The 288,358-nt window shown below is 44.8% G+C and overlaps 1 protein-coding gene across 2 annotated transcripts; it reads left to right on the forward strand.

Moving 5' to 3' along the window:
* The first annotated feature begins 4,769 nt into the window (after positions 1–4,769).
* On the forward strand, positions 4,770–203,239 carry WIPF2 (WAS/WASL interacting protein family member 2). 2 transcript variants are annotated; one of them, XM_069237580.1, is made up of 8 exons: positions 4,770–4,947; positions 87,714–87,841; positions 117,722–117,854; positions 117,979–118,089; positions 121,653–122,312; positions 150,899–151,105; positions 177,408–177,509; positions 199,987–203,239. In XM_069237580.1, the coding sequence occupies exons 2-8, from the start codon at positions 87,782–87,784 to the stop codon at positions 200,025–200,027; spliced, it is 1,314 nt and encodes a 437-aa protein (XP_069093681.1). In that variant the 5' UTR covers positions 4,770–4,947; positions 87,714–87,781; the 3' UTR covers positions 200,028–203,239. The 2 variants fall into 2 exon arrangements, with proteins under 2 accessions (XP_069093681.1, XP_069093682.1); XM_069237581.1 differs by lacking the exon at positions 4,770–4,947 and adding an exon at positions 50,226–50,252.
* The last annotated feature ends 85,119 nt before the right edge of the window (positions 203,240–288,358 follow it).

The following is a 288,358-nucleotide window of genomic DNA, read 5'->3' on the forward strand; positions in this document are numbered from 1 at the left end:
GATTGTGGATAAATGGAGATACTGAGCTGGATGATATTTTAGCGATTGTTAGAAAAGCTGAGTTATCTAGTCGAAGTGCGAAAGCAGTTAAAACAGAGCATTGTGATATTAATGAAGATACTGTAAACAAAGTAAAGTATAAAGGAATGGGCAGAACAAAGAATGAAAGTGGAAAGAATCAACAAGCAAATAAGTATAATGGTCAAAGGTGTTACCATTGTGATAGCACTTCACATTTAGCTTCACACAAATATTGTCCTGCATTGAAGCAGAAGTGTGCGGCGTGTGGAGTTATAGGGCATTTTGCTAGGGTGTGTAAAAAGAAAAAGAAGAATGATAATGTGAAGTACGTAGATGGACTAAGTGACAATTCAAGTGAGGATGAGAGTAGGGTAAATAAAATTAAGCAGGACAGCAAGAGTATAAGTAAAGATCAAATGTTTGTATTTAATGTTCAGGAAGAGTCTGTCAGTAACAAGAAGAAACCAGTATGTTTAATGCACATAGGAGGGGTTGAGATTCAGGTTTATGTTGATTCAGGTTCGCCTTTTACCATCATTAATGAGGGAGTGTGGAAATCGAAGTTTATAGGAAAAATAGGTAGCAATTTACAAAAAGCAGATGTTAGTCCAGAAGGATTTTCTGGAGAGAAAATAGAGTTATTGGGTTTCAGAGAACTTACATTTGTTTTTAAAAACAGAAAATCTGTGGGAAAGTTATATGTAGCAAAGAAGGGACCTTCAGTTTTAGGTTGGAAAGATCAGGGTGATTTGCATATCACTCTTGATCCGAATAGTCCTGAACCAGTTATGGTTGTGGACGAGGGAGAATGCATTGCAAATGAAATGTTTAAGAATTTTCCTAAAGTTTTTAGTGGAAAAATTGGTGTTTTGGATGATTTTGAACATAGTATTGTTCTTAAAACTAATGCTAGTCCAAAGATACATAAGGTAAGGAACATTCCCATTTTAGTTAGGAGTGAAGTGGAGAGAGAATTGGATAAATTGGTAGAAGCCGAGATCATCGAACCAATTGAGTCTTCAGAATGGATTTCTCCTATAGTAGTTGCTAAACGTGCGAATGGAAAGATTCGGTTATGCATAGATTTGCGCCATCTGAACAAAAATATTGTAGTAGATAAATTTCCTCTGCCAAAAATTTCAGAGATGTTAACGTTAATCAAAGGAGCAAGATGGTTTTCCACTATAGATTTATCTGCTGCATATCACCAAATCAAATTAAGCGAAACCAGTAAGAAATATACTGCTTTTATTACTCCTGTGGGATGTTTTCAATATAAAAGATTACCGTTCGGTTTAGCTTCAGCAGCTGCTATATTCCAGAGGTTAATGCATCAGTTATTTGGGAGACATACTAATGTGAGATGTTTTCAAGATGATATTTTACTATTTGGCAAGGATAGGAAGGAACATGACGCAGTTTTGAGGGAGGTTTTAAGTATTTTGGAAAAAAAAGGTTTAACTGTGGAACATTCGAAGTGTAAGTTTGGGGTACAATCTGTAACTTATCTAGGACATGTGTTATGTGGGGACGGTGTAACCATGAAACCTAAGCTGGTGGATGCCATTATGGATTCACCACATCCTACGTGCAAAGAGGATATTAAGTCATTTTTAGGAATGGTTGAGTTCTATGCAAAATTTGTGAAGGGATTTTCTAGCATGGTATACAATATCAGACAATTGCTGAAAAACCATGTAAAATTTGGTTGGTCTAGAGATTGTGAAATGGAGTTTAATAATGTAAAGAGAGCAATTGCACAGGCCCCTATTTTGAGTAGCTTTGATCCTGAACGTACGAATGTAGTAACTGTAGATGCCAGCAATAAAGGTTTAGGTGGTGTGTTAACACAAATCGATACTTCTGGAAAGGAAGTTATAATTGCTTTTGCATCTCGTGCGTTATCACCGAATGAAGAAAAGTTTTCGGTGATAGAGAAGGAGACACTTGCATGTATTTGGGCACTGGAGCATTATAGACAGTTTGTGTGGGGAAAGGAATGTATATTACGTACAGATCATAAGCCATTAGTGAAATTGTTGACCACTGAAGGAATGTGTAAAGCAACAGCGAGGATTGCTAGAATGTCTATGCGTTTGCAAGATTTTATTTATGTAATTGAATATGTTCCTGGGAAAAGTAATGTGCTGGCAGATTACTTGTCTAGAATGCCTACTGAGATTGTAGAATGTGATATTGGTGAAGGAGAAGAGTTACAAGTGGCATTAATTCATGATGACGATGGCATAAGTATAAAGGAGGAAGTGTGGAAGGAGGAATATTCTAAGGATAAGGATTTACAATCAGTGTCGGAATGTGTAATGAAAGGTTGGCCCAACAAGTCTAAAATGTCCAATATATTTAAACAGTTTTGGGAGGTGAGATGTGAACTTTCATTGGTTCATGGAACTATTTTTAGAGGTGATAGAGCTATACCACCTAAGACACTTAGAAATACAATTTTAAAATTATGTCATGAAACTCACTGTGGCATAGTTAAAACAAAACAGAGGGTGAAGAGATGGTATTGGTGGCCTGGAATTGATGTTCAAGCTGAAAGGGTGGTAAGGGAATGTGTCATTTGTGCCAATTCAGATAAGACTTTAAATACTTTAAAACCAAATATGTGTGAACCTATTATTCCGAGTAAGCCGTGGCACACTATTGCTATAGACATCATGGGTCCCATTGGGAATCCTGGAAGGTATATTATTGCCATGATTGATATTTTTTCAAGGTGGCCAGTTGTGAAAATTGTGGACAAGGTGGACTCTTTGGAGGTTTTAACATTTATGGACAATACCTTTGTGGAGGAGGGTTTACCTGTACAGATTATTAGTGACAATGGAGTGCAATTTACGTCCACTTTGACAAAAGAATATTTTGAAAGGATAGGAATTAAGCATAGAACTACATCTTTATACAATCCTAGTGGCAATGGAATGATCGAAAGGTTTAATAGGGTTATGAAGAATGCTATTCAGATTGCGTGTAGGAATGGGGACGATTGGTCGGTACAAATTTATAAAACGTTGTGGTCTTATAGGACATGTTATCATGAAGCCTTGGGTTTATCTCCTTTTGAATTAATGAGAGGAAGGGTACCAAGGACTAAGTGCAACCCAGAGTGGTTGTTGGAAGTCGATGAATGTAGGGTGCCTTTTGGAAGTGTGAGAGATCAAATTATGAGGAAACATATGGCTTATAAACAGACTTTTGACAAGAGTAGAGGTTCAAAAAGAGAGGTGGAAATTTGTGAAGGGAATTGGGTTAAGGTGAAGAAACCGTGGAGAGTAAGGAAGGGTGAGAGTCAATATTCAGAACCTATTCAAGTAAGCAAAGTTTTGCGTAATGCAGTCCTTCTGAGTGATGGCAAGGTATGGAACCTTAAAAGGATTGCTGTGTTTAAGGGTCAGCCAACGAATAGAATGAATGTAAGTGATTCTCTAGATGAGATTGGGGTAGATAAAAATAATAAAATGAATGTCAATTTGGGAAAAGAGATGTGTTTGAGTGACAATGTTGAGAAAGATATGAATAGAAGGAATTCGGAGCAAGTTTTGGAAGAAGGAGCTCCGGAAGGTGATTCGGATTGTATTACTAGTGACGTGGAGGAGTGTGCTAAATCTATGGAAATAGGCAGTACTTCCAATGATAGTAACAATGAAGAAACAACAAGTAATGGTAAAAGGATTGTTTCCAAACCGAAATGGTTAAATGATTATATTGTGTAATAATATAATTATGTTCTTTTTACTGTGTGTACTTTTGTTTTTTTTGTTTAAAGGAAGGAGATGTGTTATGTTGATATGTTATATAGTATATATGTGATATAGTTTATTAGCGCTAGTGTTGTATTAGCGCGTGGTTAGGTATTTAGAATTGTTTTCGTTCGTGTGTAGTTGCGTGTGGGGATTCGAATTCGAGGTGGTTGGAGATCGGGAGGGGAGAAGGCAGAGAGAGACCTGCGAGAGACACACGCTTTTACCATGATCGCTTGTTAAGCCTTATTGTTTTTACAACTTGTAATAAAGAAGATTTTAACTTGAAGTCTCCGACTTAACAGCGCACTATCACACCCATTTAAAGGAACTCTGAAGTACTAACAAGGACAGGGCATCCTCTTTGTAATGTAGACCTTCCCTCAGTCTCTTTCCCCAGAAAATTTAACATTTTGCTTAGTGTGGACAAGAGCATAACCCCCGCCTCCAGATTCGTGAGTTCCACTTGCAGTGAATGAGCCTAGATGTCTTTAGTGAAAGTGGCACCCGTTGAAATTTTTATGCAGTTTTATACAGCGCGAATGCGACAAGTTCTTTTTTTGCACAGGGAGATTAAGCGGGTTGCCCAGAATCACAGGATGTTGTACCGACGCCGAGGTTCGAACCTGGCTCCTCAGTTCTAATGTAAGCACCTCTGTCAAGCTCTCCGAAATCACTCGGCGCGATTTCCCCGACAGCGCAACCTCAAAGGACACTTCCATATCTTCCATTATATGGCAGCGCGAGCCCACAGATTTGTTCGCTAAATTAGTAACATTAGCACACTTTGCGTACCCGCCACAGCTCATCCGGTCCTACTAACCAGGAGCTTCTCAATGCTCACCACAACATTACATGATCGTCCCGCGCTGACGTAATTATTTATATGCGCTGGTGTATTGGAGGAGCCGTGTACCACACACAGCGCATGCGCTCTCGCTTCTCACCCGCCCGCACACCGGAAAAGTCGCTGCCTCCATTTTGTTTGGTTCCTGGGCTGCGGCCGTCCGTCTTGACACATTTCCGGGTTCAGTGGAAAAGTCAGCCGGACTGAAGGCGGTGGAAACTGTGAGGCCTCTGACTGCTGGGAGTACGCCACAGCTGACAAGGTCCCCACACGGCCTGAGAGCCCATGGTGCGGCTCCAGGGAGCGGGTCCGGGAGGGGTAAGTGAGTTTAGCAGGAAGGGTACCAATCTTGGGTGAAGTGGTACAGGAGGCGTGGCTAGTATACAAAGGTATGTGATGAAGATCTGAGGGTTCTGAGAAGGTAGAGTAGATCAGAGATCGTTTCAGAATGATCGCTAAGGGTGAGGGTTATCTAGGGTTAGAGAGAGAGGTAAAAGAGGTGTTTGAGAGAAAGAAACGGACACCGGGATGAAGTGTTCTCGAATTATGCATAAAGGCGTTATAAAAGGGACTAGGAGTGACGAGAACAGTGAATGGAAAGATGCATGCTAGTATGCGTGGTGAGGGAATGGACCACGAGAATCCGATGAGTGACTGAAATAAAATCTAACGGGTGAGCTGGCGCTGAAGTGTTTCTGTATGTGTTGGGAGGGGGTGTGGTTATCTAACTGTGGCCCTGATTTAACAAAAGTGATGATTATTATGGGTGTTCATCGGTCAGTAAGCAGTTAGACTAGATTGTAGCTGAAAGATTGCCACGGGAAGTATGCAGAGTCACCCACTTCCATGGTAGGTCAGGGTGTGACTTGCAGAGAGTTTAAGCATGTAGTTATAAGTATGTCTTGAGCTGTAGTGAATTGGTCATGTATGCTTTGGTCCTAGACGGTCGATTATTACACTGGTCTTCTTAGTAATACTAGGAAGGGTCGTTTTCTGTATTTTGCCAACACTGAATGTATAAAATTGTATTTGGACGTTTTGCCTGCTCGGTGTGCCAGGAATGGCAGTGACTAGTCATTTGCATGTACTCCTATTACGGAACAGTATTTGTTAATAAGGTATCTTGTACTTGGAGAAAGGAAGGCTCCTTGTCACTCGTCTGTGATGTCAAGGACGGTACGCTTCGCTGAGGTGTCCTAAAGGTTGGCATATTATTTAGTGATTTGATGCCTTGGATGAAAATAATTTGAATGCCCTTTCGATTTGATGAGGCCCAGTGATTAGTTGTCATAAATGCGGAGTACGGTGCTGGTCATCAAAGGATTTATAGCTGCTTTCTGGCAAGGGACCGAGTGGAAATGTGGCAAGCAGTAACTCCTGGGTATGAGGAACTAAATGGCATGACGAGCTGGTAGAGCTTGTCGCAAATCTAATTTTCATTTGAGGTGCTCGTATCTTAAAACATTTCTGGTTCCTCATGCATACCATGGATACATTATTATTTGATGTCTCTTAACGTGATACTATACAATGAAGTTATAATAAGCTAAATCGTTTGTATGTATAGTGGGAAATACGATTAAAAGGATGAATGCTTAGTGTTATACAAAACATACACGGAGCAGAAATACTGTAAGTTTCCACAGAAGCATAACTACCTGAAATATTGGCCTCTTCCCTGCTACACAATTCTTGGTTTATGAAGGAAATACACAAAAAATCGATGTGCATTTTATGTCAATTAACAATTGTCTTATTTCGGTTTAATGAGAGGCTGATTCACGGGTTGCTTTTCGGCATAAGAACAACAAGACAATAGTTTATTTGTTGCATGGGTAGTGATGGTTACTTGATCACCATGGCCGTTGTGCAAATAGGAAGTTGCCTTGAGTATTTGATATTTATTATAAGAGAGTGGTATCTGTTCATTAAAGTCCCATTAGTCATCAGAGGCTCCGTGCATATGTGGTTGTCACTGACAGTCTCATTGTAATAGGGTAGTTCCCAGAACTGACTGTATTGTTAGCATTGGATGATGGTTTTTGTCTCTATGCCCTTGTGTATAGTACGTTGCTACATGCTTCACAATATACAGTGTGAACATTTGGCTGTCTTATTAAGGAGATGGCGAGGCCTGTTCTTTGGTGGATGTTGATGTTGTCTTGCTTTTCCTTCCCTAAGCACTTTGATTAAATCCTGAAGTGGAATGCATCGCGTTACCTATATTTATAATAATTACTTTATTTGATTTGTTCCTTGGATTGTCATGATAAGTAAAGGTATCGGTGATTTCTTCGTCATATTGTAAAGTGTTTTGATTTGTAATATACATTGCTGGCCATGGCTTTGCCTTTTGAGAGTGGTATGAAGAAGAGCGAAAGCTCTTCGACATTTTTCATAATTGCCCAGCACCCCTGAAAGAAGTGGTAAAGTTTGCTCTTTTTGTTCAGGATTTTTAAAGACTCTCAGTGTATAATGGTGAGCAGCATATTCAAACATGTGATGCAAGATACATTAATGTGCATTATCTTGCATTTGCTTCACTTATAGTGGAAGTGCCTAGCTTGCGCCTCTTGCATGGAAAGGCATGTCTCTTGTCCCTCTGCCATCATTGGGTTTAAGATATTATGTTGCTTCGGTTCTCAGATTGACTTGTTGACTCTGCTTGTTAATAGGGATGCCTTACTGACTGTTGAGGAGTTTGCACTATGTGGTGCCTTGCATGTCCCACAAACTGTAGCTCGTGCTTTTGCCATTCGTTTTATTGTTCACTTTCTTGGTATTTTTAAGTTTTATTGTGGGTTTGGTATCCCCTTTTGTTATGAGCAGTGATGCATACTTTGGCCCTCAGTTCGACCATTACAGTACCTATGGAATTGGGAAGCTGCATTTTCTGTGATGGGTGAAAAAAAATGAGGCTAGGTTAGAATATGGTATTGTGTTTTGTAATAAAGTCGTTGAGGCTTACTTTGCTTTTGACTAATGCTGACCCTTGTTGACCTCCATTCTTCGGTAATTCCATCATTAGATATATGTCAATAACACTTACTTTCACGGTGAGGTGAAAGTAAAGTTGTATCCTTTTAGACTTGTCAACAATCATGAGACATGAAACATTTGCAGATTCTACTGAGAAACATTAATCCCACATCCCACAACACAAATCCCAAATGCATATTGTAACATCATTAATTTGGCTGTGTAGGGTACATGCAGAATCCGAACCATCAACCATGACTGCTTTAGCACTAGATTTGAATTATAAAAATGAAATAAGTTGACAAGTCTTTTGTAGAAGTCACTTCAAAGCATGCATAACTGTTGGGAATGTATGTAAAATAGCGTATACCTTGGTGCATATATTCTTCAGAGTGGGTCATTCGGTCTGATTCAATTAAGAATTTGTTAAATACTTTTAAAGAATCCGTCTTTCCCCTTACGTTACACTAAATGTTGCAGACAATTGTTATAAGTGGTAGTTCTTAAAGGAATCAGTCAAACAAAAATACATTGTGAAAGAAATGGGAGACAGGCTTGGACTTGTCTGCATTTACTGGTATATAGTTTTATAAAATTCTGCTAAATACAGTGCAGTGGTCATACGATATTTATGGTTTAATTTTGGTGATAATTTGCATCTATACTAGTGAAGAGAGTTTGCTTGAGTTGGGGGAAAACATTGTTTCCTTTTGAAAACATAGTTGATTGAATGAATGTTCATGAATGCATTATTCCACCTTGTCAATATTTTGACCCAAGCCAAGAAAAATATGAGACCACTGGAGCCTAGTGATACCATCACTTTAGGCTCTATGTAAATTTAGTTAATAGAATGCAAACTGTTCTATTAGTATCCCAATCATTCTTGTGCCCAGACAGTAAAACTGTTAGTGACTGCCCGCAGTAATACTTCCTCAGCTGAACAGCACTAATTATGTATAATGCTGTTTTAAATACTTGGCATACCTAAGTCAGTATAGTTATTTTTTCTGTGCTGTGCATGTTTGAGACAGACCAGATCCCATCTGCTCTTTTACTAAGTCACAAGCAGCCTCTTTTTAGTCATTTATAAAACATCCCATAGTTTGATTGTGGTTGGTGACTGAGCCAAGATGGAAGCTGTTGCCAGATATCACAAATCTTTTCCCAAGTTCTTCATTTCGATTACATTTTGAAATTAATTTTGGCTAATTGTAACTTTCTAGATTGCTTTGGAGTTAATTTCAGTTCAGAGACCTTTATTTCGGATCAGTGGCCATAAAAGCACATAGTAAAACATAAATAGATCGCAATAGTTAAATACTACAAAAACAGTGCTAAAACGTTGAAAGAACAGCCTTTAATAAACCATCATATACATCATAAAAAAAACCAATTTGCCCGTATTCAGTATTATCAGACTGCTTCTGGATAGCTAAGAGTCAGGCTAAAATTAATGGTGCCAAATATAGTTATTGTATCTCACATATCAAGACAACAACACTGGTTGATACTCATGAGAAGCACATATCTTTGCCCTAGCTCGCCACATGGCCAACAGATAACGATTAAGTGTAAAAATCAGTGGCTTGCTCAGGTATATTTTTTAACATCCTAAGAGCAACTTTATAATCTCAAATGCCCATATAGCGGCAGTATCCAGCACCACTTACTATTCTTATAAGCCGGACAAAAAAACAATACATGTTCTAGAGTTTCTTTGTGGGTGCCACAAGCCGGGCACCACCAATCATCCGCTCTGTGGGTTTTGGATCATTTTACAGGAAATTAATGTAGAGGTGGAGTCCCGTAGCGAAATAGCAGAAATAAACACCTAGCTAAAGGGGGCTCAGTCTCATCCAGAAAGCCTTCTCTGTTGTAGGAGTCTTTGAATGTAAGAAAAGCTTTGGTCAGAGTACCTCAGCTTGCTTGGAAGTTTGTCAGAGAATCTTTATGCTGCCAGTAGTCTGATTTAATTTTGGACTTCGATGTCAGCCTTGCCTCTCCCAGTGTTTTCTACAAAGTTGCCAACCTGATCTCCCCCAGGGTGACTTTCACTTACGTAATCCTGGCTATATTACGGGAACCCACAAAACTGAGGATTTCTTCTAGGACATCATGGGCACTGGGGTAGCCCAGATGCCCCTCCTATAGAGGATTGGCCATAAACCCATCTCGTCTGATAAGGCATTCACCCCAAGATCTAGTCTAAGGGGAAGTAGAGGAGTGCTGATGGGGAGGTTGACCAGTAGACACATACATCGATTTTCCACTAAATCTAAAGCAGAAGCATTCAGAAATGACCCCACAGCTCTACTCCGTAGGTGGCTGTCCTCAAGGCTTCATGTTGATATATATGCAGGGCCGGGTGAGCGGGTTGAAACTGTGAACCATGTGTCAGCTTGATTATTCCTCCTACAACTTACTCAAGTTTTAACCTACGTTGCATCATATGTGCCTGCCACCCCAGATGTTCACTTAATGTAATGCCCAGATAAGAGAAGAAATGCACTCTTTCCAGGGGGAACCCTGCTAACGTCTGGGTTCCCCTGGTCAGATGTCCCAGGTTCAATATCATATACTTGGTTTTGCCCACGTTAATATCTAAACCCCGTTCTGTGCAAAATTTCTCAGAGTTCGAGGAGTTTTTGGAGGCTCATAGAGGACTTAGAGAGGAGGATGCTGTTGGTGAACATGAGGATGCCTGTCTTCATGTTTGACAACTTGGGAGCGTCATTAACATTCAGGTCTATAAAATTAATAAGGCCATTAACTGAAAGTGAGAACAATGTGGGAGCAAGTACACACCCCTGCATTACCACTCTACTTACAGGGAGTGGCACTGTTTAACTCACCCGCCTGGCCACACCTAACCTGTGCATAGTTGTTATTGTGCAGCCTCATGATGATATCTCGTAAATAACTGGGAACCCCTAGCTCTTGCAGGACCCACCAGAGATGCGGCCTGGGTACTAAATCAAAAGCGGAACATAGGTTCACAAATACGACATACAGGTGACACCCCATACCCTCCTCAAATTGCCACTTTCCAGTATAACATCAGGAGTCGGAATTCCTGGTCAGTCGTGCTTGTGGCTTTCCTAAAGCCTATCTGTAATGGGGTCATAATGTCATTTTCTACTATCCATTCCTGTGTTCATTTCAATAGATCTAGATCCTTCTTTACTACCCGAGAACACCAGGTTCCAAAAGTCATGGTGGTCCTTTTTCTTAGAAGCAACTTGAATGCTCTTCCACCTTCTTGGCTTCCAGTGCTTTTTGACAGTGGCGAGAACCTTTTTGTTGTCATCCCTTGCTGCCTGGATGAGGGCCCTATCTTGTGTTTTTATGGCTGCCACCAAATTTATCTTGGCGCCTCTGCGAAGTTTGCTGTACAACGTCTGTGGGCACTTCCTCTCTACCACTTGCATGGCCTCAACAAAGAAGAGGTCTCTCAATTTCTCAAACAACCCCTTATGAATCTTCGAGATTAACCTTAAATGTTCTCCAGGGGCCCCTGTGAGGGACGCGACTTCCTCCATACTATCTGCCACTAAGCCATAAATCTTGCCAATAGTCTCCTGTGAGTTTTCGATATTACTCGATTTAACCCTACGTCTTTTGCTAGTGACTCTCAATCTTCTATCTAGTGACTCTCATGTTGTGAGATAGGCCCTTGATGTTTGAGAGCCAAAGCACTGTGGTCACTGTCTTAACGTGGATTGACTATCGTGTCCTCCAGATGTGGCCATAATTTAAGGACCAGCAAAATGAAATCAATTAAACTAGTGGAGTTGATGCAGTTAAAAGTGTGCAACCCTGCCCTATCGGAGTTGGCTCTATCGTTGCATGCTCGTAACCCTTGATTTAGGGTGAGTGAATTAATTTTACCTGTTGTAGGCTTCCATTTCTTGATTAGGGGGGGGTCTCGAGAGCTGGGACTAACCATAGGTCGTCCTCATTTGTCGAGAGTGACATAGCCTTTGTGCTCAGCTGTTCAAATTGACGGTTGAAGTCACCCCCTAGAATTTTCTTGGTGCTGGTTGGCAATGCAGCTAGGTGAGCGTTACGATATTCTAAAACAGCTGGTTCCTTGTTGCATCCTACTGACCTACAGTAAACATCAACAAGATAAAAGATTCACCCTGGGGAGCTGCTAAACAGACACATAATAGGTCTGGGGAATCCACCTGGATCTCTTTTAACACAACTAACACTGTCGTCCTTACCCAGATGGTGAGTCCCCCTTAGGGCCTTCCCTTTCGTTGAGAAGTCAACATAGCTTACCTGGTAGCGGGTTGAAGGGACCAAATCTCTTGGAATAGACAAACGGCAAACTAATCAATAAATTTGCAGCATTCTGTGCAATCTTGTTTGAGGCCAAGCCTGCCATATTCCATGAGATTAGCTTAATCTGGGGTTTATGGATTGTGGCAGCGACCCTGCACTCTGCGCAGATCATTTGGCTTTGAGTAGTTGGATTCATAGCGCTTGCAGTGTCTGTGCTGTGAGTTAAAATGTCAGCGGCAAGTTTATAATGACGCAGTCCTGTCACGGTCCATCCTCCCTGGTCCAATCCATGCCACTCTTCTGGTGTACAGGGCATCCTTTGATTGAGTGAGGGGAAAGCCTTGGAACTGTACTAGCAGGGTTTTATTATGAAGCTCATCATATGTTTCACTTTGGCCGTCCCGCAGATGGGGGACCCCGGTTACGACTCCTACATATGGACATATGCCAGGGGGAGGTTTATTACTAGTAGTTTGGAATTCCATCTGGGGATAGATTGTCCAGGGTTGCTGAACTGAAATGGTTTACCAGCAGTATGCTGTTCCCTCCTGCCACCTCGGCTCTCTGGACCTGAAGGGGAATTGGAATTGTTGCAATCTAAGCCACCCTGTCCCTTCCCCCCCCTGTTTTGTCTTGGCAACCAATGTGCATGTTTTAGGGTGCTCCGTTTTCCTAGATCCTTGCAGGGCTCAAGGCTCCCTGTCCATGATTGAGTTGGTAGTGCCAGACGGAGTCTGAGCCTTTCTTCTGTCTGCCAGTTCCTTCTCTATGGCTTTTAGGCAGGCTCATATTGGTGTTAACTGCTCTACTAAAAGCCCCCTCACCTTACTTAGGTAATCATCCATAAGCTGCCTGAAGCATTCAGGCATTGTCCTTTCACTAAACATAGTGGATGGAATGTCAAGCTACTCTTCCCTAAGGTATGTTCAACAGGAAACCGGTGGAGAAAGAACAACTTTATTTCTGCAACTGTGGACTGTCTGTTTTTCTTGACTCTCACTTTGGATTGGCCTGCATAGGTCATGTGTGGCTCACTAACACTCATGGAATCAGTTTCTCTCACTCCAGGGAAGAGACATGATCACAACAGTTCAGGCTCTGGTTTTGGCGGGGAAAAGTGTATCTTGGTCCGACCTCAGCTCGACAGTGCTCTCTGGCTGTAATGACAGCTGCCGCTCAGTGAGAACAGTCTCTGTGCTGATGACCACAATAGCTCTATGCAGCATTCTGTTAATGGAAATTGTCTTGGCCGGGGGCGTGCAAGTTGATTGAGTATCCATTGTCATTGCTTTCCTCTTACCCATTTTATCTGCTGCTTGTCAGGTGTACTGTTCTGCAATTCAATCCCATCCCAGTTTCCCAGTCCCCCCTCCAGAAAAATATATACAATTGACCAATTGCACACAAAAATAAGGTAGGTAGAGCAGGACTACAAAATAACGAGGCCGCATGGCTGCTCAACTACATCAAGCAATCCCCCACAGCGGTGCTGTTGCTGCTTCTGTTTTTAAACACTAATCAGGATGTTAACGATTTGTGGTTGCTGGTTATTCCAAGTTATCCGTGGTCCGATTTGCAGGAATAGAAACCCTGGTTAACTCGGGTCCAATATTTAGAATCCAGCGGAAGGAGCCACCTCTTAAAAAGAATCTGACCTTAATTGTTTACACCAGTAGTCCCTCCCTATCAACCATCACCGGCTTTATGAAATGCAGTGGTGAAGTGATGGTGAAGCTGGCGGTTGTCGAGCAACCTACAACGTGGCAGGGATTTTACACAAGAAGGTCCTGATGTAGACCAACTATAGTTCGAACGAGTAAAGGCTAATGTCGGTATGGAGACAAGGACAGGGGCTACCTCATGGAGCCCAAAGGATGTAGTCCACCAGCCGATGAGGTACACACAAGTTGCCCAAGGACACTGACCAAAGAAACAGACCAGCACAGCACAGTATGGCATGATGTACAAGGGCAGCAGCCTCCGCTTCCACACCAGGGACTTGATGACCACCTAACAAAACTAAAAAGTTTGAGCTTAGACCTGCAGTTCACAACTGGAGCTACACAGCTAAAGAATTACACAACTGCACAGCGCGCTCCTCAGGCTTTGCCTCACAGGGTGTTTGAATCAGTTACCTCCTCCCCAGAAAGTGACAAAAGCTGCTACATCCACCCACAGGCGTAAGCCAAGGAACCAATAGGACGAGGACTGTAGGACTGGGAGACGCTCTGCCATTTTCAGCTGTGAGGAATCCCTTTCACTGAGCCAATTGAACTCAGCTCAAAGCAGTGTCTGTGAGAAAAATTTTAAGTACATGTGTGTGAAAGTTACCTTAAGACCGAGTTTAGGGTTTGCATGGCTGCAACATTAATACACGAAGACAGTCTATGTTTGAAAGATTCTCAATAGCTCATGTGTCTCCATCCAGTCGCTCGTGAGCTACCAGTAGCCCAGAGACACCTTCGTGGTAGCTCATAGCCTTGAATTTATTTTCACCGGGTCTCATTTTCCATATAAAGTTAAGGAAAGGCTATGTTTATTTTACATTATGATCATCAGGCTGCAGATAGCAGGGCCTGGTAATGAACCAGTGCTCAGTCAGATTTATGACCAAGGCTGGGGCACAGAGATGAATAAGTGAAGAACTAAAGTAGTTAACTCATAAAAGTCCTTGGCAACTCAATATTAAAGAATGAAATCAAAAAGGTGTTTCTGAATGCTTTTAAATAGGAGAAAGTTAAAATGAAAAGTTACCTTAATGATTGTTAACTCGTCATTTTAGTTTTCTGCCATTTCCGTGTTTTGCATTAACACACAGCAGGCCTCTTGCTCCCAGTGGCTAGTAAACACCGTGCTATATGTATCACTGATTTTTTTTTTTTTTTTTTTTTTTTTTTTTTTTTTTTTAATGGAAGCAATTTAAAGTGCTGAAAAACATTTTGCAGCTCTTTAAATTTCTTCCATTAAAAAAAAAAATAGTTGTATGTTTGTCTTATACATGTAAATGTGCCCCATATAGTGAATGGTATATCCTATAGCACAAGTACATACAACACAGGCACTCAGTCACCCATACACATATCCTATTCATAAGCACACATGTTAATACATCCCCCAAAAGACCACATCCTCAGTGACACACGTTGGCGCTGTGATAGTGGTTTTAGTCAAAGTATTTTTTTCAAACCACAGTGTCTGGGTCTGTGGTCATTAGCCTTCAAGTCAATGAAGCTAGGCATTGGGGTGTCTGGTAACAGTACGCAAGCTGTTTTACCTTCAGTAGCTTACAATGATTTTCACTGATCAGAAGTAATTTTTTGTACAGAAATGGTTTGAGACCTCTGCTAAACGCTAAATAAGCAATGTAGCACTATGACTTGTCTAACTCACTTTTACTTGGACGGGCCGAATTTATGTGCATAGATGCTGACAGATGGCACTGGCAAGAAATAACTAGTAGGCACTGATGTGCGAATGCAAGAGCATTGCATGCTTCATAGTAGTAACTTGGCTGTCGAGGGCTGCCAATCTGAAACATAGGGGCTGATTATAAACACGGCTGGTAAACCCCGCCGTGTTTATGCTGGCGGTCTTTTCATAGACCGCCAGCCCCCTTGAGACCCCGCCGGCCAAATTACAAACATTCTGCTGGGCCGGGACATTGCCGACGGCTGCACATGGAAATGTCGTCAATGCCTCAGTGCGGCGGGTGCAGCAGCACCCGTCGTGCAGATCCCAGCCCGTAAATCGGGCAGTGACCTGCGAGACGGGGCAGTGCAGGGGCCCCCAGGGGGACCCTGGAGCACCCCTTCTGCCAGCCTTTTCCTGGTGGGTGAACCCGCCAGGGAAAGACTGGGGGAAACTAGGATCATTATCCAGAGGGTGGCATTGCAAGCAGTGTCGCCCTGTCGGATAATGATATCTGCCATGGTCAGGCTGCCTGTCGGCTGTAGCCTGGCACTGGTGGAGGGCTGCCACAGGCTCCCTGTGTACATTATGTGGCAGTTCAGACCGCCATGCCGGTGGCGGTATTTGCTGCCAGTTCGGGTTCATTATGAGCCCCATAGTCTTGTCTTCATGCAGCTTCATTGTTAATAAAATGTAAAGTGCATTCTGCCTCTAAACAAATTGTCTTTGGTTGCAAAAAAAAAATGAAATTCGCACAGAGAGCTACTTCTGTAGAAGCAAATCCATTTAGTGCATGCCATGCGCTTGCATATTCTTTGTTCTTGCCATTCTCCGGCTCATGATCATTTAGTGTAGTTATTACGTGTTACAGTCAGTAAAGCAAAGTCTTTCCTTCTACATTGTAGAAATTGTGATTTTTATCATATGAATTGGATATCCTTGCTAAAATCTCTTGGAGATTAGAAAGCTGTGAAAACACTTTGTATCCAGCAAGCTTCTCCAGCTTGACATATGTTTGCACCTAGCATGCTAGCGTTGCAGTCACACCAGCCTAATCCATTTGAGATATCGGCTGCCTCTCTTGGACTGAATATTGGCCCCCCGCCTGGCCTTTGGCAGTGTCTCCCCCTGACAGAATTGTTTCTATATCCGTCGTGGGAATGGTTTGAATTTTATGGAGTCATCTTTTGAAGTTGTTTTCAACTGCATTTGTTTTCTTTCCTTTCAGGATGTGAGTGCATTTCAGAAAATGCTACAGTTGCAGAAAGATTATCTTTCTGTCACCAAACTGATACTACTTCAATGATATTAAAAGTAATACAAGTCAAGGGCAGACTATCCATTGTACAGTACTGTAGAAAACATGCATATCACAGCATCATTATAACGCAAAAAAGATACTCATTCATATTTGCGACATTTTAGCCAGGAAACCATGCAACCCTACAGTTATCCATGCATTACTTGGCTGCCAGCAGCCTTTTATTATGAGATTTCAAAATACAATCGAGACTTGAGTCAAAGGTATGAAGACTTAATCAACAATATTTGCAACTATTTTTGCTTCACGTTTTGGTGTAAGCCTCTCCTCGAGAATTGTTACTTTAAAACTAGATTAACCTGCGTTATACTGGCCCGTGCAAAAGAAAGAGGTGCGCATCACTGCTGTGCTCTTTTAGTGATGGCTGCCTTTTAGCGAGAAAAGACTCGTATAAAGTGAAACCGCCTTTGATTAATTCATTGCTCTAATCATTTGTTGTAAGTTATTGCGGCTGAAAATTGGGTGTTGCCACTTCCTCCTTCCTGATTTTGTGGCGAAATCCTTTTACGTCGCTGTTTGATATGATTAGGTTGTCCTGGGGAGGTTCAGCTATTCTCCTGTTCACTAGAGAGCTTGTGGTGAGAGCTTTGGTCGCTAGGTTCTAGACAGTGTATTTATTCTTCGTATTATTGTTTTACTCTTAGCAATGTGTTATTTGCATTTCAAGTTTTTGTGCCATTAAATGTTCAATATTACCTCTAGAGGGACAATGTTGTACAGCTGTGACAATAAACGCATGTGTTTCTCGTTCATACCAGTTTATCTTTCAATTAACTTAATATTAAGACAAGTAGCATTGCCTGCTTTGTGAAAAAACACTAGTTTCTCATCTGCTAAATCCCTCTTATTGTTAAGTGCCACGTTTGTGGGAGTCTTTGAGTTCTGCCGTTTTGGGGCGCGTTTTGACATTGGTCTTTTGAATTTCACCTTACGTTTTTACCTCTGCTAAAATACGGCTCATATAAAACTAATGAATTCCAGACCAGGCTTGACAACATGCAGTCTATTACAAAAGTACCGTGAAGACAAGTAGAACTACTTTCCCTATGCAATGAGTGTTACTTGTGGGAGACAGAGTTTGTGAAGGAAGAGGGGTGTATCATGAGAATAAACTCTTAGTGAAGTTGCCGGTTTCTCTGCGATGAATGGATGAAAGCTAACAGCAGATGGGGTGAGTGAAGTGAGGCAAGCAACGAAAAGGCCTTAAGCATGGCCTGGCTTGTGTCCATATGCAGAGGGAGGTATTTCTCCATTCTTGGGACAGCAGTGCAGCAAGGTGTCATTATGGTTTGTTTAAATGCTTTGTGCTCCTCTGACATTGTGGGAGTGTACTCTGGTGAGGAAGTACACGCACAGGTTTTTTTATCGTGATTCATGTGGCTCACACAAATCTCTCCCCCCCTCGAAGTGTAATAGCTGGGGAAGTTCTGTGATGAGTAATGACATGCCAAATGGTATTTCCTGTAGGCGATTTCTATGATACGTTGGAAGGTGAGTCTGCTTTAAATGCTGCTTCTTTTTTAGGTTGAGCATAGCAGTCCTCTAACATCATTGGTAAGTGCTTTACCTTTGTCCCTCCTTGGGGTGGTTTGGTTACGCCTTGGACATCGACACTGTGCCATGGCTATTGCACTTTTGCCGATACGTTTGACTGAGAGCAAACTTCTTTTTCCTTTAGTGTGCTCTGCGTTGATGCCGTGGCGCTTTTGAATCGGTTCGCTTATGTGAAACTGTATTACTTTTCATTTTCAGTTTATGTGGCAAGAACTGTTCGGTTAGGAATTTACAATGCTAATAGCTCTTACTCGAGCAAATGTGAGACCCATTGCACTGCAAATGCTTGTTTTTATGTTTTGTTGGCCAAGAACAAACAAAGCCCGCGTATGGAGGTGGTGCAGTGAAGCACTGCAAAACTGTGGATGACTGCAGCATCACTGCGATACCAAGGCTTAAATCTAAAGTAGAGACACCAGCAAACATTGTAACAAAATCTTGAATTAAAGTCCTGAGCTCTAGTTTCCTCTAGGGGTGGATGTTGAATGCTAGGTGATCTAATTTTTTGAATTATGATGTTGATGGCTTTGAGCCTGTTGCAGTGGTCAGAACAACATGTCTTACACAAGAGGTCCTAGTGTGCCTGAGACTGGAGAGGGCATGTTATTGGTGGAACTGGTGAACCTATGACAACTGGAGCACTTGAGTAAGGCAGTGATGGTGCAAAGAAACCGGTTGTTGCATTGGAGGACCCTTACTAGCCTCACTGCATTACAGCGTTCATGGGATCTCCAGTCACTCAAGAAGTAGTGGATGGCGGATGGATGTGAGGTGGGGGCACGGGCTGGATTCCAGCTGAGCGTGAATGCCAAGTTGTCACTCTAGTAATATTGGGGTACTGACTTTGAGAATCCCTGTAATTGCCCCTTCATGAGGCAGATGTTGAGTACCGTTCAATATGCCTTTTGAGTGTTATTGGACTGTGTGTGTTATTTAAGGTAACAGGCATTATTTCTGCCCCTTCACCCCACAATTGGAGAAGGGGTTTTGAGCAGAATAGTATTTTGTGATGTGCAAAAATGGATTTGAGGTGATATTCGGTCTCCAATTGGGAATCTCCTAAACCAGTGGTGTTTGCTTGTTGTGGTGCTAAGTTGAGGAGTATTATAGTTCATTATGCTTTTTATTTATTCATTTTTTTTTTAAGATGTGGTGTTAGCCAAGGCCGTTTGATTTTACTAAATTTGGATGCATACAGCACTTGCAAATAGAGACCTTCTTGCAGCCTTCTTCATTGGTTTGTTATATGTCATTAACATTTTTGTTTCGCCTACTGAAGCATATAGCATGGAGCAATGAATGAGTCATCCCACTGCAGCCATTGGCTATCTTCACTTGGAGTGACTGAATGGTGCCTTTTTATTAGGAGTTCATCCACATACAAAGTAGAGTCCTTAAGTGCCAGGGACTATAAAGGCTGTATAAAGTGTGTTTTGAAACCGAAAAATATTTTTACTTGTAGCAAAATGTTTATGTTAAGTTGACAGTGACCAGGCAGCTTTTCCAACAATAAAGTTTTCGAAAATATTGACAAAACAAGCATTGCTACAGCCAAACTGCGGGCTGCCAACTCCAAGCCTGTTGACTTTGACAATGCCTATTTTATCTGTCTGCTGGCCCATTTGGATGATTGGGGAAGTGAACTGTACGATTTCTCAAATAGTTAAATCTTGGTTATTAAATTGATGCTTCCTGTGACCAACTACACTGTACCCCATGCTGCTTAAGCCTCTTGTTGCTGTGGTTAATAAACGGTGCTTCATTTTGAGTTGGGTATGTGAAGGCTTGTGTTTGAGTTGCAGAGCTGTCACACACAAAGTTTATGGAGGGTGTAGAAATCATTGATCGTCTTCAGCTTGAAAAATGCATTTTTGTCTGGTTCGTATCCATAGCATTGCAGCAATTTGCCACATTGTTGTCTGTATTATGAGCTTTGCCTGGGTATGGAGAAAAAGCTGCTATTGCTGTCATTCTAATTGCTGTTTGCCTGAATTGTGCGTGCGGTGTGGGATGGGATTGAGTTTTTAGTTGACGTGCTAATTTCTTCATATTTCTGTTTTAAGACTCAGATGTTTATTTATATTTTTCATTTCTCCTCCAGCTGGGAATATTTTTCCTGGCTAGTTTGGTCCTTGGTTCATATTGCTAATAAAACATTGTAGCCTGTGTTGTAGTAAACCTTTCTCCCCATGCTGGGTCTCTTCTTTCATCTCGATAGATAGAGCTATTTCTGCTTGTTGATTGGGATTGTCTGTTTAAGTTCTACTTTTATGTCGGTTGTGCAAGCCATTATTTTATTTTCTAATTGAAATTCTTGCTTTTAATTCGCTCATTTGCCAAGCAAACAATTGATCAAGTTTATTTCATTTGCACATAGAAACCATAACACCAGTATTCAATAATGGTATACGATTTGTTAATATAGGGTAATATTGATGATAATAAGCTAGAGCCGATTGTAGAAGAGCTAGCTCTTGAATGTGTTTCTTTTCTTATGCACAGTGTTGTCAGCAGAAAAGTTTGCCACTGCCTATCAAACGGTTGGGTTATTTACCAACACCAGGAAGCAAACTACAGAATGGCAGCTTTTGAAACTGATTTCCTCAAATGTGGGTATGAGGAGAGTGTCCTCCGACACTGCTTATAGCTGCTGCATATTCTCCATCTTTCATCATTGGGGAGGTTGAACCACATAATTTCTTACTGGGTTCCTACAGCCTGAACATTATCTCCCAGTGTTCAAGAGAGTGTGAGTGAACAGACATAAGATATGGTGATCTTTGAGAACGAGATTGGTGCTGATGAGTAGACGTTCTGAGCTCTTTGGCCTTCCTGCAAGGCTTCACCTGGCACCGCAGAAAACCCTATGGGTGTGCTGAGCACAGGGTGACCTTTGCTGCCCCATCTGGTTGCTCGCTCTCCTGCGCCCTCCACTTCATGGCTAGGAGTGCATTGTGCTACTTACCTGCTGATAAGTGCCGCTGCCTTTACCTTTGTCGTTGTGTACTTTGTGCTACATCAGAGGCTGCAGTTCTGTTAGAGGGACATGTGCAGTGCAATGCCTGTGCTTTTCCTTTATTTGTGAGATTTCTGCACTGATGCTACATGTGTTTGCCTGGACTATGCATGCAAGACAGGCTTGCACTGATTAAGTGAATGCGGTACCTGCATTGTATGTTTTACTTAAGTGTGAGAAGACTTGCACTGTAGAATATCAATATGATTAGCATTGTCAATGCTTGTTTTTTTCATTATTCTCAACCCTCTACTGATCCAGCCACCCAGATGTTTTTTCCATCATCTGGACCCCACTCCCATTGGGGTACCTTGACATAAAGCCTGAATTTACAGTCCCTGTATGGCAGCGTTCTTCAAACTGGGGGGCGGGCCCCCCTAGGGGGGCCTCAAGGGAACCCAGAGGGGGGCGCAAGACTCTAGCTAAAAGAAGCATTATACGGATAACAGGCCTTTTGTTTTAAGCAAACGCATGTTATTGCGTTTTTAAAAAGGTAACAATACTTAACTGCAATATTTAAATAGGTCTAGACATTTTTAAACATTGCTATCTTTGTGAAATAATTGTGGAAAATTCTGAGGAGGGCCCAGTGATTTTTATTTTTCAACTGGGAGGGGGGGTGGGGGGGGGAATTAAAAAGTTTGGAGGCCCCTGCTGTGTGGTGTCTTATGTGGTTTACAAGTATGGTAAGAAATTAGTTTCAATTTGAATATAATAAAAGTCTCTGACAATTTAAGTGTGCACTTGTTATCTCTTCAGTATTCTTCATGTGTCTTCATAGATTTGAGCTTTGGCTATTCACTACTTTTCAGTTTGTTTTATGCTCTCTATTTGTACGTAAGTGCATTCATTCACCTGCACCCTTTTTCGTGGGCCACATCTCACCCGAGTTCTAGTAACCTGGTTCTGTTGTTTTTCTATCTTTTCTCTATCCACACTGTCACCTGTCTCAAAATCTCCTAACAATTTTACAACTTTCAATTTAACTACAAAATTATGGTTATTCCTGGGTATTCTTTGGTCACCATTACATGACCTCGTCACATCGGCCAAAGCAAAGTACATACCAACAGCATCAAGACACCAACAAAAGCAGAATGCTGGTCAAGACAATTAAGCTCTTTATCAGGCCCCTATCTGACATACCTATACCTCACTCCAAAGAAAAGTGCAGTGCCGTCAATCTCTTCTTTATGGAAAAAATGCAGATCTGACAGCACAGAGATGACACCAACGCTACTTTATCTCGTATACCCACATCTTTCTGTAGAATCTCACAATCATCTTGCTGATATACCCAACTCCCTCAAAGGCCCTTATTATAAAAAATGATGTCTTACCATCAACCTTCATCAAACCTCTTACCCCCTCACCATTGTCAATGTGTTCCACACTCAAGGCATCTTCCCAGATGCTGTGAAGACAGGCCAGTTCCTCACACTCCTAAAGACAGAAAGATTTATTCATTTGCCCTTGTAGCAGAAAGTGTTGGCGTTGTGTCATCTTCCCTCATCTCTGGAAGACTGGCTGTCAAGCAGACACCAGTCCTGGTTGTAAAGCAGCTCTTCAAGTACTCTGTCACACTCCCTTCCCTGGTCAAGAAAAATTAGGACTGGCAGAAAATCGGGTAGTTTGGATCCCACTTGTCCTCAGAACTAGTTTGTGTTCTCTTTCAAATGTCGTTTTCAGACAGCTTTTTAGACCTAGCCTCACAGAATGTAGCAGTGGGGATCGCTAAAAGTAGGAGCATCCACAACATAGACACAATGAAATGTGAGTTCCCTGGACATGGATGTCATCACCTGTCCTGAAGCAGTTATTCGAGACTGAGAAAAGGGCAGGCCGTGTCTAGAAACTTCTCAAGTTGAACAACAGTAACTGCAGCCCCATCCTTCACTCCTAACCATCTGCCAAATAATGCTGCTCAGGAATGCTAATCTGCTGTCTTTTGCCTGGGCCAGCTTTACTTACAATCCCTTAAACTCTGCACTCCCTTTCATGTTTCGTAAGGGATGCCAGTCGCCAACCTCTTCACTTCAGTTTCTGGGTCTCTTGCTGCAACATTGCAAGCAGTACACATACGCTTTTGGTGTGAGGAAGGTCTGGTTTTAGTGATGATGTTAATCAAATCAGTGTAGGGAACAATTTAAAGTTTTAGAATTCAGCTTCTGAATAAAGTATGTTCTTGGAATCTGCAGCATTTCAGCTGACTATCACTTATGCCTGTGCCGGAGGATTGACAAAATTAGTTATTTGATGATGAATGTGTAATTAAAGCACCTGTGTTTCTTTTCTCTGCATGGGTGCACAGGATCAAGGCTGTGGAGAATGACAAGGCATTTACTAAAAACTTAACAAATAAATCTGTACAGTATGGCCAGATGAGATAAATCTTGTGACTGAATCATGAACTGGTTTACAAGCTATCATGGCTGCATGACATTTTGTATCAAAGAAGCTGGTTAGTGGTCCCAGAAGGGATACATCAGCCTATTTTAACAATGGCTCATGAAGGTCAGCCTGACATGAGCAGCACGGATTTGATGAGAATGGATTTTTGGTGGCCAGGTTAGATTGCTGTGTTATGTGAGATGTATGTGTGAAACAACACATCTCAAAATACAGTGAAATATCTAAGCATCCTATTTGATATACCCGACGGCCCTTGGAATAAAAACTCTCTAGACATTACGGGCCAGTTTGTTCTTGGTGCCTTTCCTCAATATACCATTAGAGTAGTACATCAGTTTGTCATACAGGCGAATGCTGTTGGTGACCAAATATCTCAAGAAGCTCTTTGTAAATCAACAGTTTCCCCAAACACAAGGTCACAGACGATGGTGTCCAGCTGGCTTATGTTGAAATGGGAAGATTTTTAAAGTATCATGCGGTTAGGTTAACACCTTGTGGAATCGGTGAACGTTCACCATTTAAGAAAGTGAGAGGTAGAAAGGCTTGTGTTGATTCTAAACAGTATTCAATGGAGACATGTTGTGTTGGTAAGCTTGAGTGCGGTAGAGCAGTGGGGAGGAATAAATGTTTTAAGCTCCAAAACTAAACCAAGATTAGACTGGTGAAAACCTGCAAAGGATTTTCTCAATTTTCTGGTTTGCTGAAACTTATGAATGTTTGTAGACACATCATAGAATTGTCACATTGAAATATTTGGAACAAGAGGGTTGTCGTGCCAGTCAGTGTGAGTAAATGGGCAAAGTCAGAGGTTTCAAGAATGCAGTATAATGTGAAGACTGGAAAAGATAAGATTCCTTGGTTGGAAAAGGGATAAACTGGTATGTTGAGTGTGGGGATTGCTTTTACTGTTCAGTGGAAATGCACTTCCAAGTACTGATTGCGCTGGATGTAAATTGTTATTATGTTTTGTTTATCTGCATTTTTGATCTGAATTAAAAAAAATATATATTTAGAAAATTGCCATTAAGTCCTTAGGTGATACATTTTTAGATATCTTGTATTAGTAAGTTGGGGCTCGTGGAATTTTAGAATGGAATATGTATTGGAGTTTTGTTTAGAAAGTACTTTGTCATGTATTCAACTCTTGTTAGTTGCCAGCTTTCTTTACTATGCATGTCCAACGCATCTTTTGTGTTGTTACTACTGTCTTTATAAGCTCCAGTGCATGCTGAGTTAGCATTTCATATTTGTTAATTATTACTAAACTCCAAGGATGTAAAAGTATGTAAAATATCTACTTGTCCGAGGGATGGGATGTTTTAGTAACCTACTTATCCTGTAAAAAGAAAACAACTTTTCCTCTTTAGAGCCATGCAGTTAGATGATAAATTACAGCAGTGTTTTTATGTCCGAGCTCTGATGATGGCCTCTCACATTATGTCAGGGCTCATGGTAGGGGTTGGATTCTAGCTGGCTCTGATTATGACACATTTCCACAACTGCATATGCAGCAGCTAGAAGTAGGTAGGGAGCAGTAGTTTATAGTTTAGAATACCCTGTACGTCTGTGCACATTCTCAAACTAACATGGTTGAGAGTATTCACCAGCTCTGTTCCAATTGATACCCAACACTCAAAAGTTGGAGATTTACTCCTGGCATGGGCAAGAATAAACTTTTTTCCAGGGTGGTGAAAAGGGAGTGTAGGTAACGTGAATTTGCAGTCACTCAGCAGATGTTTACTGGAGCAGTTATGCACATTTTTCCTCGCTGGATAAATGCAAATGTTTGTAGCAGGTGCATAAAACGTTAAACTTTACTAGGGCAGAAACTTGTGACCTGCAAGTTACACCTAGATCTTCACAAACAAAGCACTGAATCCTTGTTGATTCTAACGTGAGAGGATAAATTAAGCATCGTGCTCTGCATCTGGCACATTAGCACACTAAGGTATTATGTGATAATTCAGACCTATGGCCACCAAATTACATACTCTCTTCTTCAACAATCCACGCCTGGACAACGAGGCAAGATGATCATTTAGAGAAAGTCACTCCCTTTAGTACACTAATGCTCCCCCCCACCATCAGCCATGCCCAGCAGAGTATTTGTGCACACCTTGTAGCTGCGGATAAGGGGTCCAGTCTGCATCCCCCTGAGGCAGAATGCCCATTAATTAATCCACTGGTTAGTGGTCCCGTCCTGGCTTAGTGAATTAGTGATTAAAAAACAGGAATGGGTTTGGGTAAACGAATGCCAGGCAGACATTACTTTTTATGTATTATTTCTCTTGTGTATAATAGGCTGCTCCTCCCTCTTATGCCTTTCCTCCATTAACCCATCCCGTTCCCCCATGTTCTCCTGTCCCTTGTAGTAAACTCCCCAGTCTGCCTTTTGATCTATTGCCTAATGCTTGGTTGGCTTTCTTTCCTCCCTGGGGATAAGAGAATGGGAAGTAAACCATAGACTTTCTTGGGCTCAGGTATGGGGATCAGTCTGATGTGAAGGCAGGCCAGCTCACCACCCCATTCTATGTGTCCAGTGGGCTTTCTGCCCCCAACGGGTGCGCATATTTGTTGGGGGTGGGTTAAACACTACTAGACAGTAGGGATTGGTGTCCATAAAAGGAATGAGGTGGGCCACCAGTCCTTTTGTAGCATTAGACCTCAACCTGAGTACGAGGTAGTTTTTCAGCTTCTGCCTCCTCTTCTCGTCCCCTCCCTGGGGAAGTTGAATTATCCCCTTTCTGCAAACCATATGTCAAAACGATGCCTTAAGCAATCCCAGTTTACTCTCACTTTCCATTGGGTGTAGTGAAGGTAGCTTCAGTAACAGGATTCCTAGTCGGCCAGCACCCTAACATTTCTGAAAACCAGAGAGCAAGAGGAATCCAGGGTGGTGTGGCTTACATAGACCCCAGTTTGTTTCCTTACCCAGAATGCCTTACAGCCATCAAAATATGGGTAAAAAAGTGCAATTTTCTCGTCACTTTTGTGAGCCAGTGTTGAAAGCATTACCATCCTGCATATCCATGCATCTTTCAAAAACTACGTCACCGCATGTGTGTGAGTGGCCCTAATGCACTTGGTAAGAATGGACTAAAACTGTGACCGTGGGAAGGACCACGTTGACTTCACGTAATCTTCCTTGATACTACTTCTATCACAGTCTTCTTAAAAAAAAAAAAAAAAAATCTAATAACCTCCGTAATCAAATCTGCTGATCCTGTGGCGTACAAAAAGGAATTACAATCAACAATTGAACTACCTGCTGGGCAGTGAATGGCATTCCCCTAGTCAAGGATGTAGAAAATGCTAATGGGCCCTTCTCCTTTGCGAAATTACAAGCTACAGATACACTTTGTACAGTGTTGAAATTGGTGGAGACCTACCAGAGTGCCCGAGAAAAATTAACCAGTATGAATTACTCGGAATCAAAAATATATTACGTTTTCAGTTTTTCAAACTCCAGAGCTCCATCACCATTATAGCCCAAATGGAACAAGAAGCTGTGTGCTAGGGGTAGAACACCTTTTAAAAGAGTTTTGTGCTGCAATATTGGACAATACATGTAGACACAATATAAGTTTCCACCTTAGCGTGCTGCTAATTATTCTCCCTGCATTAAGCATTTTGGACACCGGCAAAACTTTCCAACCTCTACTTAATTTCATCAAACAAATGTTGAAATTGTGGAAAAAAAGAGATAACATTGAACACATGTTCTTTACCTGTAACTATATTAATTATTATGGGAAGTCATCACTACACACACAAGATATTTTCAAGGTACATGTTGACCTAGATTTTGTCAAAGAGATGCTAGGTGTTCTTGAACCACTTTCAAACCTCCCTATCGAAATCTTACCTAAAACATTAGGAAGAATGGTATGGTGAAAGGGTGTGCAAAAGGATATTTCCAGCAGAGCTTTTATAACTAAAGCTACAGAAATGTGCTTCAATCTGAGATAGAGCAATGGCTTGTACCTTGAGACAGCAAGTTTTATCAAGTGCATGTAGCCTTGGTAATCCTAAACATAGGAAGGTGTAGAAAAGAAGATCATTCAAGAACGATGCCCGGCTCGACCTTCTCAGCCTGCCAGTTAAATATCGAGAGAAAGGAAACACAGTATTCAGGATTAAGCCTGTACATATTTACACGTGTGATTAAGGACTATTGCCTTGCACCCATGTTGATCATTGCCACAAAATGAATCCTAACTGAATGCAAATCCCCCAAACATATTTTATTCCAAGCACAGTTGGCCTGACTCACCTACCTCAAAACTGTCTACCATCTCTACAGGGCAATATAGGAAAGTCACTCCTTTTGGCATGGTTACCCCCACCTTTTGCCATCTATCAGTGTGCTTAGACTATTTTCACTGGGATCCTGCTAACCAGGACTTCAGTGATTGTGCTCTCTCCCTCTACATGTGGTTGCCTAGGACCTTAGTGCACTCCACAGTTGGCATACAGGTGCCCCCTTAGAAGTCCCTAGTATATGGTACTTAGGTACCCCTGGGAATTGGGGCACCAGGGGTTCCCCATGGGCAGCAGCATGTATTGTGCCACCCATGAGAGCCCATCCAAAATGTGTCTGGAGGTCTGCCATTGAGGACTGTGTGAAAAGGTGCACGCACCCTTTCACCACAGGTCACTGTACGTCACTCCTATGGTAGACCCTCCTAGCCCAGAGGGCAGGGTGCAGGGTGCAGGTACCTGTATGTGTGAGGGCACCCCTGCATGAGCAAAGGTGCCCGTACGAACTCCAGTTCCATTTTCCTGGACTTCGTAGGTGCATGGAAGTCACTTTGTTTCCAGCTACATAATTGTAACTCCGAACCTGGGCATGTTTTGTATCAAACATGTCGAAATCATACCCCAAATACTGTTGCCAGTATTTGTTGTATGATTCCATGCACTCTGGGGGCTCCTTAGAAGACCACCCCCAGTATTGCTCCTACCAGTCTTCTGGGGTTTTCCGGACAGCCGTGCTGCTGCTACCCCTCAGACAGGTTTCTGCCCTCCTGCTGTTTGACCAGCTCAGGCAGGGGAAGGCAGAACAAAGGATTTCCTGTGGGAGAGGGAGGCAACACCCTCTCCCTTTGAAAAGGGTGTTACAAGGCTTGGGAGGGGTAGCCTTCCCAAGCCACAGGTTTTCTTCGAAGGGCACATTTGGTGCCTTCCTTGCATAAACCAGTTTGCATCAGTACAGGGACCCCTGGTACCTCCTCTGGTGTGAAATTCGACAAAGGAAAGTGGAGTGACTACTCCCCTGTCCATCGCCACCCCATGGGTGGTGCCCAGAGCCTTTCCATGTGGCCACTCGATTCTGCAATCTTGAAACCAAGATGTGCAGATGCGCCTGGGAGGATCTGAGTGGCCAGGTCAGGCAGATGATGTCAGAGTCCCCTCCTGAGAGATGGTCACCTTGCAAGGTGACCAAACAACCTTTTAGGGCTATTTAGGGCCTCACTTGCTGATGGGTCTCCAGATTTGATGTGCAAGACTCCACCAGGACTCCTCTGCATTGTTTACTTCTACTTCTGGCCGCTGGAACCCCAACTGGACTCTTCAGGAACCAATAAGGCTGCAATTCCCGAGACCACCTCGCCTTGCAACATTATTTCACCGGCTCCTTCCAGCAACTGCAACATTTCCCCAGTTGTGCATCCTCTGGGGTCGGCGAGACTTCAGCCTGCACCAGGGAGCAAGAAGGAATCTCCCTTGGAGTGAAGGAATCACTCCCCTGCATCTGCAGGAACCTACAGCAGTGACTACCAGCTGTGTGAATCTGCTCTCCTCTGGGACTGCATGGATCCTACATCACAGGTAGTGGTCTAGAGTGGTCCCCTTGGTCCTCTCCCCCTGCTGTTCAACTTAAGAAACGGTGAGTCCTTTCCTCTCCTTGCAGGACAGTAGCCCAGTGCACTGTAACTCTTGTATTTACTAAGCCTTGTTGTCTTCTGCTCCAAGGGATCTTCGGGCTCCTAGTGGCCCGACCCCCAGCAGTTCATCCTGCCAAGCACAGTCTCCTCTCTGCTGCTCTAGCGCTGTGGGACTCCTCTCAGGGTGTTCTGATTGGGTCTCACTGTGACTTAATGTGCCTGCTGCCAGTGGGTCGTCTGTGGGGGTTGTGACTGCTTCTGCCGGCTCTACCTACGGCTGAGGGTCAGCCGGGACTCCCGTCCTATGGTCGAGTCCCCTGGACCTTGCTGGTACTCCTCAGACTTGCAAAGCTGCTTTTTGCATTTGCCAAGGCTTGTTGGAGGTTCTCCTAAACTACAGGCCATCTGCGACCCGACCACGATGTGGGGTACCATCTGCACCGCTCTAAGGACTTCTCTTCAGCTTCTGGCCTCCACAGCTGGTCTTCTTCTTCCCTCATTGACCCAGATCTTCATCCACAGAAGGATGGGTAGAGGCTCTTGCCCCGTCTGGACACTTCATCGTGGACTGGACTCTGTCTCCTTCTTTTGCAGGTCCTCTTCTTCCAGAATCTACCTTTTGGTTTCTTCTAGACTGGTCCTGTCCTTGCACAATCCAATTTCTAAGTCCTCTTGTTAGTCCTTGTGAAGACCAGGAACTTACCTTTGCTCTCCTGGTTGCTGGGGGTTCCGCAGGTACTCACCCGTTGGGACTCCCTTGTTCTTCCAGCTCCCAATTAATGACTCCATATCTTTGGGTAGGGGACTTCTCTTCACTTCCCACTATTTTAGTATATGATTTAGTCCTCCCCTTGTTTGGTCCTAACTATTTTTCACTAATTCTTGCCAACTTCCTAATTATTACACTGTGTGGGTGTGTGTGTGTATATGTGTGTGTATGTATATATATGTGTGTGTGTATATATATATATATATATATATATTGTACTCCCCTCCAGTTGGGGGGGGCTGCCTATAAGTAATCTAGTGTTGTGTTACTATAATAAAGTACCTTTATTTTTGTAACACTGTATGGTTCCTTTCATGTGTGATAAATTACTGTGTGACTGTTGTGGTATTGGGTAAGCTTTGCATGTCTCCTAGGTACGTCTTGGCTACTCATCCCCCAGCTACCTCCAGAGAACCCGGTGTCCTAGACACTGCCTACACTTCACTAATAGGTGTTGCCTGGACCTGATATAAGGTGTCAACACCATAGGTGTCCACAACACACCAGGCCAGCTTCCTACAGGCAACACAATAGGACCAGCACTCTCATCCAAAAAGCATCAACATAATACAAGATAGATGCTCTCCCACACACAGGTCTCTTAATAACTGTAGATTCACCCTAACAAAAATAATTGTTTAACATGACACCAGTCTGGTTATTTGATCTTTCCCTCTCGTCTTACAAATATCCTGCCTACGTTCTCTTTTAAAATGAACTACACATCACAGACTCTGTGCCTTGGGACAAGAAAAGGTTTGACATGATAGTGCCGTGTGTGGGTGTTTGTGTTTCGAGTCTGACCAGCTGTGATAAAATATTTTACAAGCCCAGTCTCACCGAGCCTTGATGGAAGCGTTGGCAGTGGATATTTGTCATACACCCTTGTCAAAAGAAGGTTTTAGGCAGGCGACAGCAGGTTAGAAAGCTGCAAAATGCTTAGCCACATTTTCTTTGCCCACAATGGTGCCCCCCATTCGTACAGCTGTTATTTTACTTGGTATATGGGATCAAGGAAAAAAGGGACAGCGTTCAAAACAAATACTATATGTACATAACAGACCATCAGGTCAGCTTCCACATTATTAGTTAAAGACTTAGGCATTCTTGGTTAAATTGTTACAGTTTGGTCCCTGGGAGATGCTCTACTTAACCAGGGATGCAGCTGACTAATAATTGGTAATGCTCAGCACTCCTCATTAACTTCCAGCTCTCAGGTTTGTCAACCTAGTTAACTCTAACTCCAAATCATGTTTTGCTATTTTATTTTGTTTTAGTTTGTTTCTATATCTATTAATTTGCTGCAGTTTAAAAATGTACTTAATTAAGGATTCTGGTTTCTGTTCAATCTGATTAAATAAACAACCCTTCACCTATGCTGCTGTTCTATCTTGCAGACTATTTAAGTTAATAACTTTTCATCATGTGCATAGCTCAAAGGCTATAATATGAATATACAAACACCAGTAATTCACTAATTTCATCAAACAATATTAATGTATTACTTCCATATGTATATTTGGGATAAGTATAACTAAACACTCACCTTGGACATTATTGCTTTTTTGAAGTTCCATGTTAATATCAGTGGTAAAACCGTCCACTTGCCTCCTAATGAAAATTGGTGTATAGTTTCCTGTACCTTTTCAGTTACTCGGGACGCAGATACGTTCCAGATATGAAGTACAAAAGTTGGATAGCAGGGGTTTCAGAAGACAGGTGAGAGTGCTAAATGAAAAACTTTGCAACTGAGTATTCATTACAGTACCCCTGATGTTTCTCAATACTGTTTGAGGAAAACCCCTGAATGCATATACCAGTCATTGCAGCAGATGGGACAAAGTCAAAAGTGTATGGATGCCTGTGAACTGAGTTTTTTTGACTAACAAATACCATTAACTTCACCTTGACTTCACAGTAAGCCCATATCACTTCTTAGTCGATTATACTGTTACAGGATCATTCAAGTAGTAGTGAAGTGTTCCTTTGACCATAATGCAAAATATGTCTCTTTGGTTGTAGGGGATATCGTGTGTTAGGCTTTGGTTGGCAATGTAATTAGAGAGCCTGTTGTATCTGACACATTTTGTGCAGGTTAGCTTTTCTGCTAAGTTCCAGTGAAGTCTCCATATGTTTCCCTGGGATATGGGTGTGTAGTTGTTGATGCTGTACGTTTGGCATTTGTAATTTTGCATAATTTTGTAGGGTGGTTCTTTGTAGTCCATGTAGGTATTGAAGATTTAGTTGTCAGTTTGAGACTGGCCACTGACAAATTGTGGAATGATGAGAAGGTTAGGTGAAGAACTAAAAAATCTGATTAATGCGTGCAGGGTCTCAGCAGGTAACTTGATTTTGGTTTCAATATGTTTGCAACAGAAATAAGTCAGCAATTATAAGACTCTGATTCTAACCCAGTTAACAAAGGGATGGTAGAATCTGAATTTTATTTTTATAAATAGTTTCTTATGACAAATGCCGGACTTCCAAGCCAGATTCAAATCTATGGGAAGGTGATACTGGTGTTTAAATATCGCAGCAGTTTTTGCTTGTTTTCTGGTGTGGATAACATCCTCCCTAAATGCAGTGACTACTCAATTCACCCCTGTATCCTACTGAAATACGATCCTTTCATCAATGTTCACTTACCAGGACAGACACTATCCATACTGAAATAACAGTTCACATCAATTACTCGGCCAAGCGCAGAGTTCAGCAGTGATTGCCACTTGATTTATTCAAGCTTGTTCTTTTTTGACACTTTGACAGTGCTGATAACAGTGCCAATATTTTCAATCTGACAACTTTGGAGGTGAAATACTTTAACAAGCTGAGGGACTCCCTCTCGGTGCCACAGTGCATCATTTGAGTGGGACAGGCAACCGACTCGAACGCTTATTTTTGGTATTGTGTTGAAAGATGAGGGTTGTTGTTCTTTGGGATTGGATAGTTATTCTTTTGAAGGTTTTACAAGCACCTTAAAATTAAATATGTGACATTGGGTCTTTTTTAAACAAAGAACTTGGAATGGCAATGCTATTGTTAAAGAAATATAATATTTTTTTTATAAACTGCTTTTGTTTTTTATGCCAGGTTTGGTACCCTCAGAATCATTTGTTTATAATTTTATGTAGCATGTTTTATTTTGGACGCTACAGAGTGCTTCAAGGCCTGAAAGAAAAGGACTTCCATAGATTACTATGTTGATTTCAGAGTTCTCAATGTTCACTTTTTACAAAGTTTTTTTGACAAGGAAATTTGCGTTGTCGTCCAGTTTGATGTTGGGATTATGCAGTTCTTAATTTGGTTATCCAACATCCCAAAGGTGTGATGCCCAAAGAGGACTGACCTTGGTGCTGGAAGTTGCTGTGGAGGTGGATGGAAGTCAGACAGGTTGTTCCATCAAAGTAGAAGGTGAACGCCAAGTAGAGTTTTTATCCTTATGACCCATTAGGGGTTTGAACCAGATAAAGTATAGAGCACATTCAAGGACTACACAGAACCTAAATATACTGTAGACAATATAAGAGCATCTTTTATGAATTTTGAGTTGAGCGGCCTCCATAAGTCAACAAGGCCAGATTAGTTCAGTTCATTTGCAACTCACCTGGCCACCATGAAGAAAACAAGACAGTCTATTAAATGTCAGTTGATACCATGCATGCCTTTATCCTGCAAGCATTACAAAGTGTTGACCTTAACAAATCATTGTAATACCATGCAGGGTTTTACCATAATATTGCAGTGGTAAGTGATTATTTTTATTTTTATTAGGGTCGAGCCTACGAGTGCATGTGAGACACTATTGTGTTCAGTAAAGGGCTTGGAGCCCGCCTGTTGCTCACCATTTGTTGATTTGCTTGGCACTCTTCCTTAGAGCCTCGTAATTCTTCAAGGCATGCCTGACATAATTTCCGTTCCTCTGTGTGGAGCGGGGTCAAGCACTAATTGATTTCAATTTAATTAGTTCCCGTCTGCTGCTCCCGACATGTTTGAAATACTGTTTTGTTCTTTTTAACTTCCAGTGCCCCGCAAACAGAAGGCTGTGACTGGCAAAAACATGCCCAGCAGGACAAACAAAATTGCTTTTTTTTTTTTTTTTTAAACTTTCTTTTATTTTGTTAAGTCGTTTTTTCTCAGTTTCCACTCATGTTTTCTTTTGTTTTTGCTTGTGGGCACTGTAGTCAAAAGATCACAATTAACTTTTTTGAAATATGCGAGACCTATTGCATTGCAAATGCGTGTGTGTGTATATATATGGATAGATATATATCAAGACAGTACCAATTCAGGCTTAGTGCTGTATAACTTATGCAAAAAAGGGAGCAGGGAACTCTGGGTAGTTCCGAAATGTAGGTGGAGAGCAAATCCTTAGTATGGAGCATTTTACAACATCACTGACTCTCTGAATCTGCTTACCTCAAATGTGCGTTTTTCCAGCAGAGTTTTTTAGCATGGGATTAGTATAGTGTCCTCCACGCCGAGCTAGAAAGGGGCAAAGTCTCTTGCCTGGAGTGGTAAAAGACTTGTGTCATTTTTCAGCCCTTGTGGATGGCCCTGTGATGATCCTATGCTCAAAGACTTTGCTGCAAAAATGGAAAAAAATTTACAAAAGTTTGTCCATTCTAGCTCCTGGGTAGTTATAGTTCGAACAACGTTTCCGTAGGAAGCAAATTTGTTGGTTCGCTAATAACATTTGCGCTGCTTGATGAATCTGCATGAAACATTAAAAAAAAATGTTCTACCTCCTTAGCTCCTTTTTGGAAAGTTTTGGGGTGAACTATCCAACAGGGGGCGGGGGAAAAATGGGAGGAGTGGGGGGGGCAAAAAAAAGGGGGGGTTCCCAAAACTCGTTTTCCCCTTTATTTTTGTTACTATTAGCTCTGTTAGCTACAGGTTCCTCCTCCCTTTCACTATAGTTGATTGAAGCTAGATTGTATGCACCTTTTGAGCCTTGTCAGTAATGGAGAATTGAGAAGACACTTTATTGTTAAGTGCTTCAGAAGCAATTTATTCATGAAGGCTTGTTTCAGGTGCTGGTGCATCAAATATTGCTCAGTTTTGTCAATGAGACCTGTGACAGATGTAGAAACAATGGTGATATTTTTCAAGATCATACAGTTGGTGGTGCTGAAACCTGGAGGCTTTGTAAAGGTCTGAGAGTTAATATGGGGAATATTTTATCACCTACCAGCATGTCCTCCCTGTCATCATTCTTCTAACCCTGCCAAGACGACTGCAGTCCTCCACAGACATACCCTCCGTTTTTTGTTTAAAGGTATTATTGCCAGCGATTACAAAACTCATGACATCTTTTAAGCTGCTCTCAGTTCAGGTTGGAAGAGCAAGGAATACCAAGAAGCAAGATGAAATTTGCTTCAGATGTGCCACTGAGTCAGATGTCACAGTAAGGACCAGGAGAACAAAAATAGAAGAAATCTGATAATGATGAGCCAGCGTGGTAAATCTGCAAAACGTGATTTAAATTTCTGTAGATTGGTGTGTTCTGAAGTTGGATTCAAATGGATTGTGAGGTTTGTAGTTATAGAAGCAGAGAGTGAAGAGGTTGAAAACCAGGCTTTCACATACTTTACAAAGGAAAGGGTGCAGACAGACAGGAAAATAAAAGTTGATTGAGTGGCCAGTGACGTGTTCTTAGCAGATTTAGTACAACTGCAAAATCGAAAAACAAACCCTAGTTGCCCATTAAAATGGAGTGTGCAAGGAGAGCTAAGACAGGAGAGAGCTGTGGAGGTTAGAGTTGGACATTTAATTATTGGGAAAATGATTGGGTCAGACCAAGCACCGAAAGGTATCTCAGACTGAACAGTAGGTATAAGTTTAGCAGAAATGGATGTTGCCAATGTAAGCTGGTAGGTATAAGGAAGACTTTGGGGAATATGTGTATGAAGGAAAAATAGTCCCATAAGGAGGGCCTTGAGGGTAGATTTGATTAAGATTTTCAAAGAGAAGTGGAACACAAAGTTAGCAGCGAGGAAGGAATGAGCTAGTGACTGGTGATGAGAGAGTATAAAGGTAATAATATGAGCTACCCGTTTCATGAGTTGGGGGGGGGGCAGCTTGTGCATTTATTTGGTCATGATGGTAGCAAAGATAGACCATAAACAACCTCAAAGTAATTAGAGATTGGTGTGTTCTGACATTTGCAGGATTGATTGTGCATGAGTGTCTTTAGAAAAGGAATAGAGGGTTAGTTCAAGGTTTCAGGTGGTGGCTGTGAGGATGCAGTTGTGAGGGAGATAATGGTAGGCTGCTTTTGAGTCAGTGAAATGAGGTGGAGCAAAGGAGTGAGACCTTGTACATATGAATTTGATAGATGAATGTAGGAATGATGTGAAATGAGTTCTTGCTTTATGAATAAGGCGAAGAGGAATGCTATGGGTATGTGATGATTGGCCAGAAAGGAGTTGTAAAAAGAGCATGTGCTGCTAGTTATTTAGTTGCGGATTTAAATGCGCATGAATAATGCTCAGTGTAAGAGATGGAAGTCAAGAATGGCATCAAGTGTCCTAAAAGCATTTCAGGAGATTCCTGGGAATGGTGGTGAAAGACTAATGTGCTCAGGAAATCATGCAGTGACAGTCTTTGTGGCGTGTTCAAAGGTAGAGATGGAGGAGCCTAAAAGAGAAACGTGTTGTGGTGGGAAGTTCTAATGAGGAGACAATCATCAACCCCTCTTTGGTTTCAACTGGTAATGTGCGAGAGGATGACATTTTTAGTCTGGAGAGCAAGAGGTGCAGATAGCCTTGTCTTTAGGATTTCTTAATGGCAGTGGAACTGATGAAGATGTCAATAGGGTTCAAAGTGGTCTTCTTGCAAATGTGTTGTATGTTCTAGAAATAAAGTGATGTTGGGTGGGGTTGTGATTTGTTGCGTAGCCCTAATGTCCTTTGCACACTGAATGCTCCATTTTGGAGTAAAAGGGAAGATGCATATCTGTCTGCAGTGAAGACTGGATAGTGTTATCGTTGTTATTCTGAATTTGTGAGACAGCAAAGCGACAAAGGTTATTGAGAGCTGGGCACAGTCCAGTTCCCCTGAATAATATATTAGGACGAGATGAATGAGGATAGTGGAGGTGGGAAGTGAGTGCTGTGCCTGGGAGAGAACACTAGATTCAATTGTTGAGCTGCCAGAGCTTATAGTAGTTGAAGGCTATTCATGGGTGTGCATGCTATATCAGTACACAAGAGACAATTCTTGTGGTTCAGTGACACCATTCTTTAACAAATACAAAGGGGCTACAATGGATTAGACACAGACAGCCCAGTGGGACCTCTAGTTCAAATTAAGATGAATGCTTAACAGTGGAGAAAATTGAATAGTTTCCACGATTGTATTGTTGCAGGGGAGGGTAAGTGTGCAAGTATAGGCATCTTCAGGAGCGCCTGGACATTTTCTGTAATGTTCGACCTGAAGGAGAACTGAGTGAGGAAGGGGCCCAGAGGAGTTGAAGTACTCCAGCTTATGTCTATCATTAAGATTACACTGGTCAGTGGTTCCACACAATTCTGTTCTGTTTGCTCTTTGGGCAAAATGTGCTGTATTAGGCCTTAAGCCAATTAAGATTGAAGTTTGAGGATGACTAAAATGCGATCAGTCCCAAGCTTCATCAGAATTACCACACCAATAATGTTTTGCCTTGATTGATTCTGCAGTGCACTGACACCTCTCTAATACACGTATGTGCAATGAACAGTATGTCACTTTGTCTTCCTCCCTGTCAGATGATTGTGGAGTGTGATGGTGGCCCTAAGGGGGATCCCTCCTCCAGTCTATTGGGGAAACAACACTGGTGCCTGGTGTCCATTTTCACTAGACCTAGTTGCAAGAGTTTACTGGCCGTCACCCACTGTCACATTTGCTTCCATATTGGGATTCACTGGTATGTGGGACATTTCATCCTTCAAGATAATAAAGATGCAAGCACTAAATGACACAGGAAGTTGCTTTTTTCACCTCCCTTGCTTTTGATTAGACTTCATGAACAACTAGCTGAAGGCCATGGACTGCACCAGTTTGTCAAGCTTGGGCTCTCTGTACATTATTTTAGCATGGTTCTAGGACAAGTAAATGAGGCTCCTGAACCACAGACTGCACTGGCTACTCCTAAACCTGATCCTCCAAACTCCATTACTGGTTTGTGCTCTGGCCTATCTGATGAGCCTCTGAGATTGGCCTGTTGGTTCAGTCTCAAAAATCATGACAGCTGTAGAAGTGGATGTTGGCTTATCCTAATGCTGACCCGCATAACAGAGAAGTAAATAGACATGCATCCTGTAAGGATATTTTTCTTTGTACTGGGCAAAGCTCTTAAGGTGCTGCCCATTGTCACCCTGGGCCTCCGTTGAATAATGAGGAATATGCTTTCCTTTGGCTTGTTATATCAATATAGCCTTCATTAATTATGGAACTGAAGGTCCCCGCAAAGGCACAGGAGATTTGCAGAAAGCCACACTTCAAACCTAGGCTAATGGAATGGATTTGATTTCTCAACTTACTGTTCCCCAAAGATGACCAACTGAGGTCAAGGCTTATATGCCATCTCGAAAAAAAGCTGCAGAGAACAATCCATCTGGTTAAGTTCTTCACCCAGAGGTATCAATGTGTCTTCGCGAAGTGGGGTGCGCCTTGGGTAAATCTTTTCTTTGCTGCCAAGACAGCTCACTGTCAAGCCTTTGCTCCTTTAAGAGTCTACCTCTGGGGACCATATACCTGGCAGAGCATGGCATGAAAGTGAATACTTCATAGACTTTCATAGCAGCCATCAGAGCCTTAGGAAATAGGCCGGAAGAACACTTTCCATCTCTAAGGCAGTCAAACAGCAATGCATTTTTATCCTCTTGCGGCAGTGTCTGATGCCACATAGGACAACAGAAGTGTTCTCTAATGCTTATGTCTTGAAAACTGATGACCTCGTTATGAATCTAATTAGATGCAAAACTGTATTTTTAATGACCATTTCGTTGTCAGGGCTCATAAATGAGCTAGTAGATTTTTTGCTGCAGATCTCGTTCACCAGTTTCATTCGGGACAAGATACTCAACGGGACTCACTTGTGCCTCCCTTCAAGTGTTGAATCAGTAGATGCATCTCCCAGCTGCCGTTGGCACCTTCACACTTCTTTGCATAGACAGTGGACATTAATGTGAAGCATTTCTTCCTCTAACCGTTCCCAGTTTAAGGGAATGCTGTTGCCCGAACCATTGTTAACAGATGAATTACTCCTAAACCCATCCATTCTTTCAAATATTCATGAACCTTCAGCCATGGTTGAGATGGCATCAGTAGTATTCTACAGGATTGTTCCGTTAGAGACTGGCATGTAGACCATCCCCATATATTCTTGAGTCCCTAAGGTCGGTGCAAACACAATAACGATGCACAGGTTTAAGTGTGGTTATGACAGTGCCTACTGGTGCATCTCTCTTCCCATTTGTTCTCTTATTGTGGAATCCACTCACACCTTCACAGTAGATTAAAGCTAGGATTGATGAGTAGGTAAATGGAATCTTTATTGTGACTGCTACTTCTAATATAACCTTTCTCTCCTGTTTTCAGGCATACACTTGGCTTCCCATGTTACCAGGTGCGTTTTGTTAAAACCATCACAAACCCATTTGTAATACAACCACACTTAGCCTTTAACAGTTTAAACTAGCAGCCCCACCTTCCCCCTGAAATTACTAAGGGCTACAGGTTGAGATTTGAAGGGAGTCCACGTTCTAAGGGTAACTGAGTCCCTTCAAAGGCAACTTTATTGTAACTCTGGAGGTGGGACAACAAGTATTAGTTGTAGGAGCTTAGTTCGGTGTATATCTTTATACAATTAATGAGAACCAGAACATACTTTTGTATCTTTCTGTGTCTCCTCTGTTTCTGTTATAAATCCCCAAAATAATGAATCCCTTTTTTTTTTTTTTTTTTTTTAAACCCGTGCTTATTTTTATACTTTCAATCTGTACAAGTGTGTTTCCCATAAATGACAAGTTGATCTTTCACCAGTAATCGCATGACTTTATGCTCTGCAACAGTGGAGCTATTTATTGAAAAGGTGGCTGCTGGCTTGCGTGTTTTGCCTTTTCACCTGCATGTAAGCACAGCTCAAGGAATGCACCAGGTATTTGGTTACACCCTCTCAGGCGCATTCCCTTATCTTGCTTTTTATTCACAGGTTCTGGACCTTGTGAGTAATGCCGTGTGCTCTTGTTACTTTCTAGTTCAGTCTTGAGAACATAGCTTGATCGTATGTGATCAACAGAAAAAGAAAAGTAAGACACACCACTGAAAGAGGGGTTTTGGCTATGCCCAAATGTTGGTTCCCTTAAGTACAGATTTTGATTGGGCAAACGTTGTGTCCACTCACTCGGAGTGCTTGTATTACACTTGGTGCAAAAAGCTTATGCTCAGCACAACTTGACAGAGTTCGGGGTGACAAGCCTTTGACAAAGGCCATAGCACTGATTTGTTTATTATGAAAAGTTAACAATAAAGGCAGTAGGCCCAACTCATTCTGAAAACCATATGTGAAGACTAATAGGGTGAAATTTTATTTCACTGTGTTAAAACATATAGACTTATTTTGTTACAGTAGACAGTGGTTTTGGTGCTGGTTGTTCCCTGTGACAGAAGAAGATTTCCAGTTTGAGAATGTTTGTTATGACATTTTAGAAAGGGTTATATATTATTTTTACAACTTTAATTTTGTACATATTTGTAATTTTATGACTACTGAGAGATGCACACAGGTGTTAATATCCTTGAGTACAGATCTTGATTGGCTAGAAGTTATGTACTTCCACCGGTAAAACGTGTGCTTGTATTGCATTTTTAATGTCTCTGTTCGGTCTACGTTACAAACGACCTATTGTGAACTCACAGTGGGCTTAGAGCCCACCAATTGCCTACCGTTGATTGACTTTAGTGCCCCTGAACCTTTTTTTATTTTTCGTTCAGCACTCAATGAGAGTGCATGTGTTTTCCAGCTCTCCCCCTCATGTGCGGCTTCACCCCCCCCCCAACAAATACCTGCCCACCCCATCCCCAACCATCTCTCTGCGCTGTGTTGCTTCCAAACAATGCCAGCTTATCTGTAAGAGCCCATAAACATGGATATTTGTGCTGAGTATGGCTGAAGAGCAGGGTTGTTTTTTGTCTTATCTCCTGCATTCCACATATTGCTTGAAAGCATAATGGCATACAAAGACTGTTTTGGCTTTGGCGGAAGGACCATTTTCTGCTTTCACTCAGCTGGTGTCTGAGGCAGAAGGTGTACTTAGCTTGGCACGTCTCCTTGAGGCCTATAAATCTGTTATGTGGGCTACTACAAAGGCCCAAATGGCAAAATCTGCTGGAAACATTTCCCTTTACCTTCTGACACTTAATTATCCTTTTTAGGGCCGAGCCTGCGTTACATGCGCTCGCGCATGCGTATCGCAGCGAGACGCTTTTGTATTTAGAAAAGGGCTCGGAGCCCTGTCAACTTTTTTTATTGGTTCATGGGCTTGCCTAATAAAATCTGTTTTCTTTCCTTAATCGAAGGCACGCATATCTCAGGCCTTTTCCGGTGGCTAGCCCTCCTCGAGCGCAGCGACCAAGTACAGAAAACATGCGAGGCTCGCTGTTTTCCATCGGGCTCGTGGACTTCTTTTTCTCTAATTTACGAGCGCAATCTCGCTTGGCAGAAGTCGAGCGCTTTACATAGTTAATTTCACTTTTTCGGGTTATGTACATAAATGCACTTTTGCCTGATAGGTGAAAAGTCGGGTTAGGAGTTTACAATGCGATCCGCTCTAACATGAGCAAACGCAAGACCCGTTGCATTGTAAATCCTTGTTTAAATTGTGCTCAGAGTTTCCTTGAGTGGAAAGTATTTGAAAAAGAAACCATGCCGTTTATATCAATTGAAAATATTGAATTCAGTGTACAGTTTTGAGATACCATAAAATGTTGGGTTTTCCTAAAGTATTTTTTTTCCTTTTAGTTTTTTTTTTACACAGTACTTTATGGGTCAATTCTGTTTTATTGATGGAGGTGCATGAGAATGCACAGCTGAAGGCTTACAACCTCAAGGGCCAGCCGCTCATCTTGTATAAAAAAAATAATGTGCATAGCTAATGTTGAAAACCCGGAGGTCAGCTGTTTCATTGAGTCATAAAAACAGCATGAACAATACAATCCCAAAAGCCATCCCAGCACCCCCCAGTTCCTTCTGTAAGTGTGTGGGGTTATCGAGCAGTGTGGTTGATCTTGTGTATGGTCACTCTGTAGCATATACAGAGGATCAGTCGGACAGTGTGGGGACGACGGTCGGTGAGGAGCCTGCAGTGGGAAGCAGGTGAAGGAATTTCAGGTATGTAGGGCAAGTCAGTTTGTTAAATTCTGTGGATGAAATATGTATGAAAGGGGCAGAGTCTAAGGGGTAGTCATCAAGTCTTTGATCATGCGCGAGCGACAACTTCTCCATACCTAGGATGTACCATAGTTTGTGCAGCCAGCTTGTGTATTGGGAAATTTAGTTTGTACCCCAAAGTGCAAGTAACACCTGATGCATTGCACCAAGAGCTAGTGCCATGTGTTTGCCTTGTGGGAATGGAGGGATAACGTTAAAAGGGTTGGGAGCCCTACGATTGTGTAGGCCGGAAACCTAGGGATAGTGGTTTGTCTGTCAATGTTGTCCAGTACCAGGTCCCAAAAGCGCTTAAGTTTGGGGCAGCACCATAGTAAATGAAGTAGTGTCCCGGTCCCTTTGCAACTTCTTCAAAATGCCGTCGAGGGCTCTGGGTTCCAAACGCCAAGCCTGGGTGGGGTTAACTACCAGTAAGACACAATCTTATATGCTGTCTCCATGCTTGATGTATTGTGTGCCGTGCTGTATGGTAGATATCCGCCCATTCCTTGTCAGGGTGACTGATTTTTCTCCCATCTCACTTGCCCTTTGAAGTGAGGAATAGGATCTAATCTGCTAAGAATGGCATTCAGCTCAGAGACCAGGTGTTGATAGCCATCTTTCCTTTTTTCAACAACTCGTCAAAGCCCTCTCCGTATGAGGACACACGGTAGGGTGAAGCACCCAGTGGCGGACTTGTAAGTACTGCACCCAATCTGATTCCTCCAGTGTATAAGGGATTATCTAATGGAGGTCAGAGAAGCACCCTATCCGTTTACAGCCTCCGTCCCGCCAGCCTTTGAACCGATCAGGGCGTAATCCGGAAGTGAACTCTGGGTTCTCAAGAATGGGCGTCAGTGAAGAGGGGAAGGCCATCAGGCCTACCTTTACCGCCAGAGCATTCCACGCTCAAAATATAGCATTTGTTATGCGTGAAAAGTAAAGTCCAGAGGTCCTGTGCTTTTTGTGGAGCCAGGGTTCCTTCCAGATATGGGTGCCGACCACTGCCTGGTCCATGAAGCACCAGTGCTTCTCAGTAAGTGGGCTGCTCCATTCCACCAGAAACCAAAGTTTTGACGTGGTAGTATCTCAAGAGGAAGGGCACAGCCAGACCACCCTCTCACGCCTGCCGATAAAGGAGCTTTTTGTGGAGGCGCAACTTCTTCTTCCCCCAGATGAATCTATTAATGTTGGCTTGTAAGGAGTGGAGGGCCTGTGATGGCGGGGATCAAGGGCAGTACCTGAAATAATAAGGAAAAAAAAGCCCTGTAGAGTGGTCATTTTGATTGCTGCTGTACTGCCCAGCCAGCAGAGGCCCAGTCATTTCCAGCTGTTTATATCAATCTTGATTTGCCTGGCCGGGATGCTATAGTTTGTTGCGATAGTCTTGGAGATCGAATTAGCTAATTGAATCTCGAGGTGTGGGAGGTAGCCCATTCAAACGGGAAATGAGCTCGGATGGTCTGAACCAAGAGGTAAAGAATTAGCGATTTTTGCATGCTTACTTTGAAACATGAGCAGTTTCCAAACAGTTGGAGCTCTGGAGTCGGGGGCAGTAGTTGGGGGTTCCATAACGGCCAGGATTACATCATCATCATCATCGAGGCTGATCAGATGTTGTTCACCGCCAAACAAGATGCCAGAGATATCGGGGTGGGCCAGCAGGTGTTGGCCAAGAGCTCCATATACAGAGCGAAGAGGAGGGGTCAGGGGGCTCCCTGGCGCATCAGCCAAACCCACGGAGAAAGTTAATGACCTAATCCCATTAACCCGCACAGCAGCACTAGGGGCACTGTATATGCTCCTAATCCACCCCAAAAACCGGACACCAAACCCAGAATACTGTAGGATTTTCAATAGGTAGTGCCAATGGATTCTGTCGAAAGCCTTCTCCGCATCGATAGAAAGGAGAAGAGCTTCCTTGTGTGTCCTTGAGATTTTGTCAATCGGTTGATGGCGCGTTGGTATGAATCCCACTTGGTCTGGGGAAATCAATCCTGGTATGAGTGGGTTTCAGTGGTGGGCACATATGCTAGTGAACAGTTTAGTATCCATGTTAGGCAAGGATATGGGTCTATAGGACCTGCAGAGAGCAGGATCCTTGCCTGTTTCAGGTATGACCATATGGAGGCCTCCAGCATGGAGTCTGTGAGGGTTCCAGCGGATGCAAAAGAATTGAATAATTGTGTGAGAATCGGAACTAACTCATGACAGGAGGTTTTGTATAATCTTTGTGGGGGGGGCCTCTGGTCCAGGGGATTTTATAAGCTTAAGGCGGGCAATGGCTTATCCAAGTGTACCTCGGTGGTGGGAGTGGGATGAATGACCCAGATGGACCCTGAATGTACCTTGGCCCTTAAGCAATGAGCAGACTTTCTACCAGGGCGGTTGCTTCAGAGGTAGAATTTGTGTTTCTGTCGGGTAAGTGCATACTCGGCCATATTAAAATTGAGGTGCTTTAGATATGAACGTGTTTTCTCAAGTTCCGTCCAGATCCCTGGGGCTCCTGTGCGGTTAGTGATAGCCCCAAGTTCTAGAACATTTAGCTCCAGTGTTACCTGCTTCTCCTTCCGACGTCGGTTTTTGTAGGCAGATATAGCAATAAATTCTCTCTGACAACCAGTTTCCGTGCCTCCCATGGGGCGAATAGCGCAGTCTGTTTGTTGTCATTAGCTTCTAAATAGTCGGGTATGGTCTTCTGGATAGATGCGACTTTCAAGGGATACTGTAGTAGCGTGTCTCTTAGCCGCCAGTGTGGACTAAAGGATGGCAGGGCTTTAGTGTGAAAGGTTCTCTTGCTTGCTGTGTGATAAGATGTTTTAGGGTGCAGGGGGAGAGCTGAAAGACTGCTACCCCCTTCAGTTGGGGCACAGCCACCCCACCCTGGCAGCTAGTGGGCATCCTGGGGGTTAAATAAACGTTAAGTGAACGAAAATTAGATTTTTTCAACTCCTGGTGCTCCCTTTTTCTTTTTGAATCAGTAAAAGTCTTATTTCTAAGTGTTTTTTTTATTTTATTTTTTCATGGCATTGTCAACGAAAGTTTGTGCTGAAAACTTTGTAGACGCTGCCCACGTAGTTTTCAGTGACTCCGTAAGTGATGCAGTTGTGGTTAAAGGTCCACAAGGAAACACTTAGGTTAGTGTATTCCACTTCCTTGTAGTAACAGTCTGCTTTTTTCATTTGTGAAAGGTTACTATGTCTTTCGATGCCACCGTCACTTCAGATTAAACGTGTTTCTGTCAACCTACAAGACATACAGCCTCCTTAATATGTTGTATGTAACCATGGTTTGGGAAAGCTGCTTCCCTCAAGCCTGTCAAACATCAGTCGGTCAGATGTATGTTTGTATAGCGCAGCTTGTCTCCTGAGTGGGTATCCAGGCGCTTTCTCACTCCCACAATCCTGCAGTTGAATGCAGAAAAACATTGTACATAACAGAGTCGATATTTTATCTCTGAAATTTCTCTACAGAGTTTTCAAGATTTAATTCACCTGCAAAGTCTTTCCATTATTTGATAGAAGTAATGTGTTTTTTGTCCCTGTTGGCTGCACAATGAGACAGGAGTTTCACTGCCTTGTTGTGTAAGGAAATGCCTTTTTTTGGATGTTTACCCCCATATTTTTAGACGTAAGACAGTGTCCATTCAGGGCTACAGCACTGTTGGTGCCATCCTTCATGTGACAACGTAGAAAATGGCTCCCAGCCTGCCCCTGCAGACTGGAAAAACAGTGTTTTTACTGCCAGTTCACTTTATCATTTAAACCAATGGCAAACCCACCCTATCCCTTAACATTATAAATATATATTTCTCCCCTAAAGAAGGCCTATGGAGTCTTATGGCAGGGAACTGTATTTTGGTAATCAAGACATATGTTTTCCGATATGTCTTAGCAGCAGCACTTCCAAATTGTCATTTTGCTCTGGGTAAAGTTGGTAGCCCCATAGGCTTGGCGGCATCCCACCCCAACCAACTTATGAATGGTACTATCTAACTGGGTGGGGCATGTAAGATATCAAAATAATTGTGGCATTGAATGTAACCTGATGGCCAGGTTGAAAATAATGTCACTATTAAAGGTAGGCAACATTTAGAAAGTTGCCACTCTGTGCTCTGCTTGTACAATAGCCTCTCAAAGGTGTGTGTATGTATGTATATGTATGTACACACACACATACACACACACACACACACACATACACACACACACACACACACACATATATACACACATACACACATATATATATATATATATATATGTATATATATATATATATATATATATATATATATATATATATATATATATATACACCCCCCCCCCAGGGAGACATGTGAATAACTCCCAGGCTCCGGAACGAAGGCAGTGGCGCAGCAGCAAGGTTCACCTCTTCTGCCTGGATGGCCCCTTGGGAGGTTAGTCCAGAGGCAAACTTCGAAGGGGAAGCCGCCTTTGATGGGCTGCCTGGCTCAACACCCTGAGCAGGAAGCCTTTTGTTACTGTAGGCAGCATGAAGACCGGGCCAGAGAGAGGGGAAATGCCCCCGGACCAGTTTTACCAGGGGTGTGTATCTCTCAGGTAGCCACACATCTAGGATGGGCTTCCAAGCTCCTGATGACTAAGGGAGGGTCAAGCCATCTTGGAAGTGGCAAGAAAGTGGCATTCTGGAATAGCCAAATGCCACACATCACAGGAACTTCATCACTAAGTAGGAGAGGACCCAGTAGCCCATTGCCTAGTGACCGTGTGGTCCCCGAGGACAATTTCCTAGAATAAATATGGCACCCCAACTCTCAAATCATGCTGGAAATAGAGAGAAGACCGAAGGGAGACTGCCTAGCTGTACTTGGACCCAAAAAAAGACGTACTGTGCGTCTGACTTCTGGTTCGGGGAACAGTTGATTCCAGCCATCCAACAACAGCAGTGACTCAAAGGATCAGTCAGCTAATCTCATAGACCCAGCTCTAGAGACACAAGCTCAAAGAGCCCAAACTGACAAGTTTGAAGCCACAGCAGATGTTTTGCCTCTGCCAGTCGCCGGACACCCAAGAGTACAAATCTGAGATAGCCAAAACCTGCACCTGTGTCTGCTGACCCCATTAGTGCTATTGAGGACCAGAATCATCGTACCCAAGAGACATTAGCCCACGCCAACAGATTTTGTCCCACCAGTAGTGCAGACTGACCAGTAGCTCAGCATTATCTGGCCTGCTACTGCAATGTAGAGGACTTTCCGGGACCACGACCTTTCTGGCCACGCTCGCTCCACTTCACGCTTGGACTGAAGAATACAAACAAAGGCATCCTCGTTGATCGCATGACAACTGGAGCATCCTTTGGTCATCTTTTTGCCCGCATCCCTTAGCATCAAGACTGCTCCATAGAAGTTTATGGTGGTTGTTCTGTAAAGTTTGGATCTCGCCTTAAAACCACTCTGGTGGCCAGGAAACTGTCCAAAGTATCCTTTCTGGCCCCCTAGACCTCTGCCCTGTAGGACTTGGTCACCCAACTGGCACGGTGTAACCAAACTAACTTTTGCAAACGTTTCTAAAGTTTCCAAACTGTTTTGCCAAATGTTTGCTTGTGGTTGATATCAAAGTTATTTATTGCATCTAAACTCTGTATCTCTGGAAACTGTGCTACATTTTGATGCTTAAGGTCTCTAAAGATTCATAAAATATACTATGTTTATAAATTGGTCTTGTTTCATTTGTGTTGTGTGACTGTCTTATTATTTCGTTGTTTGATGCTGTTAAATGCACTTCACATTGTTCCTTTGCTAAGCCTTATTGCTTGCGGCCACAGCTGCCCAGGGTTGAGCTTAAGGTTAAGTAAACGTACTTGATTGGATCCACGATGGCATTTGAGAATGTACTGCATGATAAAGCCTACCAGCCACATCATATAGTACACCCAAATCCTCACACGATGGTTAAAGACGATGAAAGTTAGTGCGTGGTAAACCACTACTAGCTCAGTGGCACACAGAGGTTCATGCAGCCTCTAGAGGTGGTGTAGCTTGGTCAGTGAGATTTGGGGGGGACGGGGCATATAATGTTAAAATACATTATACAACAAGCAGGGTGCATGAAGGGCCTAAGGGGCAGTGTAAAGGGAGAGGAATGCGGATTGGTGGGAGTACTAAGTGAAAGAAAAAAATATATATTTTGGAGAAAAAAATAAACATTTTTGAGAACTTTCAAAACCGAGAGGGGGACAGTGTGTGTGTTTTTGTCGGTATGTATGTAAAATGTCCTGGTGAAATCTGACAGCCTCCCCATTCCTGACTGAAAGCACCTGTACCCAACTATTTATCAGAAAATACATTTAATAGAGGGTGTAACACCCAAAACCCCCACTGAAGCTCCACCCCTGGTCTCTAGGCTAATAGTGTGCCTAATTCTACTCCTGTACATAGACCTTACAGATTGAGACTAAATGGAAATCAGTCTTAACCTTTCTCCAAAAAGAGCAGTCTAGCTTCACATTGCTCTGATCAGGAACACATGAAACCTGTAACACACTTTGCGTGGCCCAAGAGTATGTATCAGTAGTTGAGACTGATAGGAGCATGTTCCTTCATTATGTTTTTGCTAACAGCTGCCCTAACAGACACAGGTATGCCCAGTGATAGGATCCTCTTGGTAGCTTCCAGGGATCTCTGGCTTTCAAGACAAAGTGCAATAGCTGTGTGTGAAGGAGATTACTTTCTCCCCAAGGCCGGGATGCCTTTTGGTTGATGTTTCTGTAGCTAGGATTTTTAACATGGTGGGGTAGCTAGCCCCACGCATTACCCTTCAGCTTTTGCAGCTGAGCTTGACACTACTGGCTATGACGGAGTTAGACCAGCTGTGGAGGAGTTATCACCCAGACATAGACACAGAGTTTAATTGCCTTAAGTTAAAAGTATACATCATTATTGGAACTAACAAGGCTGGAATCAGTTTTTAACCCTCACACTGTGGTCATTGATCCCAGTAGACACACTTCAGTCCTAGTCTTTGCCTTTGTGAGATGGGTCAAAGTTCTTCTTCTTTTTTTCACAAGAGCTCCTGTGCATAGCTGGCTGCAGCTGGTGTGGTATGCTAACATTCTTTGTGGATTTATGTGGAGTGCTTCAGACTAGTATTGAATATTGTACTTGGTAGTTACTGTTGTAATTTCCATCTCTCACACTCTCTTGACGCAGAAATGTTGTCTGTGTTAGCACACACCTTCACAATTGCCTGACAGGGATTATACACTGGGGTTGGGATGCATGCGGGTTTGTTCCTCCACTGCTGCAATCTGCGATAGTCATGGTATGCTAACAGATTTGTATAGTGCTCTATTGCCTCACAGTGTTTCCAGTACCACCTTGCCCTGGTCTTTAGGATCCTGCTACAAACTAGTGTGTTTCTGTTTGTGTGTGAATATCCTTAACGTTCCTGCTTTTAATATTATGTTTTATGTTTGGTTATCATTGTTCTGTAATAATTGCTGTTCTTGATGTGTTACATTTATAGATCTTTGCAGATACAGTTAAATGCCAGTTGGGAGATGGTGCTTTGCTCAGCTTGGAGTATGTGTATAAGGTAACTTGGTATATGTGATTTTATTAGCATCCACACTATTCCCTCACCCACTGTTTGTTGATGTCTGTTGACATCTAGTTGGCCAACAATGCCACACCAAGAATATATCTTTTTCACCATTTAGCGCTGAGAAAAAAACCATCAAGGCAGCTAACCAGACAATCCCACTTCCATGCGCAGTACAGTGCTATATAGTTGCATTATTGTAAACATAGTGAGAAGCTGGTCCTTCGATTCTTCTTGTGTTCAAATTAGGGACTCTGATTCATAATTGGAGAGTATGTTAAATGCCACAACAGTGGCTTGTGGTCCAGAGACGTTTGAGGGTCCGCAGAGCCTCCTCAGGGGGGTCCATGACTGCTTAGAAAATTAAATAATATATAACAGAATATTGAAGTGCATGTAGGTTGCTGGCTCAGTTTATGGTGTACACCTATGGTGTAGCATCCTACACAGAGTCCAGGCAACCCTTAGTGATAGTGAGTAGGTGTTCAGATAGCTAAAAGCTCTCTAGGTGTAGCTGGGGTGAGCAGCTAAAGCGTATCCAGGAGGAATGTAAAGCACTTGCAGTACCACAGTAACTCACTCATAAGAAACAACCACGCGAGTATTGCAAAAATAAAGGATACTTTATTACAGCACTACTACTACTACTACTACTACTACTACTACTACTACTACTAGTAGACTAGCATTGGTATATCTCCCCGTGGAGATATCTACACACAATACGTACACAAAATAACCAACAGAAATAGCATAAAAACAAACAGGGGCCTATGGGAGGGCCAAACCATATACTAAAAAGTGGAACGTGAAATAGTGAACCCAACCAACGTAAGTGTGGTAGTTAGCTAGGGGCTGTGGCCAGATAGAAACACCAGAGGTAAGTAGAGTAAGTGTCCCCAGTGTCCAGGTGAAATTGAGTTACCCACCCAGTCGTCCCACAGGCTAACACAGAGTAGTGTTTGGAGTTCGTGGAATTCAGGACCCTTCCCAGTGGATCCTGAGGAAACCAGCGGGCAAGAGGAAGAGAGGAGAGTGCTCCTACCCCAGGATACCCAGAAGACAGGAGTACCTACACCAGGGACCCAGATGCATTGGGGGTTGGGGAACAGACTCTCTCTGAAGTCAGTGGAAGCCTCGAATTGTCCAGCTGCTGTCACCACCTGTGGACCAGGCCAGTAAAACTCAGAGACTGATTCTGTACATGGAAGACCTGCAAAGGAAGGGGACCAAGTCCAGCACCCTTGGAGGTGCCCAGGTGGCAATGTCCACCCATCTGGACGTTAAGTTCCTGCAAGTCGGTGGAAGAAGTCCAGCTGCGGGTTCCAGGAGCTGCAGAAGATCCCAGGAGTCTGTTACGAGCTGTCCCTTGACAGTCACCAGATTGCAGGAGGGTCAGTGGCCAGCCAGGTCACCAACAAGCACTGGCAAATGCAAGCAGGCGATGAGCAAGTGTTTTGGAAAAGGGGGTGGGGGAGACAGTGGGGGGGGGGTAGGACTGGCATTCAGCACACAGGAAGTCCAGCAGAAGTCGATGGAGCCCCCACAAGTGACCCACAGGCGATGGACACAGGTAATCAAAAGGAGGCCTCGCCAGCACAACATAACGGAAGTCCCATGTCGCAAGATTTGCAGGACAGGGGTTGAGCTTCGTGTTGCAGAGTGCTAAAAGCCGGGGCTTCTTGGTGCCTGAAGATCTCCTGAAGGAGACAAGTGCTGCAGTCACGCTACACAGAGGTTCCAGTCCAATGGCAGGAACAGGATCCCTCAGTCGCACAAGTTGGTTAGAAGACAAGTAGGACCCAGTGGAAGCCACATACTCACCACCTGTGATGCAGACTTTCGATGTTTGTGGAACAGCAGACCCCACCGTCGATGTTGTCTTTAGGTGCCTGCAATAGCGGGGGAGTGACTCCTTCACTCCGAGGGACATTCCTTTGTGCTTCCAGGTGCAGAGTCCTTGTGACCCTGGAGGATGCACAGGCTTGGATGTTGCAGAATTATTGCTAGATCCAAAGAAACGCAGTGGAATCCTTCCCACCAGAAGCAGACGTGTTCCGGTTCTAAAGGGGACCAGCAGCAGTTCCAGAGGCCACAAGCAGAAGATGCCTTGCAGAAAGTTCCTTGTAGAGTCTTGCTAGACGAATCTTAGAACCCAGCCACGAGGGAACCCTTAACTAATCTTAAAAGGGGTTGGTCACTCTCTGAAGTGACCCACCTGTCAGAGAGGGACAGGGAGGTCATCCACCTGGGCTGACCAGTCAGATGCTCCCATGGGCTTCTGCCCATCTTGTTTCCAAGATGCCAGAATCAAGTGGCCACCCATGCAGAGCTCTGTGCTCCTCTCTAGGGGAGGTGGTCACTCCCCTGTCCGTTGTGCAGTTTCTCACCAGAGCGGGAACCAGGGGTTCCTTAACTGGTGCTAACCAGATTATGCAAGAAGGGCACCAAATGTGCCTTTCAAAGCAGTGTGTGGTGGTGCTCAGAGACCAGGCCACCCCAGCCCTTAGACACTTAATACACAGGAGGAGCTTGTCACATCTCTCCCTCGCAAGAAATCCTTAGTTCTGCCTCTCGGGCCTGAGCCAGGCTCATCAGCAGGAGGGCAGAACAGTGTCTGGGGTCGCAAGCAGAGCGGACTGGCAGCTAGACCCCATAAGGCAGCACAGTCAGCACTGGGGGATCCTCTAAGGAACCTCCAGAGTACCTGGTATCATGCAGCTAACACTGAAATCAGTGTAGTTGCATGATTCCAACATTTTTATTACCAAACATGCCTGGGTTCGGGGAAGCCATGATGTAGTTGGACCACTTGTGTTCACCAGTGTCCACTACATACCTTAAGATGGCTTTGGAGTCCAGGAATTGGCCCGGGGGCTGTAGCGGCACCATGCTCATGCAGGGGTACTGTTGCACCTGGCCCTTTTTGCAGGGTCATCCCCAGTCTTTTTGCCTCCTTCTTCCTTATTTTTCTGACCAGTTTTTGTTAGCCTTACGACTCTGGGCCCTTTAACACTGCTAAAACAGTGGAAAGTGCATATGCTCTCTGTGTAAATTGTACTGTTGATTGGTTTGTCCATGATTGGCATAATTGATTTACTGGTAAGTCACTAGTAAAGTGCACTAGAGTTGCCAGGGCCTGTAAATGAAATGCTACTAGTGGGCCTGCAGCACTGGTTGTGCCACCCTTATTAGTAGCCCTGTAAGCATGGCTCAGACCTGCCACGCCACTGCAGTGTCTGTGTGCAGTTTTGAACTGCCAATTCGACTTGGAAAGTCTACCCACATGCCAGGCCTAAACCTTCTCTTTTACTACATGTTAGGCACCCCTAAGGCAGTCCCTAGGTAGCCCCAGGGGCAGGGTGCAGTGTATGTTTAAAGTAACACATATACTAGTGTGTTTTATATGTCCTAACAGTGAAATACTGCCAAATTCGATTTTCACTGTGCAAGGCCTATCTCTCACAGGTTAACATGGAGGCTGCCTTTAAATATCTTTAAAGCGCAGATTCCATTTGCGAGCAGATATAAATGTGGAGTTTAGGGTCTCTGAACCCACAATTTAAAAATACCTCTTTTAGTGAAGTTGGTTTTTAAGTTGTCTGTTTGAAAATGCCACTTTCAGAAAGTAGGCATTTTCTTGCTTAAACCATTCTGTGACTCTACCATTTTGTGGATTGTCTGTCTGGGTCTTTTGGGCTGTTTTGCACCTCTCTAGACAGTGACACAAAGGTGGGTTGTGTGTAGCCTGCATATCTGGATGAGCCCTCTGATTTAGAGGGGAGGGAGGAGTGGTCGTTCACACCTGAAAGGACTGTGCCTACCCTCACACAGCGCAGTCTCTGACCCTCTGGTGGGCATCTGGGGCCTGGCATGGACAAGGCAGGATCTTGCAAACACTTGAGACTTTGCTTTGAAGTTTGCCAACTTCAAAGGCAGAACTGGGTATAAGAAGAAGACCCAAAACCCCAGACTTCTAGAATCCTTCTGGAATCAAGAGGAACCTCTGCCCAGGAGAAGAGCTGAAGGAGGAGTACTGTCCCTTTGCTGTTTTGCTTTGCTGGACTGGCCTGCAGTTGCTGCTTCTGCCTGAAAAGAGTGCAAAGGGTGAACTTTGCTGTGTGTCCTGCTTGAGAAAGTTCTCCAAGGGCTTGGAGTAGAGCCTGCCTCCTGTTAGAAGTCTCAGGGACACCAAAGACTTCAGTTTCCTCGACCTGCAACACTGGGAACTGTGTGTTTTGTGTTGTTCAAGAGGAGAAACCACTGCAACACTGCCAACAAAGCCGCTGGGTGCACCGTGACTTGCCGATGCCGCACTGCCCTGTTTCGCACCATGACCCTGGTTTCACCGCCGCCATTAGACGACTAAACCGAGCCGCTGCTCGCATTGTGACCTATAGGCCCTGCACTTCAGCATCGCCTGCTCACACAGCAGCCTGGGCCTCCCCGATGACGCCGCATTTTTGACACCGGCGCCGCTGCCTGCACCGTGGCCTGTGGACACTGCTCGTGAGGTACATGAAGCACCGCGGCCCTGGTCCACTGATGCCAGCACCATCGACTCCAGTGTCGTCACCAGGCATCCCTGCCTGCACCGTGACCTGTGGACACTGCGTGTGAGGCTCACGAAGCACCGTCCCGCACTGCTGACTTGGGTTTACCGACGACGGCGCTTCTGCAACGACGACGCTGCTGCCTGCACTGTTACCTGTGTATACCGCACGTCACACCGCAGCCCTGGTCTCACCGACGCCGCTGGACGCCATCACCAAGCTGCAGCCTGCACCGTGACCTGTGGACACATCACATCATCCCGCTTTGCACCACAGCCCCGATGCCATCCACGCCATTGCTCCTGACTTCATCAGCCCGGAGTTTGCTCTGCAGCGTGTATGAATTCAAGGGTCCGACGACTCCCGCACTGACTCAGGCTCTGACACTGCGACGCCAGCGACACCACTCTCCAGAGCTCACTGCGAGGATCACGATGCCCTGCAAATCCAAGGTCCTGTTTACAGGTCTTCCCGACACTAGCTGGCCTGAACTATTGGTTTTGTTGATCACAACGCCGTAGACCCAGGTGGAGCTATCGACTTCTAGGAACTGTATTTTTAAGATAATTCTTACAAAATTCATACCTAAACACTGTATGTTGGATTTTTATCGTTTTGGTCTTGTTTTACACAGATAAATATTGGCTGTTTTTCTAAAACAGGTGTGGTGTCCTTTTGTAGTGTTTTCACTGTTTTACTGTGTGTTATGTGCAAATACTTTACACGTTGCTTCTAAGATCAGCCTGACTGCTCATGCCAAGCTACCAAGGGGGTGAGCAGAGGTTATCTGAGCGGGTATCTCCCTTATCCTGACTAGAATAAGGGCTCCTACTTGGACAGGGTGCAAACCGACTGCCAACCAGAGACCCATTTCTAACAGGTACCCTCACACTTAGGGACATGCACCATGCCCTTGGGCTGAAGTGCCTACCAGAGGGGTGACTTACATTGTCTAAGTGCAGTGACCAGAATTGGTGATGAGAGTGAGTGCACCATTTCATACAGGCTGCAATGGCAGGCCTGCAGGCACAGTTTACATGGGCTACCATGGGGGACTCCTGGTGTACCAATGCTCTGGGTACCTAGGTACTATATACTAGGTACTTACATAGGTGCACCAGTATGCACTATGTGTAGAGAGTTTACCAGAACCAAATTTAAAGGAGAGAGCACAGTCACTGGGGTCCTGGTTATCACAATCCCAGTGAACTAGAGTATGAACACACCGATTTCAGGCAAAATGTGGGGGTAACTATGCTAGAAAGATGGCACTTTCCTACAGTGTATATAAAGTGGCTAAATGTGCAAATGTTTTTTTACAGGAATTTGAAATTGGAGGCTAAAAATGTAAATAGTATCCTCAGATTAATGTGTGGAAGCAATGCAGGTGCATCGAACAGAATATAGTTTGGACGATGTGTGGCTTCAATTTAATTTAAACCTTGCTATTAAAATTACATTTTTAATTTAGATTTGTTTGCAAATTAAATTAAACTTGTTATCGCGTGTTTGATGAATGCTTGTTTATGTATTATTTGTGTCTTGTTTTGAATTTCAAATCATCAACAATGTTTAGGCTGGGGCCATGGCTTCTAGCAATGACTCAGTGGGGGGTCCCCAGATTCCAGTAATGATACATTGGGTGGGGGGTGTCCTCTGGGTCCAGTAATGATAAACGTGGGGGTCAACAGAGGTCAAATGGTTAGGCACCACTGTGCTGGAAGGCTTATATTGCATAACCTTTCTTTGTATTTTTCCTTTGTGGGAAAGAGAGAGTGATTTAAAGATTAGTCTTCAGTTGATGTTAGGCAAAGCAGGGTGTCAAGCGCTGGAGATTGCTTCCCAGCAATGCTACCTAGTGCTTGTGCACACCTAAAGAAAGAAAAACAGAACTGCCATGGCCAAGATGGAGAACCATATAGGATGGGCTGTAGGGTACTCCGCTCTCTGTCAATATAACACAGTGGAAGCTTTGACCAATCTTCAGTTAGTCTGGGCGTGATGCCTATTGCTGAGAATGTGAAGAGGTGAGCTTTGAGGTACACTGATAAGGGTGCAGACCAGACCCCATCCTGGGAAAGAGCCTCGGCTGTCTGCACCGCAACAGCATGCTGTGTGAGGAGACAGTGCTGAAGCGGTGCGACCCAGGCAGCAGTGGAGGCCAATTAATGAGTTTGAATTATTCTAGAGGTGAACTGTGCGTCCTGGAAGGTTTACCATAGGTACAGTGCCACCCCTCTGTTTATTGCCTCAAAATGTCATGAGTGGGCTGGGTGAGACCACAAAGGAGGGCAATGCCTCTTTGGTGGTCGGCATTCCCCACTCACATACCCTAAAATGAATATATTAAAAAAATGTTTAAAAATACATTAAAAAAATACATAAAAATTAATGTATAAAAAAAGATTGAAAAGAAACAGGAAAAAATACAAATGTTTGAATGTTTTCTTTCAGCATCACAAGGCGGAGTTACAGAGCGATTTTAAAGCGTTATACAACTACAAAGTCCTCCTGATAGTGAATCTTGGAGCCGAATTGGAATTCCTTATGTATTTGTTAGTCATTCCAAAGCCTGGGATGATGCAACAGCACTCTTTTATCCCTCAAGGGATAGTTAGATCATGAGATACTATAGAGGCTGACCATGATCTTGCTCTGACTTGTCAGAAGCTTGACGCAACAAGCATTGGCAAAGCCAATAGGTCTCGCAGATGCAAGAGCTATTGACTTTGCAAATGTGTTCTAGCCTTCTTGTACACCAGCATGGCTGTTGTTCAGCAGGGCTAAAGGTTAATGGCATAGAGGAGAGTGGAGTACTGTGTCATAGAGTTGAGTGGCAGATTGAGTTGTGTATTGAAGTGGCACAGTGTGAAGTCGAGTAGAGTGGCATACACTGGAGTGGCATAGAGTAGAGTGCTGCTTAGTATAGTAATGTAGAGTGCAGTGGCATTCAATTCAGTTGTGTATGATGCAGCGTTGTAGAATGCAGTGGCGTAGATTAGAATGGAGTGGCGCAAAGGAGTTGAGTGGCATAGAGTGCAGTGGCGGAGAGTGAAAAGTAGTTGAGCGGCATAGAGTGGTGCAGAGTAGAGAATAGTGCCGTAGGTTGCAGTGCCATAGAGTGGAGTAGTAAAGAGTGGAGCAGTGCAGCGCAGAGTGGCGTAGAGTTAGGTGGCAGAGAGTGCAGTGTTGTAGAGTACATTGATGCATAGTAGAGTGCAGTGGCACAGAGTGGTATAGAGTGCAGTGGTGTGTTCAGTTGCATAGCGTGTAATGGCATAGAGTAAAGTGGTGTAGAGTGCAGTGGGGCAGAGTAGATTGAAGTGGCGTATAGTGGATTGGCATAGGGTGCAGGGGCATAGAGTTGAGTGTTACAGAGTAAAGTGTATTGGTGTAGAGTATATTGGCATGGACTGCAGTGGCATAGAGTGCAGTGTTGCAGAATGGCGTAGAGTGGAGCTGTGCAGAGGAGATTGGTGTGGCCTATACTGGAATTGTGGCATAGACTGGAGTTGTAGAGTGAAGTGGTGAAAAGTGCATTGACATAAAATAGAGTAGTGCAGGGTAGGGTAGAGAGGCTTAGTGTATTGTTAAGTGGTGTAAACTGGAATGGTGCAGTGGCATGGAGTGGTGTAAAATGGAATGGTGCAGAGTAGAGTGCAGTGGTGTGGTGTAGAGTGGAGTATTCATGGTGTGGTAGCACACTTCCATAACAGACAACACATTTTCAATTGAAATGACCGTTACATTTGCACAGAGATACAGTTTGACTAATAAAACTGTACAGCGCACAGATGAAAAGGAGTGGAAATTGCATCACCTCCTTTAATGATTTGTTTTGATGATAAACAACTTGTTTCATTTGTGTTCCTAATTCTGATATATTCTGAAATACTTACAGTTCATTTAAATGTTGTGTGCTAGAAAAAACAACTTTCCCATACTCAGTATTCAGCAAGATTGACATGTAAAATCCACTCACTTGGCAGCAGAGAAATAAAAGTAAACCAGCCTTCAGAAGACAACACCTGACATTTGACCTCAGTCTTTGAATGCACAGCAAATTTGAGGAGATAAGAACAAGATTTACAGGCCTGCTTACAGAAAGTGAGCACTCTGAAGGATACTGTAAATAAGGTTTGGGCAAGGAAAGGTTCAAACTAAAGCTAGACAGCCTAAATCAAATAAAGCCAGCAAAGGAAACCAGGAAAACACGAGCCAATGGCAAGCAAAGGGCAGAATGTTTTCCTAGGTCCGCTTTCCATATGTCGACAAGGTGTCTTTAGCAAACCTGCTGGAAGACTGTGATCTAAAAAGGAAAGAATTGGGTGGAAACCCATGTGAAGTACATGAGCTGTAAATAATTGAAGTGCATTGGTGCTGATACCACCAACAAGACTGATCCAGCTTTTTCAGGAACGGTGTCAGCTATTTGGTGAACTCACTGCTTACACTTAGATCACCCATAAGCTAACCCAACCTGTGTAATCAATAAACTTGCATCAGTGTTTCATCTACAAAGAGTTGTCAGTGTAATTTATTGTATCGGTCATGTGCATGGTATTGTAAGATTTCCTTTCTCCTCTCATCCACCAAGGGTTAGGGATAGCAATGCTATGTCTTTATACAATTCATGCCAAACAGCAGGCTGTAAGATCAAGGCTGATGGTCTCAAAATTAATAAAAGGCAAATTTTAAATGCAGTTAGAGATACCAATGTTCCTTTAATGTGCAAGAGAACCCCTCCCATCAACAAATGGAGGGTGAGTCTCCTTGAGGTCTGGAGACAGCAAGCTTCCTAACATAAATAAGAGTACCTAAAACACCTTGCCGGGCCATTAATAATCATCCCGGACAAGAAGCAAGCATTCAGTGTGCGACGATGGAAGGAGTCAGACATACATGTGCAGCATTTGGAAACCAGGTCTTATACGTTGACAAAAAGGTGTTGCCTGTACATAGTACAAAGGAGGGCACCTGCAGTATTGCAAATCATCTTGGTGCATGCTGCTCCCTCATAAGAAATCACAGTCCAAGCCCACTTCAATAGTAGTTTTTTCATATCACCAATCAAGGTGGTAACAACAGTTAGAAAGGTCCAGAAACCTTCGCATCAAAATCAGCTGCACCATGAAACAAGATCTGAAAACACATCTGACAGAGATGAAAATGGATCTGGAGAAAGCATTTCAGGATGATTTGGCGAAACTGCATACTGAGGTTGGAAAAGATGTGGCAGAAATCAAAATGGATTTTCAGATCATGAGACAGAGGTTGGAACACGTTAGAGCATCTATCTTAAGGCCACAACAGACTGAGAAATTGGTCACCACAGCCATCTACCGCCCAAAAACCTCAAACTAAATGGCTGAATATGAGGACCTAGAAAGTAGGTCCTGAAGAGAAAATATTGGCATCAGAAACTTAAGATCGGGAATAGAAAGAGGCAATAAGACCAATTTTCAACTTTAGGTGCATTTTCGACCAGTTTTACATTGGTGACAAGCACCTAAAGATGACAATCGACAAGTAAGAATCCAAGTCTAATGGAAGGTTCCTCATCTTAGAGTGGTGTGGCTTCGCAGAAAGTGAGGATTCTTTCAGCTTGGCAAATGAGTGGACTCTCATCTCTCCTGCTAAGCGCCAGCCGTGACTTTTTAAATTCTTTGGAGGAAGAGTTGTATCGGACACAGGGTTACATTCACCAGCAACATATTTGTGGTTTAAGGGTAAACATCCTGCAGCAGTTGTGATCTTACTTGATCTCTTGCTAGTGACTTAGAACTTTGTCACAAGTGTAGGGGCCGTGACCTGTGTAGTCACAAGCCAGCGTGACATGCAAAGGTCATGTTGGTGGCCATCCTAATTTTTTTCACAAATGTGTGTGAACCTAGGCCGACGCCCAATTCCCCAAAGCTTGGAGGTAAAGTGAAGTAAGTGCAGAGCAAAGTTGGATGCTGCCCCCCTCCAGTAGAGTGGGTGGTTCTACTTTTGATGCATAGAGCTAAAAAGTGAGTGACTCCCACAGCGCATTGATCCAAGTGGCATAAAACACTCATCTGTTGTAAATGCATGTATATGAACTATTGTATATGTGGTAAAAACAATTCACAACGTGCATTAATTAAGAATGCAGACCAATGCTGCCACGTACTGCTTTGTGGGCTTACAGCCTACTCATCTCTTGAAATTGGTAACTGTAGGTGTCCTTTACAAAAGCTTGCTTGTCTGTGGCTAATCTAGCTTATATGTCCCTTCTGTTCGCAAGCAGTTGCCGCCCCTGGCGCATGCCCACCTTACTTGTCGTCATTCACTTGACTGCATTTACGTTTGTGTGCGCTATTTTTTTGTTTGTCTGTGTTTCAGGTAGGTCTTCTTTTTGTCCTTTGTCGTATTGGTGAAGCTTTTATTCATTTTATGTGTGCTGTTTATCTGTATGTTTTCGGCAATAATCAAACTCTTGCTGGTAGTTTACCTATGTTTTGGAAACCCTTTGTTTATTCGGTACCTTTGATTTTGGAGACAACGTTTGAGTCGCTGTGTAAAGGCTTTGAAGTTTTGATTCCTTTTGCGTGTGTAGTTTTTTTTTAGCTAAAAAAGGACTTCACACATACAAAAGTATTTTTACGTTGAGCATACCTTCTCTGATGTGTTCGGATGTATCTGGGCTTTTAACCACGCCTACCGCACTCCCATCACTATTACTCGTTCATGGGCTTGCCTTTTGAAATTGTTTGTTTTCATTGGTAACTGCTTTACGTTTGTCCCTCCTTAGGGTGGTTTTGTTACCGCCTTGGCCATCGACCCTGTTAATGGATAATTGCACTTTTGCCAATAACTTAGACTGTGAGCGAACTTCTTTTTCCTTTTGTCTCTCGTGGCAATGCTTTGAATCAGCTTGCTTATGTCAACTATTTTATTTTTAGTTTGTGTGGCAAGAAAAGTCCAGTTCGACATTTACTACGCTAATAGCTCTACCTCGAGCAAACGCGAGACCCATTGCATTGGAAATGCTTGTTTGTTGTTGTTGTGAAAAGTCACGTTTGGTGTGAGCATTTGTAGCCTTTAGGAAAATGTTTCATTTCAGACTGAAATGTGCTCAGCTTAGGTGTGTTCTTTTCCACATATAGTATAGTAATTACATAAAGGCTTTAGAGGTTTCTTTTTTGTCTTTTAAAGCTATATAGCTCTTCCGTAATCCCACTGCTTCTTGGTTTACAATCTACTCTTCCCCAGCCCTCCCTGCCTTTCAGAGATAGGAGTGTCTTGGAAAGGTTAATTATTAAACACTTGGGTACTTTCCCAGCCCTTCCTTTTCTTTGATCAGTCTGGAATCTCCCAATATGCATAGAAATCTGCCAACCTTTGAGCAATCATCATTCCTGTTCCAGGTCTACTCAGTCTCCATAACGATAACACAATTTAAATGCTTCCAAATTCAAGGCTCGGCAACTCGTCACTTTATCCTTCCAATGTAAATAAAACAAGCACCATGTAATTGGGACTGCATAATTACATCAGTTATCCAGTGCTTAAAAGCTGCAAGCCAGTAATTTGACGTGTAGAACAGGCATGAATAAATTAGTTTGTAAGTGGGAATAAGGCAGAGTGATTTCATTCCAGTTTTTGGTTGTTGTTGGTTAGGCAAATGGATACAAAATATTTTTGTGAAGCACTCCATGAGGATGTATCAGTTTTCCACCCATTTCCTTTGAGTGAATTTCACCCCCACAAGTATCTACTGTTATCTGTCTCCTGTGTGCTTTTGTTTGACACTCCTGTCTTTTCTGTTCCACCCTCTCCCCGGCCTCTCTCCCGTCCTGCATTCATGTCCTCCCAGTCTCCCAAACCGTTCCAGTTATCACTGAATTTTTTAGGGTCGAGCACAAAGCGCACTGTCCCTGGTGTAATCTCTCTGTGGGCTTTCAGCCACGCCCATGTCAAGCCCATCAGTTTGGTTGGTTCGTGGGCTTGCCTTTTAAAATTAGCTTGATTTAATTAGTGAAAGGCATGCATACGTCATGCCTTTTCCGATGTTTAGCCCGTCTTGAGCGCAGCGGGTAACTACGGAAAATATGAGGCTCCATGTTTTCCGTATGGTTTCTGCACTACTTTTTTGCTTTATTTCGTAGGCAGCATGAGCTCACTGGGCAGTAGTAGAGCACTTTGCATGACATCGACCCTGTTGTATCGATATTTGCACTTTTGCAGGTTACATGGATAATTGCACTTTTGCTGATACGTTTCACTGCGAGCGAACTTCTGTTTTCTTTTGTGTGTTTACTTTGCGCTCATGGCGGCTGTCGGCTCACTTATGTGAAACTGTTTTACTTTTCAATTTATGCAGCAAGAAAATTCCGGTTAGGAGTTTACAACGCTAATAGCTTTAACCAAAGCAAACGCGAGACCCGTTGCATCAGCTTTGCCAATCAGTCTCGTGGATAAGATCTGTTGGCATTGGTAATGCTTGTTACAGTGAGTAGTGAGAAGCGGGGTGAGGAAAGCAGCGATGCAGAATCGAGGGTGGGAGTTCACAGTGGAGAGGGGAAGTGTTGGGGGTGTTACATTTACTGGGACGCCCGGGACAATTAGGGAAGTGGCAGAACTGTAGGTGTTGGAGGGTGGTTGCGAGATAGTGTGCATTTGGATGTGCTCAAACAGGGATTGTTGATTCTTTCCTAACCCCCACATACATCCACAATGTGTATCAACAAAACACTGACAGACGTCATTGGACTACTTCACCCTTACAGTTCACTGCAGATCCCAAATGATGTGTTCAGATAGTCATGTGAATTTCAACGCCTCGTGAGGGGTAGTAAGCGCTATAAATAAAATGCAATTAAAATAGTTGTTTTCAATTTTTATATAGCGCAATAGTGACCAAAAAGAATTGGAGCACTTTACATAAGCACTAGTTACATTACACCAGGTCACATTAATTTTTTGGGTGGCACAGGCGATTAAGAAATTTGCCCAGAATCACAGGCTAAGTCAACGCTGAGATTCAAACCTGGTTCTTCAGTTCCAAAGAAGACAGCTCTGGCTGTCCTCTCCCACTAATGTAATACAAACATACTTAAAGGAGACTATATATCACAATCTCTAAAAGGACACTAGGTAAATGCACCCTATCCCATCGGACAACATCACTCAGAAAATAAATAGCTATTCAGGTTTACAGTACACAAAAAACATAAGTAAAGATATACATACACAAAATACCACAACACAATCTGAGAATTTTAAATGTAAACCAAATGAATTTGAGTGTTCCACATTATCCAGTGATATCGGTACCATTCAGTGAAATCCCAAAATCATTAAAACATTTCTTAAACTATCATCATTGTGCAACTTCTTCCACTAAAGGATGGGTTCGTAGGAAGCACCCAGCCCGTCCACCCATCCCTCCACACCCCCCTCCCAGTAATGCATACACGGAAATGTAGCAATATGTGAACCTGTATTTCAATCTCATTGGAATATAAAGGACAAAAACCTGGATCCATTCTTGCCTGTTTGATCATTCGTCAACATCAAGGACAGGAAACTGACCAACCCGAAAAGCATTAATTTCCATCTTCTTTCAAAGATACGCAGGGTGGTCACACATCTTTCAAGCAGGGGTGTAACACATGCCTCTGCAACCCTGCCTCACAAAGGGTGCCCCAGCTCTTCAGGTGCCCCACAAACCTTTTGGGGGCCCTCTATCATGCAAATGTCAATTAATATCTGTGAAAGAAGAGCGAATAATGCATATTCAGAATTAATTTGGGAAAACATACCCAATCAACAACAATACACCTCACATTATTTTTGTGCACACCTCTCTGTTCTGTAATGCTCCATCCTTCCGACATCTTTTGATACCAATATCTCTACTCTTCTCAGTTAATTTCAGTTGCCCTTTAATTGTGCTACTAATTTATCTGTAAACATTTACGTAATAAATAAACCATGCCATTTATCGAAATTAAAAATGTTGAATTCAGTGTGTTCTGAGATGCCTTAAGAAAGGTATTGGCTTTTTCTCAAATATTTTGTCATTTTTCATTTTGTATTCTACTTTTCTTTTTAAAAATGGCTTACAAACAAGAGTTAGCAAAGCCAATAGGTTAGCAATCTCTTTATAAACACAAAACCTATTGGCTTTGCCAGTGCTTGTTTTCTATGCTTCTTTGTGACGTGCCCAGGCACACAAACTGTTCTTCGTGGCTTATCTCTTCAAAAAGCTTCTATAAGCATTAATATTCTTCTCTAGGCTTAGTAAATGAATGAAAATTCTTCTATGCTTACAGAGACTTATTGTTCAAGTTCTTTAGTTTGGTTGTCTGATATGTATGTCAATGCATATTACACATTTTATTCTGATGCTGCACATATTTGCCTTTCTCTACTTTAGGATAAAGCCTACCAGGGACCATAGCTGTCTGGTTGCAAAGGTATCTTGGGAAGGTGCTGAAAGCTTACATAAGATTGCATTCCACCCGTTACTTACCATTGGCTTTGTGTTATGACACTCACATTTACTTGCTTTCTTTTTACTGGCTTTATTTGTTTAGTCTATCCATACCTCTCTTGAACCATAGCCGGTTTACCACCTCTCTGATAAACTCTTTTGATTCTCCCACAAGTGCTCACTTTTCAGGAACTATGTTTTTCTTTTTCAAAAAGCACTCAGTGAGAGTGCATGTGTTTTCCAGCTGTCTTCATTGTGTGCTTCTCTGTCCGCCACCAGTGCTCCATGTTGTTTTGTCTCCTGTGCTCCGCTCTTCCTTCTCCCCTGGCCTCCCCTCTCAGTGTTGTACCTTCTCCCCGCCACTCCCCACCACAGTCTACTTCCCAGAGTTTTTCTTTTAAAAAAAAGAGTTTTTGCGCAAAAATGTGCTTTTAGTTGCTACTTTTTATTTACCAAACCATCTCAGATTAATACATACAAAGATTAAAAAGCTAGACTTGTTTTGTATGCACGAGCATGCGTGTTGCCGCACACCTCCAAAATGACATAGCAACTGCGTCTTATAGCTTTTTTTTTTTTTTTTTTTAATAGCCGAGCTTAGGCAGCACGCAAGTGCTGTCTCTTGACATGTTGTAATCTACACCTGTGGGCTTGTACCACACCCATCTCATCCCCATCACTTCAATTCGTTCCTTGGCCTGCCTTTCAAAATTCCATTGATTTCGTAGGTAAACGCTTTACGTTTGTTCTGCTTTGAGGCTGTGTTGTTATCACCTTGGAGACTGACCCTGTTACATGGATTATTTTACAATTGGCCATATACCTTAGTGTGGGGTACTACTTTTTTCTCTTGCCTCACCGCTTCGCGCTGGGTGGCTGTATGTTATTTCTTCCTCTTACTTGTTTTGGGCATGCCACTGTTTCTTTGTGGTGTCTGCGCACGAAGGCTGCAAGCTAAAGCGGGGGGGTTCTTTTGTACTTATTTAATCATTTTTTAAAAAGGTTCATATAGTGCAAACTCGATCGGAGGAGAGCTTTATGAGTACATGAAGTTTTATGTAGCGCAAACTTGATTAGAGGAGCGCTTTACATGACTATGTGAAGTTTCAAATAGTGCGACCTCGATTTTCGGAGCAAATTGGAGCATTTACAACTGAAAAAAAAACACAGAAATCCTCAACGTGGCTCTCCGGGCGCAGCGGAAGAGCCGATACCATAATATTCACCGCACTCAGGAAACATGTTTCTTACAAATACTATTTTTGTTATGGTATCCTCTAGGGGCTGTTCTGAGCATTACAATCAAGATATTACAATAGTTACTGCACTCAGAAAAACGCCCTGTAATGCTTTGTGGGACATTCCTTTTACAAAACATTTTCCCCATAACTCACCGTGTGGTGATCCCAGGAAAATGGGACCACCCTCAAAATGTTCAGTATGACACACTTTCTTTCTAGGGCATCTCTGGGTTCCCGCACTAGGTTGGGGAACCCCAAAATAGTAACCTATCCCACCCTTCAATGTCTTTTTAAGCTCTCTTATGTCTGGCACGTTTGTTTTACAGCCTGGAGTAGTTTGTGTTTTAAGGGCCTTGTTTGTAATATTATTCTAGCTAGGCCTGAATATGTGTAATCCACTGTCCTCTAGGGGCTAAATACATGGTTACAATGCATTACGTTCTGCCATTCAGTTTTCATGTGGTTATGCTCTCTAGGGGCTGCCTATATGGTTATATGCCCATGTTTTACAACTTTTATTTTTATAGTGGTGCCCTCTAGTGGCTGTTCTGAGCATTTAGCCAAGTTACTGCAGTATTCGCCGGACTCGTAAACTCGCCCCATAATGCTTTGCGGGCATTCCTTTTACAAAACATTTTTGCCCATGACTGGTGCTTTTTCTGTCTAGGTCATCTCTGGGTCCCCACACTAGGTTGGGGGGTAGGGGTGCAAAATAATAATATAAAAAAAAATGGCAATATTTTCATTTTTTGCTTCAGATACAGGAAGAATGTAAATGGAAGTGTTTTAGTTATATGTAGGACCAGTGGAGTTATGTGGCCGAGAGGACCAAATTATAGGGCAAGGTTGACAAGTGGATGTGGCAAGAAAAGTCCTGTTCTGCATTTACAGTACCAATAGCTTTAACTCAAGCAAACGTGAGACCTGTTGTATTGAAAATGCTTGTTCTATTTTCCAATGTTTGTTGAGATAGCCATTTGGCTTAATCTCAGCAGATTTGCGTTCTTTCAGTTTACAATAGGAAGCATAATCTAAGGTATAAACAGGGTAACAGTTTACAAAGATGATATATGTACATTTGTAAGCAAAGCAGTCAAAAAGGGCATAATGTGACTGAGGCGTGTGTTAATTCAAGTGAACCATCATGGCTTGCTGTTAAGAAGGTCGTGTTAAACATGCAGGAAGTACAGTACCTAGAGCACAAAATGTCAGGTGATCTTATAAATTATTACCGAATCTTTCGAACCGCGGGCACAGTGGCACGTTCCATCCTGTGCCTGTCAGTGGCAAACCCCACGTGCAGAAGGGAATCCTGGACTACAGAACAGTTCGAGGCCAGTCATATGCCTGGAATGCCCCTGTAGATGTGCTGATGGCCAACACTCGCCAAGAAATGTAACCGTAACCATCCCTGTTCTTTGGATGGAATGACCAAGGCGGGCGGGTAATCCTAGATAGCCTGATGTCACTTTCATTTCCTGCTGGTTATTTTTCCGCATTATGAGTGCGACAAGTCCACAGCTGTGACTACCGGAAAGCAGTTGTAGGTAAAAATGCATGACAAATTAAAGTGGTAAAAAAAATGCCGAGAATCACTACAGTGAATTGGGATTTCGATTAATGGTGACTGAATGAAAAGCCATTTGATTGAGTTCATCTATACGCTAAACGGGCCATTCTGTGAGCGATGTTACAGTGTTTCAGAACATCAGCAGAAGCCATCAGACTAACTTTTTAGAATGCTTATTGTTGGGGGCAGTTAGTGATGCAGGAGTTGGCAAATAAACAACTGGTTTATTTTTATTTTTATCAGAATCGTCTCCTCAATGCTAGTGTATACCATCGGTATTGACTGTTTAAACGAGGGTCAGTAAAGTAATTGCTTTGGGAATGGGGGTTAAAACTTAAAGGGGAATACTAGAAGGCAGTCAGATCCAGGGTTTGTTCATGGATGTCGCCCACTAAGGGGAGCCCCATCTTATTTTTGGATTTAGAAGTATTTTGTCGTGCTAAATCTTCAACGCTTTTAAGTACCCAGGAAATATGTCTGGACCTGGAGAGAATCTTTGAGGCGGTCCCAATTAATCTATTTTTTTTTTTTTTTACAGATGAGCCACAACTGTTCAAAAAAACATTTTTGGTTTCCTATATATCGTGTCTGATGTAAAAGACTGATTACCGCTTACGAAAATTGCCTTTTCTTTCAGAGATTGCTTGTGGATTTGGGAACTGCCAGGGAATGTTTTCCTTTTTGAGTTGAGGCTTTCACTCAATTGTGCGAGAGAAGTTAGGGATTTTTTTGTGTGTGGTTTACCTGCTTGATTGGAATGCAGGTTATAACTTTAAAAATGCATAATGGTCCAGCTAAATTTGGGTCAAGTTTATCCATAATCTCTATTTTCTAAACGTGCACATTTGCAGCCATTTAGTTCAGTAGCTTTGAATTACTTCTTGTCCAGAAAACAGAAGTTGATTTTGAAAATGTCTGACATGGATTATTTTTTAACGTTTAAATTGGTGGGAAAGTTACAACTTTCTGAAATCTAGTTAGAAAAGGCGTGTGCATGTAACCAAAGTAATTTTGCACATCCATTTATCTTATAAGGTTAGAATTGAACTCTTATATTTAGATATTTAATAGCTTTTTCTGTTGCCTTGTCATCAAAATGTCACATGAAGAAAAGACAAAATGACAGGATATGAAAAACAATAACAATGCTTAACCCACCACAGGAATAATACAGAATATGTTGTAGATTATTCCCACTTCTATATCATTGTGAATTAGTTGGCAGTAAAACATTACAGTACAAACTCAAGTTGTAAGTAAGATTACAAACATTCATTCTGCCTTCCCTTCCCCTGAGCTCTGATGCTGAATCCACTGTGTCATATTTTTTTTAAGCATTTAGCAGAAGCCTCTAACTTGATATATAGGAAGCTTATGCAGGCGACAGACATTCACCTCTGTTTTCCACCTAGCAAATCTTGGAGGCAAAGTATTACTCTAGTTTTTCACAGTATCTCGCTTTAGTAGCACCACTCCATAACCTGGTGGGGCTTTCTCGGTCCTTTGTGAAGCCCGCTAATTCAAACATGTTAAGTAGCATCTTTTATGGAGTTAGGCCTGTGGGGTGGTTCAGAACCCCCACTAAAACCTCAGTCGGCCCTGTCCAAAAGAGACAAATAATTCTGGATGATCAAACAGTATGAAGGAAATCACCCTCCTGGCTCCTGAGGCAGGCAGGATAAGGTTCCAAACACCTCTGACATAGACTCTTGGGGGTGTATATTAAATTTGATATAGAAAAAATGTATCAGATGGCACCTAATTGAGATGGCTATCTCTTAGTGCTGTAAAGGCAAATGTCCTTTCGTATCAAATCTGTTTAAGACATATATGTTTGTGTGTGTGTATATATATATATATATATATATATATATATATATATATATGTGCATGCACACAAACACAGCCCCCCCACTTGCTGTGACGTAGTCACTTTGGCCTTCAACGGATCGAAAGCAGTTATCTCTCCCACATTGGCCAGATAAAGGCTGAGGGCATGTATAAGTTGTCGATAAATCGGTGTCTGTACTATCCCAAATTTCTCCTGGAGATCAGTGAATGATGTCACCTGCATTGGGGACATTATCTCCCCTACGATACACTCATCTGTCCCTTTATCCAAAGATACATAGGGAATCTGATTGCCTAATCATTGGGGGAGGGGAGTCAATCTAGTGAGTTTATCTGCCCATTCAGTTTGTGAAAGGGATGCTTGCCAAGTGTCTAGTACTACTTTAGTTGCCACGGATATCAGGTGGAAGTTCCACCTTTAAAGTTAGTGAAGTGAGGGGAGGATCTCTTGTAGTCAATTATTCTATTCTGTGACCTTGATCAGAAGTGGGGCATGCTGGGAAGCACAGTGCTATGAGATGAAGTCAGCCCTAGCTACTCCCCCACAGTTGTAGGTAGCTCTTTAGTGAGGTGCTTAAAAAAATGAGGATGGGATCTGGAAAGAATAGTTCAGCAGGAACAAGCACTCTAAGCAGGGCCACCACTTTAACCACAGCCATCATTCCTAGGAAAAAAGAGGAAGAAGGGACTAATGAAAAGTATCTTCCCAAAAGCAGGCTAGTAGAGGAAGGATATTTTCTGTCCAGACCAACGATTCCTTGCCACCAACCTGATTCCCAAGTATTTGGATCTGATGGTGTCTTATTTGCATTCATGCCTGGCTTGTCAAATGCACCACAACTGCTGCGGCTTAGGGGCTAAACCTTTATCTTGATCTAGGTGACCCAAAGCCCAGAGTAGGCAACAAAGCTATTTAGGATCTGAACTACACATGGCACACGAGGGGTAGTTACTGTGGTAGATGGAGAGGTCACCAGCCTAGGGGGTATACTCTGCCATCTATATTGGATCACCATACAGTAACAACACAATGCAGAGTTTGTAGCATTCATAACTAATCTTTAGAGAAAATACGTGTAGCTTCAGTTTCCTTACTAGCTCTCAGGCCCTGGTGACAGTTTGCAAGACTAAATGATAAATTAAACAATTTCCTTTAGTGATCTTTGAATATGAAGGAAAACATTTTGCAGCCAACCTTTGCTAGACAGGTAATCCAACTACCTTTTTTCCATTAACCCAGCTGCACTCTGCCAAACTATATATACATGTTTATCTCAGGAATTAATTCATGTAAAAGATACAGAGAAGAGCGAAAAAGCAATAATAAGAAGGATGGTCTCTCTCAATCTTCCCTGTGTGTACCTTTTTTACACAGGCATTCATTCTTTCTATATCTGCACCATTTGCATAATTTCATGCTGAATGGAGTTTTGTGGACACCAAAGCTGTACTACAAGGCTTGGGGGATACATGCGGAGAAACATGCAAGTATTATATTCATGAGAATACATACTGTTACTAATATTGCCAAGCAAATAAATAGTCCTTTCAATAACAGTGAGCCCCAAGACCCAAAGAGGGATCCCAAATCATCACAGAAAGTGTTTTGGTTGCCTCATGCACTTGATACCCAATATCATACAGATTTTCCAATGCCTTATACTTACTTGGTACATTATCTGGTATTTATAGGCAGCAATCTATTTTAATAATTCTACTGACTCCACACTTCTCAGCTAATATCATGTCTAAAGCCATCTGGTTTTGTAGAATCACAGTCCTCATAACAACCATTTCTACCATTAGGTTTCCCAATGCTTCTGAGGTTTAGGGTTTTGTTTATAGTTGCATCCAGTAATTTACCCAGTTGATTTATTTGTTTGGAATTAGGGCTACTCTCAGCATCTGTATTATCCCTTTTCCTAGGTCACAGGGTTCTTGGGCTGCTGCATCAGTCTGGTCGCTTTTCTCTTTCTTCTAAGCGTGGAATTAGGATTTATGTATGCTTTTGTAAGTGTTTTTTGTTTGTTTGTGTTGTTAGGATGTGTGTAACTGGAACCTCCCCAGTCTTTTGGCAACCAGGTGTATGCTTTTTCCCCCAAATATTAAATACACTTGTTTTCCCCTTGTACTTCAGATAGCCTAATGAATAGATGTTGTTTATATTAAAATACTGTTCACATTTACTGTCTCTCACTTCTTCGACATCAGTTATATCTGGGCTTGTCAGTATGCACTGCTTGCCCTAGATCTAATAAGCGCTCTGTTTGTTCATAACCCATCAGTGCAGGCGCTCTCTTCATGTGGTTGGTGTGTATCCCGTTTTAAGGTCCTTGGCATAGGCCAGCTGCGTTAGTAGCCAGCAGTACTTGGGTGGGCCCTTCAACCTCTGCTGAAGAAGATTATTGCACTGGAAGTTCTTATTAAGCACCCAGTCCCCGGACTGGAGACTGTGTTCTTCACTTGAGGAAGATTCAGACAGGGTGTCTTTCACCTGATTGTGCAAAATATTCTGTCTTTTAGTCAGGACAATGCAGTAGTCTCTAAGTTGCATCACCAGTGTGTACAATAGCATTTCTTTGGGGAGCCCAACGTATTGCCATTGATCTGCCAGTCACAATCTGCCAATCACAGTCTCATGAGGGCTCAATTTAGCGGTGGCCTTCTGGAGTACTGCGCGTACTTAGAAGTGCTTTTGACAGTGCATCCACCCAAGTCAGTTCAGTCTCTGCACATACCTATGCAATTTTTGCTTTTAGAATACCATTCCTCCTCTTCACTGTGCCGCCTGCCTGTGGATGGTACACACAATTATTTGTTTGCTTCATCGCCACAGCCTTACTTTTTCCTTAATTTTCCTTCAGCAGATATTTAGCGACTGTTTGTGCATCATTTTTCTTTGTAGCGCAGGCCTTAATTCAGCCAGAGAACATACAGACCACCGCCAGTGCATACCAAAATGTGTGTGCCAGTGAGAACTCCACAAAATCCATCTGTAAATGTTTGAAAGGCACCTCAGGAGCTGGAAAGTGTCCTGATGTTGTGGGTGTTTCCTTACAGCTGTTAAATAGTCCACAAGTGACACAGTTCTGGCATATGGTCTGAGCATTTTTTTCCAACAGTTCTTATACCAGAACTGTGAAAAGTGTCTACACATGGCATTGCATCACAAACGTGTAGGGCCATGAATAGTAAGGTCTAAAATATACAAAAAAGCATTAGACAACCTAATTATTCAGTTGAGCCCTACCTCACTCCCACCGGTTTTGGTACCCTCCTTTTGCCATTTAACCTTTTCTTCATAAATGGCATGCTGTTGTAACAAACTGAGATCCATGTTTACATTACATTCTGCTTGTAACATTTGTTCTGGTTTAGCCACATGCATAGAACTTGTCTCAGCTAAGGAAGTAGTTTTAGCAGTTTGATCAGCAAAATTGTTATCCCCTACTTACATCATCTGTCACTTTCTGATGGCCAGCAAGCACATTTAATGATTGCGAATGCCTTGGGGCTCATCCAATGCATTGAAGAAGCGCCCAATGAAGGTATCATGTTTTATTTTAGCACCGCTAGAGGTCTGAAATCCTCTTTTCTCTCAAAGCCTACCAAAATCATGTGCAACCCCAAAGGTATATTGACCATCAGTATAGATCAGTGGTCGTCGATCTCATTGACAGTGGCCCTGAGGTGCCACACCTATTTGAGGAGGTCTGGCTTTAGACTACACTGATGGACATGACCTTTGATGGCACCATATCTTCGGAGACAAGGGAAACTTTGTGCTCAAGTGCTTCAAGGATTATCCTGCTATGGCCAGATCCTTGGGCCTGGCAGCGGCCCCTTGTCCCCCTCAGCCTGCTGTTTGCCCCTTTCATGGCTACGGCAGGGGCCTCCAGCTGAGTCTATTCCCGGCCAGCCACCGTGCTGCGAATGCTGCACAGCCAATGCCAGGCTAAGGGCATGGGATTCACTGACCTCGTGGATCAGGGAGACAGCGGTCTGGACAGTCCCCCCCCCCCCCCCGCAGCACCCTCCAAGGCTTTCTAGACTGACTACCTGTCAAGGGCCAGTGGGAGGCAGGATTCACCAACATTACCTCCTCTGGCAACCATCACGTCAGACAAGTGGGTTTTTCAGTCTGAAGGGGTTACTCCCTCCCCTTCGAAACTATCCTTCCATCTATGCCACCATCTTATGATGATGGCAGATCACTTGTCCTTTCTCCAAGAGGAAGTTACGGCTCTTTTGGCTTAGTGAGCCGTACAGAGTTCCTGTGCCAGAAGTAGGTTGTGGTTGCTATTCCCGCCACTGTCTGTTACCCAAAAAGGACAAGGACCCCCACCCTACCCTAGACCTTTGGTCCCCCAGTCTCTTCCTCAAGAAGGAGAAGTTCAAAATGCTCACTCTGGCTCAGGTTTTATCTGCCCTAGACTCGGGAGACTCAATGGTAGTGTTGGACTTGCAGGATGCTTATTTCCATATTCCTGTCCTGCCTGCCCACAGACATTACTTGTGGTTCACGGTAGACCACTAGCACTTTTAGTTTTAGTTCACGATGCTCCCCTTTGGCCTTACCAGCGCCCCTTGGGTGTTCAACAAGATGATGGCAGTGGTCGCAGCTCATCTGCGCAGAGCAGGGATTACAATCTTCCCCTATCTTGATGACTAGCTTGTGAAGGCAGGCTCATCCCACGCTGTTGTTTCACACCTCCAGACTACGGCAGATCTCCTTCATTTGCTGGGTTTCACTATAAGTGTGCCGAAGTCACACCTGATTCCCTCTCAGATGCTCCCTTTTATCAGAGCTGTTCTGAACTCAGTGCAGTTTCGGGCTTATCCTCCCGAGCGAGGAGTCCAGGGTATTTAGGCAATGATACCAATGTTTAAGCCTCTATCCTTGATTTCGGTTAGAATGACTTTGAGGCTGCTGGGCCTCATGGCCTCCTGCATCCTGCTGGTAAAACATGCCAGATGGCATACATGGGCTCTGCAGTGGGACCTAAAGTTCCAGTGGGTGTAACTTCAGGGGAATCTCTCTGACAAAGTCCAGATCTCTGAGGGACCTGCACAAGATCTGCAATGGTGATTAACAAACTGCATTGGGTCAGAGGCAGATCCCCTCTCCCTTACCCAACCAGATCTGACGGTAGTGACAGATGCGTCACTCCTGAGTTGTGGCCATCTGGGAGAGGTGGAGATCAGAGGCATCTGGTCTTCGGAAGAGTCCCCGGACTCCACATCAACCTATTGAAGCTACGTTTGATCTAGCTAGCATTGAAGGCATTTCTTCCCTCTGTCAAGGGGAAGATGGTGCAGGTGTTCACGGACAACACCACTGACATGTTGTACTGCAACAAGCAGGGTAGGGTGAGGTCGTGGACCCTTTGTCTAGAGGCTTTTTGTCTCTGGACTTGGCTGGAAAAGTAGGGCATATCCATGGTGGTTCAACATCTGGCGGGCCAGAGCACACAAGCTCAACCGAAAATGTCTCCCGGATCACGAATGGCGTCTCCATCTGGAGGTGGCGCAAGGTCTCTTTCAGCAGGGGGTAGAGCCTTGGTTAGCTCCGTTTGCCTTCACAGAAAACGTGCAGCATCAGCAGTATTGAGTGGTGAAGTTTCAAAGGCTACAATCGCTTGGAGACACTTTTGGTCTCCAGTGGAACTCATGCCTCCTGTACGTCTTTTCACCCATACCACTTCTTCCCAGAATTCTCAAGAAGATCAAGAATGACCGGGTCCAAGGAATCCTTGTGGCTTTGGACTGGGCACTGATAGTCTGGTATCCCGAGCTGTTGAGCATGTCCATTGAGACTCCGATCAGGCTGCCCCTTTGGGAGGATCTTCTGTCGCAGTAGCAGGGGATCGTTCTGCACGCAAACCTATCCACTCTCTCCCTTTCTGCGTGGAGATTGAATGGTGGCAGTTGACAGCTTTTGATCTTCCTCCGGAAGTCTGTAACGTTATTTTGGCAGCCAAGCGTCCCTCCACCAAAACAGTATACCCCTTGTCATTGGAAGAAATTTGTGGCATAGTGTACAGGCATGTCTGTTGACCCCCTTTCTGCCCCTCTCTCTCAAGTTCTGTTGTTTATACCTTCTCTGCTATGGCCACTCTCAAAGGTTATTTGTCTGCAATTCCTGCTTTTTTGAGGTTGCCTGATCAACCGTCTTTGTTTAAATCCCCTATTGTAAATAGGTTCCTTAAATGCCTAACACATATGTTTCCTCCATCCGCTTTCATTATGCCCCAGTTAGATTTGGATTTGGTTTTGGCATTCCTGAAGTGTGCTCCCTTGGAGCCTTTCCACACCTGTCCCCTCAGGCTTCTTACTTTGAAAACTGCCTTCCTTGTGGCCATTACATCTTCCCGCAGTGTGAGTGAGTTGCAGGCATTGTTGACTAAGCCAAGCTGCCTTTCCATCTACCCTGACAAAGTGGTGCTTCACATTAAGGCATCTTTTCTGCCAAAAGTGATTGCGCCTTTTCATGTAGGGCAGTCCATCACCTTGCCTACTTTTTACGCACCCGCACATCCTTCTACGGAAAAGGAGAGACTACACTGCTTGGACCCAAAGAATGTTGGTGTTCTACCATGAGTGTACAAAAGAGTTCCGGTGGATGATCAACTCTTTGTCTGTTATGTGGATGTGAAGAAAGGTCGGGCAATGCAGAAGCGAACTTTCTCCAGGTGGGCTGTACTCTGCATTAAGATCTGCTACACACTCGCCAAAAAGCAACCCCTTTTGGGCTTGCGTGCTTATTCTACTCGTGCTACAACTGCAACCACTGGGTTAGCACGCGGAGTTCCAGTCTTTGATATCTGTCACGTGGCAACGTGGGCATCTTTGCACACATTTACCAAACACTATTGCCTTGGCAGGTCTGTAAGGACGGTTACTTTGCCTGTTTGGTTCCGCAGGACTTTCTAGTATGATCTTGGTTCACAGACCCATCTCCGAGGATGGGATTGCTTGGGTATCTATTCAGAGATAAGGAATCTGCAACTAGAAGTCTCTATCAGACGAACAATTTACTTAACTTTGGTAACAAGTTATCTGGTAGAGACATATTTTAGTTGCAGATTCCTTACCAACCTCTACCCATCCTCCCTGCTCTGCGAACTGATTTCTAGAGACAGGGACTCCCCTTTCAGGGCCTTAGTTTTGTTGCACCAGTATAGTCTGTGTTCTTCAAGGCTCTGGGCTTCTGGTGTGGAAAGTCATAAAAAGAAACTGACGTCAGTGCGCCGGGGTGGTGCCAATGTAGGTCCTGTGATGTCATATCCGTTGTGAACACCACTGTCGATGGACCCTGAGCCGGTCAACCCCACTTAATGATGCGCTGGGGTACTGCTCAGAAAATTCTCCAGATCAAATTGACACCTGGGTGAAAGTCGGAGGTAAGGAATCTACAACTAGAATATGTCTCTACCAGATAATGCGTTACCAATGGTAAGTAATGTGTTTATCAGTGCCTCTCTGTCTCATTTAGCCTGTATGCCACCCTAACTTAATGACAAACTTGTCAGTAACTCTATGAGATGAAGCATGGGGTCACTTACCTCGTGTCAGGGTAGCTCAGCTAGTCCCCTGCAGATGCCGACTCAGGAAACCAGTCCCGTTGTTGAGGTGTGCACTTTTTGATTTTTAGTGGTTCAGGCTGGCCAGTTCACCCCAGTGCTGAGACCAACTGGAGTGGCCCCTGTTCATTGCCATACGGTCCACCAATTTTTAAAGCTGAAATTAAGAGGTCTTCAAATAACGAAGGAGTCAATCATTAGGAATCTCCAAAATCATTTATTTCTGCTCCGCTGGAGCAGAAATCCTTAGATCCTTCGCCAGAGAGTCTGCTTCAGCTTACAAACTACTCAGCGTATATACATTTGTAATCACATAGGAAATAGTGAAAAACAATGATCTCAACAAAAAATGATCATAAAACTCAAAGGTCCTTAAGAAACTCGGCTGAATCATGAAGATTTCAGACAGCTTGCCATTTATCATTAACAGCAGTTGATTGGATTCCTTCCTTTCTTATAACTACATGTTACACTTTAAATACACCATGAATCACTAACCTTGACAACACAATGGTGAGTTTGTAGTATACTATTTATAAGTAAATGGGAAGTTGGTAGTATTTATAAGAAAACCTGCAGCATCAACTTCCTTACTAGCTCTCAGTTCTCGGTGACAGTTTACAAGACTAAGTGAAAGATAAATGCTTTCCTTTAGTAATCTTTGAACAGGAAGGCAAGCATTCTGCAGTCGAAGACTTTCCTTAAGCATGTAATTCAACAAACCTTTGCATAAACCCAACGGCAGTCAGCTAAACTAGGTAAACATGCTTATCCCGGTAATACGTTCATTTAAAGGATACAGGGAAGGGAAGAGAGCAAAAACAATATTCAGAAGGATGATCTTTCTTATGGTGGTGCCCATAGATGGACCATGGGCACCACCAACCATGTATTTTAATGTTTGGGTGTGGCTTGGCCAGACCGTAAGATGGCCACCACTTTGTTAGACTCTGCGGGACAGGAAAATAAATCCTCCATTTATCCTGTCCCTGGAGCTGTGGGTCGCAGGAAATGTAATGCAGCAGCACGTTTGGAGCCCTGCAGCACGGGCAATGGATTTGGCCCTCCCGGCAAACTGTGGCTGCAAGGGCGGCGATGACGCATTCAACAGGCTGTGACCTCTGGGGCCTGGATGGAGCGAGGTCCCCGCCTCAAGGAATCTGCCTCTGCCCGGTGATGGTGAGACTGTGCTTGAGCCGCAGCTGTAGTGGCGCGGCCCCGAGAGAGCCGAGGCACCCCTCTCTGTTGGCGGGAGGTAACTGGACCAATTGACAAGAGAAGCGGCCGTGATATGGGCCATGGATGTTGCGGGGCCTGGGCGTGTGCAGGGCGACTCCGCTTGAGGCCTTGGGCGGGTGCTCTGCCTGATCAGCACCCACTCGGTTCGAGTGCTTCACTGCAGGAGGGTAGACATGGTGTTTGCTTTCTGCTTACCGGAGGAACGTTGTGGACCCAGAAGGCCTACTGGAGCACAGGTTGTGTGGTGTGGTGGTGTGCCTCGGTGGGCTCCTCTTGACTCATGGTACTGTAGGTTACCCCAGTGGAGATGACGACTGGGAATCAGACGCTGTCCTGACTTAATTGGCTCACACCTGGAGGTAGGAGAGCCCCAGTTGGAATGAACTGACTGTCGGCCCGACTTTGAAGTGGGAGGTGCAGGAGGGAAGACCTTGCGTACCTGGGGCCACTTCTGAGCTGAGGGTTAGGAGCGAAGATCTGGGCCCTGTGCAGCCAGTTGGTGTCCAGCCCCATCTGGAGAGGTTAGGAACTTACGGAGCTTGGCTGCAGATCATATGAAGTGGGCACTCCCGAGAGCCACTGTGGAGTGTTGTTGCCCTGTAGTGGAGGGCATTGGGGGACCCTGGGCCACCTGGGAGGTAGGGGAAAGTGCTCAATGGGTGTCCTGTGTCTTTGATTTGGATCGGTTTGCACTACCTGGTACTCTTGGCCTGGCTGTCGGACACTGTGAAGAGTTATTACGCAGGGAGCAGGAGCATGCTGACCGCAAGTGACATCTCACTTGAAACACGACTGGCTGAGGCTGGAGATTGCCAGTATGAGAAAGACTGACCACAGGCAAGGAAAGCTTTCATTTGAAAGCAGGAAGAAATTCAGGCACGCTGGCAGAGCGGTTGCCGACGAGGATGCAATGGAACCACTTCAGGAGGATGAGGCACAGTCATCGTCAATCAAGGCTATGTTTCTGGACCTCAGGCAGAGCCTCACAGGCATTGATGCTTAGTTAGATCACCTCACTGATCGCATGACCACCTGAAGAACAAAGTGGACAAACATGATACCTGACTTGATCATGTGGAGTCTCGCACTTCTGACATAAAAGATGGGTGGCACACTTCTGACGAACGACTCCTTCAGATGGAGCAAGTGCTTGACATGATTTACAGTAAAATTGAGGGCCTTGAGTCCCGTTGATTCGGAACAACCCCAGTATCCCAGGTATCCCTGAATCTACAGAAATGGGCCATATGGAGGAATATGGGGAGCATGCTAACGTCGCTTTTCCCTGGGGCGCTTTAATCCTGTGCTGTTAGTGAGCTGGCGCATAGATCCACTGGCCCCAGGCCTCCGCTGGAAACCCCTGCCTGACCCATTATAGTGCGCTTGTTGAACTACAGGGACCGAGACACGGAGTTCCACCTGGCCCATGAGCGCAGACCAATTATCCACAGCAACAACACGCTCAACATCTTCCCGGACCAAGCGGCGTGCAGGGCTTTTCTCCCAGTGAAGCTCTCACTGAATCAAACTTCAGATAAATAGTCCTTAATCTAACCAGCAAAACTGAGGATTAAGCACAATGGAAAGCTGCACTTGTTCACAGATCCGAAACAAACTGCGAAATTTGTAAAAAAAAAAAAAATAAAAAAAAAAAAAAATCCCTAAGAAACCTGATCCAGCTGTCCTGAAGGGTGACAAGGGGTACGGGGGTCGTCTGACTGACAATGACTGAGCACAAACTGGGTTGTATGAGCATTGATTTGCTGGTTGGCCCTCTGCCTGAAGTGTTATACACTATGTTTCTCGGCATAGATGGCTCCATATTTGCATTTCTAGTTTTGCTTTCTTCATTCCTTTATCTGAAGGGGTATTGATTTTCTCTCCAGCACCCCCAAGGATGAGTCCCTGGATATGGTTATATCCCTGATGTTTGGGGCCGGTTTCCGGGATAATTTGGGTTGGCGCAGCTGTCTGGGCAATTTAAGGGCCCGACATGGGCGGTCGGTGGTATGGGAAATTTTGAATGCAGGTTTTGATGTTATTGAGCTGTCCCTGTACTTTCCTTCTCCCCTCCCCACACTCAGACAAACCGGGCACCTCCGTAAGATGAGGGTACTTACTACATGACGTGTGACTGTATGATGCTTCAAGGTGATAGTTTAACATTAAGATGTTAGTCTTGGAATATAAGGGGGCTGAATGAGATGCGTAAAATGCACCTGATGTCTGCATACCTAAGTCGACAGGCTATAGATGTTTGTATGCTGCAGGAAGTTCACTTAGCTACGGAATCAAGGTCGAAGCAGCTCGCAGACTGGATGGGGGAACGCTATATTGCTGCGTACTCTGGTTATGCACGTGGCATGGCAATTATTATTCGTAAGGGACTTGGCGCACCTTAAGGGGTGATTTAAGATCTAAACGGATGCTATGTTATGCTTTCAGTTGTGCTTTACGATCGCCCATTTTGTCTGCTATCAGTATATTACCCAAACGTGGATGACCCAGAGTTTTTTGCTGAGGTTTGGCGCTTGGCAGGCACGCTCAGCTGTGGAACTATCTTGTCTGTGTGTGTGTGGGGGAGGGTGACTTCAATGTGGCGCTTAAACCAGCTGCGGACTGTGTAGTTGTGCACAACCCTCACATCCGGCCGCTGCAAAGGTTTTGAACGCTGTAATGAAGGAGCACGACCTGGTTGATATTTGGTGAGCTAAACATGCTATCCTTATGGAAGGCACCTGTGTTAATACGGTGCACAACAGTTGGTCCCGAATTGACTTGTGGCTTAGTACTAGGGCCCGGAGTTTTGGACGGCTTGACGTTAAGCATCTGCAGCCAACACTATCAGATCACTCTCTGGTGTTCCTGGAGCTGCAGATTCTTGGAAGTGTTAGATGTGCCTTCGCTTGGCGCCTCCCTGCCGTTTGCTCTGCACAAAATAGGGTATTTAGAGCAGAGGTTTGGGAGGCTGTTGTGGAATACTTTGCCCATAACAAGGGTACAGTGTCTTCTCCCGGTGTACTCTGGGAAGCCTTTAAGGCGGTTCTCTGGGGAGTATGTCTTGCCAAGCAGCACGGCGTGCCCTCGGCTCTATGTCGCAAGCTGGCTGGGCTGGAGGGTCAGCTTGCTTCCTTGGAGCAACACTACTATGACTCCTGAGATGGTGCCCTCACAGGGGAGGCTAGGGACAAGATGACACAATACAATGAGGCAGCACATCATGAAGGTTGCCTTTTGGTAAAGGAGATGGGAGAATGTGCTGGGAATGTGCTTGCCGCGATGTTTAGGAAACCCTGGGCTGGCGAGTACATTGTTGAGCTCAGGGACGAAGGGGGGCGCGGGGATGATGAAAATGTAGAGAGTTATCAAGGCCTTTTATTCATCCTTGTATTTCTCGACAGATATCCCAGACCCCGAGCAGTACACTGATTACTTTGATACGGTCAGCCTGCTATGGCTGGAGGGTGTGCACAGGCAACGATTGGAATCCCCTTTTTCCGAGGACGATATAATCTGGGTAATACGTGGTCTCCTGAGCGATATGGTGCCAGGGCTTGATGGTCTTATGGCAGCCTTTTATCAGGAATATGCAGAGATGTTGGCTCTGCACTTGTTAGAGATGTTTGCGGAGTCCCTGGAGGGTAGCACACTTCCTCCTTTGCTGCGCCAGGTGCTCATAGTCACTGTGTTGAAGCCTGGGGAGGATCCCAGCCTCTGTGATTCCTATAGACTGCTGTTGTTAATAAATGTAGACAATAAGATTCTGGCAAAGCTGATTGTATCTAGACTTCAGCCTCTTCTCTCTGCCAGTGAGCTACCAGACCAGTCAGAGTTTGTGCCCATCCGCTCTATCATGTCCAATTTACACACCATTTTTGCGGTGGCCCAGGTGGTGGACCCCTAGAGTTGATCTGCGGCTATTTTCTTTGATGCCACTAAGGCATTTGACTCCCTAGTGTGGCCTTTCTTTTTTGCACTTCTGGCGTGTTTGATCCTAGGCCCCAGATTCATTCAACTGATCCAGCTTCTTTACTCAAACCTAACTGCCAAATTGAGAATCAATGGGTACATCACCAAATCCTTCCCAATATCTAGGGGCACCCGGCAAGGTTGTCCCCTCTTCCCACTGTTTTTTTTTTTGCAGTAGCGATGGAACCACTGGCTGCGCGCTTGCAATAATACCATAATAATCAGGGGTTGCCGTTTCGTCAGCGTCCCATTTTTGTGTTTATGTACGCTGATGACATCACCCTGTATATGCGGGACCCACATATACATCTAGACCCCATTATAGAAGAATTTGCACGATTCGGCCTACTCTCTGGTGTTACAATAAATTGGGCAAAATCTGTTATTTTTCCATTGACAGACGCTACCCTCAGCGTATTCGCTACATTGGCCAACTGAGCCAGTGCGTTACTTAGGAATCTGGCTGTGCAAAGATTTGAATGATCTCTGGACCAAAAACGATGGCAGGGCGATCTCCTGGCTGGAGGACAAGACTAAGGCCTACTGCCCTCTCCCCACTTGCTTACGAGACGTATCGGAGTCATCAAGATGGTGGTCCTGCTTAAATTCCTATATTTATTTGTCAATATCCCCATGCCTCTTACATCCTGTTTTAAGAGGAGGCTTTGCTCTTTATTAATATCACTGGTCTGGGCAGGTAGACAGTACAGAATTTAATGAGACATGCCAATCCAGCGCTTCGATCTGGGAGGTCTGGTGGCTCCGGATTTGGAGCTATATTACAGCTGCTCCCAGGCACACTTCGCCCACTTCTGAATCCACCCCATTAGATATCTACCACACACGGCCCCTAAACAAGGATTCCATATGTCCGCACAAACTTTCTAGGGCACTATATTTCTGCCTGTGTCGGCCACGCATGGGCATAGACCTGGTGGTGTGTACAACCCTTGCTTAGTAGGTGCTATTTTCCCTTATCTGCGTCTACTTTGTATGCACCCTCTGTGCCTCTGCTTGACCAACCAGGATTACCTGTTACGGGGGGAGTAATGTGTGCATGCGCCTTCCCTACATGCAGTTGACTACTTTGGATTCCTTGTACCCGTAGGGTGAATTTGTGTCCCCCCACGAAAGTGCTTAACGGACCTTCAACGCGGCATTATACTGTTTGACCTATTTTCAGATCGGAGTGGCAGTACGAGTGTGGTGTAGAGACTTCCGCTCTGTGGGTATTTCAGGCCTTGGAGCTGCTATACACTGCCCCAACGGCCAGGAGACTCATTACTCGCTTATATACAACTATGCAGACTACTGTTCCTCTACTAGTCCGTTTTCTAGAGTGCACTGGGGACACGATTTAGATATGCTACTGTCCGAGGTCTGGAAATACTGCTGTGCACAAACGCAAGAACTTTTACCCCCAACTATAGGCTGCGCTTAACTAATTTCAAGTTTATTAATAGTTTATACTACAACCTTCAGTGGCTCAGTCACATGGGATTGCGCGCAGACTTTGGGTGCCCAAGGTGTGCACGAGCTGAAGCAGATCTTCGGCACTCCGCTTGGAGTTGTAGTAGGATACAGGCATTTTGGCAGAAAGTGTTTTATGTGATTAACAAGATGACTGGCTTAGCGCTCCCACGCACCCCTCTGCTTGCACTCCTCTGGTATGTCAAGGACGTACAGTCTGATTGTAGGAATTTAGTAAGTATGTTACTTATTTTAGCTAAGCGCACAATAGCAATGTATCTGGTCCGCAACCGCAGCCCACATAAGTAGACTGACTGAAAGATGCTGCGTACTATCAGGAACAACTAAATCTTTACTGTGATCTAATGTCAGCAAATTCACAGCCTGTAGATATATGGGGCTCCCTTCAGGCGTTTCTTCACGCCCAGGCCATTACGCTTGGGACTTTGGTGATGCTGAATTCTGGCACTGTTCTGGAATCGGCTGGACTACAGAGTAGTCCACCCCTGGAAGCTGCCCGTGAAATATAGGGTAGATATTCTACATTGCGATAGTAGAGAGCATGTGCCCCTCCTTTCTTAATAGCTATCCTCTGTCAGGGATTTCATTACCATTGTTAATGTCCTATCCAGTAATGTACCATTCTGTCAGACCTTCATCTCTGTAACAATATTCTGTTACAAGTACATTTTGGGCGATGGATGTCATCAAGTGATCGATTGGATATTGGCGAATTGTGATATTTACGTTGCTTTTTTGCTTGTTATTTCGATGTGAAAACCAATAAAATAATAAAAAAAAACATTTATTTTAATGTTCTGGAGGGATGCAGGAAGCACATCTGCCCTCGAATCTATGACCCCAGTAGAGCTTACCATATTTTTATAGCATTCTGAGCTGGAGCAATATGCCCTTCAGCTGGAGTGCAGGGACCCCTTGTAGTTGGATCTATGGTTGCATTTTATTGCATGAAAAATGTTATTTAAAAAAAAAAAAGTCAAAGACCTGTTTAATGTGTTTTTTTTTTTTTTATATGTATCAGTCAACATCAGTGGTTCTGGTGCTTATAAATTGTCACTATGATGCTGTTTGTGGGATGTCCTGCTGGTGAGGTAGCAAAGTTCACACTTCACGTAGCTTCTTTATTTTAGATGAGACAGTATTCTTCGCGAATGGTTATAGGATTCCAGATCATATTGTGTATTTCTAGGAACAAGCACAGTTGAAAAATACACATCACAGAGGAGGACAATTTTGATAGAGAGGAGATCTGTGATTGAAAGTTAAAGGATAATTGGTTAAAAGAGTCAGGAGGAACTGCAGCAGATGTCAAGGTTAATTCTAAGGATTTCCTATTGCTGAATAAAGTGTAGGTGTGATGCAGTGGTAGACGACTAGCAGTGTTATAATGGGAAGGGGAGGGACTGTCTCGAGCTTAGCTCATTAATCTGAAGACATCTGAAGAAACATTGTTCTTCAGTCCTACAGCTTGATGTAAAAGTTCAACAATGAAAAAGTGAATGTCCTTGATTTGTCAGTCTCCTGGTACATAAAGATTTGAAAACTCGATTTGAAGATCTAGAAGCTATTCAGGGATGTGGAATTCCTATTGCCCACCCTGGACATACTGTTTGGGGTCAAGGGCAACAAGTTTTAGTGTTTATTTTGTCCTTGGGACAAGTAGGCCGAACCCCTGCAGCACAAACCCTTTGGCTACCAGTTTATAGAGCAGGGAACTGTCTGCAGTTGAGGTAATGTGTGTCCATATGTTAATGCTGTTCGAACTTGTATTTATGGTTCATTAATTAAAAACCTTCATTATTAGGGTGAGTGCTGTATATAAACGTTTTAAGGTCACACTGCACTTCTGATAGTGGTTCCAATAAAAGAAGAAAAAAAAATACGCACACGTTTGAAACGTTTAACAATATAAAGCTAAGTATAATGTTCTCAGAATGCTCTCTAATTAGATGCAAATATTGCAGAAGCTTGTAAAAAAGAATGATGATTCTTTGCTTTCAGAATAAAATGTTTTTAAAAAATGCAAGTAGGAAAAAACGTTTCGCCACAATAAAATTTTAGGTGCTATTTCTTTGAAGCATCATTTAGTAAAATGTGTTGATGCATGCTGGTATTTACCAAAAATATTCCTAATGGAAAATCAGTGTAACCATTTTTAGCAAGATTATGGGAAGCATGAAAATAAACAAGCACTAGCAAAGCCAACCAATCTGAATTTTTTTGTAAGTCTTTTGTATTTAGTCAGTGCATGTCTTGTTTTGATATGGCTTTTGTAATACTTTATTTTTGTTGGAGGTGTTATGTCCTCACCATTGTAACAAAAACTGGCAAAAAGAAAAAAAAGTTTTTGGTCACAAAAAGCACACATTGCCACCAGTGGCTTACCAAAGGCCTGGCAGCCCCCCTCCAGGTGGCCCCCTCAGCACAGCTCCAGCCCTGAGTGAGTCTGAAGGGGGGGGGGCTCCATGTTCTTTGCATGAGGAGCCCCCCTCAAGTTTTGTTATGCCACTGATTGCCACAGTGGTTCCTGGCACTGAACAAAACTACTTTGTATGCCAATATGCTCCTTGTGAAAGAACAGAATGCGATCACTCACAGTAAAGCCAGACGATAGATAAAGAGAGAACTAGAAGTTTAATTAAAACAAAATTTATTTGTTAACGCCAGACCTAATTAGGGACCCAATCCTTAAAGAAGGTCACAAAAGTGCACCAATGATATATGTCTTTGAATTAGTGGCTTTCATGAATTCACAAGAACTTACAGAAGTAGACCTGGAAATCGTACTCCAGGAAAATATTTGTGAACTGTGTATTAGTAGGAGCAAATATGCACTTGTAGATTTGCTCATGTGAAAATCTATTGAGCGCTTACAAGTTCACTTTTCCTCCAACCACTTTTTTCCCCATGCTGGAGGAACTTCTACCCTTGTCAGGAGTAACTTTCCAACCTTTCTCATGACGAGAAAAGATTAGAGAAGAGCTGGTGAAAATCCTTAAAACATCAAAGGCATTCCAGCCCTGGAACTATTGCTTACTGCTTCCCGAGCACAAATGCGGAAAGGTGGCAAAAAAAGAAATTGCTTTAGTAGGGATTGAAATTGCAAGTATTCAAGCCCTACTATAATAGTAGCCCTTGCATAACCAGAGAACTCTTACATAATGCGATTGCTGCCATAACTTGTCTCCCCACTACATGGCACCAAAGGAACACGTAGATTTTTTTACTGGACAAGTAGATTTAAGAAGCAACCCGTCCCATGGACAAGTACATATTTTATTAATTTCACACCCCTGCTATTGTACATATTGAATATCCCCTTGGTTTTGTGTAGGAACATGTTTGGTTAATTTTTCAGGGGTGATGTAGTTCTATACATCTAGGTATAGTTTAACATCGTTTGATGAGGGAATACTTAACAATTTGGACAGATCCTCCCTGCAAGCTCCTCACATGTTTTGGCGGTTTTAATTGATGTTACTAATTTTCTCCTTAGGTGTATGAGTGACCAAACATTTCAGAAACTGTCAGCACAAGGCCACCACCTACGGAGACTAGAAAAAGATGCCGATTCCACCCCCACCTCCTCCTCCACCTGGCCCTCCTCCTCCGACCTTTGGCCTGGTAAGGATCACATTGCTTTCATCTTTGAAAGGACAACGTTGTTGAGTGATAGCTCTCTACAAAATGTGCATTTGGTTTTCTCTCGTCTTTCTTTTCATTATATTTGTCGTCTCAAGCTGCCATTAGATGGTGTAGTGCATCGCTGATAGTATTCTCAGAAGATGTGTACTCGATTATACTTCAGTTTAAACAGTGAACCCTGTCAGCTGTGGGCTTGAATGTGCTCCTTTGCTCTCCTACATGCATGCATATTGCTCTCAATGCTTGCATCTAGGGTCGGAGTAAGCATGTTTGCATTTCTTGCTAGAGTGAAGTTTTTTTTCTTCCACTGATGCATTGTGCCTTGCACATAAATGTTTCTGCCATGTTTTATCTCTATCTTAACAGCCTTAGACAGTACACCTGGCTTGAGCTGATCCTGGTTACATCTCATGCGGTTCCTTGCTTTTTTCACACCAACAAACATTTTTGCTGTAAGAGCTTCTTGTGATGTTTTCTTGAATGAGCTATAGTGATTACTTTCTGATAATAACTTGGTCATGTGATATTTAGTGGAAATTAGACTTGAGTTTCAGTTGAAAACTTTTTTTTGCAGATTATTCTGAACATCTGTTTCAACAAATGATATTTCATATATAGTGTAAAGTAAAAAATAATTTAATACTGCATAATTTGTCAGATTTGAAATGCACTGAGAGCCTACCTTGTTGCATTTCAAAAATAGCTTTAAATAATCCATATGTGCCCTAGAGCATTAAACATGAGTTTGTCTACAATTTAGGGGGTTGTCTACAGTTTAGGGGGCTGACAGAATGGATACCTAGTCACCGTCGCACATTTGGTTGTTGAGTCTGAACAAATTGGTTGGAAGTTGGCTGTATGCATGGCACATAATGTAGCAACCTTCCAAATCATTATCTGTTTGCAATCTAGTGCACATTATTTCCATACTCCTAACCATGTGCATCAGTCTTTGAGTACAACACTTCTTATTAATACATAGCCGATGAATACCTGTCAATGCAGCATGCAAATACTCGTGCATGCATATCACTCTTGAACGGCACATAAACTGCTAACCCCGAGTCACAAGTGAACATCTGTGCATAATTTGAGTACCACCTAAACTACACTGCTCCTAGTGTAAAGCATACCGTGCAAGAAAACTAATTTGGACACTCACGCTAGCATAACTATCCTAAATACAACTAACCATGCTGCAAGTATTCTCATCTGTGCAGGGTTTGACCCCCATCCTCTGCTAAAACAGGATACTGTAAGGAACACTAATCCATATGGCTTCACACTTGAGCATTACACTTGTAGACTTCAACATATGTTCAACTTCTCAACACAGACCAAACGTATCCGCTTTCACATTCAGAAATGTATGCACACCTTACAGAATCCAACACACAATGTTTCAGTCAAAACAAACCTTAATATGCTCAGAATATACATTCAGCCTGAATATATTTAGATGGAGTGGGACATAATTCTGAGTCATCACTGTCATTCAGTAAAATTAAAGTCGGCTGCAAAATGTTTAAAACGAAGAAAAAAAGAAGTTGTAATGGTAATGAAATGTAATTATCCCTGGGAATATGGCATTACAGACACCTTTGATGTCAAGGCCCCTTTCAATATTTTGGCTTCCTTTTAAATTGAACTCCATTTATGTTGAGAGCTTCAGAACCATTAAAACATTAGAAGTCAAAGAACAAAAATTCCTTATTCCCGATGGACACATATCCTCAGATTATTCACCTCTAGAACATTCCCTTGCTCAGACTCAATCTGGAATACTGTATTGCAATTGTTGCAACATGCCTCCTTGTGGCACCATTGGAGTCCATGACAACCTCTTTGCTGGTCTAGATGTGACAGAGTGAAATTGCAAATGGGCAATAACCCTGTGCGTTGACATCACTCATTATTACTGTGACCTTCAATGAGGATCAAGAGCTTCTCTCCCAACTTTGCTGGTCTACAGACACTTCAACATTTTCGGTAGTGTGCTAGGTAAGAAATATATCTTCCACAAAATGTTAGAATTCAAATTGTGTCATAACTGCAAGAAGCAGATGTCAGTCACAGCATGTCTTTTGGTGCCTGGACTCCAGCCACAACTCAAAGCCATGAAACAAGCGACTGATTCACCAGAAGGAAATCAGAGTGGGAAGCAGAGCTCTATAAAATGCAAGAGGTTTTGTTAGAAGTAGCCATCCCACTCCAAGTCAAGGAGTCACTTCCGCTTCAGATCGTCTTGCTACTCGTGCCAAATTTCATTCCTGTCCGAGGTTATCAGCTTAGTCAAAGTCCAAAGTGCATTACAAGTGCAAGAAGTCCAGCCATGATATGACCACCCCGCTCCTTGAAGTCAGATAAGAAGCAGTGCAGGGGGTACTCCTTTGAGCCCATTCTAAAGCTAGTCCCTACATGCCCTGAAATTCTTGGACATCCATTGATGCAGCAGTAGAGGCCTTGATGACTCTGCCAGCATTCTGGTTAGCCTTCAGTACCCATAGAGCCTCAGGGGCCACCAGTTGCATCACTGCTGGCCGGTCCTTGCCCAGCACCAACTCACCCTGCTGGGCCCACTCCCATGCGTCCAACCTTTTACCCTATCCTCTCGGTCAACGTGGGTTGTATCCATGTAGGAGCTAAAATGCGAATGCCAGTCTAATCAATGTCAGCTCACGCCAGGCCTTTGCCACATTACTTGATCACTAAGGCGCAACCACCCAGGCTAAAATACGATCCACAGCCTCTTCCTTGACAATGATACCATCAGTGGTTGGAGGCCCTGTTTGGATCGGATTCAAATGCCATCCAATGGCTCTACAGTGTTCACCACAATGATGATGATGAGGAGGACTTGCTCCCCTCATTACACAGATGTAGAACTCTTTGGACATATAGAATGTTAGTCCTCAGGTAAGCGTACCAAGTGCCATAGATTTATGCAGTAGGCTAAATTGTGCATCATGAAAAGCCAAGTTAACCTAAATGCTTCCAGGAAATTCAAGTACATTCAGAAAGAAGTTATTTTGTTCTTCCAGCCTAGACGTGATCTTTGTATGCAGTTAAACACTTGGGCTGATAACTGCATGCACTCTGGGACATGACCAGCGACATCCAGTCTTCGCACAGTTCAACCGAGATCAATACGATGCGACACGTTATACATGCTGACCTCAATACTACAGACTGTGGGTCGAACAGTGGCACCAGCATAGAGCTCAGGCATTACACCTATATGTTTGCAACTGGGTTTTCAAGGGATGTCCAAGCGCCCCCGATGGACCTTTGTCAGATCTACAGTTTTCAGGAAGAATGCTGATTTTAGGAGAAAGTTCTGCTGTTTTTTGAGGAGAAGGCCGATTCGGCACTAGAGCGATTTACCGGCTTGCCAATCCCACCATCAGTACAAGATATTTAGGGATTTGCTGTCAATAGCATCCCTTGGAACCAGTACAGCAACTGATTCAGAGCTTTCACAGCTCAAGGGGATGTGTTGATGGCCAATGCCATCCTTGTTCCCTGATGCAGCGTCCTCTAAGCTGTAATGAATTTCCCTTATAGGACCGCAATCAGCCTTCAGAGAGTAGGATATGATTTTTCACACTTTTTTCTGACTAGAAGTCCATTACTTAGGATTGGTGGATACTACATATTGTTCAGAGGGGCTATGCCCTACGTTTCATTTCATTCTCTATACACATCTAACCTTTTTACGCTGAAGTTTGAACATATCATACTACCATCCATCTGCAGGAGGTTAATTTAAACCTCGCCAAGGGAGCCTTATAGAGAGTACCTGACGAAAAAAGGTGAGGATGTTACTCCCGCAACTTCTTCATGCCCTGAAGGGTGGAGGGCTAACACCCAATTTGTACCTCTGGTCTTCAAAGGCCTTATTAAGGAAGGGCAGATTCAAAATACTTAATCCTGGTCAAGTTCTTGCTTCTCTGTATCCAGAGGAATGGATGGCATCCTTGGACGTTCTGGACATTTATTTTCTTGTACTCGTTCTACATCCCTATGGACTCGAACTGTAGTTCTTGATAGGAACACTCTCAGTTTGCTGTTCTTCTATTTGGCCTCAACATTAGTGTTTACGAAGGTGATGATGGAGGTCGCAGTCCATTTTTTAAGTCGAGGGCAAAGCGCTCTGTCCCTGGTGTAATCTCTCTGTGGGCCTTTAACCACACCCATGTCAAGCCCATCAATTTGGTTGGTTGGTAGGCTTGCCTTTTAAAATTAGCTTAATTTAATTAGTGAAAGGCATGCATACGTCATGTCTTTTCCAGTGTTTAGCCTGCCTCGAGCGCACAGTCCAAATATGGAAAACATACATATTTTCCATGTGGTTTCTGCCTTACTTTTTCTCTTGATTTCGTAGGCCGCACGATCTCGCTGGGCATTAGTAGAGCGCTTTGCATGACATCGACCCTACTACATGGATATTTGCACTTTTGCCGGTTTTATGGATAATTGCACTTTGACTGATACGTTTCACTGCAAGCAAACTTCTGTTTCCTTTTTTGTGTTTGTTTTATGTTCATGGCAGACATCGGCTTGCTTATGTGAAACTGTTTTACTTTTTGGTTTATGTGGCAAGAAAAGTCCGGTTAGGAGTTTACAGCGCTAATAGCTTTAACTCGAGCAAACGCGAGACCTGTTGCATTCCAAGTGCTTTTTGTAAATTGCCAATATACATATTCCTGTACTTTGGCGACTGGCTGCTCAATGCAGACATGCTATAGTCAGTTGTAGGCCTCATTTAGACACCAGGCCAGCCTAGCAAACCGAAGTCCTATTTGTCACCTACATGGTAGATTGCCTTTATTGAAGCAACCCTGATACAGTGGGGTTTAGGGTGCTTTCACCTCCACAGCAAATCAGGGAAATTCATGATATGATATCAATGTTTAAGAGTCAAAACCAGGTTTTTGTGACAATAGTTGCAGGAAGCTGGCCTGGTGTGTGGTGAGCACCTATGGTGTTATCACCTTATACCAGGTCCATGTATCCCCTAATAGGGAAGTGTAAGCAGTGTCTAGGAAGCCTGGGCTCTCTAGAGGTAGGTGTGGATGAGCAGCCAAGATGTATCTAGGAGACATGCAAAGAGTGACCTCCAGCGACCAGACACGACTGAAAGAACCAAAAATTGGATCCTGACAGAAGAGGACCTGCAAAGGAAGGGGACCAAGTCCAGTTCGAGTTGAAGTGTCCGGTAGTGGCAGGAGCCACTACCCACCCTTCAGTGGATGAAGGACCAGGTTGACAATGGACGAAGAAGGTCAGCAGTGCAGCACAGGAGCAGAAGAGGAGTTCCAGACGTAATGCAAGTGAGGTCCCACGTCGGCAGTCGTGATGCAGTCGGTCATTGGTGCTGGAAAACCACCAACAAGCCTTGGCAAACGCAAGAGTCAGAGAAGAAGGTTTTGCAAGGCTGAAGAGGAACATCAATGTCCAGGGGACTCGACCGAAGGAGTGGAGTCTGGGGTGACCCTTAGCAGCTGGAAGAGTTGAAAGAAGAGGAGGTAGCCCACATAGGTGACTAATGGGCAGCAGGCACAGGAGTTGCAGTGAAGCCCACTCAGCACCCCTGAAGAAGTGTCCCACGTTGCTGGAGAAGCAGGCAGGCAGAAAACTGCTTTGCAGGAAGAAGTGCTAAGGGCCGGGGCTAAACGGAACCTGAAGATCCCTTGGAGGAGGGACAAACAAGCCTTGATAGCTGTAGGAGTCGCGGTGCACAGGGGTACTGTCCTGCAAGGAGAGGCAAAGGCTTACCGTCTCCCAAGTTGGACAGCGGCTAGAGAGCGTTTGTCGCTGCGCGGATGCATGGGAGTGACTCCTTACTCCAAGGGAGATTCCTTCTTACTTCTGGTGCAGGCTGAAGACTCGCTGCCGTCAGAGGATTCACAGCTGGGGAAATGTTGCAGTTGCTAGAAGGAGCCGGAGAAACAATGTTGCAGAGCAGAGTTGTCACTGAAGTTGCAGATTGTCGGTTCCTGGAGTTTCCAGTTGCAGTCCAGGTGGCCAGAAGATGAAGTAAACGATGCAGAGGAGTCCTGCAGGAATTTTTCACATTGAATCTGAGTTCCCATCCAAGAAGGAGACCCTAAGTACCCCAGGAAGGGGGATTGGTCACCTAGCAGGGTGACAACCTATTAGGAGGGGGCTGTGACGTCACCTACCTGACTTGGCCACTCAAATGCTCTCAGGGGCCTCTGCCCACCTTGAATTCAAGATGGCAGTATCAAGTGGCCACCTGGAGGAGCTCTGGGCACCACCCCTGGGGTGGTGATGGACAGGGGAGTGGTCACTCCCCTTTCCTTTGTCCACTTTTGCACCAAAGCAGGGACCGGGGGTCCCTGGGCTGGTGGAAACCGGTTTATGCAAGGAGGGAACCAAATGTGCTCTTCAGAGGATACCAGTGGCTTGGGTAGGCTACCCCTCCCAAGCCATGTTACACCTATTTCCAAGGGATAGGGTGTTGCGTCCCTCTCTCACAGAAAATCCTTTGTTCTTTCTTCCTCTGCCCGAGCTAGTCAAGCAGCAGGGGGGCAGAAACATGTGTGAGGGGTGGCAGCAGCACGGGCAGCCCGAGGGGGAAAAAAAACAAAAAAAACACAAGACTTGTAGGAGCAATGCTGGGGGTCCTTTAAGGACCCCCCAAAGAGCATGGAATCATACAGCCAATAATGGCAACCATATTGGGGTATGATTCCGACATGTTTGATACCAAACATGCCCAGGTTCGAAGTTACCATTATGTAGCTGGACAAGGGTATGTCCAGAACATAGCTAAAATGACTTATGAAGTCCAGGGTAATGGAGCTGGAGTTCGTAGGGGCACCTCTGCTTATGCAAGGGTTCCCTCACACGCAGGTACCTGCACCCGGCTAGGCAGGCATACCACAGGGGTGAATCACAGTGACCTGTAGTGAAAGGGTGCATGCACCTTTTCACCCAGGCTGCAATGTAAGGTCTGTAGACACATTTTGCATGGGCTCCCATGGGTGGCACAATACATGCTGCAGCCCATGAGGAACTCCTGGTGCCCCACTGCTGTGGGTACCTAGGTACCCTATACTAGGGACTTATATGGGGCACCAGCAAGCCAATTATGGGGTGTCTAAAGCTCGCCAACAAGCAAATGTTGGCCAGGCAGTGCTCAGGACACTTTTTCAAGCTACTCCAACTCCTACAAGCTAGCCACCGCTTACTTGGAGGGGACTGCTTTAAAGTCTATGCAAAGCATGTATATCTACAGCCACATATGCCATTGAACAAAAAATGTTACTTACCTAGTAGACATCTGTTCGTGGCATGTAGTGCTATAGATTCACATGCGCCCTGCCTGGAAGCCTGTAGTCGTTGTAGTAGAATATATTGTAAATATGTATATACATTTCTTGGACATCTCTTTTTACATTTACTCTCTATCTATCTATCTATCTATCTATCTATCTATCTATCTATCTATCTATCTATCTATCTATCTATCTATACTCTTTACCTCACCTGCCAGTGGCAAAACAATCTAACAAAGAGCTAGATGTCCATGCACAGTATCACCGAGAGGCGGAGTCACTAGATCTCGTGACTTGAAAATATTAATCGAAGAAGAACAGCTTGTAACACTCCGAACCCAACACTAGATGGCGGACTTATGCAAAACACGTGAATCTACACCACTACATGCCACGAACAGATGTCTACTGGGTAAGTAACATTTTCCTTCTGATAGAGGCTTCTAACCTCCGATTACTCACCTTGTGAATATTCCCAATCTGGACACTTTTCAGCAGCACCTCTTCATGCCAGTAGGTGGTGCCATGGAGCTCCACACTGACGCTGTTCCACTCGGGGAAATGACATGTGGAACCTATACATAATCTGCACTCTTGCACGCTGGCATCAGTTCCTTTATTTCTCCAGTATTGGATCTTTCATAGATTCACATGCTTGAATGTTAAGTTATGAAATTTTATAGAGCGCATAGCTACCCAAAGGCCTTCCAGCGCTATACTGGCAGCACCCTTTAGAACCCTCACCACAGAGATCCCAGTCCCTCAGATTTGCCACCACAAATCGTGTGAAGGGAGTCTCCCTAAGCTCTGATCAGTTTTTCCAGTCTACTCAACTTTTGAGAAGAACTCTTCTCAGGTCAAGTTTTATTTCTACTGTTCCAGACTCTGCCTACTGTACAATGACAGAACCAACCAAAAGGGACTGTTTAGGCCATGTAGGACATTTGGCAAATATAGATTACACTCTGATGATCCACACAAAGACTGCATCTGTTGTTTTTCACCCTGAACATAAACCTAAGGGCTGTAAGGTATGTCACAGTTTTTCACAGAAAACTCTTCAAGGACAGAGAGGGAAGATTACTGATTTGACTGCAGAGACTAAAAGCTAAGGAAACCCTCTGTCTGAGGAAGATAGTGATGACTGGTCCAGGGCCAAATCCCGAAAAGGGGATAGATCTCCTAAAAGGGTGCCCTCTGAGTCACCAAACAAATCCCACTGTGGATCTCCTGGACAGTCAAAAAATAATAATCTGAGGAGCGTTCACATACCTGTAAAAAGGAGAAAATCTCCTTTATTATTCGGAACCACCACCTCCTTCTCTAAAAGAACAGACAACGAAAAGGTCATCTAAATCCCTTCCATCAATGACTAAATTGTCAAAAACTACATGTGAGGCACTGATTTGCTTCTTGTTGACTGCACCGTTGATGACATCCTCGTCTCCCCTGTTGATATCATCGTCGCCTATAGCGTCCGCAACAAATGTAGCGTTGAAGATCCTCTTGACGACTGCACCATCAGCCAAGAAGGTCTTGTTGGAAATTACAAAGACTTTGTAGACAAGACCGTTGATGGTAGCAGCGCCAACGATGAGTCTGTTGACTGCAGCACCATCAGCGACAAGACAGTCGACAACAGCACCATCGATGACAACAAGAACCCCGTTGACGACAACACTGTCGTTGGTGACATCACAAATCTCATCCACAAAATTAGCATTGTCGGCAACAATTCCACTGACACCAGTGAAACCTACATCTATTATCTCAACTAAAGCAGAATCACCTACAGAGGGGCAATACTGCTGGTACATACGTCACCTAGGAAGGTTCTGCTTTTCCCTCCTACACATTTTTCAGACAACAAGTCAGAGGATGAAGCACCCTTCACAATAGTGCATAGATCCTCTGAACTTCACTTAAAGTTTCAGAAGGAGGATGACGAAGAGCAATACTACGAGGACCAATTTTACACAGGTGAACAAGCACATTATGAAGACTACATTACCTACTGCCAACAGGAACAGCAACACTTTGTGCGGATGTCATTAGAGTTGGTAAACAATCTATAACATTTGCTCTAGGACTACTTCAAAAGGTTTCCTGATCCGGCAGCCTCTGCACCTCTGCAACCACCATCCAACCCATCTCTGCAAATTTGTACGCCAGTCGCTCAGCCGCGTCATTGCCAAGAGCTCCTCTACCCACGCCGGCACGTATATTAGCAGAGCCTCCAGCGGGCTATCCACCATCCTCAGATGAGTACAGAGAAGGAATGAGAGATTCCACTTCAATACCAATTGAGTGGGATGGCTATTTAATTCCAATGCAATCTCCACCAATGCCTCCACCTAAAGGCTCTCCACCAGACAACGTTGGTGGTTTCCATAACATCATGGAAAGGGCAGCAAAGAGATTCCCAAATCCTCTGACCATCAAGCAGTCGGATTGCTTTCTTTTTGATTTCAAGGAGCCAACAAAGAAATCTATGAGAGCCATCCCAATCGTAGATTTTATTTGGGAAGAAGGAATAAAGGCAATGCAAAACCTTGCTACATTGGCAGCAGTGATGCTGAGAATGGACAAAAAATATAAGGCACCAGATGACTCTCTGGCATGCTTAGTCTGCTATCCCAACACAGATTCTGTCATAACAAAAGCAGCTTATCATCACTCAAGAAATTATCAACTCCTATCACTACACCACCTGATGGAGGGGGGCGCCAACTGGATAACATCAGTATGCATTCTACCACTGCAGCAGCCACCACTGTCAAAGTAGACAATTCCCTGGTGATATTAGGATGTTACAGAAGACAAATGAGGTCCGATATAACTCATTACCTAGACTTACTGCCAGAGGATGCAAAGCTTGAGGCCAAGAAAATTCTCCAAGAGGGGTAGAGGGCATCAGCAGAGATTATTGACTGTGCCATTGACAATTTCTCCACAGGGTTTAGGAAGTTAGCTGGAGCAGCGGTACTTTTCAGACAAGGTTGTCTGAAGGCAACATCGTTCAGACCAGAAATTCAGAGCAAGATCCTGGATATGCCGTATAACGGCCCTCTTTAGCAAGCATGTTGATGATGTGCTTCAAATCATCAAGTCGGATACTGACACGGCCCAGTCCCTAGGCACCCTTCTGACAGCCCTTGTATCGAGGAGAATATCAACCTTACCAGCAGCGCCAGCAACCTTTTCAAGGTCAATATCACTCACAATACACACAGCAATACCAGCAGCCACATACAGCAGCACACAAGCAGCCAGCAAGAGAGAAACAACCTTCCAGAGGAAGCAGTAACATTTCCACTGTGCCGGTTACTTCCAGCAGCTTCAGCAGGCACCTTGGAGGCCGTATATATACCATTATCTCCCACAATGGTCCCAAATCACTATTGACAGATGAACCCTGGATGTTGTCGCTCAAGGACACACCCTCAAATTCATAACCAAGCCTTTAAATCTTCTCCCTAAATTCCCCTCAAAAGGGGCATCACCTCTCTATCTCAAACAACTTCTGCTGGAGAGATCGACCATGCTAACAAAGGGTGCAATAGAAGAGGCCCCGAAGACACTGTTCTCCTGTTTCTTCCTGGTCACTCCTCTATACGCCACAGCATACTTCCTTCTGCCTCCTACTCTTCAAAAAGCAGTCAACAGGAAAAAATCTTCTTTTCCTCCCACAACAACATTAACTTTCCTAGGAGCAATTGTGGACACCATACAGAGCGAGGCATTCGCATCTCAAGAACTTCAAAACAGTTTACAACTGACTCAACAGTAAGGCAAAAGAAAGTCAGTTTCAGGCTCACTATACAAGTCACTGTTGGGGATGCTGTCCTCTTGCGTACTTTTGATCTCCAGTTGCTGGCTTTGCAGGCATCCTTCGCAGGAGTAACTAGACAAGCAGTGGAAGCAAGTGTGAGGGTCCTTCAGCGACATTGTTCAGACTATCCATTTCATGGTAACATCCATGAAGCGGTGGGCTCAGACTGGTAACATTGCCAAAGTTCTCACATTCCTCTCCCAAGTCGTAGATTATGTAATAACGATGGACACGTCCTTAGAAGTTTGGAGCGCTCACCTTCAGGACCACACAGTCATCAGGAGATGGAAGAACGTGGAAAAGGAAATGCACATAAACTTGCTGGAGCTCCAGGCCATAGCACTGGCCCTACTACCTTTCCTCCCCAGGATAGCACGTTCATCTGTGCTGAGCTGCATGGACAATACCACCAGCATGCATTACATAATCAAGGAGAAACAAAGTCATCAGCTCTATCACAGCAAGCACAACAAGTTTGGAAGTGGGTCCCGCACAACCAAATAACACTCATGGAAGAGCACGTGCCCGAAACAACCAATGTCTTAGCAGGCACACTGAGCAGGATGACTAGCAGCTGCTATGAGTGGGAGCTTGATCAGCAGACTTTACACAACATCTTTGATTTTTATTTTTGCAGCTCCCCGAACCTGTATCTATTTGTGACTAAGGTCAATCAGAAATGCCAATCCTACACAAGCATACATCACCCAGGGTAGTGGGGAATGCGTCTTCGATCAGATGGTCAAGAATCTTTGCATTAGTTTTCACCCAGATCCCGTTAATCCCCAGGCTCCTTAAGAAGCTTAAGAGAGTACCCTGTTGAATGGTTCTCTTTGCTCCCAAGTGGCCCAGAAGGTTCTGGTTCACAGAACTCCTCCTTCTCTCGGAACAGGACCACGTTCAACTCACACCCATACCAACTTTTTACATTGAACAGCAGCCTGGTACATCATCTCAATCCATCATTGCTGCATTTGTGGGCCTGGTTACTGAGTTCAGTGAATTTGCACAGTTAGATATTCCGAAGGACTGCAGAGAGAGGATCGGCAAAGCCAGGGCTGATACTACTAATCGGACATATAAGCTCATGGGGATGCGTTTCTGTCTGTGGTGCCAGGGTAAAGGCCTTTACCCCATTGCAAGAGATTTTACCATATCTTCTTAAAGTAGTGAAGTCCGGACTAGCTCACTCATCTATCAAAGTGCATTTAGCAGCAATATCTCAATTTCGTAGGTCAAGCAAACTACCATCTCTGTGGTCAGCTAGGGTAATCAGTGTCAAAGTCAAGGACTTTTCAGGGTGTTTCCACCCACCCAACTTGCCACCTCAATATCATACTAAGTCAGTTATTGTAGGCTCCTTTTTAAGTCACTACATAAAACAGTCTTGAATTACCTTCCATGGGCAACAGCAATACTACTGGTACTAACATCAGCACGTCAGTGAAACAAGTTAGTGGCAATTAAGCTTTGACAATCACAGAACCATTCTTTCATTTTACCCAAAGCAACGTTATCTTAGGAACTAATCCAAAGTTCATATCAAAAGTGCCGTCGGACTTCCACCTTAACAAACCCTTTATATTGAGAAAAAAAAATTCCCAATTCGCAGGCTTCAGCGGAAAGATCTTTGCATACGCTTGACGTAAAGCAATCTATTAATTTCTACTTGTATAGGACTAACCAACTTCGCAAGATGAACCAGGTGTTTGTGGCTTATGGTACACTAAGGAAAGGATTCTCAGTGTCAAAGCAAACCATAGCCAACTATCTAGTTCTGTCACAGACAAGCCGGAAAGTCCTTATCACAAAAGGTTATTGTGCATTCCACAAGAGCTGTTTCCACCACTACGGCTCTCTCCACTGGTGTGCCTGTGTAACAGATATGCCGGTGGCAATATGGTCCAGCAGGCTCACCTTTACACAGCATTAGTGCCTAGAATCCTCAGACAAGAATGATGCTGCTGTGAGACAAGCAGTGTTGCGCAATCTATACTAATAAAGTGAGTTGGTTCTAACTCATTGTTTCCCACCATCCGCTACAACAATGTAATGTTGATATTTCAAATGCTAACTGCTGAGTATTCTGATTCAAGCATGTGAATCTAGGAAAGATCCTATTCTGGAGAAAAATATAAGTTACTTACCTGTAACTGTAGTTCCCCAGTATTGGTGTCTTTCATAAATTCACATGCAAACCACCCACCTCGGGGTTCCCCTGATTGCTATTTTCTAGCACCTCACAGTTGTGCTGGACAATCTCAGGGACTGGAGCCTCTGGTAAGGGTTCTAAAGTGTGCTGTTTGGCTGAACTTAGGGTCTTTTGATCTGAATAAGCCAATGAAGTAAATGCTTTCCCATTTCGACGATGGGGAGTGATTCAAACGTGAATCTATGAAAGATACCAACACTGGAGAAATACAATTATAGGTAGGTAACTTATTTCCTTCCAGCCACTAGATGCGGATCCAGAGCTACCTCTTGTATCTTTGAGACCTTTCACCCCATAAATTTTACAGTGTTCAAGGTTAATGCCCTCTCCCAAAACGACAGGTTTTAAGCTGCGCAAGGACTGATTTAGTCAATGTATGTGTATATAATATTGAAAGATTTAGTATGATTTTTTTGTAATAAAAATATGTAGTTTGATCTTTCTATGTGCTCATTTTTGGCTCTCTTTGTGTATCCCTAATAATTTTTGCTCAAATTATTAATATTGAGAAGATGCAGTATTTGTTCTGGTTCTAATGTCTGTTGGGCCCTGGCGACTGCTCTCCATAATGGTACATGGGCCCTCCTTTTCTTAAGGCTGTTGCAAGCAAATGTCTGTGACAGATCCTCTTCAGGTTTGATGGTGATGCCTGGGGTCATGTGTCGACTCCGAATCCTGCAGTGACTGTGCATTGATCAGCCTGCTGGCCATAATGTACTGCAATGCGTAACTCCTCATCACAACCTTTCCCGTTTAAGAGTTGAGTTTGGTTCCGTTCTCAGTATAGGAGTCACAGGAGCCGATCCCGAGCTGATCGTCATTACACTCCAGATCTTCGGCTAAGTTGAAGAAAAAAAAACATTAAATCTAAGTGGAACTGTGCTCCTGTCCACTACTCTTGCACCTCTGAAAAGGTACATGGGCATTGCCATGACTCTCATTCTCACTCCCAAAGTTGGTCAGTGTCTGAGCCCATCCCACAACTTATCATAGCATAGCCAGAGTTTCTGAGACAGCCTGTGACTCTGAGGCAGATAGAAGAGTTCTGCGAGGCCATGCTTCAACTATTTTGATCCTTTCTTACTCCCTCTTAGTCCTGGCCCCTTGATATACCTCTGTTAAAAAAAAATTGCTGCCACAGATTTTAGTTTTTGATTTGTGGTTTTGTATAGTTAGAGAATTAATTTAGCTTGGCTAGATATTGCTAATCCGCGCCGTCTTTTTTCTGGATGCTATTTTTAAAAGTTGTGGATGTGTTGCAGTGATGATGTAATACTTCAGGAGCAGTGAGACCTATACACTTCATGTTGGTGTCAAAGGATGGCTTTTTGGGGTCAAGTAATTATAAAGAGGCAGAAAATAACTCCTCAGGGTAACCTTTCCTCCATTTCCCAAAATGGCAGCATTGTAAAGATGTGCTTTAGCTATCGTAGTGGTAATTTATTCTGATATTATTTTTGTTGCTTATTTTCCATTTATTCAAATTCGTAAACATTAGTGAAGCAGGTGATATCAGAGATAGCAACAACCAAACTCAATGCCCATCCACCTAGAAGGTCCATGGCAACCCCTTCTCAAACTCCAACAACTGATCATAAAGGAAAGGATCTTCAATGTGCCATCTGTGGTTTAGCCAGAACAAGGGCCAAAGGGATTGCCAAAAGAACAAAGTACAGAGTATGTGAGTCTCTAAAGGGCAAACAATTTTTTACCTGCAGGTAGTTTCTTCGAAGATGACGTTTTCAGCTGACTAGCTGATCTAAACAGTGAGGTGAATGTATCTGCAGCGGATTTGTGTGCCCATCCGAATTGCATGCATGTATACATTAGAAAATGTGAATGTATGATGAGCTCCCAGCAGCAACGTAACACCAGCCTTCAGTTAAGTTTGCACTCTTTGGAAATCAAATTAAGTTTTAAAGCCACTGTTGAGTGCTGGCTATGGGTTCCCATTCAGTGAGATCAGAGAAATAATGGTCAACACTGATGAAACTGTATTGATCCATAATAATGACATTAAGATTTCTCTGGTGAGAATGTACAACAGAATTTGTTTTTGTTAGTCTAACAAAAACAATTACCCACTTATGTTGTTCTCACCTGATTTGACTCCTGAAGTTCTTGCTGCCAAAATAAGATTGCAGGATGCAGTAAAATCAGCAGGAACCATTTTAAGAACGTCCTGACAGATTTACATTTTGGACTTAATGACAAATTTTGTGATGCCCCAGAGCTCTGCAAATCAGGGGAGTCAGCAAGAATGCCTGATATTATCTTAATGTTTTTTTACAGCATTGATTAATATCAGCAAAGCAAAACTGTTGCAAACTAAAGTTCTTGAGTTTGGAACAGAAGCCGACAACATTGATAATGGCTTTGAAGATATAAGACAAGATGTGGAAGACAATTCCATGAACCAACAGGCTTATGCTGTGCAAATGTACGGTCTTCTCCAAATCATGTTTTATGAATTACAGCATGGCAAAAAGAAAACTCTGCTACAAAGGATGGCTGCCCACGTAATCTGACAAGTGCAAAAGTAGAGAGCTAATCACTGCCATGAATATAATTGGTGTATCAATAAGATATAATGTCATAGTACGGAACAGGAACTTGATAGCAGCTGATGCTGTAAAATCTTGTGAATCCGACAGCACACCACTTCCAAATCATTTTACCAGGAAAGGATTTACAATTGCTGCTCTTGATAATTTTGATTTTAAGACCCATTTTCTTTGTCTGGAACATCCAGCACATATGATACTGCCCTGGTGCTTTTTCAAGACTGTACCAATGAAGTAGCTGCTGGAAAACAATCTGTGTCCGCTGTAGGCATAAACAAAAAAAGCTGCAAACTTATAACCCAACTGCCTTGCCAGTGTGTGCAAAATCACTAGAAGCCATCAACACGTACCAGTCTACCAGAAAGTTTTAAAGTGGATGAGGGCATGGATCTTTTACCTGATTATACGGTCCGCAAAGCTGATTTAACTGTATTTATCAGATCGCCTATTCGGTGCAAACTGGAGGATGAAGAAAAGCCAGTTCCTCCATAGGCTGGAATTCATGCTTTGATCTCCCAGAATACCATCCCACTGAAGAAAGTTGGGGTTTCACTAGTAATACCATCTCCAGTCACACACTATGCAAGAGTGTACACAGCTTTAAGACTATTTCCAAAATGTGCGTGCTCAGCGTGAAGACCAGCCTATCCTGCCAATTTTCTGCGATGAAGGTGTTTTCTGTATTGTAGCTGGCGTTTTTATGAGCAATCCAGTACAATATGATGATCTTTATCCAATGATGGATGTCTTCCACATGACAAACGTTGTGTTATGTTGCGTTGCGATGTGCAGGAAGTTATCTCAAAGGATGTGTCATAGACGTTGCACTTATTGAGGCTGAAATCTTTGGAAGCAAAACTGTCCAGTCAGTATTGAGCGGAACTCATAATGTTTTGAGGCTATAGAAACATTGCGTTGGAATGCTTTCTAGAACAAGAATGACAAATTAGGTTTTGCATATTTTATCTCAGAAGTGAACAAGGCACAGTGTGCACTTCATTCAAAAGACATAATGCAAAGCCAGGCAATGTTCAGTACACTTAGTTAAAAAATCAGAAAACCTGAAAACCAAATGTGTAGAATGTGAAGAAAAATCTGAAATTTGCAAGTACTGGGGAAATGTTTTACACAAGATGGCTCTAGTTAAAAAAAAAAAAAATCTTGGTACATGCTGCTAGAGAAGGTGATTGGGAGCTGCGTGTAAAGACTGTGGAGTCACTGATTACTGTGTTTCGCAACTTTGAATGCATAAACTACCTGAGATACGGGTCCTGGTATTTGGAAAAAGTGAAGGAGCTAGAGGTGAAAAAGCCATACCTCTATAGAAAATTAATCCAAAGACATTTTGTGGTGGAAGACAGAGAGGGAAGGTTGAATGCTGTGGCTCCAGATATGAAACTGGAACAGACGATCCAGAGATGACAGAAAGGCTCCAAGGGATTGATGGTCCGACACATAAAAGTGAATATTTTGCTTAGTTGCAGCTAAGTTTACCATTCAAATCCAAAATTAATGGACCATTGTGAAACTGTTCCTCGCCACAAACGTGTGGGAAAGAGAAGGGGGAAGGATTTAATAAACATATTGACAGCCTTCTTCATCTCATGCAGCAGAAAAGAAACCCCTTTGAAATGACAGCCTGTGCGACTACACAACTTTGTGACCAAACAATATGTCGATAACTAAGTAAAGACACGTCTCCTAGATGTTCTGGATCATGGATCGAAACTATACACAAAACTGAAGCAGGAGAAATTTGTATCGAAAGAGAAAAAGCTGTTTGACATAATCACTAAAGCTAAACTCCCACGCTTTGCCATAGTAAGAGTTTCGTCCAACTAGCCACTACAGAACAGGTTACAAAAAAAGAGCTTTTGCAAGCACATAGAGAGATGGATGTAGCTAAAGAAAGGGGTGAATTTATCAAGGTGATTGTCGCACAATCTTCTTCAAACAAATGCATTATTTGATGGAGATGCTGCAACCAAACCAGTGAAAGACAAACTCATACAAGAGCTCGAAATCTTTCAGCTGAAGAATTTTTATTCGAAAAGGTGTCCTCATTGAAAACTGCTGTGGACTATAGGTCATAATTGTAAATGGTCAAGATTTTTTCCATCCTTCGGAGAGGTCTTGCAGACTGTTCTACAGATATCAGTCAGTGTGCACCTTGCAAGAACCGCATATTGCCTTCCACACTTATCTTGAACTATCTGTCAAAGAATGTGAGGGAATCAGACAAATCTCTTAAAGTGGAAACCTTGCCTGGTTCAAAAATTCGACACCTCTACAACTTGATAAGATGAACTTGAAGATGTTAACTCGCCCAAAACATTGCTTATGCTTCAGTGAACACTGAACTTCCAACTGTTGCAAGTGAAATGATTCTCACTGATGAGTTAGTGCCTGCAGAGATGTATTCAAGAGGTATGGGTCATATTGATCAAGACCTTAACAGCAAGTCGGAGGAAGCTGACCTTCGAGTTGTGCCACATGTTGAGTGGGCTGTTTAAAATAGTTCCAATCGAGTAATTGTACTGTCAAACGAGACTGATGTTATTATTGTGCTACTTAGATTTGTTGCAGTGTTCAGAAGTCAAGATTAGTCAGAGTTATGGATTCGTTATGGAACAGGCGAGAAAAGACACTTAATCCTGCTTCATATTCTGTACAAGAAACTAGACCCAGAGATGTCCGGTGTTCTTATCAAGGCACCCATTGTTATGGGTGATGATACTATGAGCAAAATTGGACCAAAGCTTCGCGCTTTAACTGCTGAACCTGTAGAGTTTCTAAAAGGATTTGCTGAGACATAAGAAAAATGTGACTTTAAAGACATCGAAAAATACCTTTTGCGTGTATGGCAAATGAGTTCTGACTGTCACACATTTGACGATCTTCGGTACAGTGAGTTCAAGGCACCAGTCTCACTAAGTGACCCTCCGCGGTGTCATATTCTGTGCATGGACACATTAAAAGAGCACTCTACTTGAGCAGAAGGTGTGTAAATGTTTTGAATTGTGCATGTGTAGAGAAAGATCCGTGTGAATTTGGTTGGGAAGATATTGATGGGGTGCTAAACCCTATGAAAGTTCTAAAGCCTCTACCCACAGAACTTACACGTACATGTACTTTCAAAACCTGTGCTACAAAAAGATGTCCCTGTCGATATGCTCTTCTCAGTGTTCAACATTCTGTAAATGTACCACAAGCGATTGCCAAAAAAAATAAAGTGAACTAAGAAAATGTGTCTAAAACAGGAGTGATACATTTTTTTTGTAATATTCAGATTGTAAACATTGGTGTATACATAAAAGGATAAAAAAAACACTATTGTTTGTTTCATTTGTATTTATCTCTTCTTCCTCTATTATATCCACCAAAATGGAATATGGTGGAAGGGTTGCTCTGAGGAGTTATGTTCTGTCTCTAAGACTACTTGACCCCCAAAGCCTACTTGTTGGCACCCAAATGAAGTATATAGGTCTCATGGTTACTGAAATATTACATCATCAGTGCAACACATCTGCCATTTTTAAAAATGTCCAGAAAAATTCGACCCTTATCAGCAATATGTCCCCAAGCAAATTACTTCTCTAATGATCCAAAAACGCAAATCAAAAAAGAAAATCTCTGGGAAACAATTTTTTTTATGGAGGTATATCAGGGGACCAGGATTATATGGCGCGCCTGTGCGCCCATGGAGCCAAGAGTCGCTCCGTCTGGGATGATGGTGCAGGTTTGCCCTCTGTGTCAGTTGGACCCTCCCAACCAATTAAGGTGTCTCTCCCAGCTTCTGCACCAACTCTGGTTCCTCGAGTCACTCCAGTTTCTAGTACGTTGAGTTTACTAGTGCCGGAAGACTAAGAGCCCTTTGTGCTTTCTGACTAAGAGTCTCTGCGGCTCTGAGCTCGACCGAAGCTGCAATCAGTTCCCACCAAACCGCAACCTGCCCTGCTTAACGTTCTACAAGGCAGATCATATAATATGCATTCCGTGTTCTGTATGTAGTTCGACAACGATAATGATGCAGGAGATAAAATAAGCAAACCCTACCACGAAGAACCCAGGTATGATGACCTCCAGGATGCCATTAGTCTTTGATACCTCTCCTGATTCTGGCCTCTTGTCATCCCATGTTCCTGCCACTGAAGAGAGTGCTTCTTTTGCAGTGGTTATGTGGACGGTAGCCAAAGTTCTCAGCCTCCAGCTCCCGCCCTTTAAGGTCAAAACCAATGTCCTGACTGAAGTACTCCAGCTGGAGCAAACCCCTACAGAGTCCTTCTTTATTTAATGAGGCACTCACTGAGGCCCTATGAGTGGACTCAGCCAAGCCAGTCTGTCACTGTAAGGAAATGCCTCCTTGGCATGGTTACCCCCTGACTTTTTGCCTTTGCTGATGCTATGTTTTGAATTGAAAGTGTGCTGAGGCCTGCTAACCAGGCCCCAGCACCAGTGTTCTTTCCCTAACCTGTACTTTTGATTCCACAATTGGCACACCCTGGCATCCAGATAAGTCCCTTGTAACTGGTACCTCTGGTACCAAGGGCCCTGATGCCAGGGAAGGTCTCTAAGGGCTGCAGCATGTATTATGCCACCCTAGAGACCCCTCACTCAGCACCGACACACTGCTTACCAGCTTGTGTGTGCTAGTGAGAACAAAATGAGTAAGTCGACATGGCACTCCCCTCAGGGTGCCATGTCAGCCTCTCACTGCCTATGCAGTATAGGTAAGACACCCCTCTAGCAGGCCTTACAGCCCTAAGGCAGGGTGCACTATGCCATAGGTGAGGGTACCAGTGCATGAGCACTGTGCCCGTACAGTGTCTAAGCAAAACCTTAGACATTGTAAGTGCAGGGTAGCCATAAGAGTATATGGTCTGGGAGTCTGTTTTACACGAACTCCACAGCACCATAATGGCTACACTGAAAACTGGGAAGTTTGGTATCAAACTTCTCAGCACAATAAATGCACACTGATGCCAGTGTACCTTTTATTGTAAAATACACCACAGAGGGCACCTTAGAGGTGCCCCCTGAAACCTTAACCGACTATCTGTGTAGGATGACTGGTTCCAGCAGCCTGCCACACTAGAGACATGTTGCTGGCCCCATGGGGAGAGTGCCTTTGTCACTCTGAGGCCAGTAACAAAGCCTGCACTGGGTGGAGATGCTAACACCTCCCCCAGGCAGGAGCTGTAACACCTGGCGGTGAGCCTCAAAGGCTCACCCCTTTGTCACAGCACCGCAGGACACTCCAGCTAGTGGAGTTGCCCGCCCCCTCCGGCCCCGGCCCCCACTTTTGGCGGCAAGGCCGGAGAAAATAATGAGAATAACAAGGAGGAGTCACTGGCCAGTCGGGACAGCCCCTAAGGTGTCCTGAGCTGAGGTGACTCTAACTTTTAGAAATCCTCCATCTTGCAGATGGAGGATTCCCCCAATAGGATTAGGGATGAGACCCCCTCCCCTTGGGAGGAGGCACAAAGAGGGTGTACCCACCCTCAGGGCTAGTAGCCATTGGCTACTAACCCCCCAGACCTAAACACGCCCTTAAATTTAGTATTTAAGGGCTTCCCTGAACCTAAAGATTTAGATTCCTGCAACAACAACAAGAAGGACTGCCTAGCTGAAAACCCCTGCAGAGGAAGACCAGAAGACAATAACTGCCTTGGCTCCAGAAACTCACCGGCCTGTCTCCTGCCTTCCAAAGAACTCTGCTCCAGCGACGCCTTCCAAAGGGACCAGCGACCTCTGAATCCTCTGAGGACTGCCCTGCTTCGACGACGACAAGAAACTCCCAAGGACAGCGGACCTGCTCCAAAAAGACTGCAACTTTATCCAAAGGAGCAGCTTTAAAGAACCCTGCAATCTCCCCGCAAGAAGCGTGAGACTTGCAACACTGCACCCGGCGACCCCGACTCGGCTGGTGGAGAACCAACACCTCGGGGAGGACCCCCGGACTACTCTATGACTGTGAGTACCAAAACCTGTCCCTCCTGAGCCCCCACAGCGCCGCCTGCAGAGGGAATCCCGAGGCTTCCCCTGACCGCGACTCTCTGAAACCTAAGTCCCGACGCCTGGAAAAGACCCTGCACCCGCAGCCCCCAGGACCTGAAGGACCGGACTTTCACTGCAGAAGTGACCCCCAGGAGTCCCTCTCCCTTGCCCAAGTGGAGGTTTCCCCGAGGAAGCCCCCCCCTTGCCTGCCTGCAGCGCTGAAGAGATCCCTTGATCTCTCATTGACTTCCATTGCGAACCCGACGCTTGTTCTAACACTGCACCCGGCCGCCCCCGCGCCGCTGAGGGTGAAATTTCTGTGTGGGCTTGTGTCCCCCCCGGTGCCCTACAAAACCCCCCTGGTCTGCCCTCCGAAGACGCGGGTACTTACCTGCTGGCAGACTGGAACCGGGGCACCCCCTTCTCTCCATTGAAGCCTATGCGTTTTGGGCACCACTTTGAACTCTGCACCTGACCGGCCCTGAGCTGCTGGTGTGGTAACTTTGGGGTTGCTCTGAACCCCCAACGGTGGGCTACCTTGGACCAAGAACTGAACCCTGTAAGTGTCGTACTTACCTGGTAAAACTAACAAAAACTTACCTCCCCCAGGAACTGTGAAAATTGCACTGTGTCCACTTTTAAAATAGCTATTTGTGAATAACTTGAAAAGTATACATGCAATTGAAATGATTCAAAGTTCCTAATGTACTTACCTGCAATACCTTTCAAACAAGATATTACATGTCAAATTTGAACCTGTGGTTCTTAAAATAAACTAAGAAAATATATTTTTCTATACAAAACCTATTGGCTGGATTTGTCTCTGAGTGTGTGTGTACCTCATTTATTGTCTATGTGTATGTACAACAAATGCTTAACACTACTCCTTGGATAAGCCTACTGCTCGACCACACTACCACAAAATAGAGCATTAGTATTATCTCTTTTTACCACTATTTTACCTCTAAGGGGAACCCTTGGACTCTGTGCATGCTATTCCTTACTTTGAAATAGCACATACAGAGCCAACTTCCTACAGTCACCAATTTGCGAGACACCACTGCTGGCAACCTCACCTTTTTCCCTCTGCACCCCTCTCTCTCCTGGAAGCTTCTTGGTGCAGACTTCCACCAGTTGGATGAATCAAAGTACTTTCTCAGCTACTCCTTTGGAAAGTGAGTCCAAGAGAATGGAGGCCATTGGAAAGCGAGTATTTTCTACAACTAGTTTGTCTCGCAGGTCTGTCAATGCCAGTTGCCTGCTGGGCTGCTATTCCCACGCTTTCTGGAACTTAATTGCTCAGGTCCTCCCATGTGTCCCGGTACACCTCTACACTGTGCCCTATCAACACCTTCCTCGGGACAGATGATTTCAAAATGCCGACCCTAGCCTAGGTCTTGTCTGCCCTCGAATCTGGAGACTGGATGGTGGCGGTGAATCTGCAGAACACTTATTTCCATATACCCCTCCTACAGGCCCATCTGTGCTACCTGCTGTCCATTTTAGGGCAGGAGCATTTTCAGTGAATTGTGCTCCCCTTTGATCTCACTAATGCCCCTCGGGCATTCATGGAAGTGATGGTAATGGTAGCAGCACAACTTTGGAGGTATGGGATCCTACCTCCGCACTCAACCCATCCCTCGTCGACAGTGGAACAAGACCCCTGAAGAGCAACTCTTCTCCGCTCTCGCCGCCAACCAACCCACCCTCACCACCGACCCCAACGACGCAGCTCTCAACCTCACAAACTGGATCTCCAACTGCGCTGACAACCTTGCTCCCCTCAAACGCACGCATCGACAGACCAACACCAAAAAACCTCTCTGGTTCTCTGACACCCTCAAAGAATCAAAGAAAACTTGTCGTGCCCTTGAGAAGGCCTGGCGCAAGGACCACACCGCTGACAACATGACCGCCCTCAAGAACGCTACACGCGAACACCACCACCTGATCCGCACTGCCAAAAGGAACTTTTTCACCGACAGACTAGACAAAAACAGCCACAACAGCAGAGAACTCTTCAGCATCGTCAAAGAGTTCTCCAACCCCAACCCCAGCGCCAGCGCCAACGCCGTCACGCCCTCACAGGATTTGTGCGAATCCCTCGCCACTTTCTTCCATCGCAAGATCAGCGACCTCCACAACAGCTTCGGACACCAGACCCAACCATACACCACTGAACCCGCTTCCCCGGACATCACCCTCAACAACTGGACCCACATCAACACGGAAGAAACCAAATCCATCATGAACTCTATCCACTCCGGCGCCCCTTCGGACCCCTGCCCGCACTTCATCTTTAACAAAGCCGACGACATCATCGCCCCGCACCTCCAGACCGTCATCAACTCTTCTTTTTCTTCTGCTACCTTCCCCGAATGCTGGAAGCACGCTGAAGTCAACGCCCTACTAAAGAAACCTACGGCTGACCCAAGCGACCTGAAAAACTTCCGCCCCATCTCTCTTCTACCTTTCCCAGCCAAGGTAATAGAAAAGACCGTCAACAAACAGCTGACCACCTTCCTGGAAGACAACAACCTGCTCGACCCTTCACAAACCGGATTCCGAACCAACCACAGCACGGAAACCGCCCTCATCTCAGTCACAGACGACATCAGAACCCTGATGGACAACGGTGAAACAGTCGCCCTCATTCTCCTCGACCTCTCAGCTGCCTTTGACACCGTCTGTCACCGCACCCTAATCACCCGCCTACGCTCCACCGGGATCCAAGGCCAGGCCCTGGACTGGATCGCCTCCTTCCTCGCTAACCGCTCCCAAAGAGTTTACCTCCCTCCGTTTCGCTCAGAACCCACCAAGATCATCTGCGGCGTACCTCAAGGCTCATCGCTCAGCCCGACACTCTTCAATGTCTACATGAGCCCCCTCGCCGACATCGTACGCAAGCACGACATCATCATCACCTCCTACGCCGACGACACCCAACTTGTACTCTCCCTCACCAAGGACCCCGCCAGCGCCAAGACCAACCTACAAGAGGGTATGAAGGACGTCGCAGATTGGATGAGGCTCAGCCGCCTAAAGCTGAACTCTGAAAAAACGGAAGTCCTCATCTTCGGCAACACCCCGTCCGCCTGGGACGACTCCTGGTGGCCCACGGCCCTCGGCACCGCACCGAACCCCGCAGACCACGCCCGCAACCTCGGCTTCATCTTGGACCCTCTTCTCACCATGACCAAGCAAGTCAACGCCGTGTCCTCCGCCTGCTTCCTCACTCTCCGCATGCTCCGCAAGATCTTCCGCTGGATCCCCGCCGACACCAGAAAAACCGTGACCCACGCCCTTGTCACGAGTCGCCTGGACTACGGCAATACCCTCTACGCCGGGACCACCGCCAAACTCCAAAACCGCCTGCAACGCATCCAAAACGCCTCGGCCCGCCTCATCCTCGACGTACCCCGCAACAGCCACATCTCCGCACACCTGAGACACCTGCATTGGCTCCCAGTCAGCAAAAGGATCAACTTCCGTCTTCTCACCCACGCACACAAAGCCCTCCACAACAAGGGACCGGAATACCTCAACAGACGCCTCAGCTTCTATGTCCCCACCCGCCCCCTCCGCTCCGCTGGCCTCGCACTTGCTGCCGTCCCTCGCACCCGCCGCTCCACGGCGGGTGGGAGATCTTTCTCCTTCCTGGCGGCCAAGACCTGGAACTCCCTCCCCACCAGCCTCAGGACCACCCAGGACCACTCCGCTTTCCGGAGACTCCTAAAGACTTGGCTGTTCGAGCAGCGATAACCCCCCCTTTCCCCCCTAGCGCCTTGAGACCCGCACGGGTGAGTAGCGCGCTTTATAAATGTTAATGATTTGATTTGATTTGATTCCCCCTACCTTGACCATTGGCAGTTGAAGACGGGCTGGCCTTAGGCAGTCATCAACTACTTCAGACTACAGAGAACCTCCTGTCATCTTTGTGGTTTACTATCAACACGCCAAAGTCACACCTGTCTTCTTCTCAGACGATACCCTTCATTGGAGTAATTCTAGGCTTGGCTCAGTTTTGTGCCTTTCCCCCTGAAAAGGAGAGTCCAGCTTATGATCCTGGTCTTTCAGCCTCTGTCCTGGATTTCAGTGAGATAAATTCTGCGGCTGCTGGGACTTATGGCCTCCAGTATCCTGCTGGTCAAGCACATTGGGGTGGCGCACAGTCTGTTCTGCGAATGGAGATAACCTTGGCTCAACCTATTTTCCACCGCTAAGAATGCAGTGTTAGCGGTTCTGCATATTCGAGTTTCCAAGGAGTCTTTCACTAACAGATGTGTAACGCCTATGTTGAAACCCCTGTGTGCTTTTCCACCAATTCCTGTTCTGCCTCAAGTTCTGAAGAAGATCAGGCGTGACTGGCCCAAGTCATTCTAATGTCCCTAGATGGGGCATATGGAGTATGGTATCCAGAGTTCCTGGGCATGCGCATCTGTCCTCAGATCAGGCTGCGTGTTCAGGATTATCTGCTGTTACAGCAACGGGGCAGGGTCCTGCATCCAGGCCTCTGCAGTCTCCAACTTCATGCTTTGAGTTTGAGCGGTCACAGCTGAACGCCTTTTTTTCTCCCTCCGTAGGTGGTTGATGTCATATTAGCAGCCAGATATCCCTCAACAAAAACTGTATACTCGTGCCTTTGGGACAGATTTGTGGCCTGGGGCAGCATACGGTAAATTGAGCCCCCTCCAGGCTAAGTTATCTGACATTTTGTTTGTTTGTCTCTCGTCCAGCAAGGCTTTGCTCTAGGCACAGTTAAAGGGTTTCTTTGGGGTATTTCAACCTTTTTACAGTTGCCAGATCTGCTCTCATTATTAAAATCGCCAGCTGTGATGCATTTTGTTTGAAATGCTTACAGTATCTATTCAGGCACATAGCCAGGTGCAACGAGAGAGACATTTCACCCACTCAGTCTTAAAGGACTTTTTGGTTTGAGTTCATGCATAGACCCCTCTCCAATTAGGGTATTGCTTTGATTTATATTCAAAAGGTGAGGAATCTGTGGCTAGAAATCTCTATCAGAAGAACAAGTTACTTTTGGTAAGGTTCTTTCTGGTTGAGAATCTATGTAACTGCATATTCCTCACTGACTCTCGCATCCTCCCTGTTCTGTGGCTTGCACTCTTCCCATTAATAAGAATAAAAGCTTAGGAAGCTGCACACTGAACAAAGGCAATTTGCTGCTGGAGCTGAAAACCAACTGACTGTGCAGTAGTGGTGCCAATGTATGCTTTGCACATCATCTCAGGAGCGGAATGGCTTCAGTGTAGAGCCGCATGATACCACCTACCGGTGCACAAAGGTATTTCTGAAAAGTTTCCGGATCTAGTCCGAGGCCTAGGAAATAGTCAATGGTGAGGAATCTGCGGTTAAGTTGTCTCTACAAGAAATAGTGTTATGGATGGTAAGTAACTTGTTCATAACTGTGGTACTTCTAGGTGTGAAAAATAATAAAGCAAGTGCCTTATTCAAATCTCATACAGAATCACAAATGGATCATCAAAGTTAGGCTTCTTGCATAACTCTTCAGACAGCAGAATACCTTTTTGAGTCATTAAGAAATGCAATACACAAAGTATGACAGACGGATCATTATTGACCACACACTGACACTAGACCACCTTATGGAAACTGTGCCACGTCTCCAAAAGCACTGCACACATTGGTAATATCCAATCGGAATGATCACAAACAAAACAGGTCAAAAATGCACATCCTGTTATCTATAATTATCTCTCAGGGGAATACCTTTTTGTTCTGATGGACAAACACTCCCTTCATTTCCCACCCTGTGTTCCTCTTCTGTCAAATCAATTGCAGCCTGCCTTCCTTTCTATCAATTAATTTGCAGATTGAGAAAATCCACTTTGAGGATAATTTTGATAGCTCCGAAGTGACCATAAGAGCTGTAATGTCTTGACATTATTCACTAATCACAAACTGTGTAGAGTATTGCATTGCAAATCAGATCTCCTGGCTAGGATGAGCAGCAGCATTGCCCTATAGAGCTTTTCTTTATTGAGTCTGGCTGAATTACTGCTGTATGCCTACAGTAGGGACGACTGAATCGGACTTCAAAACGTCTGACCATCCTTAAGTAGCCTTTGCATTATCTACAAGGTCTTCATATACATTAAAATTTTAAAGATTCTAAGTATGGTCTCTAGACAGAAGATTAATCACAGAACTTTCTAGAAAAGGCTGCACTACAGTACCTACTATACCTAGACACGTCTGATTTATAGATTTTTTTCTTTTTTTTGGGTAGTACTCAATAAGTTGTTGGGCCTTCCGTTTCAGCCGGTTTGTAAACCTGACTTGTATACCTTGCGGGCATCTTTCATTAAAAAAAATGTAGACTTTTTACTTGCAGTTGCGTCAGCCAGCAGGTTTAGCGCAGTACAGGCAGTGCACTCATGAACCGTATACTATATTTCTTAAGAAAGTCAAATTAATTGTAATCTCTCTGAGAACTTGCCCTTTCTTCCTATGATTATATTACCCTTTCCTGGTTTGTATTTTTTATATCTTTTTATCCAGTTCAACATTATTTCTCAAGACCAATGATATTAGAAAATCCAAGCAAACTATTATCATTGGTGATGAATGAACTGGATAAGCAGCATCTAAAGTAATCTAAGAAACTCTTGAATTATGGTGCCACGTGCACTGGATTAGTTAGGTCTACCAAGTCTTTTGCCATATTTACAGTTTTTCATCACTTATCAGAAGGCTGATTGACACAGTGGGTTGGTTTTGTGCCTGTTGAGTAGCTGCTAAAGCAGCTGTCTCGCTTGTAAGCTTGTTTCTTCATCATTAATTTATTTAATAATTTCACTTAACTAATATCCTCTGCTGCCTTAGTCAATCCAGGGGGAGAAAAAATGATCAACATAGAAGTCTTACTCAAACACTGAAATGACTAGTGAACTGTAGATGCAGTGCTCTAGGAGTCATTACCTTCATTGAGGTATCAAAGTCTGCATTTCATTAATAAAATCTTTTAGCCTATCAGTTTGTTTCCTTTTAAAATAGACGCAAGAAGTACAGATGTAATTTAATATGATTATTTAAATGTCAGCTTGTGTATATATTTGTATTAGAAAACGCTAACCTCGCTGTGAACTTTAATATAAGTTTGGGAGATAATTTGAGATTGCATGCATAAAGTGGGGGAGTGGAGCGTTTTGGTGGAGTTACTTCTCTACATATGCTTTTTTTGTGTCTTAGCATATTTGAGAAAGTCATTTTTACAATCATCACATTTACAATCTGATGCACCGATTCCGTGATGTGGCTGGAATCACAGAATTATTTGTCAGATGCCAAAGATGGGATTAGAAATAGGCCTTTGAATTCCAAGGTCAGCAATTTTTCCTCTACATCACACTTCATTATCATCAGATGGGCAGAGTTACTCTTTATCATTTTTAAAAGAATGCTTTTTTTTATAGTGATCCCTAGCCTCCTACTCAGATGGCGACATTTTAGTGAAGTTAGAATAGATGCCCATAATGGGGAACTAGAATTAATTTTTATTGTTTTTTGTCCTGTGCCATAGTGACAACTTTGCTTCTCATAATTTTCCCTGAGGGGTTTTCTAATCTTAGTAGCATTTATGCTTTAACTGATTTCTTCTGTTTTCACGTGTAAATTCTTACCTTTTTGTTAAATATTGCCCGTCTCACATTTCTCGACCTTCTGTGCCTGGAATGGTTGAGTTATAAATACACATGCAATTAATTCTCCTACAAAAAGCCCCCACTGAAAGCTCTATCGAGACAGTTATTGACAGTCACATACAGTTAGCCAGTGCATATGCACACAGACGGGCAGGCAGGCTGCCTGAGAACTTAAAATGCAGAATGAGAGTGAAAAAAGATTGAGAGTGTCCTAATGTAGGTCGGTCATCCTAATTTGTGTATTTTGTGTTTTTATTTTAAAAAGGCAAATACAGAGCCTCCAAAGCTGAGCCGGGATGAGCAGCGAGGCCGTGGGGCATTGCTCAGTGACATCTGTCAGGGCACACGGCTGAAAAAGGTGGGCGTTGTCAATGACAGGAGCGCCCCGGTCATTGAGAGTAAGTTTGATGATGAGTAAGCATGTGTAAGGTTCTTTTCTTATAGGGGGTGGAGGTGAGATGGCTCTTCACTGTTGACTGTTTATGCTGCTTGGTGACTTTAACAGAAATGATTTCCTTACAGAACCCAAGGGAGGCAGCAGTGGACTCAGTTCTGGAGCTCTGCAGCCTAAGGGGGGACTATTCCAAGGTGGAGTCCCAAAACTCCGACCAGTGGGCGGCAAAGATAATTCAGGTACTGTACACCTTACATGCTATTTCACTTTTGTGGTGATATTTTATTGGTATCTTTGTTATCAATTCCTGCAAACCAGGAAAGTTGATTGAAAGACAGTAAGCTTTCCTGCTCCAGGCAAACCTCACCTATGAAAGTCTTCCATCGCTCGATCTGTGTTGCCAAAATGATGTACTTATTCTTGATGCCGAATGAAGTCACTCATCTCTTGTAAGTCTGAGTCATAGATCTTGAGTTAAGACATATATTATTAGCACTTTGTGGTGAAAGTTGGGAGGGGGTGTGCTGTTTTCCTTGTGGATGCAGAGCATACCCATGTTGCTGCCTCTAAACATGACTGTCTTTCTGCTTTCTGTGTGAGAGTGGAACATTTTGATTGCCAGCAATATGTACTTAATCTGGAAAATGTTTTTCTTTTGGTGAACACAAATGTTGTACTTTGATGGGTTGCAGACTGCGCTCTGAGTTCTCGCTTGTTGTTATTTTTCCAACATTTGAAGGGGCTGACTGTTTTCCTCCTGAACCCACCACGATGGGTTCTTTAAAGATGAGCAGTAACCAAACTCTAGATTCTAGGTGTGTATTGACATCTTTACTGTCAATTAATCTATTGTATTGCCAGTGCTGTTTCTACTTCAGTATTATGTGGAAACATTCCTACAAGTATGCACTAGATGTAAGGGGGTTACTTGTTTATTAAATGTATATGATAAAGCTTATTCTCAATGCTGATAATTTCTTCCAATAATTGCAGTGCCACCCTAGACGCATGCGCTGCCAAATGGATTGTGCGCCGCATATAGATTTTTAAAAATATTAATTAAAAAACCCTTTTCTGACATGCCAAAACATGTTCAGCTGACAAACTAGGGAGCAATGCTAGCATGTATGGATGTCATATTATTACTAGGCATGTGGAAGGCTGCAGTATGAAGGGCCATACAAAGTTTCAATCCCATTACCGTGTGAACGCTCAGTCACATCAAGAAATGGTAGTAGAGAAAAACAGCTCCTCCACATGCCTCAGCTGTGAGTTGTAACTGCTTTTGAGTTTTTGTACAGTCTGCAAATCTATAAAAGATTTAAACTGCAATTGAAACAAATAATGTACCTGCAACAATAGCTGCAGCTTGTATCTGTTGAAAATTCACATGCAACCATAAGCTGGATTGTGCACACATGAATTCGTTCTACAAGTTCCAAAATTATGAGGGGGAAATAACTTTTCCTTATGTGTGTACGTATTAAAGAAATTAATGGTGATTTGATGCGGTTTGTTTAAAACCTGTATAGAATGCCACATCAGAAATACTTTTTGGGAGGTTATGGGGAGGCATTTTCGAAATATACACCAATTTGCGTTCATCAGTTTATTTTCTACTGTCAGTACCACAGCAAAAGGTGCCGTGAATTTTGGCAAAGCCTGATCCCTTAGTCTACTTCCTGATTCTTATCAAGCCATGTTGCCAATGGATCACTTCAATTAGTGTTTGTTAGTGTTCTCCTCCCTAAACCACGTTACAATGTAGTCTCTTGTGTATCCCCCTTTCACTTCCCTTTAACACCCCTGCCCAAGCTATTTGACAGTTTTATATCCTGCCGCTGGGATATTAGTGCACCTTCCATAGAACAAGCAAGTAGTAAATAAAACCAATAAAGCATCAGATCTCTGTAGGTGAAGATAATATCCTTTCAACTTCAGCAGCATTGTTTATTTTGTTCAATTGTTATAGCTGCAAAGGGCAGCCTTGTTAATTTCTGGAATAACCTGAAAAGGTGAGTCTTTAAACATTTCCAGTAGGTGAGGTAGGGAGGGTTGGGCTGTTAAATCACAGTAAATAAAACTACTGTTTTAAGCAAGGACGATACCTTCAGTGAATTGTTTTGTTTGCCTGATACCTGATCTTAAATTGAATTCTGGCTTCTGGCGGTAGGCAGGGCGCCCTTAGGGATGAGGTATGGCCACTTTTTTGTCGTGACAAGTGCATGCTCTGTAGTTTTAAGTTTTTCTGAGAGAGAGATTGAAAGAGAGAAAGTACAGAATTCTTGAGGAGTGAAAAGTAAATTTGTTTGTGTGTCGGTGAAAAGTAAAACTGTTTGTGTCTCAGTGTAATTAGTTGGTTCCCAATGTTTGTGGGTTTAACTACCAACTCTGAAGCTTTGACAGGCCAGAGCGAAAGGTAAGTATGTTGTGACTGACAAAGCTTTCAAGTAAATTTGTGTCTCATCCACATATTACTGGGTTCAGACACCTTCCTGAATAAATTGCTCAGCTGTGTAGATCATTCATTGAATAAATTACTCAGCTATGTAGATTGAAAAGTGTGGTTGCTAAAACCTAACGTTGTTGTAAATCGCATGAGATTGTAATGCTGTTGCATGCATACATTGCAATCTGGACTAGTTGTTGCCAATTTGATATAAACATTTGAGCAAGCTCAGTCCTTTCTTTGTGGTGTTGAATACAGAAATTAGTCTTTAAGTAATGTCAAATGCTGCTGAGCAGTAGGGGACTCAGGATATTTCGTCATATCAGTCACAGTAAATGTTATTTAGCATTGTAGGAGTAACTCTTTTGAGGCAATAGCTGGATTCCACATGCCATGGTAAATTTGAGATAGGTGTGAAATTGAATATTTTAGTCTTGTTTTTATTTCTTAGGAATGGGTGTTATTCCTCCAGTTTTTAGCAGATCACAAGCTACAAAACATTTCTTAAATCATGACAGGATAGCTCAAACATGTGAAAGTTGGGTTTAGTGATGGTGATTGATATGAATGTGGGTAGTAGCTTGTGTGCTTCAAGAGTTTAATGACCCCATAGTTTTCACTAGAAGTGGGGGCGGGGCCAGAGTGTCTCAGGTGTTTTCGTTTTTGGGAGGGATTTTGTTATTCAAGTTTAAGATGGATCTAATGTGTTCTTTGATAGCTGTCACATTGGCTGTGAACTAGAAGAGGAACTCGTTGAATTTGACTGTTTATCGTTTGTCTAGATATTAGTGAGGAAGCATAAAATTTGGGTGTGAAAAGTTAAGTAATTTGTAGTGGGGTTAGTTTGTAGCGTTTTGATTTGACCTTGATCCTAATATGGGGTATGATGCACCCCTTGCTCCATGTCTACCATTGCGCAGGTTCAGAAATGCTCTCAAAAGCCTTTGCTATAGGCAAACTTCTTCTGTTATTAGATATTCTAACAATATTTTCCTAGCTGTCTACCTTATTATCCTTTCACTGGTATATGCAAGGCTTCTTTCCAATACTAAGAAGTACAACCTTCTTTGTGGTATCTGCTGTGAAAAACATTTTACAAGCACGGCAACACATTCTTGGAATGTCAGAGGTTTTTGGTGTACTTCTCGGCTGTAACAGCAATTTGTTTTAGGTGCGTAATCAAATTATGTTAAATGCATTTTGCAGACAGCTTCTCGATCTCTGTTGAACCCAATAAATTTAAACTGAAGTTCTGTTGGTGGTTGCATAGTTTTGTGAAGTCTCTAGAAGTGATTGTTGAGTATGTTTGGTTTACTTTCAAGTGACTAATCTATTTATGTGCCTGTATTTCAGAGGGCTCTAGCTCGAAGCAGTCCCTTCAGGTACCTGGTTACAGGTCAGCTATTTCAAAGCCTACCGTGCCGTCAAGCAACAGCCGACCTCATGAAGACTTGGAAAGTAGCCGATCATCCCCTCCAGAGATTCCTCGTATGCAGAGGCCGTCGCTGCCCGACCTCACTCGACCCAATAGCGCCAGCCAGGCTGGCATGAAGCACAGCTCCTCTGCTCCTCCGCCACCCCCGCCTGGAAGACGCAACATTGCCCCCCCTGTGCCTCCAGCCATGCACAGCAACAAGGCGCAGTCCTACAACCGAGAAAAACCATTGCCACCAACACCATGCCAGAAGGTGCCCTCAGGCAGGGATGCACCTCCAGCCCCTCCCCCAATCAAGCCACCCCCTTCTCCCTTGAATGTCAGAACAGGTCCCAGTGCTCACAACCAGTCCTTACCGCCTCCTCCTCCATACCGTCAGCCACCTGGTGTCCCCAATGGCCCATCGAGCCCAAACCATGAGTCTGCACCAGAGCTGCCTCAGAGACACAACTCATTGCACAGGAAGACGACTGCCCCAGTTAGAGGATTTGCCCCTCCTCCACCTGTTGGTGCCTCCCCATCATCACAGAGCAATAGGCCACCTCCACCTGCCAGAGAGCCTCCAAGCCGGGGAGCTGGTGAGTGCACTTATTTTATTAACTTTAAAAGGGAAAATTGATCAGACCATGCTTAGTTTTCTGTGACACAGTTTCCATATCTGACTGGTACCTGATTTAGCATAAATATTTTCAGTTGGAGCGACTGTATGGCACATCAATTTAATGTGCTGCTATGCTTCCGTTGGCAATCCCATGACACTCAAAAATTTAAATGGCTTGGTACTTCTCTTGTCACATTCTTTTCATTAGGTCCATAGTGGTCAGCAGAGGAGGTCTTTGGCCTGACAAAAATGCAGCTGGGCAAGTATTAGAAATAGGAAACAATTCACATAAGATTATTGAGAACAGAGGACTGGTGGGATTACAGAATAACATAAAGATGGTACTACATAAGAACAAAACATTCTCCCTCTTTACCATTAGTAGCATAACTATTATACAGTTAGAACAGGTTTGCAAGCCATTAATTTGCCTGTGTGTCAGCCTTCTATTTTTAGGTCTCACCTACCAGACCACTGTCTGATTGCAAAGGACCTTTTGTGGGCTTACTAAACGTTTACACTGGATTTACCAAAATCATGGAGTAGGCTTTCAGCCTGCTCATTGGTTACCATTGGTTGGATTTATTGTTGCTCTTATTTGCCATTGTATGGTTGGCCTTCCTCATCTTGTGTTTGTTCTTCCACTGGAGCATAGCCTCTTTATCATCCTTTTGATTGTTTGACTTGTATCCTTCACGTGCTCACTTTTAGGGACTTTTGTTTTAGTTTAACCTTCCATGAGAGTGCATATTTTTTCCTGTTCACACTCGTGTGTCTCACCTCAATCAGTGTTTCTCTCTCCCACCTCTGCTGCAGACTCTCTCCCACTTCTGCTGCAGACTCTCTTCCACATCTGCTGCAGACTCTCTCCCATCTGTGCTGCAGACTCTCTCCCACCTCTGCTGCAGACTCTCTCCCACCTCTGCTGCAGACTCTCTCCCACCTCTGCTGCAGACTCTCTCCCACCTCTGCTGCAGACTCTCTCCCACCTCTGCTGCAGACTCTCTCCCACCTCTGCTGCAGACTCTCTCCCACCTCTGCTGCAGACTCTCTCCCACCTCTGCTGCAGACTCTCTCCCACCTCTGCTGCAGACTCTCTCCCACCTCTGCTGCAGACTCTCTCCCACCTCTGCTGCAGACTGTCTCCCTCCTCTGCTGCAGACTCTCTCCCTCCTCTGCTGCAGACTCTCTCCCTCCTCTGCTGCAGACTCTCTCCCACCTCTGCTGCAGACTCTCTCCCACCTCTGCTGCAGACTCTCTCCCACCTCTGCTGCAGACTCTCTCCCACCTCTGCTGCAGACTCTCTCCCACCTCTGCTGCAGACTCTCTCCCACCTCTGCTGCAGACTCTCTCCCACCTCTGCTGCAGACTCTCTCCCACCTCTGCTGCAGACTCTCTCCCACCTCTGCTGCAGACTCTCTCCCACCTCTGCTGCAGACTCTCTCCCACCTCTGCTGCAGACTCTCTCCCACCTCTGCTGCAGACTCTCTCCCACCTCTGCTGCAGACTCTCTCCCACCTCTGCTGCAGACTCTCTCCCACCTCTGCTGCTGACTCTCTCCCACCTCTGCTGCTGACTCTCCCCCTCCTGTGCTGCTCTGTCCTTTGTGTGCTTCTCCCCATAACTCCACTGTAGCTTGCTACCTCATGGACTGATATCCACCTCTTCCCCCACCTACGCCCTATTCCTTCCCCTCACACACACACTTCATAGTTGGCCTCCCACCTCTGTTGGTCCTATCTGAAAGAGACTTCTAGTTGCAGATTGCTAACCTTTGAATTTCCCAAGGTGTCAGACTGGATCCAGAGGTATTTCTTCGAGCAGTACCTCTGCGTGCCGTCAAGTGGCGTCAGTCGACTCCTCAGGTGTTGTTGACATCGTGCTCACCGTGATGACCGTGCGGTCTTATATAGGCACCACCCCAGCGTGCTGACGTCAGTTCTTTTCTTTCCGCGCCAGCCTACACGCATATCCTGAGAAGAGCAACTCAGTAATTTTTTTTTCAACACTTTTGTCAAATTTTGGGACAAGTTCGTGAATGCGTCAAGGGATGTGCCCCGCAAGACTGGATTCAAGCCCTGCGACTCCTGTCACCGAACTATGTCGGTGACGGGAGCCGCACCTCGTCTGTCTCTGGTACCTGGAGCGCGATCATGACCTGAAGTCGTGCACAGAGTGTCGGGCCATGAACCTGAAGGCTTTGAGGGAGCGGTCCCTAATGCTCATGGCGGCCCGACACTTGACTCCGCAGTGCTCACGGTCCCGTTCGGGAGGAAGGTCTCGAGACCGGCTACAGGGTCACCGCCGTTCTTTGTCCTCCAAGTCACCCAGACTTTCAGGAAGAAGTTGTTTTCTTCCAACAGTCTAGCGCTGTGGTCTGTGAACACCGCATGCCTTTTGGGCCGCGATTCCCATACTCTCTGGGATATGGTCACGCAGGTGCTGCCTGCAGTTCCGGAGGAGGCTCGGACTGTCCTGTCCCAAGCCGTAACAGATGGGAGGGATGCAGCCAAGTTCATGATTTGTTGTGGACTGGATACGACTGACTCTCTGGGCAGATCTGTTGCATCGACTGTGGCATTGAGACGCTCGCCTGGCTGAGAACATCTGGCTTTTCAGGAGCTGTCCAGCAATCTTTTATGGACATGCTCTTTGATGGCACACGTCTCTTCGGAGACAAGGCGGACTTGGTGCTTGAGCCACGGCCCGGTCACTTGGCCTCACGCTCGCACCTAGACCCCAGCAGTCCGCCTTTCGTGGCTACGGAAGTGGCACCCAACCGCGTCCTTTTCCCCGACCCGGGCATTCTGTACAGCCCCTGTGCGGACGCGGGATCCCACGTTCCCGAGGATCAGGGAGCCAGCGGGTCACCCAGTCCACCCCCACCCCCTCTTCATCCTCCAAGCCTTCCCAGTCCGCAGGTACATCAGGAGCCAGTAGGTTGCAGAATATGCCATCACCTGCCCCAATGGCAGTCCATTACCTCGGACAGGTGGGTACTCCAAATTGTCCAAAGGGGCTATTTCCTCCCCTTCGAGACATCTCCTCCAGCCCTGCCACCTTCATACAGTCAAATATCGGAGGATCATATGGCGCTTCTCCGCCAGGAAGTCCAAGCCCTTTTGGCTAAAGCAGCTATAGAGAGGGTTCCGTTGCCAGAAGTAGGTCGTGTTGCTATTCCCGCTACTTTCTGGTTCTGAAAAAGAACAAAGGTCTTTGACCTATATTAGATCTTCAGTCCCTCAATCTCTTCCTAAAAAAAGAGAAGTTCAAAATGTTGACATTGGCTCAGGTCCTATCTGCCCTGGATCTAGGAGACTGGATGGTAGCGTTGGACTTGCAAGAAGCATACTTCCACATTCCCGTCTTGCCGGCCCACAGACTTTACCTACGATTCGTGGTAGGTCACGAGCACTTTCAGTTTACTGTGCTCCTCTTTGACCTTTGCAGTGCCCCTCAGGTGTTCACAAAGGTGATGGTAGTGGTGGCAGCTCATCTGCGCAGGTTACGGGTCCCAGTCATCCCCTACATCAACGATTGGCTGATAAAGACGAACTCACCCCAGACAGTCGTCTCCCACTTCCAGACTAAGGAAAACCTTTTGCATTCGCTGGGGTTCACTATCAATGTGCTGAAGTCACACCTGACTCCTTCTCAGGCGCTCCCTTTTATCTGAGCTGTTCTGGATACAGTGCAGTTTCAGGCATTGTAGGAAGTTGGCTCTGTATGTGCTATTTCAAAGTAAGGAATACCATGCACAGAGTCCAAGGGTTCCCCTTAGAGGTAAAATAGTGGTAAAAATAGATAATACTAATGCTCTATTTTGTGGTGGTGTGGTCGAGCAGTAGGCTTATCCAAGGAGTAGTGTTAAGCATTTGTTGTACATACACATAGACAGTAAATGAGGTACACACACTCAGAGACAAATCCAGCCAATAGGTTTTGCATAGAAAAATATATTTTCTTAGTTTATTTTAAGAACCACAGGTCCAAATTTAACATGTAATATCTTGTTTGAAAGGTATTGCAGGTAAGTACATTAGGAACTTTGAATCATTTCAATTGCATGTATACTTTTCAAGTTATTCACAAATAGCTATTTCAAAAGTGGACACTTAGTGCAATTTTCACAGTTCCTGGGGGAGGTAAGTATTTGTTAGTTTTACCAGGTAAGTACGACACTTACAGGGTTTAGTTCTTGGTCCAAGGTAGCCCACTGTTGGGGGTTCAGAGTAACCCCAAAGTTACCACACCAGCAGCTCAGGGCCGGTCAGGTGCAGAGTTCAAAGTGGTGCCCAAAACGCATAGGCTCCAATGGAGAGAAGGGGGTGCCCCGGTTCCAGTCTGCCAGCAGGTAAGTACCCGCGTCTTCGGAGGGCAGACCAGGGGGGTTTTGTAGGGCACCGGGGGGGACACAAGCCCACACAGAAATTTCACCCTCAGCGGCGCGGGGGCGGCCGGGTGCAGTGTTAGAACAAGCGTCGGGTTCGCAATGTTAGTCAATGAGAGATCAAGGGATCTCTTCAGCGCTGCAGGCAGGCAAGGGGGGGCTTCCTCGGGGAAACCTCCACTTGGGCAAGGGAGAGGGACTCCTGGGGGTCACTTCTGCAGTGAAAGTCCGGTCCTTCAGGTCCTGGGGGCTGCGGGTGCAGGGTCTTTTCCAGGCGTCGGGACTTAGGTTTCAGAGAGTCGCGGTCAGGGGAAGCCTCGGGATTCCCTCTGCAGGCGGCGCTGTGGGGGTTCAGGGGGGACAGGTTTTGGTACTCACAGTCGTAGAGTAGTCCGGGGGTCCTCCCTGAGGTGTTGGTTCTCCACCAGCCGAGTCGGGGTCGCCGGGTGCAGTGTTGCAAGTCTCACGCTTCTTGCGGGGAGATTGCAGGGTCTTTAAAGCTGCTCCTTTGGATAAAGTTGCAGTCTTTTTGGAGCAGGTCCGCTGTCCTCGGGAGTTTCTTGTCGTCGTCGAAGCAGGGCAGTCCTCAGAGGATTCAGAGGTCGCTGGTCCCTTTGGAAGGCGTCGCTGGAGCAGAGTTCTTTGGAAGGCAGGAGACAGGCCGGTGAGTTTCTGGAGCCAAGGCAGTTGTTGTCTTCTGGTCTTCCTCTGCAGGGGTTTTCAGCTAGGCAGTCCTTCTTCTTGTAGTTGCAGGAATCTAATTTTCTAGGGTTCAGGGTAGCCCTTAAATACTAAATTTAAGGGCGTGTTTAGGTCTGGGGGGTTAGTAGCCAATGGCTACTAGCCCTGAGGGTGGGTACACCCTCTTTGTGCCTCCTCCCAAGGGGAGGGGGTCACAATCCTAACCCTATTGGGGGAATCCTCCATCTGCAAGATGGAGGATTTCTAAAAGTTAGAGTCACCTCAGCTCAGGACACCTTAGGGGCTGTCCTGACTGGCCAGTGACTCCTCCTTGTTGCTTTCTTTGTTCCCTCCAGCCTTGCCGCCAAAAGTGGGGGCCGTGGCCGGAGGGGGCGGGGGCGGGCAACTCCACTAAGCTGGAGTGCCCTGCTGGGCTGTGACAAAGGGGTGAGCCTTTGAGGCTCACCGCCAGGTGTTACAGCTCCTGCCTGGGGGAGGTGTTAGCATCTCCACCCAGTGCAGGCTTTGTTACTGGCCTCAGAGTGACAAAGGCACTCTCCCCATGGGGCCAGCAACATGTCTCTAGTGTGGCAGGCTGCTGGAACTAGTCAGCCTACACAGACAGTCGGTTAAGTTTCAGGGGGCACCTCTAAGGTGCCCTCTGGGGTGTATTTTGCAATAAAATGTACACTGGCATCAGTGTAAATTTATTGTGCTGAGAAGTTTGATACCAAACTTCCCAGTTTTCAGTGTAGCCATTATGGTGCTGTGGAGTTCGTGTAAAACAGACTCCCAGACCATATACTCTTATGGCTACCCTGCACTTACAATGTCTAAGGTTTTGTTTAGACACTGTAGGGGTACCATGCTCATGCACTGGTACCCTCACCTATGGTATAGTGCACCCTGCCTTAGGGCTGTAAGGCCTGCTAGAGGGGTGTCTTACCTATACTGCATAGGCAGTGAGAGGCTGGCATGGCACCCTGAGGGGAGTGCCATGTCGACTTACTCATTTTGTTCTCACTAGCACACACAAGCTGGTAAGCAGTGGGTCTGTGCTGAGTGAGGGGTCTCTAGGGTGGCATAATACATGCTGCAGCCCTTAGAGACCTTCCCTGGCATCAGGGCCCTTGGTACCAGAGGTACCAGTTACCAGGGACTTATCTGGATGCCAGGGTGTGCCAATTGTGGAATCAATGGTACATTTTAGGTGAAAGAACACTGGTGCTGGGGCCTGGTTAGCAGGGTCCCAGCACACTTCTCAGTCAAGTCAGCATCAGTATCAGGCAAAAAGTGGGGGGTAACTGCAACAGGGAGCCATTTCTTTACAGGCATATCCTCCCGAAAAGCGAGTCCAGGATATTCGGGCTATCATACCAATGTTTCAGCCTCTGTCCTGGATTTTGGTGCGAATAACTGTAAAGCTGCTGGGCCTCATGGCCTCCTGCATCATGCTGTTTCAAAATGCCAGATGGCATATGCGGGCTCTGCAGTGGGACCTGAAGTTCCAGTGGGCGCAGCATCAGGGAAATCTTTCCAACAAGGTCCAGATCTCAGAAGGGACTGCGAAAGACCTGCAGTGGTGGTTAACGAATCAGGATTGGGTCAAGGGCAGATCCCTCTCCTTTCCCCAACCAGATCTTGCGGTCGTGACAGATGCGTCACTCCTGTGATCAGAGGCATCTGGTCTCCAGTGGAAACCGGGCTCCATATCAATCATCTGGCGCTCCGAGCGATTCGACTAGCATTGAAAGAATTTCTTCCCTCCCTCAAGGGGAAAGCAGTGCAGGTGTTCACAGACAACACCACAGCCATATGGTATTGCAACAAACAAGGCGGAGTGGGTTCGTGGACCCTTTGTCAAGAGGCTCTGGACTTGGCTGGAACATCAGGTCATTTCCCTAGTGGGTCAACACCTGGCAGGCTCCTTGAATGCCAGAGCAGATGAACTCAGCCAACGATGCATGGTCGACCAGGAATGGCACCTCCATCCGGAGGTGGCGCCAGGTCTCTTCCTGCACTGGGGAGAACCTTAGTTAGACTTGTTCACCTCTGTAGAGAACGCGCAATATCAGCTGTTTTGCGCATTGGAGTTTCCAAGGCAGTACTCGCTCAGTGACGCCTTTCGTCACGAGTGGAATTCAGGCCTCCTGTACGCATTCCTGCCAATACCACTTCTGCCCAGAGTTCTGAAGAAGATCAGGCAAGACCGGTCCCTAGTAATACTGGTGGCTCCGGACTGGGCATGAAGAGTCTGGTATCCCGAGCTTTTGAACATGGCCATTGCTCCTCCGATCAGACTGCCACTTTGGGAGGATCTTCTGTCACAGCAGCAGGAGAGGGTCCTCCACCTGAACCTGTCAACTCTGCGACTTCTTGCGTGGAGATTGACTTCAGCAACAGTTGATGTCTTTTGACTTGCCACCCGAAGTCTGTGACGTTATCTTGACAGCCAGGCGTCCCTCAATCAGAACTGTATACGCCTGTTGTTGGAAGAACTTTGTGGCATGGTGCATCAACAATTCTGTCGATCTTCTATCTGCTTCTCTCTCTCAAGTTCTTCTCTTTATTCTTTCCCTTGCCCGGCAGGGTTCCACCTTGGGCACTCTTAAGGGATATCTCTCTGCTATCTCTTCTTTCTTAAGGTTACCTGATCAGCCTTCCTTATTTAAATCTCCCATAGTTGGGAGGTTTCTTAAAGACCTCCCACATCTCTTTCCTCCTAGCCCATTCATCATGCCCCAATAGGATGTGAACCTGGTCTTAACCTACATTATGTGTACCCCGTGTGAACCGCTTCACAACTGTCCTCGAAGGCTCTTAACTATAAAGACTGTCTTGTTAGTTGCCAATACTTCTGCCGGCAGAGTTAGTGAATGCCAGGCTCTGTCATCTAAGCCACCTTTTCTTGCCATACATCCTGACAAAGTGGTGCTTCGCATGAGGGCTTCTTTTCTACCTAAGGTTGTGACACCCTTCCATGTCGGACAGTCCATCACCTTGCCTACTTTTTATGCACCCCCACAACCCTCTCATGAGGAGGAGGGACTCCATCGTCTGGACCCAAAAAGAGCATTGGCGTTCTATCTTGATCGTACCAAAGACTTCCAGGTGGAAGATGAACTATTTGTGGGATATGTTGGGTGCAAGGAAGGGGAAGGCGTTGCAGAAGAGGACCATTTCCAGATGGGTACGCTTATGCATCAAAATGCGCTATGCTCTGGCTAAAAAGCAACCTCCTGAAAGTTTGCGAGCTCACTCCACCAGAGCTACTGCTGCTACCACGGAGCTAGCACAGGGCGTTCCAGTCCTGGATATTTGTGAGGCAGCAAGGTGGGTATCTCTGCGCACTTTTACCAAGCACTACTGCCTGGACAATCCGGTCCGAAGGTAGGACTACTTTGGCTGTTCGGTCCTGCAGGACTTTTTGGTGTGATCTTGGTTCACAGGCCCACCACCGGGGATGGTATTGCTCGGATATCTATTCAAAGGTAAGGAATCTGCAACTAGAAGTCTCTATCAGATGTACAAGTTACTTACATCTGATAGAGATATCTGGTAGAGACATATTCTAGTTGCAGATTCCTTACCAACCTGTCTATCCTCCCGTACTGCAAACTGATTTCTAGGGAGAGGAACTTTCCCTTGAGGGCCCTAGTTTTAACGAACCACTTTGTGTTCTTCATTGCTCCTCGCTACTGACGTGGAAAGCTGTGAAAAGAAACTGATGTCAGCGTGCCGGGTGGCGCCTATATACGACCGCAACGTCCTCATGGCGAGCGCGATGCCCGTGGAGTCGACTGACGCCACCTGACGGTGCACAAAGGTACTGCTCGAAGAAAAATCTCCAGATCCAGACTGATGCCTGGGGAAATTCAAAGGTAAGGAATCTGCAACTAGAATATGTCTCCACCAGATATTTCGTTACTGAAGGTAAGTAACTTGGACTTTAAGCACCTCATATGTCCCATTTGCTGATGGCCTGCCCACTGAGAAATGTGCTTTAGCGCAGTGGAAAATATATTTTTTTTAATTTACTGATTGAAGTAGTATTTGCAATCTTAGGTCAGTAAATAAATGAAAAAAATATATATATGTTTGATGGCATGTGTAGCTGCAGATGCACATGCTGTGCACTGTTCCTGCCATATAGTGTTGGGCTCTGAGTGCTACAAGTTTTTTTTTTTTCGAAGAAGTCTTTTCGAGTCACGGGACCGAGTGGCTCCTCCCTTTCGGCTCCATTGCGCATGATCGTCGACTCCATCTTAGATTGTTTTCTTTTCGCCATCGGGTTCGGACGTGTTCCTCTTCGCTCCGTATTTCGAATCGGGAAAGTTAGAAAAGAATCGAAAAATCGTCGGTATTGTTCTCGTTCGGTACCGGTTTCGTTTTAGTGTATCGGCACCAACATCAAGACCGCTTCGGCAGCCCTTCCGGTCTTCCGCTCTTCATCAAGGCCTGGTCGGCCCGACCACACCCGTCGTCCAGACTAATGGACCGGACCCCCTTACGTTTCTGTCCTAAGTGTCACGCCAAGTATCCTTATACATACCAGCACCGGGTCTGTAACCTGTGTTTGTCGCCTGAACACAGAGGATACTTGTGAAGCTTGCGAGCGTTTCGATCGAAGAAAACCTTAAGAGATCGACGCGCAAGAAGACTACAAATGGTGTTGAAGCCGAAACAAGATCTCGACGTCGAGGGGGAAGAGAGAATAGTCATCCAAGAAACGGACTCGGATGAATACGCCGGTGATCGACCCTCAACGGCGTCCCAAACCCAGGGTCAAACCAAAAAATTCAAGGCCACGGGGACGCCACCGCCAGTAGGCCATGGCTCAACCCACAGAAAGTAAGGTGACCAAATAACATCGGCACCGAAAAAGGCTAAAGATTTTCCGAAGACTTCCGACTCCGGTCGAGATTCTGGCACTGAAAAAATTCGGCATTGAGTTATAGAGTCAAGCAAGCCTCGAAAAAGACAATTCCGTTAGGAACTTTGGTACCGAAAAAAACGGCTTCTGAGCCGAAACGCTCTTCCTACACTGAAGAGCAAGGGCTTTCTATGCAGCTAAAAGAAAGGCACAGATTTAAGCAAGATCTGGAGGTAGAACAACATGACCAAACGCAACAAAGGTTACAGATCCAGAAGGACACAGGGAGGATACAAACCATCCCTTTGTTCAAATTGAAAAGAAAACTAGCCTTCCAAGAAACTGAAATGCAACCGAAAGCCAAAGTGGTTAGAGACAAATCACCACCACCACAGTTCTCACCACAACCATCCCCACTGCAATCACCACACTTGTCACCAGTAGGTACACCGATGGCGCAGTCACCCACACATACTGGGATGACCCAAGATGATGCGGATCCCTGGGATCTATACGACCCACCTATATCGGACAACAGCCCAGAGTGTTATCAAACCAAGCCTTCACCATCAGAGGACAGTACAGCATATACGCAAGTATTAGCCAGGGCAGCTATGTTCCACAACGTAACAATGCACTCTGAACCAGTGGAGGATGACTTCCTTTTCAACACTCTGGCATCCACTCATGCATCCTATCAAAGCCTGCCAATGCTACCGGGCATGCTCAAACACGCACAACAGGTCTTTCAAGAGCCTGTAAAGAGGAGAGCTATCACGCCAAGGGTCGAAAAGAAATCTAAACCGCCCCCGTCAGACTCAGTGTTTATACAGCTCCCTCCGGACTCAGTGGTTGTGTGTGCTGCAAGGAAAAGGGCGAACTCACAATCATCAGGGGATGCCCCACCACCCGATTAAGAGAGTCCAAAGTTCGATGCAGCGGGCAAGAGAGTAGCATCACAAGCAGCCAGTCAATGGCGAATTGCAAATTCGCAAGCCCTACTTGCACGCTACGACAGGGCACACTGGGACGAAATGCAAGACATCATCCAGCATTTGCCCAAGGGACACCAAAAACGTGCCCAACAAGTAGTTGAAGAGACAGGCCATATCGAACAATCAAATACAGTCTGCCCTAGATTCTGCAGATATAGCAGCACGAACTGTCAACACAGCTGTAATGATTCAAAGGCATGCATGGCTGCGAAGTTCTGGATTTAAACCAGAAATACAACAGGTGGTACTAAATATGCCGTTTAATCAACATCAGTTGTTTGGGCCGGAGGTGGATACCGCAATCGAGAAAATGAAAAAAGACACAGACATGGCCAAAGCCATGGGCGTGCTCTACTCCTCACAGTACAGAGGCACATTCAGGAAACCACAGTTTAGGGGGGGGGGTTCGACAACAGACATCTGAACCATCCACCTCCCAACCAAAACCCACCTACCAGTCGCAATACCAAAGAGGGGGGTTTTGTGGTTCCTACAGAGGACAATTCCCAAGAGGAAGAGGGAAATTCCAGCCCTCCAAACCAAGCCCTAGCAAATAGTGACTTCAATGTTACACTACCCCAACACTTATCGTCAGTGGGTGGGAGGCTAACCAAATACTACCACAATTGGACACACATTACCACAGACACGTGGGTCCTATCAATTATCCAACATGGTTATTGCATAGAATTCACAACATTCCCTACAGATGTTCCACCGAAAGCGCACAGATTGTCTCCACAACACTTAGACCTATTACAAATAGAGGTCCAAGCACTGCTACAAAAACAAGCCATAGAGCTAGTACCCTATCACCAGAAGGGAACAGGCGTTTACTCCTTGTATTTACTTATTCTAAAAAAGGACAAAACATTAAGGCCTATCTTAGATTTCAGAACACTGAATCTCTTCATAAAATCAGATCATTTCCACATGGTAACACTTCAGGACTTAGTTCCCTTATTAAAAAAAGGGGGAATACAACACTGGATCTCAAGGATACGTATTTTCACATAACCATCCATCCGTCTCACAGGAAATACCTCAGGTTTGTAATACAAGGCAAACATTATCAATTCAAAGTGCTACCGTTCGGAATAACAACAGCCCCCAGAGTATTTAAAAAATGCCTAGCCATAGTAGCAGCTCATATAAGGAGACAGCACATGCACGTATTCCCATATTTGGACGATTGGCTAATAAAAGCCAACACTCGGCAACAATGTCAATTTCACACGCAATACGTCATAGATACTCTACACAAACTAGGGTTTTCTATAAATTACCAAAAATCACAACTCAACAAACAAAGAGCAATTGCCACTCCAAGTCCACAAAGAGTTCAGTTCCAAAATGTAAGATCAAGCATGCAACCAAACCAACAATACACGGTAAGGTTTGTGATGAAACTACTAGGCATTATGTCCTCATGCATAGCTATTGTCCCAAACGCAAGACTAGACATGCGGCCCTTACAGCAGTGCCTAGAAAAACAATGAACGCAGGCACAGGGTCAACTCCAAGATCTAGTGTTGATAGACCGCCAAACACACTCTTCGCTTCACTGGTGGAACCCTGTAAATTTAAACAAAGGGCGGCCTTTTCAAGACCCAGTGCCTCACGTCATTATCACCACAGACGGTTCCATGATTGGGTGGGGAGCACACCTCAACAATCACAGCATACAAGGTCAATGGGACAATCGTCAAAAACGTCTTCACATAAATCACTTGGAACTTCTAGCGGTATTTCTAGCATTAAAAGTATTTCAGCCACTTCTAGCCCGCAAACACATTCTTGTCAAGACAGACAATATGACAACAATGTATTATCTAAACAAACAAGGGGGGACACACTCGTCACAGCTGTGTCTCTTAGCACAAAAAATTTGGCATTGGGCAATTCCCAACAACATTCGCCTGATAGCACAATATATACCAGGCATTCAAAATCAGTTGGCCGACAATCTCAGTCGAGATCACCAACAGATCCATGAATGGGAAATTCATCCCCAGATGCTGCAAACTTACTTTCAAAACTGGGGAACACCGCAAATAGACCTATTCGCAACAAAAGCAAACGCAAAATGCCAAAACTTCGCGTCCAGGTACCCACACCCTCACTCCAAGGGCAATGCGTTATGGATGAGTTGGTCAGGGATATTTGCTTACGCTTTTCCCCCTCTCCCACTCCTTCCGTATCTAGTAAACAAATTGAGTCAAAACAAACTCAAACTAATACTAGTAGCACCAACTTGGGCTCGCCAACCATGGTACACAACACTATTAGATCTGTCAGTAGTACCTCATATCAAACTACCAAACAGACCAGATCTGTTAACTCAACACAAACAACAGATCAGACACCCGAATCCAGCATCGCTCAATCTAGCAATCTGGCTCCTGAAGTCTTAGAATTTGGACATTTAGACCTTACACAAGAATGTATGGAGGTCATTAAACAAGCTAGGAAACCTACTACAAGACATTGCTATGCAAATAAATGGAAAAGATTTGTTTATTACTGTCATAATAATCAAATTCAACGCGTCCACAAAAAACATTGTAAGCTACTTATTACCCTTACAAAAATCTAAACTAGCTTTTTCATCCATTAAAATACATCTCACAGCAATTTCTGCCTATCTGCAAATTACACATTCAACATCACTTTTTAGACTCCCAGTCATAAAAGCATTTATGGAGGGTCTAAAAAGAATCATACCCCCAAGAACACCACCAGTTCCCTCATGGAACCTCAATATTGTATTAACACGACTCATGGGTCCACCATTTGAACCCACGCACTCTTGTGAGATGCAATACTTAACTTGGAAAGTAGCCTTCCTAATAGCTTTCACATCTCTTAGAAGAGTAAGTGAAATACAAGCATTTACCATACAAGAACCCTTTATACAAATACACAAACATAAAGTGGTTCTACGTACAAATCCCAAATTTTTACCAAAAGTTATATCACCGTTCCACCTAAATCAAACTGTGGAACTCCCAGTATTTTTTCCACAACCAGACTCTGTAGCTGAAAGGGCATTACATACATTAGACATCAAAAGGGCACTAATGTATTACATTGATAGAACCAAACAATTTCGCAAAACAAAATAATTGTTTGTAGCTTTTCAAAAACCTCATGCAGGAAATCCAATATCCAAACAAGGCATTGCCAGAATGATAGTTAAGTGTATTCAAACCTGCTATGTAAAAGCAAAAAGAGACCTGCCTATTACACCGAAGGCACACTCCACTAGAAAGAAAGGCGCCACAATGGCCTTTCTAGGAAATATACCCATGACAGAAATCTGTAAGGCAGCCACATGGTCTACGCCTCATACATTCACAAAACATTACTGTGTAGATGTGTTAACAACACAACAAGCCACAGTAGGACAGGCAGTATTACGGACATTATTTCAAACAACTTCAACTCCTACAGGCAAAACCACCGCTTTTGGGGAGGTATCTGCAGCTACACATGCCATCGAACGGAAAATGTCACTTACCCAGTGTACATCTGTTTGTGGCATGAGGCGCTGCAGATTCACATGCGCCCACCTGCCTCCCCGGGAGCCTGTAGCCGTTTCGAAGTTGATCTTGAACATTTGTAAATTTGTAAATATATCACCTTAAACTACATTATGTACATACATATTTACTCCATTGCATGGGCACTATTACTATAATACACAACTCCTACCTCACCCTCTGCGGGGAAAACAGCTGCTTCAGCCGAGTCCCATTGAAAAAGTAAAAAAAAAAAAAAAAAAAAAAATTGTGGGCTCCCGCACTTGTTTTTGATAGGCCCCCAGGTGGGCCAGGTCCCAGGGGCATTAATAATTTTGAGTGTGGGGAGCCATCGGCCTCCACCACAGCCCCGGGAACCACCACCTTCCCGGGGCAATTTCTAAATTTGGTGCAAGGGGGGTGCACGTCTCCCCCGAACCGAGACCACCACCTCCTTGGGGCAATTTCTAAATTTGGTACAAAGGTGCCTCGCGCCCCACCCGCCCCCCGCATCCCCATGGATCACCACCTCCTTGGGGCAAACAATAAAAATATAGAAAGCCACCTCCTCTATGGGGCAATGTGAATGCTGGAGGGGAGGCCTCGTGGCCCCCCTCAAGGAGCCACTGATGGCCCTGGGGCCACCACCCCTCAGGGCCGGCTCCTGTTATGTGACGGGGTGCCTACCCCCGGGACATAGCTGTTTGCTGTGGCTTGGCCACAGCCAAGCCACAAGCAAACACTCCAGTTTCAGTCAGCGGGACCAGTCAGGCAGGTCCTGCTGTCTAAAAGCAGACCTTTCATCTCTGTACTCTGCATGCATGTAGGAACCAAAGATGAAAGGTTTTCTTCAGCAAGCACTGAGCTGCTGTTAAAGGGCCGTGCACAGCATTGGGTTGTGTGGCTAGGCGGGTTGGCTGCAGGGGCTGGCTCGCAACTATAACTCACACCTTCGCCATGCACAGCTAATTACTCCACATATTATATCATTGATGACATCTTTTATGCCATCTTTCATATTATCACTGCAACATTTGCAATAAAATTATTGATGAGACTACTGTGCCTGGCGAGGGTGCGGGTTATAGTTCTCTTAGGGCGTGAGTTATGGTGACTTGAAAGAACTCTAACTGCTGAATTTCTATGGTTTTGTACGAGTAAATGCAGAACCTAATTATACCGTCCATGTAACCTTTTTATGTATTTTTTTCAGTGAATATATAATCTTAACCCCTAAACTCACCACCCCTGAAATCTAAAAACACCCTTGATGCTGCCTCCTGGAATTGGTCGCATCAGGATTGCCACAACACCTCTAATGAGGCTCTAATAGTGGCTGATCTTGCCCACCCCTAAACCCTAAAAACACCCTTACCATCCAATGCCCCTACCCACCCCTAAACCGTGAAAACACCCTTAACACCCAATGCCATTACCCAACCCTAAAAATACCATTACCAGCCAATGCCTTTACCTACCTCGAAAAACTAATAATACCCTGTAGGAAGTTGGCTCTGTATATTCTTTCTCAAAGTGAGAGATAGTGTGCACAGAGTTCAAGGGTTCCCCTCAAAAGGTTGATAGTGGCAAAATTAGATAATGCTAATGCTCTATTTTGTGGTAGTGTGATCGAGCAGTAGCATTATCAGAGGGTAGTGTTAAGCATTTGTTGTACACACACACACACAGGCAATAAATGAGGAACACACACTCAAAGACTTAACTCCAGGCCAATAGTTTTTATATAGAAAAATATATTTTCTTAATTTATTTTAGAACCACAAGATTTAAGATTTGAGGTAAGTACATAAAATGCAAGGTACTTCACACAGGTAAGTATAGAACTTTGATTTAAAACAGTAGTACACACAGTTTTGGTTAAAATGGCAATAAGCTATTTTAAAAGTGGACACAGTGCACAAATCAACAGGGGAGGTAAATTTGGTTAGTTTTCTCAGGTAAGTAAAGCACTTACAAGTTCAGTCTCCTGGGCCCACTGTTGGGGGTCCAAGGCAATCCCAAAGCCACAGCACGAGCAACACAGGGCCAGTCAGGTGCAGAGGTCAAAGGAGGGCCCAAAACACATAGGCGCCTCTGAAGAACAGGGGTGCTCCAGTCCTAGTCTGCTTACAGGTAAGTACCTGCGTCCTCAGGGAGCAGACCAGGGTTTTTTTGTAGAGCACCGGGTGGGGGGGAGACACAGGCATACAAAACAAACCCTCAGCGGCACAGGGGCCGCCGAGTGCAGTTGCAAAGTAGGCGTTGGTTTTGCTATAGAAAGCAATGGAGGGACCCAGGGGTCACTTAGGCGAAGCGGGCAGGGCACAGGGGGGCTTCTCAGGCCAGCTACTGACTAGGCTAGGATGAGGGCCGCCTGCTGGTCACTCCTGCACTGGAAGGTGGTTCCTCTCGGTCTTGGGGGCTGCGGGTGCAGTGCCTGGTCCAGGTGTCAGGTTCCTTTGTTACCAGGCAGTCGCGGTCAGCGGGAGCCTCTGGATCCTCTATGCAGGCGTCGCTGTGGGGGTGCAGGGAGATCGACTCAGGGTGTCCATGTTGTTGGAGTCGCCTGGGAGTCCTCTCTGCGGTGTTGGTTGTCCTGGACTCGAGCCGGGGGCATTGGGTGCAGAGTGTGAAGACTCAGGCTTCTGGCGGGGGAAGTCAGAGTCTCTTCAAAAGTTGCTACAAAGTTGTAAAGTTGTTGCAGTTTCTGAACAGTGCCGCTGTTCAGAGGGAGTTTCTTGGTCCTTTAGGTGCAGAGCAGTCCTCTGAGTCCTCAGTGGTCACTGTGCAGGTTCTTTGAGTCTGGAGACAGGCCAGTAGGGCTGAGGCCAAGTCAGTTGGTGTCTCCGTGATCTCTGCGGGGCTTTCAGGTCAGCAGTCCTTCTTCGTTCTTCAGGTTGCAGGAATCTGATTTCCTGGTTTCAGGGTCACCCCTAAATACTCAATTTAGGGGTGTGTTTAGGTCTGGGGGCAGTAGCCAATGGCTACTGTCCTTGAGGGTGGCTACACCTTCTTTGTGCCTCCTCCTTGAGGGGAGGGGGGCACATCCCTATTCCTATTGGGGGAATCCTTTAAAACCAAGATGGAGGATTTCTGAAGGCAGGGCTCACCTCAGCTCAGTGCACCTTGGGGTCTGTCCTGACTGGTAGGTGACTCCTCCTTGTTTTTCTCATTATCTCCTCTGCACTTGCTGCTAAAAGTGGGGGCTGTGTCCAGGGGGCGGGCATCTCCACTAGCTGGAGTGTCATTGGGCATTGTAACACAAAACCTCAGCCTTTGAGGCTCACTGCTAGGTGTTATAGTTCATGCAGGGGGGAGGTTTTAAGCACCTCCACCCAGTGCAGGCTTTGTTTCTGGCCTCAGAGCACAAAGGCTCTCACCCCAGGGGGTCACAAACTCATCTCAGTGGCATGCTAGCACAGACCAGTCAATCCTGCACTGAAGGATTGGGTAAAATACCGGGGGCATCTCTGAGATGCCCTCTGTGTGCATTTTGTAATAAATCCAACACGCATCAGTGTGGGTTTGTTATTCTGAGATGTTTGATACCAAACTTCCCAGTATTCAATGTAGCCATTATGGAGCTGTGGAGTTTGTTTTGACAAATTCCCAGACCCTATACTTAATATGGCCACACTGTACTTACAATGTCTAAGAATGCACTTAGACACTGTAGGGGCATATTGCTCATGCAGCTATACCCTCACCTGTGTTATAGTGCACCCTGCCTTAGGGCTGTAAGGCCTGCTAGAGGGGTGACTTACCTATGCCACGGGCAGTATTTTGTGTGCATGGCATCCTGAGGGGGATTTTGCCTTTTTCCCCCCACTAACACACACAATCTGCAATGGCAGTGTGCATGTGTTAGATGAGGGGTCCAGTAGGGTGGCACAACACATTCTGCAGCCCTTAGAGACCTCCCCTGGTCACAGGGCGCTTGGTACCACTGGTCCCTTTTACAAGGGACTTATCTGTGTGCCAGGGGTGTGCCACTTGTGGAAACAATGGTACATTTTTAGTGAAAGAACACTGGTGCTGGGGACTGGTTAGCAGGGTCCCAGCCCACTTCTCAATCAAGTCAGCATCAATATCAGGCAAAAAGTGGGAGGTAACTGCAACAGGGAGCCATTTCCTATATACCCTTACCACCCAATACCCTTACCCACTTCTAAAGCCTAAAAACACCCACACCACACAATACTCTTACCTGCCCCTAAACCCTAAATCACCCTTACCTTAATGCCTTATATAAAATCCCTAATAATATAAGTAATTCCTTATATGAATGTATATACACACACACGTATATACTTGCATGTATACATACCACACTTATACACTTACCTGATATATACTTACCATTTCGTTGTAAAGGCATGCGTTGTAAAGACCTACGAGGTAAAGGCAATGGGTGATAAAGTCTGTGCTCAGCTGCAGAAACAAAGAGGACACTGCAAAATGAAAAGGCGGCATGGGCAATTTACAACAGTATTTAGTGGCGTGGAATATGATGAGCAGTCGCCGGAGGTGAAAGCAAAGCTCCCCTGAGCTACATCCTTCCTTTACCACCATCAATATCTTTCTACCGTACTGCAGACAAAGACCTCTGTGGTTTGGAGACGAAAGTGATTGGGTGCTGGGAAATAAACCTAATGATCGCTGTAAGGCCCTGCTGATGCGCCATTCAATGGATTGATACTGTTTCCTCATCTGTCCAACAGCAGCTGGGACCATGAGGAGGTTTTGGCTTGAGTGACTGTCAAGGGTGTATAGAAATGGTGGTGAGAGGGCAGAAAGGATTGGCCTGGCCTGCTTGAGGCGTCTGTAATGAGTCGTTGGCACTGGGGAATGGACACCAGAATGGCTGGGAACCTGAATACCTCAGCATATATGCCACAGCTTTTTTCATCTCTCCTGTGTGGTGGTCGAGACAAGGAGTGGATGCCAGACACCGCAGTGCTTAGCACGCTGAGGGCTAAGTTTGCTTTATGCTGTACAGCTGTTGGCTGGCAGTTATAGTGCGTAGCGGTGGCACAAAACATCATGGCTGCGAACTGGAAGGCATTGGGACCAATGTATCAGACAAGTATATATTGCGAGCAGAGCTTCATGTTGGAGATTTTCAGCTGAAGTGTGAGGACGTAGAAAACAGTGGCAGGAGGAACACTGGCATGCGAAATACAAAGAAAGGCGCAGAGTTATCCAGTTTCCTGGATTATTTGCAGCCTAATTATGCCAAAATAAAACATGGTGAGAAAGTTGGAATTGAATGTGCTCACATAGTGGGCCGGCCCTATGAGACCCTCCTATGACAAAAGTCCTAACCATATTCTGGGGAAGATGACATGTTTCTGGCAGTAGAAAGAAAACGAAAGAGGAAAGAAGTCATGTCACAGATTTTGCTGGATGACAGGATATTCTAGCCACAGGACTTGGGCCAAATGTGCTTTGTTGAAGCACACACAGCTTTGAAGCCACTTTCCAAATCTCTAAACTGAAAAGTGCAATACCGATGAATGCTTCTCAGTCGGTTCTAATATCGGATGGAACACACTTCCTCACTCGTGGTGTCATTACAGAAAGGGATTAAGGTCCGGAACATGGCAAATGAGGGAACAAATTACATGTCTTAACCGGATTCAGGAGCCTCGACTGGTATTGTCACCATGGAAACAGTGTCAGCAATCAAGGTGACGATTACTTGAAAGAGAGGAATGGAGTACGTCTGACTTCACAATCCTCTGCAGCTGGATGGATGGATGGATGGATTGATTTGTGAGCTGACGAAATGATGGTAGGACGCTATAGGTGATGGTAATGTAGGTCTGCTTATAAAGGGGAGCTCCTCTGGGATTCTTCAAATATGTCTTCTGTAAGCAGTCAAGCTATATCATAAATTGAAATTGCAGGTCAGATTAAGGGCATACATTTCAGGGGCATTGAATAGAATTACTGCTGGTTGTGGATGAAGTCATAGTATTGATTAATAATGTTATTTTTGGAGGGACTGGGTGAATGTGCTGCGATCTCCAGTTTTAAAATAAGTGTCAGAGTTTGCTACTTGTTAACTTGATCGAAGGTAATGTTTGCTTTGTGCAGGAGAAGCTCCTCATTTTCTTGTCTAGACTCTGACTCAAGTTGTTGGGTGTCTATCGCACCCCCCACGTGAGCAAACTGTGGCAGCAAATATCACTGCATGAGCGAATAGCATAGGGGCAAACACATCTACGGTGCTTGGAAACATTAGGGCTGATCAAGGACATACATTTACCAAAAGGGTAGCGGAAGTGACATACTTAGATACAAATTCACACTTTCTACATGAGTGTTTATATACACTCTTTCATATGAACACACACTTACCCGCAAGCATGCACACAACATGCATTTAAAATAATTTTTTACTCACCTGAACTGCCATGGAAGGACATATTACAGGTAATTGTACTCCATTTTTATTACACTAAATAGTGAATTATTGTTCACTATTAGTGTAATGAAAAATTAACAGAAAATAGAGAGCAGATCCCCAGATGACGTGCTGCCACTATGTTCCTAGCACTGAACATGCCACCTCTGAGGTCAGGGGTCGTAAACACAGTGCCAGGGGTCACAAGGGGCAAGACAGGGGTCGCAGCTGCGACCCCTAAATGACATCCATGGAACTGATATGGCAGGAGGCATGGGCAATATTTATTCTGGTGAGTATGGGTTTTCGCCAGTGGAACAGTCTGTTGGACCCAAATTGCTATGTATCTTTCATAACCTTTTCATTAGCACAGAAAAACTGGTGGAGGTATGGTCCATTTTAATGGCTTCCTTAATAAAGGCATCCTATTTGAAATCGGGGTCTGGGATTTCCAGACATTGTCAATTATTAGATAGTAGCACTACTTAGCACTGGCGCAAAGAAATCTGCTAGGCACTGGCTTATGTGAATGAATCTGTCATGATTAAGGCCCTCTGGGATGCATCACGGCTGCCAAAGGATATAAATAGTCTCTTATCGATCATATAAATAACAAAAACATTCCTTAACATAGCTTACAGGGTGCCCATAGCTTCTTTCCTGTCGTCATTGATACCTGCTAATTTTGTTGTAGCATTTTCCCCAGTGATTAAGGAATAATCATACACAGTGTGGAGACTGGTGCATTGTAGGTGGTATGTCTGCAGGGCATAGAATCGAATTCAGGAGGGGAATGTATGAATTTGTTCAGGATGGGAGCAAATTAATGGTTCACATACCAATAACTGAGGCTTTGGGTTATGTATCAGATAATCAGAAAACATGCCGAAAGCAGAGGACAACCTTGAAATCAAGGTTACTGTGTTCTCAGAGACCAAGGTGCTTGTTTTGGCAATCTGTACAATACTTAATACCTTTTGAGATCTCCACCCTTTGAACCGGTTAAGAATTACGTAGGAAAATGGGAGAAGACCCTTGTGTGGAAAGTTTTGGAAGAACACTGACCTTACATCGGGTATGGTATAAGTAGGAATTGTATGGGTGGTAAATGGGTAGTTTGCACTCGACAATGGATTGGCTTACGATAATGTTAGCAAACACTTCAGGGATATATTGGAGATAGTGTGTGGAAGAGACTTCAGCAATACATATCTGGTAGTCATGCTCAAAGCCAAGTGTTCTGGAAAGAAACCCTAGCATCAATTGAAGAAGAAAGAAAGGCGATAAGTGTCCCTTCACATAGATCCTATGCTTGAAACCAAAATCATGCAGGGAAATTAAAATAAATAGTTAAAATATGAATGGCAATTTTTCCACACTGAATTTGAGCATTGCTGAAAACTGGAAATAGCAGACATTACCCTTATTAGGGATGTGGTACTTGAACTTATGGACTATGGTCCTCCTAAATGAACATGATGAGAACTGTTTGTTCTGTATGTGACCAAAGACAACAGGGTATTGACATATAATCTGAGACTGCGGTTGTTGAGATTGTTTGACTGAATGCATATATTGTTAAACAATCATATTATGCACCAGCTGTGTATCTCGATTCCTGTATGGTCACGTTTGCTCGGTCGACTGCTCAAGGGAGAAGAATTATTTGGGTATTTGATGTGGAGGGTGTGATTTATTAAATGTATGTTTTGTTCCATTGGTGACACTATATTGCAAGAGACAAGGAAGACCCAGGGGCACACAGGCACCCGGGGAACAAATCTTCTTCAAAATAGTATTGGTGACACTGACAACTAATAACAAGGTCTTTACAAATAAGGCTTCCATCTCAGTAGAGCATATGCCAGATCTGATTAACCTGGTGGTTATCCTTATCTGGCACAGCAATGCATTTGACGAGTGTGATCTTGATTATTGGAAGCTTCAGAAAGTCTTTAACAAGTGAGATTCTGATTTTGATGAGCTGGTCTCAGGAGTCTTTGCCATTTCATGATTCAGTGGCTGCCCATACTATTAAATGACAGACTAATAGGTGGCCACTGCCAGCTAAGCAAATGAACAAAGAGAAAGGAGGGTTACAATAACAAATGTAGCTCATGCTCTCACTGCCAGCGGGTGGCCCTTTGGAAGGTACTAATACCATACCATGAGGAAAGACTTACTATTAGTGTAACACCACATAACATCGGTAAGCTGACTGCATAGTCACTAGCGCACTGACATTAACTTTAGACTTCACCACAATAGGCACCCTTCCTTCTCTCCCATAATTTGTTGGCAGGTCTCAAGACCAGTCCTCTTGAACCCTTATTACTCTTCTCCCCCCACTCCCCTCAAATGAATATCTTCACGTCAAAGGATAGCAGCCAGGAGACATGAGACACACACAACATCAGGGTGAAGAGATAGGGATGCCAATAAACCCTCAGAAACAGGTGCAGAAAGCAACAGTGGCACACCCTCTTTGGATTAGACACCTTAATTTAATTATGGGTTCATACCTACAGATACTCATTGCGGTGAATGGTTATTTTACTTCATGGGAGCACATTCACTTTCTGGACCAAACCCATACAACTGCAGTTACACGGATATTGAAAATAGTGAATAACCTCACATTGGTCAAAACAGTTTTGATACTTGGGTCTTCATCAGTGTACAGACCTTTCAAGTCCAAGCTCTGTCAAGCCCTACTGACAAAGCAAAGGAGCTTATTACTACACACAGTTTAGCTGTTAAGTGATTATAGTTCAGAGCACGAGACATCCCTGTTGTCTTCATAATAGAGCAGGTAGGTTGCTGTCACGCATTCTCTGCAGTTCAAACTAGAGTAATGGCGCAGTTTGCCGAAGTGACTGAAGGCAGCAACATGGTTGTAGCACACTTCCATGAGTCACTGTGGTTCAACTTTTCTACTAAGAACAGCCTTGAGTGGGATATAGAAGACTCAAACTTGCTTCCGCAGGGTTCTATGTTTTCTTGTGCTGCTTGCTCCCCAAAATTCCGTTTGTGACTATATGAAAATCTGATCCTGTTTCTTACCTTTAATTAAAGTTCTCCAGCATTGGTGTCTTTCATAGATTACTGATGTGCGTTAGCCTATAGGGTGCTAGAGTTCTAAGCCTCTTGACGTCATTGGCTGCAGGGCGTACTCATACAACAAACTTTATAGACCATTGTATTAATATGTATGCTTAACACTGCTATGTTGTTCTTTTTACTGGGTAGCCCAAGCCTGGGAATGGGCAATATTTAATTGGATGCAAATCTGCAAAAGAGATCAATAGCAGAAAACTGGATTGTGGCTCAGCCTATGTTGCATCTAGAATCTAGCAGTTAAAACGAGTTCAATGAGAAAAGCCCCTCTTTTCTTCCCCTCCATTCTCCTCTTTCACTAGGCATCTGACGACAAAGATATTATTTCACTTGATGCTAGACAGTACAGTTACATAATTAAGTTGTCCTTGGTGAACAGTAAACTTGCACTATTAGATGGTCCTTCAAACCCCGCACTGCCTCATATGGCACACTGATCTCTTGATCGCCTAAGCTTATGCCACATGAAGTTTCGTTCTGACATTAGAATGCTTGTCATTCTACACTTTATCTACTTCCTCCGTTACTATCTATTTGCGACTATTGATGAACTAGAGACTATGTGCGACATACATTTCTCTTCCTTGTGTATCAGTGAGACTTCCTGTTGTCCAACAACCCCCCCTTCACAAGGTGGTGTGAAAAAGTTCTACATCCACCATTGTGCAAAAGAGAACATAACGTTTAGAAAGACTACCAAAGACTTGTCATTGTGTCCTCTTGCTAGGGATTTAAAAAAATAACATAGCAATGATGAAATGATTCAATTTCTGTGCTGGGACAATAGTGGAGGTCAATCAGGGACCTCTTTTGGTGTAGGAATAGCTAGATTTAGATAGCCCACAGCGAATCACCCTAGAAAAACAGTCCACTCCATATGTTGCATGTCATTCATGAATTGTTATTGTATTTATATATTGCTTACTACCTCTGATGAGACGTTGAAGCACTTTACGCCAGGTAACATGTTGCTCCAGGACCCAAGATGAGTGGTTCGTCCAGTGTTATTGGTTAATATAATTTGTCTCGTGTGCCCGCAGCGCAATCTTATGAATTCACCCCAGTTTCTTTGTGGTGGATTAAATTCATAGGTGTTATTTGTGATCATTAATGTTGGTATGTGACATGCTCACCGTTGTTGGGGGTTCATATATGAGCTACAGGAGGGTAGGTTTTGTTAGGTTTAGGGGGATCAGAGTTTCAGAGGAGGAAGAAGAAGAGGTTGTGATCTTGTAAACGACTTGTGGGAAAATTGCAGGGATACAAAAATAGAGATAAAAGCAAACATGCAAGTTAATGTTGTGTTCAGAGAGAGGAGGTATGCAGAGGATGGAAAGGAAATGAGAGACATTTGAATGAAAAAAAGAGAGGCGACAGTCAAAAGTTATAAGTAAAGGTTAGGTTTTCATGCCAGATTTTAGGGATATAACGGCTATTTATATATAGCATGCAATTTGACAATGCAAAACTGTGGAAAGAAGCAACACTATTTGCTTGTGTGCACTCAAGAATAAGAATCAGTAACCTCATGATAATAGCAATGTGAGAAAAATATATGGAAGAATGATATACACATTGAAAGGAGATTCTGCAAAATGCTAGAGCAATGTCTTCTGAGGTTCATCCTCAAGTTTGGTTCACAGTATTAATTTAAAAAAAAGCAGAGTGGAATCCATTGGATGCCTCTGGTTTGTAGCAACACAGGATTGAGGGTATAGACAGCGTTCTAGACAGAGGATTGCAGTGCCTTCTTTCTAGTGGTTGGATTGTGGGGATGCAGACACTGGTGTGAGGAGGGTTGTGGCAAGGATTCCTTTACAAAATCAGTGAAGGCTTTGTTAGTAAGGGCCTGCTGATTAGACTTGATTGAAACCTTTAATCAGATGGTAGGGAGTAAGGGCTTTAACTGCAGATTCTGTTGTTAAGGTTGAAGGTTCCCTTTAGGTGAGGCCCAGGATTTTGTCTTCCTTGATCACGCTTTCATGCTTTGAATGAATTTATGTGGTCATTTGTTCATCAACTTCTTCCCATAAGAAAACATGATTAATATACAAACCATACTTTTAGGGATTCTAGTGTCCTTAATGTATGTGCCATATTTTCACAGCAGAATGGGTGAGTTAACATTCCTCTAATTGTGCCTGGGTTTTGACAGTAAAGCTGTCAAACATGCTTCTTGATAAGAATATACTTTGGGTTTTGTTTCTATCCCTCACCTAATGCTATTGGTTGTTTTAGTGTATCCTTCTACCTCCAATGAAGTGATTGAATTAAACTACATGAGGGTCTACTCTGCAATTATAGACCACTCTGTCAGTTCCTGCTGACTCCCTCCTAGGTGTAATCTGCGAACGCTGCATGCATTTGCAGATCAAATACATAACTTCTGGCTTTGCTTATTCTTGTTATTGCATTCTCTGGGGGGAATTTCCATACTCAGCATATCTATGACTTTGCTCTCATAAGTCAACAGACTCCTGATTCTGCATGTCATATTTGGGTTTGTGCTATTCCTTCTTGTCGCTGTTGGGAAAGTTTCTGTTGTGTATCACCCTGTCTTGGGTGGAGAGATATCCTGCTTAGCTCTGGCGAGTCACCCACCTTCCAGAACCAGAGTAAACTGATATTGGCAAGCCCAATAGTTTCACCTTTAAATGGGTATTGGCTCTGCTAGTGCCAGACATTCTCTCCAGTGTTTAAAAATGGATGCACATGCATGGGTATCCATTTGGAATGTTATTTTTCCTTTGAGAAAAGTAATTCTAAGATGGGCGCCGGTGCATTACAACACATGCTCACATTTACACATCAGCAGCCATCTTGGATTCTTTAAAATTATATCAATAATCCTAATATGGCCACTGCTGCATCATGATGCATATGCAAATATGGAAACAATTCCATGGACGTCCATATTGGAATTCTTTTTCTAATAAATTAAAAGCATTCCTAGATGGCGGCTGATGTGTGTGCATTATGAATTGTGCCACGTGAATGGCTCAGTAGCATTGTGCAGCTTCCAGGTCCTCCCAAAAGCAATTTTATTTTAAATAAATACATTTAAAAAGTATTCAGTATGGGCAGAAAAGGGGTGGGGAGCAATGGACAAGTGCAGTGAGGTGGGAATGTGCGGGGACTGAGTAGATGGAAGAGAGATTAAGAAAAGACATTCACCCCCATGGATTGCGGATTCTCAAGAAAAATAATAGTGGTTCACCATTGTCAGCAAGGGAAGTCTACAATATAAGGATACAGCATATCCATTCAGAAACATTGTAAACAGAAACACTCCAGAGAGGGCGAAATACAAGAATAGAAAGGAAAGCCATCGAATAAAGAGCAGGAAACTGAGATAAACAAGAAAGTGATTCAGTCTTTAGCAAGATACTGATCCAGAGCCTTTGTTACGTATTAAGTTGTATTGGAGTCAATAATTCTTCAAAAATAGACAGTCTGACCTGACTGTAGGCAAGACCTAAATTGGAACTGCTGCCGTCTTGAAGTAAGTGCTCTTGTGAGTATTGTAATAGTGTTGTCACACTATGTCGGAAGCTTTCAGAAACTGAAATATTTTACTCAGGTTGTTCATTGGCATATAATTTCATCTGGTTTCTCAAATAGCCCTATATATTACAGGGGCTTTCCACTCTTCTTTTTATGTAACGTTTGTGTCCATTGAAAAATTGCTTGCTACCATAGACTCCTTGGTTGTTGCACGCAGTCAGAAATTAATGGCCAACTTCAACTGGTTTTTTTCAGTTTTAGACAGTGATTTAAAAACATTATTCAGCTGCCCCAGACGTTAAGGACACATTTCTTTGTATATTTTCTGGGTCTGTATGATACTCTGTTCGGCCCTTTCCACAAGTGTGTGTTTGATTGTTTTGTATGAGGTAGATTATACATGGACTTGATGTGAGTGTATGATACGAAAGGAGGTCATGTGTGATATCTGGAAGGCCACACTCCATTTATGTACATGTATTTGTGTGTGTGATAAGATATGCGCCACATAGCTTGAATGGCATAACTGCATGATGTCATGGTGTAAACAGCAAAATGTGTCAAGAAAAACAGGCTACTTGTGGGACAGTAAAGGGTGTAGGAGCAAACTGCCTCACATCCCGGCGCCATTACCCCTTTGCATCTTGGTCATTGTAGTACATAGTTTCATTCGGATTGCAGAATTTGTCAAAAATATTTACCAAAGCTAGTGCAGCCATTGCTGTATCTCTAGACACATGTTTCTGGATTATTCCATCATCAGTAGAGCTCTGGGGTTGCTGGACATGCTGCCACATACTACGTCAGGTAAGAATACTACTCCGGGCACACAGGAACTCCAAAACTCGTATTACCCTATACATTCTGTGTGCCCTCCTTAGGTAAATGCGTTGCAAGTTTTTGTCATTGTCTCTGGAGATAATGTGACATTTAACTGACCAGCTGTACAACCTCTTTCTTTCTCTTTCAGTAAACATATATTTTTTTTAATTCCTCAGCTCTGTTAAGCTGTCCCTTGACCATATTGCATTGCTTTTAATGCAACCCACAATTTATTTTGTCATCTGTTTTAGCACCTCTACCGCCTCCTCCTGTGGTACGAAATGGTGCCCGAGAAGCCCCACTTCCTCCAACTTATAGAATGCATCTCAACAGTGAAACCCCAAACCGTGGAAAGCCTCCGCCTCCACCCTCGAGGACCCCCGCAGGTCCGCCGCCTCCACCTCCACCAGTGAGAAACGGACATAGAGACTCCATCTCATCGGGGAGATCCTTTTTGGGTGAGTGAGCCCTCTAGAAAACAGTGGGATTTTTTCTGCATGAGACAAAAGACAAAGTAGCACTTTCTTTCATGCTATTGTGGGTGATATTTCACGGTACACCAAGCTGGATGGTTCTATGAGATGGTTTGTGTTTTTCTTCCGAGGACTCAATTTAAATTGTGAACAAGGTATTCCAGGTGCTGATTTAGGATTAGTGACGACCTTAGAGAATGAGGTGTACTGTAAACTATGCATGTGGGTGAGAATGAAATCCCTCTGTGTTGTAGTTTCAAGAAATGTTTGCAACCTCCATGTATAATTTTGACCGATCTGCATTCTGAAGTTTCCAGAAATGAATAGTGTCATGGTGTGTGCCTTCACAACGTGTTTGGCCACATTTTTGCAAAAGTAACACTGGATTCTTGAGTTAGCTTCTCAAGCATTTTCAGATGCTTGAAATTCCAACTTGTTAGGCAACCTTGGAAACTGGCTTTTCCACCTGTAATATTGCATACACAGTGACCCAGTGCATGTGCCTTTTATGTCTTTCTTGCTACACTCTCCCCGTCCCCAAAAACAAAATCCAGTTATGTCCTTTCTTGATACTTATTTTCACTTTAAAAGTCTGAACATTTTTAGTGTTTTTAGATTATTTATTTTTTACCTGACACATATGTAAGATGCTAAAAGGTTCTGTTTTTTTTAAGTGGCAGTGCTGGATAAACCTTTGTTACCATATAGATGGCAGTGGATCTGTAAATAATCTAGTAATCTTTTCCATGCAGTGCATAGATGCTCATTGATAGAGATATGACACAGGCCCTATGAAATTCCGATTTGTTTCATGTTCTCCTGACCCAATGAACATATTCAGCCAAAGACCAGGTTTGTTGTGATGCGAGTCCTGCCTCCACTGGTGTCTTCGTGATTTGAGCTTTGAAATCTCTGATGTTCAGGATATGTCTAAGGCTAAAGACACAGAAATAAATGTTACGCCTAAGCTGGTATGCATTAGTTACAAAATTGGGACATCTTTATCTTTCATAGACCAATCCAGACAAACTTAACCGATGGTTTTGATATAATGCTTTCTTGAGTTAATTATGTCCTTCTATTCTATTCTAAATAAAAGGTAAGCTGTTCTTTTTCTCAGCAAGTGCTGCTTCAAGGAGCCCAAGTCTTGACAGTGTCTGTTAACTTTTGCTTGTCAGTCTTTCACTCCTACTTTACATCCGTCTTTTGAGGACTCCCTTCAACATGTGATCACATCTGTATAAATACTGACTAATTATTCATTCTTGTTTCATTTTATAGTGTGGTTATATTTCCAGAGAACAATTATGAGCTTCCTAAAGCTTTTTTCTAATGGATATTTCTAACCACTGATTCCTGACCTTTAGACTATCTTCCGGCTCTAGATTAGATTCGGAAGAGCAGTGCCCTGCACACCTCTAGGTGGTGCCTTGCAGCTTTGCACGGACTTTGTTCTGTCCCAGAAGTGACAGAACGGAGCAGTATATAAGCGACACCCCTGCCATGCTAACGTTGATTCCTTTCTTTCCACTTTTTAGAATGTGAATCCAGAGCTTCACTTCCTATTTTCGTCGGTTTAATGACACTTTTCTTCAGAAAATCGAAATACAGTGTACAGGACAACAATGTCCCCACCTAGAAGTACAAGGTTCAAACTATGCTGCAACTGTCGGAAAGAGATGTTGGTGATAGACCCACACAAGGTGTGCCTTTTTTGTGGTGGCCCTTGAGGCACGACTCCAAGTTGTGTGAAGAATGCACCCTCATGAATCCAAAGGCATTCTTGGACTGTGAAGCAAAGTTGTATGGCACTGAGCATTGGAAAAACAAAAACAAACACACAATTCTGTCTTGAAGTTGAGGCCGGAAACCTGTTGTTGTGACACGCCAGATTTGCTGTTGAGGTAGTCTGTCGAGACTAAATCCTAATCAAAGCAGAAACATAAGACCAAGAAAGACTTATCTCCATCCCACCACTCTCAATCATCAAAGAAGTTGCAAAAGTGTAACAGTGCCCCTCAGTCTCGCTCCTGATCTCAGTTTAAGGATCAGATTCCACAATTGGTACCAATGCAGCCCAAGTTCTCTGGGACATGGACAGCATAGCAGCAGATCAAGGCCCTTAGAGAAACCTTGTTGTGCATTTTTGGCACTGTTCCAATTCCCTTTGTTGTATCGGCAGGCCACACATATCTGAACGGTACACTAGTCTGGTTAAGAGCGGGTGATCTTTTCTCAGTGCCGCTTGTTCCTTTCGAACCTGCCTCTGGTGCCGACTTTACTCCAGCCCCACAGTCTGTGCTGATTCTCTTGTCCCCATTTCTGACGCTGCCAGTGATAGAGGGGGGTTCTTTGCTGATGTTTGACTCTAAGCTTAAATCATCCCGACCCCGACTGAGGTCTCGTCCCAACGTCATTTTGATGCATCCGGTTCCCATACAGTCTGATTCAGACTGTCTCTGCCATTGGAGCCGCCCTCAGTTGCTCCATTAGCTCTTCGATTCTAACTCTGATCAACTTTTTCAACTTAAATGCTGATCAAATTTGTTTTTATTGTTGATGGACTGTGTTTTTATTTTGGACCTTTATGATTTTTGTTTCTTGTAAATCAAATAAAAAGCTTTTTCTCTGATCAGAGTCTGCCACCATTAGGAGTTAACGCAGATGAAGGAGATGGTTTTTCTCCACATTATAATGACAATACTTTGTATATGGACTTGCAGGAGGCCAGTGGGCATTGACACTCTGTTAAGAATTGACGGCCACACGCAACAGTATTTCTTCGGTAAGTTTAATTGCCAACACACAACCTGGCGTCGGTCTCCTCCAAGGTCCCAGAGTCAACTGGCATCCTTGGAACTCCTGCACGCCTACAATCTAGAACTTGGTCAAGTTACATCACAACACATCCTCCCCTGTTCCTTAACAAACTAAAAAAACAATAACACGTTAAACAACATAAAGTAAACTATGCTTACTATGAAGCTCTGATAAATAACATAAAGTAAATCATGCTTTCTATAAAGCTCTTCTTCTCTACAGATATTAGGACATACATTTGATGGATAAGATGACGTATGCAATATACAGAAGTTCACTATCTCACAAAGTTCCTCAAAAAAGATGGTGCTTTTCGTACCCTTTTCTCTAATCCTGACTCGATGTGGTCACGCATACCCAAACATTCTTCTCCACTTCCATGCCCATTGGTATCATGCTGAGAACTCGCACTATTCCCTTTGATCACCTCATCATCATTCATAAACATGAGCCCTGAACAGCTTTCATCAACTTCCTCTATGCAGCCCCCATTCGTTTGATACAAAGCCACATTCCTAAGGTTCTATCTCTCACTATTGTCTAAAATCACAAAAAACGTGCCTACTCGCCGAACCCGAAATGGTCCCCTGAACTTGGTCAGCCCCCGTGAATTCTGCCTGATTTCACTTTGACCCAGTCCCCTACTTCCACCCGTAGCTTGGCATTAACCCTTTGCGTTTCAGAAGATTTGATGATAGTGTGGTTTCCAATATTTCCCAACCACCCTCCATTCAACCAAGCTGGAACTAACCTCGTACCTGGCAACCGTCCCCGCATGGACACAAAAGGAATCTTCTGTGTAACACTGTGGAGTGTGGTCCGATGCGCCCACACCATATCATAAACAGTCACTCTGACATCACAACGATTGGTATGAGCTAACTGTATAGTTCCTTTGACCAACCTAATAGCTATCTCAGCCATTCCATTTCCTCTGGGATTATACAATGAGGTGCAAGAGTGCTTAACACCCCATCCCTTCAAGAACCTCACCATTTCATGCGAAGTCAATTGTGTACCATTGTCAGTGATAAGAACCACTGGCGCACCTTCCTCCTTGAAAATCTTTTCCAAAATCTCGATTGTAGTTTTAGTAGTGATATCTTTCACGAACTCTACAACCAGACACTTAGAATGTATATCCACAACAACCACCGCATGCCTCATGTTGCTGGCAAGCTCTCCCAAAGGCCCAATAAAATCCAAACAAATGGTGTGCCAAGGCTTTCCCGGATCTTCTAAATGACCTTCAATCTTTTTACCAAGCAGCAACCTTTTCTTACTTTCTTTGCACAAACTGCATCTTTCCACCCATTCTTTGATTTGTTTGTCCATACATGGCCACCAAAAGTTTTCCCTTACTCTCCTAATCGTTAAACCTTGCCCTAGATGACCTTCATTTACCAATTGAAATATCCGGAACCGTAGTCCCACTGGAGGAATAAAGCAATCCCCCTTCATAATTACACTTTCCCCACACATAGATAACTCATCGAGCACTTTCACGTACGGCCTCACTGCCAACGCTAGGGTGCTTTCTCTTGCTTGACCACACCGTATCATTTTGACTAAATCCTTCATAACCGCATCCTTCTCCATTTCCTCTTTCCACTGTGCCTCTGTGAAAGATCCGGTACCACTGTACACTGCATCTTGTACAGAAGCAACTGCACCTTCCTTGTCTGCCTCTCTTACTCCAACATCATCAACTGTTTCCCAGTCTAATGACAACCTTGATAAACAATCGGCCTGTACATTCTTCCACTGTTGTAAAAATTCGACCGAATACGTATACTCTTGAAGACTGGCCACTAACCTGGCCAGTCTGGCTGAACCTTTGCCTGCCCCTCCCGTAGATAAAATCCTCACCAGCGGTTTATGATCAGTCCTTATGATAAACGTTAGCCCCCATAGATATACACGAAAATATTCCACTCCCCACGCTGCTGCCAAAGCTTCACGTTCAATAACTGAATAGTTCTTCTCAGCCGTCGTCAATGTACGAGAGGCAAACGCCACAGTCCTCTCATCCTTGCCGTGAAATTGCGAGAACACCACCCCAGTGCCAGATGCGCTAGCATCTACTGTGAGTACTGATCTCAGATCTTTGTTAAACACCGACGAAATTCCCGCTTCACATATCTCCCTCTTCACATATCTCCCTCTTAATGGTGTAAAAACAAACTTGTTGTTCCTTTCCCCACGAGAACTTATTGCCTTTGCGCAACAATTTTTTCAAGTCTTCCGTCTTCTCAGCAAATTTCTCTACAAACTTAGCATAATATTCTACCAACCCCAAAAACGATCTTAATTGATCCCTATCTTTTGGGACAGGTGCCTTATTTATAGCATCCAACAATGACTGTTTTGGTTTTACTGCTCCCATGGCAACTGTGTACCCCAAATATTCCACCTGTTCCGTCAAGAATACACATTTCTCTTGATTTAATGTAAGACCAAATTCCTCCAATTTTTTCAACACCAATCTCAAAGTAAAATTGTGTTCCTCTCTGGTTTTTCTCATGACCAAAATGTCATCTTGAAAGTAAATTACATTGCTTATCCCCCCAAGAATTTTTGTCATCACCCGTTGAAAAACAATAGCAGCAGACGCTAACCCAAAAGTCATGCGCTTAAACTGAAAGGTTCCCTCTGAAGTAATGAAAGCCGCGAGTGATTTGGAGTCCTCGTGCAGCCTAATCTGGTGATATGCTCTTCTCCAATCAAGTTTAGAAAAGTACTTCCTATCCTTCACTAAGGTCAGCAACTCATTGATGTTGGGAAGCGGAAACATGTCAATCACTATATTTTGGTTCACCGAACGCAAGTCTACACAGAACCTCATACGACCATTAGATTTCTGGGTAATGACAACAGGCGAAATCCATTCTGAAGCTTCCACCGGTTCAATAACCCCCTCATCCAACATCTCTCTTAATAATCCACTCAATCCATCTCTTGCAGACAGTGACACTCTCCTCAATTTGTGTTGTACTGGAACAGCATCCTCATTCAGCTTGACTTTGTGAACATATCCCTTCAAGCACCCCAATTTCTCCTTGAAAACATTCTTCGCACCCCTCAGCACATCTTCCAAAGAAATCTCTTCCACCACCATTACTTGTGTAGGTACTCTGGGATTCAGTACAATGTTCAAATCAAATTGGTGCATCCACCCTAGAATTGGGGGTCCCTCGATCGACACATAAACCTTGCCTCTTGTAGACCTTGAACCAAATTGTATATCACCCTCAATGTATCCCAGGATGTCAATAGACTCACCCTGATAACCTCCTGGGTTAATGTCTTTGGGCTTGAGTTTAAAACCTTCCCAACACATTTTGAAAAGACGTTCCGGGATAATAGTATACATGGATCCAGAATCAACCATAAGCTCAACATTCTCTCCACACACTGTAAAGGAAGCAGTGGGTCTAGACATCCTCCTCCCTCTGCTCTCCTTTCCCATGACATCAGTATTCGCACACTGAACATTACCAACCTTAAGATCACTATTAACCATAAGCACCCTGTCTGTAAACATACTTTCCTCTGAGTCACTGATTGCACCCACTTTGAAACTGACATTCTTGTTTACCTTACTAACTTCCCTGCAGACCCTTGCAAAATGACCCTTACGCCCACACTTCCTGCAAATCTTTTTGCTTGCAAAGCACTTCTTTGAGTCTGAATCGTGATAAATACTGCCACAACGAGCACAGTCTCCTTTGTTTCTGGGTGCTGGAAGAGCATGTTCTCTCTTCTCTTTTCTCCTAATTACGCTATTTCACTTTCATTACTGTTCTGACAATCTGCATTAACGAGGGATACATCACTAGATTTATCTCTTCTACTCAGTTCTCTCATGCATCGTTGAGATTCTTCAATCACTTTCGCCATCCCAATGGCTTCCATTAGTGTGGGATCTTTCGCTGCCCATAGTCTCTCTGGAATTTTCTTCTCTTTGCATTGGACAATCAACTGGTCACAAATTAATTCATCAGTCATGTTTCCAAAACAACATTTAATGGAAAGCTCTCTCAGTCTAGCAACAAATTCATCTATGGACTCATGCTCAGATTGAGGTTGAGTATAAAACTTGTACCTGGCCATCACCAAGTTTACCTCCTTAGCAAATCTATTTTCCAATCTTTTAATTGCCTCCTTGTACACATCATCCATAGGTTGACCATTCGGGCCCAACGCCACAGGCAGATATTTTAAAACTCTTTGACCTTCATTACCCAGAACACTCAGTAAAAGTGCCTTTTTCCTGGCTGGCGAGACGTTTTGACCATCAAGGGCAATTATGTAATTTTCCAAAATCTCTATCGAATCCTCCCAACAGATGTCAGGTTGACCTGCTTGTGGCAAAAAGTATGGAGGAGTAATAATATTTGCTTGTGTAGCCATACCAAAGTGACAAGGTAGATCACTCTCGATAAGTACTGTAGACTGAAAGGACTTTTTTAAAAAAAAAAAAATGTTATTGGTCCCCGGCTCCCTTGCCGAATAAGGTTTACATTCAAGACTTTTACAGCTCCCAGGAAATGGCTTCTGTTTTGGTCCGCACACTTTACATCGGGTTGATGTTCTAGTCTCCTCCCTCGCTGAGTAAGGTATCCAATCTAGACTTGTATAGCTTCAAGGAAAAGGCTTCTACTATGGTCCGCACGCTCAATATCGGGTTGACGTTCTAGTCTTTTCTAGCAATTGTAACATCAACTTCAGGCACGCGCGGCAGCACGAATGTGTGCACGAAGGCTTAATGTGCTCGAGGAGAAGCGTGAGCGAGATGACCCTCTCCTTGTGAGACCCTGCCGACAGTGGCCCCAGATAACCGATGTCAGGTGTACAAAGAGACCAACTCAGGACGTAGGATCCCAGGTAAGGTGCCGGGCACGCCCCCCGTCCTCACTGTATATATTCCGTTCCGGGCGAACCGCGAAGAACACCAGGTTGTGTGCTCTGCCGCTTTCACACACGGGACCTCCGTCTTTCAAGACCCTCGTTGCTAAAATGTTAAGAATTGACGGCCACACGCAACGGTATTTCTTCGGTAAGTTTAATTGCCAAAACACAACCTGACGTCGGTCTCCTCCAAGGTCCCAGAGTCAACTGGCATCCTTGGAACTCCCGCATGCCTACAATCTAGAACTTGATCAAGTTACAGCACAATACACTCCCTTTATACTTGGTTGGTGTGTCCACTACAACATCCCCACTGCTCATCCTGCAATCTACTAAATAAAGTACTTCCTTTGCTGTGGTGAATAGATGTGCTGCTGAGGTTCTTGATCTACAGCTTCCTTCTTTGGAGGTAAAAACAAATGTTCATGGACACCTGCTCTAAGCTTTGATTTTGCCCACTGGTTAAAAGGCAGGTTGCCAGACACCACAGATCAGTGCCAGGTGGCCCTGATATGTTGACCACAGAGTACCCTTCTCTGGAGAGCCTAGTGGTTCAGACTTCCACCAGGAAGTTAAATCGCAACACCTTTCATGTGCTTTCAGACAGGAAGTTGAAACAAATTGAGGTATTCGGAAATTGACTTAGACTGTCTAGTTTTAAGGTCTCTCAACACACATTGCCTACTGGACCAGTATACGCATGCCCTTCAAGGAATCGTCAGAGGGATCTTAGTGACGGTCTTGAAGTAATTTAGGGCCTCCCTGGCTCAAACTATTCAAGACAGAACGGAAGCAGCCAAATGTTATCTAGGCTGGCCTGGACCCCACTGATTACTGAGGGAAAGCAGTCAGCAATAGCGTGGTGCTCAGTCACCATGTGTACCCCTCATGGTTCCACCTTTTGATGGGTCCCACCTTTTGTTGGGGGGGGAGATGGTAGGGGGGGAGGGATATTCTGCCCAAGGAGCCATTTAAGGAAAGCATGTCTATAGTGCACCCATTGGGTCTTTCAACTCCTGCCAGACTGTTCTCTTATCACTTTCTGCCCTTCTGAGGCTACTCCATAGGTGTGGCGTACAAGCAACACCAGGACCTCCAGCCCTGCTGCAGTTCTCTCAGCCCTTTCATGGTGGGGAGCGGGGATCAGGCATACAATGTATTAGTCGTTGAGGATGGCAACCTGCCCAGATCCCTCTCCCTGCAGCATGAGTCACCAAGCCACTTTAGTTTACCCTTAGTGGTGCACATCCATCCATTGGAAGGTAGAATCATACACTTTTTCTAAGGGTGGAAAACATTCGACCAATGGGTCCTCAAAATCATTCCATGGGGCTATGCCCTTCCATTGCTTGCCAACCCGCCTCATGTTCCACCCACATCAGAGGAGCTTTCAGAGGAGTAACTGTCCATCTTGTTGCAGGAGGTGCAAGCTCCACTCTTGAGAGGAGTAATCTAGAGGGTACTGCTTTTGGAAAACGGATCTGGGCTACCGAATGGTTGCTTTGGACCTGCAGGAACCGTACGTTCATGTGCCCGTCCTGCAGTCCCACAGACGTTACCTGCAGTTCATGATCAACCAGGAGCATTTTTAGTTTGCTGAGCTCCCCTTCGCCCTTTCCAGCTTTCGACACCCATCTTCAGCGGTTGGGGAAACTGGTATTTTGATGGTGGGCTCTCCACGGTCACTCAGAAACCACCTCTAGATGACAGCAAACCTCCTGATATCCTTGGGGTTTTCAGTCAGCGAGACAAAGTCACACCTGACTCCTTTGCAGAGACCTCCTTTTGTAACAGCTGTTCTATACATGGTGCAGATCAAGTCATTTCTTCTGTCGCAACGAGTCCAGGACATTAGAGCTATGATCCCAATGTTTCAGCTTTGGTCCTGGATCTCTGTGAGAGCAGTTCTGAGGCTTGCCTTATGCATCTTGCTTGTCCACCTGGGCAGGTGGCATGTGTGAGCTTTGTGGTGGAATCTGAAGTCTTAGTGGGCCCGGCACCAAGGTAACTTGTTAGATATCATCATGGTACCTAGGTACCCGGGGCATTGGGGCACCAAGGGTTTCCCATAGGCTGCAGCATGTATTGTGTCACCCATGGGAGCCCATGCAAAATGTGTCTGCAGGCCTGCCATTGCAGCCTGCGTGAAAAGGTGCATGCACCCTTTCATTACAGGTCAATGTAAGTCACTCCTATGGCAGGCCCTCCAAGCCCAGAGGGCAGGGTGCAGGTACTTGTGTGTAAGGACACCCATGCATGAGCAGAGGTGCCTCTACAAACTCCAGCTCCATTTCCCTGGACTTCGTAAGTGCAGGAAAGCCGTTTTACCCGTGTACTGCTCCTACCTGTGCCCAGCTACATAATGGTAACTCCGAACCTGGGCATGTTTGGTATCAAACATGTCGGAATCATACCCCAACACTGGTGCCAGTATTGGTTGTATGATTTCATGCACTCTGGGGGCTCCTTAGAGGACCCCCCGTATTGCTCCCACCTGTCTTCTGGGGTTTTCCAGGCAGCCTTCGCTGCTGCAACCAGACCAGCTCAGGCAGGGGAAGGCAGTATAAAGAATTTCCTGTGGAAGAGGAAATCTCCCCTTGTAAATAGGTGTTACGAGGCTTGGAAGGGTTAGTTTCCCCAAGCCACCGGTATGCTTTGAAGGACACATTTGGTGCCCTCCTTGCATACACCAGTTAGCACCAATCCAGGGTTCCCCGGTTCCTGCTCTGGCACGAAACTGGACAAAGGAAAGGGGAGTGACCGCTCACCTGTCCATCACCACCCCGGGTGTGGTGCCCAGAGCTCCCCTTGCAAAGTCACACCTTTTGCCGTGTCAAACACAGCAATACTTAGGAGCGACAATCAACACAACAAAAGGGATAGCCACTCCAAGTCCACAAAGGGTTCAAACATTTCACAAAGTAATACAGGCCATGTATCCAACACAAAAGATACAAGCAAAAATAGTATTAAAACTCCTGGGCATGATGTCTTCATGCATAGCCATTGTCCCAAACACAAGGTTGTACATGCGGCCCTTACAACAGTGCCTAGCATCACAATGGTCACAAGCACAGGGTCAACTTCTAGATCTGGTGTTGATAGACCGCCAAACATACATCTCGCTTCTATGGTGGAACAGTACAAATTTAAACAAAGGGCGGCCTTTCCAAGACCCAGTGCCAACATACGTTATAACAATGGATGCTTCCATGACAGGGTGGGGAGCACACCTCAATCAACACAGCATCCAAGGACAATGGGACATTCATCAAAACAAGTTCCACATAAATCACTTAGAACTGTTAGCAGTGTTTCTAGCGTTGAAAGCATTCCAACCCATGATAACCCACAAATATATTCTTGTCAAAACAGACAACATGACGACAATGTATTATTTAAACAAACAGGGGGGGACACACTCGACACAGCTGTGTCTCCTAACACAAAGAATATGGCATTGGGCAATTCACAATCACATTCGCCTAATAGCACAATTTATTCCAGGGATCCAGAACCAGCTAGCAGACAATCTCTCTCTGGATCACCAACAAGTCCACGAATGGGAAATTCACCCCCAAATACTGAACACTTACTTTCAAATTTGGGGAACACCGCAAATAGATCTATTTGCAACAAAAGAAAACGCAAAATGCCAAAACTTCGCATCCAGGTACCCACACCGGCACTCCCAAGGCAATGCTCTATGGATGAATTGGTCAGGGATATTTGCGTACGCTTTTCCCCCTCTCCCTCTCCTTCCATATCTAGTACACAGATTGAGTCAAAACAAACTCAAACTCATACTAATAGCACCAACATGGGCAAGACAACCTTGGTATACAACACTACTAGACCTGTCAGTAGTACCTCATGTCAAACTACCCAACAGACCAGATCTGTTAACACAACACAAACAACAGATCAGGCATCCAAACCCAGCATCGCTGAATCTAGCAATTTGGCTCCTGAAATCCTAGAATTTGGACACTTAGACCTCACACAGGAATGTATGGAGGTCATAAAACAAGCTAGAAAACCTTCCACTAGACACTGCTATGCAAGTAAACGGAAAAGATTTGTTTATTACTGCCATAATAATCAAATTCAACCATTGCATGCATCTCCAAAAGATGTAGTAGGATATTTACTACATTTGCAAAAATCCAATCTAGCTTTCTCTTCCATAAAGATACATCTCACCGCAATATCTGCTTACCTGCAGATTACTCACTCAACTTCCCTGTTTAGAATACCTGTCATTAAAGCGTTTATGGAAGGCCTAAAAAGAATTATACCACCAAGGACACCACCTGTTCCTTCATGGAACCTCAACATTGTTTTAACAAGGCTCATGGGTCCACCTTTCGAACCCATGCATTCTTGTGAAATGCAGTACTTAACGTGGAAAGTTGCATTTCTCATTGCCATCACATCTCTAAGAAGAGTAAGTGAAATACAGGCGTTTACCATACAAGAACCATTTATTCAAATACACAAGAATAAGGTAGTTCTAAGAACAAATCCAAAATTCTTACCAAAGGTTATCTCACCGTTCCACTTAAATCAAACAGTAGAATTACCAGTGTTCTTCCCACAGCCAGATTCAATAGCTGAAAGAGCACTACATACATTAGACATCAAGAGAGCACTAATGTACTACATTGACAGAACAAAAGTAATTAGAAAGACAAAACAACTATTTATTGCCTTTCAAAAACCACATACAGGAAATCCAATTTCAAAACAAGGCATTGCCAGATGGATAGTTAAGTGCATCCAAACCTGCTATCTTAAAGCAAAGAGAGAGCTGCCTATTACACCAAAGGCACACTCAACCAGAAAAAAAGGTGCTACTATGGCCTTTCTAGGAAATATTCCAATGAACGAAATATGTAAGGCAGCAACATGGTCTACGCCTCATACATTTACTAAACACTACTGTGTAGATGTGCTATCTGCACAACAAGCCACAGTAGGTCAAGCCGTACTAAGAACTTTATTTCAAACTACTTCCACTCCTACAGGCTGAACCACCGCTTTTGGGGAGATAACTGCTTACTAGTCTATGCACAGCATGTGTATCTGCAGCTACACATGCCACCGAACGGAAAATGTCACTTACCCAGTGTACATCTGTTCGTGGCATTAGTCGCTGCAGATTCACATGCGCCCACCCGCCTCCCCGGGAGCCTGTAGCTGTTTGGAAGTAATCTTCAACATTTGTACATTTCTAAATATATTACTTTAACCTTCATTTTGTACATACTTATTCATTCCATTGCATGGGCACTATTACTGGCATACACAACTCCTACCTCACCCTCTGCGGGGAAAACAATCTAAGATGGAGTCAACGCCCATGCGCAATGGAACCGAAGTGGGAGGAGTCCCTCGGTCTCGTGACTCGAAAAGACTTCTTCGAAGAAAAACAACTTGTAACACTCCGAGCCCAACACCAGACGGCGGACTGTGCACAGCATGTGAATCTGCAGCGACTAATGCCACGAACAGATGTACACTGGGTAAGTGACATTTTCCTTATCCTGTAAGCATGTTTGTTGCATGTAGTGCTGTAGATTCACATGCACCCACCCTCCTCGCCGATGCAGTTGTTTTTCTGTCAGATATATGCTTTCTACTACATAGTCACAATTTTATTTTTTTTGGTTTTCTATACACACTACTTCTTTACATACACTCATTCTTTGGGCAAAAAACAATCTATACTGGAGTTGTGGCAATGCGCATCTACCTCTAGAGGAGGAGTCACTAAGACCTTGTGACTAAAAAGACTCGAAAAAAAACAACTTGTAATATCTGAGCCCAACACTAAGTGGCAGGAGTATGCACAGCATGTGAATCTTCAGCACTACATGCAATGAACAGATGCTCACATGGTAATAACATATTTCTTTTTTCCCTTGTGATAATCTTATTGTGGTAATCCATATAAAGTTAAGATCCCAAGTTTCTATCACAGCTTACTGATGCTAATGAAAGCAGTGTGATTGCATGTGAGAGTAACTGGCAGCCTTATAAGGGTGTGTCAAATGTAAGGTGTGTAAAGCTACAGCCTGTCTGATTGCTCATTAATGAGAATGTTTTTAAAAAAAAAAAAAAAAATTAAGATAACGTATATAACTATAGTTGGGTAGCTGTCGATAATCGGGATGTTTTCCACCAAGGCCTTCCAAGTGACAATACATAGAAAAGTAAAGTTGTCTATATCACTTGGGACCTGGATGTGTTAGAATAAAATCCACGTTATTGAAAACTACAGTTTTGTTGCTTCTCTCCACCCCAACTTTTTGCCCTGCATATCTCTGTCCTAGCTATAAAGCAGCATAGCGCTGTAAAACGACAGAGGCAGAGAGTGAGTGGAGGAGATAACTGTGTTCTGGCTTGAGTGAAAGTGTAACTAAGTTGTGATGTGGTGTTCTTTAGGAGATTTGTCTTCAGCTCTTACGTTGTAGCATGAATGGAGTGGTCCTGATGGGTACTATGATGTCATGCCATTACCTGGGTCAATAAATTGAGATGGCTGTTTTTTTTTTTTGTTTGTTTTTTTTTTACACTTTTTTTTTCTCCAGTCAAAAGGTGTCCTGTCCACATGTGTGGTAATAGTCATTGGAAGTGGTGTCCTTGAGCCAGATAGACTTGGCAGCAGTTGTGATGGCTTTGTAGATGATGCTGCTGATTTTGAAGAATACGCAAGTCATTGACGAGAGTCAGTGAAGTGACAATTGTGGTTTTTTTCTGGGGGGGGGAGGGTGGATTTATTAATACTAATATTTCTTGTAGCCTTTGATGAAACATACTGCAATGAGCAAAATCTGGAGGCTGTGATGCAGGCCATTGCCACCATCAAGATGTGACAATATGAGGGCTTGAGTGGCAGTTCTGAAGTCACCATCAAGAACTGACATGGCAACAGATTTGAGTGTTGGAGTTTCCGCATGAACACTTGTTAGGAGATACATTCCAGCTGGAATGGAACATGGAACTCCTGTGTTCCGTCATACCTCTGCCTCGCCTGCCCAGGTTCTGAAAAAGGTCGGGAGCTACTTGGCCCAAGTCATTTTACAGGGTCTGGGTTGGGCCCGGAGAGTGTGATATATAGACTTCCTGGGCATGAGCAACTGTCCTCCGATCAGGCTTCCACTTCGCGAGGACCTCCTGCCTCAGCAACAGGGCAGGGTCCTCTACCCAAATCTGCACAATCCACACCTACACACTTGGAGTTTGAGCAGATGTAATTGACTGTGTTTGATCTCCTGCCTGATGTTGAGTATATCATCATTGTCACCAGGTGCCCTTCCAAGAAAGTCATTTAGGTACTGGGACAAATTTGTGGTCTTGTATTACATTCACTCAACTGACCACTTGCAGGGACAGGCCCTATAATCACCTTTTTCCAGACAGGTTGGTGCTGAGAATTCTTGCAGATTTTTTTCCAGAAGTCATAACTCACTTTGTAAACAACACAAGGCCAAACCCTATTTGCCCACAAGAACCACGGTAAATGTAATGGAACAAAACAGTTGTCCTGTGGGACTCCTTTATAAACCCCTCCCATCTACTTCCAAGGTGTGTGAACTCTATTTGTTACCTAATTAATAATCAATATTACGAAAAAAGGTACAGGACACACTTTTTGTTAGCACATAAAATTACATTTGTTGTGTAGGAACAAAATTTAGTGCAGATCACCCAGTGATCATCCAGACTGTACACAGAAATATACATAACATAAAGAAAGACACTGAACATATAACTGGGTTTTGTCCATGAATTTTGAAAAGAAACAATATGTAGAGATCCTATCTGTACATTCACAGTGTCTCTTGGCGTATTCCAAAGCGCTTAACCCAACCTAGGGAGGAAATGTCAAAGTTTCGACCTGCGGCTATTTATCGGGTCACATTGTAATTAGTGTCCTCTGGCTAATGTTGCATAAATCATGTGGATCTGGGGACCCTCAACAAGTAATCCATTCAAAGGCATGCATGGAAAATTTCTCAGTATCCAGCTATTGACTTACAGGCCGCTAAATCACTTTTGCGATCCTGTCCATATTTTGAATAAAGTCTGTGTGGAACTGCCCCATCTCTTTCAATGAGCCACCTCCACATCTGCATAAGGCAAATTTATAGCCGGATGTTATGTTCACACAACTGACCCTTTACAAGCAATGGCCCTACATTACCGGTTTCCAGACAACTTGGTGCTGAGAAATCGAGCTGAATTTTTGCCAAAAATCATGACTCACTTCCACATTGGGCAATCCATTGCTACTGTTGTTCTATTCTTCCAGCCATTCCTTGAAAGTGAAGGACAGGGTCCATCGACTAAAGGGCTCTGAGCTTTTACTTTTATCGTACCAAGGCCCATCAAGAGGACAACCAGCTTTTTCGGGAGTTTTCCACAGCAGAGAAAGGAACACGCATCGGAAAAGGACTATGTTGAGAGCCAATTCGACCAGGGCTGAAACTGCTTCCACTGTTGACATGCAAAGTGCTTGACCTTGGTATATGCGAGGCTACAGTGTAGAATCAGTGCATACGGTCACAAGTCACTAGCACCTTGGCAGCCAGGTCTGGCGGGATGGACATTTTGCTTGCTCAGTCTTGAAAGATCTTCTGATCGATACTTCTGTCTGCAGATTACTCACCATTTTTTATGCTCTTTCAAGGCAGACATTAAGAGAACATCAGATTTAAAAGATACAGTGCACAATCTAAGGTTTGGGACCTTATTATGATAACTATATTAGCAAACCAACCTTCAGTACAAGGAGCAAGGTGGAGTTGGTAAGGTGGCAACAGTCAAAATGGGGAGCACCCTGTCTTCCATTCCAGCATTTGTGACCCCAAGGCATCATGGTAAATGCAGTCATTAGCACAAATTTGAATTGAGTTTTGAAAGTTTTCACCATAAGTTGGTGCGGCGAGTGCCGTATCTTCGGACACGTGTTTCTGGCTATTTGGCCGTCATCAGCGAAGAGCAACGTGTAGCTGGCGGGGTTGCTTGAAATGCCGCCTTGAAAGTATTCTCAGGTTTAAGTACCACTCAAGAAGGCGCACAGGTGCTTCACCCGAGCTCGTCAGCTCAGAGGCTCACGGGAGCCTTAATTACAACAGTCAAAATGGGGAGCACCCTGTCTTCCATTCCAGCATTTGTGACCCCAAGGCATCATGGTAAGTGCAGTAATTAGCACAAATTTGAATTGAGTTTTGAAAGTTTTCACCATAAGTTGGTGCGGCGAGTGCCGTATCTTCGAACACGTGTTTCTCGCTATTTGGCTGTCATCAGCGAAGAGCAACGTGTAGCTGGCGGGGTTGCTTGAAATGCCGCCTTGAAAGTATTCTCAGGTTTAAGTACCACTCAAGAAGGCGCACAGGTGCTTCACCCGAGCTCGTCAGCTCAGAGGCTCACGGGAGCCTTAATTACAACAGTCAAAATGGGGAGCACCCTGTCTTCCATTCCAGCATTTGTGACCCCAAGGCATCATGGTAAATGCAGTCATTAGCACAAATTTGAATTGAGTTTTGAAAGTTTTCACCATAAGTTGGTGCGGCGAGTGCCGTATAAAAGTTTGAGTTGGTAAGGTATCTGCAGGTAGATGGGGTATCCAACAGAAAGATTGTTACTGAAAGTAAGTACCTTTTTCTGCTAATAGATATTCCAGATTCCTCAACTTTTGAATAGATTCCCCAGGCAGACCCCTACCTTGAGGTGGGTTTAAATGACTGGCTAAACTAAAGTCATGGAGGAGTGAGAGTGCAAAATGTCTTTCCCTCTAATTCAAATGGTAAGGCTTTGCAAATATGTGGATGGGAATGCAGTTCACAGCTTTGCAGATCTCTGCAACGGACACTGCACTTGCCAGAGCTGAAGTAGAAGAGTTCTCTCTGGTGGCATGAGCTCTGATGCCCTCGGTGGCATCCTTGTGAGCCAAGGCTTTACATCTCTCGATGCCCAAGGTGATCTACCTTGACTGCATCCTGTTTTGGATGGTTTTGTCCTACATCTTGTTAGTTCAGCCGAAGAAATTAATGTTAGCAAGTTTGATGTTTTTGATTTATTCAGTATAAAAACTGACAGCTCTCTTTGGATCCAGTGTATGAACCCTCTCCACCTTTTTAGTTGGATGCAGTGGGGGAAAGAAAGCAGCTAGGGTGATAGACTGGTCTATATGAAATGGTATGACCACCTTGGGCCAGAAAGCAACCCTCGTTTTAAGAACCAGTTTGTTGGAGGACACTTAGGTTGACATCTACCACTTTTGAAGGTAGAGAAAAAGCATTCATGTGTCTCCACTCTTTCTCCAGGCATGAAAGTGGAGGCTTTGGAGGTTGTGGTGCAGCACCTGTGATTGTTAGAGCCCTACCCTGTTGCTTGGAGTCGTGACATTGCTTTTTCTTATAATTTCCTGGAGTGGACTTTGATGACTATGGCAACTTTGATCTGGGTGTAGTCTTTCACCTGGCTTGATGATTGTCTTGAGCCTTGCCCTTGAAGAGTTTAGCTTCCCTCTCCTTTATTGCCTTGGGATACCTGCTCCTGCAGGGTTTACAGGGCTTTGCTTTGTTGTGCAACCCAAGGCACCTGAGGCAGATATCATGTAGGCTGTGATAGACTCAATCACTTTTCCTGCATGGTTTAAAACCTGAACGTTTAGTAGATGACAATCCTGTATTGACCCCTAAGAGTGGAGCCCTATTCTCTAAATCAGTAGTTCCCAACCTGTGATCCAGGGACCATTGGGGGAGGTCTGCAAAGCCTCCTCAGGGAGTCCGCGAAGCCTCCTCAGGGGGCCCGAGACTGCTTAGAAAATTAAATAATAATAACAGAATACGTCTCCAACTTTCAGTAATGACTCAGTGGGGGCCCCGGATTCTAATAGTTATTCAGTGGAGGTCCTTGGGTTCCAGTAATGATAAAGTGGGGGTCCACAGAAGTAACAAGATTGGAAATCACTGCTCTAAATGCTTATTAAAAATGGCACCACAGGGTACAACGCAGTTATCCAGAGGGTGGTGCAGCATCATAAGTTTAAGTCCACGTAGTGGAGGAAGAGAGCAACATTTTAGAGAAAGCCCTTTCTTAGAACACAAAGGTGTGTCAGATACTTGCCCATGCTTAAAAGCATGACCAAGTGCACTGCCGACAACTTCAAAGACCTGGTCAAGGTGAAAGTTGTTGCCCAGAGGGTAAAACAAAAACATGTATGGCAACCCAAGACATCCCAATTTGAATCAATGCCCAGGTCTCATCTGATTCTTTAATGTTTCACACCGCATCTAAGAGAGCTTCAGCACAGGCTACTGTAGATGCTTTTCTTTCAGGCAAGGAGAGCAAGAATATTGATGCAGCTGGGAAGCGAGTGGCTGTGGTGCCAGCCACTCAATCAAGAGTTGCTAGTTCAGTTGAACTGCTCACCAGATATGATTGCTGTTACTGGAAGTAGATGGAAGAGTTGGTGAAACAAGATTTGGAAAGGAAGGGAGGTTTCAGTGCACTCTGGTTTTCGGGAATATTAATACAAGCATTCTTCTCAAACTCCATGACTGTCCCAGAGTTTCAGGCTTTAGATCACAGGTCCAACAACTTCTAATTAGCATTCCCTAGGTTGACTATGTTTGGTGAAATCTAGACAGACACAAGCTGCTAAGGCCACAAGTACTCTGTAGACAAACACACACCCATGTTTGACTTCTGCAAATAGCATGAGAGAGATCGCCCCAGGACATCTACTTCTACCCAAAATCAGGAGTATCAACAGCAGAAGTCCATTCAGGGCACTCAGGGACCACATCCTTCAGTAGAAGTGGATAACCAGGCAGTGGCAGAGGTAAGGGTAGAGATGGCTCCAGCAAGGACATCTGTGCTTCAAAGAAGTCACTTGCCCATCAGTACCCCTAATGACACAAAACCAGTCAGTGAAAAATTAAGGTTTTTTCTTCTGCAAAGGGAGGAAATAGCCTCAGCCAAATGGGTACCCTGAGTGGTGAGCTGAGGCCTTTTAAAGCCTGTGTCCTATCGGAGACATACCACATGACCACCCAACACAACATCTTCATGCTGCTTTGCACATCAGATCAAATGGCCACCCTCCGCCTGAAGGATACATATTTTCACATCCCCGTAATCCAGTAAATCACCTCTAACTGCATTTTGTGCACCTGTTGTGTACCAATTCAGAGTTCTCCTTTTTGGATTTACTGCAGCCCCAAGGGTATTTATCAAATATTTAGGGTGATTCCTCGAAGAACTCCTCCAGTGCCAGCCTAGTATTTGAACTTAGCCCTAACAAGACTAGTAGGTCCTCCTTTCGAGCGGCTGTTCTTGTGATGCTCAATTTTTGTCTTGGAAGGGAACCTTGCTGGTTGCTGTCACCTGTTTCAGGAGACTTTGTGAGATGCAAGCTCCAACGGCACAAGAATGGTTTTTAGAACAAAACAAAGCGGACAAACACAAAATATTATCCAAACATTTCTCCTTTTCATGTAAACCAGATATTTGATTTGCCCATTTTCTTCCCTCACACAGAGACTGTGGCAGAAAGGGCTCTACACACACTGATGATCTACATTGACAGAATTAAATCCATCCAAAAGACAAAGCAACTGTGTCACATATGACCTCACACTGGCAACCTTATTTCCAAGGATGGAATTTCTAGACGGATTGTTAAATGAATACAAATGTGCTAGGTTAAGGCTAAGAGTACTTTATATGTGTTGCTAATAGCGCATTTTACCAGAAAGAGGGCAGCTATCATTGCCTTCCTTGAGAACATTTCTCTGGCAAAATATGTAGGGCTGGAACTTGGTTAAACCCACACACGGATACTAAACATTGCGTGGACATCAAAGACAGTCAGGAGGCTTTAGTTGGCTAACCAGTTTTAAGAGCTTTCTTCCAAATATCTGCAGCATCCACTCAGTGGCCACCGCTCAGGGATGATACTGCTTTGTAGCCTATGCAGAGCCTGTGTATCTGCAGCAATACATGCTGTTAATTGAAAATGTTACCCTTTAACCATCTGTTAGTAACTTGTAGTGCTGTAGATTCACATGCATCTCCCCTTTCTTGAAAGTGAGCAATGTCCAAAATGACTTACACTTTCAGTCACTTCACAATGCACAGCAAAATCATACTGTCTTAATTTACTCCTCTTGACTAACTTTACTCACCTGCTAAAGAAAAAACAATCTGAGGTGGAGCATCCGTACCGGTGCATTGTGTGCTAAGGATGGAGTGATGAGGTATCTTGGTATTCAAAACTTCTTCAAAGAAAAACAACTTGCAAACACAACCAACACTAGATGGCAGGAGTATGCACAAAATGTGAATGCAGCACTATAAAGTATGCTAAATGGTTACAGGGTAAGTAACGTTTTCCTTGTTTATAGTCTGGTGGTGATTGTTATGCAACCTAAAAAAATTCTGTTTCTTCTGGGCTTCTGCTGGTCGTTACATAATAGGTCATGCAAATGCCTAGTGCAGGAGTCAGTAGAGAAGGCGGCCTCCAGTGGGTAGCGGAAGGTGGATCCGCTTTCAAGAGCATGAAAAGGGTTTTTACCAATAATGCACAAATACAGCCTTATAACTCAACAGCTCTAGGGTTGCGTAGGAATATAAGCTCATCTTGCCAACCCTTTGCGAATCAATCTGTCCAACATACATGGACTGAGCAGCATGTAACCAATTTTTCTTCGTCTGCTCTCCTTTATTCTTGGCTATCCTCCCCCCCCCCCCCCCCCCCCCCCCCCTTTATTCCCTACAAAGATTAGTTCAGGAGATCTGCATCCCATCATAACTGTGGCTGGCGGGGGGAGGGATGGCTCAAATTGTTTACATGCAGCATTTGGATACAGACCATTCTTTTCACCACTCGGAAGAGAGCAACAGCCCAGACACAGTTGATGCCCCTCCTCCTGATAAGGAGATTAAGCACCTAGATGTGGCTGGCTAGAGGGTAGTGTTCGGTGCCACAACACACAGGTGCATCCCCAATTTGAAGGCCTACTCTCTCACTATGACAGGAACCAATGGGAAGAGATGAAGGCCTTGCTCTAGCATCTCCCTGACCAGTACCAGAAAAGGGGGGAAGAAAATGTTGAGGAGGAGAGAGCCCTATCCAGTGCCTCCTTTTGGTGCGTGTTAAATTTGGCTGTTACAGCTCCCAGAGTGTAAAGAGCTCGGCTTGTGGATCTCTGGATTAAAGCCAGAAGTCCAAAAACATCTCATGAACCTGCCCTTCGACAGAGGGCACCTGTTCAGCCCGCAAGTTGATAAGATGTTATAAACATAAAGGAGACACTGACACTGCTAAGGTTATGGGTGCAGTTCAAGTTCCTTCAGCCGGGGGCTTCTTTCAAAGGCAGCAGACAACGGGTGGGGTCCAAGGCTACTTCTCCTGACCCAACGCCGTCATACCAATACCAGTAGCAGACTAAGCACCAACAGGAAGTTGGAGGTTATACACCGGGCACCTTCAGGGGTAGCCACTCTAGAGTCAAGACAGAAACACTCTACCTCTAAGCATTGAATTGCCCAGCATCCCCCTTTGCCCCGTTTACACTACACCTGTCAGGGGAGGCTTCAGTGATCTCTTCTCCATTGGGATGTGATCACAAAGACCGGTTGGTACTATACATTATCGAGCACAGCTACTGCCTAGAGCAAATCTCACCCCCACCGAACATTACCCCACCCGCCAACACACACACTCTTAGCCAAGAACACCTTGTCCTACTGTAAGAATAGGTCTAGGCGCTGCTTCTCAAATGGGCCATCGAAACAATGTCTTGCAGCACCAGGGCAAGGGTGTTTATACCCCGTACATTAGCGCCAAAATAGGATGTTTCCCTCAGACCAATCCTCAATCTCTGGCCTCTCACCAGATACGTTCTCTCAGAACATTTCTACATGGTCCCCCTACAGTCTGTCATGGCCATGCTGCAGCAAGCCACACTATACCTGAAGGATGCCTACTTTCACATTCTGATCCATCCAGCCTATTGACACTACCTACAGTTAATGGTAAGTGATCCTCACTACCAGTTCAACGTTTTGTCCTTCAGAATCACACCAGCCACAAGGTTTTCACCTAAGGTCTAGTAGTGGTTGTCACCCATCTCTAAAGGCGAGAGGGCTCACGTCTCCTCCTACTTAGACGACTGGCAGAACAGAAGTGCAAGCAGCTAAGACTGCTTAGCCCACACTGAGATTACAATCTCTCCCCAAAATGGGCTTTACAGTCCAATCCTTCCTAGGGTGAGTCCTCAGTGCTGTCTCGGGCGAAGCCTACCCAAGACTACTGCCTCATTTTCTGGTACTCTGTCTTCTCACCATTCGAAAAGTGATGCACCTCCTACATATGATTACCTCATGTATAAACAGAGTTCCTCACGCAAGGGTCCATATGCCTTGGCTCCAAAAGTTCCTCTCGGCACAGTGGTCACAGGCGGAGGGTCACTATGAGGATCCCGAAGGCCTATTACATGCACCTGTTATGCGACTAAGTAGAAGATGGTCCTTCACTACTGTACCGCTACCCAAAATGTTCTTACATCTACACTACAAGGTATCTTATGCTACCACTAACATTTACAAAAATCAGGGATAGCTTACACCTCGATTTAGCGTCACCTGTTGCTGCATACATGCAGAACAGAGAGAACAGTCTTCAAGATACTGGTTATGAAACCCTTCCTGGAGGGCCTTAAACATGTCATCCCACCTACAGTGCCACTAGCAGAAGTCTGAAACGAGACTCAGGGGGACCTCCCTTTGAACCATCGCATTCTTGCTCTTTTCAGTTTTTATTGGTATGTTGCCTTTTTAGTAGCCATAATATAATTTAGAGCTATTAGTGAACAACATGCCCTTATACTGCAAAATACTTTCTTCCAGGCACACAATGACAGGCTTGTCCTTAGAACCAACCCTAAGTTCCTACTTAAGGTGGCCTTCCCCTTCCACCTTAACCAGGCAGTTCAGTTTCTGGTCTTCTTCCCCCAGTCTGACTTGGTAGTAGAGAGAGCAGTTCACACACTTGACGTGAAGCTTGCTGTCTTTTTGCAATATACAACAACTTATTGTTGCTTTTGCACAGCCTTATAAAGGCTGTTCCAGTTCTAAGGGAAGGATAGCCAAGTAAATTGTTAAATGTATCCAGACCTGTTATCTTAAAGCCAAGCGAATGCCACCCCTCCCTACAGGCATCACCCCATCTGTAAATTGGAGAGCCACTGTTGCCATTCTTAGAAACGTGCCCATGGCTGACATCTGTAAGGCTACTCCCTCCCTGGTCTCCTCCACACAGCTTCCCAAAGTATTATTGTGTCAACATTCTGGCTAGGCAACAGGCTAGAGAAGTTCAGACTGCCTTAAGGACTTTGTTTCAGACGTCGACACCATCCAGTGGCTAGCCTTTGCATAGAGCTTTACAGTTGATGCAGAGTATCCCCCCCGCCCCCCCGAAGCCAGCGTTTGCCACAGATATCTTCAACCTACATAATAATTTATACCACATGCCTGGCCACTAACTTATTCTACTCACTGCCCCGTAGCTGTTCTCACCTACTGTGCTGGAAACAATCCAACAGTGGGGTTCATGCCCGTGCTTGTTCAGTACCTGAAGAGGCATCACCAAGTCCTTGTGACTCGAAAGACTTCTTCAAGAAAAACAATTTGCAGTAGTCTGAGCCTAGTACCATATGACAGGAGTTTGCAGAACATGTGAATTTACAACAGTACATGCAACAAACAGATGCTTATAGGGGAAGTAGCATAATTATTTTTAGTCTTTACCTTTATACAACATAGATGCTATGTACGCTCATCCTGGAATTTCTGGTGTCATTGCAGTCACCTCAGTTCATTAAACCTGTCCTTAATAAATTAGCTGTTCATAATATAAGGAGAAATTTAACACCATTTGGGTGTTTTGGTATTTGTTGAAACAAAAAAATAAATCCAAAGAGAGACCCTAATGTAAATGTAGGTATTAAATGTTTGCCTTCGCATGGGACTACATTAATTGCGATGTTTGCCTGTTAAAGACAGATGATAATGAAAGAAATGGGATTATACAATTGTCCTGCACTCATGATAATATACATTTTGTAGTGCATGTATGATAGCTAACTTGATATAATTTCTTATTATTATTTGCATGCTCTAAATGTCAAAATATTTCTGGATATAAAGGTTATAAGTTGGCTGAAAAAAATGTGAGTGGTTGATAATCATGCCCACAGGTGTGCTAGAAAAAGGCACAAATGCTTTTTTCTTTGAGTCAACATGTTGAATGAACTCTGGGTGTTGACTGCTTAACACTTGGGCTACTCAGGGTTGAGCTGAGAGTTTTACAGACAAAACCTACTTGCACAACCCACCATATAATACACCCCATTTCATCACAAAGGTTTGATAGGTAAACCAACCACCGAAGAGCTCTCAAGAACCCCTGGTGGGAGCATAAGGTTAGCCACTGAGGAGGGACTCGTGGAGCTGTTTGTGCAAGAACAGAGAACATGATTCCTAAAAGTAATACATTGCTGAGGTTTCAGGCCATTAATTTCGTTTTGCAATTTGACAGGCCAGTGGTTAGTTGTCTCTTCACAACTTCAGTGTTATCTGCGTCTTTATGTGAGTATTTTGCTACGTTATAGCTGTTTTCATAAAGCACCCTTGATGCCAATGAGGAAGGGCTTTTGCTGTTAAAATTAACACTGACCGGATTCAGGTTTACTATTCCGCTTTGCTGGTGGAGTTTGGTAGATTAATTTGACTTGAGGTTTAATTGTGCCATTTCCCAGGTGTATGGTTGTGCCATGTGACAGACTCAGAATTTGTTGTTGTAGTTATCCTTCTGGAGTAGGTAGATAGGGAGGTTGTGCTACTGAAGGGATGGGTATGCCCCCATAAGGATATAATGTGTTGTATCATGTCGAGTGGTTTATTGGATTGGTGTAATCCCCATTGTGACTCTCTGACAGAACTCTTTATGCTATTTACTGCATTTTGCCTCCCAGCTAAAACAAAATCAAAGAATATAAAGAATACATGCTAACAGTAGTGTTGTTTTAAGCAGCCAATTGAAATTTCGTGCAAAGTTTGAACTATGATTGTACTCAACACTATAGTCACCCTAGGCTAAACTCCTCCACGAAGATTGGCTGCTTTAAAATAGCTCCTGTTCCCCATAGATTTGACTGAAGTTTACCCTCTTTGCATACATTTTTTTGGTATCCCCATGAATGGCATCACTGAAGTGCTTATCCCTTAGCAAGCTTTCGAGAGAGCAGCGGCTGCTCTGGACCCTTTTGCAGGTGAACTCTAGTCACAAGCATATCATTCCTGTTTGGAAACCCTGGCTGAAAAATGAACGATGGATCTACATACATAGGGATTGTAAAATACATTTAAATTATAAGCTGTGCTTGGGATAAAGTTAGTTGGATATGTGTGAGCTGTCTGAATTGCTAACGGTGGTTGTTGCTTCCATTAGATAATAATGTACTTTCTCTCTTCCTAGACGATTTTGAATCAAAGTACACCTTTCATCCCATTGATGATTTTCCAGCTCCTGAAGAATTCAAACCGTTCCAGAAAGTTTACCCAAGCAGAAATAACAGAGGTAAGAACCAGTTTTTGAAACTTATTTCATATGGACCAACCCCAAGAATATGACTCATATTAGTATTTTTTGCTAAACGAATCTAGAAAGGGGCTTGCGGTTTCTGCACCTGCATTGAAGAGGTTACCTGCATACATTTATTTTTATGCCTGAGCTTTTATGCAAATGATTGTATTGTGTGTGCACTACAAGAGAGCTATAGTCGTGGTAATCATTATACATTGGTATAATGTCTACTCCCATTAAACATGCATTCCAGTTGGTAATGGAAAGTGTCTTCCTACTGTTCTTTCTTTACTTTCTTTTATGACCCTTGAATGGAGAGCTTTCTTAACAAGGGACTGTGGTAGTTAAAAAAAAAAAAAAAAAAAACTATTCAGTCTCCAGTATTCTTCAACTTCTTAGATTAGGCAAAAGGAATTACATAGTGGTTGTTTTCTGTATGTGGTCCATAGTATATCCACCAAGAGGCAGACTGAAATGATAGACTCTTTTCACAACAGGTACAGAGTTAGTTGGTGTTTGTGGTAGCATTTCCATTGTTGTAGCTAGAGATAAAAAGCTACTAACAGTCCACTAGTTCATGTTAAACTGCAGTGTTGCCCACTGATGCAAAGCCTTACACAGCCTATTCGTCTGTGTGTGCCTACTATGAAAAAATCAGAATATGGTTTTAATGTGACACACTGACTACATTGAAAACTACAAACGTAAGCTCACTTTGGCTAATAAGCAGTAGTGACAAATGCATACTGCCACCCAAATCCACACTAGGGTCTCTCTTTTGATACTTAGCTGTTACTTATAGTCTGACTCAGAAGCCTACTCACAGTGATGTATTCCAAATCACAAGGTGTACTGGTGCAGTCAGTGTCAGGAGCTAGACATTGGTATAACAGTGCCATTTGTTTCATTTTTGGACAGTGGCACCTTTTTCTTCTTCATTCAGTTTGTGTAGAAAACCATTACCCTTTAAGTTCCCAGTGCAGAATCCTTGCAAGTGTGTGTAAAAGCACTCAAAATAAAGAAAACATACTGAGTGATAATGTAATTGATCTGTCACAGACAGCTGGTTCTCCTTCTGGGAAGCTCCATTGAAATCATAGGTACTGAATAATCCTGCCCAGGTGGAGGTTCCGAGACCCCTATTTCCAAGACTGTGTACCTACATGTTCGGTGGCATGTGTAGCTGCAGATACACATGCTGTGCACAGTCCGCCATCTGGTGTTGGGCTCGGAGTGTTACAAGTTGTTTTTCTTCGAAGAAGTCTTTTCGAGTCACGAGACCGAGGGACTCCTCCCACTTCGGTTCCATTGCGCATGGGCGTCGACTCCATCTTAGATTGTTTTTTTTCCGCCATCGGGTTCGGACGTGTTCCTTTTCGCTCCGTGTTTCGGGTCGAAAAGTTAGTTAGAATCTCAGAAAAAATTGTCGGTATTGTTGCGTTCGGTATCAGGTTAGTTAGAACAAATCGACACCGAATCTTGAAGAGCTCCGGTGGCCCTTCGGGGTAATTTCGATCCCCCGTCGGGGCCTGGTCGGCCCGACCGGGTGCGACTTCGAGACTGATGGAACGGACCCCGTTCCGCTTCTGTCCTAAATGCCATAACAAATATCCGTATACGGATCAGCATCTGGTCTGTAACTTGTGCCTGTCCCCCAAGCACAAGGAGGATACGTGTGAAGCCTGTCGAGCGTTTCGGTCGAGGAAGACGCTCAGAGACCGAAGAGCCAGGAGATTGCAAATGGCGTCCACGCCGACAGGACAACAATGGTTCGAGGACGAAGAGGAAGCGTTCTCCATCCACGAGTCGGATTCGGGGGAATCCGACGCCGAAGACATAACAACCGTGAGTAAGACGTCGAAAATTAGGACTCACGAAAAGTCCACAAAAGCCCAGGAGACGCCACTGCCAACAGGCCATGGCTTAACCCAAAAACTAGGTGACCGAGCCAAGGCACCGAAAAAGGGCATGCTGGTGGCGAAGTCATCCGACTCCGGTCGTGATACCGCCACACAGCAACCTCTGGGCCGAGACACCGGCTCTGAGAAATTTCGGCGCAGAGACAGCGGCACCGAAGATGTTCGGCACCGAGATACCACGCCGAAATCAAAGAAATCATCTTCGGAGCCTTAAAAGGCTACCGAAACGGTTTTGGTACCGAAAAAAGCCTCGGAACCGAAAATTAGTTCCTATACAGAGGAACAAGGACTAAACACCCAATTGCATAGATTTGGTGAAGAGCTTCAATCTGTAGAGACTGACTACACTCAAAGGAGGCTTCACATCCAGGAAGACACAGGGAAGATAGCCACTCTTCCCCCAATCAAGATGAAAAGGAAACTTGCTTTCCAACAAGGGGACAAGCAACCACAAGCAAAGGTGGTAAAGAAAGTAACACCACCACCTTCTCCACCACAATCAACACATGCATCACCGTCGCAAACTCCACCACTAACGCACTCACCAGCTCATCCCACAATGAGCCAGGATGATCCCGATGCATGGGACCTCTACGACGCTTCAGTGTCTGACAATAGTCCAGACTCGTATCCAACTAAACCGTCACCACCTGAGGACAGTACATCATATGCACAGGTGGTCGCAAGGGCAGCCGAATTCCACAATGTCTCACTACATTCGGAACCTATTGAGGATGACTTTCTCTTTAACACCCTGTCCTCCACCCATAGCCAGTATCAAAGCCTTCCCATGCTCCCAGGAATGCTAAGGCACTCAAAACAAATATTTCAGGAGCCAGTTAAAGGCAGAGCCATAACTCCAAGGGTGGAGAAAAAATATAAGGCACCGCCCACAGACCCAATATTTATTACAACACAACTAATACCGGACTCAGTAGTTGTGGGGGCAGCTCGTAAGAGAGCCAACTCTCATACATTAGGCGACGCACCACCTCCAGACAAAGAGAGCCGCAAATTTGATGCAGCAGGAAAAAGAGTTGCAGCACAAGCAGCAAATCAGTGGCGTATCGCCAACTCGCAAGCACTCTTGGCAAGATACGACAGGGCTCATTGGGATGAAATGCAACATTTCATCGAACACCTTCCCAAAGAGTTCCAAAAAAGAGCGCAACAAGTGGTGGAAGAGGGACAAAGTATCTCGAACAATCAGATACGGTCTTCCATGGATGCAGCCGATACAGCTGCAAGAACAATCAACACTGCAGTCACAATACGGAGGCACGCTTGGCTGCGTACTTCTGGGTTCAAACCCGAAATCCAACAGGCTGTGCTCAATATGCCGTTTAATGAACAGCAATTGTTTGGGCCGGAGGTAGACACTGCCATTGAAAAACTAAAAAAGGACACCGATACAGCCAAAGCCATGGGCGCACTCTACTCCCCGCAGAGCAGAGGCACATTTCAGAAGACACCTTTTAGGGGAGGGTTTCGGGGTCAACCCACAGAAACCAACACTTCACAGACAAGACCACCTACCTACCAGGGTCAATATCAAAGGGGAGGTTTTCGGGGACAATATAGAGGAGGCCAATTCCCAAGAAGTCGGGGAAAATGTCAAGGTCCCAAAACCCCTCAAAATAAACAGTGACTCACAAGTCACACAACCCCATCACACAACACCAGTGGGGGGAAGACTAAGCCAATTCTACAAATCTTGGGAAGAAATAACAACAGACACTTGGGTCTTAGCAATTATCCAACATGGCTATTGCATAGAATTTCTCAAATTCCCTCCAAACGTCCCACCGAAAACACACAATATGTCAAAACAGCATATAGATCTTCTAGGACTAGAAGTTCAAGCATTACTACAAAAGGACGCAATAGAATTAGTACCAAGCCTACAGGAAAACACATGAGTTTACTCACTGTACTTTCTAATACCAAAGAAGGACAAAACTCTGAGACCAATACTAGATCTCAGAACACTAAATACCTACATCAAATCAGACCACTTTCACATGGTCACATTACAAGACGTAATCCCACTGCTCAAACAGCAAGACTACATGACAACATTAGATCTAAAGGATGCGTATTTCCACATAACGATACATCCTTCCCACAGGAAATACCTAGGGTTCGTATTCAAAGGAATACATTACCAATTCAAAGTGTTGCCATTCGGAATAACAACTGCGCCAAGAGTCTTTACAAAATGCCTGGCAGTAGTAGCTGCACATATCAGAAGGCAGCAGATACACGTGTTCCCTTACTTAGACGACTGGTTAATCAAGACCAACACGCTAACAAAGGTGTTCACGTCACACAAAGTATGTCATACAGACCCTTCACAAGCTGGGTTTCTCCATCAACTATGCAAAGTCACACCTTTTGCCGTGTCAAACACAGCAATACTTAGGAGCGACAATCAACACAACAGAAGGGATAGCCACTCCAAGTCCACAAAGGGTTCAAACATTTCACAAGGTGATACAGGCCATGTATCCAACACAAAGGATACAAGCAAAAATGGTGTTAAAACTCCTAGGCATGATGTCTTCATGCATAGCCATTGTCCCAAACGCAAGATTGCACATGCGGCCCTTACAACAATGCCTAGCATCACAATGGTCACATGCACAGGGTCAACTTCTAGATCTGGTGTTGATAGACCGCCAAACATACATCTCGCTTCTATGGTGGAACAGTACAAATTTAAACAAAGGGCGGCCTTTCCAAGACCCAGTGCCACAATACGTCATAACAACGGATGCTTCCATGACAGGGTGGGGAGCACACCTCAATCAACACAGCATCCAAGGACAATGGGACATACATCAAAGGAAGTTTCACATAAATCACTTAGAACTGTTAGCAGTATTTCTAGCGTTGAAAGCATTTCAACCCATGATAACCCACAAATACATTCTTGTCAAAACAGACAACATGACAACAATGTATTATTTAAACAAACGGGGGGACACACTCGACACAGTTGTGTCTCCTAACACAAAAAATATGGCATTGGGCAATTCACAACCACATTCGCCTAATAGCACAATTTATTCCAGGGATCCAAAACCAGCTAGCAGACAATCTCTCTCGGGATCACCAACGAATCCACGAATGGGAAATTCACCCCCAAATACTAAACACTTACTTTCAAATTTGGGGAACACCTCAAATAGATCTATTTGCAACAAAAGAAAATGCAAAATGCCAAAACTTCGCATCCAGGTACCCACACCATCAATCCCAAGGCAATGCTCTATGGATGAATTGGTCAGGGATATTTGCGTACGCTTTTCCCCCTCTCCCTCTCCTTCCATATCTAGTAAACAGATTGAGTCAAAACAAACTCAAACTCATACTAATAGCACCAACATGGGCAAGACAACCTTGGTATACAACACTACTAGACCTGTCAGTAGTACCTCATGTCAAGCTACCCAACAGACCAGATCTGTTAACACAACACAAACAACAGATCAGGCATCCAAACCCAGCATCGCTGAATCTAGCAATTTGGCTCCTGAAATCCTAGAATTTGGACACTTAGACCTCACACAAGAATGTATGGAGGTCATAAAACAAGCTAGAAAACCTTCCACTAGACACTGCTATGCAAATAAATGGAAAAGATTTGTTTGTTACTGCCATAATAATCAAATTCAACCATTGCACGCATCTCCAAAAGATGTAGTAGGATATTTACTACATTTGCAAAAATCAAATCTAGCTTTCTCATCCATAAAGGTACATCTCACCGCAATATCTGCTTACCTGCAAATTACTCATTCAACTTCCCTATTTAGAATACCTGTCATTAAAGCGTTTATGGAAGGCCTAAAGAGAATTATACCACCAAGGACACCACCTGTTCCTTCATGGAACCTCAACATTGTCTTAACAAGGCTCATGGGTCCACCTTTCGAGCCCATGCATTCTTGTGAAATGCAATACCTAACGTGGAAAGTTGCATTTCTCATTGCCATCACATCTCTAAGAAGAGTGAGTGAGATTCAGGCATTTACCATACAAGAACCATTTATTCAAATACACAAGAATAAAGTAGTTCTAAGAACAAATCCAAAATTCTTACCAAAGGTTATCTCACCGTTTCACTTAAATCAAACAGTAGAATTACCAGTGTTCTTCCCACAGCCAGATTCGGTAGCTGAAAGAGCACTACATACATTAGACATCAAAAGAGCACTAATGTACTACATTGACAGAACAAAACTAATTAGGAAGACAAAACAACTATTTATTGCCTTTCAAAAACCTCATACAGGAAATCCAATTTCAAAACAAGGCATTGCTAGATGGATAGTTAGGTGCATTCAAACCTGCTATCTTAGAGCAAAGAGAGAGTTGCCTATTACACCAAAGGCACACTCAACCAGAAAGAAAGGTGCTACCATGGCCTTTCTAGGAAATATTCCAATGAACGAAATATGTAAGGCAGCAACATGGTCTACGCCTCATACATTTACTAAGCACTACTGTGTAGATGTGTTATCTGCACAACAAGCCACAGTAGGTCAAGCTGTACTAAGAACTTTATTTCAAACTACTTCAACTCTTACAGGCTGAACCACCGCTTTTGGGGAGATAACTGCTTACTAGTCTATGCACAGCATGTGTATCTGCAGCTACACATGCCACCGAACGGAAAATGTCACTTACCCAGTGTACATCTGTTCGTGGCATTAGTCGCTGCAGATTCACATGCGCCCACCCGCCTCCCCGGGAGCCTGTAGCCGGTTAGAAGTAAATCTTGAACATTTGTACATTTGTAAATATATTACTTTAAACCTTCATTTTGTACATACGTATTCATTCCATTGCATGGGCACTATTACTAGCATACACAACTCCTACCTCACCCTCTGCGGGGAAAACAATCTAAGATGGAGTCGACGCCCATGCGCAATGGAACCGAAGTGGGAGGAGTCCCTCGGTCTCGTGACTCGAAAAGACTTCTTCGAAGAAAAACAAATTGTAACACTCCGAGCCCAACACCAGACGGCGGACTGTGCACAGCATGTGAATCTGCAGCGACTAATGCCATGAACAGATGTACACTGGGTAAGTGACATTTTCCATTACATCATTAGTTTTCTTCAGGAAAGCAGTTTTTTCTTACTTTAAATTCAATAATTTACCAGCAGGTAAACACCAGGCTACATTGATCAATTCTATTTCTTTACTTAAGAAATTAAAATATATTTTAAATGTAAAATTGTCACCAGAAAACTGGATGAGAAGGGAAAAAAACTATTTCACAAGCTTTTTAAAGCAAGTGAAGGGAAAGGAAAAAGGACAAATGTAGCCCTGGGCTGCTGCCACGCTGGGCTGAAAACTGATTCTAATGGTTTAAGGCTCCTAGCCTTCCAGTATTCCATCATCTTCTGTAAGCTGTAGGTACCATAGTTCTCTATTTTTTGCAATGGTGGCAGAGGCTACTAATTAAAGAAGACATTAACTTCACTTATCCTCTCCGCTGGGGAGTAGACTGGTTGCTTATCTTTTCAATGGAGAGTCCCCTAAAGGGGAACTAGGATAGCAGCTAAGAAGCCACCCCTTCTCCTTCAGAGAGATCTGTTGATAATCTTAAATACTGACTAAAGTAGCAAGCCCATCCTTTGTTAAAAACTAGCCTTTGGCTTTGAAAGAGTACTTGATTTTCCTTGTCTGTCACAGCAGGACATCTGCCATTTTGACATTCAGCAGCATTCAGTGTTTTTATTAAGAGTGTGTATGCCTTCTTAATTGCATACATATATAGATCCTGTATTCTGAAATAGTGTATTGGTAAATTGTTAAAGAGTTAATCAATTTAACTGAAAAATCTGTAACAGGGCCAAAAGTTACTTTGTGGCTAATGTTTTCATTGTTTCAGTAACTGCAAAGGTTGAAGTTTGTTGGTTTATAGGACTTAGACAGTGATGTCATTATAACTAGGGGTAGGCAAAATATTCAGTTCCGCCGGTGGAATTGGCAGAAGTTTGGCAATTCCACGCTACTCTTGTAATGTGGAGTGCCAGCCAAAGTCCGCCAAACGCTGCATGGCAGAATTTATTCTTGCACGCAGCTCCAGGACGGTAAGTTGGCGAACCCAAGCGAGATTTGGCATTGCCTAGTGCAATTTCCGGGCACTAAGAGAACATCCGGTGAGATTTTTCTAACGGAACCATTTGTGGTCAGAAGACTGCCACTCGGGTCGAAAATATACTCTAACAGGAGCAAAATCAACTCAAGTAGCTGCGCCCTTTTGCGTGCCACGGTGTGCTGTTCACACTGATTTTTCAGCACAGAATGCACCTAGGTCTGCCTTTAAGCAAAACTCTGCGGAATCTCGCAGAGTTTTTATGTAACCCCACAGGGTCAAATTCTGTGAGATCCGCCCACCCTTAGTCACAACGCCCAGATCTGTTTTTCATCTCCTCTAAGAATAAAGCACGTAATCACTTAACAAAGCATAGCTACTCTTCCTCCTAGTGCTGATTTTATCACTAAGGGTTGGATATAGTTTGTCCCCAGAATGGCATTCTTTTCCCTCTCCACCAGTTTCCTACCCTCTTATTTCAGGCTCTTCTCCATTAAAAAATTATGGACAGTGTCTGTGATATTCACCAGTGTGCTTTAAATAAAATAATCAATGTCTTTGTGGACCTCCAATGTCTGTTGCTAACAGAACAAACAATGACAATGCCTGTAGGTCAGGCTTATAAATTAAAGTTCCTCTTCAGTTATTGATGTGTTTACGTATTCACTAAGTCATCAGACATGCATTCTGTCGCTCCTCCTTGCACCCCTGAATCCGTTCACCCATTCTTGTATTCACCCACTTAAACGCAATTAAACACACACAGACTCAGCAATAAAAGCAAGATAAATTAAAAGTGAAAAAAGATAAAATGCTGGTGTCTAAACATGGCAGTAAGAAATAAAATTGAACATAGCAGCATATGGCCTTCATACAATGATATTCTACATAATTTATGTTGTTTTAAACTTCAAGCATGGCTGCCACGTTTATAATCAAATGTGTTGGCCATTTTGGAATGGTAAAACAATTATATATCATGGCCATCGTTTCATGATTGTTGTCTGGATTAAAGGCAGTAGTTGGGTGGGATGCAGTGCAGATGAAATTAGCTGCAAGCAAATAGTGTGTTAGTACATCTGTGGAGCTTTAGTACACTCTTAAAATAAAAAAATAAAAAAATTTAAAAAAAAGTAAAGAGTAGAACAACACACATTACAGGAAACATAGAAATGGGCAGAAACTGGAAAACTAAAGGACTGGCCTGCCAGCCCTGGACTGAAGCAAACTCATTTTCAGGCTGCTTTATAATGTTGAAAAGGCAAATGCTTTCACTCAGAGGGAAACAGAGCCAGTGACCGAAGTAAGCTGACCCATTGCCTCGTCCTATATGCTATCTGGATGAAAGCAGATTGGAAATTATACTCCTACAGAAAACTGTCAGAAGATGTCTGACTCGAAACCCCTCTTTGCAGGTACCTATTGATAGTTTAATGGTTTCCTTTATTTAAAAGATCTTGACAGACAACTAAGCCTGTCAGGCATTCTGAAGCGATTCTAGCTAAAATTATTTCTGTGCAAATCTTCTACATGTAGGGTTTGTCAAATGGGGTAAACTACAACAAAATCCCGACCTACAAAGGTAATCTTCGCGATTTTATCTAACAGAATGCATGTTTGCAGGCTTTTAAGAGCTGCCAATTATTTATAATTTATAACGTGTTTTATAAATAAACGAGCCCCACTTCCTTTGTCATACCAGTTTGTTCAAAATGGGGTCTCTAGTAGGGAGTCGGTTTGCACCCTGTCCCTGTAGGGACCCTCACTCTAGTCAGATAACCCCTGCAACACCCCCTTGGTAGCTTGGTACGAGCAGTCAGGCTTATCTCAGAAGCAATGTGTAAAGCATTTGCACATAACACACAGTAATAAGTGAAAACACTTCAAAAGGACACCAGTTTTAGAAAAATAGCCAATGTATATCTATATAAAACAAGACCAAATACGATAAACATCCAACATACAGTAAGAAAAATATGAATTCTGTGAGATTTACTCAAAACTACAGTTCGTTGAAGTCGATAGCTCCACCTGGGGCTATCACGGCGTCGTGATCAACAAAACCAACAGTTCAGGCCGGCCGTGGTGTTGCGGGCCAGCTACAGTGTCAGGAAGACCCGCAAACAGTACTTTGGATTTGTAGGGCGTCATGATCCTCGCGGTGAGCTCCAGAGAACGGTGTTGGTTCCGGAGTCGTGTGGGAGTCGTCGGGCCCTTGGAGTTCACACGTGTTGCGGATCGAACTCCAGGCTGATGAAGTCATGTGCGCCAGCGTGGAAGGCGTCTGGGCTGCGGTGCAAAATGCAACGTGCGCTGCCCACAGGTCACGTGCAAGCTGTGGCTCGGTGACGGCGAGACCAGGGCTGCAGTGTGAAGCGGGGCGGTGCGACGTGCGGTGTCCACAGGTCATGGTCTGTAGGCCCAAGCCAGCGGTGCGGAACGGTGCTTCGTGACCCTCACAAGCAGTGTCCACAGGCCACGCTGCAGGCAGGATGCCTGGTGACGACACAGGAGTCGATGTTGCTGGCATCGGTAGACCGGAGCTGCGGTGCAGGACGGAACGGTGCTTCATGTACCTCACGAGTGGTTAGCACAGGCTACTGTGCAGGCAGCGGCGCCGGTGTCAGCAGGAGCGGCGGTGCGGGGATGCCCAGGCTCCGGTGTGAGCAGGCGTTGCCGAAGAGCGGGCCCACAGGTCGCGGAGCGAGCAGCGACTCTGTGAAGTCATCCGATGACGGCGTCAGGGAGACCAGGGTCACGGTGCGAAGCCGGGCAATGCAATTCCATGTGGCGTCGGCAGGTCACGGTGCAGGCGAGCAGTGTCGTTGGTCGCGTCGCAATGGTTTCTGCTCTTGAACAGCACAAAACACACAGTTCCCAGTGCTGCAGGTTGAGGAAACTGAAGTCTTTGGCGTCCCTGAGACTTCCAGCAGGCGGCAAGCTCTACTCCAAGCCCTTGGAGAATTTTCTCAAGCAAGACACACAGGAAAGTTCACTCTTTGGCCTGCAGTTGCTGCTTCTGCCTGAAAAGAGTGCAGTCCAGCAAAGCAGCAAAGGGATAGTACTCCTCCTTCAGCTCTTCTCCTGGACAGAGGTTTCTCTTGATTCCAGAAAGTTTCTAAAAGTATGGGGGTTTGGGGTCTTCTTCTTATACCCAGTTCTGCCTTTGAAGTTGTAAAAACTTCAAAGCAAAGTCTCAAGTGTTTGCAAGATCCTTCCTTGGCCAGGCCCCAGACACTCACCATGGGGTCGGAGGCGGCATTGTGTGAGGGCAGGCACAGTCCTTTCAGGTGTGAGTGACCACTCCTCCCCTCCCGCACTGATGACTAATCAAGATATGCAGGCTACGCCCCAGACCCCTTTGTGTCACTGTCGAGAGGAGAGGTGTGAACAGCCCAACTGTCAAACTGACCCAGACGGGGAATCCACAAACAGGCAGAGTCACAGAATGGATTAAGCAAGAAAGTGCCTACTTTCTAAAAGTGGCATTTTTAAACTAACAATCTAAAAACCAACTTCACTAAACGATGTATTTTTTAATTGTGAGCTCAGAGACCCTAAACTCCACATCTTTATCTGCTCTCAAAGAGAATCTGCACTTTAAGGATATTTAAAGGCAGCCCCCATGTTAACCTATGAGAGAGATAGGCCTTTCTCTGTGAAAACCGAATATGGCAGTATTTCACTGTTAGGACATATAAAACACACTAGTATATGTTCTACCTTAAACATACACTGCACCCTGCCCATGGGGCTACCTAGGGCCTAACTTAGGGGTGCCTTACATGTAGTAAAAGGGGACGTTGAGGCCTGGCAAGTGGGTACACTTGCCGAGTTGAATTGGCAGTTTAAAACTGCACACACAGACACTGCAATGGCAGGGTTGAGTCAGGTTTACAGGGCTACTAATGTGGGTGGCACAACCAGTTCTGCAGGCCCACTAGTAGCATTTGATTTACAGGCCCTGGGCATCTCTAGTGCACTTTACTAGTAAATGAAATATGCCAATCATGGATAAACCAATCAGCAGTACAATTTCTATAGGGAGCACATGCACTTTAGCACTGATTAGCAGTGGTAAAGTGCGCAGAGACAATAAACCAGCAAAAACAGACCTAAAAAAAATAGGAGGAAGAAGGCAAAATGTTTGGGGATAACCCTGCAAAAAGGGCCGTTTCCAACACAGTTCATAACTTTCCCCAGTGAACGAATCAGACCTATACCCTTTACATTTGGCTTACCAGGTACCATACCCAGTACAGGCTTAATGATGTGTGCATAAACTAACAGCCACAATGCAGTTCTAAAACTACAAAAATTTACACATTTCAGCCGACTGAACAATATGTCACACCTTTCAGAAAGGCCTAATAAAGATCATCACACTGAAATTCTTCTAACCTCCAAATGTTTCAGAGGGAATAAAAACTACCAAAGTCCTTGCCAAGTATAGTAACCTGTCTACAGCCTGCTGCAGTGTCTTAACAACGCACGGTTACAGGCCTACTGCTTTGAGAAATGCTTTTCACTATAAATAAGGCAGGCTTTCGGCCTTTATCTTCACTTTTTGCATAAACAGATCCGACCTATGGCACTGGAAATAATCTTTCCCAGTTAACCAGTCAGGCTTATAACATTTAGTATAGGCTTGTCACTAATCAACCAAGGCCCACGGAATTGACTGTATGCTTTCCCACAAAGCATCCATTAGGCATAAAATCATAAAGTAATAAATGTATACATAATTACATTTGGCAAAGCAAAATACTCTCTTAAAAGGGCCTAACAAGGATTTTCACAGTTTAACTCTTATGTCCCCATGGTTTGTTAGAGGAGGTAGCAAACACCAAAACCCTTAACTACTGCAGTAATTTGTGAAATTCTGTGTAAGAAAATACCTCTCTACAGGCTTTAATACAAAGTAAAAATCCACCCTTAAATGCCTGTTGACATATACATTTGCTTTTCAGTCCTACTGCCTTTTATCTTAACATTTCATACTAAACGTATCACACCATAGCGAAGACTGTCCTCCTGTATTGAGCTTTATACAAACCAATATGTGCACTATACGCACTTTTTTTTTTTTCTTTTTTCTTTTTTTTTCTGGGAGCACACACATTCTGCCTAATTAAATGATGTACACAAGGCAACCAATTTGGCCACAGTCCAAGCACCAGAAGTACTTTTGGAATTTAGTGCTATGTCCCTCCTTACATAACATTAGATGTATGTCTCAGAACCCCCTCTGTGTAGTTACTGTTAAGATTATTTTTTGCATCGTTGGGTATGGCAGCACAGCCGACAGCTCCAGAGTGGAAAAGCAGAAGAAAACTGTATTTTTGATGAAGAAACTAGAAAAGCACAGGAGAATCAGGAAAAAACTGAAAAAAACAGAATCATGGAGGGAAACAAGGAAAATACCACAGAACATTGAAGTTGCAGGTTTTTCACTGGAGACCCTAAACAAAACTAGAATGGAGCATATACCCTCTTTAGATTCTGTCCCAAGTGCCACAAGTTCACCCAGAAACATAGCCACAAGGTGCACAACCTTTATCTGCAGAAGACCACAGCTCAGAGTGGTGCATCATGTGGGCTGAATTTAAACTCACCCTGAAGGCAAGAGAAGAGCATAGGTGGGCACATTACACTGTGGCACGGTCTCGGCACAAGCATGCATCGCTGAAAGACCTGGCTCTGTTGAGTGGTAAGGTGACACTGAAAAAACTGAGCGGGGATGAAACCGAAGGCTTTGATGCAGCAGAGGTCAAGCAGGAGAAGAATGATGAGGTCATCAAAGGACAGCAGCTCAATAGAGGGTCAGATAACACCGCAGGTATACACTGGGTCGAGATCCTCAGACTTGAAATCCTCAAAGGCTATTCCGACATCAAAAACAAAGCAATCAAAGAGAAACACAAACTTAAAGAATCCCAGGGATTTAATTTATAAGACCCTGCTGCAATTAAACTCTAGGAACTTGTCTAGGCCCTGAAAAGCAGCCGGGAGAGGCAAGGATTCTCATGAGAAGGAGACTTTGATGGAGAAAAAGGATTCAGTGCACAATGTCAAGTAAAAAAAAAAGCCCTCCATGTCAAAAGAAACAAATGCAGCCTCAGGTTGAAATGTAGTCTCTCCTGAAGAGGAAGAAGTTTGATGACTGCTTTTAAAGCCGTTCGAATCCCTCTGAAGCCACAAAGGGAGTTAGCCTGGGAGGAAGAGCAAGTGGAGGAGACCACAATAGAGGCTCAAGAAGAGCAAGTGGAGGAAATCTACGAGTATGAAGGGGAAAATTAAAAGGGCCAGTTTGATCCAGAGCTATTTCAAGGCCTGGAACCAACAGAGATGTTGTGTCAGGATCCGAAAACTGATTCCCCTAAAAGGGGGAATGCATATCCCATGAAAGCCTTGCACAGGCCTCCCACAACCCCCCCCCCCCCCCCCCGCCCCCCCAATCTGTCCCTTTCTCCCCTTCCACCACTCTATCATGTGTCCTCTGGGAGACATGGCTAGCCTGGCAAAGGAAAAAAAAGTTCCTCCCTATGTACCATTGGCCTTTCTAACATTTCTTGGCCAATGAAACCTTATGCGGTTAGTTCAAACTCCTCATGGACAATAGAATGTTCATTTTTTTCAGTGGCTAATTTGCGCTGCATATCCACCTACTGTTACAAAGTTAAATATAGCATGACCAACCTAGAACCATATTGGTATTGTGGCTAATACTGCTTTATTAAAGGGGATGAGTTTGTTATGCTGACAGTGTTCAAAGATTATGGGAGCTGAGGTTTGACACCAGAACCTCTGACATTGAGGATATTGTGAAAGTTAAGGGGCATGATGACATCTTCCATACCCTCATGCCCCACACCAGACTAGACCACACTAGGAGTGGCTGCAGCAGCAGTGGTCTCAAGCAACAGAGTTGGGAGGATCTTGTGATTGTCACAGCAAGTACACAGAGGTGCAGTAGTAGAACAAAAACATCATCACAATGAGCAGACCTTTTAAACTACCAGTTTGCTCTTTAACTATCACGATGAATGCATGGCACACACATCAAGAGCCCACATGTAAATACTGAAATTCAGGGACCTATGGAATCCAGAGGTGGCATGAAACACATAAATGTGTTAGAACTGAAGTCCATCTCATCTTCCTATCACTAAAAGCCTTCCAGGCACAGGTCAGGGGTGAGATTGGGGGTGGGGGAGAGCACGGTAGGCAGTTCAAATCCAGACAGACAACAAAATGTCCCTGTTCCAGATGCCAACACCATCAGTCACTACTGAATGTTCTATTTATAGAATTTTCTGCAGATTTTGCATATGCTTTCCCTCTAATCCTGCTAATTCCATTCATACTGAGATTCAAGGAAGCACCCGTGACTTTAATTGTAATGCCTCTCTAACTGCCCAGAAAAACATGGTCCTCTGATCTGGTGGACATGGCACAGGATAGGGTTATGAGATTGCCAGCTCATGAAGACTTGTTGCCACTACAAAGGTGTCAGCTGCCCTCATACTAGAAGCATTGCTCCTTAAGACTTGTATTTGGGCTTCTGGGGCTACCTAGAAGGGCCATGAAGGTAATAAAAGAAGCCAGAAGGCCTACTTCAACAAAGTGCTGCACTGCAAAGGGGTAGGGGTTCATACACTAGTGCAACAGGAAAGGACTTGGGCAAAGCTGGACACAAGAGACTACTATTTTCAAGGACCTCACCTATTTGCTAGATGATGGACTTTCCGACTCCTCGGTCAAGGTACACCTGCCTGCCAACCGTAGTGGCATATACATGGAGCATCACAGTAAAATGCTGTGTGTTTTTTTTAAACACTGGTTATCAGGAGATTCCTGGAGGGAGCAAAGAGGATAGCGTCAAAGGTCATTCCCCACACCTATGTGGAACCTAAACTTAATGCTGATAGCTCATGAAACAATCCTTTGAGCCCATGGCCAGGGGTGATGTCAACTACTTAATACTCAAGACAGCTTTTCTTAATCACCATCATGTCTTTATGGAGATTTAGTGAACTTCTGGCGCTTACAACGCAAGAGCCTTTCCTGTAAATATTCAAAGTGGTAATACGAACTAATCCTCAGTGTTTGCCAATGGTGATTTCTCACTTTATGGTGATTTCTCATTTTTACATCTACCAGGCTATCAGTAATCTGTTTTTTCCCCAACAACCAAAGTCACAGCAGAAAGAGCTCTTCATACATTGAGTGTCAGTAGGGCAGTCCTGTATTAACTAAAGGAAACAAGACTGATCTGGAAAGAAGGATAATGTTTGTTGCGTGTATAGCTGTAGATACACAAGTTGTGCATACTTCTGTCCTGTAGGGTTGGACTCAGATGTGTCAACTTGTTTGAAGAAGTTTTATGAGGTTTAGTGACTCCTCCCTTAATTGGCAACGAGCATGGGCTCCTTGGTTAGATTGCTTTGTTCAACCTTTAGGGTTGGACTTGCTTCGCCGTGGCTCTGAGTCAATGCCCCATGGCAGTCTTAGTTGGGGCCTCTCAGGTTCTCCGTTCCTTCAGTGCACCTATGTTGCTTCTCTCTGTTGTGGTTTACTGCTTTGATTTCTAGATAACTGTGCTCCTGACTCACACGCAGGGCCTTGCCCCTAATGGACCCCTTTCATCGAGCCACACGCTTAAGAATGTTAATACGGTGGTTGAAAAAGCACCTTTTCGATACTGTCCACAGTGCCATTTTAAGTACTCGAGGACAAAGCAGCACGCTGTATGCAAACTTAGTATGTCCCCAGATCACAAGCCCTCCTGCTCCTCATGTCTCACGTTTCGGTCGAAAAAGACCATCCAAAATCAACTACGATACACTTGACATCTTCAAGGAAGAGGTCAAAGGGGACGAAACAGAGTAAGACGTTGACGCCAAACAAGCAACAGCCTGTAGCCCAGACCCTGATTCTCCATTGGACTACAGAAACCCAGCTCTGCAGCCGACTGTGGCTCAGTGGAGTAAGACGCAGTTAGTACCACACTACACCAAAACACTCCTTAGGGGGCCAGGCTTTGAGTGCACATTTGGGGATACAGCCTTTTGGGCTGCAGCTGCATTCAGGCCATGGCTGGCACCAACCTAAGACTTTGGAGCGGACTCCAATACCAAGTCCACACAAATCCCGGCCTGTTTTAACAGCAACAGAACCATCAATGCCCTCTAGTGGATTGATGCTGGCACCGAAAGACTCCTCAGAGCTGAAACATGCACTGATGTTAAAAGCGACCTCGAAGGTCTAAACAAACTTAAGCACTCAGTCGCCTCTCCATGGCAGACTCAGGTAGCCAGGAGCTCTCCATTTTACATCACCTTCAGGAGGAACTGAAAACTCTGCAACAATTGTTGCTTATTCACCCTCACATGAACAAGATTATTGCCAATCCTCACCACAAGTGCAGCACACTCTTTCTCGCAAGCGATAGCTCACATTTGAGGAGCAATTGGTATTTGAACTTCCACTGTCCCCAAAGCAGAAAAAAAACATGATTGGAGCACAAGTCCTCTGTCCCAAGACCTGCTTCTCTTTCTCTTCCTCCTCGCCCTTCACCTGCTCCTTCACCCACACCACCACTGCCAATGATGTCACCACCACCTCCTCCTCCACCACCACAAACGCCCTCTTCACCAGAAGGGTCCGCCCATTCAAAAGAGATGAGGAAGCAAGCCCTCCACCCTTAAATTCCAATGAGGTCCAGTAAGACGAAGATCCCCACGATGACTATAAAGTGGTTCCTCCAGGGCCAAACGACCCTGACCTATACCCTGCCAAATCCTCCCCTTCTGATGCCACCACCTCTTAGCATGAGGTTATTCAGAGAGCAGCCACGTTCCACAAGGTGGCTTTATACTCCATTACAGAAGAGGAGGACTTCATGGTGGAATAACTCTTGCACGCAGTGGGCCACCCAGTTCCTGTCAGTACTTAAGGGCATGCTTAAGCCAACACTGGAAGTGTTTAAGGACCCAGTGAAGGTCGAAGTTGTCACTCCAAGCGTTGACAAAGTATTATCCCTCAGCGTCTGACCCACAGTACATTAGAGGCCAAATCCCATCTGACTCATTGATGGTGCATGCCGCCCACAAGCAAGTCAACACCCAGGGTACCAGGCACCCCTTGATGAAGAAAGTTAAAAAGTTGACACAGTTGGAGGAGAAGAGTTGCCGCACAGTCAGCGACTCACTGGCATACTGCCAATTCTGTAGGGCTGTTAGCAAGATCTGACCGTGCCCAATGGAACGAAAAGGGGGCGTTCATACAGCATCTCCTTGATCAGCAGAGACAGCAGGTTCAGGAGATTGTGTCAAAAGGGCAGACCATCTCCAGCACCTCCATTAGATGTTCCGTTGACAAGGCTGACCCCACCGCAAGGGGAGTAAACACCAGTGACAGACACGCTTGACTTTGTATCTCCGGTTTTAAGCTAGAAGTTCAGTCTGCATCTAATCAATATGCCGTTCAATAGAGAACACATATTTGGCCCACAAGCTGGTCAGAAGCTGAAGAAAATAAAAAACACATTGAATACAGCCAAAGCGATGGGGCCTTTCCAGTCACCGTCCGCTCGTTTCACTTTTTGCTTTACATATTTTCTTGGCAGCACCAAATCCACCTCACCAGAGGCTTCCTCTTCCTATCAGAAGCCGCAACAGCAACCCCAAGCATTCCAAGGATACTCCAGTGGTATATAAGGGGAAACAATTCCAAAGGCTGGGGTAGAGGTGGAGTGGCTAAGGCCTCCGCCTCTCCGAAGCAGTGACTCACACTCCCTTCCCGCAGTCATACAACACCTGTTGGGGTAATTTGCTGGGGTTCCTTTCACAATGGTAAAACATCACATCAGTCAGCAAATAAGATACTTGAGAAGTCCAGCTTTTGATCCCTTCTATCTTATCACATTCCCCCAAAAAGTTAGGTAGGGTGATCCAAATATATTTGAAAGGTCGCTTCACCCACCAATGCCTGTTTCCACATCCCAATCCACACTGCACATCACTGCTACCTCAGATTCATGGTAAGTGACCAGCACTTTCAATTCAAGGGTCTACCCTTTGGTATTCCCACCACACCCAGAGTTTTCACCAAATGCCTGCCAGTGGTCGTTGCTAATCTGTGGAGGAGTGGTGTCCACATCTTTCCCTTACCTTGACAGTTAGCGGATAGAGTGCAAGCAAGCAGCAGTGTCTTGCGCACATGCAGATCACTTTAGAGCTCCCTCACAATCTGGGTTTCACCATCAGTGCGGAAAAATCTAATCTACACCCACTACAGATACAACCCTTTTCTAGGGACAGTATTGAATTCAGTCACTGGAAAGGCTTAACCCATTCCTGCTCGAGTACAAGCTTTTCAGTCCTTGCTGCCTCTTTTTCAGCTGGATCTACAGCTAACGGTATGCAGAGCCATGCGCCTAGAGTCATGAGCCTCCTGTACATGATGGCTTCTTGCATTGCTGTTGTTCCAAATGCCCAAGTACAAATGTGCCTTGTAGCACAGTGGTCACAAGTGGAGGGTCTGGTGTTGGAAATGGCCAGCACCTATCGCTCTCTACAGTGGTAGAACAGAACCAATTTTTGGCGGGGAACACCTTTTGTAGACTCTGTTCCTCAAGTGACCATCACCACAGACACTTCCCACACAGGCTGATGAGGGGGTGGCATCTGCAAGACATCACTGTTCATGGTTTGTGGACTCTCCACCCTCAGACCTTTTCAAATAAACTATCTGGTGTTGTTTGCAGTCCAATTGGCTCTCAAAGTATTCTTCTGCCGTGTTCACCACAAAACAGTCTTGATAAATACAGACAAAATGACTACTGCTTACTACCGTAAAAAATGGGGACACTCACTCCTCCCAGCTGTCGAGGTTGGCGCAGGACATTTGGTGGTGGGCGATTCACCCCAAGGTTCACCTCCTAGCGGAATACTTTCCAGGAGTGGACCACGACTTTGCAGACATGCTCAGCAGGATACAGCAATAAGTCCACAAGTGGGGACTACTCCCAGAAGTCCTGCTCAACGTTGAAGGTTTCCTGATGCAGATCTCTTCTCAGTCACTGAAAATGCAAAGTACCCAAGCTTTGCCTACAGGTTTCCAAACCCACAGTCCATGGGAAGTGCACTGTGGATGAATTGGTTAGGGATGCTTTACCACCTATCCTGCTCTTTCCATAAGCGATTTGGAAGCTTTGACAGACCTCCCACACCTTAAATACTGGTGGGTCATGGGCCAGACCACTTTGGTCCACAAACCTCCTCAAACTCTCCGTAGTTCCTCACGAGAAGCTCCGCTACAGGCTGGACCTTCTTACATAACACCATGGTACTCTTAGGCATCCCAACCTTAGACGGCTCCATTTAGCGACCTGGCTTCTGAGTTCCCATCGTCCCACTGCTAGGGCCTGTTATGCCACGAAGTGTAAAAAAAAAAAGTACAGTACTGTTTACACAACACAATGACCCTCTGAAACCAACAGTGCAAGACATTGTCTGCTACCTGTTGTAACTGGAGCCCTTGGGACTGGCTTATACACATCCATTTGCCTACATTTAGTTGCAGTGGCAACATACTTACAAAACAGGGAGCACTCCTCTGTTCAGACTCCCTGTTATTAAAGCTTTCATGGAAGGGCTCAAGAGGGTTATCCCTCCCAGGAACATTTTTAAAGGTATACACTGAGAGGATAGTCCTTAGGACTAATCCAAAATTTCTACCGAAGGTGACCTTTTCCTTCCACCTTCACCAGACCATTGAACTGCCAGTTTACTTCTTGCATCGAAGCTCTGTAGCAGAGTGGGCACTTCACATGCTAGATGTAAGACAAGCCCTTATATATTACATTGATAGGACAAAACAATTTCGCAAAACACAACAGCTATTTCTGGCCTTCTCAAAACCACACAACAGGACTGCTTTTTCAAAAGCAGGAATTACTCACTGTTTAGTCAAGTGTATTCAGACCTGCTATGCCAAATCCAAAAGACTGATACCTGCTCCTACAAGGCTGCATTCTACACGTAAAAGGCCGCCACAGTGGCATTTTTAAGCAACATTCCTGTAGCTGACACCTGTAAAGCAGCTACCTAGTCCACACTGCACACATTCACCGAACACTGTTGTGTGGATGTCCTTGCTAGACAAGGGGCCCAAGTTGTTTAACATACGCTATTCCAGTGGTGTGCCACATCCTTTGGCTAGCGACTGTCTTAGAGGGGAAACTGCTTTACAGTCAATGCACATCATGTGTATCTACAGCTACACATGCCACAAACGGAAAATGTTACCTTGTCAGCAGCTGTTTCTGGCATGTAGTGCTGTAAATTCACATGCACCACCCTCCTCCACAGAAGCTGTTGGTTGTTGCAGATAGTTTCTCTCTTTCTCTACTGTTTTTTTTCTATTGCATGGGCATCTTTACACTTTCTTATACTCTATCTCCATCTCCAGGCGAGAAAACAGTCTGATTATGGAGTAGATGTCCATATGCACTACCAACTAAGGGAGGAGACCTTATGCCTTGTGACTCAAAAGACTTCTTTGAACCAAAACAAGTTGTACATGTCTGAGCCCATGAATCTACAGCACTACATGCCACAAACTGATGCTTACAGGTTGAGTCACATGTATGTTTACATTAAATTATATCTATTAAACATATTTTACAGTTATTTAAAATTAAATTTTGTAATTAAATACATATGTACTATTTGTATACCTTTGTTTACATTCATTTATATGTATTTATATAATAGTGACTATTTTAAATAACATTTTCTGTGGGGTATAAGTCCCTACCTCAGTGGTTCCCAACCTTTTGACTTCTGCTGGACCCCCATTTTATCAATACTGGAGCCCGGGGACCCCCACTGAATCGTTATTGGAACACGGGGACCCCCAAGGAGTCATTACTGATAGCTGGGACCTAATATTATTAAATTTTTTAAGCAGCCACAAACCCCCTGAGGAGGCTTCGCGGACCCCCAGGGGTCCCCGGCCCACAGGTTGGGAACCACTGCCCTACCTCATTACTTTCTATGGGAATGTGCTGCAGTACCAGTGGTTGACCATGTGTAGTGCTGGACTTACTACCAAACTGTGTTACTGCAGTTGTGATGTTTGTGAATACTTAAAAGTAGGAAGCTTACTCAAAAGTGTAAGTTACATATGTGAATCAGGCCCCCAATGTTTGTGTTTTCTAACAAACAAAAAAAATGAAAACACTGCAGTTATGCCAAGGACAGACCTTTTTCGCTGTGCCAGTGTTTGCTAAGTGTTAGCCTAAAGCCGCCTGCTCTGGTCCATAGCATTGCCACATTCCTACGCCTAATTCGTTTTAAATTAAATGTGTGTCAGGTGTTGACATATACTGTACAGAAAGCATTGAAATTGTTATTTTTATATTTTTCAGGCATGCGCGGGGCTCCCCCATTGCCGCCTATACCGAGGTGAGGATCAGCGTGCTGTGAAGATGAACAATTTGTTTTCCTTGAACGGGATCTCCCATCCCCCTGTTCTCACACACTTTTGTTCTCACCTTTAACAAACATGCATGAAAAAATCCCAGTGATTCCAACAACATAAGGAAGATGACAAAGGAAGAAATCTAACTCCTCCATTGATGCATTTCATAACTGGGCTACTAAAGGGTGGCCCGTGCAGTTTCTCAGTCTGGGTTTGTGCCTGTTTCTGCAGGACAAGAACTTGAGACTCCTGCTCGTTTTTAGTTAGATAAAAACTGATATTACTTAAACTTGAGGACCGATCGCAGAGGGTGCAGACTACAGGATCCAGCAAAGATGGTTACACGTGTACTGTCTGTGTCCATCAGGCAGTGTCATCTTTTTGTCTAGTAATGAAATACGAGGGGGACCTGAATGGAAAGGGAGTGTTGGCGAAGGCAATGTTCTAAGTACTTCTCAGAATCGAGAGAGGAAGTAATGGTGAATATTTAGGGTTTAGGGTGGTAACGATTATTAAGTTTACATAATTGGAAATTGCTGACGTTTTGTCAGTCTACATGCTAATGAATTAACACTAATGATAGTTATTTTTTCCTCAAAACTGAATTGCCAATTGGAACGGCACTACTGTTAAAAATTCAGCCAGTGTGTGTTTGGGGAGGTATGGCGAAGGAATGCAGGATAAGCCCCTCCCCATCATACCTTCACCACAACGCACTACAGTGAACAGTTTCATAACTTTAACCTTGGAGGGACCATGTTGTACTAAGGGAGCCCTCCTGGACCAATCGCTATGACCTCAGTGAGTGAAACGAAAAAAATGAAAAGTGGCTGACCCACTCCAAGGACTAATGCAGTCATTCATTCAGGGCATTCTCTGGCTGCTTTGTGCCTGCTTTGGCGTTGTTGTTGCTCCTCTTCTGAGATCAGTTAGCGGCTGCATGCCGTGGTTCAAATAGATGAACCATGGGCAACTTGGAAGCAATAGGCCGTTGTATCATGTTAGTGCTGCAGCCTCTTGGAATAGCGCCAGACAGAGCTAAAGCTTTCGTAGCACGAAATGTATTTTTCTTGACTATAGCCGAGTGTTTCCAGCATGGGAATTCTTTGGCTATTCCACGCTCTCCTCGCCTAGAACACTTAAAATTGGATCAAGAGTAGTAGTTTGTCTGAGCTACAGGTAGCTTCTTAATACCTTTGGACCAACTGATTATTTGCTTGTCTGGATCACTTGCACATTGCTCATTTTAGATGCTCTCAGCTGCTTAGATTTTCCAGTTACTGTGGACTCCTGACATCAAGCTGGCCGACCAGTGTGAATGCTTAACATTGACTAATGGATGCTCGGCAGTTTCTCTCCATTGTAACGTGATGCACTCTGAGAAATTGTTTCATGTCAAATTGGTTGGTTTACCTAGCGCTATGAAATCTTATATATTCTGTCTGATTTTAATGCTGTTACCAAATTCATCGTTTTAAACAAATAACAGGAACGGAAAAAAAGTGTTTAGAAACCCATTTGTCTAAAATATTTTTTTTTTTTAAATATCTGATTTCATGAAAAGAGAAGGTGGCCGGCACCTCCTTATGCTTTCACTGTGTGTCATACTGGTCTTTTGTGTCACTGTAAGTACTCGAGGGACAAAGGGTGAGTTTGGTCTTGTACGGATGACACAGCTTATATATGTTCCTATGTTAATGTCCTTTTAACAGTGAGACCTTGGCTTCCCATACTTTGCCTGGAGTAAGCAATCTCAGACATGTTGCTCTGTGCATTTCTCCGTTCAGAACCGTCTGTTAAAATGCCATGTTTTGTATGGATATTAGCATAAAGCAGGATATTGACTTTTGAAATCCCACTGGCCTTGTTTGCCATTTCTGTAGAAGTCTGACTTCAAAATCGAATATACTGCAATAAATGTGCCGAAGAAGCTTCAGTAAAATGTTAGTGTCTAAAGAATCTTGTTCAGTATTGACAAAAAGGTGCATGGGAACTTAGTGCATTAAGGTTTTCCAGACAGACCTCGATTGCTGTGGTGATGTTAAAATCCAAAGGATTTTTTCATTATAATAACTGAACGAGATACCTTCCAGATGGGGGAGATGCCCTTCACATTTGTAAAGCCAGCTGGTTGTGGAAAGAGCCATCTATGCAGTGATTCTTCCCTGTACTCTTTCCCTGGTTTTGTTAAGAATGCAGACACCTGTAATGTACTGTTACCTGTACTACTTTAAGGGTAGGCTACTTGCAAGCATGTTGTGGCAGTTCACATACTATGAAGCCTTGTGCTTTGCATAGCTCAGGCTGCAGAGGCATTTTGATCCTGCCACAGGGTAGCAGCAATAACCAATAGCCCAGGTTTTTAATTATACAAATCTCAAAAAGACTGATATAATTGAACATGGTGTAATAAAGGCACAATGGAAATGAATAACGGGTATAAACTGACAGTGTGTTGGGCACTGGTCTTGAATGCATAGGATCGCAACTGTGCAGACGCTTTGAGTGGCAAGGGCATCTTAGATCAAAGGTGGTAGAGGTGTCATTACCTTTATACATTAAAAATAGCACTTGTAAGCCCAGCCATTGTAACAGTGTCCCATGTTCAGTTAACAGAGATGCTCCTTTGCACTTTGTAAACCTTCCATGAAATGCATGTGACTTGGGGGTTCTAGGATACTCACTGAGGTCTCATTGTTTTTAAGTGACTAGTCGCCAGAATGTGTGTCTTATGCTTGTTTTCTGGAAATTGTTTAATTGATTAATATTTTTGCACCTAACAGATGTTTGCCTTATACACTAAGTATGTTGGTACCAGATTTATGATTATAATAATGTATATTCACTCTTAAGTAATGGGAAAGTATGGTAATCATAGTTATTGATCTTTTATATGTTGTAAAAAGGTTGTAATATAGGATGGAAGTGGGCTTGCCAGAAATGATACAAGCATATTAACACTTCTCAACTACAAGTCCTTTTGTTCCCATGGAAATGTCTCTTCGTAATGTTTGGGGTGGTTGGGCTGCAGTCTGTTGCTCCACCATTTTAAATGCAAACCTGTCTTTTTCTGGGCCAGTGGGGAATGAATGTGCCCGACCAGACAAGCTGGGAGGTGAAGTTAAATGCACTGTGCATTTTTTGTTCAAAAAAGAAAATAATAAAATATATATAGATATATTTAGAGAGAACTATTTTAACATGTTGTTCTGTTTTGTGTGTAAACAGTGGTATTCTTAAAATAAATGGGGGATTTTTTTGGTAGTCGCTCGACGATGTAATACAAATTGAAATAGATTACGGGAGCATCTATAAATTCTTCAACGCTTGCATTTGTCTACTACGTGTGATATCACAGACCACGTTTTAAATAGAGAAGTGTCATTATTTTCTGTTTAGTTCATGAAGAAAACGTGCTTATTTGAAAGCAATAAATACTTTTATTGTAGTCAGATGCAAATATAATTATAATCTTGTATCAGCTGTCAAGTGAAAGCCACATTTTACTTTTCCAGCATCGGATCTTTCATAGATTCAAATGCGTGATTCATTCCCTGTCGTTGAGGTTGGAGACTCGCTGTAATCTTACAGTTGGAGTATTACTTTAACATTCCTGAAAAGCCTCAAACCAGTGTCACTTTAGTAACACAATTACCTCATTGATAACAACCCAACATCCAAACAGTGAGGAGAGTGGCTTGAGTTCCACACTGCCCTGAAGTTATCCCACTTCACATTTCTAATTTCTTCTGCACGTCATCCGGAAAGGGACCCAGGGCCTTGATTAGCCATTAAATGGATGTCATTTTTTTCATGACAAGATCTACATTTTTTCCTCATCATTTCTTTTCTTTGGTATTTGTGTTGTACCTTTCCACCATTACCTTTCTAAGTGTGGAAGCAGCTCTTGTATATCTCAATTTAAGAGAGAGGTTCGCTTTAAAAACGGCATACGTAGATGAACCTCACAGAACATGCAAATTACTGCCTCTTACCAGACCATAAACCAGAAGACTGCAAGATTTGAGTAATGTTTTCTGCCATGAACCTCAATTATTGTGAGAAAAGATTCCTGCTATGGCTATGAAAAACTAAGACCATAGGCGCACCCTGATTTTGGGATGGGTCTGTCTAAAGCGCCTCTCTAACACAGGTGAAAAAACTACACAAGCTTAGAATCTTTCAAACTAATAAGAAACAAACATATTGTCTTTTCCTCCTATGATCCACATGCAAAAATGTTCTAGAAAGTTGTTAAAAAATCACACATAGTTGCTTTCCTTCAATTGAGCATGAAGTAAAGAAAAGTTATCACCAAAATCTTGGTCAACCATGCTACTTCCTGAGTCTAAAGAGGTAAATTGTTGATGACTCTGCTGTCAATGAAGTTGTCTCTGTCAAATACCTTTATGTACTCCACTGCCATCAATAGCTCACAACACTCCATAGTCAACAGTTGTATTGACTCTTGTTGGAATACACTTCTCAAGACAATTACTGCCCCAACTCTGGCTTAGTATCCGAAAATAAAGCAGCAGGAAGAGGAGTCTTATGCAGAGAATCATATTGGTCCTGCTTGTAACCAAGGCTAAAACCAGGTCAAATGTCAGAATCCTGAGAAAAAAGGCGGATAGTCGTTACACTATAATCATGACACACAACTGCAGTATTCTTATCCTAACTACCCTTAGCAGTAATTGACACAGATCAAGTATGGAGACCCTTACTAGATTTGAGCAAACTCAATGTTTTCCTAAAAAAACAATTGTTCGGCGTGGTAAGCAGTAAATCTTCTAATGCAAGAACCTCCAATTATCCAGTATTGTATCTTTCATAGATTCACATGCTTGAATCATTCCCTGTCACCAAAATGGGAGTCCCACGGTCCCATAAAATAGCAGTATGGTCTTGATGGTCATGTATATGATGTCTTTAACATCATATACAGGTTTAACATCATATACATGTCCTTTTGCAAAAGGGACCAAACTTAAACTATGATCAATCAGGCGACAGCACCCTCTAGAACACCCCCCAGAGAGGCTTTTTCCCTCATATTTTCTGCTGCACGTCATGGAAAGGGAATCTCCCTGAGCTCTGCTCAGTTTTTCACATTTCTTGAGTTTACTTTATCTTCAAAATATCTGACACCTCTAAAAAAGGGTTTATTTAGAGCTTTCAATTCCTGTGGCAAGAAGCGTCTACATGTGGAAGATCCACATAAGGAGTGCCTTTACTGCCTTTATCCAAGTCATCAGGTGAAGGATTGCAAACTTTGTAGAATTTTTTCTACAAAAACTATAGGACAGAGAAGGAAGGCTACTTCCTTGGCTAGAGAAGTCCAAGAATCACACTTCTGACAACGAAAGCGACTCTTCTGAAAGATCCGGGAAAAGAGCAAGATCTTCTGACAGACTATCTGAAGGAGGTAAGAAGGCCTTCAATTCCCATCATAAAGACATTGCCAAGAAGGAGAAAAAACATGTCTCGTAAGACAAAAGCCTCCTCTCAGCCAGCTACACCATCTCGCAAAGCTGGTCAAACTTCCATCTCCATATCTATAAAAAAATCTGTTGACTACTACGACGACAGTTACTACTGTCTCGTTGACGGGCACTACAACGACGACAGTCATCGGCATGCCCATTCCTTCAATTAGGATTTGTCCACCGTTGGCGGCCCCGTCAACAGTACCATTGACGACGACACCACCATTTACAACTACTCCACTAGCGACACCACTGTCAACGAAGATGCCACCTTCGACGACTCCGTCAACAGCAGTGACAACGACACTATAGGGCGATGACTGAACCGCCGTTGACGGTGATATTAAAAGTCTCAAAAAAGACAATTACTCCCGAAGTTTCTTCACCTAGTAAAGTCTCTCCCTATCCTCCATCATATCTCTTTGATCTGGAGGAATTTGATGATGACGAAGGACTGCTTGGGACTGCGCATAGTCCATCTGAGTTTCTGGTTAAATGACAGGATGATGCCTAAGATGAAATTCATGAGGCAGATCACCCATACTACCAACAATATTACGCGTCTCAGTGTAGGTCTCTGCATGAGTGCTATGATTACCAAAAATTACAGGACAATCTACAAATACCTACCTTGCTGGTGCAGGATCTGCAAACAATGTTACAGGACTATAAAAGAAGGCTTCCGGACATGGCATCAGATCCACCATCTCAGCCTGTTGCACCATCTACACCTCCACCTATACCTCATCCAGTAATTTCTAGAATTACACCACAATCAACTGTGGCAGCACCACCGAGAGATAACCCTTCTTCCTCAGAAGAGGAGAGAGAAGAAGGAGAAATCCAGGTGACTATTCAGCTGCAAAGTGAGTGGGATGATTCTCATTCCCACACCTTCACCTCTGCATCCATCAGATTCACTGCCGGAGGACATAGGTGGATTCCATAACCTAATGGATAGAGCATCCAGCAGATTCCACCTCCCAACTTCAGTAAAACAAGCTGATTGCTTGCTTTATGATTTCAAGGAGCAAGCAAAGAACTCTGTCAGGGCCATCCCCTTAATAGACCTCACCTGGGAAGAGGGGATTAAAATTATGAAAAATCTTGTGACAGTGGTACCAGTGACACCCAAGATAGACAAGAAATACAAGGTCCCTGATGATTCACCAGCGTACTTAACGGGTCATCCCAAACCCGTTATCTTGCAGGCGGGTCAAAGACAATCTAAAAATCCTTCCACCCTCATCTCCAAACCACCGGACAGGAACGGAAGACGATTAGATAATGTGGGCAAAAGGTTTTCCATTGTGTCTGCCACTGTGGTGCGTGCTGAAAAAGCTCTAGCTATCTTGGGCTGTTATGACACGCAGATGTGGTTGTTCATTGAAATCTAGTAGACCCTCATCCCAGAGGTTAAAAAGCCTGAGGTAATTAAAATCCTGCAGGAAGGGTGAGCGCACCTCCTCTGAGGTAATTGATTGCGCTCCGGATATAGTGACAACAGGCTTTCACCAGTTAGCTGGAGCGGCAGTACTTAGACCCCAAAGATGGCTGAATTCAACATTGTTCAGATCAGAGGTACAGACTAAGCCTTTGACGGAGAGACATTGTTTGGTAAACACATCAGTGATGCCCTCTTAGCCACTGAAACAGACAGAGATACAGCAAGGTCCCTAGACACTCTCCAGTCCAGTATAAAAAGGTCCCTTTTGAAGAGTCCACAGAAGAGGATTTTCATCCTACAGCGGGGCCCACCAAAGACCACAATATCAGCCCTTTCAGCCACAATATAGGCCGCCCTACCAACAGCAATACAATCAACCTACTACAACTGCCTACACTAAACAGGCTCCCTGCAGAAAACAACCTTCCCAGACTAGACACACAGGTTGCAAACAGTGACCTCCACCCAGTATCAGCTACCACAACATCTCTCCATCCATTGGGTGCGAAGATTTCCAGACATTTATATCAATGGAAACAAATACCAGCGGACAGGTGGGTCTTAGACCTAAGAGAGAATGTCCATCCTCTGAAATTTGCAGAAACACCATCGAAATTACCCCTCCACACCTCAAGCGGAACATCCCCTGTCCCCTTTTTAATAAAAGAAGCCCTCATCAAGCTGGCAAAAGGAGCAATCAAGAGAGTACCGTTTTCTCAAAGAGGCATAGGCTTCTATTCTAGGTTCTTCCTGATAAAAATGAAAACGGGCGAATGGAGGCCCATCCTGGACTTGAGAAGACTGAAGAAAGTTCTACAGTCATTTCGGGTGGTCACTCAGTTTGACATCCTGAACCTCCTCAAAAGCGGACATCTCTTGATCTGGAAGACGCATACTTCCATACCCCCACAAACCCCAAACACAGAAAATATCTTTGCTTCACAGTGGCTGGTACCCATTACCTATTCAAGGTTCTCCCCTTTGGACTAAAATCCGCACCTCGCATATTTACAAAGTGCCTGGCACCAGTAGCAGCATCTCTCAGGAACCAAGGTCATCAAGTATTTTCCTACTTGGATGACTGGCTTCTCAAAGCCCCACAGCAAAACAGGCAATAAAATCAATGTACACTTGTCTTGACCTCTTCCTCAAATTGGGGCTAACGATCAACTGGCAGCAATCAGTTATCATCCCAAAGCAGAACATACTGTTTCTAGGTGCTATTCTTGACAGCCTGCACAACAAAGCATTTTTATCCCAGGACAGGCAATACAAGTTAAGACAGCTGGCGATCAAGCTTTTAAGAAAAAAGTTAGTTTTAGTACGTCTGTACAAGTCCATGCTAGACATGATGTTGTCTGCTATAAATCTAGTGCCTGTTGCGAGACTCAAAATGAGGCTACTTCAGGAAGAACTGCAGAAGCAATGGATACAGAAAGAAGGATCGTTCGGCGATATGATAACCATCGCTCTGAACATAAAGAACGCCCTATCGTGGTGGACCAAGGCTTCTCATTTATCTCAAGGCGTCACATTCCTTCCTCTTGTGCTCAAGTTTGTGATGACAACAGAGGCCTCCCTCCATGGCTGAGGCGGCCATCTACGGGATTTACAAATTCAGGGGCAGTGGTCACAACAGCAAAGAACATTGCATATCAACAGCCATCTATCTCCCGCTTCAAGCCTTTCTTCAAAGGATACAAGGCTCGTCAGTGCTGGTCCATACAGACAACACGACCAGCATGCATTATATAAATAAGCAAGGAGGAACACAATCCCTATCACTCTCCCAGGAGGCTGAGGATCTCTGGAATTGGCTCACTTTTCACAAAATATCACCAAGGGTGGGGCATGTATCAGGAGTCAACAACACCCTAGCAGTCACTCAGCAGGACAACAGAAAACTGTCACGAGTGGGGAGCTCAATCAAACGCAGACAAACAAGAAGGTTTCACGTTCGGGCAGGCCAGCATTGGACCTGTTTGCGATGAACATCAACACCAAATGCCAGTTTTATGCCAGTAGATACCCGTTCCCAGGGTCGTGGAGGAATGCTCTTTCAATGAGAAGGTCAGGGACTTATGCTTATGCTTCCCCCCTTCCCTCTCATACCAACAGTTCTATGGAAGATGAAAAACAAGCATTGTCGCCTGATCATACCCAGATGGCCCAGGCAACACTGGTATACAGAACGTCTCTGTTGGAGTGTAAACCTATTCGCCTAACTTCGATTCCAGCATTATTGACCAGAGACAAGGGCCAGGTTCTCCATCCGGACCCAACATCCCTCCACTTGTGTGCATGGCTCCTGAATTCAATGAATACAAGGACTTAGATATTCCTCAGGGCTGCAAGGATATACTGGCTAAATCAAGAGTTGACTCCACCAACAAAATATACAGGCTAAAATAGAAAAGGTTCTGTATATGGTGTCAACAGACTACTTTACATCCTTTAAAAGCATCACTTGAACAGATACTACTGTATTTCCTATCTCTAGCAAAATCTGGACTTGTGCATGCTTCCATCAAGGTCCACATTGCAACTATATCAAGATACAGAAGATCATTTAACTCTCCGCCCCTTGCTCGGAGAGGATCATCAAGCAGTTTATGAAGGGTTTCTTCTGGGCTTTCCCTCCAGTAAGAGCCCCACCACCAGAATGGCATCTCATTGTAGTGCTTTCACAGATGATGAAACTGCCATTTAAACCAATTCATAAGGCAGACCTAAAATTTCTCACCTGGAAGGTAGCGTCATTATTAGCCCTTATCTCTGTAAGACGAGTCAGTGCGATACACACCTTCACTACTCAAGAGCCTTTCTTACATTTCACTGATGACTATGTCGTAGTAAGAATAAATCCTCGCTTCATTCCAAAACTTACAGCTAACTTCCACATGAATGAACCGGTCATTCTGTGGACCTTCTTCCCAAATCCAGCTGAGCAAGCACTTCATACTTGGATGTTAAGAGCTGCCTTAAATTCGTACAAGGAACTTACACAAATCCAAACACCTGTTCATATCATACAGTCAGGCACATCAGGGGTCTGCAGTCACTAAAGCCACAATCGTAAGATGGATTTCCACGACCATCCAGTTTTGTCATTCAAAAGCGTTGAAAACGCTTACAACCAAAGCCAGGGCACATTCGACTAGGGCAGTGTCCACCTCAGCTGCTCTTTTTTCGGGCATGCCTTTGGAGAAGATCTGCCGTGCTGCAACATGGAGAAATGCCCATACATTTACGCAACACTACTGCCTGCAGTCAATGCTTTGAGAAAGATGCAGCTATAGGTCAAGCGGTGTTACAACATTTGTTCCAGTAAGGTGAGCCTCTATTTTAGAGGAACATTTCGTTACAACATTGCTTATGTCATAGGTATTGCATGATATTGTTATTATAACTTTTATTCTATTTTCAATTTATTATGAATATACAATAATTTTGTTTTGTTTAATGCATTGGTTTTAATGCTCACCATCCGCAAATAGTTGTGTTGTTTCTTAACACAATGCTGGAAACTGTTTGCTATTCTGATTCATGCATGTGAATCTGTAAAAGATACAATAGGGGTTAAGACAATGAGTTACGTACCTGTAACTTCAGTTATCCATTATTGGTATCTTTCATAGATTCACATGTGACCCACCCTCCTCAGGCTTACCTTGCATCTCTTATACCAATTTTACACTTGCGCTCGAACATCTGATGGAAACAGCCTCTCTGGGGAGTGTTCTAGAGCAGTGATTCCCAAACTGTGGTTGGGGGACCCCTTGGGGTCCGCAGAGCCTCCTCAGGGGGTCCACAACTGCTTAGAAAATTAAATAATGTTAACAGATTAAGGGCCTCATTCCGACCCTGGCGGTCATAGACCGCCAGGTGGAGGCCGGAGGTAGCACCGCCAACAGGCTGGCGGTGCTACATGGGCAATTCTGACCGCGGCGGTAAAGCCGCGGTCAGAAAAGGGCAACCGGCGGTTTCCCGCCGGTTTACCCCTGCCCAAGGGAATCCTCAGCGCCGCCATGGGGATTCCGACCCCCTTCCCGCCATCTTGAACAGGAAGGCGGGAACGGGTGTCGTGGGGCCCCTGGGGGCCCCTGCACTGCCCATGCCACTGGCATGGGCAGTGCAGGGGCCCCCTAACAGGGCCCCATTAAGATTTTCAGTGTCTGCCTTGCAGACACTGAAAATCGCGACGGGTGCCACTGCACCCGTCGCACCCCTTCAACTCCGCCGGCTCCATTCGGAGCCGGCTTCATTGTTGAAGGGGCTTTCCCGCTGAGCCGGCGGGCGGCCTTCTGGCGGTCGCCCGCCGGCCCAGCGGGAAAGTCGGAATGACCGTTGCGGTCTGTTGACCGCTGTAAAGAAATGGCTCCCTGTTGCAGTTACCCCCCACTTTTTGCCTGATACTGATGCTGACTTGACTGAGAAGTGTGCTGGGACCCTGCTAACCAGGCCCCAGCACCAGTGTTCTTTCACCTAAAATGTACCATTGATCCCACAATTGGCACACCCTGGCATCCAGATAAGTCCCTTGTAACTGGTACCTCTGGTACCAAGGGCCCTGATGCCAGGGAAGGTCTCTAAGGGCTGCAGCATGTATTATGCCACCCTAGAGACCCCTCACTCAGCACAGACACACTGCTTACCAGCTTGTGTGTGCTAGTGAGAACAAAATGAGTAAGTCGACATGGCACTCCCCTCAGGGTGCCATGCCAGCCTCTCACTGCCTATGCAGTATAGGTAAGACACCCCTCTAGCAGGCCTTACAGCCCTAAGGCAGGGTGCACTATACCATAGGTGAGGGTACCAGTGCATGAGCACTGTACCCCTACAGTGTCTAAGCAAAACCTTAGACATTGTAAGTGCAGGGTAGCCATAAGAGTATATGGTCTGGGAGTCTGTTTTACACGAACTCCACAGCACCATAATGGCTACACTGAAAACTGGGAAGTTTGGTATCAAACTTCTCAGCACAATAAATGCACACTGATGGCAGTGTACATTTTATTGCAAAATACACCCCAGAGGGCACCTTAGAGGTGCCCCCTGAAACTTAACCGACTGTCTGTGTAGGCTGACTAGTTCCAGCAGCCTGCCACACTAGAGACATGTTGCTGGCCCCATGGGGAGAGTGCCTTTGTCACTCTGAGGCCAGTAACAAAGCCTGCACTGGGTGGAGATGCGAACACCTCCCCCAGGCAGGAGCTGTAACACCTGGCGGTGAGCCTCAAAGGCTCACCCCTTTGTCACAGCCCAGCAGGGCACTCCAGCTTAGTGGAGTTGCCCGCCCCTTCCGGCCACGGCCCCCACTTTTGGCGGCAAGGCTGGAGGGAACAAAGAAAGCAACAAGGAGGAGTCACTGGCCAGTCAGGACAGCCCCTAAGGTGTCCTGAGCTGAAGTGACCCTAACTTTTAGAAATCCTCCATCTTGCAGATGGAGGATTCCCCCAATAGGGTTAGGATTGTGACCCCCTCCCCTTGGGAGGAGGCACAAAGAGGGTGTACCCACCCTCAGGGCTAGTAGCCATTGGCTACTAACCCCCCAGACCTAAACACGCCCTTAAATTTAGTATTTAAGGGCTACCCTGAACCCTAGAAAATCAGATTCCTGCAACAACAACAAGAAGGACTGCCCAGCTGAAAACCCCTGCAGAGGAAGACCAGAAGACAACAACTGCCTTGGCTCCAGAAACTCACCGGCCTGTCTCCTGCCTTCCAAAGAACTCTGCTCCAGCGACACCTTCCAAAGGGACCAGCGACCTCTGAATCCTCTGAGGACTGCCCTGCTTCGACGACGACAAGAAACTCCCGAGGACAGCGGACCTGCTCCAAAAAGACTGCAACTTTGTTTCAAGAAGCAGCTTTAAAGAACCCTGCAACTCCCCGCAAGAAGCGTGAGACTTGCAACACTGCACCCGGCGACCCCGACTCGGCTGGTGGAGAACCAACACCTCAGGGAGGACCCCCGGACTACTCTACGACTGTGAGTACCAAAACCTGTCCCCCCTGAGCCCCCACAGCGCCGCCTGCAGAGGGAATCCCGAGGCTTCCCCTGACCGCGACTCTCTGAAACCTAAGTCCCGACGCCTGGAAAAGACCCTGCACCCGCAGCCCCCAGGACCTGAAGGACCGGACTTTCACTGCAGAAGTGACCCCCAGGAGTCCCTCTCCCTTATCCAAGTGGAGGTTTCCCCGAGGAAGCCCCCCCTTGCCTGCCTGCAGCGCTAAAGAGATCCCTTGATCTCTCATAGACTAACATTGAAAACCCGACGCTTGTTTCTACACTGCACCCGGCCGCCCCCGCGCTGCTGAGGGTGAAATTTCTGTGTGGGCTTGTGTCCCCCCCGGTGCCCTACAAAACCCCCCTGGTCTGCCCTCCGAAGACGCGGTACTTACCTGCAGGTAGACCGGAACCGGGGCACCCCCTTCTCTCCATTATAGCCTATGCGTTTTGGGCACCACTTTGAACTCTGCACCTGACCGGCCCTGAGCTGCTGGTGTGGTAACTTTGGGGTTGCTCTGAACCCCCAACGGTGGGCTACCTTGGACCAAGAACTGAACCCTGTAAGTGTCTTACTTACCTGGTAAAACTAACAAAAACTTACCTCCCCAGGAACTGTGAAAATTGCACTAAGTGTCCACTTTTGAAATAGCTATTTGTCAATAACTTGAAAAGTATACATGCAATTGAAATGATTCAAAGTTCCTAATGTACTTACCTGCAATACCTTTCAAACAAGATATTACATGTTAAATTTGAACCTGTGGTTCTTAAAATAAACTAAGAAAATATATTTTTCTATACAAAACCTATTGGCTGGATTTGTCTCTGAGTGTGTGTACCTTATTTATTGTCTATGTGTATGTACAACAAATGCTTAACACTACTCCTTGGATAAGCCTACTGCTCGACCACACTACCACAAAATAGAGCATTAGTATTATCTATTTTTACCACTATTTTACCTCTAAGGGGAACCCTTGGACTCTGTGCATGCTATTCCTTACTTTGAAATAGCACATACAGAGCCAACTTCCTACATTGGTGGATCAGCGGTGGGGTACAAGACTTTGCATTTGCTGGACTACTCAGCCAATACCTGATCACACGACAAATTCCAAAATTGTCATTAGAAATTGATTTTTGCAATTTGAAAAGTTTTCTAAATTCTTAAAAGTCCTGCTAGGGCCTTGTGTTAGATCCTGTTTAGCATTTCTTTTAGAGTTTAAAAGTTTGTAAAAGTTTGAATTAGATTCTAGAACCAGTTTTAGATTCTTAAAAAGTATTCCAACTTTTAGAAGCAAAATGTCTAGCACAGATGTGGCTGTGGTGGAACTCGACACCACACCTTACCTCCATCTACAGATGAGAGAGCTAAGGTCACTCTGTAAACTAAAGAAAATAGCAATGGGCCCCAAACCTACCAAAGTACAGCTCCAGGAGCTCTTGGCAGAGTTTGAAAAGGCCAACCCCTCTGAGGGTGGCAACTCAGAGGATGAAGATAGTGACTTGGAGGGAAATTCCCCCCCTCCAGTCCTACTTAGGGAGAGCAGGGCTACTCAAGCCCTGACTCCACAAATAATAGTCAGAGATGCTGGTTCCCTCACAGGAGGGACCAACAACTCTGAAATCACTGAGGATAACTCCAGTGAAGAGGACATCCAGTTAGCCAGGATGGCCAAAAGATTGGCTTTGGAAATACAGATCCTAGCCATAGAGAGGGAAAGAAAAGAGATGGGCCTAGGACCCATCAATGGTGGCAGCAACATAAATAGGGTCAGAGATTCTCCTGACATGTTGAAAATCCCCAAAGGGATTGTAACAAAATATGAAGATGGTGATGACATCACCAAATGGTTCACAGCTTTTGAGAGGGCTTGTGTAACCAGAAAAGTGAACAAATCTCACTGGGGTGCTCTCCTTTGGGAAATGTTCACAGGAAAGTGTAGGGATAGACTCCTCACACTCTCTGGAAAAGATGCAGAATCTTATGACCTCATGAAGGGTACCCTGATTGAGGGCTTTGGATTCTCCACTGAGGAGTATAGAATTAGATTCAGGGGGGCTCAAAAATCCTCGAGCCAGACCTGGGTTGATTATGTTGACTACTCAGTTAAAACACTGGATGGTTGGGTAACTGGAAATGAAGTGTATGACTATGTTGGGCTTTATAATTTGTTTATGAAAGAACACATTTTAAGTAACTGCTTCAATGAAAAGTTGCATCAGTATCTGGTAGACCTAGGTCCAGTTTCTCCCCAAGAATTGGGAAAGAAGGCAGACCACTGGGTCAAGACTAGGGTAACCAAAACTTCCACTGGGGGTGACCAAAAGAAAGGGGTTACAAAGCCTCCCCAGGAGAAAGTGGGTGACACTAGAAACAAAGAAAAAGAGTCTCCTGTAGGCCCCCAAAAACCAGACCAGGTGGGTGGGCCCAGAGACACAACCCAAAACAAAGGTGGGTACCAGGGTAAGAGCTGGGATGCCACTAAGGCATGGTGCCATAACTGTAAACAGACGGGGCACCACACCAAGGACACTTCTTGTCCCAAAAACAAACCCCCTAGCAAAATCCCAGGGGTGACCAGTGTAGCCATTGGGGATGACTCCTCAGATGAGGAGGTCTTCATAGCCTTCAACTGGAAAAAGGGCCCAACAGGTAAGTTGGAGATTCCAGAGGGAAGTAGACACTTCCACCACCTACTGGTGAATGGAATCCCAGCCACTGCCCTGAGAGACACTTGTGCCAGTCACACTATTGTGCATGACAGGCTGGTGTTCTCAAACCAGTACATCCCAGGTGAGATGGCCAGAGTAAGAGTTAGCCCAGACAGGGTCACTAATAGGCCTGTGGCTTTTGTGCCCATAGAAGTGGGTGGAACTTTTAGCTGGAGAAGGGTGGTAGTCAGTACAGACCTCCCCCTTGATTGTCTCCTTGGAAATGACTACCCAAAGGTTAGTCAGAGCCTAAGAGAAGAACTGGTCCAGGGCCAGTCCTCTCCCAAGGATTCTGGAGTGCCTGCCTCTGCAGTAAATGCAAGTAGGCCCCAGAAGAAAAAGAAAAGGAAACTGTAGGAAGTTGGCTCTGTATGTGCTATTTCAAAGTAAGGAATAGCATGCACAGAGTCCAAGGGTTCCCCTTAGAGGTAAAATAGTGGTAAAAAGAGATAATACTAATGCTCTATTTTGTGGTAGTGTGGTCGAGCAGTAGGCTTATCCAAGGAGTAGTGTTAAGCATTTGTTGTACATACACATAGACAATAAATGAGGTACACACACTCAGAGACAAATCCAGCCAATAGGTTTTGTATAGAAAAATATCTTTTCTTAGTTTATTTTAAGAACCACAGGTTCAAATTTAACATGTAATATCTTGTTTGAAAGGTATTGCAGGTAAGTACATTAGGAACTTTGAATCATTTCAATTGCATGTATACTTTTCAAGTTATTGACAAATAGCTACTTTAAAAGTGGACACAGTGCAATTTTCACAGTTCCTGGGGGAGGTAAGTTTTTGTTAGTTTTACCAGGTAAGTAGGACACTTACAGGGTTCAGTTCTTGGTCCAAGGTAGCCCACCGTTGGGGGTTCAGAGCAACCCCAAAGTTACCACACCAGCAGCTCAGGGCCGGTCAGGTGCAGAGTTCAAAGCGGTGCCCAAAACACATAGGCTAGAATGGAGAGAAGGGGGTGCCCCGGTTCCGGTCTGCTTGCAGGTAAGTACCCGCGTCTTCGGAGGGCAGACCAGGGGGGTTTTGTAGGGCACCGGGGGGGACACAAGCCCACACAGAAATTTCACCCTCAGCGGCGCGGGGGCGGCCGGGTGCAGTGTAGAAACAAGCGTCGGGTTCGCAATGTTAGTCAATGAGAGATCACGGGATCTCTTCAGCGCTGCAGGCAGGCAAGGGGGGGGGTTCCTCGGGGAAACCTCCACATGGGCAAGGGAGAGGGACTCCTGGGGGGGTCACTTCTCCAGTGAAAGTTCAGTCCTTCAGGTCCTGGGGGCTGCGGGTGCAGGGTCTGTTCCAGGCATCGGGACTTAGGTTTCAGAGAGTCGCGGTCAGGGGAAGCCTCGGGATTCCCTCTGCAGGCGGCGCTGTGGGGGCTCAGGGGGGACAGGTTTTTGTACTCACAGTATCAGAGTAGTCCTGGGGTCCCTCCTGAGGTGTTGGATCTCCACCAGCCGAGTCGGGGTCGCCGGGTGCAGTGTTGCAAGTCTCACGCTTCTTGCGGGGAGCTTGCAGGGTTCTTTCAAGGCTGCTGGAAACAAAGTTGCAGCCTTTCTTGGAGCAGGTCCGCTGTCCTCGGGAGTTTCTTGTCTTTTCGAAGCAGGGGCAGTCCTCAGAGGATGTCGAGGTCGCTGGTCCCTTTGGAAGGCGTCGCTGGAGCAGGATCTTTGGAAGGCAGGAGACAGGCCGGTGAGTTTCTGGAGCCAAGGCAGTTGTCGTCTTCTGGTCTTCCTCTGCAGGGGTTTTTCAGCTAGGCAGTCCTTCTTCTTGTAGTTTCAGGAATCTAATTTTCTAGGGTTCAGGCTAGCCCTTAAATACTAAATTTAAGGGCGTGTTTAGGTCTGGGGGGTTAGTAGCCAATGGCTACTAGCCCTGAGGGTGGGTACACCCTCTTTGTGCCTCCTCCCAAGGGGAGGGGGTCACAATCCTAACCCTATTGGGGGAATCCTCCATCTGCAAGATGGAGGATTTCTAAAAGTTAGAGTCACCTCAGCTCAGGACACCTTAGGGGCTGTCCTGACTGGCCAGTGACTCCTCCTTGTTATTCTCATTATTTTCTCCGGCCTTGCCGCCAAAAGTGGGGGCCGGGCCGGAGGGGGCGGGCAACTCCACTAGCTGGAGTGTCCTGCGGTGCTGTGACAAAGGGGCTCACCGCCAGGTGTTACAGCTCCTGCCTGGGGGAGGTGTTAGCATCTCCACCCAGTGCAGGCTTTGTTACTGGCCTCAGAGTGACAAAGGCACTCTCCCCATGGGGCCAGCAACATGTCTCTAGTGTGGCAGGCTGCTGGAACTAGTCAGCCTACACAGATAGTCGGTTAAGTTTCAGGGGGCACCTCTAAGGTGCCCTCTGGGGTGTATTTTGCAATAAAATGTACACTGGCATCAGTGTGCATTTATTGTGCTGAGAAGTTTGATACCAAACTTCCCAGTCTTCAGTGTAGCCATTATGGTGATGTGGAGTTCGTGTTTGACAAACTCTCAGACCATATACTCTTATGGCTACCCTGCACTTACAATGTCTAAGGTTTTGTTTAGACACTGTAGGGGTACCATGCTCATGCACTGGTACCCTCACCTATGGTATAGTGCACCCTGCCTTAGGGCTGTAAGGCCTGCTAGAGGGGTGTCTTACCTATACTGCATAGGCAGTGAGAGGCTGGCATGGCACCCTGAGGGGAGTGCCATGTCGACTTACTCGTTTTGTCCTCACTAGCACACACAAGCTGGCAAGCAGTGTGTCTGTGCTGTGTGAGAGGTCTCCAGGGTGGCATAAGACATGCTGCAGCCCTTAGAGACCTTCCTTGGCATCAGGGCCCTTGGTACTAGAAGTACCAGTTACAAGGGACTTATCTGGATGCCAGGGTCTGCCAATTGTGGATACAAAAGTACAGGTTAGGGAAAGAACACTGGTGCTGGGGCCTGGTTAGCAGGCCTCAGCACACTTTCAATTGTAAACATAGCATCAGCAAAGGCAAAAAGTCAGGGGGCAACCATGCCAAGGAGGCATTTCCTTACACAACCCCCCCCCCCCCAAACGAAAGAGGATGAGACTAACCTTTCCCAAGAGAGTCTTCATTTTCTAAGTGGAAGAACCTGGAAAGGCCATCTGCATTGGCATGGGCAGTCCCAGGTCTGTGTTCCACTATAAAGTCCATTCCCTGTAGGGAGATGGACCACCTCAACAGTTTAGGGTTTTCACCTTTCATTTGCATCAGCCATTTGAGAGGTCTGTGGTCAGTTTGAACTAGGAAGTGAGTCCCAAAGAGGTATGGTCTCAGCTTCTTCAGGGACCAAACCACAGCAAAGGCCTCCCTCTCAATGGCACTCCAACGCTGCTCCCTGGGGAGTAACCTCCTGCTAATGAAAGCAACAGGCTGGTCAAGGCCATCATCATTTGTTTGGGACAAAACTGCCCCTATCCCATGTTCAGAGGCATCAGTCTGCACAATGAACTGCTTAGAATAATCTGGAGCTTTTAGAACTGGTGCTGAGCACATTGCTTGTTTCAGGGTGTCAAAGGCCTGTTGGCATTCCACAGTCCAGTTCACTTTCTTGGGCATTTTCTTGGAGGTGAGTTCAGTGAGGGCTGTCACAATGGATCCATATCCCTTCACAAACCTCCTATAATACCCAGTCAAGCCAAGGAATGCCCTGACTTGAGTCTGGGTTTTTGGAGCTACCCAGTCCAGAATAGTCTGGATCTTGGGTTGGAGTGGCTGAACTTGGCCTCCACCTACAAGGTGTCCCAAGTAAACCACAGTTCCCTGCCCTATCTGGCATTTGGATGCCTTGATAGAGAGGCCTGCAGATTGCAGAGCCTTCAAAACCTTCTTCAGGTGGACCAGGTGATCCTGCAAGGTGGAGCTAAAGACAGCAATATCATCAAGATAAGCTGTGCTAAAGGACTCCAAGCCAGCAAGGACTTGATTCACCAACCTTTGGAAGGTGGCAGGGGCATTCTTTAAACCAAAGGGCATAACAGTAAACTGATAATGCCCATCAGGTGTGGAGAATGCTGTTTTCTCTTTTGCTCCAGGTGCCATTTTTATTTGCCAGTACCCTGCTGTCAAGTCAAAGGTACTTAAGAATTGGGCAGCACCTAATTTATCTATGAGCTCATCAGCTCTAGGAATTGGATGAGCATCTGTCTTGGTGACAGAATTGAGCCCTCTGTAATCCACACAAAACCTCATCTCTTTCTTTCCATCTTTGGTGTGAGGTTTGGGGACTAAGACCACTGGGCTAGCCCAGGGGCTGTCAGAGCGCTCAATTACTCCCAATTCCAGCATCTTGTGGACTTCCACCTTGATGCTTTCCTTAACATGGTCAGACTGTCTAAAGATTTTGTTTTTGACAGGCATGCTGTCTCCTGTGTCCACATCATGGGTACACAGGGGTGTCTGACCAGGGGTTAAGGAGAAGAGTTCAGGAAACTGTTGTAGGACTCTCCTACAATCAGCTTGCTGTTGGCTAGAGAGGGTGTCTGAGTAGATCACTCCATCTACTGAGCCATCTTTTGGGTCTGATGACAGAAGATCAGGGAGAGGTTCACTCTCTGCCTCCTGATCCTCATCTGTTACCATCAACAGATTTACATCAGCCCTGTCATGGAAGAGCTTAAGGCGGTTCACATGGATCACCCTCTTGGGGCTCCTGCTTGTGCCCAGGTCCACCAGGTAGGTGACCTGACTCTTCCTTTCTAGCACTGGGTAAGGGCCACTCCATTTGTCCTGGAGTGCCCTGGGAGCCACAGGCTCCAGAACCCAGACTTTCTGTCCTGGTTGGAACTCAACCAGTGCAGCCTTTTGGTCATACCAAAACTTCTGGAGCTGTTGGCTGGCCTCAAGGTTTTTGGTTGCCTTTTCCATGTACTCTGCCATTCTAGAGCGAAGGCCAAGTACATAGTCCACTATGTCTTGTTTAGGCTCATGAAGAGGTCTCTCCCAGCCTTCTTTAACAAGAGCAAGTGGTCCCCTTACAGGATGACCAAACAGAAGTTCAAAGGGTGAGAATCCTACTCCCTTCTGTGGCACCTCTCTGTAAGCGAAAAGCAGACATGGCAAGAGGACATCCCATCTCCTTTTGAGCTTTTCTGGGAGCCCCATGATCATGCCTTTTAATGTCTTGTTGAATCTCTCAACTAAGCCATTAGTTTGTGGATGGTATGGTGTAGTGAATTTGTAAGTCACTCCACACTCATTCCACATGTGTTTTAGGTATGCTGACATGAAGTTGGTACCTCTGTCAGACACCACCTCCTTAGGGAAACCCACTCTGGTAAAGATACCAATGAGGGCCTTGGCTACTGCAGGGGCAGTAGTCGACCTAAGGGGAATAGCTTCAGGATACCTGGTAGCATGATCCACTACTACCAGGATATACATATTTCCTGAGGCTGTGGGAGGTTCTAGTGGACCAACTATGTCCACACCCACTCTTTCAAAGGGAACCCCCACCACTGGAAGTGGAATGAGGGGGGCCTTTGGATGCCCACCTGTCTTACCACTGGCTTGACAGGTGGGGCAGGAGAGGCAAAACTCCTTAACCATGTTGGACATATTGGGCCAGTAGAAGTGGTTGACTAGCCTCTCCCACGTCTTGGTTTGTCCCAAATGTCCAGCAAGGGGAATGTCATGGGCCAATGTTAGGATGAACTCTCTGAACAGCTGAGGCACCACCACTCTCCTAGTGGCACCAGGTTTGGGGTCCCTGGCCTCAGTGTACAGGAGTCCATCTTCCCAATAGACCCTATGTGTTCCATTTTTCTTGCCCTTGGACTCTTCAGCAGCTTGCTGCCTAAGGCCTTCAAGAGAGGGACAGGTTTCTTGTCCCTTACACAGCTCCTCCCTTGAGGGTCCCCCTGGGCCTAAGAGCTCAACCTGATAAGGTTCAAGCTCCAAAGGCTCAGTTCCCTCAGAGGGCAGAACTTCTTCCTGAGAAGAGAGGTTCCCTTTCTTTTGCTGTGTTGCAGTTGGTTTCCCAACTGACTTTCCTGTTCTCTTGGTAGGCTGGGCCATTCTTCCAGACTCCAGCTCTACTTGTTCACCCTGTGCCTTGCACTGTGCTCTTGTTTTCACACACACCAGTTCAGGGATACCCAGCATTGCTGCATGGGTTTTTAGTTCTACCTCAGCCCATGCTGAGGACTCCAGGTCATTTCCAAGCAGACAGTCCACTGGGATATTTGAGGAGACCACCACCTGTTTCAGGCCATTGACCCCTCCCCATTCTAAAGTAACCATTGCCATGGGATGTACTTTTATCTGATTGTCAGCGTTGGTGACTGTGTAAGTTTTTCCAGTCAGGTATTGGCCAGGGGAAACCAGTTTCTCTGTCACCATGGTGACACTGGCACCTGTATCCCTCAGGCCCTCTATTCTAGTCCCATTAATTAAGAGTTGCTGTCTGTATTTTTGCATGTTAGGCGGCCAGACAGCTAGTGTGGCTAAATCCACCCCACCCTCAGAAACTAGAGTAGCTTCAGTGTGGACCCTGATTTGCTCTGGGCACACTGTTGATCCCACTTGGAGACTAGCCATACCAGTGTTACCTGGATGGGAGTTTGGAGTGGAACCTTTCTTGGGACAGGCCTTGTCTCCAGTTTGGTGTCCATGCTGTTTACAGCTATGACACCAGGCCTTTTTGGGATCAAAGTTTTTACCCTTGTACCCATTGTTTTGTGAAGAGGCTCTGGGCCCACCCTCCTGTGCAGGTTTTTGGGGGCCTGTAGAAGACTCTTTACTATTTTTAGTTTTGGTTGTCTCATCACCCTTCCCCTGGGGAGTCTTTGTGACCCCTTTCTTTTGGTCACCCCCTGTTGAAGTCTTGGACACCCTTGTCTTGACCCAATGGTCCGCCTTCTTTCCCAATTCTTGGGGAGAAATTGGTCCTAGGTCTACCAGATGCTGATGCAGTTTATCATTGAAACAATTACTCAATAGGTGTTCTTTCACAAATAAATTGTACAGCCCATCGTAATTACTTACACCACTGCCTTGAATCCAACCATCTAGTGTTTTCACTGAGTAGTCTACAAAGTCAACCCAGGTCTGGCTCGAGGATTTTTGAGCCCCCCTGAATCTAATCCTATACTCCTCAGTGGAGAATCCAAAGCCCTCAATCAGGGTACCCTTCATGAGGTCATAAGATTCTGCATCTTGTCCAGAGAGTGTGAGGAGTCTATCCCTACACTTTCCTGTGAACATTTCCCAAAGGAGAGCACCCCAGTGAGATCTGTTCACTTTTCTGGTTACACAAGCCCTCTCAAAAGCTGTGAACCATTTGGTGATCTCATCACCATCTTCATATTTAGTTACAATCCCTTTAGGGATTTTCAACATGTCAGGAGAATCTCTGACCCTATTTATGTTGCTGCCACCATTGATGGGTCCTAGGCCCATCTCTTGTCTTTCCCTCTCTATGGCTAGGATCTGCCTTTCCAAAGCCAATCTTTTGGCCATCCTGGCTAACTGGATGTCCTCTTCACTGGGGTTATCCTCAGTGATTTCAGAGGTGTTGGTCTCTCCTGTGAGGGAACCAGCATCTCTGACTATTATTTTTGGAGTCAGGGTTTGAGGGACCCTGTTCTCCCTAGATAGGACTGGTAGGGGGGAATTTTCCTCCAAGTCACTATCTTCTTCCTCTGAGTTGCCACCCTCAGAGGGGTTGGCCTTTTCAAACTCTGCCAGAAGCTCCTGGAGCTGTATTTTGGTAGGTTTGGGGCCCATTGTTATTTTCTTTATTTTACAGAGTGACCTTAGCTCCCTCATCTTAAGATGGAGGTAAGGTGTGGTGTCGAGTTCCACCACAGTCACATCTGTGCTAGACATTTTGCTTCTAAAAGTTGGAATACTTTTTAAGAATCTACAACTGGTTCTAGAATCTAATTCAAACTTTTACAAACTTTTAAACTCTAAAAGAAATGCTAAACAGGATCTAACACAAGGCCCTAGCAGGTCTTTTAAGAATTTAGAAAACTTTTCAAATTGCAAAAATCAATTTCTAATGACAATTTTGGAATTTGTCGTGTGATCAGGTATTGGCTGAGTAGTCCAGCAAATGCAAAGTCTTGTACCCCACCGCTGATCCACCAATGTAGGAAGTTGGCTCTGCATGTGCTATTTCAAAGTAAGGAATAGCATGCACAGAGTCCAAGGGTTCCCCTTAGAGGTAAAATAGTGGTAAAAAGAGATAATACTAATGCTCTATTTTGTGGTAGTGTGGTCGAGCAGTAGGCTTATCCAAGGAGTAGTGTTAAGCATTTGTTGTACATACACATAGACAATAAATGAGGTACACACACTCAGAGACAAATCCAGCCAATAGGTTTTGTATAGAAAAATATCTTTTCTTAGTTTATTTTAAGAACCACAGGTTCAAATTTAACATGTAATATCTTGTTTGAAAGGTATTGCAGGTAAGTACATTAGGAACTTTGAATCATTTCAATTGCATGTATACTTTTCAAGTTATTGACAAATAGCTACTTTAAAAGTGGACACAGTGCAATTTTCACAGTTCCTGGGGGAGGTAAGTTTTTGTTAGTTTTACCAGGTAAGTAAGACACTTACAGGGTTCAGTTCTTGGTCCAAGGTAGCCCACCGTTGGGGGTTCAGAGCAACCCCAAAGTCACCACACCAGCAGCTCAGGGCCGGTCAGGTGCAGAGTTCAAAGCGGTGCCCAAAACGCATAGGCTAGAATGGAGAGAAGGGGGTGCCCCGGTTCCGGTCTGCTTGCAGGTAAGTACCCGCGTCTTCGGAGGGCAGACCAGGGGGGTTTTGTAGGGCACCGGGGGGGGACACAAGCCCACACAGAAATTTCACCCTCAGCGGCGCGGGGGCGGCCGGGTGCAGTGTAGAAACAAGCGTCTGGTTCGCAATGTTAGTCAATGAGAGATCACGGGATCTCTTCAGCGCTGCAGGCAGGCAAGGGGGGGGTTCCTCGGGGAAACCTCCACCTGGGCAAGGGAGAGGGACTCCTGGGGGTCACTTCTCCAGTGAAAGTTCAGTCCTTCAGGTCCTGGGGGCTGCGGGTGCAGGGTCTGTTCCAGGCGTCGGGACTTAGGTTTCAGAGAGTCGCGGTCAGGGGAAGCCTCGGGATTCCCTCTGCAGGCGGCGCTGTGGGGGCTCAGGGGGGACAGGTTTTTGTACTCACAGTATCAGAGTAGTCCTGGGGTCCCTCCTGAGGTGTTGGATCTCCACCAGCCGAGTCGGGGTCGCCGGGTGCAGTGTTGCAAGTCTCACGCTTCTTGCGGGGAGCTTGCAGGGTTCTTTCAAGGCTGCTGGAAACAAAGTTGCAGCCTTTCTTGGAGCAGGTCCGCTGTCCTCGGGAGTTTCTTGTCTTTTCGAAGCAGGGGCAGTCCTCAGAGGATGTCGAGGTCGCTGGTCCCTTTGGAAGGCGTCGCTGGAGCAGGATCTTTGGAAGGCAGGAGACAGGCCGGTGAGTTTCTGGAGCCAAGGCAGTTGTCGTCTTCTGGTCTTCCTCTGCAGGGGTTTTTCAGCTAGGCAGTCCTTCTTCTTGTAGTTTCAGGAATCTAATTTTCTAGGGTTCAGGGTAGCCCTTAAATACTAAATTTAAGGGCGTGTTTAGGTCTGGGGGGGTTAGTAGCCAATGGCTACTAGCCCTGAGGGTGGGTACACCCTCTTTGTGCCTCCTCCCAAGGGGAGGGGGTCACAATCCTAACCCTATTGGGGGAATCCTCCATCTGCAAGATGGAGGATTTCTAAAAGTTAGAGTCACCTCAGCTCAGGACACCTTAGGGGCTGTCCTGACTGGCCAGTGACTCCTCCTTGTTATTCTCATTATTTTCTCCGGCCTTGCCGCCAAAAGTGGGGGCCGGGCCGGAGGGGGCGGGCAACTCCACTAGCTGGAGTGTCCTGCGGTGCTGTGACAAAGGGGTGAGCCTTTGAGGCTCACCGCCAGGTGTTACAGCTCCTGCCTGGGGGAGGTGTTAGCATCTCCACCCAGTGCAGGCTTTGTTACTGGCCTCAGAGTGACAAAGGCACTCTCCCCTTGGGGCCAGCAACATGTCTCTAGTGTGGCAGGCTGCTGGAACTAGTCAGCCTACACAGATAGTAGGTTAAGTTTCAGGGGGCACCTCTAAGGTGCCCTCTGGGGTGTATTTTGCAATAAAATGTACACTGGCATCAGTGTGCATTTATTGTGCTGAGAAGTTTGATACCAAACTTCCCAGTCTTCAGTGTAGCCATTATGGTGCTGTGGAGTTCGTTTGACAAACTCTCAGACCATATACTCTTATGGCTACCCTGCACTTACAATGTCTAAGGTTTTGTTTAGACACTGTAGGGGTACCATGCTCATGCACTGGTACCCTCACCTATGGTATAGTGCACCCTGCCTTAGGGCTGTAAGGCCTGCTAGAGGGGTGTCTTACCTATACTGCATAGGCAGTGAGAGGCTGGCATGGCACCCTGAGGGGAGTGCCATGTCGACTTACTCGTTTTGTCCTCACTAGCACACACAAGCTGGCAAGCAGTGTGTCTGTGCTGAGTGAGAGGTCTCCAGGGTGGCATAAGACATGCTGCAGCCCTTAGAGACCTTCCTTGGCATCAGGGCCCTTGGTACTAGAAGTACCAGTTACAAGGGACTTATCTGGATGCCAGGGTCTGCCAATTGTGGATACAAAAGTACAGGTTAGGGAAAGAACACTGGTGCTGGGGCCTGGTTAGCAGGCCTCAGCACACTTTCAGTTGTAAACATAGCATCAGCAAAGGCAAAAAGTCAGGGGGCAACCATGCCAAGGAGGCATTTCCTTACAGAAACAGAGTAGGAAAGGTGGACAACCTTTAGCCAAGGTTCCAGCAAGCCAAGGAGATTCTGCTCCAGTAGGGGAGAACTCCAAAAGTGGCTCTGATAAAGTCCAACCTGACCCACAAGAAGTCCTGACTAGTCAGGCAACTGTTAAGCCTGAGTGGGTGGCTCCTCAGCTAACAGAAGAAAGAGTGGAAGAAGGGTGTTTACTACAAGATGTGGTAACCCCCCACTCTAATACAGCAGACAGGCACCCTGAACCCAAAGAAGCCTGTAACTTAGCCCCTTCCCTTGTAGGTGAAGAGCTAAAGGTGTGGTTCTGGGCACTGACAGCTGTCAGTGGCCTCTGCTGGGTGTTAGCCTTTATGGCTGCACTATCCTTGGCATGGTGGTCTGACCCCATGCCAAATAACAAGTTAGGCCCCCTGACCCTGTTGGTCATGGTGGGGTTACTCCAGCTCTGGGTAACCTCTTTGGGTAAGCTAAGGGTGACCCTGGCTAAGATAAGATTAGCAGAGGTGTACCTCTAACCCCAAAATAGAGAGAATGGGTGAAGACATAAAAAGCACAGACAAGAGGCAGTTCAGACTAGGTCCTATCACTGTGGAAGTGGGTCAGTTCCCCAGAGGGAATGACCTGAACAGGAGGATGTAAGGCAGAGTAGGCCCTGCAACAAACCAGCCTATTTCCTCTACTCTTCCCCGCCTGACAGACTAGGAAGGCTCTCCCAGCTTTGGCTGAGTCTCCTGGCCTGTGGGCTGGGGGGGGCTTGTGTAAAGAAATGGCTCCCTGTTGCAGTTACCCCCCACTTTTTGCCTGATACTGATGCTGACTTGACTGAGAAGTGTGCTGGGACCCTGCTAACCAGGCCCCAGCACCAGTGTTCTTTCACCTAAAATGTACCATTGATCCCACAATTGGCACACCCTGGCATCCAGATAAGTCCCTTGTAACTGGTACCTCTGGTACCAAGGGCCCTGATGCCAGGGAAGGTCTCTAAGGGCTGCAGCATGTATTATGCCACCCTAGAGACCCCTCACTCAGCACAGACACACTGCTTACCAGCTTGTGTGTGCTAGTGAGAACAAAATGAGTAAGTCGACATGGCACTCCCCTCAGGGTGCCATGCCAGCCTCTCACTGCCTATGCAGTATAGGTAAGACACCCCTCTAGCAGGCCTTACAGCCCTAAGGCAGGGTGCACTATACCATAGGTGAGGGTACCAGTGCATGAGCACTGTACCCCTACAGTGTCTAAGCAAAACCTTAGACATTGTAAGTGCAGGGTAGCCATAAGAGTATATGGTCTGGGAGTCTGTTTTACACGAACTCCACAGCACCATAATGGCTACACTGAAAACTGGGAAGTTTGGTATCAAACTTCTCAGCACAATAAATGCACACTGATGGCAGTGTACATTTTATTGCAAAATACACCCCAGAGGGCACCTTAGAGGTGCCCCCTGAAACTTAACCGACTGTCTGTGTAGGCTGACTAGTTCCAGCAGCCTGCCACACTAGAGACATGTTGCTGGCCCCATGGGGAGAGTGCCTTTGTCACTCTGAGGCCAGTAACAAAGCCTGCACTGGGTGGAGATGCTAACACCTCCCCCAGGCAGGAGCTGTAACACCTGGCGGTGAGCCTCAAAGGCTCACCCCTTTGTCACAGCCCAGCAGGGCACTCCAGCTTAGTGGAGTTGCCCGCCCCCTCCGGCCACGGCCCCCACTTTTGGCGGCAAGGCTGGAGGGAACAAAGAAAGCAACAAGGAGGAGTCACTGGCCAGTCAGGACAGCCCCTAAGGTGTCCTGAGCTGAAGTGACTCTAACTTTTAGAAATCCTCCATCTTGCAGATGGAGGATTCCCCCAATAGGGTTAGGATTGTGACCCCCTCCCCTTGGGAGGAGGCACAAAGAGGGTGTACCCACCCTCAGGGCTAGTAGCCATTGGCTACTAACCCCCCAGACCTAAACACGCCCTTAAATTTAGTATTTAAGGGCTACCCTGAACCCTAGAAAATCAGATTCCTGCAACAACAAGAAGAAGGACTGCCCAGCTGAAAACCCCTGGAGAGGAAGACCAGAAGACAACAACTGCCTTGGCTCCAGAAACTCACCGGCCTGTCTCCTGCCTTCCAAAGAACTCTGCTCCAGCGACGCCTTCCAAAGGGACCAGCGACCTCTGAATCCTCTGAGGACTGCCCTGCTTCGACGACAAGAAACTCCAGAGGACAGCGGACCTGCTCCAAAAAGACTGCAACTTTGTTTCAAGAAGCAGCTTTAAAGAACCCTGCAACTCCCCGCAAGAAGCGTGAGACTTGCAACACTGCACCCGGCGCCCCCTACTCGGCTGGTGGAGAACCAACACCTCAGGGAGGACCCCCGGACTACTCTACGACTGTGAGTACCAAAACCTGAGCCCCCACAGCGCCGCCTGCAGAGGGAATCCCGAGGCTTCCCCTGACCGCGACTCTCTGAAACCTAAGTCCCGACGCCTGGAAAAGACCCTGCACCTGCACCCGCAGCCCCCAGGACCTGAAGGACCGGACTTTCACTGCAGAAGTGACCCCCAGGAGTCCCTCTCCCTTGTCCAAGTGGAGGTTTCCCCGAGGAAGCCCCCCCTTGCCTGCCTGCAGCGCTAAAGAGATCCCTTGATCTCTCATAGACTAACATTGAAAACCCGACGCTTGTTTCTACACTGCACCCGGCCGCCCCCGCGCTGCTGAGGGTGAAATTTCTGTGTGGGCTTGTGTCCCCCCCGGTGCCCTACAAAACCCCCCTGGTCTGCCCTCCGAAGACGCAGGTACTTACCTGCAAGTAGACCGGAACCGGGGCACCCCCTTCTCTCCATTATAGCCTATGCGTTTTGGGCACCACTTTGAACTCTGCACCTGACCGGCCCTGAGCTGCTGGTGTGGTAACTTTGGTGTTGCTCTGAACCCCCAACGGTGGGCTACCTTGGACCAAGAACTGAACCCTGTAAGTGTCTTACTTACCTGGTAAAACTAACAAAAACTTACCTCCCCCAGGAACTGTGAAAATTGCACTAAGTGTCCACTTTTGAAATAGCTATTTGTCAATAACTTGAAAAGTATACATGCAATTGAAATGATTCAAAGTTCCTAATGTACTTACCTGCAATACCTTTCAAACAAGATATTACATGTTAAATTTGAACCTGTGGTTCTTAAAATAAACTAAGAAAAGATATTTTTCTATACAAAACCTATTGGCTGGATTTGTCTCTGAGTGTGTGTACCTCATTTATTGTCTATGTGTATGTACAACAAATGCTTAACACTACTCCTTGGATAAGCCTACTGCTCGACCACACTACCACAAAATAGAGCATTAGTATTATCTATTTTTACCACTATTTTACCTCTAAGGGGAACCCTTGGACTCTGTGCATGCTATTCCTTACTTTGAAATAGCACATACAGAGCCAACTTCCTACAACCGCGGAGCGGTCTTCCGACGGGGTTACTTTGGCGGGCAGCCTCCGCCGCCCGCCAAAGTCGGAATGACCACCTAAGTCCCCAGCTTTCAGTAGTGGGGTGTCTCCAGATTCCAGTAGTCATTCAGTGGGGGGCCCTGGGATCCAGTAATAAAGTGGGGGTCCACATAAGTCAAAAGGTTGGGAACCACTGTTTTTAGAGGGTGCTGTTGTCTGATTGGTCATAGTTCAAGTTTGGTCCCTTTTACAAAAGGACATGGATATGTTGTTAAAGACATTGTTCATTGCCATTGAAGCCTATTGTAATGACACATACTGCTATGTTATGGTACCGGGGGACTCCCGTGTCAACGACGGGGAATGATTCAAGCATGTGAATCTATGAAAGATACCAATACTGGATAACTGAAGTTACAGGTAAGTAACTAATTTTCTTATCTGGACCACCAGGATGCCTCCTTCCTCATTCCCCTTCACTCCAGACATCAAAAATTATTTTGTGTCAAAAGGGCTGGGGCACTTCTATATGAATCAATGGTTCACACTGTACAAAAATGCATTTCAATTCAAGGTGGTGAGCCCCTATTATCAATTCAAAATGCACCCTTTTGGCTTAATGTAAGCTCTAAGAATCTTAACAAAATGTATTCCCACACCTTGACAATTTCTTAGTCAAAGAGTTGTAACCACGAAATAATGAACTCTAGATTGTTTGTTATTCTGACGTTTAGACCTTAGCTTGAAGTAAGAGAAATGAAGCCTACAACAGGCTCACACCGTTGGTTTCTAAAGTGCCAACCCAAATCCTGTGGAAATTAAGGTAACCCTTCGCCTGAAAGACTACTAAAGTTGTCTGCATTAGCACGCCCTTTAAAAGACAGCCAAAGGTCAAGGTGCAACTGCTAAACAGAATTGTTTTTTTTTTAGAATATATTTTTATTAACATTTTGCTATTACAACGTTACATATTTATTCATTTCACATGCACTTTTATATCTGCTTCTTATTTTGTACTTTTTCGCTTATTGCTCAATCTTTATTAACAGTCGTTTTATTTCTCTTTATTCAACCAGTTACTCTTTTACTTATTCAATCACTTTTCTTTGTTACAGCTCTTTGTTCTGCATAAGCAATAGTCAAGCAACAGGTTTAAACCCCTTCTTCCATGTAACTTGGAATAATGATATAGAGGGTTAGGTGCCACCCAATTGGGTGTGGGAGGAAGGAGGAAGAGGCGGGAATAAAAAAGAACAGGCCACACAGGGCCAACCATGCGGCTATGTGCAAATGATTTTTATAGTTGTTGAACTGAAGGTGCTATGTCAGATCCACTTTTTATTTTAATTTTAAGCAGGGGGTAATATCGACCCAGGGCGCAGGGACGCGCCGTGTAGGCGGAGGGGCACGCACACTGCCTATCATGTTCGATGGCGAGGTGGGGATCCACGGCCCAGCTGTCTTCAGGCCTCTACACTTAATGAAAGCCACGTGGGGGTCGGGTTTGTTCTGGGCGCCTATCTATGTGCTACAATCGCCTGGCTCCGACCTCGGCGTGGGTTGGGAGTCGCTGGTTTCTCTTGCTGGGTTCACCAATCTCCTAGTTATACTCTCCCAATTCGTCACTAAGTTCTCCCACCCCGGAGCTATGGGAACCCGGCGGATACTCCTGGCTTCTTCTGCTTTTAGGACCTGTAATTCTGCTCTAGCCCACGTTAATGTATCATTCTCCCAGACAGTCAGTAAAGGACAACCCGCAGCTTTCCAGCCCCTCGAGATTAGTCTCTTATATAGTGCCAGGGTGAGGTCCAAAAAGCGCCCCTTCACTTTTCCACGGAGTGCCGTTGGTCCAAGGCCCAGCAAGCACATCTCGGGGCTGGGTCTTAACTCAACCTCAAGCAATTCAGTTAAGGTAGTCAACATTTCCTTCCAGCCAGTCTGGATCACCGGGCAAGTCCAAACCATGTGGTCGAAATTCGCCCCACCCCCCCCGCATCTCGGGCAGGTCGCTGGAGATCCACCGTATATACGGAACAGCCTGTGGGGTGTGAGGTATGTTCTATGCAGGTAATTATATTGAAGGTACCTTAAGCGTGTATTACGGGACACCATCCGGGGGTAAGCCAGTATCTTTTTCCACTCTGAGTCTGTGAGTTCTCGACCAACCGTGCCCTCCCAGCCTCCTCTCAGTGAACGTAGGGGGTCTAAAGCTGCCTCAACCTGGGACCGATATATCTTGGTGATGAGACGTGTTTCCTCACCTAATGTCATCAGTGAGTGCAAAACCCCGTGTGTGTCAGGTTCCGCATTTGCCGTGTCCCAGTGAGCCCTAAGGGTATGTACCAGTCTCCCGTACAGTAGAAACTGTCCACCGGGAACACCCTCTTCCATCAAGTCATCAAATCCCCTCAGGACACCCTCTTTGAAAAGTCCTCCCACTACTTCTATTCCCGCTGCTAGCCAATGACTGAGTCCCATACTTCCCGGCCCCCTCCCCCTGGGTTCTATAGCAAGTACTGCCAGCGGCAGAGCTGGAGAATACGGGTGACCAACTCCTACTCTTTTCGTGCATCTTTTCCAACATCCTATTGCCACTTTTATCATTATGTTGTTCCCAGGGAGAGTTATCTTCCTGTTTGCCATGTTTGCCGCAATCCACGCCGTATCAATCACTCCCTGGGCCGTATATAAATCCAATTGGCCCCGACCCGTAAGCCACCCGGCTATCCACTGCAATTGGGATGCAAGGTAATATGCCTCAAAGTCAGGTGCCCCCAGGCCTCCCGCTTGGGGAGGCCTGCAGATGGTCACGAGAGTGGTACGTCTTCGCCCACTATCCCAAATTAGTTCTCTAAGCAAGGTGTTCAGATCACGGAACCATGCCCGGGGTATTAGCAGCGGTAAATTGGCAAAGTAATAGAGCAGTCGGGGGAGCATGATCATTTTGGATAGCGCCACTCTAGCCATCACTGACAATTTTAAAGAGCGCCAGAATGTTACTGATGATCTCAGCGAACGAAGCACTCCACCTAGGTTACCCTCTCTTAGGTCAGCCATACCATGGTAGATCTGGATCCCCAAGTATCTAAATGTACGCGGAGCCCATTTCAGGTCCACCGGGCACGCTATGGGGCGACCATATCCAGACGTCAGGGGGAACACATATGTTTTATTACGGTTAAGTCTTAATCCTGATACTAAACCAAATTCCTCAAGTACGTTCAGGGCCCAGGGGAGTCCACTCGCCCCGTCTCTAAGGTATATCAAAATGTCGTCTGCATATAGCGAGATAATGTGATCCCCTGGTCCCCACCGAATCCCTCTGCCCGCTCCTTCACCTCGCACCCACGCCGCTAAGGGTTCCATCGCCAACGCGAACAACAATGGGGACAGGGGGCATCCCTGTCTAGTTCCCCGATGCACTGGGTAAACAGCTGAGACCGTCCTACCCGTCTTGACCCTTGCCAATGGGGACGAATATAACAGGTCCACCCAGGCAACCCAGCCACCACCCAGGCCCATTTTTAACATTGTCGCCCTCAAGTAATCCCATCTGATCGAGTCGAAGGCCTTTTCAAAGTCCACAGCTAGCAAGGTCCCGGCTGGTGGCTTCGCCTCATCAGGCATATGCATTATAGAGAAAATCCGCCTAAGATTCAAGGAGGTGCTGCGACCAGGAATAAAACCATTCTGGTCAGGGTGCACCAGGGTCGGCATAAGGGGCAGTAACCGATTAGCTAGTATCTTACTCAAGATCTTAAAGTCGCTATTTAGCATTGATAGTGGTCTAAATTCTGTTACCGATGGATCACTAATGTTTGCTAAACAGAATTGTTGCTGAGAATGCAACCAAGTCAGGAGGAAATTGAGAAGCAATGGATTCAAATAACAAACACTTCCGACAAGTCCACCTCCCTCTGAGATGAAATGCTCTTCCATGGTGGACGATTGAGAGCAACACAGGAGTGGGTCTCTCATTCCTCCAACCATGAGAATATTTTGTTTGTGACCAAAGATACACCAATGTATGACTGGGGAGCGCACACTCTGGAGTTCATATAAAGTAGACTATGGGCCTGACAAAAGACAACCCTTCACATCGGTTAATTAGAACTGAGAGCCATTAGATGAGGTCTACAATCTTTCCTACCCCAGATACATCATTCAGTGCTGATCTGAACAGACAGCATGGCATGGATGTTCTTAGTTTAGCAGGGAGTCACAAGGTCAACTACCCTATTGGTGGACTATAACTTTGAGAGATATATCATCAGCTCTCCTTAAGAAATGAACATATTCCTGGGTTCGAAAGCGACCGAGCGGACTCTCTTGAGTCTCATAACACTATTACCATGAATGGGAGCTCAAAGACATCCTGATACAGAAAGTGTTTGATGCATTGGGTCCCCTGAGTACAATTAATTATCTTATGTAGAGATGCTCCAGATTGTAGAGACATTTTTCTGTAAGCCAGAGCACTATACACTCACAAAACATATCAGTCAAAAAGTAAGAGTGCTTGTATTTGGTGTTCATCTAAATGCCTCTAGACATTTTTCACCCAACCCCATCAGATTTTGCTTTACCCGATAGCTGGCATAAACAAGCCATAAGAATAAGTTGATCAGTGTGCATTTTGCAGCTGTTTTTTTCAGTTCCTGTAGGACTACGGACCATCCTTCTTTATGTTTGTTATAGAATGAAAGCTTTTTGAGTGTCTTCCCTCTCGCACAAAATTCATTGACAAAATCATCCCTGCTAAGGAGGGGCCCACTTGAGCCAAACCATGGGCCAAGCCTCAAATGCCCCTCGTGGAAAACAGCACTGTTGCTAGCTGTCACCAAGGATAGAGTTACACTGTGCAGTAGACCATGGTTCATACCAACCGTATCTCCTGACTTTCACCTAAATGGACCAGGCATGTTGAAAGTTTGTTTTTTTCCAGAATCCTTCTGATGCATCTGAGAGATCTCTATATTCTCTTAATGTGCACTGGTATCTGAAATTCTACCTGAACAGGACAAAAGGCAAATGTTAGCAATTGTTGCTAGTGTTCACTATCCTTTGAAAAGTTTACCCATTGTCTAAAAAGGAAGCTCCAGATGGAGAGCTGCAGCCTTTTGCTTGCCTTACAAAAGCAGGGCAACTGCTTACATGAATAGTCATTGTACATTCTACAAGAAGCGTGGCAGCTTCAGCTGCCCTCTCCACAGGGAATACCCCTTGCCATGCAGCTACATTGAGAAGTCAAAGTATGTTTCCACTAATTGCTTCCTTACAATCTGACTCAAGGGTGTCTTCCCCCAGCTCCAAAAGTGACAGAGCAGAGCTATATATATATATATATATATATAGCACCACCCTTGCATGCTGACGTTGGTTCATTTTTTCTGTACTTTTTGACACAGATCCAGAGCTCCACTACTGCAATTTTATAGTTCTTTACCTTTAATGTGTTTGAGTGTTTTATAGTGTTTTCTTCTCTGTTGTTCACAGGGGCTTTACTCTTCCTCCCATGTAACCTTGCGAAGACGCCATCTTCGGCGAGGTTACCAGTCTAAGTGAGTGTTCAGTGAGGTGTTGGGGAGGCGGGGCTTTGGAGGCAAACAGGATATGTTCAGGCCCGTGTGCGTCGAAGACAAGCCTGTCCACGTCTGTTCTGTGGCCGGCACCAGCCCCCACCTCCTTCCTCCCACCCCCAGCCCTTTAAAGCCAGGTATGGTGCTACCTGCTGAATTTATATTTAAAAAAACCCCATTAAGAATAAACTGCCTACACTGCGGGTATACTTTTGACTCCTCCTGCCTAGAGGGCATGGTGTCATGTAAATACTGCAAGTGTGAGTTTGGTCTTAGCTATTCTTTCCAGCAATCCTCTGTGGATAAACTTCTTGCTGGTGGACTGATTAATGCATGTTCCCTCCCCAAACATGCCCAAGAAGTATATGACCTGGTTACCGATCTACATCTTGGTTTCTTGTTTGTTGCTGAGTCTCGGTTCAAACCTTGGCTTTCAACCCTGACATTGCTATTGTTCTCCCTCCAGGCTATTCCGTCCTTAGAATTGATAGGGTTGAGGGACATAGGGAGGTTTAGCCATTATCTTTCAAGACTCTTGTAGGAAAGAGTCTCTTTTTGACATGGTAACCCCCCCTCTTTTGCCTGGTACCTGTTGTGATTTTGACTGAAAGTGCATTGGGTTCCTGCAGTCAAGGTCCCCAGTGCCACATCTCTTTCCCAAAACTGTACCATTATTTTCCCAGTTGGTAAATAGTACCCCTGATTCCTAGGACCTGAAGTACTAAAGAGGGGCCCTAGGACTGCAGCACAAATTGTGCCACCCTAAGGGACCCCTCACCAAGCACGTCAGGCTTCCATTGCAGGCTGCGTGTCTTGGTGCAGACAAAAGTGAAAACACGACATTTCACGTATCCCTGTGTGCCTTGTCTCTTAACACTGCACGTAATATGCGTTAGTCACCCCCTGCAGCAGGCCTAACAACCCTAAGGCAGGGAGCATTATACTGTATGACAGGTGAGGGCAAGAGCAGATGTGCCCCTGCTATGTCTTTGTCGATTCTTCGATAGAGTAAGTGGACAGGGAAGCCATTTTTAATGCATGTGCTGGACACTGGTCAATATGAGCTCCCCAGTTACACGATGGCTTCACTGAAGATAGGGATGTTTGGTATTAAACATTTCATGTTGATAAGCCCACACTGATTCCAGTAATGGATTTATCAATACATGCACTCAGAGGGTACTTTAGAGGTGTCCCCCGAAAACCTACCAGCGTCTGGTGTGCTCGCTGACTAGTTTGAGCAAGCCTGCCCCCACCAAACACAAGTCTGACCCCCTAAAGTGAGAGTGTTTGCTCTTGGGTGTTCAAACCCAATGCCTGCTCTGGGAGGGATGTTACACCCCCACTCCCAACAGGATGAGGGGAGGGTATGCAGATCTGGCTTCCCTGCTATGGGAAAAGCCCCCTCCTCCTGGCCCTGGACCCATTTAGCACCTGCACAGGTTGGAAATTTCATGTTCAGAGAGGTGTGTCCACCCCTGGTGCAGTCCCACCCCTAAGGTGAGCTGTCTGATTTGGGCACTACATTTCAGAATCTGCCATCTTGGTGTTGGCAGATTTAGGAACTCTGGGACAGGGCTATGCCCACTTCCCACGGGAAGTGGTCATATATGAGTTGTAGTGACCCCAGTGGTAAGTAGCCCATTGGCTACTACCTTAAACTCCCCGGACCCCCCTGAATTCAGTTTTTAGGGAAGCCTCTGGCACCAGGGAAGCAGATCCTGATGACCGAAGAACCCTGAAGAGCCACAAAAGCAGAAAAGGAGAAAAGAAGCAACTGACCTGCTACCAACCCTGCTGGCCTGTCTGCATCCCTCATCTAAATCTGCACAAAAGTTGACTCATCCTGCAGCTGTGTCTCTAGAAATCCGGGAGCACTGCCTGACTCCCATGAACAGCAGCCCTGTTCTTCAGCAGGCTCCAAAGAAGGGACTCTGAAATCTTCAGAACCACCAAAACCCAACACCTGAAGTTACCAACGCACCTGCTGTCTCTGACTAGAGTTGAAGTGGACCACTGTGCCAACAAGGTTCCACAGCCCTCCAGAGTCCAAGTCTATCATGGTTTCACCCCTCCCCGACGACACCTGCAGCCTCTGCACGCAGCCCACTCTACCGAGACAGCTCCAGTGAGGTAAACCTGGTGCCTGAAGACACCTCTGCACCCGTCACCCCTAGGCCGTGGAGAAGAGGACCAAAGGTGCCTACCTGTGCCCGAGCATTGTCAGACCTGAGCCCCTTTGTTGGTTCAGCCTGACTAGCTTCCTAGCCAGAGCTTGCAGCCTCTTCGCAGTGACCAATCTCCATTGAAACACATTGGGCCCCCAATGCTGTTTTGTACACTGCTGGCCCCTTGCTGCTGGTGCTGCCTTGGACCTTAATTTCTGGAGATTGGTCTTGTAAGTCTCCGTACTCTACCTCTTTGCAGAACTTGTTCTTCCTCCCATAGGGTGGCATTTCAGATCTTGGATGTACACTTTAGAAAGTGAAAAAAATTATATTTTAAAACTTACTTACCTGAGTGATTTTTCTCTAATGTGTAAACAAATATAAAGATACTTGCTATTTTTATAAATTGATGTGGATCTCCTTTTTTAGTCGTGTCTCATTTATTGACCGTTGTGTGTATTTGTGGATGTTCTGCACTCATCTGTGTTAAGCCTAAGGCTGCTTGACCACACTACCTCCAAATAGAGCACTTTGGGATTGCATAGCAAGCCCTGTCCACTCATTGGGGAGCCCCTGAACTGTTTACACGGTGTATCTAATTATTGATATACCACATAAAAAGCCAGCTTCCTCCAGCTCTTTTCAATTCAGCTCCTTTGAGGTGGGCAACTTGAAGGGGGCCAAGAGTCTGGGCTTCGGTTTTAGTATTAGACCCTCTCAGTCCTTTGCCAGGTGCTTAATTTGTTGTCCGCCTGGTTTGTGTCCCAACTTACTGGCCATACTAGGAGAGGCTCTATCACCATTACTGCTTCAGTATGCTAATTTCACCTTATTAGGGGAATTTAATTCCTACCTCGACTTGACAAATCCCAAAGCAAATAGCCTTAGAGAGACTCTAACAATCTTAGGCCTCACCCAACTAGTGGCAGCCCCCACTCACTCAGCTGGTCATAACCTGGAAGGGATCTGTCCCAAGTCCCCTCTATTGATCTCGGAGGAACCAGTAATTCAATCATGGTCTGATCACCGACTGGTTCCCTTCAGCCTGATAGCAGATGTTAGTGCGCTAGCCGTTGCCCAATCTGACCAGAGCCCTTCCCACCTCTGGAAATGGTGTAGTAAAATTACTAACTCTAATCTTACTACCTGGCTGACAATGACTTCTCCCCCCTTACTGGATGGCTTTCAGACGATCTCAATCTGTTCAATCAGTGGATTATTACACCTAATGAGGCAGACCCAAATAACCCTTAGACCTGGGTAATTAAATAATAAATACAAACTTGGTCACTCGGGGGAAGTGAATATCTGCACTTCCATAACAATTAAAGATATTTAAAAACTAGATGTAATATCCTTAGTGTGGTTTAAATCTCGAGTCAATCAGTGGATTAGGCATGCTGCCAATGAGCTAGCACCTCCAGGCTGTTCTGGCAAACGCCACCCAAATTAATCTGTGCCCTGGTACTCTCCTGTTCTAGCTGAAAGAAAGTTCTGCTGTAAGCAGCTCAAGCGTAAGCAGCGTCTGGCTTACAAATACGAGGACCTGACCAGTTTCAGGCTGGCCCAGAAATCATTTCATGACCTGATTAGAGTGTCCACAAAAACCTACTTTCCCAGCCAAGTTAAGCAGGCCAACTTTGATCCCTAAAAGATTTTTCAAATCTCTAAATCTTTTTTGCAGCCTAAAGCCCTGTCAAGAGATATTAACCCCGCCCCCACCCCCACCCCGTGCCGAAGGCCCATTTGTGATTAAAATGTCTACCTTCTTTGAAGAAAAGATCTTAACTTTACAGTGTGATTTCACAACCCTGTGCCTTGAACCTAGCCAGCTACATCGAAAGCCCATTCATATCAAGTTAGCCTCTTTTCAAGAGATTTCATTATCTCAATCACGCCAAGCCATTCTTTCATGTAAGTGGGGCTCTCCCTGATACCCTTGCACTCCGACCATTCTACATAAGGCCACTGACACAGTGAATCCAGTGATCAATCAGAAGTTAAACACCTCTCTCTCTCTCTCTCCATGGCCAAAGTCCCCAAATCTTGGAAAGTAGCAATAGTTAAACCACTGCAAAAAAAAAAAAAAAAAGCCCTTGGTGCAGACCCTTCAATTTTGGCCAATTTCAGGCCTATTTTGCTGCTGCCTGCGCTGGGCAAAATCTTGAGGGAGATTGTGAATGGCCAGCTCACTTCCAATCTTGAGAGCTCCCACTCATTAAATATCTGCCAATCAGGCTTCAGACCTAAACACTCCACAGAGTCCCCCTTGTTTGGAAGTCCCTGAAACTATCAAGATGATGCTGGACTCTGGTAACAGCTCTGTGTTCATCCTGTTGGAATTTTCAGCGGCGTTTGATATCATCTCCCTCTCTATTCTCCTCAAGAGTCTTCGTGAGATCAGCATATCTCAAAAGGCTCTAACCTGGCTTAGATCTTTTCTGGCAGACAGGAAACAATTAGTAGCCATTGGACAATATTCCTCGGCAAAGAGGTAGGTGGTGTCTGGCATCCCGCAAAACTCATCAGTTAGCCTTGCCGTATTTAAAATCTATATGGCCCCTCTGATATCTTGGATAACTGCCTATGGAATTGCAACCACGTCATATGCGGATAACACACAACTGATCCTATCTCTCGATAAGCATTCCTTTGAGTCCTAGATAAACTTTAAGAATGTTAGCTGTTGGATGGGAAAAAAGACATTTAAAATACAACACTGACCAAACCAAAATTCTCTTGTTTATAAAGTCAAACCTGTTTTCCCCCACGCAGTGGCGGCCTAATCCCATGCCCCCGCAGCAGTCAAAGTGGCAAACGATTTGGGAGTCAAATTCAGCACTGCTCTTTCCTTTAGCCCGCAAGCTCTATCAGTGTCTGGTGTGTGATTTACATTGATCAAATCTTTTTTTTTAAACTCTTTGACTTCCTCCCTTTAGCCGCAAGGAAAACAGCTGCCTGCACCTTAATAACATTTAGGCTTGAATACTGCAATAGACTCTATGCAGGGATTTCAAAGCAGTTGCTTCGCAAACTTCACATGGTCCAACATGCGGGCGCCAGACTTGTGCTTAAACTTCCAAACAGAGTTCAGCCTTTGAAGCACTCAGAAGACTGCACTGGCTACTGGTTTACAAAAGGGTCTTATTTAAGATCCTCATTGTGGTGTCCAGGGCATTTCATACAACGAGTCCAAATATCTCACTGCCCGGTTCAGTCACTATAGGACCCAGATGATGCTGCAATCTTCTAATGCCAGTGTTTTAAAACCTTCAGACTTAAATTTCAGGGTGGTAATTCCTTTATTGTTTCAGGTGTTAAAGCATGGAATCAACTTCCAGGTCCACTTCGCTTTATAGAGAAAGAAGCCAACTTCAAAAAGAGACTGAAGACTTGGCTTTTTCTTGAACTGGATACTCAGTTATTTATTTGGGCCGGATCCCCTACCTTCTCTTTTTTGTCGTCTTGCTGGGTCTGTTTGTTCCCTTGGACTGAGTACAGTTTTAGTTGGTGTCCGAGTTAGCGCCAGGATGATCTCTTTTAAGTGGGAGTGTGCTCCATAAATGCGAAGTTCATTCATGAAGCGGATGTCAGCCGCATGATGTTTGGTGGCTTGGATCTAAACATGATTAAAGTCATGTTGCAAATGCTCTTTAATGCACCAGAGACCACCAGGGAGCGGGGGGGAGGGCAATGCTGTATCTCACGGAGTACAAGAAACAGCCCCACTTGAAGTCCTGTTCCCTCTACAGCTTCCAGTTCTGGTCATTGTTCTCAGTTAAGTCTGTGACCGGCCAAGGACAAATCTTGATGCAAACTCCTCCTTTTCTCGTGCTTCAAGGAGAGATCATGTAGTCTGCACTCTAAAGGCAGGACTCCACACTAGTGGTCTGACTTTGAATCCATTCTAAATCTAGAACTGGTCCACCCAGAATACCCCATGCCATCCTTGACTCACAGCAGGTAGAGGCTTTCAAAGAGGCAATGCTGCATTTTTTTCTAGACAATTTCAGTTCCTTTTAGAGGGAATCTATGGATGCACCGGGCCCTCCCAGTAAGACATCTGCTAGCGGTTCCTGCCCTGGCACCAAATGACACTGTTAAACCTCCACCAGACCCCTCTCCAGCATTGAGCCTCACATCCACTCCTGTACCATAAACAACACCAGTTCCTGCTTAGCCAGTACTGGCCTGTGCTCCAGTGGCAGTGGATCCAACCCAGCTAGATCTAGGCCACTGTCTCTTTTGGAGATTACTAAGGCACAGCCTGTGGTGGTTGACGACCCTCGGACAGTGCCTCTGTGCGAATATCTTAATTGCCTTGAGGCCTCATTTGCTGATATTCTGTTCCTGTACAAAGATATCAATCTCATTACAAGATCTTCCACATTAAGGGGATGATGATGATGATGAGGAGGAGGAGCAGGAGGAACTGGATAATTTGTTGCCCTTTCATTACACAGATGATGGATTATATTTGAACCTACAAAATGCTAGTATTCCAGACACTTCACCAAAGACTAAATTTGACTCTGTTTGGACCCACTACTGAGGAATGTGTCTCTTTTGCTCTTGAAATATGCAAAGAAACAGAAGTATTGGAACTCTAGTTGCCAGTGATAGACTCCAGACCTAATCTTTTTATTGAAATTTGCAACCTGCCCCTTCATCATTAGAGCCTTTACTGCATTTCTTTAAGGCCTTTACTGACACTGCCTGCGACATGGCCTTACTCAGAGTCTCCAGTAAGTTGCCCAATAGTCCTAATCTAGGTAACCCAGTCTTCTTGACTGTGCTCCCAACACTGCAAAGTCTTCTAGTGCAGACTTCAGCCAGCACAGTCAACCCGAATGCCTTGCCTACTGCTCTGCCTGATAGATAATAAAGCGCACTGAAGCGCTTGGCAGAATGTAGTTCTATGTCTTCGGGGCAGATACATGCATGCCCTTTGGTGTATGGCGAGCAAGATCTTGCCCACCCTTGCTGAATAGTTTTATACCTCCTTTGCGCAAATATTCCATGACAGACAGGATGTCGCCAAATATATGTTTTGTGGGTCGTGCTAGACTATAGATTGTGTAGTTTGGATTATGGGTAATGGTGTGGTGATTTATCATCCTGCTTGGATGTGTTCCATGGTTTTCTCTGGAGAAATGCAGGCATCCCTCAAGGATGCACTCTTTGAAGGTTCCAGACTATTTTGTGACCAGACAAATTCAGCTTTCCCTAGCCCAGGAACGACCCTTGGGCTTGCTCTCTCCAGCCTGCTTGTTCCATCAACAATATCTGAACTATAGAAGTTATTCCTGAGGTGAAACGTACCGCCAGTGGCAGCTGTATCAGCCATCCAGCTCATATGCTGCCTGAGGGTGCATTGTGGTAGAAGAGTAGGGCCACATAAACAGTGTTTGCTGCCATATTCTGGTTTACCTGCCGCCATGTTCAAGCTCGTATTTGCCCAAGGAAGAGAGACCTGTGGCCACTGGCATCAGAATTTAATTGTACCTGCCCAACTAGACTGCAGTTAGCTAGTACTAATGGATCCTGCAGGCTGTCAATCATAGTTATACCATTCCCATCAACCCCTCCTAAAATACCTACTGATTTCACTTTGACGTCTGCAGAACATACCTCCATCCCTTTCAAAGACGTTCAGTTTTTTTCTGAACAAAGGGGCAGCAGAAAGAATCCCAGAGAAGCAAGGCAGCGGATGCTACTCCCTTTACTTTTAGGTGCCCAAAAAGGACAGTAGGCTCAGGCTGATTTTGTTCTGTCTACTTTAAATTTTGGAAATGAGATGGTATCTTTAGACCAACAGCAGACACATTTTTATATACCCATACTACATTTCCACGGGCAGTTCCTCCTATTCTTGTGAGGGAAGGATCCCTTTAAATTCACCATCCTGCCCTTTGGCCTCAATTCATCCCTTAGAGTGTTTAAGAAGGGGGTGGCAGTGGTGGCTGCCCATCTTTGTGGATCAGGATTCCATGCATTCCTATACCTCAATGGCTGGCTGTTAAAAGAGATTTCATCACACTCAGATGCTGACCACATTCCAACGACCACCTCACCTCTTAGACAGCGAGCCGAAATCCCTTGGGCAAAGTACGAGGCATGGTGTCCTAACTGTAAAGTCGATCCACTGCAGGCTAAACTTTGAAATGTTCATCTGTTTTTACTGTGCCTAGCTTGGCAAGATCTTGCTGTGGCAAGGTTATTTGTCAGCCCTTTTTAGGTCGAGCCTGCAGGCAGCACGCATGTGCTGGTGCTATGCCTATGATCTCTTGTGTTTGTTTTGTTTTTTAAAATCCTGTACTAAAAAGCGGCTTTTAACCCGCCATTACTTTCCATTCATTACCATCATAATCAGTCTTCTTTGCTGCCTTTTTATTCAGCAGCCCTCGCGACGCATCACTTCTTGTTCTTTGTGTGGGGCATGGACCAAGTCCAGATTGATTAAACTTAATTAGTACCCCTCCACTGGTCGCAATGTTATTGACGTACTGTTTCTTTTTTTACATTTTTATTAGCACAAAATCGATCCTGCCCAAAGGTATTGGAGTGCTTATGCACTTCACACAGAGAGGAGAATTTGTATTTTGTTTTACTTACACTGTGTGTGATGCTTTTTGAAGTCAGAACTTTGCAAACAACATGTCTGAATTGTGTTAAAAGGGCAGAGAGGGTTATTTTGTAGCTACTAATTGTAATGCACACAATTTGAAAATAATATGTTCTGTGGGCTACTTTTCTTCGCCCCTGTGCTTCTTCCTTTCCTCTGCTGGCTTACTGCCTTCCTTATGAACGTCTCCACTGCCCCCTGCTGCCCCTTTCCCTCCAGCCGACAACAAATCCCTGCTCCATTATTGTCATCCACTGTCTGTTTATTTTTTGCAGTTTTATATAGCTGGAACGCTACCCAAGTGCTCTTACATGAGCACCAGTAACAACACACAAAGTCACATTCATGTTTTTTAGGTACATGATATTAAAGTGGTTTGTCCAGAATCACAGGATGTTGAGCCGGTAGCGAGACTCGCATGGCTAAAACATTAACAAAGCCAATACATTTTGCATCTGTGAGACCAACTGGTTTTGCCAATGTTTGTTGCCTTTCTAAGTTTAGCAGAGCAACTCTCTTTATTTAAGTCACCAGTTATGATTTTTTTTTTTTTTTTTTTAAGGTGTAACATCTGAGGCATCCACCTCGCAATCAAAACCATCTTACCAGCCTCAGTACCAACGAGGTGGGTTTAGAGGAACTTACAAAAGCCAATTCCCCAGAGGTAGGGGAAAATATCAGCCAACAAAACAGACCTCACACACAAAACAGTGACCCTCTTTACATCTTCCCTCATCACACTTCTCTTGTGGGAGGAAGACTGCAAACGTTCCACAAAACGTGGTTACCCATTACAACAGACAATTGGGTATTATCCATTATCCACAATGGTTACTGCATAGAATTCACACAAATTCCTCCAGAAATACCTCCAAAACCACACAAACTTTCCGCCCAACACATCTCCATGTAGTACAGTCACTATTACTCAAACAAGCCATAGAGCTTGTACCACAACATCAAAAAGGAACAGGGGTTTACTCCCTGTACTTCCGTATTCCCAAAAAAGATGGAACCTTGAGGCCAATACTAGATCTCAGAACTCTCAATCTTTACATCCTATCAGAACACTTTCATATGGTAACACTACAAGATGTAGTCCCACTGTTACAACAACAAGATTTTATGGCAACATTAGACCTCAAGGATGCGTATTTTCACATACCCATCCATCCAGCTCACAGAAAAGATCTCAGGTTTGTAATATAAGGAAAACACTACCAATTCAAAGTGTTACCCTTCGGGATAACAACCGCTCCCAGAGTATTTACAAAATGCCTTGCCGTAGTCGCAGCCTACCTAAGAAGGCAACACATCCATGTCTTTCATATCTCGACGACTGGCTAATAAAATCCAACAGCCAGACACAGTGTCAAAACCATACACATTATGTAATACAAACCCTACACACTCTAGGGTTCTCCATAAACTACCAAAAATCCCACTTGCAACCAGCGCAAATTCAACAGTATTTAGGATCCACACTAAATATGCAAACAGCACTTGCAAGCCCAAGTCCACAAAGGATACAATCATTCCACAATGTATTGGCACAAATTCAGTCAAACCAACAGTACAAGGTCAAATTTGTCATGAAACTGTTGGCCATGGTGGCATCATACATCGCCATTGTCCTGAATGCAAGACTAAACATGCGGCCCTTACAACAGTGCCTTGTAAAACAATGGTCACAGGCACATGGTCAACTTCAGGATCTAGTGTTGATAGACCGCCAAACACACATATCGCTTCAGTGGTGGAATTCCACAAATTTAAACAAAGGGCGGCCATTCCAAGACCCTGTGCCTCAAGCCACAACTACAACAGATGCATCAATGATTGGATGGGGGGCACACCTCAACAATCAAAACATTCAAGTACAATGGGACAACTAACACAAACAACTTCACATAAATCACCTAGAATTGCTAGCCGTATTCCTAGCACTGAAAGCCTTTCAACCTCTTCTTGTTCACAAACACATTCTGATCAAGACAGACAATATGACTACAATGTATTACCTAAATAAACAAGGAGGGACCCACTCATCGCAACTGTCCCTTCTAGCACAAAAGATTTGGCATTGGGCAATACACAATAACATTCACCCTGTAGCACAATGCATTCCAGGGATACACAACCAATTAGCAGATGTTCTCAGCCGAAATCATCAACAAATACACGAGTGGGAAATTCATCCCCAAGTACTCCAAACATACTTTCATCACTGGGGAACACCAGACATAGACCTATTCGCCATCAGCGAAAATGCAAAATGCCAAAACTTTGCATCCAGATTCACACACCCTCTATCCAAGGGCAATGCTCTATGGATTAACTAGTCGGGGATATTTGCTTACGCTTTTCCCTCCTCTCCCGCTCATTCCATTTCTAGTCAACAAACTGCATCAAAACAAACTCAAACTCATACTTATAGCACCAACGTGGGCACGTCAACCATGGTACACAACATTGTTAGACCTGTCAGTAGTACCACACATAAACTGCCCAACAGACCAGATCTGTTAACACAAAACAGACAACTGATCAGGCACCCAAATCCAGCAATTCTCAATCTAGGGATTTGGCTCCTGAAGTCTTCGAGTTTGGATATCTACATCTTCCAACAGAAGGTATGGAAGTAATTAAACAAGCTAGAAAACCCACTACCAGGCAGTGTTATGCAAACAAATGGAAAAGGTTTGTGTTTTACTGTCAATCCAAACAGATTGCCCCTCTTTCAGCATCACTACAAGACATTGTAGGTTAATTGCTTCATCTCCAAAAGGCAAATTTAGCTTTTTCATCCATCAAAATACACCTCACTGCTTTTTCAGCGTATTTGCAAAATATACAACACACCTCTCTATTTAGAGTCCCTGTTATCAAAGCCTTCATCGAAGAACTAAAACGAATGATATCACCAAGAAAAACCCCAGTGCCTTCATGGAATCTAAATATTGTACTCACACGACACATGGGTCCACCATTTGAACCTATGCATTCGTCTCAGATTCAACACCTAACATGAAAAGTAGCATTCCTCATTGCAATCACGTCATTAAGGAGAGTTAGTGAAATACAAAGTTTCACTATTGAGCAACCCTTCATACAAGTACACAAACATAAAGTAGTACTTCGAACAAACCCAAAATTCCTACCTAAGGTTATTTCACCGTTTCATATCAATCAAACAGTGGAACTTCCAGACTTCTTCCCATAGCCAGACTCAGTAGCAATATTAGATCTCAGGACTCTCTACCTCTACATCCGATCAGAGCTCTTTCCCATGGTAACACTACAAGATGTAGTCCCACTGCTACAACAAGAAGAATTTATGGCAACACTGGACCTAAAAGATGTGTATTTTCACATACCCATCCATCCAGCTCACAGAAAATATCTCAGATTTGTAATACAGGGAAAACATTACCAGTTCAAAGTGTTACCTTTCGGGATAACAACAGCCCCCAGAGTATTTACAAAATGCCTTTCCGTAGTCGCGGCATACATAAGGAGACAACATATGCATGTCTTCCCATATCTCGACGATTGGCTAATAAAAGCCAAAATTCAAAAACAGTGCCAACATCACACACGTTACGTAATAAACACCCTACACACACTAGGGTTCTCAATAAATTACCAAAAATCACACCTACAACCAGAACAAATTCAGCAGTACTTAGGGGCCACATTAAACACCCAAAAAGCACTTGCAAGCCCAAGTCCATACAGAGTGCAATCGTTCCACACCATATTGCCAAAAATGCAGCCAAACCAACACTACACTGTCCGATTTGTATTGAAACTGTTGAGTATGATGGCATCATGCATCGCCATTGTCCCAAACACAAGATTACACGTGCGGCCCTTACAACAGTGCCTCACAAAACAATGGTCGCAGGCACATGGTCATCTCCAAGATCTAGTGTTGATAGAACGCCAAACACACATTTCGCTTCAGTGGTGGAATCCCACAAATTTAAAAAGGGCGGCCATTTCAAGACCCTGTGCCTCACACCATTCTTACAACAGATGCATCAATGATTGGATGGGGGGGCACACCTCAACAATCACAATATTCAGGGACAATGGGACAACAAACAAAAACAATTTCACATAAATCACTTAGAACTGCTAGCAGTGTCCCTAGCACTACGAGCCTTTCAACCTCTTCTTGCTCACAAACACCTCATTGTCAGAACAGACAATATGACAACAATGTACAACCTAAACAAACAGGGAGGAACCCACTCATCACAACTTTTCCTTCTAGCACACAAGATTTGGCATTGGGCAATTCACAACAACATACAGCTGGTAGCTCAATACATTCCAGGAATTCACAATCAATTAGCAGACGACCTCAGTCGAGATCACCAACAAACCCACAAGTGGGAAATTCACTCCCAAGTACCTCACAAATGCTTTTGTCAGTGGGGGACACCAGACATAGACCTGTTCGCCACCAACCACAATGCAAAATGCCAAAACTTCGTGTCCAGGTACCCACACCCTCAATCCAAGGGCAATGCTCTATGGATCAACTGGTCATTGATATTTGCTTACGCTTTTCCCCGTCTCCCGCTCATTCTATTTCTGGTCAACAAACTGCGTCAAAACAAACTCAAACTCATACTTATAGCACCAACGTGGGCACGTCAACCATGGTACACCACATTGCTAGACCTGTCAGTAGTACCACACATCAAACTCCCAAACAGACTGGACCTGTTGACACAAAACAAACAACAGATCAGACACCCCAATCCAGCAATGCTCAATCTGGCTCCTGAAATCTTAGAGTTTAGATATCTAAATCTTCCACCAGAATGTATGGAAGTGATTAAACAGGCAAGAAAACGTACCACCAGGAAGTGTTATGCAAACAAATGGAAAATATTTTTTTTCTACTGTCAAGCAAAACACATAACGCCCTTAGACGCAACCATACAAGACATTGTAGGTTATTTACTCCACCTACAAAAAGCAAATTTAGCTTTTCATCCATTAAGATACATCTCACAGCAATTTCTGCTTATTTGCAAAATAAACAAACCAAATCTCTATTTAGAGTGCCTGTCATCAAAGCTTTCATGGAGGGTCTAAAACAAATCATACCTCCAAGAACGCCACCAGTACCCTCATGGAATCTTAACATTGTACTCACACGACTCATGGTTCCACCCTTTGAACCCATGCACTCATGTCAGATTCAATTCCTAACTTGGAAAGTAGCATTTCTAGTGGCAATCACTTCATTATGAAGAGTTAGTGAAATACAAGCATTCACTATTTAACAACTGTAGGAAAATGGCTCCCTGTTGCAGTTACCCCCCACTTTTTGCCTGATACTGATACTGATGCTGACTTGACTGAGAAGGGTGCTGGGACCCTGCTAACCAGGCTCCAGCACCAGTGTTCTTTCAGTAAAAATGTACCATTGTTTCCACAATTGGCACACCCCTGGCACACAGATAAGTCCTGTGTAAAAGGTACCAGGGAAGGTCTCTAAGGGCTGCAGCATGTGTTGTGCCACCCTTAGGGACCCCTCACCTAAAACATGCACACTGCCATTGCAGATTGTGTGTGTTGGTGAGGAGAAAAAGGCAAAGTCCACATGGCATCCCCCTCAGGGTGCCATGCACACAAAATACTGCCTGTGGCATAGGTAAATCACCCCTCTAGCAGGCCTTACAGCCCTAAGGCAGGGTGCACTATACCACAGGTGAGGGCATAGCTGCATGAGCAATATGCCCCTACAGTGTCTAAGTGCATTCTTAGACATTGTAAGTATAGTGTGGCCATATTAAGTATATGGTCTGGGAGTTTGTCAAAAACAAACTCCACAACTCCATAATGGCTACGCTGAATACTGGGAAGTTCGGTATCAAACTTCTCAGAATAATAAACCCACACTGATGCCAGTGTTGGATTTATTAAAAAGCATACAGAGGGCATCTTAGAAATGCCCCCTGCATTTTACCCAATCCTTCAGTGCAGGACTGACTGGTCTGTGCCAGCCTGCTGCTGAGAGATGAGTTTCTGACCCCCTGGGGTGAGAGCCTTTGTGCTCTCTGAGGACTGAAACAAAGCCTGCACTGGGTGGAGGTGCTTAACACCTCCCCACTGCAGGAACTGTAACACCTAGCAGTGAGCCTCAAAGGCTCCGGCTTCGTGTTACAATGCCCCAGGGCACTCCAGCTAGTGGAGATGCCCGCCCCCTGGACACAGCCCCCACTTTTGGCGGCAAGTCCAGGGGAGATAATGAGAAAAACAAGGAGGAGTCACCCACCAGTCAGGACAGCCCCTAAGGTGTCCTGAGCTGAGGTGACCCCTGCATTTAGAAATCCTCCATCTTGTGGATGGAGGATTCCCCCAATAGGATTAGGGATGTGCCCCCCTCCCCACAGGGAGGAGGCACAAAGAGGGTGTAGCCCACCCTCAAGGACAGTAGCCATTGGCTACTGCCCTCCCAGACCTAAACACACCCCTAAATTCAGTATTTAGGGGCTCCCCAGATCCCAGGAAATCAGATTCCTGCAACCTGAAGAAAGAAGGACTGCTGACCTACAAGTCTGCAGAGAAGGAGGAAGACGACAACTGATTTGGCCCCAGCCCTACCGGCCTGTCTCCAACTTCGAAAACCTGCGCCAGCGACGCATCCGACAGGGACCAGCGACCTCTGAAGCCTCAGAGGACTGCCCTGGACTACAGGACCAAGAAACTCCAGTGAACAGCGGCCCTGTTCAAAACCTGCAACTTCTTTGCAACAAAGAAGCAACTTCCAAAGACTTTACGTTTCCCGCCGGAAGCGTGAGACTTCAGACTCTGCACCCGACGCCCCCGGCTCGACCTGCATAAAACCAACACCTCAGGGAGGACTACCCGGCGACTGCGAGCCCATGAGTAACCAGAGACGACCCCCCTGAGCCCCCCCAGCAATGCCTGCGGAGAGAATCCAGAGACTCCCCCTGACCGCGACTGCCTGTAACAAGGGACCCAACGCCTGGAACCAACACTGCACCCGCAGCCCACAGGACCTGAAGGAACCGAACTTCATCGCCGGAGTGACCCCCAGACGACCCTCTGCCTAGCCCAGGTGGTGGCTGTCCAGAGAAGCCCCCCCTGTACCTCCTGCATCGCTAGAGTGACCCCCAGGTCCCTCCATTGATTTCTACCTGAAACCAAATGCCTGCTTTCCTCACTGCACTCGACCGCCCCTGTGCCGCTGAGGGTGTATTTTGTGTGCCTTCCCGTGTCCCCCCCCCCCCCCCCCCCCCCTTCCAGTGCTCCACAAAGCCCCCCTGGTCTGCCCCCCAAGGACGCAGGTACTTACTGGCAGACTGGAACCGGAGCACCCCTGTTCCCCATAGGCGCCTATGTGTTTTGGGCACTTCTTTGACCTCTTCACCTGACCGGCCCTGAGCTGCTGGTGTGGTAACTTTGGGGTTGTCTTGAACCCCCAACGGTGGACTGCATATGCCCCAAACTTGAGACTTGTAAGTGTTTTACTTACCTCCAAAACTAACCTTTACTTACCTCCCCGGGACTGTTGATTTTTGTCCACTTTGAAAATAGCTTATTGCCATTTTTACAAAGACTGTATGTGATATTGCTTTCATTCAAAGTTCCTAAAGTATCTAAGTGAAGTACCTTACATTTAAAGTATTAACTGTAAATCTTGAACCTGTGGTTCTTAAAATAAACTAAGAAAATATATTTTTCAATATAAAAACCTATTGGCCTGGAGTAAGTCTTTGAGTGTGTGTTCCTCATTTATTGCCTGTGTGTGTACAACAAATACTTAACATTACCCTCTGATAAGCCTACTGCTCGACCACACTACCACAAAATAGAGCATTAGAATTATCTAATTTTGCCACTATCTTACCTCTAAGGGGAACCCTTGGACTCTGTGCACACTTTCTCACTTTGAAATAGTATATACAGAGCCATCTTCCTACAACAACCCTTTATACAAGTACACAAACATAAGGTTGTACTTCGCACAAACCCTAAATTTCTACCTAAAGTCATCTCACCGTTTCATTTAAATCAAACAGTGGAACTTCCAGTCTTCTTCCCACAGCCAGACTCAGTGGCAGAAAGAGCACTACATACATTAGACATTAAAAGAGCTATAATGTATTACATTGATAGAACCAAATCATTTAGAAAAACGAAACAGTTATTTGTGCCTTTCCAAAAGCCATATACTGGGAATCCAATCTCAAAACAAGGACTAGCTAGATGGATAGTAAAATGCATCCAAACGTGTTACCTGAAGGCTAAAAGGCGGCTATTAGTAACACCAAAAGCACATTCCACCAGGAAAAAAGGGGCAACAATGGCCTTTTTAGGAAATATACCAATGACAGAAATCTGTAAAGCAGCCACTTGGTCGACACTTCATACATTTACCAAGCATTACTGTGTAGATGTGTTAGCAACACAACAGGCCACAGTAGGACAGGCTGTACTAAGAACACTATTTCAAACAACTTCAACTCCTACAGGCTGACCACCACTTAGGGGAGGAGTACTGCTTTGTAGTCTATGCATAGCATGTGTATCTGCAGCTACACATGCCATCGAACGGAAAATGTCACTTACCCAATGTACATCTGTTTGTCACGTTCCGCTGCAGATTCACATGCGCCCTCCCTCCTCCCCGGGAGCCTGTAGCCGTTTAAGTTACATTTAAAATTTGTAAATATGTATATACATCTCTGTTCCATTTCAGGGTCTGCAGGCATTACATGTTCGATGGCATGTGTTGCTGCAGATACACGTTATGCATTATTCCACCATCTAGTGTGGGGCTCGGAGTGTTACAAGTTGTTTTTCTTCTAAGAAGTCTTTTCGGAGTCATGGGATCGAGTGACTCCTCCTCTCGGTCATACGGCGCATGGGCATCAGCTCCGTTGTTAGATTGTTTTCTTTGCGCTGTCTGGTTTGGATGTGTTTCCTCTCGCTCTGAGATTTCGAATCGGAAACTTTAGATAACTTCTTTGACCGTCGGTATTGTTTCGATCACGTTTTCACCTAGACTCGAACCGATAGTACTGTTGAAAACTAAATTTCGCCCTTCTGGGCACGAGCGCCCGACTCGGGCCTGTTCGGGCCTACCACGTTGAAGACTGACGAATCGGACTCCATTTAGATTTTTGTCCCCGATGCCACGCAAAATTTCCATACACAGACCAACACCTTGTATGTAATCTGTGTCTTTCCCCCAATCACAAAGAAGAGGATTGCGAGGCCTGTCGATCATTTCGATCCAAAAATACCCTGTGTGATCAGAGAGCCAGGAGACTGGAAATGGCATTGAAGAGTACTGAACATATCAACACCATGGAGGAAGATCAGGCGCAGATGGCAGTTTCCATCAGAGACACCGACTCCGAAGAAGACTCGGAGGATGATAGACTCATCACTGCTGTAAGCACGTGAGTACGACTGCCCCTACGCCCACTCCTAAAAAGTCCTCAAAGGCTTTGGGTGCACCACTGACAGAGAGCCATGGTTCGACCCGAAAGAAGATTCTCGTCGTCCAACCTTCGAGTTTGGTGACGAAAAAGGCCACACATCCATCGATACCTGGAATCGAGCAAGTCCACCAAAAGCTCAACTTCCGGACCAAGTCGACATCCCCACTCTTCGGGCTCAAAGCCTTGACACCCTGCTTCGGAGCCGAAACAACCGGCCTTATTTTCGGGCCCAAAACAACTATCATCTTCGGAGACGAAAAAGTCTTCTTCTTAGAAAAAACAAGGACTTTCGAGCCATCTTAAGCAGAGCTCAAAGTCACTTGATGAACAGTCATATGGACCATCTGATCATGTTTCTGAAGACACAGAGATTCAACCCATCCTTAAAATCATGGATGAGAGACAATCAAGGATTCAAATCCATAAAGAGACTGGCAGAATAATTACTGCACCTCCTTTACAGAACAAGAGAAAGTTGGTTTTTCAAGAACATTTAGATACTGCTCCACCACCAGCAAAGATTTTTAAATGGAAGGAAAAGCCATTTCTTATGCATACTTCGCCCCATCATTCACCACAACTTTCTTTTTCACCACCACCCACTAGCCCACCACCTTTGCCTTCACCAACTCACTCACAATATTCTAATGGTGATACGGTTGATCCTTGGGATCTCTATGATCCGGATCCTGTTCCTGCCAATCACCCAGACTTATACCCTTCCAAACCTTCTCCACCAGAAGGCACTACTGCATACACGCAGGTTATTTCTAGGGCAGCAGCATACCATGGGGTGCTTATGCACAGTGAACCTTTAGAAGAGGATTTTCTTTTTAACACTTTATCCTCCATGTACTCACAATATCAGTGCTTCCCAATGCTACCTGGCATGATTAAGCATGCGGATGAAATATTCACTGAGCTGGTCAAAGCTAGGGTTTTAACACCACGCATTGACAAAAAATATAAGCCTGCATCTACAGACCCTGATAACATTACCCACCAAGTACCTCCAGACTCCGTGGTTGTGAGTGCTGCCAGAAAAAGGGCTTAATAGCCAGTCATCAGTGGATGCTCCTCCCCATGACAAAGAGAGTAGAAAATTTGGTGCTGCTGGCAAGAGGGTAGCGACACAAGCTGCTAACCAATGGCGACCCACTGGGACGAGATGCAGGAACTCCTACAACACCTGCCAAAAGAACACCAAAAGAGAGAGCACAACAGATTGTTGAGGAGGGTCAGGCCATAAGTAACAACCAAATACGGTCTGCCCTTGATTCTGCAGATACAGCACCTAGAAGCATGAATACTGCTATCACCATACACAGACACACATGTCAGTGCTGAATATGCTTTTCAAATAAAATAAAAAAACACCTGTTTGGTCCTGAAGTTGATACTGCCATAGAAAAACTCAGGAAGGACTCAGACACTGCCAAAGCAATGGAAGCCTTATATACAACACCTTACAGGGGCTCCTTTTGTAGGCAACAATTTAGAGGAGGATTCAAGCCACAACCCACAGAGGCTTCTACCTCCCAGGCAAAACAAGGGCAACAACAACAGCAGTACCAGAGAGGGGGATTTAGAGGTTCTTATGGAGACCAATACTTTAGAACCAGAGGCAAATTCCAGGCCTCAAAACAAGCCACTACCCCATCTAAACAGTGACTTGTTAATCATCCCTCAACTCCACACATCTCCTGTGGGGGGCAGACTGCAGCAATTCCACTCCCAAAGGCACAGTATCACCACAAACCAATGGGTATTGTCAATTATCTGCAATGGCTATTGCCTAGAATTGATTTCTACCCCTCCAGACATTCCCCCACATTATCACAAGTTGTCCCCAGAACACAATGTTCTATTACAACAAGAAGTACAATCACTACTAAAAGAGGCAATAGAATTGGTCCCACATTCTCAACAAGAAATAGGTGTATGCTCACTATACTTCCTCATTCCCAAAAAGGATGGCGCTCTCAGACCCATCCTAGACCCCAGATCCCTAAATTTATATATCATGTCAGAACACAAGATTACAGGACTGCATTAGACCTCAAAGTTGTGTATTTCCATATACCCATCCATCCAGCTCACAGAAAATACCGAAGGTTTGTGATAGCAAGAAAACATTATCAATTCAAAGTTCTACCATTCAGCATCACAACAGCTCCTAGAGTATCCACAAAATGTCTAGCGGTAGTAGCAGCCTACCTAAGAAGACAACACATACATGTCTTTCCATATCTAGACGATTGGCTAATAAAATCAAGCAATTTTATGCAATGTCAACAACACATTATAGAGACCCTACATACACTAGGGTTCACTCTCCGCTACCAAAAATCCAATCTTCAGCCAGCACAGGTGCAACCTTACCCAGGTGCTATTCTCAATACGCAAAAGCCTGAGCCTATCTAAATACACAAAGAATACTAGCTTTCCAAAATCTCATACCACAAATGCAGCCAAATCAACAATACACTGTAAGGTACAATAGTACTGCATGCAAGACTAAACATGAGGACACTACAACAGTGCCTCTCACAGCAATGGTCTCAAGAACAGGGTCAATTGCAAGATCTAGTGTTGTTAGACCGCCAAACGCACAGGTCCCTTCAATGGTGGAATCTCAGCAATTTAATGAAGGGGCGGTCATTTCAAGACCCTGTGCCTCAGACCACAATAACAACAGATGCATCAATGATAGGTTGGGGAGCTCATCTCAACAACCTTACCATTCAAGGGGAATGGGATTCAAAACAGCTACATTATCACATAAACCATTTAGAATTATTAGTTGTGTTCCTTGCCTTAAAAGCATTTCAACCACTTCTCAAACACAAGACTGTCTTGATAAAAAACAAACAATATGATGACCATGTATTATCTAAAGAAACAAGGTGGGACACATTCATCTCAACTGTCCCTTCTAGCCCAAACAATATGAAAAGGGGCAGTTCACAATCACATTCATCTACTAGCAGAATACATTCCAGGAATACACAATCAGCTAGCGAATCTCCTAAGCAGAACACACCAACAGATACACGAATGGGAGATTCACTTTCAGGTACTTCAACAGTACTTTCAAAAGTGGGGAACACCAGATATAGACCTATTCGCAACAAGCGAAAACACAAAATGCCAAAACTTCGCATCCAGACACCTACACCCTTTATCCAAGGGCAATGCTCTATGGATCAACTGGTCAGGGATATTTGCTTATGATTTTCCCCCTCTCCCACTACTTCCATTTCTGGTCAACCAACTACATCAGACCTCTCTCACCATGATACTCCTAGCCCCAATGTGGGCACAACAACATTGGTACACAACACTGCTAGACCTGTCAGTAGTACCTCACTACAAACAGACGGGAGTTGTTAACACAAAACAAAGGACAAATCAGACATCCAAATCCCAGTGCTCTCAACTTAGTGATCTGGCTCCTGAAGTCATAGAATTTGGATACTTACAACTTCCATTAGAATGCATGGAAGTTCTCAAACAAGCATGCAAGCCTACAACTAGGCAATGCTATGCTAACAAATGGAAAATGTTTATTAGTGTCAATCTAAAAATACTGACCCGCTTACAGCATCAATAAAGAGATATTGTACCCCAACTACTTCATTTACAGAAGTCAAATTTAGCTGTCTCATCTATTAAAATCCATCTTACTGCAATTCCAGCATACTTGTAAACTATTCAACATACCTCTCTCTTTAGAGTCCCAGTTATGAGAGCCTTCGTGGAAGGACTAAAATGTATTATTCCACCTAGAACACCACCTGTTCCTGCTTTGAATCTCAATATGGTACTCACAAGACTAATGGGCCCACCTTTTGAACCCATGCATTCTTGTGAGATTCAATTCTTAATCTGGAAAGTTGCTTTCCTAGTGGCCATTGCTTCATTACGAAGAGATAGTGAAATACAAGCATTCACTCTTGAAGAACCTTTTTTTCAATTACACAAACATAAAGTTGTACTTAAAACTAATCCAAAATTTCTGCCAAAAGTTGTATCACCTTTTCACATAAACCAAACAGTGGAATTGCTAGTCTTCTTCCCACAGCCAGATTTAATTGCAGAAAGAGCCCTTCACCCTCTTGACCTTAAAAGAGCTCTAATGTACTATGTGGATAGAACAAAAGAATTCAGAAAAACAACACAGCTTTTTGTTGCTTTTCAACAACTACATAAAGAGAATCCAATCTCTAAACAAGGATTAGCTAGATGGATTGTTAAATGTATACAAACATGTTACATTTAGGCAAAAAGACAACTTTTAATCACACCTAAAGCAAATCCCACTAAGAAAAAAGGTGCATCTATGGCATTTTTAGGAAACATACCAATGGCAGACATATGTAAAGCTGCCACATGGTCTACACCACATACATTTACAAAGCATTACTGTGTAGAGGTAGTTTCGAAGCAACATGCCAACTTTGGTCAAGCTGTCTTAAGAACATTATTTCAAACAACTCCAACTCCTACAGGCTAGCCACTGCATTTTTTGGGGGAGAGTAACTGCTTTGTAGTCTATGCATAGCATGGGTATCTGCAGCTACACATGCCATCAAATGGAAAAGGTCACTTACCTAGTGTAAATCTGTTCATGGCATGTAGTGCTGCAGATTCACATGCACCATCCCTCCTCCCCGGAAGCCTGTAGTCATTGCAGTTTTTCTAATTTGTACATATGTATATACATTTGCATGGACATCTATTTTTACTTACTATTTCTATACAACATTTATATTATTACACTCTATCACTCCTTCCTACACCCTTTTGCGGAAAACAATCTAACAACTGAGTCGATGCCCATGCGCAGTATGACCGAGAGGAGGAGTCCATGACTCTGAAAAGACTTCTGTGATTGAAAAGACTTCTTCGAAGAAAAACAACTTGTAACACTCCGAGCCCAAAACTAAATGGTGGAATAATGCAAAGCATGTGAATTTGCAGCACTACATGCCACGAAGAGATGTACACTAGATAAGTGACATTTTCCATATATATGTATATATATATATATATATATATATATATATTCGTAGCATGTGAGACATATTTCTGCCATCTACTGTTGTGCCTTGGTGTTTGCAACTTGTTTTACTTTGAATAAGTTTGAGTCTCAAGATCTAATATAACTCCTTCCTTGTCCCAAAATGCATCAGCACAACGGCTCCACCTCAGATTTCCTTCTGCCATCAGGCTTGAATGTTGGGGATGCTGCTGTGAAGTCAGTTTTAAATCACACTTAGAGACCTCGGCCTGGTTCCTTTTTAGGTTCTTCGACTCCAAAGATGAAGACAGTCACTTGCATTGAAGATGTAAATTTTTAGGTTTTGCCTACACACACTCTTGCACGCTGCTTGCGAAATCTATTGTTAATTAAAAAAATAACTTTTAAGGGGCTTAGAACCAGCCCCTTAATTACCGAACTTACCATTTGCTTAGTCCGTTGCTCTGATTTACGTGCTTCTGATTGGCCAGCACGTTATCTGCATGTCACTTCCTTTTGTCTTCTTTGGTGCTCTTGCCATCGGGTTGCCTCTGGACCAAGTACTCCTTCCGGCCACCTCCCATTGGACACTGGCCTTCCTCTGATTACAATGCTGAAGGTACTTCTTTTTTCTTTCTGAATGCCGTTTTCTTTCTTCACTTCTGTCTTATTTCTTTCCTGCATCTTCTCTTTTCTTTCTGCATGCCGTCTTCTTTCTTAGCTGACGTCTTCTTTCTTTGCTGATGTCTTATTTGTTTTCCTTCTTCGCTGCCGTCGTCTTTCTTATTCACCGCATGCCATCTTTACCGCATGCTGTCTTTGTTCACTGCCGTCTTCTTTACCGCATTATCTAACTGGATTACAAATATCAGAAAAATGTTATAATAATGTTGGTTTTAAATTTGATAAACCATTAACGGTTTATCAAATTTAAAACAACCATTATAACATTTTTCTAATATTTTCTAATCCAGTTAGATAGAGCGAAAACCCAAAGGTGAAACCTGTTTGCTTTGCCAATGTTTGTTTCCTTTGGGTTCTTGCTGAATACACTCGAACATCCTGCAGCATCAACCTAATGCTTCCTTATAGAAACCCTCAAGGCAAATATAAAGAATATGCTGAAGATTTAGCCATGAAGCAAACTCCTTTTGACTGTTGTCCTCAGTGCAATGCAAAATATGCCTGGTTGGACTGACACAGCATATATAATCTGTACTGCTTCCCAGAGCCTTAAAGAGTTAACCTGCAAGACTTGCCTTGGAAAACAAAACAAAAAAAAAAACAGACAAAAAAAAACCCTTGAACATAGGAGGGACTGATGGTGGATGCATTACAACATGTGGCTTGAGGGACTATTGGACTGTCGTAGTTGGACTCTCGCTCCTTAGCAAGACTGCTGGTTTAGGGATGACAGCACTTTTGTTTGTAGGCGATTGAGTCACTCCTAAAACATGTCCTAACTGTCGGCCCAACCCTCACTGTTTACAAGCAGTACCTCACCAAAACTCAGACATGAAAGGTGATTTCTGGCAGCCTTACACATGGACTCTAGATGTGACTTAAGAGAGTCGTGGTGAAACAGAAGTTACCCTTTTCTCTCGTTAGCAACAAGTCTCATACTCACATAGGCAATGCAGGAGAGTTGTTTCCAATATATTTATTGTAAAGAGTGCAACCTAGGGTAAAATGCATGAGCTGCAATGATTAGGCTTATGAGCAATAACAAGAGCAAGATCTTGAAGATGAGAGTTGTGAATATGAAAATCCCCAACATATTGCAATAAACAATAGATATGAAATTTCTAACAAGGAAAACTTAATCTCTACCCTAATGAGAGCTAGGTATGATAAACCCTAATCTGCCAGTACCATGTCCATGAAGAGCAACCCCCAGCCCTCGTTACCTTGGAATGAGGTCTCTAGGTCAGCCTCCGTGGAGTCACAAAGGCTGAGTTCTGCAGCAAGGTGACGTGCAGCATAGATGGTATCCAGAATAAACCCCTCTAATGATCTTGTTTATGTGAAGTGTATTTATACTGATAATGTAGGATCCCTGAAATAGATATGTTCTTAAACAACTGATAATGTGTAAACCATCCTTAACCAGTGCGCATTATGTTCCTGTAAAATGTAAGTGAAAAAGGGACATGATGACAATACCTACGTACATCTCTGATAATGAAACCTCAGAGTGGCATTGATAAGAAAAAGCAAGACATTTCTTATAAAATGTAGGCGGCTGCAAAGTGCTAAAAGAAATAATAAAATATATGAAATAAAGCAGAGCATACTAAGTTAGTAAAAGATCACTAGCTGACGGGGGCAACAGGCCTGCAAGCTGAAGGCTAAGCTAATTCCTGCATGAGTCCAAACCTAAAAATACTCTTAACTAAAAAGCATAAAATCTAGTTCAAAGCTAAGCTAAAAACATACAAAAGAGACCTAATGTCAACCATGACAAGCCAGGCAGGCCAAATACGGGCCAAATTTAAAAAGCAATTTGGTGTTAAACTTGAATGGTTAAAAGAAGCCAATGGTGGAATTTCTCAACAATAGGTATGGTCTCGTAGAAGGTCCCCGAAGTCATCAAATGCGAGTGTGTCCATGAAGGACTCAATATCAGCAGCTGTCAAATCAATGACAGGATTGGCAGAAGGACCCACAGCGCACAAGCCTCAGATGCCGGATCACCTGCATAGGCAGCACCATCCATTGTGCCAGATGTCGTCAGAGCCAAGTAGTTTGCAAACGGTGGCTCATGAACGGCCTCGCAAATCACCTTAGTTTCATGGTGCTCATCAGGAACATTAACATTTCCTTCTCCACAGGAGATACTGGCTGTACATCAGTGTGCATTCAAAGAGGCACCAGATGCAATGAAACACAGGCTTCACGCACCATATGACTGACCAGAATGACAATGACCAATTATGCTCCAGTTCTTCCAGCAAAGGAGTGCCAAAGTACTGCATCATGCAATCATAACACAGCTGGGCTGGTGGTAGCTCCATCACTCTGCTTAGCTGAAAAATAGTGAACGTACCCCAGCGGTACCAGGGTTAACAGTATCTAGAGATACTGCTTTCTTATCAAGAACATCAAAACTGGTGCAATGGCGCCCTACCTGTTGTTATACAACCTGTGAGATTAGGTCCCTTAAGTAATGATGGATCAACGTAGCCTATGTTTGCCACGTATACACCACATTCTGGTGTACAGGCAATGCAGGTAGCTGGCGTACACACACTTTATAATGAGCTGGTAACACTTTACAGACGATTGGTACAATTCGCTATGCGGACCTTGAATACCGCCCCAGCATGCGTTGCACCAGCTGGCCACCAATTGACCGTTGCTGGGGGTAACCTACAAACAGTACATTCTATCATGGGCAAGTTGCCCATGGAACGTGAGAACATTCTGTTCTGGATAGCACAAAAAACTAACCAGCTGGAAGCAGTGTTTCCCCATAGAGGACCCCAAGATAAACATACAGTTCTCACAATATGCTTGCCATTTGAAATGGTGCCCTCAGTGGACGACTGCACTTTACACTACCACGCATGATACCCCAACACTTGCCAACCTGCTGGAAATGTTAAAACAAATTCAGTATTCCGCCAATCAGCACCAGAGTTATAAGAAATCCGGCAAACACACTTGAAAAGAGTGAATGGATAGCTGAAGGAATAACTCTGAAGACGCTCTAGAAACACATCCAGACCCAACAGCCTTAAAGTGTTCAATCCCTGCAGTGCTCGAGGTGTTGAATATTCTGCAGACCAGCTCTCCAAAGTGCTTGGGGAAGCTGGTATTTAATAAGAATTGTATCTCTGCTGATGATCCCGGTATCTGAAGATTGTACCTCTCCTTAGCCGATCTCCACGCCAATTGTTTTTGAAACAGTAACGCCTTTAGTCTGCTGAGCTTGCCAACATTTACATTAGTAGTATCAATGTGAGGCTACATTTCTGCTACTCTTTCTCTTGTGTATGAGGGAATACAACATGGCTGCAACAAGTTACAATTGGAGAAACTTGAATTGCATAGGCTATTCCCGGCTCATTCCGCAGCAACTCTGATTGTTTAGAACCACATAACTTCCATTCGAAAGTGCACGAAATGCAGGATGATTCAAAGGGACCGGAGTACTCTTCAGAACGCATGCCAGGTTTGCAACCTCCGTATTGCAAAAGCCGTGAGGGGACACCTGCTTGCAGGTCACTGAATGACTAACAGTAGTCTCACATTTGCTTCTGCTCAGAAAGACCTCTGTTTCTCTGTTCATACATTTAAACTCAAAAGGCAACTCCTACTCTTCCTTAATATAGCTATCTCCTAGCTGCTCGCATCTGCCCACAGCAAAATGTTTCAAACATCTTGTGAAATGAAGGGTGGAAATCAGCAGACACTTGATGGTGTCTCTGCTACAGTGAAAGGCAGCTTTTCTGACTTTCCACTGTTAAGCATGGTGTAACTTGTTTCCTTTTTAGCCATTATGTGTTGTTCGCTGGACAGATTAACAATTCACACAAACAATTCACTACTGTTTATGTATTTCCAAGGGACAGAGCCATTTTTCAGAATCTGTAATGTCCAACCCAACTGCTTGATAGAACGCAACTGACTTTGCCCATGTTGTAAAAGGGACATCTCATTCTGAATGATGTCACTAGCTGATAGGGGGACTAAGATATGCTTTAACTGCTGCTAAGTTATTCGTGTGTAACCATTGATGGCACAGTTTTCCCACACTGTAGGTAGTAACTATACCAGAGTGTTGACCCGAGACATAGTAAGGGTCTTGCCGGCTAATCTTGTGAGAAATTAACAAAATGTGACTGACACCCATTTGTGTCAAAAGGCCACAATAACCACCAGCCGGGACTTAAAAGAGTGAAATTAAAGGTACCATTCTGGACCTAAGCATTCAGTTCTTCTTTGGTGACATTTATGTAGTTTTGCCAATTGGTGAATTTTGTTGATGTGGGGATACTGGGCGTGTTCAGTTCTTTTATTTTTGCTAAGTCCAAGCAGGATGTTTATTAAACTGTGTCATTTAAAAATATCATTTGTACAGTAATAAGTCATTCTCTAAACAAACCTTCCTTACCCTGAATTATTTGCCAATCTTGTGTTCCCCATACACTTTTCATATCTATAGTGCTCTTCCAGTTTTCATAACCTTAACAGCAAACCGGGAAACTAAGTAATCTGAATAAATTAATTTGGTGTCAGTTAGCAAAATTTTCCGCATTTTAGAAGGTGGTAATTTAAAATAAAATGACTCTGTAATGTCATGTCCAGAGAAGTATGCAAATCTATCCACGTATGTTTTGGGGCTCCCCACAGGTGGAGTTGAACAATGTTCCCATTGTGTGTAATTAAATACTGCGTTAGCTCAGTGCGGAAAGTAATGTCCCCAATGTTGATAACAGAACATTTCCCCATAGTTCACTGTGTTCATACACACATCATCACTTTCAAATACAGGGTAATCCTGCAGCTCAGGAAGCATAGAATCAGCTGTATTAACATCCCAGCCATTGGAAAAAACACCAGGTGTTGTTACATCTGTCACTGAAATCTTAATTGTATAAGGAATTTGGATAACCTCAGTAGGCCCATATATATCCAATGGTATTTTATCCCAAACAATCCCATTAAGAATTGGTACTGCTGAAATGTTCACAAGAGACAAGTCTCTTCAGACCTTATGTAAGAAAAGATATGGTGCTAAAACGTCATCCACTGGCTCAACAGAAGAGCGTTCAAGAAGATAACCATTTATCAGAAGAAAGAAAACAGTCACAAAAACAATCTATAACAGAGAGGAAGCAATGTCAGTAGTATCCACAGACACCATTGATAGACCACATAGTTATTCTTAAGCCATATATACAGCTTAAGTGTCTTTAAAACAGTTTCAGTTACAGATGTAGATGAAGTTAAAGAAAAGTCATCTTGGTCGATGAAGTAACAGGAAGCAGTCTCTACAAACACAGGAGCCAGTGCTGAGTTGCTGGATTAATCCACTTCCTGTGGAGGTTCATAGTTGACAATGTCGTCAGTTTGTGTTGTATTGGAGTAATAAACAGCCACATCATGGACTGTTCTTGTCAGTGAAGTAACAGGAATTAGCAGAAGCTGATTCTCTACCCACCCGTGCTCAAGGAGACATTTATAGCATTGTTGTACATGCTGGAATATTCAGAAGTGTTGTTTCTTCTTTGATGAGGTATATCCTGTTGGGTAGTGAGAGGGGACTGGGAATTGCCCAAGGGACCTCGGGGTCTTCTGTGCAGGATCGGCCACATGGTGCAAATCTGTTCCCTTTGGAACCTGGCAGCGGTGGTAGAATGACAGTTCTGGGGCCTTGAATTCCCAGGACTGCAACCGGTGCCCTAAAAGATGGGCCTAATTCCTTCTTCACAGCAATCTTCTCATGAACCAGATCCCCAACTTTAGGAATCCAGCCTGTAGATGTCAGGAATCCCCAAGGTGCCTCCTGCGTTATCTGTCTGCATCCCCAGGGATTAGGGTTAAATCATATCTCTGTTCTTGGTTAAACCTTCATGTTTCTAAGTAAACATAATGTGCTGTGTTACACAATTGGTTTTATCAATGCTTGTTTGCTAATGTGAGCAGGTGTGGACATGTGCTTCTAATTGGGTGTGGTGACTCATCCACATGTGGAAACTCAACTGCTTTCCTGATTGGCTATAAATAGCAGAGTGAAGCATGCCTCCCTGCTTGGCTTTGTTTCGCTTCCTGACCTCAGCATCTGACTTGGCAGTCCAGCCCCTGCTGTCATCTTCGTATTCAGGACTTTTGAGGCAATTATTTTCTTCGTTCCTGTACCAGCTGACACCAGGCATTCCTCCAGCACCACAGAAAAGACTGCAGCTAAGTGACTAGTATTCTCCAGGGAGTTTGTTCTTTGAGCGCTGCGCTTTCCTAGAACAGCTGGTGTATTTCAGACCTCGTATTTTGGCAGAGTGCTTATCTTGAAGAGACAAATGCATTTCTGAACATTCTACATTATTATTGTAGTTACTTGCCTAAATGTGCTTCAGGAAATCTGCTTGAGCTCAAGCACTACAAAAAGTGACAGTGCAATTTTAAGACATTTACATGACTTTTCTTTCTCTAATAGCATAACTCTTGAATTTAAATTGTGTCATTCATGCTTGTGTTTCAGGTTTGAGGAATTTGCTTTTTGAAGAGTTTTTCACACACACAGTGAAACCAAACCAAACTGTGCCACCCTAACTGTTTAAACCCAGAGTGGACATTTGTATTTCTTGGATTGTTTTTGTTCCTTTTAGTTTAACCCTATGCATGCAGGAAAGCTATATGTGATAGAATGAATGCCCTTGTTTGTCTTTATCGTGCATGATAAGTGCAACCACAGTTCTAATTGTAGTGTGCAACAGTGAATCTCTGTGAAGCCAGCCCTAGTGTTGCAGTACTTATTGTTATGGTACTCAGTTTGGGTTTTTGGTAATGCAGTGTTAGTAATTGTGCCAACAGTTATTATTATTCAAGAAAAGTGCTGGAGCATCCCGGTGTTCTTCTACTGCTCCCGTGCCCATATCAGAAAGAGAGATTCCGTTTCAAGGAAGTTGAGTGCACTAACTCTACTATCACTCTGTCAACAACGACCTGCCCCCCGAAGATACAGGGTGCCTAGCTGGACCAGCAAGATGTGGCAGCGTTTGTCTCTTTCTCTTCCACTCCCCCTTTCCTTTTGGGACACCTGTCGGGCTTTCTGTGTCCACCAGGAAGTGCTAAGAGGTGTTCCAGGAGGTCGGGGCATACCATCGCCCCTGAAGACATCCTGCTTTTCAGGTGAGTGGCACCGTCTCGACATAGGTGTTGCTGGTAAATCCCTTATTCCTAAGGTGGCGGCATTGGCGGATGAATTGTCATAACAAAATTGTTGAAGCTCCTGTAACACAGTGAGACGTTCATTTATGTCAAATGGTGTGTCTGCTGCCACCACACCAAGGCCATCTAGATCTGGGACATACATAGGTATCTCAAAGAGGATCTCATAAGGAGTGTGTTCCCCCTCAAGGACTGTCTTGGCAGATTATTCAATGTTCTCTGGACCCCATATAGGTGACGAAGCCAATTGCGCCTGAACCTAATACTCTTGCTGTTGAGGACTTCTTTACGTCATGATTCCTATTCCTCCCCAACAATGTTACCCTCTGGATGATATGATAAGAGTGATAGAGTTCCACACCCATCGTCCTCATGATGTCCTTGAATGCCCTAGAGGCAAAATCAGAGCCCTGATCCAAGTAGAATGCTGTAACCGCATATATACGGATAAAGACCAGCAAGTCTTTAATAACAGTTCGAGCATTAGCCGATCACTGTGGCCATACCCACAGGAATCTAGAACAAGACTCAACAGCGAGTAAAGATGTATTTGTATGCACCATAAGGTTGTAAGGGACCACAATGGTCCAGGTACACACACATTGTAGTGGCCTATTGGACAATAAAAGGGATGTCTGTGGTGGGTGTTTGATTTTAGAGCCCTATATCTGCTGGCAAATGTCACAACAAAGGACATATTGCTTGGGCTGTTCGTATAGACCCAGCCACTAGAAGCGTTTCTGTGAAAATGATATTGTGGCTGCCACAGCAGCATCAGCAGATGCAACACCTTCATGTGCTGCTTTGATGAGATCTAATCTGTGGTCTTGGTTAAGTATCACTCAATCTCCCACCCCAAGAATTGTGGCAAAGGCAACATTCTGTGCACTGATATGGTAGGAATATTTTGAAGTGTGTGCTTTCTCACTCAAAGCTTTCACGGCAGCCCAAATCTCATTATCCAATTTTGTATGAGAACAAGTCACTACAGCAACAGAAGCCGTAGCTACTGCAGATTTGGTAGCATCATCAGCCAAAGTATTTCTTACAACGTTTACTCCTACTCGTTGATGGCCCACTGTATGTATTACATGAGCATCTGGTAGCTTATCCTTTAGATCAGCTACCCTCCCCCACAGAGTTCTGTGTTTTATGGTGTTCCCTGTTGAGTCTCTGAACCCGTTCAATTGCCAATGATTGTGATAATCATTGTAGGACTGAACACAGTAGTATGAATCACCCACAATCAGTGTGAGCTTTTCAGGATCCGTATGTTCCAGTGCCAAGATAAGAGCTTCAGGCTCAGCCAACTGTGCTGTGTAGTCCCCCAGGGTCTGCGTGTAGGTATGTTGAGGGTGGAATACACCTTCCCTCATCACTATGCTCATAACTGCGCAAACGTCTGAGTATTTCTGTTTTGTACCTACAGCTGGTTGTGCTGAACCATCACTGTAAATGACATTTTGATATCTGTCAAGTGGCAAAATGTTAATAGGTGCAAGGTACTGTTTGTCTTGGAGAAATTCTTGTGTTTGAAGCTTTTGGTCAAAGATGTAGTCAAAATTAGTGTCAGTCAGGGAGGTTGCCCGTTTAATCCAACGTGGATGTAATGCTTTAGCATTAGAATTGGTGACACTGGTGACTAAGGCCAGCACTGAGGTAACGACAATAATGCATTTCACTGGGCAAGTGGCCTCTCCTTAAAGACTGCCATCTGTATAGCAGTCAGAATGTTTTCTATGGGTTCAGAGTGTTGTTCTGCGTTTGAGTATAAATGTGATTTATACGTTATGGGTACTGTATCACCCTCAGTGAAACTGACATAGGTGAACCCAATGGCATCAGCAATTATTCTGATGACCAAATTTGTTTTGTTGTCACATGTCTGTAAGTGTTTTGCTTCTAGCATGTCTTGCTGCAACCCTCAAAGGATGTGCGTGTGTTTAACTGTCCAGTGTTAGGTCGAGAAATCTGGGCAAATTAAGTCATAGAGGGGTTTTATGCCTTGTGCATAATCTGGAATGTGAGTTCTGACAAAGTTTAAGAAACCAAGTAATGACTGCAGTTTCTTAATTATATTTGGTGGTTGAAGTTAAGCACATGTTTCTAAAAAGTTATCTGATAACTATGATCTCAGGAAGAATACACTGAAAAAGCCTATTTTACTTTCCTTAAAATTGAATTTGTAGCCCTAGGCGGTGAATCCTAAGTTGATCTGATCGACCCTGGTTAGATGAATGTTAAGGTCGTCATCTGTGAGATAGATCTCATCCACATAGGAAAATGCCTCAGAATCAATATCCTACAATATTGATGTCACACAGACAGAAAACAAACCTGAGCTCTTCTAGTAGCCCTTTGGCAAATGGCAGAAGCGCTGCTGAGAGCCAAATAAGAATGCACTCGGGTCCCGACTCTCTTATGCTAAGATTTGGCAGAAAAATATGTTGGAACTATCCAAGGTTGTTTTGTACTTCTTGCGCACTATGTTGTGTGGTGCTGTGTGCATTTTGTATCGCTTATGTGCATGTATAGTTGTTTAAGTGTCCATAATCCAGGACTATATGATTGGTCTGGTTTTGCAATGGGAATAAAGGATTATTAATTTGAGAGACACTGGGCTCTATTACTCCCAGGTACTCGAGTTGAGTGAGGATCTCCCTCACCAGTGCTTTAGCCTCATGTTTGACTGGATACTACGGTTGAGGCTGGGGTGTAGACCTAATAGGTATTACATGATAGGTGTAATCCTTATCCCACCCTACATGGTTGTGGTACAATGCGGGTGCCTGCGCCAAAGCCCATTCAACAGCATGGGCTTCCTTAACTTTATCCGGAACAAGATCTGAGAAGGGAGGCAAAATGACATCTTCCCCATGTGGGAGCTTGCAGGTGCACTCAGGTGACCATTCTTTTTCTGCCAATAGGATATCACAATTAAGTTCTTCCCAAAAAATTACACTAATAGTGTACTCTATGTCTCCCTCAATTTGGATATTTAAATCATAAACCCTGTCGGGTGAGAGGATGCGCCCATCGCAGTCTCGACTGAAAGAAAGTTGTTAGTTGTTGTCACATTCAGATGATCTTTCAGACACTGGTGACAAATTGTGACCTCCACTGTGCTGTCTAGCAGAATTGTGATCTCTACTGTGCTGTCTAGCTTTGTCCACGTCTTGTTCCTTACAATGTCCTCAACATTGCTGGCATATTTAACTGTTATTGCAGCCACCTTTTTCTTTTGAATTTGGGCGTCTGTTGGGGAGATTTGTCCTCTTTCTTGTCTGAGGAATGCAGTGAGTCTTTCTTCTGTTTCACTTAGTGCTTTGCTCTGACCAGCCCACTCTCACACTCTGTCTATCCGGCGTCTCCTGAAAGGAACGAGAGGGGCGTGTATCCGTATATCTGTTAGGAGCCTTTAAAGTTTCTCTACTCCTGAGATTATATCTCTTTTCGGAGCTCCCTGTAGGCAGAGAGTATGCTCTCTGACTTCTTCTATCTTCATTTTGTTTTTGTTTATCCCAGCATTTTTTTGGACCCTCTTGTGCTTGTTTAGTGCCGTCCTTAGGGGTGGTTCTCTGAATTTCTGGCTTTGGCTTGACTCCCAAACTAACCCATCCTATACTAGTATATGTTTCGGAAATAACTTTTGGTAGTTGACGCTTCTGTTCCAACTGTGGAATCTCCCGGAGCTGGTGGCGTATAGCCAACGCTACCGCTTCCCCCCCTTCAATGTTATGAAATATTATTGAGGAGACGGTGTCGAAGTGGCACAACAGTTTCATCCCCAAAGCTAGGGCTGGAGCAGCCCGTGTTCATTTTGAATTTATTTTAACACTTTTGGCAAGTGTCGGGGTACTATGCGTGGTAGTATAAAGTGCAGCAAAAACGTGGTGCAGTCATCCACTGAGGGAACCATTACGAATGTCAAGCACATTGTGAGAATTGTATGTTTATCTTGGGGTCCCCTATGGGGAAACACTGCTTCCAGCTGGTTAGTTTTTTTGTGCTATGCTGTGAATTTTCTCACGTTCCGTGGGTTAACCCCCCGTATCCGCCAATTGGTGGCCAGCTGGTGCAGCCCGTGCAGGGGTAGTATTCAAGGTCCGCATAGCGAATTGTACCAATCGTCTGTAAAGTGTTACCAGCTCATTATAAAGTGTGTGTACGTCAGCTACCTGCATTGCCTGTATGCCAGGATATGGTGTATACGTGGCAAATATAGGCCACGTTGATCCGTCATTACTTAAGGGACCTAGGGCCATATGTACGAACACATTTTCCCATAGACACACAGAATGGGCAAAACTGCTTGCTACATCTGGCCCCTTATCTCATAGGTTGTATTACATATGGTAGGGTGCCATTGAACCAGTTTTGATGTTTTTGATAAGAAAGCAGTATCTCTAGATACTGGTAACCCTGGTACCGCTGCAGCACGTTCGCCATTTGATATGTGTGAAATGTATATGTTGTAGTGTCTTCCTCAGGAAAGGTAACCCAGGAATAAAATGTTTCTGTTTGGTAAGCTTCCACGATGAACGTGACATCCCTGCCCTCATCTGTTAGGCCATGGGCTACTAAATATTGTGTTAATGCGTGTCTCAAATTTTCTGAAATGTCTAAGGCGTTAGCCATGTTAAATAATGGGTACAGAAAAGGAACATCAAATGGGGGGAAATCTTTTTTAAGGTGCAAGCTTGAAGAACCTACAGCCTAATTAGGTGCTTCCTATTCAGCTGAGGAGGATTACGACTATGGCCACAGACATCTCCATATATTGGTACTTATGGTACCTACTATGTGTGTAACAGAGCTACTCAGGATATCTGTAAATTAGTGCCAAAACACTATCGTTGATGGTGCCATGTCGTAGTTGGACTCTTGCTCCCTAGCGAGACAGCTGGTTTAGGGATGACAGCACTTTTGTTTATAGGCAACTGAGTCACTCCTACAACAAGTCACAACTGTCAGCCCTCCCAGCTCACAAGCAGTACCTCACCAAAACTCAGACAGCAAAGATGATTACTGGCAGCCTTACGGATGGACTCTAGATAGGACTTCTCAGGGGAGTTGTGGTGAAACAGAAGTTACCCTTTTTTCTCGTTAGCAACAAGTCTCACGCACATAGGCAATGAAGGAGATGCAGAAGAGTTTTCAATATATTGGAAAGACTGCAATCTACAGTAAAATGCATGAGCTGCAATGATTAGGATATAGAGCAATAACGAGCAAAATTGTGAAGATGAGAGTTGTGAATATGAAAACCTCCACCATATTGCAATAAACATTAGATATTAAATTCCTAACAAGGAAAACCTAATCGCTACCCTACCAACAGGTTTGACAAACCCTAATCTGCCAGTACCATGTCCATGAGAAGCGTCCCCCAGCCCTCGTTAACTTGGAATGAGGTCTGTAGGTCGGACTCCGTGGAGAAACAAAGGCCGAGTTCTGCAGCAAGGTGATATGCAACATAGATGGCATCTAGAGGGAACGCCTCTAATGACCTTGTCAGACTAAGGTATATTTATACTAATCATGTATGATCCCCGACACAGGTATGTTCCTAAACAACTGATATTGTGGCAGACTTGTGTCGGCAATCACATAAATAATCCCTAAAAACTGCACATATGTTCCTGTCAAACGTAATTGAGAAGGAGACATGATGACAATACCTACATACATCACTGATAATGACGCCTTCTCAGAATGGCACTGATAAACAAAAGCAAAACATTTCTTATAAAATGTAGGCAGCTTTAAAGTGCTAAAAGAAATAATAAAATAAATTAAATAAAACAGAGCATACTAAGTGGGTAAAAGGTCACTAGGTGACAGGGGTAACAGGCCTGCAAGGGGAAGGCTAAGCCAACTCTTGTGCCCAGTGGATAACTAAAATGAATTTACCACAGGACACACCCAATATCTATGGAGTAAAAGACCTCCAAGAGGCCGAAGATATCCACAGGACAGAAGAGGAAAAGGCTGGCCCCTCCCACATCCATATGGGGCAAGACAAGGTTTGAGGCCTGCTTTTCGAAGCCTTTTAACATCAAGGGAGAGCCTGACTGCCTCCAAACTTCAACATCAGTTCCAACTCCAAAGATGAAGTCGACACCGCACACCTCGGTGGTGCATGCAGGTCAGTCTTGAGACTTCAAGTACATGGTTGTTGAAGCGAAGTACCGCACCTGTGGGAATCAGACATTGAGCCCAGCACCAAGGCACAAGAAGCCTAAGTCTTAGAGGCATATCCCTTTAGAGGCCGGCTAGACATTCAGCAAGACAAAGGACACCGACCCACACTAACTCCAATACCAGCAAGTTATGCAGGTACAGAGAGGCCCAACTTGGTGTCAAAGGCACGGGTCCTGTTGGTATAGAAAGCTCAGCTACATTTGGTGTTCAAACTACAGAGACCTTGGATCCCCGATGCCTACAAGACCACTTCAGAGCAAAAGTCTACGCCAAAGATCCAGGACTTTAGGCCTTGAAGTTGAAGCTACCTCCAGTGTCCAAATCAGACATTTGGAGGGTACCGATGCGAGAGGGACTTGCAGGCATCCTAGATAAGAAACAAAGGAAGGCTTGTGAGCTATTGGTAGCTCTCCATCTATGAGTAGCTCTCCTGTGGACAGCCAAACCTACTAAATTAGAAGATTTTGCTTGGCTGAATGTATTTTTAACAAAATTGAAAAGTGTGTATTTGAGACAAAAATATATGTATATTCAGTACTCATAACAAGGTGTTTGGATAAATATTTTTAAATCTGATATATGAGAGATAAATAATGTGGTGATGAAAATTATTACTAATATTATTACCTTGAAGCTATGAGCATTGCAGCTATGATGGCTTTGTATTACCCATGTAAAACTGACAAAGCCTATTCTACATACATTTCTTCTAGCAACTCTCCCTGTTGCACAGAGGTGATCATTGTTGATGATGTTTTTTTATAGCATGGCAACTATTGTAATTTTGTCTAATGTGGTCACTATTGCAACACAAATAGTTTTGGATAATTTTAGTTGAACATAAGTAGCTCTTGTTACTAAAGATGTTGGAGGCCCCCGAACTAGGTGATGGCATTTGCACATGTTATCATTTGTGCACAGTACAACCATATTTGAGTGCAAATGTAATGGTAATTTCAAATGAAAATGTGTTGTCTGTAATGGCATTGCACTACAATACCATGCATATCCCACACTAAGCCTCCCCACTGCATTTTACGACACTGCTCTACAACATGCCATTCAATTCTACACCACTCAGTTCATAACACAATATGCCCCTCCTCTTTATGCCCTTTCACTCCACACCACTTACTCCACTCCAATTTACCCCTCTCCACTCTGTAGGAAAGTGCCCTATTTCTTGGCATGGTTACCACCAGTTTTTGCCGGTTGTCAGTGTATTTGAGTGTTCAGTGGGATCCTGCTAACCAGGACCCCAATGATTTTGCTCTCTCCTCCAAATTTGGTTGCTACTTACCTTTACCGCCCACAATTGGCATACTGGGGCCTCTGTGTAAATCCCAAGAATATAGTACCTAGGTATCCAGGGCATTGTGGTTTCAGGGGATTCCTATGGGCTGCAGCAGCTATTCTGCCACCCATTGGGAGCCCATGCAAAGGGTTCTGCAGGCCTGCCATTGCAATCTGCGTGAAGCGGGTGCACGCACCCAGTTTCACTACAGGTCACTGCACCAGGTCACTGTAATTCACCCTATAGCAGGCCCTCTCAGCCCAGATGGCAGGGTGCAGGTACCTGTGTGAGAGGGCACCCCTGCACTAGCAGAGGTGCCCCCACGAACTCCAGTTCCATTTTACCTGACTTCGTGAGCTTGGGGGACACCATTTCATATATGTACTGGACATAGGTCACTACCTATGTCCAGCTACATAATGGTAACTCCGAACCTGGGCATGTTTGGTATCAAACATGTCAAAATCATACCCCAATACTGTTGCAAGTATGGGAAGTATGATTCCATGCACTCTGAGGGCTCCTTAGAGGACCCCCAGCATTGCTACCACCAGTCTTACAGGGTTTTCCAAGGCAGCCCAGCCGCTGACACCCCTCAAACGGGTCTCTGCCTTCCTGCTGCTTGATCTGATCAAACCCAGGAAGGCAGAACAAAAGATTTCCTTTTGGAGAGGAGGTAACACCCTCTTTCTTTGGAAATAGGTGTGACTGGCTTGGGAGGGGTAGCCTCCCCAGTCACTAGTCTTGCTCTGAAGGGCACATTTGGTGCTGTCTGTGAATAAACCAGTTCACACTGGTTCAGGGGCCCCCAGTCCCTGTTCTGGGGCGAAACTGGACAATGGAAAGGGGAGTAACCACTCCCCTGTCCATCCTCCACCCCAGGGGTGGTGCACAGAGCTCCTCCAGAGGGTCCCTGGGTTCTGCCATCTTGATTCCAAGGTTGGCAGGGAACTCTGGGAGCATCGGAGTTGCCAGGCTAGGCAGGAGACGTCAGAGGAACCCTCTGACCGGTAGTTACCAGGTTAGGTGACCAAGCCCCCTCTTTGGGCTATATAGGGTCTTCCTCTTGGGTGGGTCCTCAGATTCGGCTTGCAAGATTCCAGCAGGACTCCTCCGGAACCTCTGCTTCGACTTCTGGCCTTAGGAACTGTGATTGAACCCTCCAGGAACCTACAAGCTGCAGATCCACGAGGAAGACTCTTCTGCAACATTGTATCTGGAACTCCTGCCAGCTTTGTAACATTTCCCTGGCTGTGCATCCTAAGAAGACTGTAACTCTTCAGCCTGCACAAGAAGAAGAAGAAGGAATCTCCCTTGGGGTGAAGGTATCACTCCCCTGTAACTACAGGTATCTGGCTATATCAACGAGTGGCTATGTGGATCTCCCCTCATCCTGAGTGGCGTGGGTCCTCCATCACTGGTGGTGGTCCAGAGATTCCCCCTTGGTCCTCTCTACCAACTGTTGCACTTTGGTGGTGGTAAGTCCTTTCCACTGCACACAAGACAGTACCCCGTGCACTGCGTCCTTTGCAGCTGCCAAGGCTTATAGAGTCACCTCCCAGGGAAACTTCAGGCGACGTGTAGCTCTAGCCCCCAGCACTCCCTCTTGCAACTTCTGGACCACTGTGTGGTCCTACAGTAAAGTGGGAGCAACTTCTGTGGTGCAGCGTGGGCTGCTTCTGCGACTGGGGGGATCCACTCCCTTGGTAGAACCTACACCTGAAGAGTTGAAAGCTGATACAGCTGAACTTGAATGTGCAGAGGGCCAGTCAGGAAGGAGTTCATTCATTAGGGCACAGCACACCTGTACCACACTTGAAGGGTTAAGACAGCAAGCTGTCCTTCAGGAAGCAGGGGATGTCAGTGGCACCCACAAGGTGTACTGGGAGGACAATCTCCTACACTCAGAAGCAAGGGAACCCAAACCTGGTGCCACCATGAGGTTGGTAGTACCTCTGCCCTATAGAGTTTGTGTTGAAACTGGCACTTGACATACCCCTGGCAGGTCACTTGGGGCAAGGCAAGACTTGGGACAGACTTGTCCCACACTTTCACTGGCCCCACATGTCTGAAGATACAAAGGAGTTTTGTTGCTTCTGTGTCACCTGTCAAGCCAGTGGCAAAACAAGTAGCACTCCAAAGGCCCCCCTAATTCCACTACCAGAAGTTGGGGTTCCCTTTAAGAGGGTTGGGGTGGATATTTTTGGCCTCCTGGGCCCGCCCACTGCCTCTGGAAACAGATTCATACTGGTGGACCATGCCACCAGAGGCCATACCTCAAAGGACCACTACAGCTCCTACAGTGGCAAAAGCCCTCCTGGGAATCTGCTCTAGGGTGGGCTTCCCAAAAGAGGTGGTATTGGACAGGGGTACAAACTTCATGTCTGCATACCTCAAGGCCATGTGGAAGGAATGTGGTGGTACTTACAAGTATACTACCCCTGACCACCGCCAAACCAATGGTTTGGTTGAGAGATTTACCAAAATTCTCAAAGGTATGATTATGGGACTCTCTGAAAATCTCAGAAGGAGAAGGGATGTCCTATGCCTCCTGTTTGCCTACAAGGAGGTTCCTCAGAAGGGCGTGAGCTACAGCCCTTTTGAACTTCTGTTTGGTCACCCAGTTAGGGGTCCATTTGCTCTTGTAAGGGAAGGATGGTAGCAACCTCTCAAGCCTCCTAAACAGGAAATTGTGGACTATGTACTTGGTCTCAGATCCAGGATGGCCGAGTACATGAAATTGACCACTAAAAACCTTCAGCCCAGCCAAGATCTGCAAAAGCAGTGGAATGATCAGAAGGCTGCCCTAACTGAAAATGTGGGTCCTGGAGCCTGTGGCTCCAAGGGCACTCCCAGACAAATGGAGTGGTCCCCACATTATAGTGGACGAAAAGGGTTGAGGTCATCTACTTGGTGGACCTTGGCATTCCTAGAAGCCCCCTGAGGGTACTTCTCTTGAACCACCTTAAGCCCTACTATGACAGGGCTAATCTGACCCTGCTCATGGCAACTGATGAGGGGCAGGAAGAGAGTGACCCTCTCCCTGATCTCTTCTCCACTACTGCAGCTGATGGCTCAGTGGATGGAGTGGTCCTAGCAGACTGCCTTTCTGAATCTCAGAAGGAAGACTGCAGGAACCACCTGGTGTGAACACACCATTGACACAGGGGACAGTTTGCCTGTTGAAAGTAAACTCTACAGGCAACCTAATCATGTTAGAGATTGCATCAGAGCTGAAGTACAAAAGATGCTTGACCTAGGAGTGATTGAACACTCTAACAGCCCCAGGGCTAGCCCAGTGACGATAGTACCAAAACCTCACTCACAAAATGGGGAAAAGGAGATGAGGTTCTGTGTAGATTATAGAGGGCTCAACACAGTCACAAAGACTGATGCTCACCCTAGCCCCAGGGCAGATGAGCTAATAGATACACTGGCATCTCCCAAGTATCTAAGCACCTTTAACTTGACTGCAGGGTATTGACAGATCATATTGTCACAGAATGCAAAACCAAAAACTGCATTTTCAACCATTGGAGGGCATTATCCCTTTGGTCTGATGTATGCACCTGCCACTTTCCAGAGGACTGGTGAATTCAGTCCTCTAAAGTTTGGAAGCCTATAGTGTAACTTATCTTGATGACATAGCTGTCTTTAGCTCCACCGGCGATGACTACCTGGTCCATCTGTAGAATGTTTTATAGCCCCTGCAAAAGGCAGGGCACACTATTAAGGCCCCTAAGTGCCAGATAGGGCATGGAAAGGTTGTATATCTGGGCCACATAGTAGGTGGAGGCCAGATTCAACCCTTGCAGGGAAAGATCCAGACTGTCTTAGACTGGGCTCCCCCTACAACACAGACCCAGGTAAGAGGCGCCTTAGGCCTCACTGGGTACTACAGGAGGTTCATTAAGAAATATGGCTCCATTGTAGCCCCTCTTAATGACCTCAGATCTGAAAAGATGCCCAAGAAAGTTTTGTGGACAGCTAGCTGTCAAAAGGCTTTTGAGGACCTGAAACAGGCCATGTGCTCTGCACCAGTGTTGAGTACTCCAAAACATTCATTGTCCAAACTGATGCTTCAGAGGTAGGAGTGGGGTCAGTCCTTTCTCAGCTCAACACTGAGGGCCAGGATCAACCAGTTGCTTTTATCAGCAGAAGGTTGACCCCTAGAGAGAAGCGTTGGTCAGCTATAGAAAGGGAGGACTTTGCTGTGGTCTGGGCCTTGAAGAAGCTGAGGCCATACCTGTTTGGCACTCACTTCATAGTTCAGGCAGACCACAAACTACTTCTATGGCTCAAACCGATGAAAGGTGAAAATCCCAAAGCGGCTGCGTGGATCTCCCCTCATCCTGAGTGGCGTGGGTCCTGCATCACGGGTGGTAGTCCGGAGAGTCTCCCTTGGTCCTCTGTGCCAGCTGTCGCACTTTGGTGGTGGTAAGTCCTTTCCACTCCATGCAAGACAGTACCCCATGCACTGCATCCTTTGCAGCTGCCAAGCCTTGTTGCTTCACCTCCATGGGGAACTTCAGGCGATGTGTAGCTCCAGCCCCCAGCACTCCCTCCTGCAATTTCTGGACCTCTGTGTGGTCCTACAGCGACGTGGGAGCAACTTCTGTGGTGCTGCGTAGGCTGCTTCTGCGACCTTTGTGTCCCTGCCCTAATGGACACCTGTGGGTGCTGCCTTTGCTTCTGTGGGCCTTCTGCAACGCGGAGGTTCCCCTGTGACTCCCCCTTCTGGGTAGAGTCCTCCTGGACATTGCAGGTCCCCGGCAGCACCCCTATTCCTCCAACTGCTAGTTTGCCTTTGCCAACGCTTGTTGGTGGAAATCCTTCACCAACACCCATCTGCAATCCAGCTTCCAGCGCAGGACACCTTTTGCACGCATCAGGAATTCTTTTCCAGCTTCTGTGCTGCAGTGCTGACCTGTCTTCCTCCTTCGTTGACCAACTCCAAAAGGTACCTCTGAGTGGGTAGTATCTCATACTCCCCCTGGACTCCACAGACACTTCTGGACTTGGTCCCCTCTCTGAACAGGTCTCCATCTTCGGTTTTCCACTACTGGTTCCTTGCAGGCTGTTCTGGGTGTCTTCATTTTCTATTTTTCATCCTTTGGGGTGGTTTTGGGGAAATCCAGTGTTTTACTCCCACATTCCTGGAAGCTGGGGGGTTGGGAATACATTACTTACCTGTGTGGTTTCCTAATACTCCCATCTCCCCTCTACACAATTTAGTTACCTAGGTGGGGGCCCTGTGTTCGCATTCCACTTTCTTAGTATATGGTTTGGGCTCCCCCTAAGGCTACTATTGCATATTGCTATTTGACACTGTTTTCTAACCTTTTGATGCCTCTTACTTTTTATTAGTGTGTGTGTATATATATATATATAGTGTATTTACTTACCTCCTATTGAAGGGTTGCCTCTCTAGTATTTTCTGATACTGTGTTCCAAAAAGGAAGTACCTTTATTTTTGCTCCATCAAGTGCTTTCTTTCTTGTGTGTAAGTTCTGTGTGACTGTAGTGGTATTGCATGAGCTTTGCATGTCTCCTAGACAAGCCGTGGATGCTCATCCACAGCTGCCTCTAGAGGCTTCTAGACACTGCCTACACTTCACTGAGAGGGGATACCTGGACCTGGTATAAGGTGTAAGTGCCATAGATACCGACCACAACCCAGGCCAGCTTCCTACACACTCTATCCGACTGCGCTCCAATCTGCCCCAATTCACCTCGGTCTACCCCAATCCACTCCACTATGACCTAATCAACTCTACTCCACTTCAGTTTACCTAACTCTACTACAGTATATCCAACTCCACTCAACTCAATCTAACCCAATCGACCACCATCCACTCTACCCCTATTACACTCCACTCAAATCTATCCCACTTTGCTCATCTACCCTACTCAAATCTACCCCAGCCCACTCCGTTCCAATTTACTCCACTCCATCCAACTCCTCTCCATTCTAATCTACCCCACTCCACCACAATCTACCACACTCCACCCCACCACACTCCCATCTATACCACTGCAATCTACCCCAATCCAGTCTACCACACTCCACTCCATCCAAATCTACCCACCACCACTCCAATGTTCCACACTCCAATCTACCACACTGAACTCCAGTCTACCACAATCCACTCCAATCTACCCACTCTCCTCCAATCTCCCCAAATCCACCACACCCCAGCCTACTTCAGTCCAATCTACCCCCATCTGTTCCACTCCAATCTAGTCCAGTCCACCCCACACTCCAATCTATCACACTCCACTGCACTCTACTCCAATCCATCCTACTCCATTCCAATCTACCCTACTCTAATTCACTGAATTTACCCCAAATTATCATAATCTACCCACTTCACTCCACTCCCAATCTACCCCAATGTACTCTCCCCAAATCTCTCAATCCACTCTACCCTCTTCTCCACTCCTATATATCCAACTCCATTCAATCTACCCCACTCTAATACACCCCAATCTGCCACACTCTAGTCCACTCTACCCAATGTACCCCACTCCACCCAATGTACCCCACTCCACTCTACCACACACTACTCAAATCTACCCTACTCTAGGCCAGTCTAACCCACTCCACCGCAAATCAACCAACTCCACCCCAAATTACTCTAGCCCAATCTACCCCAATCTGGTCCACTCTAATCTACCCCAATCTACTCACTCCAATCTACCCCTCTCCAAAATACCCTATCCCATCCCATTGTACCCCACACCACTCTATCCAACTCCACTCCATTCTACCCCATTGCACTCCAATATATCCCAATCCACCCCACTCCAAACAACCCCACTCCTATATATCCCAATCCAATCTACCCCACTTCACTCTAATCTGCCCTACTACAATCCCCACAAATCTACCCCTTTCCGATCTACTCTCTCCACTCCAGTCTACCCAATTTCACTCCAGTCTACTCTCTCCACTCCAATCTACTCACTCTACTCTATCCCCTCCAGTCTTCCTCACTCTAGTCTAACCCTATCCACCACACTCCACTCTTCCCCCAGTTTACCCCACCCCAATCTACCCCAATCTACCCCAATACACTCCAGTCTACCCCACTTCAATCTCTCAACCCACCCCAATTCAATCTCCTCCACTCCCCCAATTTACCCCAGTCTTCACCACTCTACTCTCCTCAAAGGTATCTCACTCCATTTCAATTTCAACTCCACTCCAATATATTCCACTCCAGTACACCCCAATCTGCCACACTCCATTCCACTCTACCCAATCTACCCCACTCCACTCCAATCTACCACACACTACTCAAATCTACCCCACTCAAGTCCAGTCTAACGCACTCTGCCTTAAACCAACCCACTCCATCCCATATTACTCTGGTCAAATCTCCCCCATCCCTAATCAATCAGCCCCACTCAAATCTACCCCAATTTACTCAAACTCCAATCTATCTCACACTAACCCAATCTACCCCTCTCCAAAATACCCCATACCAAACTATACTACAACACTCTATCCAACTCTGCTCCTATCTACCCCACTGCACTCTAATATATATCACAATCTACCCCACTCCAAACAACCACACCTCTATATATCCCACTCCAATTCTCCCCACTTCACTCCAATCTGGCCTGTTAAAATCCACACCAATCTTCTCTCTCCACTCCAATCTACCCCATTTCACTCCAATCTACCCCACTCCAGTCTAGCCTAATCTAACGCACTCCACTCTTCCCCCAATCAACCCCTCTCCAGTCTACCACAATACATCCCACTCCACCCTATCCCAATACATCCCACTCCACTCGTCTACCCCACTCCAATCTCACTCTCCACTCCAATCCAATCTCCCCCACTTCCCACCTCCACCAATCTACCCCAGTCCACACCGCTCTACTCTCCCCAAATCTATCTCACTCATTCCAATCTCGACTCCACTCCAATCTATCCCACTCCAGTGTACCTCAGTCCAATCCACCTCAATCTACCACATTCCACTTCACTCCAATCTACCACACCCACTCAAATCTATTCCACTCAAGTCCAATTTAACGCACTCCACCGCAAACCACCCGCTCCACCCCAAATTACTGTACTTCAGTCTACCCCATCCCAATTTGCTCCACTCAAATATACCCCATTCCAATCTACCCCAATATACTCCACTCCAATCTACTCCACACTAACCCAATCTACCACACTCCAAAATACACCACCCAATTCCAGTCCCATTGTAACCCACACCACTCTATCCAACTCCACTCCACTCAAGTCTTTCTCAGTCTACCCTTTTCCAAACACCACTCCAATCCACCCAACTTCACTCCAGTCTGCCCCACTTCCCTTCAATCTGCCCTACTACAATCCACAAAAATCTACCCCACTCCAATATACCCTACTCCACCCATATCTACCCCCACTCCACTCTACTCTTTCCACTCCAATCTACCCAACTCCACTCCAGTCTAGCCCAATCCCCCACACTCAACTCTTCCATCCAATCTACCCACTCCATTCCAGCCTACCCCAATACATCCCACTCTACTGCACTCTAATCTACCCCATGCCACACCTTTCCATTCTACCCCATTCACCCAATCCACCCTACCCCACTCCAATGTACCTCACTCCACTCTACCTTACTCCACTCCACCTCACGCCACTCCAGTCTACCCCAATCCACCCCACTCCACTCTACCCCAATATATCCCACTCGACTCTACCCCGATCTACCCTACTTCTTCCTACTCCACTCCAATCTCCCCCACTGCAATCTGCCCCATCTACCTACTCTATCCCAATCTACATCACTCCAATCTACCCCACTCCACGCCACTCTAATCTACCCCAATCCTCACTCACTCCATTCTACCCCTTTCTACCCATACTCCACTCTACTCCACCCAGCCCCACTAACTTTTTGCCATGCTGAACAACAGCCACCCTGGTGTGGCTAAAGCGCAATGCCAAGGCCAATGTCTCTTGCATAAGCCAGCCCTATTGGCTTTGCCAATGCTTGTTGACGATTGAGACCAGATGTAATGTCTGGTTAGGAGAGCAGTTGAATAATCAGTTCTTCATTATGATGAGGCATTTGTTGTAGATGCGGGTAAGCATCCAGTCACAAATTTGATGTTGATGTGTTGGGTGGAGAAATGGTGAGAAAGGCCAATGCCAGGTGGAAATGTGATTGAGTTTTCTAGTGCTACCCTTAGCTAGCTCGTAGGGTGTGAAGTAGGTTTTGGCTCAGGTATTAGAAGGCTTGGATTTATTTGAAGCAGAATACAGGCCACATGTCTATAGGCAGGAGCAGATTATGACTGGTTTGGGGAATTTTACTGTATGGTGAAGGCATGAGAATAACGAAGGTGGGAACCTAATCAGCAGAACAGTGGTTGATGTAAAAGATGGGTAAAATCAAATCGGGTGTAAAGAATGTGTAGCCCCATTCTATTTCTCATCAATAAGTTACGTATGCAGTCTCCACTGGCCTGAAGATGGTTAAGGCTGTTTAAAGACTTTATTGAGACTAGATATATAAGCCTATTAAGCACTGTTGAGCATGGTAGTGATGTCTGAGGTGCTGCTTGCTAGTGCTGAGGACTGACTAGCATAAAGAGCCCTATACCAGCATACACCTGATGTTGATAGCTGGCAATAAATTTAAGTTTTGTGTGAGGCCTGCAGATGAATACCTTTCATTATGATCCTCTACTTACCTTGTGTTAAGCCAGAATGAATGGCCATGTCTTAACAGCTCTCTGTGGCCTATGTGACTGGTGATAGTTTGGAGCATACAGAGTTATATATTAGAGATTGTACAGAGAGAGAAGCCTACCTAGTGGTATTCCCGTTTATAGGGGGATCAATTTAAAGCATTGGGCTCATAGCATGTTGTAATAAACGTGCTCTGCAAACTAATGTCATCTAGTATTTGGATGTTTGCAGGTTTTCTCTATGAAAAAGTGTTTTGAGTCGCAAACTATAGTGTGACTCCTATCTTAGTTGACAGTTCTCATGGGCATAGATTACATGTTAGATTGTTTTTTTTTCCGCCATCAATTTAGGATACATACTGCCAGGGCCAAGGTCCAAGTTGGACGCGATCCCCACACTTGTTAAGCTCACTCATGATCAACTTCTAACCCCCAAGGCCTTTTTTGCCCTCTTTGGGGCTGCATGCCCCTAGTCTTCAATGGCTTCTTCACAGAGGAGAATGCACACAGAATGGTTGCCATTCCAGAACTCTCCCCAGTACTAGGCGAAGCTCTTGTGGACCTCTGCCTCTTACCATACGCTTTAAGAAAATGATTTTGTATCAATAAGCGTGAAGGTGGACATACCAGAGGATGCAGCGTCTAATCTCTGATGACACCCTGGACATTGGGAAACATTCGTCACCGGAGGAGAGTGAAGTAGTCTGCTACCCAACAGCCATCGCCAAGACAGAAGCAACCTTTTCCTCTGACTCCAAACCACAGAAAGATGTTCAGGAGGCTTCCCCGACCTCCATGTCTTCTGGTCCCTGGAAAAAGACCTCATCTCGGACCAGGAGTTTGGTCAGTACCGTAAAACACACCAGGGCCTCCAAAAGGACCCAAGTAGAGGCACAGCACCGGCCCGAGGAGGTCGGGCATTGAGCCCTCCAACTAACGTGCAGCTTTCCACTCCTCCACTGCCCTTGGACTCTAGTCAGCACCAGCCAAAGGCATCGGAGCCCTCAATGTTCCCACCCACGTCGAGCTTGAGGATTCTCCACAGGCCTCCAGCCTCTTTGATGCTTAAGACCCTTTCAGAGCTGCCACAAAAACCCACCCCCCAACACATTGATGCCCAAATCTCCATCTGCAGCAACACCGCTTTCAGGTCTGAAGGCTTTTGTCGAGTGTTGACTTCTTCAATGACAGTATCGGATGGCAGAAAAGACTATTTGTACAAGCTGCCAAGCTGCCTCTGCCCAAGCCTAAGAAGACTTTGCCTCGAAAGTGGACACTAACTTTCGAGGAGAAGCTTGGTTTGGAACCCTCTCCCCAGCTCCTGAGCATAAAAGGCGCAAGAATGGGCACCAACCCACCCTCATTCCTTCCTCTGCCTTCTCCTCCTTTGCCACCAGCTTCTCAACCTACTATATCAACACCTCCATATTAACTAGGGGGATCCCCACACTCTTCCAACAGGGAAGGCAGCCTTTTCCGTCCCACTGACCTTTATGATGCACTGTTTGATCTGGAACCCACTGACGACCTGTGAGACAACTATGTTGATTCCCTGGAGAGATCCAAGCGTAGATCACTAGTCAGTAAGGGCATCCCACCCAGACAATACCACCCCCTAGCATGAAGTGAGTCAAAGGACAGGCACCTTCCATAAGGTAGCGATGCATGCCCTCCTTAAGAAATATGATTTCTTAGTGTTCCCATTCCATAGCCACCTCCCCAAACCCTTCTCCCTCCTGCCAGTGCTAGAAACAGTGGTATTCCCAGCAGACATCACAAGGGTACACTAAAGGTGGTACAGGGGAAACAACAACAGGGCAAAGTAGGTTCCACCAAAGAGGCCTCAGCCATAAAGCACTAACTCCTCCTGCCTGGCCCCTGTCATGCAACACCTGTCACAGTAGGCTACAATATTTTCTTGGTGGCTGGCAGTAAATCACATCAGACAAGTAGGTATTAGCTGTAGGTTGTCACAGATACTGCCTAGAACTTCTCAGATCCCCTCCCACTACCACTCCCTCAGCAAATAACATCTCAACCTTCTAGAGGAAGAGATACAAGTGCACCTTCAAAAAATGGTAAAAGAACCAGTGCCCTCTACAAGCAGGGCAAGGAGGTTTACCATCTCTTCTTCCTCATCCCAGGAAGGACTGTTTCCTCGGGTCCCTCAACCAATACATCCTGTTCGAATACTTCTGTACGATTGTCTTGAGGACCTCTTGGACCTGAAGTAGTCAACCTTGTTTTAGCTTCATTTTACTCTTCATATTTTTAGCAATGATTTTTAAATTTTTTATCAGCTTGCTTTTATTCTAGGAAAACGAGGAACAGACACCAGGTACAGGCACGAGGAAGGCATCGGAAGGGCATGTTTCTAGATTTGGGGGTAGGTTTGTAATTTTCATATGTGATCAGCAACAAGTTATATTTATGAATTGTGATTTGTCCTAGTATGATCTTCAATGCAATTATGTGTATATATAATTTCTTGTAAGAGATTATTTTGCTGAAAGTGTAAATATCTTTGGTTGGCTGGTTTGGTGTTTAGCTACCCTTTGCACAACATGTAATCAGTATTTTCTGTCCAAGGCTAAGAACACTGAATAAGATAGGATAGTTGTGTTGCCCGTTAAGGAGACAGCTTCTAACATCTAGACACTGCATTGCATGGGAACTGTACTTCCAATACAGTATGGGTTATTATTTATACAGTGCACTGACCTGGGAGGGGCAGAGAGCAGTCCGGCCACAACTGTCCTGGGATACATGCTGTGTGACATGCAGCTTGACTGACGCCGATCTACCAGCCTTCTGAGAGGATTGCCATCTACACCACAGGCCGACTCCTAACACTGCCCCAGGTATAGGGTTGGGGACAATCCCCTATATTGGGCCAGGCAAAAGGTTCACACACTGTGCTCTCAGCGTAGACTTAGGTAGGAACATCTAGAATCACAGATTGCAATTGTTTCAATAAAGGTATTGAAAACTTATCTTGCATTTTTTATGTCTCACCGTGGCATCCATGAGTAACAACACAAATGGGATAAGATCTGTTTCCATTACTTCCTTGGGGAGTTGGAGTGTCATGTTCAGGTTGCCATAATCACCTTTCACCCTAGGGGGTTTGGGTGAGGCACTGTGAGCTGCCAGGAGTTAGGCCGACAATTACTAATGGTGTGGATAGACTTAGGCCCACATTATGACACTGGCGGGCTGAAGACAGCCAGGGCCGCGGTGGCGGTCTCTCGCCGACTGGCCAGCGGTGAAGACCGCCACATCCTTACTTGTACCTCCAGGGCGGTTGGGCAGCCGGCCCGGAGATCAGCATCTCCGTACTGGCAGCCCACTGAAGACCGCCGGAGGTATCATGAGTCTGCTTTCCACCAGGGTTTCCGCAGCGGTAGCACTGCCATGAAAACCCTGGCGGAGAGGCTACCGGTGACAGGAAATGTCTTTCCTGTGACTGCAAAGACGACTCTCCCAACACCCTCCCTGCAATTTCAATACCCCCTTCCATACCATCACCCTCCACCCCCCCTTCCAGAACAGTACCCCCCTCCCTCAACCCCCTTCCATACCAGCACCCTCCTTCCCCAACCCCCTCCCTGCATATATGCACACACACACCGCGCATACACTCACATACGTGCATTCACTCAAACGCATACATACACTCATTCACTCACGCACACATACACGCATTCACTCACACACATATATACAGGCATCCACACAAAGATCCCAACACGCACTCACTTCAACAATCATACACACATTCACACATCCATACACATGCATACACTTACACTCACACACGCAGGCAACACCCACTCACACACAACACCCCCCACCCTCCTTCCCCTGTCAGATGATCGACTTACCTTATCCGGCGAGGAGGTCGTCCAGCAGGGAATGGGAACAGGCACTTCCACTGCCGACAGGGCCCCGCCAAGCCGTATCACAGGTCGTAATAAGGCTGGCGGAGTCCTTTTGGCGGGATGGGGCCGGTGGTGGAACCGCCCCTGCGCCTTCGACTGCCAGCACGACTACTGGAGGATTTCTGTCCAAATTGTGGCAGAAATCCTTCAGTACTCGGAATATGGTGGTCGGAAGACCGCCAGCACTGGCGGTCTTCTCGCGCCCGTGGTTTCGGCGGTCCTGAGAAAAGACTGCCAACGACACAATTAGGGGTTTATTCTTCCTCACTGCCACTCTGACATCCTAAATATGCAGTCTTATTATCTGAGTAGGAACCGCATTACATGGAGCCACCAACGTATCAGGGTCAGGTACTTATTTAACGGATCTCTTGAACAGTTTTCTCTTGTATGCCTAAGGTGCCCTATTCACCTTTATACGAAAGTGTCTGTGGTGTTGGAAATATCCTCCTCAGCGTTATAGGTAGTACATGCATTTGTATGTATG

The sequence above is a fragment of the Pleurodeles waltl genome, chromosome 6, assembly GCF_031143425.1.
Source record: "Pleurodeles waltl isolate 20211129_DDA chromosome 6, aPleWal1.hap1.20221129, whole genome shotgun sequence".
In the NCBI taxonomy this organism is placed as follows: Eukaryota; Metazoa; Chordata; class Amphibia; order Caudata; family Salamandridae; genus Pleurodeles; species Pleurodeles waltl.

Excerpts from the sequence above, each read along its gene's own strand:
- WIPF2 (XM_069237580.1), top strand. The coding sequence starts at position 87,782 with ATGCCGATTCCACCCCCACCTCCTCCTCCACCTGGCCCTCCTCCTCCG. Across the intron at positions 117,855-117,978 it reads GAGCGCCCCGGTCATTGAGA|AACCCAAGGGAGGCAGCAGT; the intron begins GTAAGTTTGATG and ends ATTTCCTTACAG. Across the intron at positions 118,090-121,652 it reads GGGCGGCAAAGATAATTCAG|AGGGCTCTAGCTCGAAGCAG; the intron begins GTACTGTACACC and ends CCTGTATTTCAG.